This window comes from Corythoichthys intestinalis, chromosome 8 (assembly GCF_030265065.1).
Source record: "Corythoichthys intestinalis isolate RoL2023-P3 chromosome 8, ASM3026506v1, whole genome shotgun sequence".
NCBI lineage: Eukaryota > Metazoa > Chordata > Actinopteri > Syngnathiformes > Syngnathidae > Corythoichthys > Corythoichthys intestinalis.
Genome location: NC_080402.1, coordinates 42,287,700 through 42,536,097, shown reverse-complemented (window position 1 = coordinate 42,536,097; position 248,398 = coordinate 42,287,700). Strand labels below are relative to the sequence as shown.

At 39.1% G+C, this 248,398-nt stretch overlaps 11 protein-coding genes and 1 long non-coding RNA gene across 29 annotated transcripts; 7 read left to right on the top strand and 5 right to left on the bottom strand.

The window, feature by feature from the left end:
* The first annotated feature begins 7,592 nt into the window (after positions 1–7,592).
* Positions 7,593–45,800, top strand: rgl3a (ral guanine nucleotide dissociation stimulator-like 3a). Its single transcript, XM_057844376.1, has 18 exons — positions 7,593–8,059; positions 9,994–10,255; positions 16,827–17,122; positions 23,459–23,488; positions 23,571–23,746; positions 23,957–24,075; positions 24,160–24,471; positions 24,566–24,669; positions 28,661–28,745; positions 30,580–30,642; positions 34,087–34,170; positions 34,249–34,281; positions 34,376–34,500; positions 34,578–34,673; positions 38,011–38,146; positions 38,424–38,660; positions 41,740–41,857; positions 44,545–45,800. The coding sequence occupies exons 2-18, from the start codon at positions 10,055–10,057 to the stop codon at positions 44,730–44,732; spliced, it is 2,403 nt and encodes an 800-aa protein (XP_057700359.1). The 5' UTR covers positions 7,593–8,059; positions 9,994–10,054; the 3' UTR covers positions 44,733–45,800.
* An 11,352-nt stretch (positions 45,801–57,152) lies between these two features.
* Positions 57,153–66,162, top strand: LOC130920869 (uncharacterized). Its single transcript, XR_009064226.1, has 2 exons — positions 57,153–57,770; positions 63,571–66,162. It is a non-coding gene; the product is annotated as an uncharacterized LOC130920869 (long non-coding RNA).
* Positions 65,271–76,621, bottom strand: LOC130920864 (uncharacterized). Its single transcript, XM_057844378.1, has 3 exons — positions 76,487–76,621; positions 76,132–76,356; positions 65,271–68,862 (listed from the first exon to the last, which is right to left on the bottom strand). The coding sequence occupies exon 3, from the start codon at positions 68,364–68,366 to the stop codon at positions 66,615–66,617; it is 1,752 nt and encodes a 583-aa protein (XP_057700361.1). The 5' UTR covers positions 68,367–68,862; positions 76,132–76,356; positions 76,487–76,621; the 3' UTR covers positions 65,271–66,614.
* A 4,392-nt stretch (positions 76,622–81,013) lies between these two features.
* On the top strand, positions 81,014–109,433 carry c8h22orf23 (chromosome 8 C22orf23 homolog). 8 transcript variants are annotated; one of them, XR_009064225.1, is made up of 8 exons: positions 102,161–102,219; positions 102,338–102,431; positions 102,998–103,060; positions 106,134–106,307; positions 108,097–108,234; positions 108,313–108,391; positions 108,465–108,565; positions 108,634–108,656. XR_009064225.1 is itself a non-coding variant. In XM_057844390.1 (7 exons), the coding sequence occupies exons 2-7, from the start codon at positions 102,359–102,361 to the stop codon at positions 108,718–108,720; spliced, it is 636 nt and encodes a 211-aa protein (XP_057700373.1). In that variant the 5' UTR covers positions 81,014–81,101; positions 102,338–102,358; the 3' UTR covers positions 108,721–109,433. The 8 variants fall into 8 exon arrangements, 7 of the variants coding, with proteins under 7 accessions (XP_057700373.1, XP_057700370.1, XP_057700369.1 ...); XM_057844390.1 differs by lacking the exons at positions 102,161–102,219; positions 108,313–108,391 and adding an exon at positions 81,014–81,101 and having other exon boundaries at positions 108,634–109,433; XM_057844387.1 differs by lacking the exons at positions 102,161–102,219; positions 108,313–108,391 and adding an exon at positions 88,692–88,760 and having other exon boundaries at positions 108,634–109,433.
* klf1 (Kruppel like factor 1 (erythroid)) lies at positions 84,241–96,781 on the bottom strand. Of its 3 annotated transcripts, XM_057844381.1 has the most exons (5): positions 96,505–96,781; positions 90,009–90,132; positions 89,766–89,929; positions 88,838–89,627; positions 84,241–88,774 (listed from the first exon to the last, which is right to left on the bottom strand). In XM_057844381.1, the coding sequence occupies exons 4-5, from the start codon at positions 89,625–89,627 to the stop codon at positions 88,599–88,601; spliced, it is 966 nt and encodes a 321-aa protein (XP_057700364.1). In that variant the 5' UTR covers positions 89,766–89,929; positions 90,009–90,132; positions 96,505–96,781; the 3' UTR covers positions 84,241–88,598. The 3 variants fall into 3 exon arrangements, with proteins under 3 accessions (XP_057700364.1, XP_057700363.1, XP_057700362.1); XM_057844380.1 differs by lacking the exon at positions 96,505–96,781 and having other exon boundaries at positions 90,009–91,001; XM_057844379.1 differs by lacking the exons at positions 89,766–89,929; positions 90,009–90,132.
* micall1a (MICAL-like 1a) lies at positions 108,780–139,224 on the bottom strand. 4 transcript variants are annotated; one of them, XM_057844372.1, is made up of 16 exons: positions 138,427–139,224; positions 131,447–131,495; positions 123,414–123,555; positions 122,821–122,921; positions 121,638–121,777; positions 119,151–119,749; positions 119,016–119,076; positions 118,434–118,855; positions 117,144–117,526; positions 116,947–117,081; positions 116,036–116,162; positions 113,515–113,605; positions 113,309–113,382; positions 112,871–112,985; positions 111,903–111,949; positions 108,780–109,692 (listed from the first exon to the last, which is right to left on the bottom strand). In XM_057844372.1, exons 1-16 carry the CDS (start codon positions 138,570–138,572, stop codon positions 109,562–109,564), a joined length of 2,763 nt encoding a protein of 920 aa, XP_057700355.1. In that variant the 5' UTR covers positions 138,573–139,224; the 3' UTR covers positions 108,780–109,561. The 4 variants fall into 4 exon arrangements, with proteins under 4 accessions (XP_057700355.1, XP_057700356.1, XP_057700357.1 ...); XM_057844373.1 differs by having other exon boundaries at positions 108,780–109,689; XM_057844374.1 differs by having other exon boundaries at positions 117,144–117,490.
* Positions 139,225–154,868: 15,644 nt separating this feature from the next.
* On the bottom strand, positions 154,869–174,752 carry LOC130920863 (probable ATP-dependent RNA helicase DDX17). The gene is made up of 13 exons (XM_057844377.1): positions 173,563–174,752; positions 172,849–173,017; positions 172,617–172,713; positions 172,404–172,537; positions 168,667–168,732; positions 166,438–166,579; positions 166,099–166,259; positions 165,834–166,006; positions 164,806–164,916; positions 164,650–164,711; positions 164,513–164,572; positions 159,437–159,670; positions 154,869–156,682 (listed from the first exon to the last, which is right to left on the bottom strand). The coding sequence occupies exons 1-13, from the start codon at positions 173,613–173,615 to the stop codon at positions 156,243–156,245; spliced, it is 1,902 nt and encodes a 633-aa protein (XP_057700360.1). The 5' UTR covers positions 173,616–174,752; the 3' UTR covers positions 154,869–156,242.
* ntan1 (N-terminal asparagine amidase) lies at positions 173,976–179,317 on the top strand. Its single transcript, XM_057844382.1, has 10 exons — positions 173,976–174,196; positions 174,686–174,788; positions 174,946–175,011; positions 175,092–175,200; positions 175,263–175,336; positions 175,419–175,472; positions 175,554–175,607; positions 175,687–175,784; positions 175,930–176,043; positions 177,675–179,317. The coding sequence occupies exons 1-10, from the start codon at positions 174,116–174,118 to the stop codon at positions 177,852–177,854; spliced, it is 933 nt and encodes a 310-aa protein (XP_057700365.1). The 5' UTR covers positions 173,976–174,115; the 3' UTR covers positions 177,855–179,317.
* Positions 179,318–180,390: 1,073 nt separating this feature from the next.
* On the top strand, positions 180,391–195,954 carry LOC130920317 (mpv17-like protein). The gene is made up of 4 exons (XM_057843433.1): positions 180,391–181,061; positions 187,142–187,212; positions 192,013–192,042; positions 192,244–195,954. The coding sequence occupies exons 1-4, from the start codon at positions 180,746–180,748 to the stop codon at positions 192,478–192,480; spliced, it is 654 nt and encodes a 217-aa protein (XP_057699416.1). The 5' UTR covers positions 180,391–180,745; the 3' UTR covers positions 192,481–195,954.
* A 309-nt stretch (positions 195,955–196,263) lies between these two features.
* Positions 196,264–207,715, top strand: bmerb1 (bMERB domain containing 1). Of its 2 annotated transcripts, none has more exons than XM_057843435.1 (6): positions 196,264–196,506; positions 200,038–200,158; positions 204,007–204,080; positions 205,612–205,726; positions 205,793–205,875; positions 205,978–207,715. In XM_057843435.1, the coding sequence occupies exons 1-6, from the start codon at positions 196,419–196,421 to the stop codon at positions 206,094–206,096; spliced, it is 600 nt and encodes a 199-aa protein (XP_057699418.1). In that variant the 5' UTR covers positions 196,264–196,418; the 3' UTR covers positions 206,097–207,715. The 2 variants fall into 2 exon arrangements, with proteins under 2 accessions (XP_057699418.1, XP_057699419.1); XM_057843436.1 differs by lacking the exon at positions 196,264–196,506 and adding an exon at positions 198,629–198,706.
* On the bottom strand, positions 205,545–229,474 carry LOC130920315 (meiosis regulator and mRNA stability factor 1). Of its 5 annotated transcripts, none has more exons than XM_057843428.1 (28): positions 229,367–229,474; positions 228,689–228,899; positions 227,722–228,582; positions 227,460–227,610; positions 226,436–226,650; positions 226,241–226,358; positions 225,994–226,166; positions 225,204–225,737; positions 223,787–223,941; positions 223,549–223,686; positions 222,923–223,109; positions 222,640–222,818; positions 222,495–222,575; positions 222,132–222,371; positions 221,807–221,926; positions 221,538–221,716; positions 221,200–221,420; positions 220,890–221,032; positions 218,379–218,512; positions 216,579–216,781; positions 216,280–216,507; positions 213,550–213,786; positions 213,223–213,474; positions 213,038–213,098; positions 212,845–212,949; positions 209,960–210,136; positions 209,622–209,771; positions 205,545–205,732 (listed from the first exon to the last, which is right to left on the bottom strand). In XM_057843428.1, exons 2-28 carry the CDS (start codon positions 228,839–228,841, stop codon positions 205,722–205,724), a joined length of 5,406 nt encoding a protein of 1,801 aa, XP_057699411.1. In that variant the 5' UTR covers positions 228,842–228,899; positions 229,367–229,474; the 3' UTR covers positions 205,545–205,721. The 5 variants fall into 5 exon arrangements, with proteins under 5 accessions (XP_057699411.1, XP_057699413.1, XP_057699415.1 ...); XM_057843430.1 differs by having other exon boundaries at positions 212,851–212,949; XM_057843432.1 differs by having other exon boundaries at positions 228,364–228,582.
* Positions 229,475–231,840: 2,366 nt separating this feature from the next.
* LOC130920555 (pannexin-1-like) lies at positions 231,841–246,879 on the top strand. Its single transcript, XM_057843868.1, has 6 exons — positions 231,841–232,168; positions 237,108–237,229; positions 237,428–237,633; positions 242,510–243,014; positions 243,084–243,234; positions 243,765–246,879. The coding sequence occupies exons 1-5, from the start codon at positions 231,988–231,990 to the stop codon at positions 243,222–243,224; spliced, it is 1,155 nt and encodes a 384-aa protein (XP_057699851.1). The 5' UTR covers positions 231,841–231,987; the 3' UTR covers positions 243,225–243,234; positions 243,765–246,879.
* Positions 246,880–248,398: the final 1,519 nt, after the last annotated feature.

The window sequence follows — 248,398 nt, the reverse complement described above, 5'->3', positions numbered from 1 at the left end:
GGCTAAATATAGTATATATAAACTAAATTACGAATGCATTAAAAAACATTAGCCCAAAGAAAAACTTAGCTTACGTTGGTCTTAACAGGAGGCAGTTGGATTCAGCCATGTGAAATGAGGTAGACCAGAGGGCAATGTATCCACCCCAATAATAAACTAAATGTTAACACTTTCAAAATAAAACATTACAACGCCACTTTAATTAAACGAATACTTGATGCAACAAAATTGAATTCAAATATTTTTTTCTAATCGAATACTCGAGTTAATCGATTAATCGTTGCAGCACTACTGTATTTACTTTTCATTATCGTAAATGATTTTTTGTTTTTATTTATCGTTGGTGATCCTTTCATATCACAATTGATCTTTTTAGAAGGGTGGGTCTAGGGTGACATTTTCATGTTGGAGGGATCATATCATGGAACCTATTTAAACGTTGTTAGTAGGTTGCTAGGTGGAGTTACTGTTTTTATATAATAACTGTAGTTATAGAACAATGTCCTAGAAATGGCAGAGTGCAACCATAGTGATGTTCTAAATGAATTGTTCGTATCCAAAGGCTGTCACGGAGTGAACCAGACAGACGGGTTTGTAATGTGAAAAAAATCTCTGACTCTCTTACTGGGTTATAAGGTATAGAACATTTGTTCGCTGTGTTCGTGTACGTCTTTAAATCATTGTTGTTAGCAACATTAGATGTAACATTATTTCTCCCCTCTTGTGAATATTTTTGCAGCTATTAGTACAAATTTGTTTCCACTAAGTGAGAAAAGAAATTTGAAGCATTGCACTGTAAAAACTGACAGGGGATGGTTGTCATGAAGTAGACTACAACAAAGTATACAGTAAATCAACTGTGTATACAGTATATGTTTAATTGCAGAACATTGACTGATCACTGTTCACACTGAATTCTAAGGAGTTCACAGGATTTTTTTCCCCGCTTACCTACCACATTGTGTTGACAACACAGATGGTTCTACTGTATTAATGTGAAAACATTTAGTATTGTACATTTCATAAATGCAATAAAATTATTTCCTTAATTATATACTTAATTAATTTCCTTAATGTACTTAACCGAGTAGCATGTTTGATCTTGTGGAGAAAAATAAATCTTAATTAAAAACAACCACTCTGTTTGTCCGTTGCCACATGCGTAAATAACAAGGACACCCAAGCCTTTAAAACACAAACATTGTAAATGACATAGCTGCTACACATGAGTAGCCAATGCTAAATCACATATGAGTGAGAATACTATTAAAAACTTGATATTGATTACTTTGTGCCAAGTGGACTTTAATCAGAATATAAACATTGAATTTCAAAATTCAGTATGTGAACCTTAAAAGGTGGCTTTCCATGATTTTTAAATTCATGTCACTGTTTCATGCATAACAGAGGTCAAAATGAGTGGGGAAGTAAAATGTGTCATCTGTGGACTGTGATTAATTGCATTTGTTTTTATAAGTGAAATTTCTCTGCAACTTAAATAAATATCATTTATACTGTGGTAGGTGTTATACGTCCCTTCGATAACACGGGTCAACAGTCAAATTTGTGCACGAAATATTTATACCTTTAATAGCTAAGTTGTCACTTGTCACTGAATGCAAGGCAAGTGTTGGAGTACAGAAATTAGCACTAGTTTGCGAGGTACGTCCAAGTTTTCTTCTTCCGCCAATAAAAGCCTGCCATGGTAAATATGCAGAAAAAAACCATCATCAATGTGACTTTTAGGCTTCAACAACACTATTGGAATTCCAAATTGATTTGATTTCATGTGACCAGAGGTGGGTAGAGTAGCCAAAGATTTTACTCAAGTAAGAGTAGCGTTACCTCAAAATAATTTTACTCAAGTTAAAGTAGTCATTCAAAAAAATGTACTCAAGTACAAGTAAAGTATTTAATACTCAAGTAATTAGTAACATTGTGAGCTAATGCTTAAGATGTTTGATTTTATTATTATTATTTTTTTACAATGGTATTTTTTTCTCAGCACAAAGTTATCTATATAAACTGTTATTATTATACTGTACTATAACATATTGTCCTAATTTTTTGGACTATAAACCGCTATTTTTTTCTCTCACTTTGAATCCTGCGGTTTATAGTCCAGTGCGGCTTATTCGTTGATTTATTTGGGTTACTAGATAGGACTTGATTTGACAGCAGCGTCATAAGACTACCATAAGACCGCCATAATTAGGACATGACACTAACATGAGCATTAATGAATGCTTATGATAGATGTCATTAAGTGTCATCCGGCAAATTATATCACCAACTCGATTTATGGATCTTTTACATACATTCAAAGTGAGATCATTTGACATCTGTCATAACCATTCATTAATGCTCATGGCAATGTCATGTCATAATAATGATGGTTTTATGAAAGTCTTATAGCGCCACTGTCAAATAAAGTAGCTAACTAGCAATTAATGAAACAGCTGGAACAGTAACTGAAGAAATAATTAGCACAGAACATGAATTTTGATATTTACATATGGAGAGCTGCAATGCATGCTAGGAGGCATGATGGACGACAACAGTGTTGACAGCAGGTGTCGGCAGAGGTTGACTATCTCCCCCAAGTGGCCAGTGATGGCAAAATGATGCTTCTTGAATTTATGAAACTTTGGAGCCAGTGGTTCATTTAGTTTTATGACAGACTTATGATGCCGCTGTCAAATAAAGTGTTACCGGTTAATATCTTTTGGTGTAAAGATCCCATTCTACATTGAGCACAGCTGGGGCTTATAGTCCAGTGCGGCTTATCTATGAACAAATGCCTTTTTCATGTCAAATTTGGTGGGTGGCGGCTTATAGTCAGGTGCGCCTTATAGTCCAGAAATTACGGTACATAACCACATCAAGCCAAAGAAATATAACAAAATAAAAATGTTGAATTCCTGCGAGAGAAAAAAAGCTACCGAAATGAATGATTATTTGTCCAAAGAGTGCCCTCTAGTGGAGACAACATATTTCGTATTATGAAATTTAAATGATCATATTTCCGGTTTTCTGCAGCCAATCGGTGCCAAAGAAAAACAGGGAGAGAGATTGAAATCCGCACTTTCGAGTCATGTTGATGGCGATGCTCTATGTCAGATACTTAATTTTTTACGGTGCTTTAAAGACGCCATGTTATTGAACAGGTCGGCGTGATCATAAAATGGCAAGCTTGAGTCTGATGGGAGTAATGGAGTCATGTGATTATTATTGTGACGTCTCATTGATGAAACTGGTTGAGCCAAAGATTGAGTCTGATTGATATAATGAAGTCATGTGATTATTATTGTGATGTCTCATTGGTGAAACTGATTGAGCCACTATTGGTGTCTCTGGTAAAAAAAAAAAAAAAAGAAGTAAGATCTAATATGTAGAATATAGAGGAAAAATGTAACGACTAGTGTAGCCCAAAGTAGCGGTGTAAAAGTAGTGTTTCTTCTTCACAAATCTACTCCTACTACTCTGGCTTAGTAAAACTACTCTTAGAAATACATGTTTCTCAAAAGGTTACTCAAGTAAATGTCACGTAGAAAATGTAACGCGTTACTACCCACCTCTGGATACCGCAAACTCTCAGTACACAAAACACATCATTGGTGCTTATCTTAATGCCCTATTTTCATACCAAAATAAACGTTGTATTATCTTTTAATGAAACTAATGATAACTCGACGCTGTTCTTTCAGTATATACTAGTACTAGGGTGACCATATTTTGATTTCTAAAAAAAGAGGACACCTGGCCTGGCCTCAAAATACTTGACTTCTACTCGAAGTTCACTCAAAGGTATATAACTTTAATATATTTAAAGTGTGCCTCCTCCCTCTTGATAGAAAAATTCAGTTTTATGAAAAAAAAAATATATATATATTGCCATATAGTATATTACCCAAGAACAATTCAAATTCTCAGAGGTTACTCAAGAGACTTTATTCTTCCTGAAAAAATAATCAAACAACAAAAACACGCAAAAAACAAACAACCAAACAAACAAACAAAAAAAACGAATTATATATTGATAAAAAATAATACTATAATGCAGACCCATGGAAATGTAGTCCTGTCAATCCAGTCAATACACACACTTGGCTATTTGCCAACTAAACATTTACTATCATGACAATTCAAATTCTTATTCCCACTCATTTTTATTCTCATTCAATGTTCTAGATTGCACGCAAACAATGACCAAAATAAACTGACAAACTATTCAACCAGCATGTTTCAAATGCAGCAGTTCAAAACTAAATTTTCAATAATGCCTAGCGTGGCTTAGCTCACTGATAGCTACCCTATTAGCGAGCACCGGTGCCGTGGCAAAATCCAACATTGCTATAAAACAGGGGTGCTCAAGTCCAATCCTGGAGAGCCCCTATCCAGCTTATTTTCCATTTCTCCCTCCTCCAATACACATAACTCAAATAATCAGGATCATTATCAGTGCTCCTGCAGAGCTTGCTGATGAGCTGATCATTTGATTCAGGTGTGTTCAAGGAGGGAGACATGGAAAACAAGTTGGATCAGGGCTCTCGAGGACCGGACTTGGGCACCCCTGCTATAAAACTTTACAATCATCGGCAGCGCAACTATGACACACCCAACGGGATTTTACAGATCACGCCAGTACAAAGCTCCGACGGAAGTCAACAGTTGCCAAAAAGTACATTTAGCAAGTGTACCTGTAGCTTGTGAGCTCCTGTCGTGACGAAGGTTTGTTTGTGAATGAGAATTGACAGTTAACACAAGCCAGTCTGTGACTGCGCATGCCTGCGCAAATTTGTATCCAAAGTAGAATAAAGGTATTTTCGACTTAATTATTCTTTTGGGTACATAAGCATTTGATTATATACGTATTGATTGTAAAAAACTCCTAACAACTGGGCAGGCTCTCTGGGAACACGTCACAGGCAGCCCAGTACAGGAGTATTCTGTGCCAGTCAATTACAACACACGCTAATTTGTCCTGTGAAAAAAAATGAAAACCGGATGTTTTCATGAATTTATAAAACCCGGCCGGATGCTACGAACAGGACTTGAAAAGTGGACATGTCCGGGCAAAAGAGGGCGTTTGGTTACCCGAGCATATACTCTCCGCAAATATAGCAAAATACATCTGGATCAAATTTACACCTACTCTTTTGTTCTGCCATTATAACCCTAAGAAAGCAGTGTATAACTAATTCTAAAGATCAGGGGGAAAAAAGAGCCAGTAGCGTACCGCACAAATGCTATTTTTAGACTGTACGTCACCATCTTAGCGGCTCAACGTAGACACGCCCTCGTATACAACTCATGTTATTACTTCTTTTTTCTGCCCGGAATCTTTGAAAAAAGAACATGCCGACTAAACACTGCTGCTATGGAACTTGTAGAAATGACTCTAGACATTACAATATATGAAGGATGTTTTCTTCATACGTTTCCTCGGAGGAAAAATGTGAAGAATGGATCAACTTGTGCGGACGTGAAAAGACCAGTTTAACGCCAGCAAGGTGAAGCCATTCACCTTCGTATGCAGTAAACATTTTGTTGGGGGCCATGGTCCTACAGAGGATGAAGAGGTAAACCATTTTCTGTTATTTTTACTTATTTTTTTAGCGTGGCGTTTTGCCGTGCTGCTTCTGTCTGACAATGAATGACCTGTAAAAATTTTAAATGCTATCTGACTGCCACTGTTGTTACCTTTTCTGTTGTAAAAAAACAACTTTAGTAAGGGGGAAGTGTAAATAAGTTATAGAATTTAGATGTTTTTAATTTAAAAAATAAAAGTGGTTTTTGGCTGTCACTGAGCAGCATTTGCTTTTTTGTAAATTACCCCCAAGAACGGTCAGAGACGTGAGACAACCAGAGGATATAATATACAAGAAAGACAGGGCATATGGTGGTAGAGGGTAGATTGTTGAAACAGGAGAAAGTCATTGTCAGTGGCGTAAGGCAATGCACTCAAGAAAAAGGTGTCAATAAAAAAGTTACCTCTGTATCAGGTTGGCTCTTTTTTCCGTCTTTTTCAGCCCTTGACACTTAAGCCATCTCTTTAAATGAACATTTTTATGTTCATTCACATCTTTAGCAGTGAATTTGGCACCAGGGACATCATTTTCGGACAGAATTGCAGAATTGGTAGGTTTAGCTCTGCAAACATTTCCATTAATTTCCTATTGGGGACAAACAGGAGGTTGACCCGCCTAGCAACAATTGCTAAACTCATGAATATTAATGAGCAAAAGTGACGTGTTGCTTGCGGTACGCCATTAGGAAAAACCAATACCACGTTTGAATTCAATCCAATGTCACTTACAGCTACAACTCAGGTCAGAAACCTTGGCGTAATTATTGACTCAGACCTAAAATTTGATAGCCATCTAAAGTTCGTCACTAAATCTGCTTATTACCACCTAAAAAATATAGCCAGAAAAAAGGGGCTTCTGACTCAACAAGACATGGAAAAACTTATGCATGCATTCATTTTTAGCAGATTGGACTATTGAAACGGTATATTTACAGATCTTGATAAAAAATCAGTCAGGAAGCTGCAGCTAGTACAGAATGCTGCAGCCAGAGTCCTCACAAATACAAGGAAACTGGACCACATTACACCAGTTTTGAAATCGTTACACTTGCTTCCAGTGAGTCAAAGGATAGACTATAAAATACTACTGCTAGTCTACAAAACACTAACTGGCCTTGGCCCAAAATACATGCTTGATTTGTTAGATTACTATGAAACATCTAGACCCCTAAGGTCGTCTGGAACCGGTCTCCTGCATGTTCCAAGAGCAAGAACCAATCAGGGGGAGGCAGCATTTAGTTATTATGCCCCTCACCCCTGGAACAAGTTACCTGAAGGTCTCTGAAGTATGCTAAAATTGTTAGCATCTTTAAATCAGGGCTAAAAATGCTTTTGTTTAGCACTGCATATCCATACCTGTCTATATATTTCAATCTATTTGCTTTCTATTCCTTTTGTGCTTATCTCCATTGCTGATTTCAATTATTATTATTATTATTATTAGTATAGTATTTTATTTTTATTTTTATTCTATTCATGATTGAATGCGATTTTTTATGTATAATTTTATTTCATATTTCGATTGTCTGTTTTTACGTTCTATTGATTGAAATGTGATTTTTATGATCTTCATGTGATGTAAAGCGCTTTGAATTGCCTTGTGTTGAATTGTGCTATATAAATAAATTTGCCTTGCCTTGCCTTGCTTTCAACTGGTTCTAATAATCTAGAAAAGCGTAAATAACCTCATGCACTAACAAAAAAACTTATGTGTAGATCTGTGCAATTCATATGGTTTACGTGTCACAGGTGTTGTTTTTTGAATAGGTTCAGTGAATAAAATGAATTTGCATGGCAATTCCAGGATGAGTGGAAAAGCTAGTCATACAACCAACCCATGTTTCCATAAACTGACCCACAAAAAAATACATAATAAAATAAATAAAAATTCATTTAAAAATCTCTCATGCTAGTCCGAAAAAACATGGCGTCCTGAAACCACGTGACGTGTTTTAACCAATACTGAGCAGCGCGGTGAGTCCAACACCTGTCCATAGTCCATACCATTTTTCCTGAGGCTTTTCAGTTTGCACCATCCCACTTTTTCACTTCCCTGTCCAGGGTTTGAATCTGTGAGCGTGCCTTTTCGTCCTTGTCATTTTAAACATGCATTCATTTCCTTTGTGGATTTGAATAGTCTCTTACGTAACTTGTTTGTACGTAGGATTGATTGAAAAATGCGGCTTCGATAATTTTTGTGAAGAATGAGGTTCGAAGGGAAGTCTGATGCTAATTCCGATCAAGAAAGCGTTGCGCTGAAGAAATGCGGCATGAACGGGGACATAACGATTATGTAGGAGTGTTCAGCCAAACAGGGAGGAGACCATTCCAATACAGCGCATCATCCACTCTCAGCCACGCACAGCAGTCAGTCCACAGTTCACTCGACTCTCTACTTGTGCCTATTCAAATGAAGATCGAGGAATACTGTAAATATCTGCACAGAATTCGTGGTCAAGCACGTATACGGTAAAGTGGATTTAATTAAGCTTTTCTATTCATTTAAAACATGATTTGTGTTGACTATTTTTCATTTGTGTGTATATTTTTTTCCAAAAATCGTTTAAGATAAATACATCACGTCGTTAGTAGATATTTACAAGAAGGGTAAGTATTATTTCCACCATCATGTATTTAAACCTAATGTTTTATGCCCGGTTTACAGTTTTTATATTTAACAGTTTTGATTTTGCATTTCCAATATATACATAAACTGCATCATTATATAATAGCTATTTTGAAAAACGTATGTCAAATTTGGGGTTCAGATTATGTTATCAATTCCGCAGCACATTTCACTAAATTGTTTAGGGGAAAAAAATTATTTGCTCAGATATGATTTCTTTACTAAAAGTAAACTATCTGACTTAATACTCTATTCTGCATTTCCAATATATACATAAACTGCATCATTATATAATAGCTATTTTGAAAAACTTATGTCAAATTTGGGGTTCAGATTATGTTATCAATTCCGCAGCACATTTCACTAAATTGTTTAGGAAAAAAACTTATTTGCTCAAATATGATTTCTTTACTCAAAGTAAACTATCTGACTTAATACTCTTCACTATCATAACATGTTATTATTTCAGTTTATATTTGTTGTTCTTGACATTTTTGTATGTGAGATAGATTTTTGTAACCCAAAAGTTGTGCCTTTGGGAAACACATGATATTTTACAATACCTCCCAGTCAAATAGGATTCTAGACCTTAGTTTGCCGTAGAAGCTCATACACAGTTTGTCACGGCATTTGTACAGTGATAATAAATAAAAGTTTATATACCAGCCTGCCATTTATGTAAAAGAGAACAAGGTACAGTGTTTCGACTAGGGCTGGCATTTACAATGTATTTTTGCCTCTGACTTTAAAGTGATCCACGGATAGAAAAACTTGTTGTTCTTATTATGAGTTAAAATAATTTGATATTGAAATCCCTCTGATTTTTTTGTTTTATACAATTTGTAAAATTAGTTTAACTAGTAGGTTGCCATTGTTGTTGACGTCGCAGGGCGGTGATGTCACATGGTTACGCTGCCGGGCTTCCAGAGTATGTCTATAAGCATGTCATCTGTTCAACCCATTCAATTTGAAGCCAAGACAAACATTAATGAGCCTGACAGCACTGTCGATATTTCACAGAACGAGCAGCAAAAGCAAAATGAACAGGAAAGACGGGATGAGATTGAGACGAGAGTGGGGGGAAAAAATGGTGTTCTGCCAAAATGTGCTACACCGGCAAAACATCTACAAGAGGCGAATTTGACACCCAAAGTACTGCCGTGTGTTTTCAGCTTGTTTTGTTTAAATGCATATGGACAGAACATACTAAAGATCCCTTAAAAAATACTTAAATGTAGTAATATCAAATAAGGGTTTAAATATGCTACGTGACTAATGTGGTCAACAGATAAACAATATGCTCTAAAGCTACCACAAGAAAACACTATGCTTAAAAGTATGAGAGGGAAACACATACAAAAAGTATTTTGATGCAATGAAAAGGTACTGAAAGACTTAATAACTCGCCACTTTTAACAGATGAGCACATGTGTTGGAAGTCTCGCTGCGTAGAAAGAATTGCAGTAACCCGGTAGTATTCGTCGAGTGACAGTGGTAATCTACATACGTCATTACACCGAGCGTCATTTGCAAGTATAAAAACATGGCGCCCTCCGTAGGTCAAAACATGTACTAAATATTATAGATTTTTAAATCAATGGCAGTATTTTATGTGTTTCTAAGAACATAATTTAGTAAAAGAGAACAATTGTGGCTTATTAGAGATTACAAGTCTTTTAAGTCCGAGGTTGCCTTTAATATAACTGTTGCACTCACACAGAGGATAATATACAAAATGGTACAGCACTATGTTCTCATTTTTTCTTCTCCAACGCAGATGACACAGCAGGTGTGGGCGAGATCTGCCAGTGCTAGTTGGCCTGTGTAGTGTGGATGACATGGCGTGGGAGATGAGGACTGTTTTTCCGGTGAGTGGTTGCAATGATGGTGGGGAGTCCCACAGCCTCCGCACAAAGATGGGCAGGATGAAGAAACTACTGGGGCTGAGAATGAGTCACTCGGTGGATGACCATGTTGACATAGAGCCTGTGGTGTGGCTGAGGAGCTTCCAGTTATTGGATTCAGATGAACAGTATGAGGTAAGCTCTACCTGACGAGGAATGTTTGCTGCTGGTCTTGAGAAGTCTAAATCCTTTGTTGAAAAAAAAAATGAGCAGACCCTCCGTGTTTCTAGCGCAGTGAAGAAATTACTCCATTTGTTTAATTTGTTTTTTTTTTGTTTACAGTTAGTGCTTGTCATCATTAGTCTTTTGCATAGAAGAGGAAGGTAATGATACATGTGTTGCAAAAAATATGCTTTTTTCTAAACAGACGATTAGTGGAAACAACAAACTGAGAACACATTATTGTTGGAGGTGGAGACACTGAAATATTCTGTCAGATCAGATTCTGAATTCGGCAAAATACTCAAATTGGAGATATTTCATTCTAGTAAAAAATATAATTCGAGAGACAAAGTGCTATTATTTTGAGAAAGCCGTGAGATTCTTTTTAGGCAACTTATGTCCTTATTCCACCCCTGCCCAACACATAATTTTATTAACAGCACCCACATTTACATCATTAGTGTTAACTCTCTCCGGGAAGGATGGGTATAGGTTTGGTCTCAACATTGGTAGGGACGCTAAGATAGCATGCATGTACACATTTGGCTGAGAACGGGACAGCTAAAGTGAGCGGGGGTCAGGGCTACATTTGTCAAAAATATGCTGATGTGCCGTAAATATGAAAAAAGTTAAAATAGTTATTTTCATGACGTCTTTTTACATTACTTACAGTGACTGTTGCTGGAGGAAAAAATGGACCGGCACATTCAGCAAATGAAAAGGGGTATTTGTAAGTCTGAACATAATGAAAATAATTTACTTAATAATGATAGAGTCAATTCTATCCTCACTACATATGGGAAGATAATCTAAAAACATCTATATAACCGAACTCATTATATAATGTAAATAAGGTTGCTTAAAAGTTGGTGGGGACAATTTGAGCATCCCGAAAAGTTTGTAGTGTTATGTCCCTACCGTCCCTATGTAAACCTACGCCCTTGCAAGGATATACATGTTTTATCATGTTCCAGTGGGCATTTGGTGAATTTTCAGCAGGTGGAATGCTTAGTGATGCAACACTAAATTGGGGAATTGTCTTGTTGTTTGGTTGTCACTTCCTCATCGTTCAAGTGACTAATCTATAATAATTGCAGTCCTCTTTGGCTCTGTCTGCCCTTTTGTTTTTCTTTTGGCGGAAGAAAAAAAAAAGAAAGAATGCATGGGTAAACATGAATGAATGGCGCTCAATTGATTGCTTCTCCATGGCCAGAATCTCATTTGGTAAACAAAGGCTCTTTCTTGGACTCACTGAATGCCCGACTAATTAACATTTTTTCTTGTCTGCCTGTTAGTGTTGTCGGTATTTGTTGCTGTATAGTACTGTTTTCATTTACATTAATGAATTTAGGGTAAAAATATCTTGTAAAAATATGAATGAACAGATTCATGTGCAGATGACAAAGCTGTAAAAAATGATCTAAGTTCACATAATGGTGGAAAAATCAAATTCAAATTGACATCGAAATGTAGTAACACGCAGCTAGTTTTTCAAAATTATTATACCTCAGCAGAAACCCCTCCATATCCATATAAAAAAAGCAATGCACACAAATTTGTGGCTGAAAACAACATGATAGTTGAGGAATGTTTCACTTTCACTTTGAGACATGTTTTTTGTATCTATTATATTAAATGTGAGATGAGAATTATAATGACTTTAAAACTCTATTTTCCGTAGTCTTAGATAGCGCTGCAGCTATTAATTATTTAGATAATCGATAAATCTATCAATTGGTTTGTTCGAATGATTGCGTAATCGACAAACATTTACTGCGTTGCAGAATACATTTTAGGAGATGTAAAACAAAGGAAAACGTGTATAACATTTATTTTGACTTGCCAACATTGCACTTTCAAAAGAGCAGTGAATGCAAATACAATTTGTCAGTGTTTCTTCAAACAATGTAGAATTGCACTTTCATTTCACAAGAGCAATAAATGCATTTAACAATAAACGGTGAAAAAAAAAAACTAAACTAAATGCTCATCTAAGTACAACAAAAGAACAATTGGCTAACTTGCCTAGCAAAAGTCAGCTAGCGCAAATGCTATAAAATGCCCCCTCCCCTTTTGTTTTTTTACACCCTTAAAGCTCTTAACAAATTGTTCAACCACATATGCCTATGAAAAACTGCTAAATATGCTTCTAAACTAAATATCAAATGCAAAAAAAAAAAAAAAACAAATTACCGTAGCTCAAACAAAAACTCAGCAGCTGGATTCAGCCATGTTTGATGAGTTATGTCATATTCACTTGTTGCCACTAGAAGGCAGTATATCCACCCAAATCAATAAAACTAAATGCAAACGGTTTCAAAACAAAGTATTACAACGCCACTGTAATCAAGCCAATGTTCGACGTAGCAAAATTGGATTCGAAGCTTTTTTTCTAATCGAATTACTCAAGTTAATCGATTAATCGTTGCAGCACTACTCTTAGAGTATTAATCAAAATGATGGGGGAATTCGCTTTATAGTAGCGCTACTTCCCATGGTTGTTTTGTTATCAAAACAATTTGAGTATTTATTCAGTATCCTAAGAGTGCGCATACATTTCACGCAATAGACCAGTTGTTCTCAAGCTTTTGACACTACCTCTGAAACTATTTGGCTCTCCAACCACCACCAGAATGACCAACGTTGAACTACAATTCGCTTGTATGCCAAAGTGTGTTCACCCCTACATGTACTCAAATACTACTTTAATATTCTTAGATCTGAATATAGGAAAGAAAAACTACCTAAATAATGATTCCAGATGTATTATACATAAAATAATATACACGTTGTACAGTATTTGAAAAGATGTGGAGCATTCTGAATTATTAATTGCAAATGTATTTTAACACAAAGGTTAATAGAACTGAACTGTACTGGATTTGAAAGAAACATTCCTTAAATAAGAAGCTATAATTCAGTGATTTATTTGTGGCCATGGGGCGGAGCCCGCGAACCACCAGTGGTACTCATACGACACTTTAAGAATCAAAAACAGACAAAAATGTCACAAATGTAATTGAGATTTGCTGAAAGTTGACTGAATTGTCCTTGCACTTGTGTCATTGGCTGCATGATCTTTCTGTTCTCTGCATCTTTGACATTTTGATATGTTCAAGTGACAGATCTTAAGTTACCTTGGCTGCTGGCAACAGACCTGTTCCGTTTTCTAGGTGTGCCCAAGCCACACCCGTAACACTGCAGGCAGGCACTGTACCTTTTTTAGAAAAGTGTCTGAGCCAGATTCTTTGGAGAGAGCACTGTGGTACAGTTGGTATCTCGTTGTCAGCCTAATACAGGGATTTTAACTAATTCACTCCCATTGACAGCGATAGACTTCAAACCCATTTTGACTGTTAAAATGGATTTGACGTCTATCTCTGTCAATGACGGTGAAGAAACAATGAGGGCCATAATTTTTAACGCAACTTTGCTGTTAAACTGAGTTTTAGAGAATGGCATTAGCTGTGTAAAATTTTGCTAATTGCTTGTTGTTATTTTCATGCACTGCCCACAGAAAGTTGGGCTATGGTGTCATTTTCATATTTGACGTGTTTGTTGACTTAGTCGTTAATTGCGCTTTAATTAGTGACAAATCTAATTGTAGGAGAAACTCCCTAATGGGGTGTGACAGTGGTAAAAGAACACCTTGTCACACAAATTACATTACATTGTTTTGAAGAATACTTGTCATACAAATTATATTTAGTTGTGAGGTGCTTTTTCAGAGTTCTAAGTTTAAAGTTTTTTCCCATCAAAAGCAGAAATTGTTTTTTTTTTTTTTTTGGTTATACTTGTATAACTGAAGTCATTATATAATGCAAATAAGGTTGCTTAAAAGTTGGTAGGGGCAATTTGAGCATACTGAAAAGTTGGTAGTGTTATGTCCCTACCGTCCCTATGCAAAGCTACACCCTTGCTTCAGTGTATGTATTAAACTAATGTGACTAGATGTATAAACGGTGCACTGTATTTTAGAGTTGGTGTAAGTCTCGGATGTCAAATTCAACACCGGGGGGTCGGATCCAGCCCGCAACATGATTTTATTTGGCCAACGAAAGCAAATCATGTGCATCCAATTCATATTTCTTGCTAAAATGACACACAAAAAAAGTTGAACTATTGCAAACATTATTTCTTACCGATCGCCATTTGAAATTGTTGTTAAACAAAATGCTTACTTACTTCTGAACTCAAAACCAGGTCTCAATTTGTTTTGTATTTTTAGTCATATTAGATATTCATCATTTTTTGTGAGCTCGCAGTCATATTGGCCCTTAGAAACTATGACAACGATATGGTCTGCGACAAAAATACGTTTGACATCTCTAGGTGTAAGTTGTTGGCGCAATGCGCATCTCCTTTATTAAAATGTGTGACCAGCCAAAAATGGGAACTGGTGTGAGTTTAGCATAAACTATGTAAAAGTACTGTTTATTTACATGCTATTTTTAAACCACCAAGGTTTTTAAAATTTATTTTCTTTTCTTTTACATCCACCCTCGATTATCGTTATACACTGTATTTTATTATTGAGATTTATCTCAAGACGTTTCGAGCAATTAACTCCATGGGCTGCTTACCCTCCAAGTTCAAATCGATTAGACTTAGATATAGTACATATATTGTCTCCAATTAGTTAAACGGTTTAGGTTTTAGGGTTTTCCTTTATTTCTTCTTAATTTCTGTCAACTGTGGGCATGTGAAGTTCTTTGAGAAATAGATAAATGTGGCTTGACTTGATTTGGCTCGGTGGAGGTTAGCTTTAATTTAAAAAAGTAACCCTGTTATTTCATTTTACCGTCTGTTACTGCAGACAAAGACAGTTTCTTTCTGACCTGATTTTTTTTGTTTGTACAAATGAGGTCACTGGTAAACATTTAATAGTGCTTCAGGGTCAGGTCATTGTATTAGGTGACAACCTAAAACACAAGGATTGGTTGAGATGACACTCAATTTGAGCATTGTGATAAATGACTCAGCCCGTCATGAGGTTTGTCCTACACATGTGTAGCTTTGTCACCATGTTAAATTGGATTTCTCTTACTGCATTAAAAGCAAGTACTGTTCATGGAGTTTAAAAAAAAAAAAAAAAAAAAAAACTTCCAAAAAAACTCTCAATGATTTCTTGAATAGTTATCAATTATTTTTAGTCATTAAACCCTTTAACACCCAAGCCTATTTTGTCCGAATTTGCATGCCTATGATGTTGCCTTTATATTTACAAGAAAAAATTGTTCACAATCGCCTATTTGTGTCCCTTTTTTCAGGACCCATAACCTTCATGTCCAAACTGTTGTTTTCTTCACTGACCAGTTATAATCAACACTTGGGCCCCAAAAGACAAAAAAAAAAAAAAAAAAAATCCCAAAATGTTTTGTCAAAATTTGTAATATTGATGTCCCATAGACAACTAATCAATAAACTAAACGTTTTGAAGCCTGATAATATTTATTCAACTTGTTAAGAAAAACACTCAACAGAAAAAAAAAGAATAGTTTTATATTTGATAATTCAACAGAAATGGCAGGTATGGTCGTCGATGTTTTTGTTCTTCTTGCTATGATCAAAACAGGTTATATACAGTAGACCAACAGTGTAAAATAGTGAGTATATACAGTATATCATCCAACACAAAAAGGGTTTGGAGGATATCTCTTTGTGAGGTTAGGTATTGTACCCATCACCTCATCAAAAGTATATAGCGGAAAAATTCCCAGGTGACTTCATGACTTGAGACCCCCAATTTGGCCAAATTTCAAAATGGTCCTATATGCATGTGTGATACATCATTGGAAAGCTTAAAATCTCAATTTTCTGGAGGAAGAAAACATTTGAACAGGAGGGCATTTAAAAAAAAAAAATTTTTTTTAAACCCCTAATCCCTAACTGGAGGTGAGAGCATGAGAGAGCATAATTAAAGATGCCATGATTTTAACGAGATATTATCGCATACTTACCTTATTTCGATCCAAAAACTCTGTGTAGCGTGTATCCTCGAGTGTCAAGACACAGCTGTGAATGGCCACAGTCGGATTTTTGGGGGGATTTTATGGGTGAAACGTGGTAATATAACAAGCGTCACGATGCAGAAATCGCAGACATCAACGAGCGGAGAGATTTTCTTTTTCATATATTTACCCTTCTAAACGTTTTTTTTTCTCCAATTTTTCTTTGTCTGGATCGATGATTTATCATCTTAAATATTGGAGGAAATGTGACAGTCACAAAAAAAAAATACAATTAAGCGATAGTTATGAGGTAGATATCCGTTACTTATTTACAGACACCACTTTTTACATTGTGACATAATGTGTTTAAAAGTTTAAAGTCATTTTTTAAAAAACTAAATATTAGACATCAATTATTGATTTTAAGCTAAAAATGACAGAAATTTCAAATAATATATATAATTCTTTTTATGGTTTGGTTGAGACAAAAGCGGGTGCGCAATGTCTGTAAACGGGGAATTGGTTTGGCACCTGCGCCCTAGGGTGTGTTGTATACACTAACAAGAGCACTGCACTTGTGTTTACCCTGACAGGGCCAAGTGCAGGAATGGGGGGAGGAAGATGAGAACGGTGCTATGTTTGGCATCACTCTACGACGAGAGCCTGTCACGCCAACCCCAGACACGGCCATGGCAGCGGACCGCACGGCACCCACTTATGTCCACTACCACACAGTGAAGCTACGCAGGCTCAAAGCCGGCACTTTGGAACACTTAGTTACCCACCTTCTGGATCCCGAACATCAGGAGCCTGACTACGTCCATGTTTTCCTGTCTACCTACAGAGCCTTCACCTCTACCAGCAACCTTATAGAGCTGCTTTTTCAAAGGTGAGAATCTCCCTTTTGGGACTTTGCAGGAATCTTGAACAGGGACAAACAAACCAAAACGTGGGTCTGCTTATTCACCCATAATTATTGATTTACATAGAGCTCCTCGGTTTGTGCAAATGTGCAGCCAAGTCTTGAGCTTCCATATCGATTAATGTGTTGAAAAATAACAACGGTCCTGTCAGTTTTAAATTTTTTAATATACCGTCCATTAAGGGCACTTGCTAATTGGATCCAAAACAGCGTTGTTTTACACTTTTTGTCTTCATAACAAAAACCCAATTAACGTTACAAGTAGTAAAATCTTCGTATGAAACAGTGCAGTTTTAAAACACACCAATTTACAACCCAATAGTGAAAAGTAAAATAGTTAAATGAATCAAACACTTTTTTTCTTATCAAAAATTCATAATAAAACAAGCAAAAATTGGGAACAGCCTTTGCGTTACCTCATAAAACCTTTAGCTAGAATACAGCAATTCAGAAAGATGTCAATAAAATTAAACTAAAACACAATATACAGCAGATGCAATACATTAAATTAAATGTTAATTTAATATGTATGACCTGATTTAAATGGTTAATCCGGTTAAACCTCACCTAGTTGCATTGCCTTTTAGTTGAGTCATACATGAAAGTTCAAAGAAGCTATTGGACACGCTTGTGGCGTCACTCCACCTGTGTGTAACAAAACCTATATTGAATTGCTGCAACATATCTATGACACGTATTATTATGAATTCAACAATGATCTTATTGTTCATTGATTCATGTTTATCCTGTTAACGTCATTTCCACCATAGAACTTGATCAGTGACTTACTGACAGTGAGACTCGGAAGACAATTAGAAACTGTGTGACACCAATGTTTTTATTTTATAATTTCCTTTAGAAGACAAAATAGCTCTTCTTTTTCTCGTGTCGGTATAACTTGGGGTTCGCATGCCAGTACAAGTACTGTGCATGTAATGTTATTTGACAAACAGTCACCCTCATATATGTGCTGCTGGTGACAACAGGCTAGTCGTCCATTTGAGAACATAAACATCCTCCTTTGCCTAATCAAATTGTGTTCAGGATGTTGTTATAATGAACACAACCTGTATTATGTCGATTATTTGTGCGATTATTTTCTAAATGAAGGCAAAATAAGTTCATGTGCAGGTAAAAATAAGTCTTGTTTCATTTATAATGCTCAATGTTTTACAGTGGTACCTCTACTTACGAACGTCTCTACAGATAGAATTTTCAGGTTAAGACACGCCTCAACGGGAAAGTATTGCCTCTTGTTATGAACGAAATTTTAGGATACAAAAGCAGGCATGAAAATCTCTCACCTTTCGGCGAAATTCGCCGTTTTGAAGTCAAAAAGGATGACCTACGTGAATCGTGCAGATCCGAGGAGAATTTTTTCAAGGGGGGTGTAGGCATGTGCCGGTTACCTTCACGGTTTACCATGCTATGAAAACGTCGCGGTTACAAAACCACTAAAATTTTCCGTCATACAGTAGTACGTATTCGTTATTTTTCATGTGTCGAAAATGCAGCCAGAAGTGGCTTGGCGCAGTGGCTGGCGCGGCAACGCTTACCCCCTTCCGTTTGATGCTGCGTGTGTCCGTGACGCTATTCCAGCCAACCCAAAAACAAACACTCCAAACACAAGGCGTAAATTCTTCAATTTATTGATCTCTCAAATCGTGGTAACTGAAATATACCAAATAAATACATTTAAAACGTTGTACAATCGTATTTTTCCCCGTGTGAGTAGCTTCAACAGTTAAGCTTCATGAAAAAGTTCGCCAAAAACAAAACACACATTTCCTTTCAAATTCAATACACAAAGTTACTAAAAACTTACAAAGACGAATGATAGACAAGGCTTAGCTAGGAGAGCAACTTCATTGAGGTTAATCACTGCCGCTGAGAGAGAAACAAGTTTGTATGCGGGGAGGTGAAAAAAAAAGCTTCAAAGATCGCTAACAGCGACAGATGATCTTGTCCTAAGCACAAATTCACGTTCGCTGGACGAGGTGAGATCTCACTCCCAATTTTTTTTTTAGATGAATGCATTTGCCTGCATATTGAATTTGGTGAGTAATGGATCGTTTTCATATTTTGCGGTATGACAAAGTTACTGCCGTTCGTTGCAGCTTGCGTTGAACACTTCCAGAGCGTCCGGTGAAAAAATAGATCCCGTTAAGGTAGCGTCAAGCTTGTGTATTTAACGGTAATATAAAAGCAGTGTTGTCAGTAAAGCGTTATGTGAGTAATGCATAACTGTAATCTGATGATTGTCTTTCAGTAAAGAACAATCTAACGCGTTCATTTTTCTAAATCAGTAATCTGATTAAAATTACTTTCCTTGATGCCTGTGCGTTTCTATTTTGTTATTGCCCCATAATGTATGTAGAATGAAGAATACTGTAGTCATGGGAGTGACATCACATGTCACATTTTCTAATCGGGGATGGAAAAAAAAAACGGGTCACGTGTATTACCACGATTCGTGAGCCGTGAGCGCTGGGAGTTTGCGGCCAAACAACATAGCCTTGCTACCTCGCCAGGATGCAGTGAAATAGGCAGGAGATATACTACAAACAGCTGCATTTGCACACTGGAAACACAGCCATTACTTCACATTTTTGTCCAATAAAGATGACCAAAATATCTCCGTGCGCTGCGAACTTTGCGCTGGCTCAAAAAGACTGTCGACCGCTATAAGCATCCAATTCAAGTACCACTTGGAATTACAGCACAACAGGTAACACGACAGCCAGGACTTTTTGATACTGCTCGTGCTCAATCCTCGGTTCAAGCTCAGTTGTTGTTGATGGTTTTGAAAGCTTAGGTTTAAAGAAATTCTAAATATCCGTCTTGCCTCCTCAGCTGTAGTTTTGGCTAAGCAATGCAAACGGCTGTCTCTAAGGTGCTATAGTCACATGATCTGTTCGAAAAATAATTTGGACCCATTATGAAATACTTTGAAGGATTCTTGTTCATTTCATTCATTTTTGTTGTTTGTTTTATTGCTCTAAAACTTTTACAGACAACATTTTAATGGCCATATTCAATGGTCTTTATTTTAAAGGGGAAGTTCAGAATTTTTTACATTAGGATTCATCTTTGAGTTAGCCGGGGTTTAATTAGTCGTTGGAGTTGATTTGAACAAATTCTGTGCAGTTTGCCAGTTATTTGTTAGTTTCAGGACTCCGGAGATGCTAAGCTAGCGCGAGTCAATGGTGGTTGAAATCAACTCCAACTAATTAAACCCCAGCTAACTCGAATATTAAGCCTTATGTGAAAAATTGTCAAATTCGCCACATGTAGCACGTTTCGCCGACGGAGGACATTTTGGCAGAACGCCGGAACATATTTCCGCCACACCTTTCTCACCTTTTTAACCCCTGACCCATTTTCATGCCTGAAAAGGCAAAAATACAGTATGGGTGGTACTCGCAGCTCCCAGAAAGTAACCTACTTATAGCTGCTTTGCCATTGGCTATTGCCTAGTATTCCTGGCATCCAACTGGCTAAGAGAGACCTCTACTGTATGTGTATGTGTGTATCCCAGCATCCTCTACATTCGCCCCTTATGCTCTGACAGCCTTACATGAGTGTATAACTTTTATTCTTTACTCTATTCATGTGTTTTTTTTTTTTTTTTTACATTATCCACAACTCTGATTTCATGTTTTTTTTTGTGCAATAATCTCATTGTAACATGTGTTTGTTACATGTTTTGATGCATTTTTATTCATTATAAAAGATTTATGTCTAAATTTTGGTGGGCATACAACAGAATTTTCTGTTTGCGAAACTACTTCCAGAACCAATTACCGTAATGTTTGCACTATAAGGCGCATCTGACTATAAGCCGCCACCCACCAAATGTGTCAACAAAACGGCATTTGTTCATAGATAAGCCGCTCTGGACTATAAGCCGCAAATGTCCTCACTGTATTATAGGATATTAACACCAAAAGATATGAAACTTTAACACTTTATTTGACAGCAGCATCAAGCAACTGTCATAAGACCAAATGAACCATCATTGCTTCAAGAAGCTTGATTTGGTCATCACTGCTCCCTTGGGGGAGACAGTCAACCTCTGCTGCCACCTGCTGTCAACACTTTTGTTGTCCAACATGCCTCCTAGCATGCATTGCAGCGCTGCAGATGTAAATAACAATCAAAATTAATTATTTCTTCAGTAACTGTTCCAGTTGTTTCATTAATTGGCAGTTATGGTATTTGGTAACACTTTATTTGACAGTTGCGCCAAAAGACTGTCATTAGACAATCCTAATTATGACATGACACTGTCATGAGCATTTGTGAATGCTTATAACAGATGTCATGTAGTGTTATCTGGCAAATTATCTCACTTTTGAATGGATGTAAAAGATCCAAGCTAGACATAAATGGAGTTACTGACTAGGCCTGAACGATATTGGAAAAAACTATTGTTGCGATTTTTTTGAGGTTTGCAATATATTGCGATATTATATTGCGATATTATATATATATTTTTTTATCTTTTTTAAAGAAATTTTCACTAGATGACTTGAATAGCTGTTTGGAAATACTTTACTTGACACACCGTGACCACAGTGTATTCATATAATACCGTTTCATTTGTGAATGATGAAGATTGCTTTATGAAGGGATCCAGGAAGCCATGTCTGCACAAAATAGATCATTTATTGAACACAATATTTTACACTTCAACAGCAGCAAATACATTAAATGATAAATAAAAGAGCAGGTGCATTAGTCCCCTAAGTTTTTGACAAAATATAACAATAAATAAAAACTTCTGTAAAATAACAACAAAGTTGTAAACATATTTGAACAAAAATATTAAATATGACAAATAAAAGAGTTGTTCACAAACTATAACAATAAATAAAAACCTCAGTAAAACAACAAAGTTGTCAACATATTTGAACTTAAATATTAAATCTGACTAATAAAAGTGCAAGTGCATTAGTCCCCTGAGCTGTTTACACAAAATATTACAATATAAAACTGCAAAACGGCAACAAAGTTGTAAAAATATTTAAACAAAAATATTAAGTGTCAAAACTTTATGTGCAGCAGTACTATATATAGTTATTTGAAAAATACGATTTACAATAAATTTAAATATAAAAGAAACAGAAACTCAATTGAACTTGTAAATAATTGACCTGAATAACTGCAAATAACTGATGAATAACAGAACCAAATTTCCTGCCTTCCTGATAGCTGTCACATGAATAAAAAGAAGAAAAGACATTCCTCCAGCTGTGTTATGTATTTGTCTGCATATCGTCCACCTTCCTTGCTCAGCAATTCTCAACTGGGTCTCATAGGTTTTTGGCCAAGACTACTAGTTTATCCACTATTGCAGGCTTGAGACAAGAACGTTGGCACGTAACAATGTTCCCACCTGTACTAAAAAGCCTCTCATGGGAAGGTCTTAGCAGGAATGCATAGATACCTGCGTTTTAAATGGTCCCACATGTTCGACAGATTACTTCGTGTTGATGCAACCATGGCGAGGCACTGTCGACAGGGCTGTTTTTTGTCCCTTATAGTCCTTTTTCTTGCCAAAATACTTCCAAAACTCCTTTTGGAGACGGTCTTGCCTCGTTTCCTTGCTTCAACGTGTTGCTTTCTTGCTTTCACTTTGAGAACGGCCCCTCCTCCCTCCACTCCGCTGCCGCGGGGGGAGGGGGAGGAGCCGATGACTTGCTGGAGGGAAAGAGAAGCTGTGCGCTCTCCTTCCCTCTCCTTCCTCAAAACAAACGTTTGTGGATTTAAAAAAATGAAATGAAAAAACTATCGCACGTCCTTGCGATGGGACTATTACGCATGCGCACATCGCGATGGCGATGTTTAAACGATATATCGTTCAGGCCTATTACTGACATAATTTGCCGGATGACACTTGATGACATAAGCATTCAGTAATGCCCACGATTGTGTCAATCATAATTATGACGGTCTTATGACAGTCTTATGATGCCGCTGTCAAATAAAGTGTTACCTATTAACCCAAAAAAATAAAAAAGCCGCACTGGACTATAAACTGCAGGATTCAAAATGAAGGAAAAAAGTAGTGGCATATAGTCCGAAAATTACGGTAATTCCGCAAGTAGATGTACCACTGTATCATAAAACAATATTGTTTTGGAGTGTCAAAGAAGCATGCTGTTGTTTATGGAAAAAAACAAAAACAGGATCGCTAAAAAAAATCACGAGCGGTGGATAAGCCTTATTAAAAAATCGATGATATGACAGAAAATGTTGATCGATGCACTCCTAGTAACGGCACTGTTTCCTTTTTCTCAGAGCTGACTCAACCACTGTTTGCTTGCAAAGGTGAGTGCGTCAAGTTTTTTCATTTTGCTTTGCCATTAGTTCACAGGAATTTGGAATTTTCATTTCATTTTTTCCTCCATAGTGCTTTGCTTCCAGTCATCAAACTGTGGTTGGGGGAATACAGCGCGGATTTCAATGAGCCCCCCCAATACCAGACTCTCCGGCTCTTATGTGCCAAGTTGCGCCGGCGCATTTGCTTTCGACGCTTGGCCCAAACTGCAGAGAGTATGCTGAAATCGCTCCAGGAACAAGATAGAGGTTAATTCTAATTCTTTAACTGGCTATGACCAACTACTTAGTAACTCATGACACAATTGGATTTTTTTTTTTCAGATGATTGAGTGTGTACACTTTTTTGTCAGAGCAATGAATTCGTCTTCCGTAACACTTTGATGCTTGACATCTGACAGGCATGTGACCTGTTCAGTGTGTTGTGTTTGATATTCACGCTTCCGTGCGTTTGTGCAGATCGCAGCCAGTTTACGTCATTGGATGACAGAGGCCTGCTCTGCAAGGAGGAAGACAGAGACACCTTTATGAAATTCCCTGTCACAGATGTAGCAGAACAGCTCACTAGATTAGATATGGTGCGTTTTTTTAACCTTCTACTTTACTGTTTTACCAAAGAATCTTATAAATATCAATCTTTCATGATAATATTTCTTTTTCAGGAACTTTTTGTCAAAGTATTACCATTCCACTGCCTGGGCTGTGTCTGGTCACAACGCGACAAGAAGGAAAACCGTAATCTGGCGACCACCGTCCGCGCCACCATTTCCCAATTCAATGCTGTTACCAACCGCGTCATCACATCGCTGCTTTGCCCGTCTTCGCCGAGTCCTTGCACTTCCAGCCCGGTCTCGTCATCCAACTTATCTTTCAGCTTCCTCTCCCCTCCGAGTATACTTGGCCGTTTTCACTCCTCTCACAGCAGTCCATCCTGTAGAGCGCGCATCATTGAGAGGTGGATCACTGTCGCACAGGTCAGTGTGTGGAAAGAAGCATGCTTAGATGACTTCACTCAACATGTCAAATTAGCAAGTGCGCCAAACATTTTCTCAAATGGGTTTTTTGCAGGAGTGCAGGCAGTTGAAGAATTTTTCTTCCTTACGAGCCATCCTGTCCGCCCTGCAGTCTAATGCTGTGTATCGCCTCAAGAAGACCTGGGAGGCTGTCTGCAAGTGAGCAACCTATAAAATGGTTCAAAAGGAAATAGTCATTAATACATTCAGAGAGAACATTTTAAATTGCGTTTTTTTTTTCACATTTTAATTGATCTTGAACTTAACTGTCTGTATCAGGGCCTTTTTTTTAAATTGATAAACACTGGTCAACAAAACGCTTGTCAGAATATTTTTAAAATCATTTTTGGACTGGTTGAATCAAAGTTTTACATTGATTTTACCTAATCAGGTCAGCTATAAGAGCTGCGACCACATTGTTTTCAAATTTTTATTTAGAATAAATGTACCGGTATTAAAGATTTATATCAGAGATGCACCTACTTAGAGGGGTGTGAATAATTGCTGTTAAAAAAATGAAAGAATATAGAAAGTAAATACACCTTCATTATAAGCCAGAGGTTAAATTAATTAAGGATTAAAGAAATAATACCAGGCCTGCAGAAGAGAAGTAGATTTCATAATTATAAATCTATTGAAAATAATCTAGACAATTTACTGAAGAGAATTTTCATTATCAAGTGTCCAAACTCAGGCAAAGTACATACGTATTAAGGCTGGGGCTCCATTAAAAAAATGTAATGAATTAGAGACCTTGAAATTAATTAACCTTGATTAATCTCATTTTAATCACATAGCAATATTTGCACCAAAAGCTTCACTTTTTTAATTGAAAAGATTTTAGTGGATCTATGTATCAAATAGTATACAGTGGTATCTCTACTTACAAAATTAATTGGTTCTGGAAGTAGTCTCGTAACCTGAAAATTCTGTAAGAAGAGATGTGTTTTCCATGTAAATGCCCAAATCTGTTCCAATCTCTACTGAAATGCTACATACAATTTTATAATCGAACTGGAATAAAACAGCACCGTAACGCATCTGAATAATTCCATATACTGTACCTAACCTAACCATTAATACCTGTAATGAAGTAGATATATTACAATGTAATGCGAAGGAAAAAAAAAAAAGCAAAAATAAAAAAATATCTTGCCTTCCTTCACTTTCAAGATGCTGCCTATTGCCTATTTTACTCTTCTTGACACAAAAATGCGTGGAGACTTGTGCTGTACTGTGCTACTAATGCAGTGAACGTTGTGTGGGCTTAAAAAAAATGTTGTTAGACAAAAACGCAGGGAGACCTGTGCTCGTTTGGCAAAGACGTCGATCCCTCTATCACAACAACAATACCGTTGCGCCTGTGCACGTCATCATACTGTGTTACCCAGCAATGTCATCAACAATAGGCCAATAGGAGAGAAGAATCGCGTTACTAAAGCATGATGGGAAAGATTGTGACCAATTGGGCACCAAGATTTTATGGCGCAACATTTAAAAGCAGAGAGCGGTGATGTTCATACGTATCCTTTACAGTATTGTACTGTATTTTCGGCTCTCATATCCTGAAATTTCTTTCATAAGAAGAGGCAATATTTTCCCGTTGAGGCGGAACCTGAAAATTCTGTTTGCAGAGACATACATAAGTAGAGGTACCGCTGTATTCTGGGAAAATGCGACTAAATGCATTTCTGTTCAAAACAGTGGAAAAAAACATCAAGGAAATTAAGAATTATCTGAAGTTAACATGCTGTTTCTATTCCCAGAACAGTCCAAAATGTAAAGGGTCAAAAGTCAAATCTTTCTTTTCCTGGTACAAGAACCAGAAAAATTAGTGGTTATTTGAGAGGCCTAAAACTCACAGCAACTTTAGCAAAAAAGTTAAAATATAGTATATATACAGTGCCTTGCAAAAGTATTCGGCCACCTTGAATCTTGCAACCTTTCGCCACATTTCAGGCTTCAAACATAAAGATATAAAATTTTAATTTTTTGTCAAGAATCAACAACAAGTGGGACACAATCGTGAAGTGGAACAAAATTTATTGGATAATTTAAGCTTTTTTAACAAATAAAAAACTGAAAAGTGGGGCGTGCAATATTATTCGGCCCCCTTGCGTTAATACTTTGTAGCGCCACCTTTTGCTCCAATTACAGCTGCAAGTCGCTTGGGGTATGTTTCTATCAGTTTTGCACATCGAGAAACTGACATTCTTGCCCATTCTTCCTTGCAAAACAGCTCGAGCTCAGTGAGGTTGGATGGAGAGTGTTTGTGAACAGCAGTCTTCAGCTCTTTCTACAGATTCTCGATTGGATTCAGGTCTGGACTTTGACTTGGCCATTCCAACACCTGGATACGTTTATTTTTGAACCATTCCATTGTAGATTTGGCTTTATGTTTTGGATCATTGTCCTGTTGGAAGATAAATCTCCGTCCCAGTCTCAAGTCTTGTGCAGATACCAACAGGTTTTCTTCCAGAATGTTCCTGTATTTGGCTGCATCCATCTTCCCGTCAATTTTAACCATCTTCCCTGTCCCTGCTGAAGAAAAGCAGGCCCAAACCATGACGCTGCCACCACCATGTTTGACAGTGGGGATGGTGTGTTCAGGGTGATGAGCTGTGTTGCTTTTACACCAAACATATCATTTTGCATTGTGGCCAAAAAGTTCAATTTTGGTTTCATCTGACCAGAGCACCTTCTTCCACATGTTTGGTGTGTCTCCCAGGTGGCTTGTGGCAAACTTTAAATGAGACTTTTTATGGATATCTTTGAGAAATGGCTTTCTTCTTGCCACTCTTCCATAAAGGCCAGATTTGTGCAGTGTACGACTGATTGTTGTCCTATGGACAGACTCTCCCACCTCAGCTGTAGATCTCTGCAGTTCATCCAGAGTGATCATGGGCCTCTTGGCTGCATCTCTGATCAGTTTTCTTCTTGTTTGAGAAGAAAGTTTGGAAGGACGGCCGGGTCTTGGTAGATTTGCAGTGGTCTGATGCTCCTTCCATTTCAATATGATGGCTTGCACAGTGCTCCTTGAGATGTTTAAAGCTTGGGAAATCTTTTTGTATCCAAATCCGGCTTTAAACTTCTCCACAACAGTATCTCGGACCTGCCTGGTGTGTTCCTTGGTTTTCATAATGCTCTCTGCACTTTAAACAGAACCCTGAGACTATCACAGAGCAGGTGCATTTATACGGAGACTTAATTACACACAGGTGGATTCTATTTATCATCATCGGTCATTTAGGACAACATTGGATCATTCAGAGATCCTCACTGAAGTTCTGGAGTGAGTTTGCTGCACTGAAAGTAAAGGGGCCACATAATATTGCACGCCCCACTTTTCAGTTTTTTATTTGTTAAAAAAGTTTAAATTATCCAATAAATGTTGTTCCACTTCACGATTGTGTCCCACTTGTTGTTGATTCTTGACAAAAAAATTAAATTTCATATCTTTATGTTTGAAGCCTGAAATGTGGCGAAAGGTTGCAAGATTCAAGGGGGCCGAATACTTTTGCAAGGCACTGTACACACACACATATATATATATATAATGTGTGTGTGTGTGTGTGTGTGTGTGTGTGTGTGTGTGTGTGTGTGTGTGTGTGTGTGTGTGTGTGTGTGTGTGTGTGTGTGTGTGTGTGTGTGTGTGCGCGTGTGTGTGTGTGTGGATGAATTAGGAATAGAACATTATATATACAGTAGTTTTACAAGCCCATATTTTGTTATATCAATGTTTTGTTTTTTGGGGGGATGAAATATTGTTATTTGATAGGATTTCTCTATTTTGTAATCACTACCTGAGCTAATGTGTGTGTCAATTTAGTTGTTGTACCTGAAATTTGAGGTTCCTTGTTTTGAATGTAACCTGTCATTAAAATGCATTAACATTTTTAAGTTGGTCATTTTTTTTGTAATTAATCAATTAAAGTACCACCCATTATCCATATTAAAAATCCAAAGGTTTATACAGTTTCAACAAATACAGTTGTGCTAAACATCCAGACGAACTTCTCTTTGCTGATGAAAGCTATATCCATATTGACAGATGTCAGAGAGGATATGGGTTTTTTGAGCTTGCATTTTGCAGCCTCAATCAAGCTCATGAGAGTAAATCAGTCAAAAAGTCTTTGTATCCTGTTTTCAGGGAAAGCATGGTTACCTTCAAGCATCTCTGTGAGACATTTCCTGATGAGAACTCTGTACTGGCCAGTCAGGAGAGTTTGACAGAGGCAAGTAACATTGTGTACTTTGATACTACAACCAGAATAGAAACTTTTTTTTTTTTTTTTTAAATCGTCATTATTGTTGTTAAACCGGTGTCATGTGGAAAAACTGGCTTAACCCTTAAGGTCCTGAGCCATTTTTGGCTGTTTTTGGTCGATTTCATTTTGAAATATTTTTTATTTTGTCTCTTTATACCATGTAAAAATATTTAACGTGTCCTGCGTATCCTGCTTGGTATTTTTTTTCTCAGCAAAACATCTGTATAAAATGTTATTATTACACTATAACCTATTACATTACCATATTAGGCAAAAAAATACATAGAAATCTTCAAATGCCAACATGAAAAATATACAAACATATATTCCTAACCCTGACCCTTCCCAAGAGTATGAGTGCGCACTCATGCACGAATAAACATATTTTCTACCATCAAATTAAAACAATCAGCTCTCAAGCTTCTGTTGTCTATCGGTGCCAAATAAAAATTGGAAGAGAGTTTGGAATCCGTACTTTAGAATAATGTTGACAGCAGAGCTCTATGTGGAATAGTTTATTTTTACAGCGCTTTAAAGACGTTACGTTATTGGTCACGCCAGCCTGATCATAGGACTCAGAGGGTTAAATAGTCTTGGTCTTGTATGTGCAATGCAGTAATAAGTTTTTATTTTGATATTGTTAACTCAATGCACCATTGGAAGGGTGAGACATCCAATCCAAATGATCGCTACCAGCCCTCCCATTTAAACAGGATAGAACATTATTGTCGTTTATGCCAGTGACTTCATTTTATATCTATTTGGAATATCTTTGTTAATTTGTTTCATGTCTATCGCTGTCAACGACAGTCAGCGAGTTGATTGATATTTTCTGAGGTTTAAGTCAGCTGAAGTAGTATGCTGTATATCCACATAGGGTATATTTTGGTAACAACTGATCGCCGCTTGAGACTCAGTACAATAACAGATATCAAAACCCCAGGGAGCCTGCAATCGTTTGATTTACAATGAGTAATGAAATACTGTAGCTTTTTTTTTTTTTATATAAATTTGCAACATCTCAAAAGACCTCAACATCCATACAATATAACAGATTTTCCTAAAATTGCTTGTATCCACTGTATGTCTTATCTGACTGCACCTAATCTATGACGATATTTTTAGCAATGTTCGTGGAGTTAAACTTTTTTGTGCCCTTGTTTCAGTATACCCAATCTTATTATTTTACCAATTGAAGGCAATGTTTTCCAACATAATTTTTGCTTTTGGTGATCCATTTGAGTTTATGCTTTGATAGCTATCCTGTTATTCAGGATTACTTCATCTTTGATCATATTTCAGGATGCTTTCAATTTCATTGAACCGTTCCCCGTCCAGTTAATCGTGTATTTTACTTCTTACTGTACTGTACTTGGGAAAATGTTACACATTTAGCATGTGTTGGGCCTTTGCCAGATGATCCTCTTGTCCACACAGGACCTTTTCACCATGACCTTTACTTTGACGGAGTATCAAGGGTCCGGTTTCAACCGTGTCTCAGCCTTTATTATTCTCAATGTTGGTAAATGTGAGTAAAAACAAGGCAATTTATTTAGTGAGGATAACTTTATCAGCAGCCTATAGAAAAATACTAAGACTGATAACATTGTGTGCAAGGCCCTTTCCTGACTCATTCATTCGCACCCAGCGCACCTGTCGGCAGGTGACGAAGCAGGGAAATAGGTTATGTAATATACCTGCTGTGTTGTCACCTACCACTCCTTGTATTTTGTCACATGCCTATCCTGGGGGGCATTCTTGTGAAGGTATTTAGTCAAAGCTGACTTGATTTCTGCTACAGGGTGGGACTCAGCAAGAGGTCAGCTCGAACACTAATTCACCCCCGTTGTCTTCCAAACAAGTGGTGAGTCACATAAACACACTCGTCACTTTTATACAGATTTTCTATCGAGTGGAATGGATGAAAGTAAAACTAAAATCAAATGGTGATTATCTAAATATTTATCTTTGCTCCCTTAGCTGGAGGAAATCTTTATTTATTCCTTATTTCAATTCAAAAGGTGAAAACCTTCATTTGGATTTACTATTAAGTTAATTTTTCCTCATTTTCAATAATTATACCTCAGAGCTTACAAAAATCAAAGTGTCTTTTATACAAGAAACAAGCAACATTATTCTAATAATGAAAATAGAATAATATAGGCCCTTGAAGAAGTGTTGGTAACACTTTGAAAGTGGCATCGTAAGACAGTCATAATCATGACATATTGTCATGAGCATTCATGAATGCTTATGATAGATGTCATTAAGTGTCATTCGGCAACCAATCCGCATGTCTTACATCCATTCAAAAGTGACATAATTGGCATTGTCATAAGCATTCATTAATGCTCATGACAATGTGATCTCATAAGTATGACCGTCTTATAATAATAGTAATACACATTTTATTTCTAGAGCGCTTTTCATGACACGATAAGACGCTTCACAAGAAAGACGGGAACACAATAGCTCAACAACAGTAACAAAATAATCATAAAATTAGATTGAAAGCAGGATAAAAGTAAATAAAACTTTTAATAGGTCAAGATATAACCGAGATAAGGATCACGGTGGGTAAAAAAGAGTAAAAAGGTGTGTTGCGAGTCTGGATTTGAAAAGTAAGAGAGTAGATACAGTGCGAAGATCGAGGGGTAGGGAGTTCCAGAGCTGGGGGCATGGTGACTAAAAGCTCTGGAACCGAAGGTGGTGATACCGACACGGGGGAATGAAAGGTGGAGGATAGAGGAGGAGCGAAGTGAACGGGGTGGTAATATATAGGAGATTGCATAGATAGGGAGTAGGGGTGCACGAAATCCATTTTTTGAAACCGATATCGATGACTTCCTACTCCTCAAAGCCGATACCGATATCGATAACCGATAATAAATAGGTTATACATTTAAAAATGTATAACCTGAGTTTTTCAACACCTGGAGGTTTAAAAAAAAAAAAAAAATAAACTAGTGGTGGATTCAACATAGATTTTCCTTTGATCTCGCCAGATGTTTCATAATGACATGAACAAAACAGTGTGTTTCACTTCTGCACTGCCCGACAGGCAGCTAAGAATGAATGCACTTCCGTGGTTTATGGAAGTGCATCTCAAGGCTTGTTCTTTTCTTGCTTTTATGGGAAGACACTCATCTTAATATTGTGTAAGTACAACAGAAAAATACACATATTCAATACTCAATATACAACAAACTGGACAATACACTTATATACAAAACTATTATACTAGTATGTATAGCATAGCACACTTGCTTGAGCTACTAAAGCATTGGCTGGCTTCTATAACACAGCAACTTATAAAGTTCTGTACATAGGACCCTTCACCACAGAAGTAAACATATATTGCACATCCATATGTTATAGTTAACATAAAATACTTCGACATATATTTTCGAGGCGGAAACGTAACAGAAAGAATTCACGACTGTCAATGCTACCGGTAGACACCGCAATGTGTAAGTGAATGAACCAAACTAATGTAACAAAAAAATAGATGCAGCGAATTATTCTGACCAGCAGGTGGCAGCAATGTCCCGCAAATAGTCAACTGTTTACCCATACTAGTGTGTAAACTGTAAAGCCAGCACAGTACATATTATCGGTCCTATTAATTATGTGATTGGATTTATCAGCATGACGTCATAATTCCTATTATTGGACCGATAATTATCGGACCAATAATTGTCGCGCACCAGTAGTAGGGAGGGGCCAGGCCATGGGATGCTTTGAAGGTAATGACAAGGATCTTGTAGTTGATTCTTTGTTTGACTTGGAGCCAGTGAAGTTGACAGAGGATGGGGGGATGTGGTGTGTGGTGGGGGTCCAAGTGATGAGGCGCGCTTGAGTTTAGAGCAGCTGCAGTGTCTGGAGGGTCTTATTTGGGGAGACCCAAGAGCAGTGGGTTACAGTAATCGAACTGGGAAGTGACTAGACTACAGACAAGAGTGGAAGCGGTATGGCAGGTGAGAGAAGGGAGGAGGCGAGAAATATTGCGAAGGTGGAAGTAGGCTGATCTGGTGGTGTCGTTGATTTGGGAGCGGAAGGAGAGCGTGCTGTCAAGGATGACACCCAGACTATTAACCTGACTAGAGGGAGAGATCGGTACATTGTTGATGGTAATAGAGAAGTTATTGTCATTAGAGAGCTTGGTGAGGTGGCCTACAAGGAGGACTTCTGATTTTGAGCTATTAAGGAAGAGGAAGCTAGAGGAAAACCAAGAGTTAATGTCTTCTGAACAAAGGGTAAGGGACAAGGGTGGAAGAGAAGAGGTTTGTTTTGAGGAGATGTAGAGCTGGGTGTTATCCACGTAGCAGTGGAAGTGAATGCTGTGTTTGTGGAGGATGAATGTAAATAATGAAGAGAAGCGGCCCCAGGATGGGCCACGCCAGCAGAGACAGGGAGGGATTTGGATTTGTCGGGGCCGAATTAGACAAATTGTGTGCGGTCAGACAGGTAGGAAGAGAACCAAGAATGGGGTGTGTGGTTGATACCAAGGGAGGAGAGCCGGTCAAGAAGGATTGTGTGAGAAATGGTGTCGAAGGCAGCAGTGAGTTCCAGTCAGAAGCTATGAGGAGGTCGTTTTTAATTTTAAGTAAGGCTGTTTCAGTGCTATGGAGGGGGCGGAAACCAGATTGAAACTGTTCGTAAATGTTATTGGTAATTTGGTGGTTATGGAGGAGTTGGGATGCAACGATTTTTTTCAAGAATTTTGGAAACGAAAGGTAAGTTGGAAACGGAGCGAAGGTTATTCTCCCACCAGCAGCCCCCCTGCCCCACCTCCTGCGTCAAGTTATGGCAAATATAAGAAAATCATTTTTGCAAGGTTCTCTCTTCAATCACTTTTATCACATAAACCATATTAAATGATTTCTTATGTTAAAATAAATGCAAATTCACCATGGATTTATATAACAGACCCTGTATTTATCGACTTGAATTGCAGTTGTAAACTTAATAAACACTTCAAATTGCATTTTTGTTAAACTGTCATCATGAAAGCAAATACGTTCTACTCAAAGGTATGCTCGTGGTTTAAATAGGTGTACTGCGAGTCATAAATCAGATTACAACTGTGCAAACAGATGATTTCATCACTGTAGTTTTTTTTTTAAAGGTGGACTGCACCGCTGAAGCATTTGACTTATCTTCACAGACTAAAAGAAATATTCAACATTGGTTTGAATCAGATTTTTTTTTTTTTACAGCCCAAACTTGCAAAATGTGCTTATTTTGGTGTGTAAGAATTGGTGAGAGTTGTGACCTCTGAGCAACAAAACATTGTTATTTTTCAAAGCATAAAGGTGGAATTATACCTTACCTGGGCTCCTACCTGACTGTCCTCACTATGCTGGACACAGCTCTCCCAGACTCTGTGGAGGTGAGTGTAAATCCCATGCACCATGTAGTTTTTGTAGTTTTGTTGTTGTTTTCACTATGGTTCTCTTCCGTCTAACAGGATGGACTCATCAACTTTGAAAAGAGGAGGCGGGTAGGTTTTGCCCGCTCAGTTTCATCTTCTTTATTAATACTCTCGCTCAAAATAGTCACGTGTTAAGCTTTTTCCCCCGTTTATAAACCTTTAGGAGTGTGAGATTCTCTCTCAGATTCGCCAACTGCAAGCTTCTTGTTCCCAATACCAGCTTCCGGTGAAACCTCGCATCACAAACTGGTTGCAGTCATGCACGTTGCTTCTTACAGATCAAGAGAGGTTAGAGCAATTGGCCATGCGTGGAGAGCAAGGGACATGATAATGCTAATTAACCATCTTTTTCTTCTGGCCTGAAGCTATGAACTCTCACGTGAACTTGAACCTCCCATCGATCCGTGTCCCAGTTCTCCTAATTTACGGAGCAATCGTTTGCTGAATAAGAAGCTCGCTTCGTAAGTAGGCTGCTTAATTTTTAACCTTAAATTATGCGCTGTAAAAACTGCTGGGATGTCAACCACATACAGTAGAATCCATAAACATTAAACTGCAGCACTTTTGCTCTTTGTTGCCTTTTGTTTGAATCCTCCTCCAATTGTTAAAAACGTGTACAAATTATTAGTGCCGTGTTAAAATTCTTCAATGCTAAACCAAAATTAGTTCTATGAATCACAAGTCAGTCAAAATCCTGTTGGAACTGAATGGCTGGTGGCAGCGGAACTTAAATCATAGACTTCACTATTAGTTCACGGGAAACGGGGCGCAGGGCCGCTCCGTAGGGCTACTACGGTATTTTCAAAAACCTAAAATTCTAATATTTTCAAAGCCAAAGCCGCAAGCGACCTAAAACCAAAACAGGCATCTCCCTTAGGCATATATCAGTCTTCATGAGCAGTGGCATTCAAAAAATTCAAAGTCGTTCCCTAATAAAATCCTGATTAATTATTTTTTATATAAGTATAAAAAAAACTTAAAATGGCTATAAAATTCTCAGATTTTACGCTAGATGCACAAAAATCACCAAATGCAGAGATAATCACCTATATTTTCAGGATTAATAGCAATATTTAACATAGTTTTTGCTCGCAATAGTGACTTAAATTTGGACATAAGTTTTCAACAGATAATAAATCACTTAATTTTCACATCAGAAACGTAATAGTTGAGGAAAGCCAGAAAAGCAAATTTAGCATTTTTCCTCAGCACATCTTGCCGGCTATCTGGCCCTCATCGTTTTTAGATTGAAATGTTTTAGAAAATAAAAACACGTAAAAGTCGATTTTTTTTTTTTGCATGGACCGAGAAATGTCTAAATTACTAGTTTTTTGTTTTTTGTTTTTGCCAAAAAGGGCAGTTGGCTGAAAATTACCTGATTATTTGAATCTAAAGTTACGCTATTGTGTATGGATATAAAATCCAACATGGCGGCCATCACAAAACAAAGAGCTTTTTAAGTTGAAAATTCTTGGAAAAAAATGCGCAAATCCCGGAATTTCTAAAAATATGAACGTAAAACAGTCTAGATTCTTGGTTAAAAGCAAAAAAGCGGGCAGTCATCATTCATTTTACGTAAATATTTCAAGCTAAAGTTACGCTAATTTTTTCCGTTCATTTCATTTTTTTCCACAACGTTTCAAAGGGCATGCATGGTGCTATTTTATATAATAATTACCTTGAGTCCTCGACCAAATCACTTTTGAGACGCTCCTGCCTGCTTGTATGCACTAAAACCTGTTTCACCCTAAGTCAGATGTTAGAACACAGCGTGTGTTTGAGTTTATCGCAGTGAAAGCTCCCAGGAGGCTCTGCCTGGCCCGGCCTCCTATGGGAAGCCGTGGCGCAATGTCTGTAGGAGCTGTCTCGTCAACTGATAGTGAAGACTATGCTTATACCTTGTTCCAGGGGGTTAACCATGGGTCACAGGTGACCTTATTTGATATGCATACTCGAACTGTACATGCAAGGGAATCATTCAGTCATTTTGGCCTCTGGTGGTCAGCAGGGATGAAATAGAACTTCTACACAAAGCCATCACTATAATAAATAAAACTCACTTCAAACCACGGCCAAATTTTCATTAATAATGAGGCAGAGGTTTAATTGCTAAATTTTACATTATATATTATTGTGAGCCTCACTTGCATTGCATTACAAATTAATTCTGTAGTTAAATACAGGAAAATATTACTGTTCTCAAAAAACGAAAGTTAAATATACATACAAAACGGTCAAACTGAATAAATGCAAATTAGTTTTACTTATGTAAATACAAATTAACTGCAGTTAAAAAAGTAATCTACTGGATTAAAAAAATATTTAAGCCGCTATATCGACATGCACAGTTTGACCTTTTTTTTTCCACTAGAGAGAGAGACCTCACACTGCAAAAACACCCACCCTTAAAACTAGGTAAATTCCCTTATTTTCAGTGTAAATCTACTAGAACTAAGTAAAATTATCTGCCAGGGCTTCGAGTAAATTTTCTCAGATTTCTTGAAATAAGAAAAATACCTAGCTGAAGTGAAAATAAGTTCAACATATTTATTTTAAACAATACATTATTATATGTAATCTTAAAAAAGCTTGTTTGTCAGAAACGTTCTTAATTCAAGAATATTGTTCAAAACATTATTTGAAAGTAATTTTTTCTTTATCGGGGAGAAAAATGACCAACTTTTTGATGTATGGTCTTAAGGGGAACAAATAGTAATATTTACCTAAAGCAACACTAGGTAAGTTTTCAGTTTTTGGTGATTTTAGTGATGCCGGAGGTCAAAAGCTGTCGTGTTTTGCCTTAAGGAAGACTGCGTTTCCCGTGAGGACCAGCGCTCACCTGCACAGTGTCGTAAAATCATGATCTGGTCGCTTGCAGATGGATTAAAAATCATTTCTGTTTCCAGCGGCTGTGTAAAGGATGACTAGTAATAGGGTAATGAATCCAGCTGTGGCTAAACAATAGCATATGACCGTGTGGCTTTCGGTTTTGCACACCAGCGAGTCAAAGCCGGGCCAATGTTTATTCTTGAGTATCCTTGTAGCCTCTTTTTTTTTTTTCCCTCCTCGGACAAAACTTTTTGTTTCTTTTGTTGCACTGCATTCTTTGCAGAATGTGCGTGAAAGCATTCTCATCGAGTTCCATCTTTATAACGAATGGGGAATAGAGGTCGTGACGTATGTCGTAAAGCAGTCAGCACATTTTTTTTTTTTTTTTTTTTTTTTTTGTGGAAGGGTCCCTGTCACCCTACTCAAATTTAATTTGTGCTGAAGAACGCGATACAGACCCCCTCAAGATATAAAAGAGGTGTCATTCAACTAGTTGTCAGTTGACATATTATCACAAATTTTATGAAAATATTGTATAAAGGTTGAAAAGTTACCTTAGTGTTGCTTTAAAGTGGAATAATCTGACACATTAATCTAGTGTTTAACACTCAAAATATATAGAAAAATATTTGACTATATTTAAGAAAAATAATCTGATTAAGACGTTATAAATTTGCAGTGCATAAAACACAATGAGAATCTGTAGCATAAATACACTCAATGTTTAAGGGTACTAACAGCCAGATAGCGTTCATAGGACACAAGGTGATTAAAAACACCTCTCAATACTTTGCTATAATTCGACATCAATTTAAAATTACATGTTAACTTGATCTGTGGGTGTCGGTCAGTTGGCTCTGATATACAGTAGTATTGTTTCAGATTGCATCGGGTGTGGTCATGAAGCTGTGGTTAATCAAATAGTTATTATTTCTAATATAGAATCGTATATTACCCTTTTGTGCACAGTTCACGTGCAACAAGTGACTCTTCTTTGCGGAAGGCTCACGCTGACCAGATGAGTGTTTCATCTTCGAGTTCGAGCAGTTCAGATATGGATGACCTCAGCGTCCCTCATTCTTCCCCACTCAGACTCAAACTCAAGGTGATTTTTTTTTTTTTTTAATTTAACAAGCGAATATTTGTATACAGGTCATTTAAATGTTAATTTTCCCATGAAGCACTACACACAAAAAGTTGGGAGCATTTGCAAGCTTTCACAAGGTCCTAGCAAGTTAACCCGTCAAGGTCACAGTGCATAAGTGTTCGTCCTGAAAGTTCAACTGAATGTGCCCAACTTTGTGTAATGATATAACTATAACTAACCGAGATCTAAGCACTTAACCCGTTCTAAATGTTTGTCGATTTTCCTCAATCCACAGTCACTCTCCAGCTCAATGGACAACATCAACGAGGACTACACTACTTCCTTTTCTCCCATCCTCTCCAGCTCTACTTGCAGCTCCTCTCATCCTGACCTGAGCTGCTCTTCATCCTCCTCTTCCAGCGTCTCTATGCAGTCTGTGCTGCCAGTGTACAACAAACAGCTTGCCGACTCGTGTATCATCAGAGTCAGCATGGAGTGCGTCAACAACGGCAATATCTACAAAAGCATACTGGTGAGAGAGCGCATGTTGTTCAATTATACATTTATTGTCACCACTATCGTTGCTGTTCCAACGACCTTTTTAAATCATTGAGACTAAAACATTGATGAAGTGCAAAAGATGTTAGAAGCAGAGGTGGGTAGAGTAGCCCAAAAAATTTTACTCAAGTAAGAGGAGTGTTACTTCTTAATAAAAAATACTCAAGTAAGAGTAAAACAGTCATCCAAAAATTTACTGAAGAATAAGAAAAAAAGTATTCGTTGAAAATAATAGTCTCGATGCTGTGCTGTGGATGAAATCCAGACTGAAATTAGTTAAAAAGATTGTTTTGCATCATAAAATAGCACAAATACGGGTTACGACGGACCAGACTCATGCAATTTGGACATTACGATGCGTCTTCTCTTTCTTTCTTTTTTTTTTTTTAATTTTTTTTTTTAAATGTTGACTTTTGTCTTGTGATGCATGTTTTTATTTTGGTGCAGAAAGCGTAGACCAGGAAGCGAGCACATGTACAGACACACACGCACACACAGAGCAGCTGAGTGACAGAGGTGACAGCCAGCGCTCACACGTGTTGCTTGTGAGGCATCCAGAGGCGACGGCTGTACATAACCCATATTGTACTGTTTGTTGTGCGTTTTCAATTGTGGTCAAATACTTTGGGCGAGTTAATGTGATTGTATTTGATGATGTGTGGACGCTAACTGAAACATGCTAATCGTTTGTTAAGTCTGTATCAGCAGCTGCGGACTTGTTTCATTCTGCAAGTGTTGATGTCATGAGCAGCTGAATAAAGTCAGCAAACCACACAAACGTCTGACATCGTCCTTTCGGAACTTAGTTCACTGTCTAGCTAGGACTTAGCTCCAATGGCTTGGCCAGGACAATACAATGACATACAATACATGTTTTTGGATAGGGTTTTTTTAAGAAGGTGTTTTGAGGTATTTAACGGGGTAATTCCGACTTGCGCGAAATCCGGGTTACATCACCAGCACAGGAACGGAACTCGTTCATTAACCGGGGACTACCTGCATTATAATAATAATCATTTGTAACTTGAAAATGTGCTCTTTTTGGTAAAATAAAAATGTACTGTTTAGTTTTTCAATAATCACAAATTGGCAAATAAGTAGGGACATACAGTGCCTTGCAAAAGTATTCGGCCCCCTTGAATCTTGCAACCTTTCGCCACATTTCAGGCTTCAAACATAAAGATATGAAATTTAATTTTTTTGTCAAGAATCAACAACAAGTGGGACACAATCGTGAAGTGGAACAACATTTATTGGATAATTTAAACTTTTTTAACAAATAAAAAACTGAAAAGTGGGGCGTGCAATATTATTCGGCCCCTTTACTTTCAGTGCAGCAAACTCACTCCAGAAGTTCAGTGAGGATCTCTGAATGATCCAATGTTGTCCTAAATGACCGATGATGATAAATAGAATCCACTTGTGTGTAATCAAGTCTCCGTATAAATGCACCTGCTCTGTGATAGTCTCAGGGTTCTGTTTAAAGTGCAGAGAGCATTATGAAAACCAAGGAACACACCAGGCAGGTCCGAGATACTGTTGTGGAGAAGTTTAAAGCCGGATTTGGATACAAAAAGATTTCCCAAGCTTTAAACATCTCAAGGAGCACTGTGCAAGCCATCATATTGAAATAGAAGGAGCATCAGTCCACTGCAAATCTACCAAGACCCGGCCGTCCTTCCAAACTTTCTTCTCAAACAAGGACAAAACTGATCAGAGATGCAGCCAAGAGGCCCATGATCACTCTGGATGAACTGCAGAGATCTACAGCTGAGGTGGGAGAGTCTGTCCATAGGACAACAATCAGTCGCACACTGCACAAATCTGGCCTTTATGGAAGAGTGGCAAGAAGAAAGCCATTTCTCAAAGATATCCATAAAAGGTCTCGTTTAAAGTTTGCCACAAGCCACCTGGGAGACACACCAAACATGTGGAAGAAGGTGCTCTGGTCAGATGAAACCAAAATTGAACTTTTTGGCCACAATGCAAAACGATATGTTTGGCGTAAAAGCAACACAGCTCATCACCCTGAACACACCATCCCCACTGTCAAACATGGTGGTGGCAGCGTCATGGTTTGGGCCTGCTTTTCTTCAGCAGGGACAGGGAAGATGGTTAAAATTGACGGGAAGATGGATGCAACCAAATACAGGAACATTCTGGAAGAAAACCTGTTGGTATCTGCACAAGACTGAGACTGGGACGGAGATTTATCTTCCAACAGGACAAGGATCCAAAACATAAAGCCAAATCTACAACGGAATGGTTCAAAAATAAACGTATCCAGGTGTTAGAATGGCCAAGTCAAAGTCCAGACCTGAATCCAATCGAGAATCTGTGGAAAGAGCTGAAGACTGCTGTTCACAAACACTCTCCATCCAACCTCACTGAGCTTGAGCTGTTTTGCAAGGAAGAATGGGCAAGAATGTCAGTCTCTCGATGTGCAAAACTGATAGAAACATACCCCAAGCGACTTGCAGCTGTAATTGGAGCAAAAGGTGGCGCTACAAAGTATTAACGCAAGGGGGCCGAATAATATTGCACGCCCCACTTTTCAGTTTTTTATTTGTTAAAAAAGTTTAAATTATCCAATTAATGTTGTTCCACTTCACGATTGTGTCCGACTTGTTGTTGATTCTTGACAAAAAAATTAAATTTCTTATCTTTATGTTTGAAGCCTGAAATGTGGCGAAAGGTTGCAAGATTCAAGGGGGCCGAATACTTTTGCAAGGCACTGTAATACAAATGTACAAATGAAATTAATAAAATCTAGATAGATGTTAACTTGTATCTTGTGCTTGTGAAAAATATATCTAATATCCATTGTTACATACGTATATACCGTATGATATTCATAAAGTTTTTGCTGTACTGACATTAAATAATCAGATCATCGCCAGTACCACATGTGTGTCAGTGTGCTAATGTGCTTTTGTGTTACTTGCTATCATATTGCAGTGTCTTCCAAGGAAAAAGTCAGTGAACAAAACTCACTAGCTGTGTGTAGCACACTGTGTTATTATTGACAAATTATTATTCACTTTGTCCTTTAGCTCACCAGTCAGGATCACACACCTCAGGTCATTCAGAGAGCTCTGGACAAACACAACCTAGAGGACACATACAGCTGTCAAGACTTCAGCCTCTGCCAAATGCTCAACAACGGGAACGGTAAAACTTGATACTGTACAATATGATAAATTCAGTATTATTTACAAATACATTGACTTATGAGTGTAAATTTGATAAATGTGGTAAAATTATGGCACGAGTGTCAAACACACCTCAATTAGATCGGACTCGAATCCCATGATTTGAGATACAAGTACCGTAATCTTCGGACTATAAGCTGCTACTTTTTTACTTTTGAATCCTGCGGGTTGTAGTCCAGTGCGGCTTATTTGTTGATTCATATGGGTAAATAGGGAACACTTTATTTGACAGCGACATCATAAGACCGTCATAATTATGACATGACACAATCATGGGCATTACTGAATGCTTATGTCATGAAGTGTCATCCAGCAAATTATGTCACTAACTCCATTTATGTCCAGCTCGGATCTTTTTTATCTATTCAAAAGTGGGATAATTTGCTGGATAACACTAAATGACATCTGGTATAAGCATTCATAAATGCTCAAGGCAGTGTCATGTCATAATTATGATTGTGTAACGACAGTCCTGTGGTGCCACTGTCAAATAGTGTTACCAAATACTATAACTGGCAATTAATGAAACTGGAACAGTAATTGAGGAAATAACTAGCACAGAACATGAATTTTGATTCTTATTTACATCTCTAGTGCGGCAATGCATGCTAGGAGCAGTGTTGTCAGTAATGCGTTGTAACGCGTTACTGTAATCTGATTACTTTCTTCAGTAACGAGTAATCTAACGCGTTAATTTTTCCAAGCCAGTAATCCGATTAAAGTTAGTTTCCCTAGTGCCCGTGCGTTACTATTTTGTTTTTGTCCTCATAATGTATGTAGAATGAAGAATACTGTAGTAATGTACGAAGAGCATTTCTCATCGGGGAAAAAAAAAAACGGGTCACGTGTTTTACGGTGCTGTTTGAGGCTGAGCGCTGTCTGCCACGGCGGCCAACAACATAGCATTCTGACGAGGCAGCGAGGCTAACAGTGAAAGGCAGGATATGTACCGCAAATAGATGCCTTTGCTCACTGGAAATACAGCCATTACTTCACATTTCTGTCCAGTAAAGATGACAAAAGTATCTCCGTTGGATGTCACGTTTTCTCATCGGGGGGGGGACGGCTCACGTGTTTTACCATGCTATGAGCGCTGTTGGCGGCTAACAAACAACTGGCACCTCTCAGGATGCTAACAGTGGAAGACGTAGGAGAAGAACCACAAACGGCTGCATTTGCTTATTGGACATAGAGCCATGACTTCATATTTCTCTCCGATAAAGATGACAAAAAATATCTCCGTGCGTCGCAAATTTTGCATTGGCTCAAAAGGGCAGTCGACCGCTAATAACTCTACATCTAATTCAAGGAACCACTTGGAATTACAGTACAACGCGACAAAAATCGAAACAAAGCCAACAGGTAACGAGACAGCCAGCACTTTTACAGTTTGTAACCAGCCTTTACGTACATGTTATAGTTTGTAACCATAGGCGGAGTGTGACGTTGTGTGTGTGTGGGGGGGGGGTGACAAAAGAGCGAGTCAAAAGTTTGGACACGCCTCATCATTTGTGCTTTTTATATATTTTCACTACTGTTGTAAATTCTCAGTGAAAATATTAAAACTATGAATGAACATGAGGAATTATGTTCTTGAAAACAGGTTTTATGTTGTACATTCTTCAAAGTGTCCACCCTTGAGGTGTCTCCAAACTTTTGGCCTATACTGAATGCATTCTGAAATACTTTGTAGGATTATTGTTCATTTCATTTGTTTTTGTTGTTTCTTATTGCTTTACAACTTAGCTAGCATTAGCTTAGATAGCATTTTAACGACTAGGTCTTTATTTTAAAGGGGGAGTTCAGAATTTTTGACATTAGGCTTAATCTTCGAGTTAGTGGGGGTTTAATTAGTCGTTGGAGTTATTTTGAACAAATTCTGTGCAGTTTGTCAGTTATTTGTTAGTTTCAGGGCTCCGGAGTGGCTGAGCTAGCGCAAGTCGGTGGTGGTTGAAATCAACTCCATTAAACCCCTGCTAACTCGAAGATAAAGCCTTATCTGAAAAATTCAATTACATGCGATGAAATTTTTCTGTTGAGGCAGCAAAGGGAGAAAAATTGGGAAAAATAACTGACAAATTACTTTTAAAGTAACTTAGTTACTTTGATAATAAAGTAATCAGTAAAGTAACTGGATTACTTTTTTGAGGAGTAATCAGTAATCAGTAATTAAATTACTTTTTCAAGTAATCTGTGACATCACTGGCTAGGAGGCATGTTGGACAACAATAGTATTGACAGCAGGTGTTAGCAGAGGTTGACTGTCTCTCCCAAGGGAGCAGTGATGACCAAATGAAGCTTCTTAAAGCAATGAAGCTTTGCAACCAATTGGTTCAATGCTTCATGGTGGTCCATTTGGTCTTATGGCAGTGGTTTGATGCCACTGTCAAATAAAGTGTTACCGGTTAATTTTGGTGTTAATATCCCATAAATTTGGCTTGTAGTCCAGTGCGGCTTGTCTATGAACAAATGCCGTTTTCGTGCCAAATTTGGTGGATATCGGCTTATAATCAGTTGTTGTGCGAAAATTACTATAAATTGAGTTTCGAGCTTAGTCACAGATAAAACTCTAAAGTCAAGGTACTGCCTACAGTGTAGACTCGGGACTGTAAAAGTAATTTCAAGATGACATTGCTTGCATTTCAGAGCTCCATATCCCCGATAACGCCAACGTGTATTATGCCATGTGCACCACCTCCAACTATGACTTTGTCCTGCACCAACGCTGGAGAAGCCATGGGAGACATGCCGCCTCCTGCTCCAGCCCTGGAATTGCCCTCCACGTCCGCCACGCCAAGTGCCAAGGGGCCAGCATCCTAGCTAAATCTAACTAGCAGCATCTTTTTTTGGATTTGCATGACATCTCGGATCTCCACACGGCTGGCCTCTGTCAGTGCCTCAGCTGCATTCAACCATTTGACCATCAGACCTGCTCCAGCCTCTCATCACCTCATGAAGTGTGTTGGAGCTTGTGCACATGGAAATGTTGTGTCAATGGGACACATAATATAGCTGCTCACTGGAACTTGCGTTGATTTGCAAATGTTCTTTTATTGCAAGTTGTGTTCAACCATCTTGAACACTGGCATCTGTATCATAGTATTTATTTCCTTCTTGTTTAAAAGTTTTAACGTAACTTCAAATCAACTTACATTAAGTATTGAACTTGTATCAGTATTCTGCTTTGCAGCCTTGTTTTGTTGAATGTTGAGTGTACGCCTTCAGTTAGTTCATTTCTAGATGTTTTTCAGTACTGCAGTACAACAATAAGAATGAAAGCTTGTGTAAGTCAAATGAAGGAGAAAATGTGCATTTGCTGTCTTGCACCAATGTTTTTGTGTTAATTGTATGAAATACTGCTAGTTGATGTGAGTCTATATCACCAGTAAATGATGGCACGCTTCAGCCATCATCCTGTGAATATGGTTAGTGTGAAGAATGGTTCTCATTTGGAAAGACGAAGTACTCCCGGTAAGTGAAGTCACATGCCAGCGATGTTGAATACTTGCTTTGGAAACTATTCACTGTGATGGCCGACCTTGTTTACATTCTTCTGAACACGTGTAGCGTTTTGTGAATTTGCAGCAGTAGAATGTGTTATGTTGTCTTCCATGTTTTGGGTCTGATTGTTAGGCTTATAACTATTTATATTTGGGTTTTATTTTACTCATTGTTATTTTTTGCCCCAAGCTATTAATATTTTGAAATGCTGACTAATAAATATATTTTTTAAATTTATTATAGTGCTGGCACTGCCTTGATCTAAAAAGTGGGTTTGACTTCTTACATGACATTGAATAAACTTAAAGTATGAGACATTGCTAAGATGGTATATATATTTTTTCATCTAATACAGCACCTCACATAGAACAAAGTCACACTGTAATTCACTGTCTTGTCTAGTCATGTGCAATAATGTCTTTTGGGGGGGGGCACAGCAGTCTGCTGTAAGTTGGCAATGTGATTCTACAACAGATTTATGAATAAAGATGTGGCTCTTAGACCTGGCATGCTCCCCCCCCCGCCACCTATATATAAAGTGAGGAGCAGAAGTATTGGAACCCCTTGTGATTTTGGAAGTTGACCCACTTAGAAAATAGGTAAAGGTCTGAAATTTCAATCATAGATGCATTTCCACTTATCGAGACATCATCTTTAAAAAAAAAAATCCGGAACTCACATTCTATGATTTTTCGATAATTTATTTGTATTTTACTGAGGTTAACCAAGGGCGTAGGTTTGCGTATGGACATAACACTACCAACTTTTCAGGGTGTTCAAATTGTCCCCACCAACCAAAGGCGTAGGTTTGGTCTCGACATTGGTAGGGACGCTATAACAACATAATCTGCATATATACCGTCTTGGCCCAAATATAAGACGGTGTTTTTTGCATTGAAATAAGACTGAAAAAGACGGGGTCGTCTTATATTCGTGGTCCAGACGTTATACCCATTCACGATGCTAGATGGCGCCAGATATAATTGAAGCGATGTTCTGTCATGACAGATTTCAGCTACTCTCAAGTTTAACCAGTTTGCATTATTTTACTGCAATGTTTTTCTTATTCAGATTTGTTTCAAGACTACAGTTACAGTTAGACTTTACTTCGATGGTTAATGCAGTTATTGCAGTTTTGTTTTTTTTATCACAATAGATTGGTTTATTTACATTTCAAAAACCAGAACCCCTTCATTTACGAATGTGATTGCACTTTAGTTTACATATTTAAATGTTCAGATATTAACTTTTGAATGAGGCAAAATAACATGCTTTTTCTCTCATATTGTTATAATAATTTGTTTCAGATGTACTGTAATTATTTTCTTGAGTCTTGAAAAAGAGGGAGTCGTCTTATAATCAGGGCCGTCTTTTATTTGGGCCAAAACGGTACTTTTTGCTGGGGATGGGACATTAATAAGGTCAAACAGACTGGGTGAACGGTTGTCAGGGCTGCATTTCTCACAAATATGCTGATGTGTTGCCTACGTAAAAATGAAAAAAGTTAAAATTGTTATTTTCATGGGTGAAAATGGGGGAAATCGCTTTTTCATATAAAGGAAATTTACAGTGGTTGTGTTTTATTTTTTTGGGGGGGGGGGTGTAAAGAAATGTCTGCATAGGCTGCAAATAAAATTATTTTTAAATAGATGATGGAGAAAAATATATTTTGATTAATGAATAAATGCACTGTTAACGATAGAGAACACAAAGTACAGGAGGACACATCTCTAAACTGCTTCCTACTCGAGTTTTGCAGGTTAGCAAGTTCACACAGTTTAATGTTATGCTAACTGTGATGCAGGTCGGACTTTCAGTAGCAAAATTAGTGGCGTGTTCCCCACCTCCACGACATTGACGTCTACTTACAGTGGCTGCTGCTGCGGCTGGCCGAAAAAAATTTCTAATATCCCTCGTCTTTGGGGCTGGGGGGCTTGTTGACATGCATTTCTGTCGGGGTTGTGTGAGTGTGCATGTTTGTTTTTTTCTAGTTATCATCTAATCAAACGTGGGTATTAAAAAAAAAAAAAAAAATGGACCGGCACGTTCAGCAAGTGAAATGGGGTAAATATGAGTCTGAACATAATGAAAATACAGTAATTCCTTTAATAATGGAAAGGTCAATTCTATTCTTACAACATAAAGGGTACACATAATCAATTCTATTCTTACAACATAAAGGGAACACATTATAAATTATTATCATTAATAATTATCAAATATAAATATATAATTCAAATAAGGTAGCTTAAAGTTGGTGGGGACAATTTGAGCATCCTGAAAAGTTGGTAGTGTTATGTCCCTACTGTCCCTATGCAAACCTACACCGTTGCCACCAACTTATAAGCAACCTTATTTGCATATAATAATGAGTTCAGTTATATATGTAATTTTTTTTCAGTTATATAGGTAATTTTGTCTTCCCAATTGCTGTAAGGATAAATTGACCCATCCATTATTAAGTGAATTATTTTAATTATGTTAAGACTTACATTTACCCCTTTTCACTTGCTGAAAATGCCGGTCCATTTTTTTCCTCTTTATTTTAATTTTTAATTTTTTTTTTCTACATTATTTAAAATATTTTTATTCGCAGCCTATGCAGACAGTTTTTCAGATAAACATACATTAATCATAGTTGAGGTCAAAAGTATGTATGTAAGTATGTTAGTATAATTTATGTTCAGATACTGTATTTCAATTCAAATTTGCTAACAAATTCCAGACATTTATTCTGGAGGTTTTCAAAAAAGCAAAACAAAGGTTTGAATCAAACGGTGTATCACCTGACCAATAAACATGAAACTTGGTATAAGTCAATACAGATTTATTTTGCATTGATCATTTAGCATATCAATTAATTAGGTTCATATTTGTGAGAAATGTTGCCCTAACCCCCATTCACCTATTCTCTGTTTGGTCTTATTAAGGTCTCGTCCCCAGCAAAGAGTGTACATGCAGGTTATGCTGGCATACTGTCCCTACCAATGTTGAGACCAAACCTACGCCCTTGGGGTTAACATTTGGTATAAAAGTGTGGTTTACAATGTATAACTTGGAAATTACATTTTGGGTCATGTAGGGCCTACATTAAGAAGGTAATTATGACCTCAGAATTTTTTTTAATGTGAAAATTTAACAAAATGATTATTCACACTGGTCTCCTATTCTAATATGGACAACAGTGGCATACAAAAGTTTAACCTTTTCATACCACTGCATTTAGCTATGATAATACAACCCGTAGCAAAAAGTATGGAATCACCAGTCGGACGAGCACTCACTCATACATTGCATCCAATGCAGATTCTTGTCTCTTGACACATTGTTCAATGCAGATTCTTGACTCTTGACAAGGTGATGATGCTGGAACTTTTGTTTGGTGCTGTTCCAGTAAGATTTACAAAGATGACTATTTGAAAAAGACATCAAAATTCCCTCAGTCCTTAATGATATGGGGCTGCATGTCAGGCACAGGCACTGGGGAGATGGCTGTGGTTAAATCTTCAATAAATGCACAAGTTTACATTAAAATTTTAGACAGCTCTCTTACCCTTTCAATTGAAAAAATGTCATTTTCCAAGATGAGAATGCATCATGCCACAGAGCTAAAACTGTTAAAGCATTCCTAGGAGAAAGACTCATCCAGTCAATGCCATGGCCTGCAAATAGCCCAGATCTCAATCCTATGGAAATCTGTGGTGGAAATTGAGAAAAAAAAAAGGTCCACAGCAAGGCTCCGACCTGCAAGGATGATCTGGCAACTGCAATCAAAGAGAGTTGGCACCAAATTGAAGAACACTCATCAAGTCCATGCCTCAGAGACTGCAAGCTGTCATAAAAGCCAGAGGTGGTGGTACTAAATACTAGAGATGTGTTTTGATTGTTATTTCTTTGTTTGTTTCTCATGATTCCATATTTTTTTCCTCAAAATGGAGTAATTCCACATACTATATTTCCCTGCACTTGCTCGATAAAATTAACATTTACTGACCACCACAATGTTTTTTTTATTCATTTCTTTCAGACTTTTTGAATGGTAAAGAGTTGCACTTTTAAACTAATTCATTATGTTTTCAAGCTTTTTATCTGAGTTTGTTCTACATGATAAAATGTCTAAGTGAGTGCTTGTCTGAGAGTGGTGATTCCATACTTTATGTAGCTTAATTTTCCATGTTTGATTATTAAAGGTAAATACAATTTTCCCACCCTAATGCAGAGTACACAAGTGACCTGGCAAAGCAAAATGAGTCAGAAGTTGCACAGAGATTCCAATATAAAAGGCAAAAATGTTTCACTGGGTAGAAATTTTCTGATATACACATATTTGATATACATTTTTCTGTTCTCAAACTTTTTGGGGAACTTCAAATTCTTACTTGCCCATCGGAAATGAAATAAATGCATGTGATTTTTCTTCTCTTTGACGCTACACGTAAATGGTTTTTTTGTGTCTGTGGTTTATTTATGGCCTTGTCTAGGAAGTTGGAGAACTGGAGAGATATTACCGACAGATGGCAGTGTCGCCTCAGGAAACCCAAGTACTGTAACTATTACAGCAAGAACAGGAGAAATTTTCGCTGTTATGTCGTAAATGCTCTTAGAAAAAAAAAAAATAATAATAAAAAACATCAAAATGTATGACTTTTGAGAGACGCCCCCCCCCCCCCCCCCCCCCCCATTGCAGGACTTCTGCAATGCAAAAACACACCTCCTTAAAACTAGTTAAATTCCTTTGTTTTCAGTGTAAATCTATTAGAAATAAATAAATTATCTGCCAGTGTTTCAAGTAAATTTTACTCAGATTTCTTGAAAGCAATGAATGAACAAAATGAATGTTCTTAATTCAAGAATAGATGCTGTTCGAAACTTTATTTGAAAGCAAATTTTCTTTGATTTTGGTGAAAAATGACTAAATTTTAGATGTGTGGACTTAATAAGAACAAATAGTAATATTTACTTAAAGTAAGTGGAATAAAACGACACATTAATCTGTTAACTGGTCTTTAACAAAACAAGATGGAGAAAATTATTTACTAAATTTGAGAAAAAGAATCTGATTAAGGTTATATCAATTTGAGGGAAGAAACAATTTCATCGAGCATCTCAGAAGTGGTAAATGAGCATTGTCCTTTCACTAGTTTAAAACTTGAACATACTGTAGATGTGTCTGCCAACACAGTGGGAATGCTGAATTAACAACTAAAAATTTTAACTAATCATTTTCCAATGTTGATTCAAATATATTTGCTTTCTGAACTTGTAGGGTAATATGTTGATTTCAATTGTTGCAATGTTTGTGTGTGTATTTTATGGGGGGTCGACTCCAACTTTCTATCAAAAAAAGTCATGTGTGACCACCCTGTAGTTTCATGTGTCAGGAAAGGAGTTAACATGAGTTACATTTGTACACTTAACTCATGTGACAATAATGCCCAAAGACTAAGATTAACGGTTGCGTGTTTTTTTACACGTGAGGTTGAGGCCACTGCGGGAAGGAGCATCATGTTGTGTGGCTGGGTGCGTGTGTGCACGTGACTGGTTGTACAGTAGTGGGTCTGTTCTGCAACTGTACAGTAGACAGATGGTAGAAATGGCTGAGACTAATCTAAATGGGTTAATCTACTTATGGGCTGCAGGGTACTTCACGCATCTTTTGTGTGTTTTTGTCATTTTCAAATGCGTTTGAAGTGTACACTTGTACATTAATGTATACATAATCGTAATAATAACAATAATAAAATTAATAAAGGACCTACAGATCAAAGGGTTCGGGTTTGAATCTCTTCATCATGTCCTTGAGCAAGACCCTTCACCCCAGTTGACCCCAGTGGTTGTGGCAGCAGCAGACCATTGGTGTGTGAATGTGAACACACGTGTTCAATACCACTTTATCCGTGATGCACGGTGATGACAGTACTGTATTGAGAATATAATATATTAACAAATCTTTGTTTTTTATTGACACCAATGCAACATACTGTAAAGTTCTGTAAAGGGACCCTCAAATGGGTTAAAAATTAGCACTTATGTAATAGGTCTTTATGTCATCACCTCTTCTTAAAAACTGGTCACTTTTGTAGTGAAGGCTTTCAGAACATATTTGGGACGCCCATTTGTGAGCCAGTACTGCTTTATTATCAGCCAAACACATCAGTAAAGGAACAATTTCACTCTTTACTCTTGTTTACTATTATGTGCTCAGTGTTTTTATTTTTTATTTTCAAACTACTTTGAAACATTTAAGCAAATATGCCTAACAGATGCCTTGTGGCTGGGTGTTGCACTTCTGCATTGATTCCTGAAGGATGAGAATGTGAATCTTTGGGTCACTCGACTGACAGCTTACATTTTAATGATTGTGACTTTGAAGTAGAAGGCCTTTGGTGGTTCACTTTGGTCAGGATTTGCAGTTACAAAGAGTGAAGCAACTGCAAAAGAAAAAGAACAATGGTGAGGGTTTTTTCAGATTCATAACATATTTTGGTGCATATTCGTATTGATTTATATTTTTTAGGGCACTATATAATCCAGTGTCTGCTAGAATAATGGATGTGGGATTGTTTTCAACAATCATTGAGCCCTACATATGTTATAGTGGGTTACAGTTTTGCGCGTTCAATTCATTGTGTTGTTGCTATGACAATGCATTTTTTGACGTTGAGGGCTGAGGTGAAGGCTCTGTTGTAATCCGCACAGTTTGCCACTGGTTTTTGTAACTGGAAAAAAACCATTTCATGGTGAACATGCAAACTTCACGCAGGAATGGCGAGACACAAACTATGAAACCCACACCTCTGACAAATCACTAAACAACGATTTCAAACGAGCTGCCCATAGAAATTTACTTTACATTGAACATGCCAGAAATACAGGTACGTATACACTACAAAAACACACCTCCTTAAACCTAGTTAAATTCCCTTGTTTTTTAGTGTAAATCTAATAGAAATAAGAGAAATTATCTGCCAATGCTTCAAGTAAATTTTACACACTTAGATTTCTTGAAAAAGGTGGGGCACATATGTATTATAACCACTAATTGTGCAAGTTCTCCCACTTGAAAATATTAGAGAGGCCTGTAACTGTCAACATGGGTAAACCTTAACCATGAGCGACAGAATGTGGGGAAAAAAAACATAAAATCACATTGTTTGATTTTTAAAGAATTTATTTGCAAATCATGGTGGAAAATAAGTATTTGGGTAATACCAAAAGTTCATCTCAATACTTTGTTATGTACCCTTTGTTGGCAGTAACGGAGGCCAAACTTTTTCTGTAACTCTTCACAAGCATTTTTTCACACAGTGTTGCTGGTATTTTGGCTCATTCCTCCATGCAGATCTCCTCTAGGGCAGTGATGTTTTGGGGCTGTCGTTGGGCAACACGGACTTTCAACTGCCTCCACAGATTTTCTTTGGGGTTGAGATCTGGAGACTGGCTAAGCCACTCCAAGACCTTGAAATGCTTCTTACGAAGCCACTCCTTTGTTGCCCTGGCTGTGTGTTTGGGATCATTGTCATGCTGAAAGACCCAGCCACGTCTCATCTTCAATGCCCTTGCTGACGGAAGGAGATTTTCACTCAAAATCTCTCGACACATGGCCCCATTCATTCTTTCCTTTACACAGATCAGTCGTCCTGGTCCCTTTGCAGAAAAACAGCCCCAAAGCATGATGTTTCCACCCCCATGCTTCACAGTTGGTATGGTGTTCTTCGGATGCAATTCAGTATTCTTTCTCCTTCAAACACGAGAACCTGTGTTTCTACCAAAAAGTTATATTTTGGTTTCATCTGACCATAACACATTCTCACAGTCATCTTCTGGATCATCTGAATGCTCTCTAGCGAACCGCAGACGGGCCTGGAGGTGTACTTTCTTCAACATGTCTGGCAGTTCAGGATATGAGTCCCTGGGGCGCATTGCGTTACTGATAGTAGCCTTTGTTACAGTGGTCCTAGCTCTCTGTAGGTCATTCACTATCTCCCCCCGTGTGGCTCTGGGTTTTTTGTTCACCGTTCATTATCATTTTGATGCCACGGGGTGAGATCTTGCATGGAGCCCCAGATCGAGGGATATTATCAGTGGTCTTGTATGTCTTCCATTTTCTAATAATTGCTCCCACAGTTGATTTCTCTACACCAAGTGTTTTACCTATTGCAGATTCTTCCCAGCCTGGTGCAGGTCTACAATGTTGTCTCTGGAGTCCTTCGACAGCTCTTTGGTCTTGGCCATAGTAGAGTTTGGAGTGAGACTGCCTGAGGTTTTGGACAGGTGTCTTTTATACCAATAATGAGTTAAAAGAGGAGCCATTAGTACATGTAACGAGTAGAGGCTTGTTAGACCTCGTTAGAAGACGTTAGACCTCTTTGATATCCAAAATCTTGCTTGTTTGTAGGTGACCAAATACTTATTTTGCAGTCTAATTTGGAAATAAATTCTTTAAAAATCAAACAATGTGATTTTCTGTTTTTTTTTTTTTTTCACATTCTGTCTCTCATGGTTGAGGTTTACCCATGTTGACAATTACAGGCCTCTCTAATCTTTTCAAGTAGGAGAACTTGCACAATTGGTGGTTGACTAAATACTTATTTGCCCCACTGTATATGATTTCAAAAAGTTTTCCGGTAAAATATTGTTGATAAAAGTTGTAAAGCAATAAAACAAATAACTAAAATGAATAAAACGAACAAAAAAACATTTTTATAATGGGTCAAAATTATTTTTTCGAACAGATCATGTGACTAGCACCTTAGACGGTCATTTGCTTTGCTTAGCCAAAACCACCCGAGGACCGAAAAGGCAAGATAGATATACAAAATTTTTTCAAACCTAAGCTTTCAAAAGCGACAACTACTGAGCAAGAACCAAGGATTGAAAATGTGGACCATGAAACGCCAGAGAGCACCGCCAAATTGGCGAACAGAGTCTTAATTTGCACCACTAAAGACGCCAATTGTACAACAGCGCCACCACCGGTGTCTTGCCAATGTAGTTACCGCCGTCAAAAATTGTATCCCCTGGCCACGGAGGCGCACACACACGCATTAGTTATGAGTTATGTCGAATTAAACAATTAATTGAAGCCAGAAAAGAACTGCAGTTATATATTTTGGACATTTATGTTTATTAAACTGGAGAAACTGCATACAGGACTTGAATTACAGTAATAACAGTAAAAACAGTAAAATAAAGCCTTTTTTACGTTCAGTTACGTTATACGACAGAATACAAGTTTTTGGGGGGGATGGATGGGCCGTGTTTTAAATCCTCGTAGATAACTACATCACCAAAACACGGAAATAAAGCAAATTAGTGCAGCACAGTGACTCCGCCCAGGGGATACAATTTTTGACGGGGGTAACTACATTGGCACGATATCGGTGGGCGTACCATATTCAATGGATGACGATTTTGGCGAAAAGTATAGCTGTTCTAAGCAGCCTGATTCACAATTCCCCTCAAGAATGATGGGAAACAAACAAACAAACAAAAAAACGCTCATTTTCAACTTATTATTATGAATATTCTTGTAAGTTTTATTGCTAACACTGCGTTTCGAGGTTGTAGTGGACCAACATACCCATAGACACTGGTGTTTCAACTTGGGCGAAAATTCAATTTAATAAAAGTCACACAAAAAAAAACACTTGAACAAAATATCATGGGCCCAACATAAAAGAGGCCACCATAACAAAAGGCTTCAACCAACAAGACCTCTAGACATATCTCTGTGGCCCTTTAAATCAGGGTGGACTCTACTAACGACCACCTGAAGGAGGTATGACAAATTAACCAAACATTGTCAACTAAATAAAACGACAACAGATGGAAAATATACATATATTCAAACAATAATTAACTAATGTGCATTCAAACAAACAGTGAAAACTTTACTCCAAAGAGTCATACATAAATCAACTTAAATAGCCCCCTTTCAGAATGGTAGGTGCCAGATCTTACACAGCTGTGGTCGTTACATCAAATTGGCAAATAAAATCTAGTAAGCATTAGAACAAATAATAACTAAAGTGTGCACCCATTAGAAAATACATGTGCAAAAAATATCACATAAATAATTAACTAAATCTTGAAACACTAAATTGTGGTGGTAGTGGTAGCCACCACAGAGGTCATCAACATGTTGCCCCAAAAGTCAAACTCCGCCTATGGACCTAAATCAAGAAAAATTTGCTTTCAAAGTTATACAGCAGCCTTTAAAAGAAAAGTCACATCCGTTTTGTTTTCTCCTAGATTCTGGTAAGTTGGAGAAGTTGTCAAATCATATTATTACCGTAAATATTGTCAGTTTACGGTAATGTTTTGAACTACCAATGTGCTATGCTTGTGCTGTGTTTCACCAGTCAGTAAAATGACATCTCTGTATCTGTACACGAGCTCTGTTTTCTTGTATTCTTCTATTTATTGGTGCTAAAATTAGGGTGCGCGTTATAAACGGGTACAATAATTTTCCCCAGATTTTACAAGTAAATTTGGGGTGCGCATTATACACGGGTGCGCCTTATATTCGGGAAATTACGGTATTTCTAGTAAATTCACACTGCAAACAAGGGAATTTAATTAATTTTAAGGAGGTGTTTTTTTTGGTTTTTTTTGTTTGTTTTTTTTTTACCTCACCCAATTTAACACTGCTCTGGAAGTGAAATACAAACCTGCTTTTATTTATCTATGTATTTATTTTTAGATTAGTCCCTGTTTCGGCATAGTGGTGTGGTTAACCATACTACTCAAGTGCTCATGAACAAGACACCCAAACCCCAAATGCTCTGCTGTGTATGTGACATATTTGTGCAGCCACCTGAGCTCCCCTCCGTGTGTATTCAGACTAGAGTATTTAAAGAGGTACATTATGCACAGTGTTATTTTCAGTGTAAATGCATACATGCACCATCCACTTTGAATGCGTTTTTTTTTTTTTTGGGGGGGGGGGGGGGTGCTTTGATACCGTATAAACGTAGCCCCTAGATCAGGGTTCACTAAATCCGGACCTCGGTGCCACTTTTCCTGTCGTGTTTTCCATGTCTCCCTCCTCCAACACACCTGAATAAAAATAATCAGGATCATTATTAGGCTTCTGGAGAAGTTGCTGATGACATAATCATTTGATTCAGGTGTGTTAGGAGAGAGAGAGACGTGGAAAACACGACAGGAAAAGTGGCACAGAGGTCCGGAGTTAGTGAACCCTGCCCTAGATGATGGGTTGCGTGCCAAAGTACCATGATCAAAACTTACCACTTGTACAAATTCACATAAATGAGCAGTTCACATCCTGTAGCCACAAGATATGCTAATAGGGCCCAGGGGATGGTTTCATATTGCATAACATGAAGCTTAGACATGAAGCGCTCTCGCTCTCTCTCTCTCTCTCTCTCTCTCTCTCTCTCTCTCTCTCTCTCTCTCTCTCTCTCTCTCTCTCTCTCTCTCTCTCTCTCTCTCTCTCTCTCTCTCTCTCTCTCTCTCTCTCTCTCTCTCTCACGCGTGGCCTACTTTCATCATAGATGTGTGCAAATTCTTAATGACCTATTTTTATGTCATGCATTGATGTGTGCGCGCGCGTGTCAGCAAGACGCCACGCATTCACAGCGGTGCGCGCATGCAAATACACACACGCATGAACCGACACACTGACCTAGTTTTACAGCGCCGTGCAGAACAGAGGCAGCGTGACAGAATAGGTCACGACAGGCAACATAGCGTTCTTCTGAAACACAGCCAACCGACCACACCGAACTTGTTTTACAGTCACTGGCAATCCTTTTGGCTTAATCCTTTATAGAGCGCTCATATAACACATTGGCTCCAGCCTCCCAATTGGACGTCTATCATTGTCATACAAGGAGTTAAATACAGAGGTGGGTACTAATGCGTTACATTTACCTAGTTACAATTACTTGAGTAACTTTTTGAGAAAAAAAATTTACTTCTTAGCAAGTGCGTAGATTTGCATAGGGACGGTAGGGACATGACACTACCAACTTTTCAGGACGCTCAAATTGTCCCCACCAACTTTTAAGCAACCTTATTCGTATTATATCGTGAGTTCAGCTATATAGGTAATTTAGATTGTCTTTCCATATGTTGTATGGATAGAATTGACCCTACCATTATTAAGTGAATTACTTTCATTATGTTCAGGCTGATATTTTTCCCTTTTCACTTTCTGAATGTGCCAGTCCATTTTTTTTCCTCAAAACACACGCTTACTGGCTGATGACAGGACCCCCCCCCCCACACGCACTTACAGCCCAGACAGAAATACAACATGTCGACCGCCCCTTTCGAAGACGAGGGATATTAGAATTTTATTTCAGCCAGCAACAACAGCAGCAGCAGCAGCAGCAGCAACCACTGTAAGTAATGTAAAAAGACATCAATGTTGTGGAGGTGGGGAACACACCATTAATTTTGCTGAAAGTCCGACCTGCATCAGAGTTCGCATAACATTAAACTGTATGAATTTGCTAACCTGCATAACTCGAGGAGGAAACTGCTTAGAGAAAAGTGTCCTTCAGTGTGTTTTCAACTGTTAACATTAACTGTGAGAAATGTAGTGAACCGATGTTTAACCCCTTCTCCCCAATTTTCATTTTCATTTGACAGTATTTATGTTTATTTATTTATTTATTTATTTATTTATTTATTTATTTATTTTATTTTTGTTATGTTTGATTGTGTTTGTGGACAAAAGCAGTTGTTTTACTTGAAGGAAGGTTCCATTTTTATTTTTTGTATTTTCTAACAAATGTTTTTTTAGTTGTTTTTAATTCCATTATTTAAACAGACAATGTTGAGTGGTCTTAAGACAATTGTTTATTTTTTGCATTCCTGGATAGTTAAGAGATTAATGTGTATGTTAACATAATTTAAATTCTGTTCAAATATTGCAATTTAAATTAGCTTTAAAAAAATATCCAGACATTTATTCTGGAAGTTTTCAAAAGGTTTCTTTAGTAGTTTTTGAAAACGTTTGAAAAAGTTTGAATCAAACGATGTATCACTTGAACTAATACATATGAAAGGTAGTATAAGTCAATACAGATTTATTTTGCATTGATGATTTAGCATATTAATTAATTAGGTTCATATTGGTGAGAAATGTATCCCTGACTCCCGTTTACCCAATCTGTTTGATCTTATTGATGTCCCATCCCCAGCAAAAAGTTTACATGCAGGTTATGCTGTTATATCGTCCCTATCAATGTTCAGACCAAACCTTCGGCCTTGCTTCTTAGAGTAGTTTATACACAATACTTTTGACCTTCACTTGAGTAGATTTGTAAAAAAACACTACCCTTACTCTACTACTTTCTTCATTCTACATATTGATTTTATTTTTGCCAGAGATTCCGACAGTGCCCATCTCAGTTTCACCAATCAGACATAATAATAATAATAACCACATGACACTGTTATACTATTCAGAGGTAACAAGGTTTTTTTCTCCACCAGAGGATACTCGTGCTCTTTGGACAGGTGATGTTTCAGTTTTTTTCTGGTCTGAATTTGATTATTCTCTTTGGCTTAATATGGTCATGTAACGGGTTGTATTACAGTATAATTACAACATTTCATATAGATGTTGCTGTGCTAGGAAAAAATATACCATTAATTTAAAAAAAAACTCAAACAATGTAAGCAGTTACTCACAATGTCACTCATTGCTTGAGTATTCTTTTCAACGAATACTTTTTTACTTGTACTTGACTAATTTTTTGGAAGAGTACTTTTACTTTTATTTGAGTTATATTGTTTAGAAGTACTGCTACTCTTACTTGAGTCAAATTTTGGGCAACTCTACCACCCTGTGGTTAAATATGATTGGGAAAAAAATAATAAAAGTAAATAATCAACTGTGGAGTGGTATTGGGGGCCAAAATTACAAATAGTTTATTTTTATACTTTTTATCCAACACTGGAAGTCCCAGGGTTTTTTTTTTTTTTTGGCTATAAAGAAAGACCAGAAGAGCGTCAGATGACCCTGATACCAAACTGACTACTTGACCTTGTCAAACAATAGACCACTCAAACAAGCAATCAAGCAGACGACCCCCCAACACACTCCTGTGGAGTCACTGCCTAGGTGTGAAGGGGGGGTCTCACTCTGGATAGCTGCAATTAGCATCTTGAATATTTGCAAATCCAGGGCTCCCTTGGCTTTGTCAAACACGGAGGAACACGGAGCTGGCCAGTCGCTGTGTTCTATAATATGAATGACATGGCAGCACTGAATGCATATGTGTTGTATCAGGCATGCACCGGAAGGCAAGAGAGACGGGTGGACTTCTTGGTGGGTCTTGCAAAGGAATTGGCTCACTTTCATGTGGGCGCAAAGAAGATGCAGAAGGAAAAATTGATTCAGCAACAACCTCCAATATCTAGCCCCGAGAAAAGGGGTCATGTCACCACATAAAAAATATTTTGTTTTAGTTTTTTATTACACCATCCTTTGTAAATAGTTTCTTTTGTTGTCTTTTTTACATACGTTTCTTTATTAAATACAATGATTTTTTTGTGCAAAAATTACTTGTGTTGTGCATCATCAGCCATCCATCATCAGCAATATGACAATTGTAGTTCAATACATACAAGAAACAGTGCAAATAACATTCAGAGAGCTTGAGACAGCTGTTCTTTCTCAATGAAGTAATGTCAGAGAGTTCTCCGCAACAAATCCCAAGCAAAAAAAAGTGCTCTGATATCTACCTAATTTTGTCAAATCGTGCACTATTCCATCACATTAGACAACCATACTGATCAGTTACCAAACACTAAAACTTACTGTAAAAAGGTTGTCCGCCTGATTGCCTGCCTGGATGGTCCACTGTCCGACAAAGCCAAGGCAGCCCTACCCTGCAAACACTCAAGATGCTAATTGGAGCAATCCAACCCTGAGGTTTTGCGGGTGTGAATGGAAATGACTAATGGGGACCTCAATGCTCACAGAAGATATGCTGATTAAAGTCAGATCACCCTTTTCTGGATACAAAAGTGATTTGTATCAACTGATCCACCCTTGGTAGTTCTATTACTAATGTTGCTTTCATTAACTTTTTACTCATTTACAATTGTATTCATATACAGTATATGTTAATGCAATTGTTATCCCTACTGTATATTAGAGATGTCTGCCAATCGATCGGGTCCAATCACGTCATCTTCAAAGTATCGGAATCGGCAAAAAAATATCGGCCATGCCTTTTTTTAATATATATACGTATATTTTTTAATTAAATCGTTTTCTAATTGTATTTAACGTTACAGACATAATATGTTACACTCATCCAGTCTTTAGGCTTAAGGTAGGGTTGTCAAATTTATCCCGATAACGGCGGTAATGTTTTTTCAAAAAATGTATCACGTTAAAATCTTTAATGCAATTAATGAATGCGTTGCATGACCCACTCACGCATTGTCGCGCTCAATCTGTAATGGCGCCAGCCATTTTACCTATATAGAGAGATTAAAGGCAGCGTGAAATGAGTAGAGTGAATTTTGGCAGCCTTTGGAGCCTTCTTTAATTGGCTAAAGCCTTACATTCCCTCTTCCTACGAATAGAAATTTCATGGGAAGCAATGTGGGGAAGCAAGGTAGCAATTGAATTTTTTCTTAACACCTTATTTTATTTCCCAATGCAGAGAATATATATCAATTGGTAGCACTACACACAGTCATGGTTCCACTTCCCATCATGCATTGGGGCATGGCTACAGTATCATTTACTGAAAGCTCAATAAATACACTAGATGACAATATTTAGTCACAATATACAAAGTCACAAGTCTTTCTATCCGTGGATCCCTCTCACAGAAAGAATGTTAATAATGTAAATGCCATCTTGAGGATTTATTCTTGTAATAAACACATACAGTACTTATTTACTGTATGTTGAATGTATATATTCGTCCGAGTTTTATTCATTTTTTTCTTAATGCATTGCCAAAATGTATATGATCGGGAAAAATTATCGGGAATGATTGGAATAGAATCAGGAGCAAAAAAAGCAATCAGATCGGGAAATATCGGGATCGGCAGATACTCAAACTAAAACGATCAGGAGCAAAAAAACATGATCGGAACAATTATTGTATTGTATTGTATTATATGTGTTATAGTCATACCTACTGAATATTATTACCATGGATGTGCTGTACAGAAAACAGATGGATGGATTTCACTGGGGTGAAAGTCAACTTAAAAAGGACACCAAAGTATTTGACATGGTATGCAAGTTCCACTCCAATAAACAAAGTTGTCAGCATGATGTAACCTAGTTTTACAAAACAAGCAGACTCATTGCCGTTCCTACTTAAGACTGTTACGTGCAATGTCACTTCTCGTTCCCTCATTAGAGAAGGAAATGTTCCCAGTGGTGTGATGGTGTTGCAAGTCTGCTTGACATGAGGACATCCAGATTAAATAACATTCAAGGACACAAACACACACATATACACACACGTATGCTGCTCAGTTACATCCTTGCCCCTACCCTGCCCCTCCTTGTGCTGTTGACCTACATACTGCAGCATCCTGGTTACATAACCAGCCTGGGCTCTGGATCACTGCAGGCTATGCAGCACAAACATGCTCAAGTTCATAAACGACCCCCCCACCTCTGCCAACTCCTCTCTTCCTTCTGTCATACATGTTGTTGATTATCCAACTGCTTCTGTACATATTTTTTACTACCAAAAATCAGTTCCATGTCCATCAAAAATGTATAAATAAGTAAAGGAAGAAATACCCTTATGATTAATGTTCAGTTGTATTATTATGTGTCAGTTCAAATACTAATGCGGAACATTTGGATAACATTCTGTTCCCAAAAAGTATGCCACATAAAAATCTGGCAAGTCGAGGCTTTTTTCTGCTAACCTGCTCCCCCGAGCAGCAAGAACGGGCCTTCCCTCTGAATAGTTTGCCCGAATGTAAACTATAGAGTCAAATGATGTAAGCCCCCTTCCTCCCTTATCTTCCTCATCATTCCCTACCCATTTTCACTGACCTACTTTTACTCTCGTAACCCTCTGCGCATTTCGCAGCACCATGGTGGCCTGAAAAAAAATTGAACTGAGTTAATAAGCACGGAGGTGCCATTTGTGTCGTATTTGCTGCTTTGTCCTGGAGTCACTTTGCTGTGGCAATGTGCATTGTCTGACATGTCCGTTATTGTGCATTGGTAAGACAACAGTACACTATTAAAATATTTGATTCAAGACCAGAGATTAGGATGTTTGCTCAGCATTGCAACACCTCTGCCAGTCCCCGCCTCACATTCCAGCACTGGGTCATAAGTGGCAAATTCCAGTGACACCTTGGTCATGCCAACATCTACCATCTACCATCGAAGCCACATTTAGGTGTTAAGTATCAGAAAACTTTTGTAAGTCTGCTTGTTGCTCAGCTACGCAAGATGGTGTGACAATATGTTCATGATGTTGAGCAATACTGGACAACTGCAGATTATTAATAAACACTTCCACCTCATTCAATCTTTGTCCTTGCCCAGTTCCGTGCAGTCTTAATATTAGAAATTGTACAATCCTAACTTTTACAATCACTAAACAATTTATCACAATATTTTATGGCTTGATAACTCTGTAAAGATTTCAGGAGCATTTTTACAATGATAATGTTGCATTATGAGTGTGTCACTTTTATGTCCGGAGGAGAAAATTTATGAGCGTGCAAATATTGACCTGCAAAGACACTAAACATGCTGAAGGCCTGGGAACTGGTGTTTGAGATCTCTTCTTCTCGAAGCAAATAGCAGTTGTACAATCATAAAAATCTTTGCAATGTGGAAGAACTGTATTACTTTGAGGAACTAAAAGTGTGTTTATTATTACTAGGATTAAGAATTACAATTGGAATGAATTATTAAGAATTAACCTTAACAGCAGATACACGCATGTTTACCTCTTTCAGTGCCATTGACGATAGACGTCCAACCATGTGACTCTTTTCATCCCTCTGCTGTGAATTTAAACGGCTTTGTCACTAGTAGACATCCAACCCAATTGAAGTGGGAGGATTGGCAGCAACTGAACATTCATTCATTCACCGTTGAACTCAATAGGAAAAAAATCTAAATCTTTTAGAGAGGATCTGTCCATCCATCCATCCTTTATTTACCGCTTAATCTGTGTTTAGGTGGCGGGGGCAGCAGCTTTAGCAGGGAAGCCCAGACTTCCCTCTCCCCAGCCACTTCAACCAACTCCTCTGGCGGGATCCCAAGGCGTTCCTAGGCCAGCCGATAGATATGGTCTCTCCAGTGTGTCCTGGTTTGTCCCTGGGGCCTCCCACCAGTGGGACATGCTTAAAACACCTCGTAAGTGAGGCGTCCAAAACAGTGGCTACCTCAGCTGGCTTCTTTCAACGCGGAGGAGTAGCGGCTCGACCCTGAGTCCGTCCCGGATGACCGAGCTTCTCACCTCATCTCTAAGGGATTTTGGCCGCTTGTATCCATCTTGACTATATGTGAGGGTAGGAACGTACAGCGACTGGTAAATCGATTCAACTTTTGGCTCAGCTCCTTCCTCACCACAAGGTACCGGTGTGGAGTCGGCACTGCTGCAGACACTGCACCAATCCGCCTATCGATCTCCAGCTCCCTCCTGCACGCATTTATGAACAAGACCCCAAGATACAGAAACTCCTCCACTAGGATGAGGATCTCATCCCCGACCCGAAGAGAGCACACCACCCTTTTCTGACTGAGGACCTTGGTCTCGGATTTGGAGGTGCTGATCTTCATCCGAATTGCCTCAAACTCGGCTGCGAACCGCTCCAGTGAGAGTTGAAGTTCACGGCTTGATGAAGTGAGCAGCACCAAATCATCTGCAAAAAGCAGAGATGTAATGCTGGTACCACCAAACTGGACACCCTCAATGCTTCGGCTACGCCTACATGTTCTGTCTATAAAAGTTATGATCAGAATCGTTGGCGGAGTCCAACCCTCACTGAGAACAAATTCGACTTACTGCTGGCAATGCGGACCAGACTCTGACACCGGTCTTACAGGGACCGAACAGCTCTTACCAAGGAGTTCGGTACCCGGTACGCCTAAAGCACCCCCCACACCACTCCCCAAGGGACAAGGTCGTACGCCTTTTCCAAATCCACAAAAAACGTAGACTGTTTGACGAACTTCCATGCATCCTCAAGGACCCTGTAGAGCTAGTCCACTGCTACACGACCGGGGCAAAAACCACTGTACCTCCTGAATCCGAGATTCGACTTCCTGACGGACCTACAGCACCAGAGGATCTGTGTTGGAACTTATTCAAATTTGTGTTGATTCGATTCAACACTTCACAAGCTTAAAATGTGATTAATTTTGAACACAACCACATTCCCAGTAACTAGTAAGTTTCAGATTTCTACTACTGCTCGATTTTTTTTTCCCAAGTGGTTCATACAGGTTATTGGTCATATTAATAGTTGGAAAATGTTTTTAAATTATTTTTATATTATATATATATCATTTTTACTTGGCATTATGACAGGGATGTGCAAACTTTTCATATTCACTGTAGGATAATGAGAAGCAAACAAGTACAGTAATTGTGTTCTTTAAATTAGGGTTTCGTTGTTCCTGGCAATGTATGCCCAACTTTCTCAAATTCCAAAACGATTGATCATTTTAGGTCTAACAATGAATTATACTGTAATTCATAAATTTGTGTAATTAAGCATATACTGTAGATAAAAGAATTACTCCTAATATTTGTTCCTGCACTGCAGTGCAGTCTCCATGTTCATCAGACCTACGTGTTGCTTTCTTTGGAAACTGTGCTCAGCCTTTTCCGATGTAATGACAGTCAACAACAAAAAAATTCCAACATGACAAATGAAATTTCAACAGCTTTTTATTCTTCCCCATTTTTAACAATTACAATCAAAATAAAGGATATTTTCACCCATTGCGTATATCCATGTGACGTATAGATGACTATACATTATGACTTCTGGACAAGCTTGTCTTTTTTTCCCGCAAAAGGTTGAGGCAAACGATACAGGTTATACAGTAACACAGAGTACAAATCATTGCATGGGGTAGTATGAGCAAAAACACAGCACAACTTGAAAGAGAAAAGACAACAGGAGGACAATAAAATTACATACAATAGACAAAATATTAAACCAATATAATAGAAAATAATATTAATAAAAATAGTGACCACAGTATACAAGTGATCAAGACAACTTTACATTTATACATAGTGGCCAGAGGCAGGCACCAGGCAGTCAAACTGTAGAATAGATTGTGATTTACTGTAGATTTAGCGCTGCTGCTTGAGTTCAGTTCACAGCGTGCTTGATAAGTCATCAGCCAATGCCTGGACAAGCAGAGACGGCACAATAAAAGAGGCACCTTATGAGGAGGAAATTGGGAGCAGCTTTGCTGGTTTGAGTTTAGTCATATTTCTTTTATTAGACACCTACAATTTAGGGTGTATCCATTCTGTCAAACGAGTGGCTAACAAGGCTCTCCTTGTGCTTGTCAGCATTGTACCACCGTATAGCCTTGATCGATATGACAATTGGAGCGTTTTTGGAGTTGTAAAGATCAAATAAGTTCATCTATTCATTCAAAAAGGTGTTTTTTTTAATTGCTTGAAATTTTTGAGGCATTTACTTTTATCTTAAAAATTTAGTACGTAAAAGTTGAAGACTTCTGCATTCGACAGATTTTTTTGTGTGTTTTTGCCACATTTTCTTTTAAAATATATACCTCATATATGCAAATGTATGTCACAACAATATACAATCTAAGTGCTTGAGAAGTGAAAAGAACGTGTGCAGACAAAGGATTGAAAATGTTATTCAGAGAGGACCAATATACACTGTAACTGTACCAACAAGGTGACATTAAGGAAAAATGAATATTCTTTGGTCAAAGAAATGTTCTCATAATGCCACAATAAATGTGTACGCTGGCCAGATATATCCTTGATGGAATCTGTTTCATTCTATTCCGTCCCTCAGTCAATGATGGTTTTTTTGTTTGTTTTTTTTTAACTGGAGGGACATGTGGGAGGTAGGAGAGAATAAAGGGAAACTGGTGACAGTGAAAGTACGTAGATGGAAATCATTTCCTAGCTAGGCAACATTTTCGCTAACAGGATGAACTGAGCTGTCATTGTTGCAGAGTCTGAAGCAACAGCATCTCCCATTTGTGATTAAATGCACCACTAACCATTGTTGGATACCTTTTTGGAGTCCATCCTCTCATCGGGTCTGGGCCTTACTTCCTCGGTGTAATCCACCTCATTCTCTGCCTCCCTGCTGACTTGGCCGATGATGGAACTACTAGGCAGCGCCAGGTAAGGGTGCTGGGGCAAGGTTGGGGATGGGGACTGGGAGACACCTACGCAGACCTCCATCTGTGCTTTTGTCGCCCCGGTCGACATTGCACGGTTCTTGAGACGCAGTTTGTGGGGCAGGGCGGTCGTTTTGATTTCAGCTTGGCATTCTCCATACGGCCCGGCGGTCGCCAAAGCTTTCTGGTGGTAGCTGCTGATGTCTGAGGATGACGAGGAGGGGGATTCATCATCAGTCGAAGCCTCCTTGTCGGAGCTCCGGGGATCCCCGTCGCTAGATGAAGTATCTTTAGCAGAGGAATTCTCTTGATAGAAGCCGTCAGCTCTAGGGCCTCCCTCATATGTGAGAACCGGAGGGTCTTCATCCATAGAGTTGAGATAGCCATTGTGCTGCGAGAACGCCGACATGCCCTCTTCAGTGTTGTGGATCAGATTTGGAGCGAAGGGGTTCCGATTCTCAGCTTGCTCATGGCTGTTCTCCTGATCCTGACAAGTGTAAGGCCCATGATGATCCTCATGCTTTTGTTGGCTTTTGAACGGTTCCCGTGGCGCCTCAGAAAATTCGTACTGCTCACAGTCCATTGTCTTTGTCCTCTCTAGCTTCTCGGCGACCTCGGCGATGGTCACTGAATATTCTGAGAACTTTGAGGATGAAGAATGCTGGCTTTGCTGCTGCCTGCTCTGCTGTTCATCTGATCTCTGGCTCTCAACGGGGTAACACCCGCTGCTAGAACGATATAGGATGACACTCCTTTGTGAAGAAGTGGCTTGGGCAGTGGAGGCCTCCACATGGCCCTGCTGTTGCTGGTAGTCTAAGGCAGCTTCAGCCAGTGGTGCGCTATGCTGGTGAAAAGACATCAGAGCGGAATGGATGCCTTGGTAAGCCCGAATAGGCAATCCATTAGCTATCCCACCGGAGGGCCCGGTGCTTTCGAGTCTTGTCATTTCCATGTTGGAAGGCTCTATCTTTATGTTGTAGCCCAAAGGCTCAGGGCTGTCCCTTGAGGAGCCGTCAGACAAGTCTGACACAGATCCTCTGTGAGAAAACTTGTGAAGCGTAGAGTGGCGCTCACCACGGCTGGGCTGTTCGGTTTCAGATGAGTCAGAGTTCGGCATCGCCTGGGATGCACTGGAGTAGCCGCTACTTGAGAAGTCGGCGTTAGTGGGTGTGCCATTTGTGCTGCTCCCATTGCTACTTGAGTTACCAGCCGCTGAGCTGCTAGCAATCTGCTGGCTTTTCTCCATATAGGACGCTGCACTGATGAGGCCAAAGCGCAATTTCAGCTGGAGTAGTTCTGTTTTTAGACGAACGTTCTCCTCATTAAGGGCCATGACCCGGTTTTCAAGAACCATGTCATTCATGCGTCGTTTTTCACGCGAGCGCTTTGCAGCTTCATTGTTCTTCCTCCGTTTTTCCCAGTACGAATCATCTTTTTTCTCATCAGAGATGAACTCACGTTTACGGCGAGACGCCACAGTCGGCTTAGAGCCTTTAGCCTGCCTGCCTGCCCGTGCCCCACTCTCGGGAAGAGGGGATGGGAGATCACTATAGGTCGTAAAATTGTCCCTCTCCAAGGCATTTTTGTTGCTTGTGGATGGAATATGAAGACTCAGGTTTTCCATTTTTCCCAGGTGGGGCCAGAGTGAAACTCTAGCAAAGTGTATAAGGGAAAGATGCGCAGGTATAACAAAAAGGTTTTGTTATACAACTATTACTACTTATGCTGCAGGATCAGCAAAGGTTTCGGAATGAGGTGTTTGTTCACAAACAAGAGAGAGCCTCATTGATTTCTGTTGCTGATTGTTCCCTTAATTAGACTGTTTCAAGTGTCCAAATTAGCCAGGAAGATTAAAAATAAATGGAACTCCATGAAAACCTTAGACATTGAACTTATTGTCCTAACAAAAAAAGCTTGGACTTCGAGTTCTTTGGTTTTCTTTGCACACAGTGAGTCTCTGGAGTCTCTCAGAAGGTGAAATTAAGTTTACTGATGTCTTTCCAAATATTCTGCACAGCTGTGAAGCCCATCAGGCCACCACGCTTCTCATCACAGTGTCGTACAGAAGATGTAGGTCACGCTGTCTACTTTAGGGCTCCCTGAGGATCCAGCTTCAGCCGCTGTTATGCAGTGAGAGAGGGAGAGAAGGAGAGAAAGAGTTAGACTGGCAGCAATAGCCTCTGTAGTCAGCATATAATCAACATTTCTGTCAAAGCTGGGGTCAGCTTGCACATCCTGTAAGAACTGTCACTATATCACAATGGTCTAATTTTAAAAGGTTTCGGGTTGAAAGACATTTACAGTTGGCAGCATAGGAAGAAAGCAAACTTCCCAAACGCTGGTATTTCTGGTTTTCAAAGTGCTGCCCGTAATGTCATTCATTAAGTGTTGACTATTTATAATTTTAGCATTCACAATCCACAATCTGAGCATCAATTGTTACATTTCTCAAACTAATTAAGAGACCACAAGCTACAGAACTTACGGGTATTAACATCATTTCTCAGAAGAAAGCTCTACCCACTCAACATGTCTTGCTCCAACTGAATAAACAGGTGAATGCAGTGATAAGCCGAAGCTCAAAGCACATTGGTCCTTGACCAGCTGACCTCATTTAAACTTATACATAAATGGAACTTGTGTGTTTGTGTTCGTTCCCTATGGACCCCGCAATGGCTCGATTTTCTTTAAAAAAAAAAAAAAAATTACACATTTGTACTATGAGCGTCTGCAAGTGGCCTTAGGTAGGTTTTGTGTCAAAGTACCCCCGATAAGTATTGGAGATCAATAATCGAAAAAATCGGGTTGCAGAAGCAATGGCCTGATTTTAATTAAATTTGACACACTTATAGAGAGTGACATCAATAATGTTTCGCAGAAGTTCCAAGGTCGCAGACCTTTGAATAGTGCAGAAAATTCACAAAATCCCAAAACTGATATATTCCGATTGCTCCAGATTCCAATTTCAAGGAATATTGGCAGATTTGGTGATGGGGCCATTATTAGTCACCATGGAAATTTTAACACCGGAGCACCCCCCAAATAGAGCGACAAATTGAAAATCGATAAACCGTTAATAGGACTACTTTCAAAAGTGGTGTTTTTGGAATGTAGGTCACGGTAAGGTCACGCTACATGCGAGAACGAAAAGTAGGTCAGAGTGCAGTGGAGAAGTTGAAAAGTCTCTAGAAAAGTTCTATGGTTTTCCGACAGCTTTTCGCCTGGGTTTTTACATTTACCTTAACAGATTTTCTTCACCCTTTGACCTCTGCATGTAACCAGTAAACTCTGCCTTCAAGTTTTCTTTCTCAAAATATTCTGTTGCGTACAAAAACACAGAATCCATACGGGTAAAACAGAGATCAGGGTTAAACAATACTGAAACCAAGTCAAGGGGTTAACAAATTGAATTCGAAAAAACTACATTGCACCCTAAAGGTGTTAAAAGGTATTCAGGCCTTAATGCTGTCTTCATTTGGTCCTGTAATCTGACATTGAGACTCATTTTTAAAAACTTGAACCATTTTTCATGGGAGCAAAATTAAACAACTTGCTGCCCAAGGTTTTTAATGCGGAACCAATGAATTAGTGGCCAAAAATCACGGGATTTCGAGGTTTCTTATGTGTGGATCTAACAAACCTTCGCCCAAACTCCCAGCACAAGTAGTATGCCCGGCAACACCGGGCTGTATTGCTTGTATATCCATATTTGTGTATTGCCTCATATCTGGTAATACGAGTTGTATCACAATTCAATCCAGACTAATCCCGATACTACACTTGAAGACGATTATTGCGACATTTGTATGACACTTTAGAAAAAACAAATCAAAATGGACATAAGTACATTTATATCAACTTATTGCTGAAACCTCCTCCATCACTCAAGTAAAAACATTTTTGTTTTATGTTTGAACAATATTTAGCTTTTATTATGACATTTTCTCTTTTTAGCGCAAACCTGCTTAAATGCAAGATTTTAAATAGTCCATGCCTCCATTTTGAAGTCAAAACCAAAATTAGCCCAAATTTCAGACTTATAAAAGGACTAATCTGAGCAACCACTAGAGGGCGATGTACACAAATCTCTACTCGGATTAGTCTAATGTTGTTGTTACTTCAGCAGACTGCAAGGCAATGCTGCTGCGTGCTGCCAACTACTGGACGGGAGTAGAAGTGCAGCCGCTGAATGGTTTATTTCCACCAAAAACACACATGTAAAGATCGATATAGACCAATTCTGAATCGATACGAGAATTGCATGACATTATATCGCGATATATCTCAGAATTAATTTTTTTAACACCCCTAATATTCACAATTCAAATAGTGGGCTAAACTGCAGTTGATTTTGTATCCCATTTAATCACTGGGTGTGCCTTCCACCAGGAAAAATAAACTGCACCTCTAATAGACGTTTTCGGACTTGACTGTTGGACTATGCTAGTCTATTTTGTGATAATACTTAATTTTTTTAACACCCCTAATATTTACAATTTAAATAGTGGGCTAAGTTGCAGTTGATTTTGTGTCCCAATTAATCACTGGGTGTGCTTTCCACCTGGAGAAATAAACTGCACCTCAAATAGAGGTTTTCGGACATGACTGTTGGACTATGCTAGTCTATTTTGTAATAATGTAACTATTCTTTTTTTTTTTTTTTTTTTTTTTTTTTTTTTTTATGTTGGCTTCATTTAGTAACTTTTACACTCCACGCATCTCATAGGCCACCCATCATCTCTTTCCTTTTACGACTTTGGATAGGCATTTGATTGCGTTCTCTATCAACTGCATGGAAAATTCATGATAAAATGAACACATTTTTACATTTCCAATTGTAAAAAGTTCTCTGCAAAACTTTTTGTAGTGGATGTCTTACTCTTGGTTAACCTGCACACAAGTCAAAGCTGACCTAATGTTGCCTCAAAAGATTCAAGATATGATTAATTCCACACTGTCGGCATAAGTTTTAACAATCAATTTTACCATCCATGTCTAATCATGACTTACAAAAAGATCAACTTAGTATTTTTTAAACGAAACGTTGTGCATTAGTCCAAACACACATTTTTAGTTCATCTCAGCGTCTCTTCACATCTGGTTACTGCATTACTCTGAGTAAGCAAGAACACAATGAACTCATTACATCATCTATTAGTCGGGAAAAGCACTATTTAACCTTGTACCACCATGTCTAATGATCGGACAACTGCAACACTTGTTTACTCACAACTGTTTCTTTATACGGTAACTATGGATGAAGACTAGACTTGCTACCGAAACAGTATGACTGCCTTTTACCAGTCTCTCTTCGCCACTGGCTTTTCTTAAAAAGATATCGAGTATTGCTCCACAGAACAGAGCGATTTGGTCACAACAGATGTGGAAAAATTTCGGGGTCAACACCACCCTCCCCACTACGAATTATTTTCATAAAGACCGCAGAGGGAGGGAAGGGAACAAAAGCGTGTGGGAAGGAAGCTCGCTGGCTGCGCTGTCCCACTGACCTAGAAACACCGCTAAGCAGTAAACACTCCTCCAGTCTTTGACAGTACGCCATAAAATAGGTCAGTAGGACTGCAAGAGAGGGAGGGCGGGAGAAGGAAAGAGTATTAGAGTGCACTCTATAAATAGTCCCAAAAAAGAGGGGGGAGAGAGGTAAATGACAGAAGGAATTCAGGAGGGGGAAATGAAGAGACTAACTTTAATAGCATGAAATTCTGATTATGTATCGACTTGAACAAGCTTTGCTGGGCGCCAAAAGGAGCCAGCAAAGGAGCACGAAACAATGAGCATCAGAGGCAGATAAAAAATTATAGCTTGAGATGGCATTGACGTCAGAGCACACACCCATCTCTGCAGCCAAAGTCACGCATAACAGCCTCTCTCTGGCCCGCATGGGGAGGGGCTTCTCTGCCTTTTCTCCTTCTTGAGTACGTGCTCTGGATCGGTCTTGTGTAATGCGCACATCACGACAGTTGCCGTTTACGACTTGAAATTTGCTACTCCTTTCCTTCAATACAAGGGTGCGGGTTGAGCTTTAACTTAAACTGTCTGGTTGAAATAACTGTTTTAAAGTCAGCCTTAGTATACAGAGGAAAAAATATTCCGTTTTTTTAGTTATAGACTGCGTAAACTCAAAAGCAGTTTCCAGGAACTTTTTACTTGGAGAGGAATTCTTCACCTCTGACCCCTACTGGGGCGAGTGTGAGTCAACAGTGAGGCATCCTTGCTCCCCTCCTCCAACCACACACATGTGGGGCGTCCATTTTGACCCATTGCTTTGTGTCTATGGATTTAAAGGGGGACAGAAACAAGAGACTAGACTTCTATCTGCCATCATAACTTGTAAAAGTAACAAGGCCTTGCATCTACCAGTTGTGGCAGATTGTAAATCATTACACATAAAAATGACCGGTGAATATGTCAATTACAATTAACAGTATGGTCACATTGATTGAAATCCACTTTGCCATGGATGCATTTCTTTGGATTTGGTATATTTTCAGAGAAACTGTTATAAACCCACAAAAGCTAATACAATGACGATCATAAAGATTTGTTTGAGGGTTGCCTCTTATTTCTTTCATAATTTAGTATGGCCTTAGAGGATTTTATTTAAAAAAAAAAAAACCCTGATAGGAAGGTTTTTGACTCCACATCTTTAAATTAAAAATGTGAGCCAAACAAAAATGTTTAAAATTACTCTTGTAGGACAACATGAATGAATGCAAGCCCTGTAGGAATGTTGTCTTATTATATTCCCTGGGGCAAAAGACTGAGTGGTAAAGTCTGAGTAGCTAGTACGTATGTCACCCAAATACAGGTCTGACCTAATTTCATTCAGAAAGCAGACTGGGAGAGAGCAATGCAGACGCTCTGAAAGCAGACCAGCTGGCAGCAGGCGGGCTAAAAGGGCTCACCAAACCCTGCCTGCCAGACAGACCTTTTTCCATGCGTTGCATCACAATTTGAATGTTCACTTGCTTCCTCCAATTTCAGTGAAGTCAGGACAAGGCCATGATGGGCATCTATCTTTGGAGACTGGCGTTTTACCTCACATTTCCACTCCACTCAAATACCTCACGTTTGCATTATGTATGAACATACTTCCACTTACTTGGTTTAGATGTCTGCTGTTATTATCACATCACAAATAATAAGCAGGGTGTGAGCGGGAATCAATTACAGGACCTTTTGTCCCAGGAGAGAGATTTGCAGCTCCCTGCTGCGTGCTTGTTATGTCATTCCAAAAGAAAAACTCTGCGCCTTACTTAACCCGTTTTAGCACACTCATTAGCTGCCAACGACGGCGCAAGATGTCCAATTTATAGCATTGAAACATGAGCATTCACAGCCAGTCCTCCCAATTTAATCCTTTAATGCACGAATTATGATTTCTTTTTTTTTTTAACATTTACAGGGTCATTTAACTTATTAGCTGCCATTGACGAGAGTCAATTTGAATTCGACGTTTTGTGCCGTCAATGGCACAGAAACATGAGTATGTCAATGGCATACAATGAGCTAAATACTATGGGGAAAATATCAACTATAGAGTTACTCAGGACCCTAACCATTATGTATTTCAGGTTTCATTTATTTATTTATTTGTTTATTTTAAATTGATATTACATTCTTTTACTTACAAGTATATAGAAAAAAATATATAAATTAATGCTCCAACGATTAATCGATTAACTTGAGTAATTCCATTAGAAAGAAAAAAAAAGATTCAAATTCAATTTTGCTGCTTCGAGTATTTGTTTAATTGAAGTGGCGTTATAATGGTTTGTTTTGAAAGTGTTTGGAATAAGAAGTGGCATTATAATGGTTTGTTTTGAAAGTTTTTGCGTCTAGTTTTATTGATTTGGTGGATATACTGCCCTTTGGTGGCAACAGTGAAAATGACAACTCATTTCACATGGCTGAATCCAGCTGCTACCTGTTAAGACCAAATGAAGCCAAGTTTTTCTTTGAGCTAATGTTTTTTTTTAATGCATTTGTAATTTAGTTTATAGGTTTATTGAGCTTGAGTTTTGGTTGGGAATATGTGTTTGAACCATTTGTTGAGAAAATTGTTTTAAAAAAAAGTTAGCATTTTATAGCATTAAAGCTAGCGGGCTTTTGCTATGTAAGTAAGCCAATTATTTTGTTGTACTTAAATCCTCATCTATTTTTTTATACCGTTTGAGGCTCAGCTCAGGTATTTTAATTTTTTATTTTCCTTATCCGATTACTCGATTATTCGAACTAACTCACCGATTAATGGACTACTAAAGTAATCAATAGATGCAGCCCTGATAAAAATACAATAATTATCAATAATTGATATACTAATCGTATGATGATTGCTAATAGTAATATGTTATAATGAGTTTTTTTTTTAATTACCCAAAACAGTCACTTGCCCTATAAAGGGTCAAAGGTCTTAAGAGTAATTTTGAATAGGTATCCACTGTCGTGACCACTGTCCCTAAAGGGTTAAATTAATTGGACGTCTATCCTTGTCAATGGCAGCCAATGCATTAAATACCATGTACAACGAATAACTTCTAGTCTTATTGGTGGCAATCACCAGATTGCATTTTTTAAATTAATTTTAATATTATTATAAATTAGCCTGTAATTAATTTATAATTACATTTATTCATTAAAAAAATGATTTTTAACAATAATAATACAAAAAATATTGAGACCTGGCGTTCACGTATGTGGTGTTACGATTTTTTTTTTTTTCATAATTACCAAAAAAAAAAAGTCATTTGCCCTATAAAGGTTTAACAGGCACTTTGAATCAAAATATCATACACTTCAAGCGTTCTAGTGACGTAGCGAAAGAATCGAGTCATTTGTTTCCCTTAATATTACCATTTTATTTATGAGCGCCGTCACGATAAAGTGCTGTCAATTCTGCATTATCCATTATGCGCCATGTGCGAGGCTAACCGTGTGTGATAGTAATATTAGCATTATTAGCCGCACAAAAGCAAGCAGCTGCCTCGGTCGACTCGCAGGAAAACACCACCGGGAGGAAATTACCTAGACTTGACATTGAACATACGCACTGTAAGCCACGCGGACCCAGTCTATTTTTAGCCCAACTAATAATGTAAGAAAAGGGACTCGAGTGCACAAACTCAAAGCGACGAAAGAACACAACGTGCTGTTTGTCCAAAGGAACGTCTCGTAGAGGCGGGTTGGGTTGCCGGCTGATTCGCCATGTGAACAATAACCGGCCATAAACCGGCGTGTCCTCACCTCTAAAATTAATCCGTAAATAAAATTCCGCTTATAGGCACGTGTACTATTGCAAGTTATTAGAGCCAATAACGGAAAAAAACAGGAGGAAAAACGACAAGAGCGGGTTCCGCGCCGTCAAAACATACCTTTGAACGGTGGAGGAGGGGAACACAACCTTCAGGCTTCCCCGACACAAAAGCAGTCTCGTTCCCGTTTCCTCCTTTCTTTAGACAAAACCTCAGCGTGGAAAAAAGATCAAACTTGTTCCCTCGTTGCGCTCTCTGTACGTTCGGGTGCCGGTATCCGTCTCCTTGCTGGAACTGCCCCGTGTTGTGCGCTACCGGACACTTTGCTCCACTTTGTGCGGCAGCCTTTCGAAAAATATGTGTTAGTAGGTCAATGGTTGCGTAACAGCTCTTCGGCTGCCTCGTCACGTTTGTGTCCTCTGTGTTTCCACGCGAGAGGATGCGTGTTACATACACTGCACCCGCCAACACCCACCGCGTGGTTCTGTCTCTCCTTCAGCCGTGGAGCATGTCCATCCACCAGCGTGGACTCTCTTTACGACACGGATAGGAACGCGAGCACACGCGCCATGTTAGCCGCTACGTATAACCTCGGGGTGGGGGGCAGAGGGGGCAACAAGGACTGTATATATTTATATCTTTTTGGGCGACAGATTTCGTTATTCCACGTGTAAAACTAAGTCACTACCCACATTTAGCTATTTGACACAAAAATGTATATGTAGACGTCCAATTAATTTTTAACCCTTTCAAGAACAGTGGTCACTACAGTGGATAGCTGTTAAACCGTTAACCTTGTATAATGCAAATGACTAGCTTTGGTCATTTTTCAAAAATTTGATATTGGAAATTATTATATATATTACATTAATATTATTGTATCTTTTATGTATTTATTTTTTTACAATATAAATAAATGTATTTTAAAATTATTTAAAAATAAAACTAAATTAATACAATTAAAATGAATTAAAACCAAAAATGCACACTGTTCATGACTACAAATAACACTAACGTTGATTTTTCTTTCCATAGTGTTTGAGTCATGGCATGCCATTGATAGGGATAGATGTCCATCTATCCATCCATCCATCCATCCATCCATCCATGCATCTACTGCTTAATCCGGGGCCAAGTCACGGGGGGGGGGGGGGGGGGGGACAGCTTTAGCAGGGAAGCCCAGCTCCTCCGGCTGGATCCCAAGGCATTCCGAGGCCAGCCGAGAGACATGGCCTCTCCAGAATGTCCTGGGTCGTCTCCGGGGCCTCCCGCCGGTGGGACATGCCCGGAACACCTCTCCAGGGAGGCATCCAGGAGGCAGCCGAACCATATGCCCGAGCCACCTCAACTGGCTCCTCTCAACGCGGAGGAGTAGCGGCTCGACATAGAGTCCCTCCCAAATGACCGAGCTTCTCACTCGATCTCTAAGGGAGAGCCTGCGGAGGAAACTCATTTCGGCCGCTTGTATCTGGGATCCTCCTCTTTCGGTCATGACCCACAGCTGGTGAGCATAGGTGAGGGTAGGAATGTAAATCGACTGGTAAATCGAGTGCTTCGCCTTTCAGCTTAGCACCTTCTTCACCACTACGGACCGGTGCAGAAGAGTCTGCATCACAGCAGACGCTCCCGCTCCCTCCTACCTTCACTCGTGAACACGACCCCAAGATACTTGAACTCCTCCACTTGGGGCAGGATCTCATCCCTGACCCGGAGAGGGCACGCTGCCCTTTTCCGGCTGAGGACCATGGTCTCGGATTTGGAGGTGCTGATCTTCATCCCAACGGCTTCGCACTCGGCTGCAAACCTCTCGATTGAGAGTTGGAGGTCACGGCTTGATGAAGCCAACAGCACCACATCGTCTGCAAAAAGCAGAGATGCCTTGCTGAGGCCACCAAACCAGACACCCTCAAAGCTTCGGCTGCGCCTAGAAATTCTGTCCATAAAAATTATGAACAGAATCGGTGACAAAGGGCAGCCTTGGAGGAGTCCAACCCTTACTGAGAATGAATTCGACTTACTGCCGGTAATGCGGACCAAACTTTGACACAGGTTGTACAGGGACCGAACAGGCCTGAGGGATGGATGTCCGATTCATTTAAAAAGGGAAGACAGGATGTGAATCCTCCTTTTATATCAATGTTTTTTTTTTTTTTTCCCAAAAAATATTTTAATTAATTACTAATAAATTAAACAGTATGAGCAACCGCAATGGGAGTAGCTCAAACTCCCTTGTGGCACATTAAAGCTTTCAGTATAAAAGGTGACTCAGATTTCCATTCTTGGTGTCTAAGCAGTTGAACAGGACATGTGAAAAAAGAATATATATACTGTATATGTATATATATATATATATCAATTTTCTATGTTTTATTGTGTTTCTTTTTTAATCCTTTTTTTCATTTAGGATTTTCCAATTTTTTGTTGTATTTTTAAATTTAGTATTCATTATTTTCATTATTATTATTATTATTTTCTTGAACTTATATATTCCCCCATGCTTTTTTATGTAGGCAGTATTTGTTTACCGTTCACTGCAAGTCTAGGTAAATGTATACTATTCACAGAGTATGGGTTGCGGTCGTTAGTAAAAGAAGAATTTCATATATACTAAAAATTTAAAAAAATCCATTGACAGGGCTAGACGTCTATTCTGGAGTTGGATGCGCTCACTGAATTAACCGACAACCTGACTCTGGCTATCTACATCACCAAGAATGCCTCACATCTTAAAGTGTCATAAACTCCACAACATCCATGCTAGTTTTTGTAGCCTGTCTTTGACATTTTGCATTGCATGTGAAATATAATCATTGATTTGATTTATTTAACTCTCTTAATTCTTTTTGTGTTGTGATTACAGTAAAATGCTTTCCGGCTGGGCTGTCAGTGAATTATCATGTTTCAATGTCATTGACCGTGATAGTCTTCTAATGTAATCCATTTGAACTGGGAGGGCTGGCAACAATTATCACTGGCAGCCAATAAATTAAGGATCGAATGATTTTAGATGTTCAATTTAATACCGAATTCTGAATTTTCCATGTAAATGAACTTAACTGAACTACATCTGAGAATATTTTTCATACTCAGACCCAAAGCCAGATGTTCATTTGTAATAATGGAAAACTTGGTTGTATTTCACATTTTTAATCCTATTTATAAAGACGCATAAATGTATATCTCCCATTCTGGGGTATAAAAACATGGTTTTACACTTTTTTTTTTTTTAACCATTTTGGCACCTCACACATCCTGTGAGATGGGTTACATATCTAATTAAGATTATGAAAAATAGAAGAGCTAGAGATATAGTTTCAGCCTGTGGTGCCATTGGCACAAAAGCCTGTTGATAGCCAGTGCTTTCTTAATGTTCTGTTTTGTTTTTCTTTTTCCTTTCTAGTCACTTTATTATAATGTCTCCATATGTACTTTGTTGGTGTTTGTGCTATGGATCTATTGTGAGATTCCCGAATAAAGACATTTGAATATGGTTGAATGTATTGATTGGGATTCACAGTATGTAAAGTTATTTACTCTTGATAATTTGAAAGCTTGCGGCAGCAAAATAGATTAATGCGATGGAATTGTTTCCATCCATATTTTGGTCTCAAGCAATTTAATCTTCAAGAGTGTTGTAGCGGTTATTTTGTGTGTTACCTAACATTGCTTTGTGTCCTCACCGCTGTTTTAGTTGTTACATCAACACTGGTTAACCTCACATTCACATACATCCGTTCCCCATGCTTTCTCTAAGACACAGGCATGCACGCGCACCACTTTAGATCATAGCTAGGAACAGTGGCCTTGAACTTGTTTTGCTCCTTCCCCCAACAGTAGTATGTTGTTGAAAGCACCAACCCCCTAGACATTCCCTTGGTTACGGTGGTATGGTGCCTGCCTAGCAACCAAACCCCTTTATACAGCTCACAGTGGGGGTCGGTACAGTTCAAATCAAGACTGATCACATAGTGTAGGTGTGACCAATAATAAAAATGTGTCACTGTGAAGTCAAATGTAATAGCACGCTGTTTTGTTGTTGTTGTTTTTTTTGTTTTTTGCCAAAAGTACTATGTTTGATTGAGTGATGCCAACGTTTTCAAGTTTTTTCCATGACAACTTGCTTTGGATGGCCAAAATAAGGCTTTCCTTAAACTGCGCCCATAGAGTTGCAAGCAAAGACTCACAAAACAGAAGTATTTCAAGTGGCTATGACTTAAATGACTTTGAAAATTAGCACTCTACCTACAGTTTGGGGCATTTAGTTGTAGGCCCAAAAATTTATTTTTCACTGGACCAAAATTTGTAATAGCACCTCTGCATTTCCCAGGTTTTAGAATCAAAATTCCTATGTAATTAATATGGGGTTCTCAAGATATATAGTGTTTCTGGTATCGGATAGGTACTGAAGTTGTTAATATATTCTGTGAACCTTCATCCTCTCCCTGTACATTGGCCAATCATTCTTCACCAAAGTGGCTTCAAAGTTAAAAATAGCTTTTCCATGTCTGACGTGATGGATGACTCATGCAGCCGCTTTGCTCGTCTCTGCACCATCGCTCTCTTCTACTTCAATTTCAGTAGCAAGGTTAGTTAAAAACCATGTAGCATACAGTATTATAACATTAAAAGGATAACTTTTACACTGACAGATCTGCTGACAAAAGAAAATGTTAGAGTAGGGATGCACACACTTTTTTTTTGCCTGAAGAGCTACTTTTCAAACAACCAACCCAAAATGATCTCCATATACAGTGTATACATACTAACTCATTTTGTGTATAGTAAACATCTACAGTATTCATATGAAATATGAATGAAGTAATCATACAGAAAAGGAGACGTAAGGAGTTACTTTTGTCGTTAAATCTTTTGCAGTGATAGTCATTATCAAGCGCGTGTTTGTTTTTTGACACTCTTGGAGAGCAGCTGCTGAGCAAAGAGCTGCTTGAGTCTGATACTGATGTCCTCAGAGGATCCCTCGAAGAAGGATTCTGATACAGTAGTCCTCACTGGAATACACCACCTGCCACCTGGACCCACCCAATAACCTTCATCTTTCCTCTCACCAGGGATGAACTGACGTCATCACAGTAACTAACACTTTTATGAAGTTTTACATTCTCTTTGTGTTTGAGGGCAAAGCTGACACTTGGGAGCCCTAGAGTCAAATGCAAATGCCAGGAAGAGGCGCTGAAAACACTGCACACAAGACTGCCATGGGACCTATCAAAAGCAGGTCACAAGTTGAGAAGCCCGCAGACTAGTCAAAGTGCAAACCAACTGTTTGAACAGGGATTGTAGGCTGTGATGGTGAAGAGTATAGTTGTATGTTAGCACCACCTGGTGGCGAATTACAAAAAAAAAAAGGATGTTGGACAGATTTTCCATTAAGAACAGCATTGTAAAAAACAATGTTGTGAATTTTCTGTCCAACCTCGGACTTTGCTTGAACACGAGTTCTTTAAAATGCAGCTGTTTTTATATGACTCGCAATAAGTACAGAGGTATGAAAAAGTATCGGAACCTTTTGGAATTTGTCACGTTTCTGCATAAAATCACCATCAACTCTGATCTGACCTTTGTCAAAATTACACAGATGAAAATACAGTGTCTGCTTTAACCAAAACCACCCAAACGTTTATAGGTTTTCATATTTTAATGAGGATAGCATGCAAACAATGACAGAAGGCGGAAAAATAAGTACTGTAATTTTCGGACTATAAGTTGCACCTGACTATAAGCCGCCACCCACCAAATTTAACACAAAATGGCATTTGTTCATAGATAAGCCACATTTGACTATAAGCCGCAGCTGTCCTCACTGTAATACCAAAAGATACTGACCGGTAAAACTTTATTTGACAGTGGCATTATAAGACTGTCAAAGACCAAATGAACCACCATGAAGCTTTGAAACAATTGGCTGCAAAGCTTCATTGCTTCAAAAAGCTTCATTTGGGCATCACTGTTCCCTTGGGGGAGACCGTAAACCTCTGCTGCCACCTTCTGTCAACACTGTTGTCATCCAACATGCCTCGTAGAATGCATTGCAGTTCTGTGCTAATTATTTCTTCAGTTACTGTTCCAGTTGTTTCATTAATTGCTAGCTTTGTTATTTGGTAACACTTTATTTGACACTGGTGCCATAAAACTGTCATAAGATCATCATAATTGTGACATGACACTTCCATGAGCAGTAATGAATGCTTATGACAGATGTCATTTTGTGTCATCCGGCAAATTATCTCACTTTTGAATAGATATAAAAGATCCGAGCTGGACATAAATGGAGTTAGTGACATAATTTGCCAGATGATACTTAATAGCACCTGTCATAAGCATGAATTAATGCCCATGATAGTGTCATGTCATAATTATGACTGTCTTATGGCAGTTTTATTAAGCTGCCGTCAAATAAAGTGTTACCTATTAACCCAAATAAATCAACAAATAAGCCGCACTGGACTACAAGCCACAGGATTCAAAATGACGGGAAAAAGTAGCGGCTAATAGTCCGGAAATTATGGTAAGTGAACCCTCTGCCAAAGGAGAATGAAGAGCAATTGAAACCCATTTTTACCAAACAATTTAAGTCCGGTATGTGCCCAATCACTGATGAGTGGTTTAAAGCTGCCCACTATAAAACACACACCTGGTAAGAATTGTCTTGATGAGAAGCATTGTCTGATGTGCATCATGGCTCGGTCAAAAGAGCTGTCTGAAGACCTGCGATCAAGGATTGTTGCTTTGTATAATGCTGGGAAAGGATACAAAACCATCTATAAAAGTCTGGATGTTCATCAATCAACATACAGAGAAGTTGTCTACAAATGGAGAGAGTTTGGCACTGTTGCTTCTCTCCCTAGGAATGGCCGTCCACCAAAGATGACGCCAAGAGTTCAGCGCAGAATACTCAGAGAGATAAAAAAAGAACCCTAGAGTGTCTGCTAAAGACTTCAGAAATCATTGGCACAGTCCAATATCTCTGTGCACACATCAACTATATGTAAAACTGTGGTCAGGAATGGTGTTCATGCAATCATTAATGAAAGAATGAATTCTTAAGTTTATCAGGATGTTTTGCAGGAAAACCTGAGGCCGTGTTAGACAGTTAGATAAAAAAAGGATGGATGCTGCAACAAGACAATGATCCAAAACACTGAGGTAAATCAACTTCGGAATGGTTTCAGAAGAACAAAATACACATTCTGGAGTGGCCAAGTCAAAGTCCAGACTTGAACCCCATTGAGATGCTATGGCATTACCTAAAGACAGCGATTCATGAAAGACATCCTAGGAATTTGACTGAACTACAGCAGTTTTGTAGAAAAGAATGGGCCAAGATTAGACCTGATCGATGTGCCAGACTGATCTGCAGCTACAGGAAGCGTCTGGTTGAAGTTATTGCTGCCAAAGGGGGGGGCACAAGATATTAAATGTGATAGTTCACTTTCTTATTTTTCCCCTTTCTGTCATTGTTTGCATACTGTCCTCATTAAAATATGAAAACCTATAAATGTTTTGGTGGTTTAAGTTAAAACAGGCAATGTTTTTTCATCTGTGTGATTTTGACAAAGATCAGATCAAATTTGATGGAGATTTTATGCAGAAATGTGAGAAATTCCAAATGGTTCAGATACCTTTTCATATCACTGTATATTGTGAGACATTTAAGTGATAATGCAGCTTTACAACATCTAAAATATTGGGTAAAATATGTCCGGTAAAAATAATAAACCCCTTTTTAGGGAATTTGTGTAGACTGAGAAAATTAACCAAAATAACACACTACAACCAAGATCGTTAACACCCAGCACCCAATTTCACAGAGCTCAACCACAGTGCAGTCACATGCCTTGCACTGTCAATAACCAATGACCCAGAATATCACCCCCCCCCCCCTTTTGTTTTCTTTTGCATTGGGTGTGTATTACTGTCCTTGTCCTTGTCTGTTGATCGATCGATCTATCAATCTATCTATCTATCTATCTATCTATCTATCTATCTATCTATCTATCTATCTATCTATCTATCTATCTATCTATCTATCTATCTATCTATCTATCTATCTATCTATCTATCTATCTATCTATCTATCTATCTATAAATAATATGTCAGGCAAAATTAGTATACATATCTTTATTAAAATATGACAATGAAAGTGACAAACATTACTTTAAAACATATGCAAATGTAAAAAAAAAAAAAAAAAAAAAAAAAAAGCAATACAAAAAAATTACAATGTCTAGCATGTACTATAAGAAGTGTCAATAAATATGGTGGTCACTTGATAAAAGGTTCACATACAACGTTGTTGTTGTTATTACTTTTGCTTTAGTCAAGCGCCTTCCAGAAAATGATAAGTTACACAGCCCTGAGTTAAATAGTTTATGAAATAATAAAAATCCAAACAAGTGCAATGAAAGGAAATGAGAGTAGAACATGGATATCATCTTGACTGTCGTCAAGACTTTATGTGAGCGCCAAATCTTAAAACCTAATCACCTCTAAATAGGTTTTGTGTTAGTGTTTAAGTTTCCTGTCTACATGCACCATGTTTGTACAGTGTTCGGTCCTGTATGTTAATATCCAAGGCCATTGTTTATGGGCTTAGTTTATTTTTTACCTGACACTGAATCGGTTATTTTCTGACGTTGGTTGCAAACGTGGGTAGTTTTGGAATCCTAAACAGATTGTAGCTTCACTTAAGGACTGTTTGAATTTAATAGATGAAATTCACATATATAGCTAGGGCGTAGATTTGGTCTCAACATTGGTAGGGACGATATGATCGGAATGCACATAATGCAAACAATGGTCCAAATAAGGGACGGCTATCTTGACTTTTTTGTTCCTTGTGGAGGCTGGCCTGATCGTAATAGTTTTGCAGGTTGACAAGTTTAATGTTATGCTAACTCTGATGCAGGTCTGACTTTCAGTTGCAAAATGAGTGGTGTTTCCCTCACTTCAACAACATTGACGTCTTTTTACATGGCTTACAGTGGCTGCTGCTAACCCCCCCAAAAAAACTTCTAATATCCCTCCTCTCCGAAGGGGGCGGCATGTTGTCGTCTGTTGGGGCTGTGTGAAGATGTGTGTGTGTGTCTTTGTGGCGAGGCAGCAGGGGCTTCAACTCATCAGCCAACCAAACGTTAGTTTTGGGGGGGGGGGGCACATTCTGCAAGTGAAAGGGGATAAATGTAAGTCTGAATATAATGAAAATAACTTATTAACTTAAAAATTGTATGTTCTATTGAATCATTACAACATATGGGAAGACAATCTAAATTAGCTACTGTATATAACTCTTTTATGTAATGCAAATAAGGTTGCTTAAAAGTTGGTGGGGACAATTTGAGCATCCTGAAAAGTCGGTAGTGTTATATCCCTACCGTCCCCATGCAAACCTACGCCCTTGATATATAATGTCACATTTTTTTTTTATTGATTATCACAGGGAATGTAAAGCCTACATAAATCCAAAACTAACTATACCAGATCCGGAATATTATTCTATCTATACAACAAAGCTTAAAGCAATTTTTAATACACTGCATTACAAGAGCCATTGTCTTCTGTGTCTCTTGTTAACCAGGAATTTAATCAATGAAATTGACAAAATAACATTTAAATAAATAACCAACACACATTTACTGGCTAGCACACTAGCTTCACCTGTATAAAAAAAATAATTGTCTTTTAAATTAAAGTGGTGTTGAACTGCACGGCTACGTAGTGATTATCGTACATTGCTATCATGTATGCTAATAATCCAATATAAATATTTCTCAGGATAAACACTACATAGAAACAATAACAAACTATTCCTTGCACGTTTTGCTACTTGTGATTTCACATATTTGCAGATTTTTAAAACCTCGTTTTTCCCAGGGAAGAAAAAATCCTATTGTCTATTTTGGTGCTATTTCATTGTGTTATGATATGCAGGAGCCAAGTTGTGTGTCTTTTGCCGTTATCATGTGACATCGTGACGGAATGAGCTATCTTGAAGTGATGTGGCTGCTAAATTGATCCTAGATAAAAAAAAATTGTAAATAGTTAAAACTTTGGGGGATTACTGAATGCAAATTGTTAGCCATTCCCCGAAACCAGACACCTGGGTCAAACATTGATAAAGGAGATTTTTGGCTATCTTTATTGTGATTGTCATGCGATTTACTGAATTGCAAAGCTATTTAAAATCCTATTAGAAATGATGAAATGTTTTTACGTTTTTACCTTCAAATATGAAGACGTTCAAACTCAAAAAATTTGAGAAAATGGCCAAAGATGCCACAAGGCATGCTGGTCTTTTGTCCAATAGCAATAATGCAACTGTATACTCAAATCGATTTCCAATCATCATTTTGATCATTTATAGAAAATTGGCAAACCACCCCTCTGTCCAGAGTACTGCATTTAAAAGCTAATACATTCACTTCTTTCTGAACCGCTTATCCTCACTATGGTCGCGGGGGTGCTTGAGCCTACCTAGGCATCGACTGGCAGGAGGCAGAGTACACCCTGAACTGGTTGCCAGCCAGTCACAGGGCACATATAGACAAAACCATTCAGGCACACACTCACACCTACAGACAATTTACAGCGTTCAATCAGCCAGCCATGCACATTTTGGGGAAGTGAGAGGAAACCAGAGTACTCGGAGAAAACCCACGCAGGCACGGTGAGAACATGCAAACTCCACAGAGCGAGGCCAGAGCCGGGATTAAACCAACAATCTCAGAACTGTGACACGGATGTACAAACCACTCTTCCACCGTGCCACCAAGCTAATACATAAATAAATGCAGCATATGGCGGAAAACACAAACATGGCTGCTCTTGCACCCTTCTTTAAAATAAACTGCTGTATTCTAAGACAAAAGAACTTGTCTTTGGGTGAACAATATGTCTCTATGCTGCCAAAGCAGTTTCATGGCACATTAAGAACCCAAACTATTTTATATTGTCCGTTTTACCCTGAAGACCCCTGTTTACAGACACCGTGCAACCGCTTTTGTTTCAACCCAGCCAGAAAAAGAGAGTAAGTAATTATAATTTTATTGAAAATGTCAAAATCATTTTTAGCTTAGAATCCTTAATTGATGGCAAAAATATAGTTTGAAAAAAAACGACTTTAAATAATTATACACGCGCATATTTTAAACTTTTAAACAAATTACGTCACAATGAAAAAAATTGTGTCTGAAAATAGGTCACGGATATCTACCTCATAACTATCGGTTAATTGTATTTGTTTTGCTGCTGTCGCATTTTCCCAGATATTTTTGATGATAAATAATCGATCCAAACTCAGAAAAAATGAAAAAAAATGTTTGAAAAGGTAAATATATGAATAAGAAATTTTCGACCACTCCTTGATGTCTCTGATTTTTGCTTCGCACCCCTTGTTATATTACGATGTTTCACCCATAAAATCCCCCCAAAGTCCGGCTGTTGCCATTCACAGCTGTGTCTTGACACTGTGATACATGCTACACGGAGTTTTTGGATCACAATAAGGTAAGTACGCGATAATATCTCGTTAAAAGTCATGGTGTCTTTAATTTTCTCTCTCATGCTCTCAGTTTGAGTGAGGGTTTAGGGGTTAAAAAAAATGTTTCAAATGCCCTCCTGTTCAAAAATGTTCTTCCCCCAGAAAATCACTCATGCATATATAGGACAGTTTTTCGAATTTGGCCAAATTGGGGGTCTCAGAGCGGAACTTCAAGTCACCTGAGTGTTTTCCGCCACATATACTAGTATATGGCGGAAAACACAGACAAGGCTGAAAAAGCAGTTTCTGCTCTTGCACCCCTCTTTAAAATAAACTGCTGTACTTTAAGACAAAACAAATGTTGTGTTTGATAGAACAATGTGTCTATATGCTGCCATAGCAGATTCATGGCGTATTAAGTCCCCGAAATATTTTTAATTTGTCCATTTTACCCTGGAAAACCCCGTTCACAGACATCGCGCAACCACTTTTGTTTCAAACCAGCCATAAAACGAAGGTAATTAATTATATTTTATTATTCAAAGTGTCTGTCATTTTTAGCTTAGAATCATTAATTGATGTCTAATATTTCGTTTAAAAAAAAACAACTTAAAAAATGATTCACTCGCATATTTTAAACTTTTAAACAAATGACGTCACAATGAAAGAAATGGTGTCTGTAAAAAAGTCACTGATATCTACCTCATAACTATCGCTTAATTGTATTTTTTTTTTTTTTGTTACTGTCGCATTTTCTCCGACACGTTAGATGATAAATAATCGATCCAAACAAACAAACAAAAAAAATGTGAAAAAAAAAAAGTTTAAAAGGGTATATATATGAAAAAAAAATCCCGACCACTCCTTGATGTCTGGAATTTCTGCATCACGATATATTTCAGTTTGACATTGTGTGAGAAGTGTCTGGTTTTGGTGGAACGGTACAAAACTGTTATTGAATACCTTCCAGACCTACTTAATTAGAATTCTTCAGCTGAGCCATAATTCTCATTAAAGCTCCTGGACTGTATTTGAATGCGCACCTAATAGTGTGGTCACTGAATATGTATCAAGATATCATCCTGAGCATCAGGTGTGCCTCTTCATGTGCAGAGCCAGGTGGTCAGAACGGGAGAAGGCCCTCTTACAGAGCACACATTCATATGGTTTTTGGCCTGTGTGCTTGCGGTAGTGACGCGTTAGCTCATCTGAGCGGGCAAACTTCCAGTTGCAGCCTTCCCATGAACACTGGTAAGGCTTTTCCCCTAGAAAATAACAAATGTTCTGTGAGTCAAGTCATGGTCAAGTAATTGAGCTAATGGGTTTACCTGTGTGTGTGCGAAGGTGAGCCTTGAGGTGCGAGCTCTTTGTATAGGTCTTGCTGCAGCCCGGGTATTCACAGCTGTGGGTAGCAGGCTTCTTTTTCCCCGTCGACCTACGCCCGCGCTTCCCCTCCGCCCCGTCGGGGGGCAGATGTGGTCCGGTCATCTGTTGCTGTAGTGCTAAACGACCAGTGGCTTGGCTGTGAGTGTAGTCACAAAAAAGGCTCGCACTGTGAGTAAAGTGAGAGGGATAGTTGTAGTGTCGCGGGTCAGCGGTCGCAGCTTGGAGTGGGATGAACCTCCCTTCAGGGAAAGCCACCAAAGAAGGATGCTGAGGGGGGTAATATGGACTAAATTCCCAAGACGGGACCTCATTGAGGTTCCCTGTGCTGTGTCTTTCCTGAGACAAACCAAATTGCTCGACATGATTGGCAGCTAACGTTCGACCTGCTGTGTTGGTATTGTACCCTTGGTGGTACACCTGAGGCTGGAATGGCGTAGTCGGCAACATATATTCTGCCATTATAATGTTGTCCATCTGCTCCTGACCCATTTGGTCCTTTATCAAGCCTGCCTCATGGTACAGTCTGTCTTGGTTCGGCTGTTGTTGGTTCCTCTCATCGCTACGGTCCAGAGTAGGGCTCAGGTCCGGCGAGGGGCTGCTCCACTCAGACAGCAGTAGCTCGATGTCCCAGGAAACCTGGCTGTCGTCGTCAAGAAGCTCTTCACTCATTTGTTGGGAAAGATGCAGCTGCTCAGAGCCCAGAGGTGGTGAGCCGTCCTCTGAATTCCACATCTATGACAAAAAATATTTAGCACAAACTGGTTTAAAAAAGGATTGGAATGATAAAACTTACTAACTCAATGCTGGGTGATCTGGAGTATATAAAATGCGTAAGGGAAAATTAAACCATGAAAGTGAATTTCGTGATACCTGAAGTCATAGAGGTGTGTAGTCAGTTTGACTTTCAGTACTTTTTCGCCTGTCAAAATTGTCACCACTTCCAGGTGAGCGAGACTCACGAAACAGCTGCTCCGAGAAGCTCCAACTGTCTCGGCCACTGTTATTTACAAGTTCCCTGGTTACGGTTTCAACTTCTGGGAAATATATGCAGTGCCACACCATGATTCTATTTGTCATTTTCCAAGTGGTGAGTGCGCAACAATTGTAACTTACCAAGTTGCGATGTCAGGCTTTTGTTGTTGTTTTCTAAAGATTTATTTCAATCACAACTCGGCAATTGCTCGTAAAAGCCGAGCGTGCCTCACTCTTGCTCCTGAATGATGCGTTCATATGCGCTCTCGAAAAAAAAAAAAATGTGATACACAGCATATAGACACACACACACACTGGCTCTCGTGGAATCATATTTCAAAATACGTTGAGTGTTTTGGCTCTCTCGGTCAAAAAGGTTCCCGACCCCTGACCTAGATGAAGAACTGAGCGCTATAGACGCTCCTTTGTGCCCACTGCCATCAGACTTACAACAGCAGAGGTTGTGCTCACAATTAAGTGTACATGAAACATAAGGACAATGTCAGGTTTTTGTATGTTTTTGATATAATGCCGATCTGCAGTAATTTTAGATTCTACTTGTACTTATACTTTTGTACTTAGTTTACATAGTTTTTTATAGTTGGTTTATATGTTGTATAGTTGATTTTATGATGTTTGGTGCTGCTGAAACGCCTGGATTTCCCCTTAGATATTAATATCTTAGATATTGACCAACAGAGATCACTCCAGGGCGCCTTCAGCTGGGCTAATAGCAGAAGGCTTCTACATTGTTGCGGCGTCTCTGTAGTTAGGGGAAACTGCATTCAGGGCTGTGATGGCAGTGGCCCACCGGATGCAGCATTAACAGTCAACCTTTGTTGTTCTCTACAACATGTATATTTAAACAGAGAAATTTACTGGTAAAATTGATATTATGGGGTAATTCCTTAATTTAAAAATATTCGAACCCATCTTCTAGTCACACAGGGATCCAACTTAGTAAGGGATAAATGTTTTTTGTGTCTATATACTTGTTTAGCAATCAGGTCAGGTTGTTGTGTGACGTTTGTTTAAAGTTAAATGGTATGGAGTTCAGCTCCCTCCAATACTGTACAGGTAAATTGGCGTAGAAAACAGAAAAGTGAATGCTGTAGAGAGCATACAGTGGGGCAAATAAGTATTTAGTCAACCACCAATTGTGCAAGTTCTCCTACTTGAAAAGATTAGAGAGGCCTGTAATTGTCAACATGGGTAAACCTCAACCATTAGAGACAGAATGTGGGGGAAAAAAACAGAAAATCGCATTGTTTGATTTTTAAAGAATTTATTTGCATGGTGGAAAATAAGTATTTGGTCCATACCAAAAGTTCACTCAATACTTTGTTATGTACCCTTTGTTGGCAATAACAGAGGCCAAACATTTTCTGTAACTCTTCACTCTTCGCTTGGTGTAAAGAAATCAACTGTGGGAGCAATTATTAGAAAATGGAAGACATACAAGACCACTGATAATCTCCCTCGATCTGGGGCTCCATGCAAGATCTCACCCCATGGCATCAAAATGATAACAAGAACGGTGAGCAAAAATCCCAGAACCACACAGGGGGACCAAGTGAATGACCTACAGAGAGCTGGGACCACAGTAACAAAGGCTACTATCAATAACACAATGCGCCGCAAGGAACTCAAATCCTGCACGGCCAGACGTGTCCCCCTGCTGAAGCCAGTAGACATATTGGCCCGTCTGCGGTTCGCTAGAGAGCATTTGGATGATCCAGAAGAGGACAGGGAGAATGTGTTATGGTCAAATGAAAACAAAATAGAACTTTTTGGTAGAAACAAAGGTTCTTGTGTTTGGAGGAGAAAGAATACTCAATTGCACCATACCCACTGTGAAGCATGGGGGTGGAAACATCATGCTTTGGGGCTGTTTTTCTGCAAAGGGACCAGGACGACTGATCTGTGTAAAGGAAAGAATGAATGGGGCCATTTATTGAGAGATTTTGAGTGAAAATCTCCTTCCATCAGCAATGGCATTGAAGATGAGACGTGGCTGGGTCTTTCAGCATGACAATGATCCCAAACACACAGCCAGGGCAACAAAGGAGTGGCTTAGTAAGAAGCATGTCAAGGTGCTGGAGTAGCCTAGCCAGTCTCCAGATCTCAACCCCATAGAAAATCTGTGGAGGGAGTTGAAAGACCGTGTTGCCCAACGACAGCCCCAAAATATCACTGCTCTAGAGGAGATCTGCATGGAGGAATTGGTCAAAATACCAGCAGCAGTGTGGGAAAAGCTTGTGAAGAGTTACAGAAAACGTTTGGCCTCCTTTATTGCCAACAAATGGTACACAACAAAGTATTGAGATGAACTTTTGGTATTGATCAAATACTTATTTTCCACCATGATTTGCAAATAAATTCTTTAAAAATCAAACAATGTGATTTTCTGTTTTTTTTCTCCACATTCTGTCTCTCATGGTTGAGGTTTACCCATGTTTACAATTACAGGCCTCTCTAATATTTTCAAGTGGGAGAACTTGCACAATTCGTGGTTGACTAAATACTTATTTGGCTCACTGTATATAGTACTGTATGTATGTCAAACTAAGGCCTGCAGAGTAATTCTGTTTTGCCTGCAAGATAATATCAAATGCTGGTCCACCGTTATGTAGTTTATGCCCCGCTAATATCATAAGTCATATAGAAAGCTTTTCTAGTGTTGGCAGCACGTCAGTCAAGGCTTGGAAGCACCCTCCCCTTTTTTATTAGTCATACCCACCATGCTACCACTCTCCTCGGCCATATATACACTTCTTCTGCCCAAAATTGATAAAAGATGGAAGACAGAAGCTCACCAGACATGTGGATAGGCAGATGATCTGCTCATAAATGTAAACAAAACACAGTACTTGTTTATGGGTGTGCTGCCAACGTAGCTCTAACAAAAAAAAACAAAAAAAACAAAAATTAAAATATTTACAGCGTGTATAGTAGAGGTGTGCATCGGCACTGCCCTCACGATTCGATTCGATTACAATTCAGAGGGCCACGATTCGATTCGATCCGATTCGATTCGATTCAGAGGGTCACGATTCGATTCGGTTCGATTCGGCAATGCATCGCGATGCATTAAAGCCTGGGATGCATTAAAATTCTAAAGCAAAGCATATTTTTCGTGAATCATGAGGCAACACAAGCGATCAGACATTAAACAAATTTCCATTGGCTCTTGTGTCACTCCTGGTTGAAGTCAAATGAAAATAGTATACTTTAAGATGTATGTATGTATATATGTATATATGTATATATGTATATATGTATATATATATATATATATAAAAACAGATCACAGCATTTAATTAGTGCTTTCTCTTTTTTTTACACACAGTAGCAGCCTTTCACACAGTGCAACATCTGAACTCCTGTGCAAAATCAGTAATAACAGTCACTGTATTTTAGTCACAACGACCCATCAATAGAAATATTCAAGTATATATTAAAGAAAACGACAAAGAAAATATTGTAGTGCAGCAGCATCTTTGTCGCAATAACAATCCAGGGAATTGATTGATATTTGAATGTAAGGTAGCTCCCCCTACAGTTGAGCCTAGATCTTGAGCCCGAACCTGAACCCAACCCGACCGAATTTCGGGCCGGGTCGGGCCCAAAATCAATTTACGTTCGGGTCGGATCGGGCCGGACTTCACTCTCGCTAACGTTTTTTTAAATAAATATATATTTGTAGGCTATACTAAAAGAATGTATGGATGTTAAACTAAGGAATACTTGTTATAAAATAAATAAATTGGATGAAACAGAGAGAAGGCGCTTTTGTAATCACAAACATGAGCCAGTGCGTTGTTTGCGCACATGAACGCCGTGGCCCCGCCCTCCTTTTAATCTCCCCACCCCCCCGCTCTTGACGCTCTCCGCGAGTCTGCAACGCTGCATCCTGGTATTTCCTTTTTGAATTTCGATATAGAGCCGCAAGAGGTGAAAAGCAAACAAAAGACGGTGGGATTGAAAAGGCAAGAATCCACGAGTGTTGTGTGGAAAGGATTTAAATTGATAGTGGAAGATGTTACAGAAAACTGTCGGCCTTGCCGAATGCAACAAATGTGGCGCTTTGCTCTCGTACGAGAGCAGAAAGACTGGCACACTGACGCTGAGCAGGCATTTTAAAAACTGTACTGGCCTAAAAGATATTAGTCAAACATCGTTATTATCATTTATTTCAAGGGCTGCACCTCTTCATGCTAAGCAGGACATCGTGGAGTTCGTGGTGTTCCTTAAAACGTCATTATTTTGTTTCAGTGCTCCTTAAGGCAGGTTGTTCTTTTGTGTGTTCTGATGCGAGTCATTAAAATAAAGAATGCTATTTAAAAGTATTTTAGTTTATTTTTGAATATGCTGCTGTTCCTCTCCTCGAGCCTACAAATAAAACGTAAAATTTTGGACTCTCGGCCTTTAATACACGGGGCCGGGTCGGGTCGGGCTGGATTTTTTAGGCCCGAACTAAGCTCTAATCGAGAGAGCAGAGAGATAGGACATAACATAACAATGGCTGAAACGGAGAAAGTGGGAGTGAGAAAGATTATTGATGCACCTAACACATTAAAAGCAGACATCTGGAGACATTTTGGCATCTACGAAGTTGGTGGGAAACTTGACCAGAGTTATGCGGTGTGTAAAAAATTAAACATGAGAATAATAATACAAATGGGGAAACCAAATCCATTGCATCACCAGAATTGCGCAGAGAAGATTTTTTAACGTACTTATATATTTTAAAATGCGCTGAATCGATTCGGCTTGTTGCCCGCATCGAATCGAATCGTCCATGCCCCGCATCGGGATGCATCGCCGCATCGATTATTGTTGACACTCTTAGTGTATAGCGTGATGCAGCATGCATCAAAGTAGATTACAGTGTAAAAAACTTGAGTTAGAATAAGTATTTATCCATTATAAAAACTAAACTTACCAAATTAGAAGAAATCATATCAATGCTGCACATAGTTTAACTAAAGCAGCCTCCATTGCAAATGTACAACTTGATGTGTCATTTTGGTTTAGCCAATGCCAAACAGCTAAAACATTTGTCACTTTTGTGTTTATTACTCACTAAATACATGTTTTCTGACTAGACATGAGCCGATTACCGGTTTCCAGGTATACCATGGTATTAAAACATCACGGTTTCAAAACCGCAAAAAATTTCCGTCATGCCTTCTCTACGGTATTAGCTATTTTATTAAGTCCCAAAAATGCAGGGAGAAATCCTTCGCTTGCAGCTGCAAGGCTCAAACCCTCCCCCACAGGTTGTTGCTCAGTGTCATTGATTCAGCTGTGCTACATTATGGCTGGAGGAGGTGAAACTCCTGAACTTTTTCCCCCATCAATGAAAACGAAATTGCTGGTATGGGAATACTTATGCTACAGAAAGGTGACAGACGGACGCAGCTTAGAGGAGGAGGGCCAACCAACCTGCAAAACATGTTTGCAGATGGTTTCTGCGGAAGAGGCAATACCTCCAATATGACTTCGCATTTATACAAAATTAAAGTTTAGTAAACACTGTCATGAACGTTTCCAACCAGCTACGAGAGTTTACTCCGGAGTGTTCAGTATGTCTAGCAGTGGTAAAACGTGGTGGTTTTTTTTCTCTCTGGCAACTGTAAGTGTTAGGGAGGAGTTTGTGTATAATGTAAACATGATACGACTCCAGTATGACTTCTCATTTATACAAAATTAAAGGTTAGTAAACACTGTCATGAACAGTGACAGTGTGACTTTCATGAACAGTGACAGTGTATACACAAACAACAATTTGTGTATTATGTAAACATAATACGAGTCATACACACGTGCTTTTTATGAAAAATAATTCAATTATTTTTGTTCTCATGGTAATAATGTTTAGCTGTGGCTGTGGGTTTAGGCTCACCTAAAGAACTGCAATAATTTTAATTTTATTTAGGATTTAAAAAAAAAAAAAATTAAATTTTATTTTATTTTAACTTAACATTATACTTTTGATTCAATTTGCTAATATGTTTTGAAAAATAAAAAGGCCGTTCATTGGGAAAAAGTTTTTTGTTTTTTTAACCCAGATATCTTAACGTAACACATTTTAGAGCTGTAACTGCAATACCGTGATACCGTGAAACCGTGATATTTTGGCTTAAGGTTATCATACCATCAGACCGGCACATGCCTATTTGTGACATTTGTGAAGGTTCCCCCAATTCAGCACTTTATCATTATTATTATTTATTTTATTTTTTTTACACAATCCTACTTACTGTTGCTACCGTACTATGATTGTACTGTTCTGCCCCCCCCCCCCCCCCAAAAAAAAAAACACTGTGAAAAGATCACCAGAGCAAAATAGAAAGGAAAGTTGCACACTACTGTGTATTTTAAATTATGAAAGATGGCAAGTTCAGATGTGATCTCTTGTGAATTTGATACAATTTCTACAATAGTTAGCTAAACTAGAATTTAACATGATGAGACTCAAACCCCACTAATAATTCTAGAACAGTTACACTTTAGACATGTTTCTGTACTGTCTCTCAACTAAACTAGATATTGTTGTTTACACCCAGAAGTCCCAAGATTTTCTCCTGGCATTATACTAAAGTATAACAGGTGATGTACAATCAATACTTACATTCATGTCTGAGATGTTTGAGAAGGAGCTAAAAGACGGGAGCACAGCTTGGGTGGCAGCCATGAAGTACTTGAATATAAATCCAAACAGTAGTCAGCAATAGGATTTTTTTTCTTAATTTCTTTGTCTACTATCCTCTTGGCCTTCAACTAAAAGACAGTCTCTCACAAGCCTACCAAGTTACTCATGGCAGTTACAGTTCACGCAGGACTTGAGAAACAGTTTGTTAAAGATGCCTCTTTTGCACCATTCCTCTGTGCTATCTCTCTTTCCTCGCGCTTGTCTATCTCTGTCAGCTGGGTCTCACAGTTCAAATCTCTCTTTTTCATGTCGCTTTGGACCGTTAAGAGGTGGAGCGCTGCCTCAAGATTTGCATGGGCATCCCCAAAATTCATTAATAATTTCGCATTTACCTGTTCAGTACAATCAAGACGCTGTGCTGCCTGATTTTTACCCAACCTAACGAAATCCACTGAACAAAGTTAATTTACTAAAGCAGGGTAGAGTGTGAATGCTAATAAACAACTTAATGAAATATGTTAACTCAATTTTAATCAACCTGTTGTGAACACTAATTTTTAATGACTAAGTAGTAATTTGGGGTTGGAAAACATGCCTAACTTTATGTATCTCCGTTAAGTCAGTTTAGAAAAAAAAAAATTGTACCCAGTGTTTTTGGGCGTGCTTTCAGACATGCACAGATCTGCTTCGTCTATTTCGCGCTGTACTGACACCAAAATATTCAGGCACACGTCCAAGGTGAACCACACCGTCAACTAGAACTCTTCAGCACCTTCACTTACTTTACGTACTTCACATCGATTTGGTAATTAAAATATTTTATTCTTATAATAAACTGTCTAAGGCAACGCGACAGTTTATACAAGAGTAAAATATTGTAGTGACTGTTATTTAACTGTTCCACCGCAATGGATGATGGGTAGTTGTGGCAACCATGACTGGGAGTAGTGATTGCTGTTATTAGATCGTGTGTTCTGTTTAATAAAGTGTGTTGTTTCTTGGAGTCGTGCGTGCGTAAAAAAAAAAAAAAAAAAAGCCAGTCTCTGTCATTATTCTTGATGTCGCGCGCCACAATATTTACTTACCAAATCGATGTGAAGGTGTTTAAGAGATATCTGCTTATATTACTGATTGTTCATTTCACACCAAGCATTAACAAAACATTGAGCAGCGTGTCAAAAGCCAATGTCTCTTGTGTCTTAAATGCATTGTTGAGCATTTTAAAATAGTTTACTTTCCCTGAGTTAATCCATTGAGTGTTCTACCTTCATTTATTTGGGGGTAGGGTCATTAATGTTCGGTAATTAATTTAATTAGATGTGCAGTTTATAATGTAGAATTATTTCAGGTAAAAAAAAAAAGTTCACATGAGCAGCACTAAATTAAGCACTAAGGTATCACTTCAGTACTGGAAGCTCACAATAATAAGTTGTTATTTTAAGGACTGCAAACGCAATATAAATAAATTATTGGAATCTAACTAATTCAAATCACTGTCATTTTTGGACTGTAAGCCAATACTTTTTTCCCTCATTTTGAATCCTGCAGCTTATAGTCCAGAGCGGCTTATTTGTTGATTTATTCGGGTTAGTATGTAACACTTTATTTGACAGCAGCGTCATAAAATTGCCATAACATGACACTATCATGGGCGTTAATGAATATTCATGAGAGATGTCATTAAGTGTCACCTGGAAAATTATATCACAAACTCCATTTATGTCCAGCTCAGCTCTTTTACATCTATTCAAAAGTGAGATAATTTGCCGGATGATGCAAAATAACATCCGTCATTAGTATTCATTAATGCTCATGGCAGTGTCATGACATAATAATTGTCAAATAAAGTGTTGCCAAATACCATAACCAACAATTAATGAAACAACTGGAACAGTAACTGAAGAAATAATTATCACAGAACATGAATTTGGATTGTTAGTTACATCTGCAGTGCTGCAATGCATGCCATGAGGCATGTTGGACGACAAGAGTGTTGGCAGCAGGTGGAGCAGTGATGGCCAAATGAAGCTTCTTGAAGCAATGAAGCTTTGCAGCCAATTGGTTCAAAGCTTCATGGTGGTTCATTTGGTCTTATGACAGTCTTATGGTGGTGCTGTCAAATAAATTGTTACTGGTTAATATCTTTTGGTGTAAATATCCCATAATACAGTTAGAGCAGCTGCGGCTTTTAGTCCAGTGCGGCATATCTATGGACAAATGCCGTTTTTGTGTCAAATTTAGTGAGTGCGGCTTATAGTTAGGTGCACCTTATAGTCCAAAAATTACGGTAATTTGAGTACTGCAAACTCAAAATAAACAATTTACTATAATCCAATTATTAAAGCTAATTTGAGTCCTTCAAACTTAAAATAATTTAATAAATTGCATCTAATTAATATAAGTGACTTTAATTACATTTTTTAAGGCAGCAAGTTTGCATTTTTTTAAGTAACGTCAACTTATATTTCACAATGTATTTATAACTAGGTTTCATTGTGAACACTGTATTGGTAATGCCAAAAGAGTAACCTACTTCTTACTTCAAGCTGAAAAGAAAGCCAAAGGCTAACTTTCCCCAACACATCAAGTATGTCAGAACAACTCCATATATACAGGTATGTGTATGTATATTTCACTTGCAGTGGTACTGGCATCACAATACTGGTGTCATGTAAAAGTAACCCCAAAAATTATGACTCTATATGGACAATGAACCTTAATTAACCTTAATTTTTCTTAAATCCAAACAGTAGTAATTCTGATAGATGGATATGCATTATTTTTCAAACAGTAGTGTACTGTCAAGCTTATGCTTATGCATATGCATGTCGCACACAAATATTTACAAATATATAGGTTAATCATTTTGAATTCCAATACATGCATACTCCCGTCCAATATGTAACAGGCACATGGGAAAATCATACTATCAAACAATATTAGTAACTTTACACACATATGCAGTCACGCACACACATACAGAGTTAATACAGTGACTTCTGAGAAGACGTGTGTACGAAAGGTGATTATATTCTAACTAGTATTTATCTGCAGACAGGCAGTTGCCTCTGCATAGATAATGCATGTCCAGCCCATCACTGATAAAGACCCCACACACACACACACACACACACACACTGACGACTACACAGATATCTCCAATATGCATAAATGTCATGCTCACTTAACATCTTCATGGAAGGAAAGCATTCCTCAAGTCCTTAAAATAAAAATAATAACTCTGTAACATAAATCTTAGATCATTATTGCCTCTTTTTCTCATTTTGCACAAACGACATTTTCGAGAGAAGGATAAAAGATGTCATTTTGACTCATAAAATACCCACAAAGCCTGGGGTGAAACAGAGAAATGTGCTGACCCTCATGAATTCAGAAAGCGCATGGTGGGGAACATTTTTTCTTGACAGGGTCCCTGCTGCAAAATATCTCCTGAGGACCTGATGTTTTTTTTTTTTCTTTTCTGCTGCTCTACAGTCCCAGACAAAAGTCTTGTCGCTTATCCATTTTGTAGAAATAATTGCTAATAACCTTACTTTTAATGATTCAATTGGTTTCAGAAATGGCTCATATGAAAGCTAAGACCCTCCCAAATGATGTTGAATGTACAAAAATATATTTGTTTCACCGAAAAAAAGATTTATCATTTAATGAAGACATAAAGGTCAAATTTTGGCAAGACAAAAGTTTGGTCGCCTACAGAAAGTAGTGTAAAAATTGAACAAAAAATGTACTTCAAATACAAAATATGTTACATAACATAAGAGAATGAAGTAGTGGTGCTGTGACATCCAAATTTAATATTTTGTATGACTTCCATTGGCTTGAAGGACTGAATCCATGCGGTTCGGCAAGGATTCATACAATTTATTGATGAAGTCATCAGGAACATTAAAGAAAGCAGTCTTGCATGCCTCCCAGAGTTCACCAACATTCTTGGGTTTCGTCTTCCATGCTTCCTCTTTCATCCTACCCCAGACATGCTCAATGATGTTCATGTCTGGTGACTGGGCTGGCCAGTCCTGGAGGATCTTGATCTTTTTCCACTGCAGCCTAGCTCCACGAGACCTGGTCACCTCAAGTCCCTGTGTCAACCAGAACAGTCTGTCGAATTCTGTCTAGAAATGGCCTCCATGGTCGAATCAGTGCCCAGAAACCAGCATTAAACAAAAGACAATTAAAAAAAACAGTGTGGCATTTGCCAAGGCCCACAGCCTGTCAAAAGGGTGGACGCTGGAAAAGTGGCTAAAGGTGGATTTTTTAGATGAATCTTCCATTTAATTACGCCACAGTCGCCACAAATATTGCAGGAGACCTACAGGAACCCCCACTGATCCGAGATTCACTCAGAAAACAGTGAAGTTTGGTGGTGGCAAAATCATGGTCTGGGGTTACATCCAGTATGGGGTGTGCAAGAGATCCGCAGGATGGAAGGCAACATTAATAGTCTGAAATATCAACAAATCTTAGCTGCTTCTTACATTCCTAACCATAAAAAGACGACAAATTTTGTAGCAGGATGGTGCTCCATCGCATACTTCAATCTCTACCTCAAAGTTCCTCATGAAAAAGAAGATCAAGATCCTCCAGGACTTGCCAGCCCAGTCACCAGACATTAATATCATTGAGCATGTCTGGGGTAGGATGAAAGAAGAAGCATGGAAGACAAAAACCAAGAATGTTGATGAACTCTGGGAGGCGTGCAAGACTGCTTTCTTTGATGTTCCTGATGACTTCATCAATAAATTGTATGAATCCTTGCCGAAGCCCATGGAAGTCATACAAAATATTACATTTGGATCTCACAGCACCACTACTTAATTCGCTTATGTTATGTAACATATTTTTGCATTTGAAGTACATTTTTTGTTGAATATTCACACTACTTTCTGTAGGCGACAAAACTTTTGTCTTGCCAAAATTTGACCTTTATGTCTTCATTAAATGACAAACCTTTTTTCAGTGAAACAAATACTAGTATGTTTTTGTACATTCAACGTCATTTGGGAGGGTCTTAGCTTTCATATGAGCCATTTCTGAAACCAGTTGAATTATTAATAGTCAGGTTATTAGCAATTGTTTCGACAAAATGGATAAGTGACAAGATTTGTCAGGGACTGTATGTGTACGTGTGTGTGCTTATACAGTGGGGAGAACAAGTATTTGACACACTGCCAATGGGTTTTCCCATTGTGAGTGTATCAAATACTTGTTCTCCCCACTGTAGATGTACTACAGTATATAAATATTTACAACTAACTGTTTATCAAATACAGTACTGTATTTGATGATGATTTATGTGTGTCTATGAAAGTTGTTCACAACCTTGTATTGGCCTCCTAGTGGCAGTTCTGGTTATACTGTAAGGAGGATTTTTCTTTTTAATACAGCATTCATAGTGCGTGCTATGGTCCACAGTTCCTTAAATTTAAATGCATGGAATAGCACTTTAAAACTATCTGTAGCGATCATTTTTAAACATTTAAATCTCCCTTAAATGCTTGTGTTGTTTGTTGGTTGCTATGGATACCAAACGCCAACACACATGTCACCACTCACCGGACGGCTGAACTAGGTACTTGAAAACGTAGCTTTTTAACTCTTTGGCTACCATTGACTATGCTAGATGTCCAATCAATATGGCTGGGAGGTCTGTCAGCGATCATTCGGTCAATGGTATCAAAACAATTTTCATAGCTTTGCTACTGCATGGATTGCGGTTACTGTTTTGAATATTTGTAGCTTATACTTGTTTTGTAACTGTGTTTTTGTGCGTTTCAAAATAAATACACAGTGTAAACAAGGGAATGCACAAATGGACGCTTCATCACAGAAACGAGTCCGAGGAGTCCATCAGTACAGCAAGGAGACCCGAGACCTGCTGACAGGTAATATTCGCAAAAGCCATACCTGCATACTGACCCTTTGGCTGCTACAGACAGCGCTAGACGTCTAATCCATTTTGACTGAGGACCTACCGCCGTTAACCCTATAATGCCTGACCTCAGAAATAATGAACAGAATTTTTTTTTTTAAATTTTGAAAACTTTATATGGTCCTTAAACATAATAATAATAATTATATAGTATATAATTGACCATTCCCACAACACATACACTGTGTTTACTACAGTAAGTCAATATGTACTGGACTGTCTCAGAAAATTAGAATACACAATATTCTAATTTTCTGAGACAGTCCTGTACATTAATCCACCATTTAAAGCAGGGGTGTCCAAACTTTTTGCAAAGGGGACCAGATTTGGCGTGGTAAAAATGTGGGGGGCCGACCTTGGCTGACGTCCTTTACATAGAACAATATACAGGACTGTCTCAGAAAATTAGAATATTGTGTATTCTAATTTTCTGAGACAGTCCAGTATTTAGGCTGGCAGTGAATGACAATGCCATTATCATGTCATTGACTACATGTATGTAAACCTGTCTGTGCACAGCAATGATGCAGCAGATGACTCTCAGCAACCTCCAACGAAAACAGGTCGATGACTGTCTGAAAAGTAAGTTTCGAGGGCTTCGGAGAAGTTATTAGTATATTTGCTGTCAACATGGCCATACGCGGAGATTGAGGGGAGGCAGGAGGGCAGTGGCCCCCATAATGGCCGAAAAATGTCATTGCATGTAATTGGTTTCCCTATATATGAATTTAAAACAAAAACCTAGCCAGTGAAAAAACAGTTGGCAATAAAAGTTGTACAGCAATAAAACAATAAAAATGAATAAAATGAACAATCCTACTAACCATACACAGAGATTAAGAGGGGGAGCATACCCCCCCGGTGGCCTAAAATGTCATTGCATATAATTGACTTTCCAATATATGAATTTAAAATTAAGACTTTCCTGGTGAAATTTTGTGTATAAAAGTTGTAAAGCAATAAAACAACAACAACAGAAAATGAATGAAATGAACAAAAAAAATATTTTTATAATGGGTTAAGACTTTGCCGGTGAAATTTTGTGTATCACAGTTGTAAAGCAATAAAACAACAAAAAAATTAATGAAATTAACAAAAAAAATATTTTTTATGATTGGTTAAAATTATTTTTCAAACAGATCATGTGACTAGCACCTTAGAGACACGGTCATTTGCTTTGATTAGCCCCAAAAAACACCCGAGTACAGAAGAGGCAAGATGAATATGCGTATTTTTTTCCAAACCTAAGCTTTCAAAAGCAACAACTACTGAGCGAGAACCAACCATTGAATAAATATATGGACCATGAAATGCCAGAGAGCACCGCCAAAATGGTGAGCGGAGTTTCAGTTTGCTCCATTAAAGACGTTAACCATAAAAATGATGGGAAACAAACAAACAAACAAAAAAAGCTCATTTTCAAGGTATTATTACATGCGTTCCTGGCTGGAATGTTCAGTCAAAACGGATGCGGCGTCTACTTCCCCACTAGGTAAGACGGAAAAATGCGCGCATACACAGCGGGGATGCCTGTATCTACGAGCATGGGCTAAGCTACTATCCGAGTTTAGATCTTGTATATTGATTTTAATGCTGACACTGCGTTTCGGGGTCATCAACATTTTTGCCCCTCCCGCCACAAAAGTCAAACTCCACTTATGCTGCAAAGTATTTAAATAATGGATCAACATTATTTTTCGAACAGATCATATGACTAGCACCTTAGAGACGTTCCTTTGCTTTGCTTAGCCAAAACTACACCTGAGGAGGCAAGATGGATATTCGGAAATTATTTAAACCTAAGCTTTTAAAAGCTTCAATAAGAACTGAGTGTGAACAAAGGTTTGAGGTTAATAGAGGTTAATACATATACAGTTGTGGTCAAAAGTTTACATACACTTGTGAAGAACATAATGTCATGGCTCTCTTGAGTTTCCAGTTATTTCTACAACTCTGATTTTTCTCTGATAGAGTGATTGGAACAGATACTTCGTCACAAAAACATTCATGAAGTTTGGTTCTTTTATGATTTTATTTTGGGTGAACAGAAAAAAGTGATCAAATCTGCCTGGCCAAAAATATACATACAGCAGCGCTAATATTTGGTAACATGTCCCTTGGCCATTTTCACTTCAATTAGGCGCTTTTGGTTGCCATCCACAAGCTTCTGGTAAGCTTCTGGTTGAATCTTTGACCACTCCTCTTGACAGAATTGGTGCAGTTCAGTTACATTTGATGGCTTTCTGACATGGACTTGTTTCTTCAGCATTGTCCACAAGTTCTCAATGGGGTTTAAGTCAGGACTTTGGGAAGGCCATTCGAAAACCTTAATTCTAGCCTGATTTAGCCATTCCATTACCACTTTTGATGTGTGTTTGGGGTCCTTGTCCTGTTGGAACACCCAACTGCGCCCAAGACCCAGTCTTCGGGCTGATGACGTTAGGTTATCTTGAAGAATTTGAAGGTAATCCTCCTTCTTCATTATACCATTTACTCTCTGTAAAGCACCAGTTCCATTGGAAGCAAAACAGCCCCACAGCATAATACTACCACCACCGTGCTTGAAAGTAGGCATAGTGTACTTGGGGTTAAAGGCCTCATCTTTTCTCATCCAAACATATTGCTGGGCATTGTGGCCAAACAGCTCGATTTTTGTTTCGTCTGACCACAGAACTTTCCTCCAGAAGGTATTATCTTTGTCCATGTGATCAGCAGCAAACTTCAGTCGAGCCTTAAGGTGCCGCTTTTGGAGCAAGGGCTTCCTTCTTGCACGGCAGCCTCTCAGTCCATGGAGATGCAAAACACGCTTGACTGTGGACACTGACACCTGTGTTCCAGCAGCTTCTAATTCTTGGCAGATCTGCTTTTTGGTGATTCTCGGTTGAATCTTCACCCTCCTGACCAATTTTCTCTCAGCAGCAGGTGATAGTTTGCGTTTTCTTCCTGATCGTGGCAGTGACAAAACAGTGCCATGCACGTTATACTTACAAACAATTGTTTGCACTGTTGCTCTTGGGACCTGCAGCTGCTTTGAAATGTCTCCAAGTGACTTTCCTGACTTGTTCAAGTCAATGATTCGCTTTTTCAGATCCATGTATGTATATTTTTGACCCAGCAGATTTGATCACTTTTTCTGTTAACCCATAATAAAGTCATAAAAGAACCAAACGTCATGAATGTTTTTTGTGACAAAGAAGTATCTGTTCCAATCACTCTATCGGAGAAAAATCAGAGTTGTAGAAATAACTGGAAACTCAAGAGAGCCATGACATTATGGTCTTCACAAGTGTATGTAAACTTTTGACCACAACTGTATCTTGCAAGTTAATTTTATTGCTGACACTGCGTTTCGGGGTCATCAACATGTCTTGCCCCCCCCACCCTCGGACAAGTCAAACTCCACCTATGTACATGGTCTTAATTGGACAATATGAGCAAAAGTACTTCATTTCTGTGTTTGTAGTTTACAGTCATTTGAAACTGTATTGTGATTATCCCTACTTTTGTCATTTGTTGCAAAAGTTGGCAACTTATTAGATCGTTGACAACTGACTATTGCTAACACTCTCACTCACAAGTAGTCCAAGTTAACATGTATCCACATTTAGAAACTCTGCAATATTGCTGTGGTAAAATGTTAATATTCCACCCACAGATGGCTCAAGCTTGCCACAGATGGTTGAGCCTTCATCGTCATCTTCCTCTCTTCGACCGAAAGCCAGTAAATGCTCCCAGAAAGTTCTACCAGTTCGGCCTGTTAGACGTAGCGCCGTGTCTTGTCGCTCTGGAAACAGCTATGTCCGAGAACAATTCTGTGCCGCTCCCACGAGTAAGTTACTGAAGCCAAAAGCAGAATCTTACATTGTAAGGCAACATGGTATCAACATCACACACATTTGAAGTGTTGCGTACACATTATCCGCTCCAATTGAGTGCGATGGATTTCATAATTTCAATAAATTTTAAGATTTTTTTCTCAGCAACTTCTCTGACCTAAGTTCCAGTTATGTGAAAAAATTAGGACACCCCATTAAATATTCAGTTATTAATTAGGGAAATGTTCACATATCAATGTATGATCTTGTTTTTCTTTATCTCTGGAAAAGAAAGTGATTTAATTGCAGGTAAACAACAAAAAATAACATTGTTTTACTTACTAAACCAAATATATCAACAAAAATGCATATTCTAACTAAGGAAAACGTTAGGACAACCTACAACCTAATAGCTAGTGTTACCCGCTTTGGCTGAAATAACTTCAGTGAGATGCTTTTTGTAGGCATCTACCAGTCTTTGACATCGGTCAAAAGAAAGTTTGCCCCACTCCTCAACGCAGAATACTTTCAGCTGTGAGATGTTTGAAGGATTTCTTGCATGTACAGCCCGTTTCAAGTCACCCCACAGCATCTCAGTGGGATTAAAATCTGGGCGTTGACTCGGCCATTCCAGGACTCTCCATTTCTTCTTTTTCAGCCAGTCCTTGGTGGATTTAAAGGTATGTTTTGGTCATTGTCATGTTGCAGGGTCCAGTTCCGCTTCAGCTTTAATTTTGCCACAGATGATCTCACATGTTCCTCAAGCACCCTCTGACACACGATAGAATTCATGGTGAATTCTATGATGATGAGCTGGCCAGGTCCTGCTACAGCAAAGCATCCCCAAACCACAATACTTCCACCTCCATGCTTCACAGTTGGTATGAGGTTCTTTTCCTGGAATGCTATATTGGGTTTACACCAAACATATCCTCTGTTCTGGTGTCCAAATAATTCAATTTTAGATTCATCTGTCAAAAGAACATTATTCCAGTAGTCCTGGTCGTTGTCTACATTCACTCTGGCAAGCTTCAGTCTGCTCTTCATGTTCTCCTTGGAGAGCAAATGTTTCCTCATTGGACAACTCCCATGAAGGTTAAACTTGTGAAGTCTCTTTTTGATTGTAGAGGCATGCACTTTCACATCAACAGTAGCAAGAGCCTGCTGTAGGTCTCGCGATGACATTTTAGGGTTTTTGGAGACTTCTTTTAGCATCTTGCGGTCTGCTCTCAGGGTTAACTTGCTTGGACGGCCAGACCTGGGCATGTTGGCAGTTGTTTTGAATGTCCTCCACTTGTAGACTATTTTCCAGACAGTGGAATGGCTGTTTTTCTATTCTTTTGAGATCTTTTTAAATCCCTTACCAGAGTCATAAGTGTATACAATCTTCTTTCTGAAGGCTTCAGACAGCTCTTTTGACCTCACTATAGTGGTTTCTCTCACTTCAACAGTCAGGGCACACCAAACTTAATATGAGGTTTAAATAAGGCAGGCCTCCTTCAAAACACTGAGTAATGATATTCTAATCATATGCACCTGATGTGATACCCCTGTGTGTGATATTAGCCATTTTATATGGGATTGAATGTGGGAATGTTCTAATTTATTCCTCAACAGAAGTTAGATTTATTTAAAATTACATTTTGTAGAAAGTTATAAAAAATCTTATTTTCAGTTTTGTTTAGTTCTATTACTTGAATCTCTCAAGATTGTTAAAACTGATATTAAATATCCATATGACCAAATACTTTAGAAAACACACAGGCTTCCATAGGGTGTCCTAATTTTGTCACATGACTGCAGGAGACTTAGAAAAAGAGAAGAGGCAGCTTCAAAACATCTTCGCAACAGGACGAGACCAAGGACCAGAGGATGCAGCCTCCCGAAGAATGTCAGCTCAGGTTTCGGATTTACAGTCAAAGGAAGACCGCTGTCAAGAAGGTCAGTATGTGTGCACAGCCTGGGTACATATTCGGCACTGGCATGAGTTTAAAGGACAGTATATTATGTTACACTCAGAAGAGCTGCATACTCCTGATGCTCAAGTACGAAACACATGAGGGTGGTAATTCATGGAGAACTGAGTAGGATCCACAAGGTGTCATTCTGCTGCATTCCTGTGAAATGTGTCTCTCACCATAGAAGACATTTAGTTGGTGTTTCTTGTGTAGTTTTAGACGAGATTGAGGAAAGAAGACAATTCCTGGCTGATATGGCCTCTCTAGGACAGGAGAAGCAGTACATCCACATGATCAACACAGAGATATCACAGGTAAAAAAAAAAAGTTCTGTGTCAAGTTGCTTGTATTTAAACAATACCATTTGTGGAATGCATTGTAGAAAATTCGGGAATTGGAGATGCTGGAAGGCGAACGTCAGAAGAAGGAAGTGATGGTGTCTGAGTTGACCATGGATCAAAGATTGTGATCATATTTTCAAAGCCAATGAGTTGCGTTTGAAGTGTCACATTACATTAACCAGAAATGAACAACAGTACTGCATTTGTATCAACTTGTTTTATTTGGCTGCCTTCCAGTCTCACAACTATTCGCATCTTTCAATCACTAAAGTGACAGGTGTAAAATAGACGTGCCTCCGAAACGATAAAAAGAATGTGTATAAATGGAATTAAATAAATGGCAGGTATGCAAAACATTATCTTTTCCACCTTCAGAGAAACACACATGAAGCATAGTAAAATATAAATTAACAGGGCCTCACCTATTTAAAAAAAACTAATCTCAAGGGTCACAAATGCTGGCATTAAAAACATGAATAAAATGCTCATGCAAGACATAGGTAGTCGCCATGATTTAACATGTTCTAAATTTGTGTCCAAATAATGTCAATAAATAATAAAAGACTGCCATATCTTTGACACGTTTAACAATGGTGGGCAGCAAACATCTTACACAAACTCATCTTTTTGACCATATGAACATTTTTTGGTAACTCATTGCAAAATTGGGATCATTTAAAAAGACTAATGAGATATGATGGAAACTGAGGACAAAACTCAAAGCTATCCTCCGCAATCTACACTTTCACTTGATAGGCAACCGATTACAGATTAGTTGAGCTTTGACCAGTGACAGCCAGGCAACTGCCTAACTAGTCAGTGCAGTACAAAGAGAGCTACTCAACATGCCAGTTAGCTCTTAAAGCACTGAAGTTGTCATTGTGGCTCATGGTAGAGGAGCAATTGGGAGTGGGGCACTTCAAGACATTCATGAGACTTGCTGGAAAACTTAAAAACTAGTTGAGCGGCTCAACTGTTTTCCTTACGAGGGCTTTTTCCAGGTTCTCCTTTGTGGCTCAGCCTCTTCAGAACCTTCATGGGCTTGAATTTTGCCACTTTTTTCTTCTGTTGGTCTCCATCTGATTCCTTGTGAAAGTCTGCTGAACACAAGGTTTAAGTGAAGGACTGTCAATAATAAATCTTTTAAGGTAGGCAATATTTGTGGTGAAACTCAGATTTATTTTCATAGAAGACTGAGAGAATTGTACTGAAGAAAGGTCTACATACAGTATGAACTATTTACTGTATAAATGTGTCTTTAATCTTTTAAAATGCATAGTATTGTTTAAGAATACACAATCAAACCAAGCAAAAAGGGTAACTAAAGGCAACTGGACTTTGTTAAAAACCTAAAAATTGGAATTGAAAAAGGCTTTTGGATAAAAGGTAAAACATTTTTAACATACTAAAAAGAAGGGATGTCCCCTATCTAATCACGTGATTGGAAATCGGGCCCGATCACGTCATTTTCAGAGGATCGGAGTCAGGTAAAAAAGATTGGGTTTTTCCTAATGTATTTATTTATTTTCAAGTATTAAACTGGGAGGGTTAGCAGAAAACATTCACCCACTGCCAGCCCCCCAGTAAAATTGGATTAGACGTAACATGGTCACCCAATCCCAGTCTTCACAATAGCGTACCGCTCGAATGCTATTTTTAGACCGCAAGGCTGCGTGACCTCACAGTCGTAAACCGGAAGCGGGTCAATGTAGAAGCGCGCTCGCATACAACCCATGCTAGTACTGCTTGTTTTTCTGCCGGTAATCTTTCTGAAAAGAACATGCCGAGTAAACATGGCTGCTATGGATCTTGTAGAAATGACTCTAGACATTACGACATATGACGGATGTTTTCTTCATATGTTTCCCGAAGCCAAAAACTTAGAGGAAAAAATGTGAACAATGGATCAACTTGTGTGGCCGTCCAAATGACCAGTTTAACGCCAGCAAGTTGAAGTCATGCACCTTCATATGCAGTAAACATTTTGTTGGGGGTCATGGTCCAATAGATGACAATGCTGATCCAGTGCCTGCCACAGCCTGCCCCGAAGAGGTAAGCCATTTTGATATTTTTACTTATTTTTTAGCGCAGCGTTTTGCTGTGCTGCTTCTGTCTGACAATGTATGATCTGAAAAAAATTTAAAAATGGTATCTGACTGCCACTGTTGTTACTTTTTCTGTTGTAAAGAAAACTTTAGTAAGGGGGAAGTGTAAATAAATTAATAGAATTTAGATTTGTTATTAATGACAAAATTAAAAGTGTTTGTTGGCTGTCACTGAGTACAGTGTATCACAAAAGTGAGTACACCCCTCACATTTCTGCAGATATTTAAGTATATCTTTTCATGGGACAACACTGACAAAATGAAACTTTGACACAATGAAAAGTAGTCTGTGTGCAGCTTATATAATAGAGTTAATTTATTTTCCCCTCAAAATGACTCAAAATATAGCCGTTATTATCTAAACCCCTGGCAACAAAAGTGAGTACACCCCTTAGAAACTACATACATGCCTAAATGTCCAAATTGAGTACTGCCTGTCATTTTCCCTCCAAAATGTCATGTGACTCGTTACAGGAGTGCTGTCAGCATTGCTGCAGAGATTGAAGAGGTGGGGGGTCAGCCTGCTAGTGCTCAGACCATACGCGGCACTCTACTTCAAATTGGTGTGCAGGGCTGTCACCCCAGGAGGAAGCCTCTTCTGAAGACGGTATACAAAAAAGCCCGCAAACAGTTTGCTGAAGACATGTCAACAAAGCACATGGATTACTGGAACCATATTCTATGGTCTGATGAGACGGGCGGGCATCTCGTTCGTACACTATTTACATGCATCTAGCATGAGGCACAAACGTAAGTTTGACCCCCCCCCAGCAACAGTTGCTAACGTTATGAATATTAATGAGCAAAGGTGAAATGTTAGGTGCGGTACGCTATTGAAATTGTTCTAGAACTGCCAATGGCAGTGAAAGAGTTAAAGCGAAGTGTTAAAGCGCAAAAAGCAAAAAAAAATAATTCTGAGGTATATTGCAAAAAATACATCTAAATTAGGTTAAAAAAAAAAAAAAAAAAAATTGTGATCCCCCTCCCTGTTAATAACTCTATTATATGGCTATAACATTGGATTGCTTTGTTAAAATTGGAGAGAATAAAACATTTGGATACATCCTTACTAAAAAGTACAGTTACCTAAATGCAAGTTTTGTGATGTGAGTGACATGGATTAATGAGAACTTAGATATTATAACGACATTTAAATAAATAAAAACCAAAACGTATAAGCAATAGAAAAAACTGTCAGATCTTACCTTTTTTCTTCAACACAGCTTCCATAAACTTATCCTCCTCTTCCTCCCTGTCAGAAATGCATGTTTAGAGTTGACAGTTGCAACACACATAAGTACTGTGAAGGCAATGAATAGATGCTCCAGAAATTCATCAAATTTTACATCAATTTTTATTAAAAAAAAATAAAAATAAAAAAATAATAATAATAATGTTTATCCGTCACAAATGTGTTCCACAATCTATGCAAGTGATTGTACTGACAAGCATACAAATTAAATGCTCTTCCACTAGGTGGCAGAAGATGCAATTGTGGCTTCCTGGTAGGCCCTGGCGCAAACTCAAATTACCGGTAATTCATAAATTTCATTTATTTCATTGAGGATCATTTTTAAAAAATAATTAGATTTTGTAAAGAAAAAAAAATATTTGTTGTTGCTGTTTTGCAAAAACCAAAATCTAGCAACCATTCATTCATCTTACCAGCCACTTATTCTCACAATGGTCGCAGGTGTGTTGGGAGCCTATCCAGCTAACATTGGGCAGTAGGCGGGTTACACAGAGTTATTCAATATATTAAGACCTCGTTTCTTTATTAAGTTATTACTTTGTATTTGGCGGATGACAGCACAAACGGGGAGAAAAGAGGATATTTTTACACTTTCTTTTTTTTTTTTAAACCATTTGTAGGGCAAACGTGTTTTTTTCCCCCTTATTGTCTCCTTAAAATTTAGGAGGATAGAAAAATTACCGGAAAATATTTGGTGTAAAAAATTGTTCATTATATTTTCAGGCATTATCTCCCAGCCGTACTTCCCGGGAGTATGGATTCTTATCCAAATCAACTGGCCCCAATTTCACAAAAATATTTGATTAAAAAGACAAAATCATCATTGTAACTGTAATCAATACTTTCTGTGACTTTTTTGTTTGGCAGTGTGTTGTGAGATTATAACAATATACATTAGGTTTAAAAATGTGATAAAATTACCTCTGCCTGTCCTGGTCCATGCTGTTGACTATTTGGTTACGCTGTTCAATGATGGTAACCAGTTCGGCCATCAGCTGCTGCTCACGGTTCTTGTCCTCCTCAGTCCAGTCTTTTTCTGAGGGAAGGAGGTGAGCAATTACAGTCCATTAAGCTATTTTTTCAGTTGTATGATCATAAATTGGTAAGTAAAAATGCCGAATATATTTAGTTAAAGATAATCTGCTCCTGGTTTCATTTCATACAACTGTATAGCATTAATGTAGCTTTTTAAGATTGGCTTCAGGTTTACGACATTAATACACACAAAAGGCACGTCCTGTGACTCCACACAGGAAGGCCGCAGTCATGCAAGGAAGGACTAGATGAGCTTTGCGCAGCTTTAAAACACAACAGCTGGTTAAGAAATTAAGCTGTCTTCTCTTGAGCCCTCAAACCAACCTGGTTTGTTGAGAAGACACCTCAGCTCATATTCCACGTCAGCCTGTCTCTCCTCTAAGTTCTGCTGCTTCGCCCTGTGAGGAGCATTAATCACAGGAATGAAAGATAACACCACTTTTTAACGCTGTTGTGTCAGAGTAGTAAAAAAATGTGAAGTGTTGTTGTCCACCATGGTTTAACATCGGAGTCTCAATCCAGACACTTACGTGTAAACCAGCTCAGCCTCTCGCCTGACTAATTGATGTTTCTCATGAATGAGTGTGAACCAGTCGACCAAAAGGTGCTCTTCATCCTCAGCTGAAACGCATTGGCAATAAGATATAAACAACTATAAAACGATAGACAAAAACATACTGCTCATTCCTTTACAGGTGAACTTGACTTTCTGAATGATGTGTAAACTTTTGAAAGCATAGTATGCTGAACTGTTGTGTTTAGTAATTGAAGGAATATTTTAAGAGGAACTGAACGGCAAATTTCCCAATTTTTTCCCCTTAGATATTTCAAATTTCCCAGCACTTTTTGCCCTTTACTCATCTTTTGCAACTTATGGTTTGACACTATGACACGCTAAAGCTCAGCAGCCACTTCCCTCCAAGAACATCCTGTTTTGAAGACTTACAAGTTTATGTTGATCAATTGTCAGGCGGCGTCTTGGTCTCATGATGTAACACTTGAACAACGTGATGAAGAGGAAATGCCTTGGGCTATTCATAGCACAAACACCTGTTGTGAACTTTGCCATTCAGCAGCTCTTTGGAGAGCAAAAATAAACTATAGTGGTACCTCGACATATGATTGTATCGACATAGGGTCCTTTCAACATCCAGTTTTCAATTTGTCTCGAGATATGACGGATGACATGCCCGAAATAAAACAATTTATTACAGTGTTACAATTTCACAGTTTTCCCGCAAGACGGACACACAGCAGATTTTCTTGTGAGAGAAATCAAGATGGGTCCCAAGTAGGCATGCGCCGGTTACCGGTTTCAAGGTTTACCGTGGTATGAAACTGTCACAGTTTAAAACCCACTAAAATTTTCCGTCATACTGTAGTTACGGTATTAGCTATTCTTGAGGTCCCAAAAATGTAGCGATAAATTCGTGACTTGGAACGGCAGCGCTCACCCCACCCCCTCCAGTTGTTGCTCTGTCCTGTGTCTGTCGTTGTGCTGTAGAATAGACATAATGGCTGAAGATGTTGAAACTACACCTGAGTATTTCCCCCCCCTCAAAAATAGACAAAGTCACTAGTATGGGAGTACTTCGGCTACCGAAAAGAAACAGACGGCCGCGGCTTAGGGGAGGAACGTCCGTCGACGTGCAGGCAACACCTCCAACATGATTTCTCATTTACGTGATTATCATCCGTCACGTTACACAAAATTTGAGGTAAGTAAACACGGTCATGAACGTTTCCCACAGCTATGAGAGTTCACTCAAGCTGATTTAGTGTGTCTAGCGATGGTAAAACAAATACTATAACATAAGCTTGTTAACGAGGCAGACAACGTGGCTAGTTAGCATGCCAAGACGGCTAACTAGTTTCCTCTCTACCATTAGCCTACTTTTGTAAAGTCTTCCGCCATTGTAAACATCTGCCAATTTGCAAATATAATGTGAAAAATAGGAGAAAAAAAATCATGTTCAATGGAAAACTACTTGAAAAATTTTTTCCTAACCCATACATCTCAAAATAACACATTTTAGAGCTATAATTGCAATACCGTGATACCGTGAAATTGTGGTATTTTTGCTTAAGGTTACCATAGCATCAAAATCTCATGCCGGCACATGCCTAGTCCCAAGAAGGTTAGTGCAAGTGGTGAATAAAGAAAAAAGGTGACACTGAAATTAAGTTGGAAATGATAGAAAATATGAGCGTGGTGAGTGTGTGAGTGAACTGGCTCAACAATTTGGCCGGTCTCCTCCAACCTCCACTGGCAAGTCTCTATAAGTTAAGGTGACAATAAAAACACTTTTTTATTCCAGATTTATCATTATTATTCTAACATCGGCAAGGAAGTTGCCAGCTTCGTCAGGTTTTTAATTATTTATTTCAGAACTTGTGCAACACAACACAGCTACTGTCTGCCGTAGCCAACGCCAACAACATGAAAAGTAAAAACGTCCCACACTTCCACACCTCTCTCACTCTCTTGTCAGTTTCACAGTGCGTTCAGCAACAGCATGCAAAACACAACCGCCAAATTATTGTTATTATATCATTGTTATTCCGATTTGTATTTACAATTTGTTTTGCTATGTGTAATTGCTATTTGTCATTGTGCCAACAGTATTTATTAAGGATTTAGCTTACGTTTTTGGGCTGTGGAACAAAATAATCAAATTATAATGTATTCTTATAGAAAAATCCCGCTCGACATATGACAATTTCAACTTGAACGAAATAATCAAATTATAATGTATTCTTTTGGGAAAATGACGCTCGATATATGACAATTTCAACTTACAAACCAGATCCTGGAACGAATTTAATCCGTATGTAGGGGTACCACTGTGTTCGATTTGTGCGTACAAACATTGAAGGTGACACTGATGGTCAAATAATGTTTATCTGTAAAACATATCTTGGGCCAAATATCCCTAGCTTTTTTGTACATAGTTTGTATGTTATGAGACAAATGGAATGTTTGTGGAACACTGCTTTGCACAGCCTTGGGACAAATTCTTTCACATTTAATCAAAAAGTCTGGCTTCATACCATTGGGGTTGTCTCTGAGTTTCTTCTCCAGCTCCACACCCCTTTGCTCCAGCTCATCTAGCCGGATCTCCAGCTGACTCATTTCTCCATGAATGTTCTCCACTGGGATGTACTGATCTGACTGCACCTAAATCGGTTTGTCCATGGGGAGAATCATTGTGTTTGATTTGTGACACAATTACATGTACTGTAAGTAATATTAAATACAAAGCACAATAACATATTTTGAGTGCACAAGTACGAGTCCTGTGCGCATAAAAATGTTTTTGTGTGCATAAAAAACATTTTTTTTGGTTTATTTCACAATTAAATTTGGCATAAAACAACTATTTTCCATGTTCACCTTGCTTGCAGACATTCTTCTGCGTGTGCAATTCACTTCCCCCTGCTTGCAATTTACAAAGTACATATAAATTTAAAATCAACATACTGTATTCTTCCCTCAAATTATACTTTTTTTTTTGCTTTAAACTTTTGATCTTTCATCTACTGTATGTACTATTTTGAACAAAATATTGAAATTTGGCACTTTCCTCTCATTGCATTCAGTTCGTATTCAAAATTTGTAAAGTGTCCAAACTTTTTGGGGAATCTGCTTTTTATGTATATCTCAGTATTATGAATACCAGTATGTCTCAATGTTCAACCAATCAGGAGCCACGAGGTAGGGTACATTCTAATTGGCTGCTTAGCGTCCAAAAATAAGGTTTGATGCACATTACAAACATTTCAGTGCACACAAAACACACAGTAGTTCAATCAAAACACGTTTTTGTGGCTGGTATTTTTAATATTGCATACATTGAATATCCCGTTAGGCACAGAATTGAGGAATAAATCCAACAATTTAGAGAACCGGTTATGTGGCAAATTTGGAATGTTCCCTTTAAAAAAAATCAAAGGATTTGTACCTTGCGTTTGATAAGTGGGAAACCATGACCCGGAGCAGGGGGCCTGGACGGGCGTGGGCCCTTTGGGGCTTTTCTGTTGGATTTTGTAGGAGAAGGAGAAACTTTCCTGTTGAATGGATTTTCCTTACAAATGGGCTAAAACAAATACAGATAGTTAGTTTTTATGAACATTCTGTATTTGGAAATGATTCCGTTACCTTGTTATGTGATGGACTGGTGCCCGCAGCTAATGGGCTGGGTGAGGTTGTTGGACGTGGTGGAGAAGGTCCAGTCATTTTGGTGTCATGGCTACGACTGACTTGTGGGGTTGCTGGTGCGGAGCTTGCATTTGACTGTGCGGGAGATGTAAAGGAGCTCAGGCAGGAATGGGGCAGCCGCTCAGCTGAGGAGGAGGAGGAAGGTGAGGCGATAGAGGGCGAACAAATGGAAGGCTCAGAGACACTTTTGGTGAAACTGGTTTCCTGGTCACTGACTCCACCAGAGGCCGAACAGGGTTGTGAGGAGCTGTGGTCGGAGCCAGAAGACAAACTCTCCACACTAAGAGCTGGAGAGCAAGAAGAATGCTGAGAATGGGGAAGAACTGAGAGATAGACAAAGAAGTAAACCAAGGTGGCAGAAGTAAAACAGGAAAGTAGATGAAATAAAATAAACATGTTATGGGGAGGCAACGTGGCGAAAAAAATTACAATAAACATTTGTCAAATACTTAAATCTTGCAAACGTGGTGCTGATTTTCCCTTAGCAAGCTTTAAAAAACCATAAACATCTTAACACAGAACAAATTCGAGGACACAGTATACATAATAAAAATGTTTACACCCCAGGATTCACTGAGCTTAATCAGTGAGGTAATGAAAACATTAGAGATGTCACGATCGCATATTTTTTAGTCCGAGTCACCTGATTTTGAGAATCTGCCAACAATGAGCTTCCATCAGATACCAGAAAAAAATATATTATTATTACTTTTAATTTGAACAAAAGATTCAAACATGTTACTGCGCAGCCTTCATAATGTGAATTATTTTCAAACAAGAATAACATAGAAAAAAGCTTGTCTTTATTATAAATGCTTCATTGAGTGAGTCCACTCAAATCCACTCACGCTGCTGAGAACAGCCTCTCACTGAGTTTAACAATGATTGATACATGTGTGCCTTTGATCGTAGAGCTACCAAACTTCTCTGGCAAGATCAAAGCTATAAACCTGTCAATCATCGTTAACTTAAGTACCAAACGTAAGGACATTTTGGCCACACTGCTTAGCAGGAGAGAGGGTGAGAGACTGTGGCGCTGTACGAGCATGAAGCAGAAAAACATTTTTTAATTGAACATTTTTTTAAATTAAAAATCCGATCCTTTTTACCCGATTCTGATCATCTAAAAAAAAAAAATAGCGCGATTGGCCCAATTTCTGATCACGTGATCAGATCGGGACATCCCTAGAAAATCTTGACATGCACATCTATGTTAAACAATATTCTAACCTTGGTTAGCAGAAGGTGGCAGCGGTACACGAGGTGCAGGTCGTTTCTTGCTTTTGGCACTTCCTGGGCTAGTTGAGCGGGAAGAGTTTTCTGTGCTCTGGGTCGTGTCCACAGCAGAGGCTTCAGACACCTGTGTGATGTTGTACCATGGATGACTGGCTGCCAATGTAGCTGGAATCCCATTGCCTTCTTCATCCACCTCAGCCTCGTTCTTTTCATCGTCATCATCCTCAAATGGATTTGAGGGGACAGTAGGCGGACTGGAACCAGAGCCCTCCTCTTTAAGAGAACACACAGAGCCCGTGTTGGCAGGCGTTGTCAGTCCAGCGGGGGGAGGGGGAGGGGGTTTCTTCTTCTTGGTTTCTGATTGGACCAATGCAAGCCAGGGTGGGTCTTTGGGTTTATGCGTGCCACAGGACAAGCTGGACATTGAGACAGACACATGGAGCCATCACATAAGGGAAGACCATACAGTACATCCAAACAAAGACATGGTGTGGTAAACATTTAACATGATTTTTGTTTGGACAGGGAAAGCCTGTGATGATGTCGTGCAACAAATGAAAATGGAAATTTAGATACCTTCTTGGTGATTGGGATCTCTCTCTAGGTTTTGGTGGAGTGGGGGGCTTCTGATGTTCACCTATTGGCCCAAATCAAATGTAACATCATTAATTTTTATCTAAACTTATTTTCACATTAATCGTGATCACGCACCAGTTGCAAGGCTCTCTGCTGACCGGGGTAGCTTCACCCGTGGGGAAGGGCGGGGCGGTGGGCTTGCCTCAGCAACCCGTCTAGGTGCTGGAACTGGTCGGGCGAGGGCTTCATTTTGATTGACAGGTTTAGAGGGCGGGTCACCGTTATCCGTATTGTTGGTTAGTGTGTCTTCTACTGTTGATTGTTCATTTTCATCCTCATCACTCTCGTCGAAAGGGTTAGGGGGTGATGGGGGTCGGTGTTTCTCTTCTGTTTGTCCACTGTCATTGAGCAAATCTGTCTCTTCTAAAGTCACATCATTATTTGTTGGCACAGGAGTGACGATGACAGTTACGTTGGCTTGCAAGCCAGTGTCATTCACTTTGCCCAGAGGAGCTGGAGTCTCTTGCTGGTCCGTTTCAGTGGCTGAGGTGTGGGGGGCCATGCTGCGACCAATCCTCACCGACTGGACTACGATGGGTCTCTTGCTAAGATCTGGCCGGCCATTCAGGTTTGCTGACGCTTGCCTTGTAATGTGGTGAGTGCAGACCAAAGTCCCAGAATCGCTTCCTAGTTTGTAAGATCCGGGTAGCAAAGTGCTATGACACTCAGTGCACCTGAAAGAACAGACACATGAGAAGTTTAAATTCTAGAAAATCATATGACCTCTGACAAATGCACAGTAAATACAGTATAGTTGTACTGTACAAGACTTTTATTTCGTAACCAACTGATTCATCAGTTTTGCTCTACAACAGGAAGTTTGGAGTGCAAAAACGTGAGAGTCCTGGCCTCCTTTGCATCATACATCTGGTCTGATGGGAACGTCAATATCAACGTAGCCAACAAGGTTGCCAGATAAACAATTCGGTTCACTGGGTGACTGGCCTGCGTATCACATCTGTGGTCAGTAGTGATGGGACAAACTCGTGATACGATGCACTTTGTTATGCCAGGGTCACGATATGATGCATCATGATACGATATCAAAAAAATGTTTGGGAACAAAAACTGTTAATTAAAACTTATTTTTGTTTCAGTTGCATATGCAAATGTAGTACAGACTACAGTATAAAGCAGCTGCAAAACGCAACTGTTTAAAACCAAACTCGGTGGGAAAATTGTTTTTCCATAAATATGAATAACAAATTATAGCATTTGTTGCTTTTTGTTTATATAGCAATCCAAGCATATTCACATTTTCTTAAAGAGCCACAGAATTCTCAACACTGTTCACCTCCTGAGGGCTTCAAGGCCATTTGATAGAGACATAGAAAACCAAATGGCTGCAAAGCTTCATGGCTAAAGAAGTTTGGCTATCACTGCTCAATGCTCACTGCTAAGTTTCCTTATGAGACAGAATCTCTGCTGCCATGTGCTGTCAGCACTTGTCGTTCGACGACATGCAATGCGACACTGGAGACACAACTCATTTAATGCAAAACAAATGAAGGCCCCAACCCCATAGCTAAATAGATACATTCCACTAATCAACCTTGAAAAGGCATACCTGCGAAGTCAAAAAAACATTTTAGGTGACTCCCTCTTGAAGCTCATCAAGAGATCGTCAAGAGTGGAAAAAAGTAATCTGGGAAAAGGGTGGCTACTTTAAATATACTAAAATATTATACATGTTTATAGTTATTTCACCTTTTTTTGGTAAGTAAATAATTCCACACGTGGCCAAAATAGTTTTATTGCCTTCAGTGAGAATTTACAATATAAATAGTCATTAAAACAAAGAAAATGCACTCATAAGAAGGTGTGTTCAAACATTTGGCCTGTACTGTACATAACTTTCAAAGTTCATGGTCTATGCTAATTATTTCTTCAGTTACTGTTCCAGTTCTTTCATTGAATTCTAGTTAGGCTATTTAGTTTGTTGTTATGTGATCATTTTAGTTTCGTTTTGTGTACACGCACTCACGAATGTAAGTACCGTATGCACTCACGCACGCGGCGGTAAAACGCAGCCATGAAAATTACTGCCCTCATTTTTGTTTACCGTGCGATAAATGAACTTATTGCATATCGCGACAGGCTTAGCAACTTCAATAAAAAATGTCGTTAGTTAGTTAGTTAGATGGACTTACGATCTACAAGCTTGTTGTTTCCTGTCGTCTTCCAAAATTACAACTGGGTGACGGCGCTTAGAGTGTTCATTCCCAGCCGACGTCCAGCCAAGCTTGGCATTGAAGAGACTTTGTTCTTCAATGAACTTTGTTCCGTTGAAATAAGTCAATGTCTTGGCCATTCTGGTGCGCTTTTTTGGCTTTGTGCTGCTTTCCCCGCTTGTATACTGAGCGTCCGACATTCTTAGTTTTCCACGCATATATTTTTTAACCTTTCATTTACCGTCGATGGGATGTTGTGCTCGTCGACGCATTTACGTCGTCGGTGACGTCGACTAGTAGGGGCAGCTCTGAACGAAATAACCAAAATTCCAATACTGCTGTGACGCATTATTGGAATTGTGGTATACTGCCTGGTATACATAGTGCTCACCTGAAGCAATTTCGATGGTACAGCTTGCCGTCCACCAAAAACCGCTGAACCAGATGGACATGCTGCTGACAGGCGGTGCAGATGCTGCTGAGTGTGCCGCGCTGGGACACTTCCAGCCCCGTCATCTTGTTCTGGCTAGGCTAGTACATGCAGCCAGAATTCATTCCGCAGGGATAATACAGTGTGGAGACATTAGGGGAGGGGGGGAAGATGCAGATGAAGTAGGGGAAGATCAAACATGGAATCAGGATTCGAGGAATTGGATTTTTCATCTGGTTTACCTCTCTACATCTACCTGAATAAACAAAGTCACATCTACTATCCAACAGCATTATCAATTCAAATGTACAAGAAAAAAAACTTTTTAAATAAAGATATCACTTAATTCGTATGGAGTACAATGATCATAAACTTGAGTTATTAGTTGTTAAAAATTCATGCACCATTGGTTAATAATGATACTTTGACATTTAAATTACAAAGGTCAGATTTACAGTGTTATTTGACAGTTTTTAAATGGGGTAAAAGGAGATTAGTGGTTAGCAGCAGCGTATTCCAAAGCAAGACACACAATGTTAGGGTAATATAACACTAGTAAATAAACTGACCTATCTTTTTAAGTTTCATCTCTTAGCCCCCCACAATCCCATCCTACTGCCTAGGCTCAGGAACAGAGAATGGAGGGGGGGTCAGATTTGGGGAGGGAGACGTACAGGACGAGGGAGTGGAATGGATTTCCATCTGAAGAAGTGATGATGCCAGTACATGGGAGTGAAGGATAGAGGAAAGAAGATGATGGCATGCCAAAAAGAAGAGAGACAGGATACAGATGCTATCTTTATGGTCTACTACTGTGTTCCCTTACAGGTAAGAGGGAAATATACACATACAGAAAAGGAAGGATGGGATTTTGTATTTTACAGAGTTTGATGATATTACACACGGATAGTACATATGGATATTTCAAACTGCCTAGCAACACACAAATTGTGGATAAAGATTAAACATGATTAATTATTATTCATGGACGAAGTTACAAAATCGACCAGAAGTAAACCATGCAGTTTTAAAGAAGAAACAAACTGCCATTAGTTTTCCCAGTCAACGCATGCATAAGGCAAACTCCTTTTTGTTTTTATTAACATACAGTATATTCATGTTTTTCTCAAGTTTTTTTTCTTACCTCTGTCTCCACCTCTTTCTCCTCCAATGGTGTGGGAGGCCTTTTCTGGGCTGGCTCATTATGACAAACAGATCCTAGCCTCTTCATGCAGGGAATGTTTGCTGTAAGAGTAGATTAATAATTTTAGCCTATTTACAGAATCTAAAGCAAATATAAATGACTAGTTATATTAATAACTTTACCTAGCCATCTGACAATGTGAGATGAGATTAAACAATTAAATAAAACAACTTCAATCGAGAGGCTACATGTATTCTAGACTGGTCTTCCAGTCCACCACTAGGGACAAACAATCATTCACACCTACACCAATAGAGAATGCTTCATGTCTTGTAAGTGCATGTTTTTGGATGGTGGGAGGAAGCCATAGTAATTTGAGGGGAAAAAATATACAAACAAATGGGAGAACATTATAATTCTAAACAATAAGGGCACATCTGAAATTCAACCCAGAATCTATTGACTATGAGAACACTGAGCCATCACCTCTCGGACCATATTGATCGAAAATTGAGGTTTATAGTCTCTTTTTCTTTAAACTTTGTTATGAACAGTAGGTCAACAGTTTTTTTCAGGCAGTTCTGTGTACTAACCTTGAGTTTTGTTATTGAAGAAGTTGTAGTACTGGGAGACATAAGTTATGATGCTAAGCCTGTCAGGAACCTTCATGGACACCATGTCTTCTGGGTCCAACAGCGCAGGTATCCCTAGCTGTGCCTCTGCCACTTCAAAGGCCTATGTAAAGCAAAAAATAGAAAATGGCCAACACAGTCTCTCATTTGTCTTCGGCAAAGATTTGTAATCATCCTGTAAGTGAGGCCATAAACAGGTTATGGAGTGACACAATCACGCAAGCTTATTCATGCCCGGCAAGCAGCAAATACTTTGGACTTAAAACCTACTTCCCAAACTAGTGGGGTGTTACATCATCATCTAGTTGTAAAGTAGTGTTTTGTTCCTTTGACACAAGATGTACAGCAGCAAAAATTACAGGCTAGCTTCAGTTCAATAACATTACATGTATGATTCTGGACAGGCGCTCGTTCACTTAAGCAGATGCATATAGAACTTCAGACAGTAAATTGCACGTGAAGTGGATAGGGCTAAACTAATAATGCGACAACTAAAATGTTAATTGCTATAATTGAAAATGGTGTTACTAAAAACAAATAAATAAAGATGCATTTCATAGTAGCGTCTCGAAAAACTAACTAATTCAAGACCATATCCATCCATTGGAAAATAATTTCACCCCCAAAGGGGGGTGCTGCAAAAAACGTTTGGGAACCGCTACTCCAATTCAACAAATTGTATGTGTGAGCACCAGATTACAGTGCTGGCCAAAAGTATTGGCACCCCTGCAATTCTGTCAGATAATGCTCAATTTCTCCCAATAAATGATTGCAATTACTGTACAAATGATTTGGTAGTACTATCTTCTAGGGTTGTTCCGATCATGTTTTTTTGCTCCCGATCCGATCCCGATCGTTTTAGTTTGAGTATCTGCCGATCCCGATATTTCCCGATCCGATCGCTTTTTTTTGCTCCCGATTCAATTCCAATCATTCCCGATAATTTTTCTCGATCATATACATTTTGGCAATGCATTAAGAAAAAAATGAATAAAACTCGGACGAATATACAGTTGTGGTCAAAAGTTTACATACACTTGTGAAGAACATAATGTCATGGCTCTCTTGAGTTTCCAGTTATTTCTACAACTCTGATTTTTCTCCGATAGAGTGATTGGAACAGATACTTCTTTGTCACAAAAAACATTCATGAAGTTTGGTTCTTTTATTATGGGTTAACAGAAAAAGTGATCAAATCTGCTGGGTCAAAAATATACATACAGCAACACGAATTAGCAATTTCTTGTGAGTGATTATTGACTTGAACAATCATTGACTTGAACAAGTCAGGAAAGTCACTTGGAGCCATTTCAAAGCAGCTGCAGGTCCCAAGAGCAACAGTGCAAACAATTGTTTGTAAGTATAAAGTGCATGGCACTGTTTTGTCACTGCCACGATCAGGAAGAAAACGCAAGCTATCACCTGCTGCTGAGAGAAAATTGGTCAGGAGGGTGAAGATTCAACCGAGAATCACCAAAAGCAGATCTGCCAAGAATTAGAAGCTGCTGGAATACAGGTGTCAGTGTCCACAGTCAAGCATGTTTTGCATCTCCATAGACTGAGAGGCTGCCGTGCAAGAAGGAAGCCCTTGCTCCAAAAGCGGCACCTTAAGGCTCGACTGAAGTTTGCTGCTGATCACATGGACAAAGATAAGACCTTCTGGAAGAAAGTTCTGTGGTCAGACGAAACAAAAATCGAGCTGTTTGGCCACAATGCCCAGCAATATGTTTGGAGGAGAAAAGGTGAGGCCTTTAACCCCAAGTATACCATGCCTACCGTCAAGCACGGTGGTGGTAGTATTATGCTGTGGGGCTGTTTTCCTGCCAATGGAACTGGTGCTTTACAGAGAGTAAATGGGATAATGAAGAAGGAGGATTACCTTCAAATTCTTCAAGATAACCTAACGTCATCAGCCCGAAGATTGGGTCTTGGGCGCAGTTGGGTGTTCCAATAGGACAATGACCCCAAACACACATCAAAAGAGGTAATGGAATGGCTCGAATGGCCTTCCCAAAGTCCTGACTTAAAGTGCTTGTGACACGAAAAAGCATGTTTATTTCATAATACACGCGGTATTTTATGCTCCTGAATGATATGGACCGCTTGGATGTGTGTGGAAGCGATCGCTATATTTATTTAGTTTTTTGAATCCCGCGCCAGGAAAATGAGTTACTTCCAGCTTCGGTCTCGCATTGAGGAGGAGGGCGCTGTGACGTGTACGGTAGAAGACGTCCTCTTCACGCTACAGTGTACTGTTGTGTATGAGGACGAAGGATTCAGCTGATTTTGCGGATTAATACTTTTATTTTTTGCATCACGCCAGCCAAACGGCTGCAGAAAAATCATTCTGTATGCGGGAGAGGCGTATGCGCCTTTTTGGAGTTTCAAAAGGTTCCCATTCACCGTGGATATTTACTGTGGGACCATTGGACTTACAAGGAGGTGAGTAAACATCTTGTTTTGTATTATGTCAAATGCGAATACAGTGATTACAAAGTAAACACTATAAAATTCCTTTAAATAAAGGACTACTTACGTTTGATCATTGATAGGCATGTAAAAAGCTATCCTCATGTCCATTAGCAGTTAGCTGTTAGCACGTTAGCTGCACAACAATTCCAGCCACCCTCCTCCAGCGAACGAACTGTAAATGGCTCTCCGCCGGGCGGTTTGCCGATCCGCAAAGAAACTCGACAACCGGGTCGTCATGTCAAATAATCCAGGCTAGTTATGTGTGATTTTCCACTTCGAAGACTTTGAAACATCCCTCAGTTCGGGTTAGCATGTCGGCTAGCTGTCACTCCTTCTGGTCTGTTTACATTCTCCGAAGCCGGGGAAGGGAAATGACATATGTCCGATTTAGGTGTCATAAAATATCGTTCGGGAGGTGTGACAGTAAAGGTAAAGTCGACTGTTTTGACCATTATGGAGTAATTTTGCCATGTCGTCTTGAATAAATGGATTTTTATTATTTTATATTCCATTTAGCACAAGATTGTTATTTGTCATGACCATGCCATTTATTTAGCAATTGGGGAAAGTACTTGGGTAAAAAGAATATCCTGTAAAAATATTGAAGTAAAGAGACAGAAACAATGACATTTTGCCGCTCTCTTCGTCGCGTTTTCCTCATTGTGAATAGTTCCCCCTCGACGGGCTGACTGGTCCTTCTCAAGCCATTTATATAGCTATTGGGGAAAAATACTTGGATAAAAAGAATATCCTGTAAAAATATTGGGAGTAGAGAGACTGAAACAATGACATTTTGCAGCTGTCTTCGTCGCGTTTTCCTCGTTCTGAACAATTCCCCCTCAATGGGCTGAATTGTAAAACCGATGAGCCTAGTCTACCGCTGACGTCATCCACCTGTTGGGGACGCTAAAGCCCTATAATTGTAGGCGTGGCTAACCGGCAGATTAAAAGACTAATTTCTCGTCATCTGCGCTTTGCTAAATTGTTGTATATAGTCGAATCGTCTCAAAATATGATTTTAATTCACATAATAATGCCATTTAAGACTTTTTTTCTGGTGTCGTATGCTCTTTAAACCCCATTGAGAACTTGTGGACAATGCTGAAGAAACAAGTCCATGTCAGAAAGCCATCAAATTTAACTGAACTGCACCAATTCTGTCAAGAGGAGTGGTCAAAGATTCAACCAGAAGCTTGCCAGAAGCTTGTGGATGGCTACCTAAAGCGCCTAATTGACGTGAAAATGGCCAAGGGACATGTTACCAAATATTAGCGCTGTTGTATGTATATTTTTGACCCAGCAGATTTGATCACTTTTTTCTGTTCACCCATAATAAAGTCATAAAAGAACCAAACTTCATGAATGTTTTTTTGTGACAAAGAAGTATCTGTTCCAATCACTCTATCAGAGAAAATTCAGAGTTGTAGAAATAACTGGAAACTCAAGAGAGCCATGACATTATGTTCTTCACAAGTGTATGTAAACTTTTGCCCACAACTGTATACATTCAACATACAGTACATAAGTACTGTATTTGTTTATTATGACAATAAATCCTCAAGATGGCATTTACATTATTAACATTCTTTCTGTGAGAGGGATCCACGGATAGAAAGACTTGTGACTTTGTGTATTATGACAAAATATTGCCATCTAGTGTGTTTGTTGAGCTTTCAGTAAATGATACTGCAGCATGCCCCAATGCATGATGGGAAGTGAAACCATGAGGGGAACTGGGAAGTAGCTAGCAATGGATATATCTTCTCTGCTTTGGGGAATAAGTTGAGGGGTTAAGGCAAAGATCTATAGCCACCTTGCTTCCCGACATTGCATCCCAAAATATTTCTAATTTTAGGGAGAGGGATTACAAGGTTTAAGCCAAGTTAAGCACAATTTCAAAGGCTGACAAAATTCACCCTACTAATCTGGCGCTGCCTTATGTCTCTCTATATAAGTAAAGCAGCGTCATAACAGATTGAGCGTGATAGCGAGTGAGAGGGCCGTGCAGCAAATACATTAATAATGCCAAATATTTTAATGTGACACATTATTTCATAACTTAAACGCCACCGATATTGGGATATATTTGATAACCCTACATTAAGTCTAAAGACTCTGGATGAGTGTAACATATTATGTCTGTAACGATAAATACAATTAAAAAACGATTAAATTAAAATATATATGTATTAATGTAAGGCATGGCCGATATTTTTTTGCCGATTCCGATACTTTGAAAATGACGTGATCGGACCCGATCGATTGGCATCACATCTCTACTTCATTTATTTTGCTTTCAATGAAAAAACACAAAAGAGAATCAATCAATCAATCAACTTTATTTGTATAGCACATTTTTAAAAATCCGCAAAGGAGTCCAACGTGCTTTACATACCATAAAACAGCTAAATAAAACACATCAAAATAAATAAAAGACGAGGTCATAAACAGTTATTGCACATTAAAAGCTAAAGAAAAATAAAATGTTTTAAGGCGTGATTTGAAATCCGTAGGTGAACAGGCCTGTCTAATAGTAAGTGGTAATTGGTTCCACAGCCTGGGCGCCATCACCGCAAATGCATGGTCACCCCTAAGCTTCAGCCTTGATCTTGGGACTTCTAGAAGCAGGTGGTCAGCTGATCTGAGGGTTCTGGTTGGACTGTAAGGCTGAAGCAGTTCTGACAGATATGGTGGCGCAAGATTATTCAAACATTTAAAAACAAATAAAAATATCTTAAAATGTATCCGGTAATGTACTGGGAGCCAGCGAAGAGATGCTAAAATCGGGGTGATATGTTCGCGTCTGCGGGTTCTAGTTAGGAGTCGAGCAGCAGAGTTTTGTACAAGTTGCAGACGGGCCAGTGCAACCTGACCGACGCCTGCATACAAAGAATTACCATAATCCAGCAGAGTCATGACAAAAGCAAGAATCAATTTCTCCAAATCAGAGCATGAAACAATAGATTTCACCTTAGCAATCTGGCGAAGCTGATAAAAACAGTCCCGCACAACACAAGAAATCTGCTTCTCAAATTTAAAATCAGAATCAAATTTGACCCCCAGATTTTTCACATAGTTCTTAAGAAACGGAGACAATGAACCGAGGTCCACATTCAGGGAGGCCTGGCTACTTGGTCCGCACACCATGACTTCAGTCTTGCTTTCATTCAAACTTAAAAAAAAATAGTGATAGCCACGACTTTATATCATTGAGGCATTCAATGAGTTGACAGAAAGTGCCATTTTGCGCCATTGGAAAATAAATCTGACAGTCATCATCAGCATACAAATGAAATGAAACACCATGTTTCCTAAAAACAGAACCAAGAGACAATAAATAAAGAGAAAATAAAAGAGGGCCGAGAACAGATCCCTGAGGAACCCCGTGTGCAAGCGATATCTTTTTGGACATGAAATTTTTACACAAAAACTCCGCTCATTTAGGTACGACTTGAACCATTCAAGAATGGAAAAAAAATTAAATCATCATTTTACACAAAACTCCAAAAATGCGCCGGACAAAAGTATTTGCACCCTTTGAAAAATCATGGGATGCTTGTTTTAATTTGTGTAGTTTAAAGCACCTGTTACTTACCTGTGGCACATAACAGGTGGTGGCAATAACTAAATCACACTTGCAACCAGTTAAAATGGATTAAAGTTGACTCAACCTCTGTGGTGTGTCCTTGTGTGTACCACATTGAGCATGGAGAAAAGAAAGTAGACCAAAGAACTGTCTGAGGACTTCAGAAGCAAAATTGGACGCATGGGTTTTCGCAAGGCTACAAGTCCATCTCCAAAGACCTGAATGTTCCTGCGTCTACCGTGCACAGTGTCATCAATAAGTGCAAAGCCGATGGCTAACCTCCCTAGATGTGGACAGAAAAGAAAACTTGACGAGAAATTTCAAGAAAAGATTGTGCGGATGGTGGATTAAGAACCTCGACCAACATCCCAACAAGTTCAAGCTGTCCTGCAGTCCAAGGGTACAACAGTGTCAACCCGTACTATCCATAGGCGTAGGCGAAGGTGAATGAAAAGGGACTCTATGGTAGGATACCCAGGAAGACCCCACTTCTGACCCAGAGACATAAAAAAGCCAGGTTGGAGTTGCCAAAGCTTACCTGAGAAAGCCAAAAACGTTTTGGAAGAATGTTCTCTGGTCAGATGAGACAAAAGTAGAGCTTTTTGGGAAAATACATCATCATAGAGTTTACAGGGGAAAATGAGGCCTTCAAAGAAAAGAACATGGTCCCTACAGTCAAACATGGCGGAGGTTCCCTGATGTTTTGGGCTTGCTTTGCTTCCTCTGGCACTGGACTGCTTGACCGTGTGCATGACATTATGAAGTCTGAAGACTACCAACACTTTTTGCAGCATAATGTAGGGGCTAGTGTGAGAAAGCTGGGTCTCCCTCAGAGGTCATGGGTCTTCCAGCAGGACAATGACCCAAAACACACTTCAAAAAGCACTAGAAAATGGTTTGAGACAAAGCACTGGAGATTTCTAAAGTGGCCAGCAATGAGTCCAGAACTGAATACAATAAAACACCTGTGGAGAGATCTGAAAATGGCAGTTTGGAGAAGGCATCCTTTAAGTCTCAGAGACCTGGAGCAGTTGGCCAAAGAAGAATGGTCTAAAATTCCAGAAGAGCATTGTAAGAATCTCATTGATGGATACCGGAAGCGGTTGTTCGCAGTTATTTTATCTAAAGCTTGTGCTACCAAGTATTAGGCTGAGGGTGCTATACTTTTGTCTGGCCCATTTTTGTGTAAAATGATAATAATTTTTTTTTTCTCTTTTTTCCTCTTTTGTTTTCTCATTGCAAGAAAAAATGAATGAAGATATTACCACCAAAGCATTTGTAATTGCAATCATTTTCTGGGAGAAATTGAGCATTATCTGACAGAATTGCAGGGATGCTTTCGACCAGCACTGTATAATAAACTGCGGTAACATAATGACCAGGACATTTAACAGGTCGAATATGAGTTGATTACTTGTTGTTACTATTTGTTGAGAAAGATCACTGGGGAGGGCTTTAATGAACACTCAAAGTAGAAAAAGACTTAAATAATTGCATGTGCTCCTCATTTGCAGTCAGAAATAGCTTACTCGTGCTTAAGCCTCAGGGATATAAGAAACGATTTGCTTTCACTTATTAGTCAGCAGATTTGGTTTCTGGTTCTTTAGCAAACATCTTTTTCTGAGAGCTAAGAAGGAGGTTAGTAGCAGTGAAGTCCTGCCAAAGTTTAGCTCACACTGACAGTGAGGAGCCTCCCATTTCAGCACTGAACATACCCTTTCTGACAGAGGAACTCTTAACAAGAAAAATGTTAAGTCCGTGCTAATGTCATCATCAGCACTAATATAACAAAAAAACAGTGCTCCTTCTTTATAATTTTAAGGCAAGACTACCCATATTTAGGTGTGAACAAGATATTATTTTAATTATGATTGCTATATCTGAATGAAAGCACAGGCATGAACAGCAAACATCCTTATAAAACAAATTAACTTACCAGTCGGTTGTTCTCATAGATGTCATCTTTAGATAGTGAGCCAAAGTCTCTGCAACCAGATACACAAAAAACATGAACTTGTTAAAAATTGTCTCGTCTGGGCCGGCTTATTAAGCGGAAAAACAACTATGGGAGTTACACCGTAGTGACCTACTTATGTTAAAAACCAGTGAAAAAAAGGTGTTTGAGCCACCTGATGGACAGACCAACTAAGCCGTTAAGCTTTTTAACTGCTACTCTTTGCAAGTACAAACCCCTTCTACATAGCAATGAAGCAGGCAGGGGAAAAGGACAAAAAGGAAAAAGTGGTAGTGGTGCCATGATGATTACAAAGGCCCTGGAGCAAGGAAGCCAGACTCTCACCAGTAAACATCCTGCTGTAAAAGTGGAAAATATCTGAGGTGCTCCTGGTTGAAAGTGTGCTTGTCTGTAAAGGCATCTCGGAAAGACTTTCAAAGTTTGAATAACACTGCAGCGGGAAAAAACACAGGAACGAAGGCTTGTAGAGACTGTACGTGTAAAAACCAAGTGTGCCAAATCCCCAGAAAACCATACGCGCACACGATAACATCTTGATATGGCGATATATCGTGATTATTTTGCCATCCAATGTGTTATCGATATGCTCCCGGCATCGGGAAACACACACGCAAAAAAATTAAGCATTTCAACTCAAAAGCAACTATTAAGGAGCGAAACATTTTTGTTTTATTCTGTTGTTTTTAAGATGAGGAAGAATGTGGCTGATATCTCGAATGATGAAGAGAAGGCGGAAGCGCTCAAACCAATGCTTGTGGCAACAAAGGTCATGTGCGAAGAAAAAAGACCCAAGATTTCTATCATTGCTCCACTCCAAGCTCAATTGCTAACTTAAACCTCCAGCAGAGAAAGATTCACCTCTGGTTCGAGAAATTGAGGGTGCCATTCATCACGATCTCTCCAAGAGATATCAGCATTTGTGGTTTGTTCCCTCTATTTGTGCAGTAGATTTATATTTTACAGCAATGTTGCACAGAATAGGTGTCATTGTTTAGTAAAGGACCCAATAAAGAGTATTTTTTTCTATGTTGAAATATCTTGTTTTTCATTTTAAATGTTGTGCATAGAATATCGTATATCGATTTTCTGACCAATGTATCGATCATCGCTGAATCAGATAGTAAGATAATAATTGTTATCGGGAGCCTTCTATTGCTAATTGTATCGTATCCTAAGGTGCCCTGAGGTTCTCATCCCTAGTGTGCGCAACCCCCCCCCCCCCACACACACACACACACACACGCACACAGGTTATGTGAGTTCACTTTAAAGTGGTTGCCAAGTGCATTAAACACAATCAGCAGCAGCTCCAATTTAAAGACTGCGCTAGAAAAAGACGCGTCAGGACTAAACTGCAACTCTGCCAAATCTGTTCAGGATAATTTTGGTGTGTCATGATGCGAGTTGTTACACGCTCACAAGATGGACAGTGAAATGAGGTCACCATGACTGTGCTTCATTACAGAATTTATTTTTGGCAACTGTACAGCTGTGAGTGACATAGTTAATACTGTATGTATGTATTTATGTATCACACATTATACACCTGTTGATCATTTGTAGGAAATGTCAAACTATACCATCCAAAGATTGGAGTTTTCACAATAGTAAATGGAGCAAAAATCATGGATCCATAATTTATTATTAGTTTCTAGTAGAAATATTCGTTCGGCCTGCTACAAAGGCTAAAAGAAAATACACCGTTAAAAACACCAAATTGACATTATTGTACTTTCATGTCCAATATATTCAAACTTCCTAACACAAGAGAACACAGTAGTTGCAGAGAATCACTACAATGGCAAAGGTCCATATTAGAGAGGTAAATCCAGTTTGACAGGCAGAGGCCTTGGTTGCAGATTACCCTGACAGGCTGTCTGTCTGGATCAGAGCGAATGGATCTGGGTGACTGCAGCTACTGTACACACTGGCGGCTAAACAGGGAGCCAAGATGGGATACAAATGGAAGAGGCATAGCTCAAAAGCTGACTATTTAGGGCTTACCAACTGTGCTACTCGCAGAGTTACTGTTGTGCAAGGTTCAGATATTTTCCGTCTCATTGACTCATATCCATTCAGGAGATGTTTTCTGGTTTTTTTCCATTTTCTGGAGGATGAAAGAAATTTCCTTTGAATCACATTTCCACTTAGAAGACAGGATAGGGACTAGTGTGGATTCCTTTCAAACAATCCTCAACAACTGGTCAATCCTGCACCTTTCACTTAAAATGCTGCCACATTCCTGCATTTTATTGTGTGCTGCAATGTTGGGAAAATAACAGGAAAATTCACACGCGGGTCACTATTATTTAGCATCATCAGAAAGAGGGGCCAAACACGCAATTTTTAGCTAATCTGCATTGGACGAAAAAGGAACCCATGTTATCTAATTAGCAGTGGGGGTCAAACGATACATGGAACGGTATGAATAGGTTTTGCGATGACAAAGACACCTTTAACATTGTAATTTTTTGGGATATGAAATTTTGTTTAAAGCAATAGTTTTCATTCAAATGTCTGAAATGTTTCAGCGATAAAATTGTCAAAAATGCTTTGTAATGATACTTAAGCTGAAATGTAACTGTTAAACATATACATAATAATGTATTAAATTACTGCAGGTGTCAATATATACTGTATATTTACTTTGATTCACGTTAACATATATCTGTTCATTTCATATCGTTGCACATAATCATTCTTTGTTCTCTTAACACTGTGTTTGTCTACTTTATGTACACCTGGTAACAAGACTGCTTAGCTCCAGCACAAGGTCGGCAACAGGGAGTGCTCACCTCGCTGTATTAAGTCTGATAGTCTTGCATCGATTTATCTAGGGACTGGCGCTAGGCTGCCGCTTGAGAAATGGACTTATATGAACTGTATGAACTTTAAAGTCAGGGCACATCGACTCGGGAGCGCCTCGTGGTGCTTTCAGAGGCAATTTCGTCCTGGTCGGCCAGCTTTTCACTTTTCTTTCCTCACTAAATGTACACTTGGTATTTTCTTTTGTTACTGAATTTTGTGTCTTCATCTGTTCGTTATGAGAACAAAAGAACCTGTAAAAAGAAAAAAACGACTTTTTTCTTCAATGGCCATTGAATCGAGTTAAATCATGGCAGATACTTTGTAAAATCGGAAAATATCATTTTTTAAAAACTCAATCGTATCATCATGAAATTGATGATTTACACCCTTAGTTAGCAGGCATACTCATTTAAAAAAAAAACAATGCGACCCATACATCATCAACAAGTGATCACGCATCACCACTTCATCCATCAATTCGTTCATTTTCTCCCGCTTATCCCTTGATTGACAAAAAAACAACAGAAGCGCACGAGTACTGGTGGACGAATGCGCACAAAACACATTTTCCTTCTTGAAACCACACGTGAAATACCATAAAATCCTCAAAAGTTGCCATAAAACGCTGAAACTTTGCCGTTTATCTATAAAGACTGCGGCACGTGAGGACATGTTACAGTGCGCATGTGTGACGTCACAAACGCATTCCCGTCACACTGCGAGACGTATATCTTTGCAATTTGAATGGTACCACACAAAAAAAGGTAATTATCAAAAAAATCGGAACTGGGCATCACGCCTCATAGCCTAAGTAACATACATACAGCATAACCCTCTATCATTTATACAGTACATTGTTAATTTGATGTGTACTGTGGATTATTGAGTTAGCTTCATTCATACACTAATGTAGCGCTTATGGAGGTAACACAACAACAGTTGTCTTTTTTTTACATCATTATATCAATCTCCTGGCATGACCGACCAATATGCCTAATCAATTGTTATATTTGCGTAACAGTTGATACCCTTTGTTGAATGATGGGCGCAGTGATACAATAAATAAATATTACATTGTAATCATTACCATAGCAAATTTGATCATTTGTATGTAGAAAAACAACATTATTTACCATCATTATAGGAATACTTTTTTTATTTTTAAGCATGAAAGACCACTTTATACACCAACACCAGCAGCTGAGCACTACGATGACCAATCTTGCCAACTGCATGATGATATCGGGTAACACCAGATCGAATTTCAGTCCAATAAATTAATGTATGACTAAAGCAGTTGTTAAATTTGTGGTTGCATTCCTTTTAGATGAACGAATTGACAGCACATGACTGCTGACTAGACTGGCTAGGATTATTAATGGAAGGAGTCAACTGAAACACTATGACGCACACCTAAATATCTCCTGTTCCACCAAATCACATGCCTGATGGGGAAAGGGTCACTCAACTGGAACCCACACACCATTGACCATCATGTTGCATTGAATAAATTTTAGCAATCTAATGTGTGTGTATTTATGAAAGCAGAGATTGGTGTGTTGTTCTGGGCAGCACAGAGATTGTCAGGCTGTGTTAATTACAGCACAGTGAACTTCCAGGCAAAGTGCATTACAATCTCATTCACATATCAAAACAGTCGTAAAAATGTAGCACAGACGTAAACACCTACAGTATGTGACTACAGTGGTACCGCCACTTACGAAATTAATTGGTTATGGAAGTAGTTTCTTAACTTGAAAATTCTATAAGTAGAGACATATTTTCCATATAAATGCCCTAATCTGTTCCAAGGCCCCCAAAATTCAGATATAAATCTTTTACAATGTATAAAAATGCATCAAAACATGTAACACATATATGTTACAATTAGATTATTGCACAATAAACATAAAATCTGAGTTGTGCATACTGAAAAAACAAAAATGGAGAAAAAAACAAAGTTAATACACTCATGTAAAGCTGTTGGAACACGAGGGGCGAATAAGGAGGACACTGTGATACACACATATACACATACAGTAGAGGTCCATCTTAGCCAATTGGATGCCAGGAATGCTAGGCAATAGCCAGTTGCAGAACAGCTATACAGTAAATATGTTACGTTCAGTCAACTGTCAGAGCTGCAAGTACTAGTCATATTTTGTATTTTTGCCTTTCTTATCCTGAAATTTCTTTCTTAACAAGAGGCAATATTTTCCTATTGAGGCGTCTTATCTTCTTAACCTGAAAATTCTGTATGTAGAGACGTTCTTAAGTAGAGGTACCATTGTACTGTACTTGTTTCATAGATGTAAATGCCTCTTTGGTATGTAGCACGATTTCCGTGGATTGCCAATATGTACTTTGATGTTTGAAACCATGACGAACGCTATGGCAAGTTATGATTGTTCTAACTTAATTTATTGCGCATTTTGTCTAAGCATCACCATTTCTAAGTATTAACACACATCCGTGTGGTAGTACGAAAAATATTGATCCTTGTAGTAAAATAAGTCCATTCTTCAGTGCATTTAAGTATTATTTACCGTATGTCATATTAGTTGTACATTTTATTTCGATAGATGATATAGGATCGTCAATTCTAAACCACTTTCATTTTGTGTTCAATAGACTGCACTGATATCCTATTTCTAAACCCACAGGATTGTGTGCTTTAAATTTTACTCAAGCTTGTATTTACCGTAATTTTCGCACTATCGGGCGCACCTGACTAAAATCCGCCACCCACCAAATTTGGCATGAAAACGGCATTTGTTCATAGATAAGCCGCACTGGACAATAAGCTGCAGCTGTCTTCACTGTATTCTGTGATATTTACACCAAAACATATTAACCGGTAACACTTTATTTGACAGGGGCATCATACAACTGTCATAAGACCAAATGAACCACCATGAAGCCTTCATTGCTTGAAGAAGCTTCATTTGGCCATCACTGCTCCCTTAGGAGAGACAGTCAACCTCTACTGTCACCTGGGGGTGGCGTGGCTCAGTGGTAGAGTAATTGTCCCCCAACCCAGAGGTTGTGGGTTCGATTCTCCGCCCTGATGAACTCGTCTAAGTGTCCTTGAGCAAGACACTGAGCCCCACGTTGCTCCTGGTGCTGCGTCACCAGTAGGTGGATGGTGAGATAGTGTAAAGCGCTTTGAGCGCCTTGAAAGGTGGAAAAATCGCTATATAAGTGTAACACCATTTACCACCTGCTGTCAACACTTGTTGTTGTCCAACATGCCTCCTAGTATGCATTGCAGCGCTACAAATGTAAATAACAATCAATATTCATGTTCTGTGCTAATTATTTCTTCAGTTACTGTTCCAGTTGTTTCATTAATTGCTAGTTATGGTATTTGGTTACACTTTGACAGTGGCGCCATAAGACTCATTAGACAATCATAGTTATGACAATGTCATGAGCATTAATGAATGCTCATAAGAGATGTCATTTAGTGTTATCCGGCAAATGAGCTCACTTTTGAATCAATGGATGTAAAAGATCCGAGCTGGACATAAATGGAGTTAGTGATATAATGTGCCGGATGACACTTAAGCATTCAGTAATGCCCATGATAGTGTCATGTCATACTTATGACGGTCTTATGACAGTCTTATGACACCACTGTCAAATTAAGTGTTACCTATTAACCCAAATAAATCAACAAATAAGCCGCACTGAACTATAGGCCGCAGGATTCAAAATGAAGGAAAAAAGTAGCGTATTATAGTCTGAAAATTATGGTTATGTGATGGCATTATGAGTTATAGTTGTACAACAAGTTGTGTATTTGGTTTTCTCTTGAAATAAAGTATTTGGCTGCTATTGCAGCAATAGATGCCCAATACATTTTGGCTGAGTTGGCAATGCTCATTCACTGCCAGCAGTTACAGTAAAAATGTATTGGTTGTCTATTGCCGTTACTGGGTGTTTAGACATTTTTCACCACCTAACTCAGCATATACTATGTGAATACTACATGGGCAGGGAATGAATGAGTCAGTGTGTCTCATAAACAATACGATCCTGAATCATCTTTACCATTTCAAACTTTTCTGAATATTTGGTTGGATAGGTATGCATTATATCATGCTGACATTATCACTGGAATGTGTACTTACATCAACTCTGGCCTGTAGCGATGTATGATGGCACAGAACGCCAAGCCGTCCCGAAAGGACGTCGACATGTCCTTGATTTCCACATCTTGATAATTTTCACACTGTAGACGACACCACTCCTGGAGAGCCCTCAGAGATCCCATCATCGTTCCGTGATGTCACAGGAATCAGCAGTCATCACCAGAAGAGTACCGCCGAGGGGCGATGGAAGCGGCGATATGTCTCTTTGAACCACCGATCCGACGCTCCGTCAATTAGCCAAATATTATCAAACTTTTTTTACGTAAAAATTGCATTGTAGTTACAAAATTATCTGCCCTCCGAGGTCATGCCGATAAAAACTGAGATATCATCGTTGGACTTAAGTCCAAGCCAACAGATGGAAAAGAAACACAGCTGCTATCAAGCTGCTAGTTTCAATCCTACCAGGAAAAAAGTTCTTACGGCAGTCAACTCACTCAACTCACGACTTTTTTGGCAGAACTGCGGGATGATAATGCTGTTCGAACCCGTGCAGAATTTCCTCTGTGCTTGAGGTGTGAACCACAACACGCTTTTGCTGCTTGGCTCTGCCGTGTCCCGCAGAGGTTGATATGGCGCTGGCTGAAGGAAAAAAGCCAGTTATTCTCACAAAACCTTGTCAAAATCACCCTTGTCGACTACACAAGTCGGTCGCCGGTGACAAGCCATCCTCGCTCGCTTTGGTCGTCGTCTACCCCGTCACCTCCACAATGTCACTCCGTTGTTTGATTCCGCGCCGCACCCCAGTGGAGGCGCAACGGGAGAAAAGGACGCCCATTGGGCTATTCGCGCGAGAGTATAAAACATCGCGAGATTAGACCACTTGTTGGAAATTCCCGAAAGATGGTAGTTCCGGTTGAGGAAGATGATGGCTTTTTTTTTTCCCAATCAACAAACAACAAACATTACAACATAAGTGGCATTTTACAATGTTAAACAACTTTAAAAGTAACAGACAAGCTTACACAATAATCATGAACACAATATCAGAAATTACAATTACATATAACTGAAAAATTTAAAAAAAAAAAAAAAAAAAAAAAAAGAGGAAAGAAAAAACAAGATATAAAATATATAATAGTAAAAGAAAAAAATTATAGGGTCTACTAGTCGAGTCAAGCTCCTCAACAATTTCACACAGTCTTAAAGCATTTTTCCACTTCATATATTTCAATGAAGAAAAATAGTGACATAATTCTTGGTGAAAAATGTTAAAATTAGGAATAGATTTGAAATATTTATTCTTTATGTATGAAAAATTTCCCAAGAATCATAATTATGTTGATAGCCAAGTCGTGTGATGACTCTAATACAGAGATACCATATAAAACATGTTCTTATATGAAACTAAATGAATTTGTCAATTTAGGAAATAACCAGTCATACAAATCTTCCCAGAATGCACTAACATATTTACAACCATAAAATTAATGGTCAGTCGTTTCCATGTCTTCATTACAAAAAGCACAGTTGTTGTGGTCCAAATTAAAACAGAGTCTTAGAAATTCTGCTGAGGGGCACACTTTTTTAAATCATTTTATAGTGAACGTCCTTTGCCTTTGGTAAAATTGGAAATTTAAAGAATTTGGATCTCATAATTTCAACATCTTTCTCAGAAAAAAATTGCAAAAATGAAGTTCTGTTTGACAAAAATGGGTAAATTTCGTCTACAAAAAAATTTTGAATTTTGACATTGGGTAATTTACCACTCCTCCGTGAGTCATCACCTTATCGTGGTGGAGGGGTTTGCATGTCCCAATGATCCTAGGAGCTATGTTGTCTGGGGCTTTAAGCCCCTGGCAGGGTCACCCATGGCAAACAGGTCCTAGGTGAGGGGCCAGACAAAGCATGACTCACAAGACCCCTTATGATGAAAAATATTAATGGACTCAGGTTTCCCTTGCCCGGACGCGGGTTACCGGGGCCCCCCTCTGGAGCCAGGCCTGGAGGTGGGGCTCGAAAGCAAGCGTCTGGTGGCCGGGCCTGTCCCCATGGGGCCCGGCCGGGCACAGCCCGAAAAGGCAACATGGGTTCCCCTTCCCATGGGCTCACCACCTGTGGGAGGGGCCAAAGGGGTCGGGTGCGCAGAGAGTTGGGCAGCAGCCAAAGGCGGGGGCCTTCGCGGTCCAACCCCCAGCTGCAGAAGCTAACTATTGGGACATGGAATGTCACCTCTCTGGCAGGGAAGGAGCCTGAGCTGGTGTGTGAGGCAGAGAAGTTCCCACTAGATATAGTCGGACTCTCCTCCACACACAGCTTGGGTTCTGGTACCAATCCTCTCGAGAGGGGTTGGACCCTCTTCCACTCTGGAGTTGCCCACGGTGAGAGACGCCGAGCAGGTGTGGGCATACTTATTGCCCCCCGGCTTGGTGCCTGTACGTTGGGGTTTACCCCGGTAGACGAGAGGGTAGCCTCCCTCCGCCTTCGGGTGGGGGGACGGGTTCTGACTGTTGTTTGCGCTTCTGCACCAAACAGCAGCTCAGAATACCCACCCTTTTTGGAGTCCTTGGAGGGTGTGCTGGAAAGCGCCCCCTCTGGGGACTCCCTCGTTCTACTGGGGGACTTCAACGCTCACGTGGGCAATGACAGTGAGACCTGGAGGGGCGTGATTGGGAGGAACGGCCCCACCGATCAGAACCCGAGTGGTGTTCTGTTATTGGACTTCTGTGCTCGTCACGGTTTGTCCATAACGAACACCATGTTCAAACTTAGGGATGTCCATATTTGCACTTGGCACCAGGACACCCTAGGCCGCAGTTCAATGATCGACTTTGTAATCGTGTCATCGGACTTGCGGCCACATGTTTTGGACACTCGGGTGAAGAGAGGGGCGGAGCTTTCAACTGATCACCACCTGGTGGTGTGTTAGTTCCGATAGCGGGGGAAGTTGCTGGCCAGACCTGGCAGGCCCAAACGTATTGTGAGGGTCTGCTGGGAACGTCTGGCAGAATCCCCTGTCAGAAAGAGTTTCAACACCCACCTCCGGCAGAACTTCTCCCTTGTCCCGGGGGAGGTGGGGGACATTGAGTCCGAGTGGGCCATGTTCCGCACCTCCATTGTTGAGGTGGCCGATCGGAGCTGTGGCCGTAAGGTGGTTGGTGCCTGTCGTGGCGGCAATCCCCGAACCCGCTGGTGGACACCAGCGGTAAGGGATGCCGTCAAGGAGGCCTATCGGGCCTTTTTGGCCTGTGGGACTCCGGAGGCAGCTGACAGGTACCGGCTGGCCAAGCGGACTGCGGCTTCGGCGGTCGCCGAGGCAAAAACTCAGACATGGGAGGAGTTCGGTGAGGCCATGGAAAACGACTTCCGGACGGCTTCGAGGAAATTCTGGTCCACCATCCGGCGTCTGAGGAGAGGAAAGCAGTGCACTATTAACACTGTGTATAGTGAAGATGGTGTACTGCTGACTTCGACTCGGGACGTCGTGAGTCGGTGGAGAGAATACTTCGAAGCCCTCCTCAATTCCACCGACACGCCTTCCTTTAAGGAAGCAGAGTCTGGGGACTCTGAGGTGGGCTCTTCGATCTCTGGGGTTGAAGTCACTGAGGCGGTTGGTAAGCTCCTCGGTGGCAAGGCCCCGGGGGTGGATGAGATCCGCTCGGAGTTCCTAAAGGCTCTGGATGTTGTAGGGCTGTCATGGCTGGCATGCCTCAACAACATCGCGTGGACATCGGGGACAGTGCCTCTTGATTGGCAGACCGGGGTGGTGGTCCCCCTTTTTAAAAAGGGGGACCGGAGGGTGTGTTCCAATTATAGAGGAATCACACTCCTCAGCCTCCCCGGTAGAGTCTATTCAGGGGTGCTGGAGAGGAGGGTCCGTCGGGAAGTCGAATCTCGGATTCAGGAGGAGCAGAGTGGTTTTCGTCCCGGCCGTGGAACAGTGGACCAGCTCTATACCCTCAGCAGGGTCCTCGAGGGTGCATGGGAGTTCGCCCAACCAGTCTACATGTGTTTTGTGGATTTGGAGAAGGCGTTCGACCGTGTGCCTAAGGGAATCCTGTGGAGGGTGCTCTGGGAGTACGGGGTACCGAGCCCCTTGGTAAGGGCTGTTCGGTCCCTGTACGACCGGTGTCAGAGTCTGGTCCGCATTGCCGGCAGTAAGTCGAATTCGTTCCCAGTGAGGATTGGACTCCGCCAAGGCTGCCCTTTGTCACCGATTCTGTTCATAATTTTTATGGACAGAATTTCTAGGCGCAGCCGAAGCGTTGAGGGTTTCCGGTTTGGTGACCTCAGCATTGCATCTCTGCTTTTTGCAGATGATGTGGTGCTGTTGGCTTCATCAAGCCATGACCTCCAACTCTCACTGGGAAGGTTCGCAGCCGAGTGTGAAGCGGTTGGGATGAAGATCAGCACCTCCAAATCCGAGACCATGGTCCTCAGCCGGAAAAGGGTGGCATGCCCTCTCCGGGTCGGGGATGAGATCCTGCCCCAAGTGGAGGAGTTCAAGTATCTTGGGGTCTTGTTCACGAGTGAGGGTGGGAGGGAGCGGGAGATTGACAGGCGGATCGGTGCAGCGTCTGCAGTGATGCGGACTCTGCACCGGTCCGTTATGGTGAAGAAGGAGCTGAGCCAAAAGGCGAAGCTCTCGATTTACCAGTCGATCTACGTTCCTACCCTCACCTATGGTCATGAGCTGTGGGTCGTGACCGAAAGAACAAGATCCCGGATACAAGCGGCCGAAATGAGTTTCCTCCGCAGGGTGTCCGGGCTCTCCCTTAGAGATAGGGTGAGAAGCTCGGTCATCCGGGAGGGGCTTGGTGTCGAGCCGCTACTCCTCCGCGTTGAGAGGAGCCAGTTGAGGTGGCTCGGGCATCTGGTTCGGATGCCTCCTGGACGCCTCCCAGGAGAGGTGTTCCGGGCATGTCCCACCGGCAGGAGGCCCCGGGGTCGACCCAGGACACGCTGGAGACATTATGTCACTCGGCTGGCCTGGGAACGCCTTGGAATCCCACCGGAGGAGCTGGCTGAAGTGGCTGGGGAGAGGGAAGTCTGGGCTTCCCTGCTAAAGCTGCTGCCCCCGCGACCCGACCCCGGACTAAGCGGAAGATAATGGATGGATGGATGGATGGTAATTTACCATCATTGATACTGTGTCCACTTATCAACAGCAATCGAAGTGTTGACTCTAGCTTCATTTGAAACAAATTATAAGACGTCTTAATAATTGACTGGTGTATAGCTTTGATAAGATTTTGATATTGCTTTTTATCAATCCAATTGTGTTTGGAAAATAGGCTTTCAAAAGACGCAATATGTCCAGAATCATCCAAGAGATGCATCACTGACCAAATTCCTGCCTCTAGCCAATTTTGATAAAGCAGTGATTTATTTTTGAACAGAATATATCGACAATTCCATAACGGGGTATTGTGGGGACTGAAATTGTGTTTATAGATCATTTTCCAATACAGCAGAACCTGTTGGTGGTAGATAGATAGTTGTATGGGAATTTTTTTAAGGTCAAAATCACATCTCAAAAAGAATTCAATACCTCCCAACTGGTTAAAAATGTAGTTTTGGATGTGAAACCACATTTTGTCCTGGTTTTTCAAAAAGGATCGTAACCAATTAATTTTAACAGTACCATTAATACAATCAACATCAATAGCGCTTTATATTCTTTAATCAAAGAACCTTTTCTAATGTAGTGTGCTTTTCTATTCCGAATGTACTTGAAATTAGCCTGATTTATCGATTTAAGAAGATGATGGATAATGTAAACTATATTGTCTATTCAGATTTGTGACTCTCGTATCAAAAATTGTTCCCTAAAGTAATTTCATATTCATAAAAGCAAATTTACAAGAGGGAAACCATATTTTACTGCATTCTGGAACGAATTCAAGCGTTATATTTTGACAATAAAAAAAGAACAAGGCAATCAAAACTATTAATGCATGTGCATGTGGGCTACTGTATATAGTGTATTTTGTGACGTGTGTCTTTCTTTAAATCTAATGTTATAGTGTTATGCTTATGGTGGCGTTATGGTGTTTTGTTCTTTTTTGTATGTATGTATGTTTTGTATTGTATGTATGGCGGAAAACTCAGACAAGGCTGAAAAAGCAGTTTCTGTTCTTGCACCCCTCTTTATGATAAACTGCTGTATTTTAAGCCTAAAGAACTGTTGTGTTTGATAGAACAATAGGTCTATATGCTTCCATAGCCGTTTCATGGCGCATAAGCCCCTGAACTATTTTTAATATGTCCTTTTTACCCTGGAGACCACCATTTAAAGACATCGCGCCACCGCTTTTGTTTCAACTCAGCCACAAAAAGAAGTAATTATATTTATTATTCGAAATGTCTATCATTTTTATCTTAGAATCATTAATTGATGTCTAATATTTAGTTAAAAACAAAACAAAAAAATACTTTATAAAATTATTCACCCACATATTTTAAACTTTTGAACAAATCACGTCACAATGAAAAAATTTGTGTCTGTAAATAGGCCACGGATATCTACCTCAAAACTGACGCTTAATTGTTTTTTTTTTTGTTTGTTTGTTTTTTTTTTTTTTACTGCTGCATTTTCCCGGATACTTTAGATGATAAATAATCGATCCAAACAAAGAAAAATTGAGAAAAAAAAAACGTTTATCTTAAAAACAAAATCTCGACCACTCCATGATGTCTGTGATTTCTGCATCACGACCCTTGTTATATTAACGTGTTTCACCCATAAAATCCCCAAAAAGTCCGGCTGTGGCCATTCACAGCTGTGTCTTGACACTCGGTGAGACATGCTACACTGAGTTTTGGGATCGAAACAAGGTAACACGGTGTCTTTAATTTTGCTCTCTCATGCTCTCACCTCAAGTTAGGGTTTCGGGGTTTAAAAAAAAAAAAAATTAAGATGCCCTCCTGTTCAAAAATGTGTCTCCCCTCAGAAGATTGAGATTTTAAGCTTTCCAATGATGTATCACACATGCATATAGGACAATTTTGAAATTTGGCCAAATTGGGGGTCTCAGAGCTGAACTTTAAGTCATCTGAGTGTTTTCTGCCATATACAGTATATTGCTCAAGTGGTAATAAACATGGTAAAAAAAACCAGGAGTGTCTGCAGTCACGGTATCAGTAAATTTTCACACTAGCATGCACTTCAGTCGATATATTAAGATAATGGATAAACTACATTGTATGTTCAAATTAGTTATTTTCGTTCATAACGTTATCAGAAATTGTTTCTTTGAAGTAGATTTGATTATTTAGTAATTTGTGCAAAATCAAATGTGTCGACATTGAATGAAAATACAGATCTATGTGCCTCAACTGAAACATACTTTCACATTGTTACATATTATCAAAAATTAAAGGTTCATAAATCAGGAATAGACAGATAGATTCCTGTCAAGTTTCATGTCAGAAATTAACCTGCAGCTCTGTACTGACTGTGCAGAGAAGACCACCAATTCTTTGACTACGGACACCGATTGGCAAAATGTAAAGGGGTTTTGTGACCAACTCAATAGTGACCCTGAAGGGTGAGTATTGTGGCCATTACATATTGTGACCATACATTTGTGTACTATTTTCATAGTAAATTCATTGTAAAATATAAACAGGTTTTGCTTTGATGACACAGGTGGCATTAGCTCGTCATGAAAACGGATGCCCGATCTTTTAAATTGAGATCCTACCTAATTGGATTTTATTTTACAATTTGTCAACTGATGAACTGTATTTAGTTTCTTTATTTGTCATTACAACATGCATAACGAAATGCATTCAAGGCTCAGCCCGACCGACACGATTACAACATCACACACTGCATTGGGACATTGCGCTCCCTAATATGGTCTCACCCCAGGGTAAGAATTACTGCTCTTTATCACTTCAAGTTTGTCTAACGCAATTAATCAGCATACATTGCACAATATCAAATTCCACTGGCACTCGGGCGGATATTACAATGCTTTTATTTGTTTTTGATGGTCCAACTAAACCTAACTAACAGAAGCAAGTCGTTAGAGAAATATGTTCCTGTATTTGTTATTTCTGAGTTGTGAATATTGCAGAGTGTGAGCAGTAGTTTTTAACATTGTTACTACAGTGGTATGAAAAAGTATGTGAACCTTAGGGAGTTTCTCATATTTCTGCGTAAAATCACCATTAATTGTTGTCATTGTTTGCATGCTATCCTAAATTAAAATATGAAAACCTATATAAGTTTGGGCGGTTTTAGTTTAAGCAGACACTGTTTTTTTTTCATCTGTGTGATTTTGACAAAGATCTAATCACATTTGGTATGCTTTGCATTTGTCTTCCTTTCTAGTACGTACTCAGGTATTCCTACTCCAGTGGTAGTAAAGAAATTATGTTCAGTTGTACAGTTACTCTGCCAGATGAAATCAAAATACCTCGTGTTGCCGATAAGATGTTGGGAAAACAGGTTGAGTCACTCAGATGTTGGAGAAAATCACGAACCAATTTTTTCCCCCAACAGGATAAAAAAGTGGACAGAGGCCCCGTTGAAGTGTGTATATTTTCCTGTATGTGTTATCATATTGGTCCTCTATTTTGGTACATGTTGAGCAACAAGCATGAGACTCATGTTCCTAACATCGCCTACAGTGTTAACAAGTACGGTAAGTCAATTTTATTTGAACTGCATAGCACTTCACATGGAAAGGAGTCGCAAAATGCTATACATGGATAAAATAGAGACACAAATTTGCTTAAAGAAAATTAATGAAAACAATCAAGCCCTACTAAAATGCCTTCATTTTTTAAAATGCATTTTGAAAAATTTTACTGTTGTAACACCTTTATTCATTTTTAAAACTTTGAGAGCACTACCGTAACTAAAGGCAGCCAGCAGACCAAAGTGACGTTACACGGCAGTAAAATGACACCACCAGGTATGGAGGAGTTTATGTCACCAAGCTCATTAAATAACTACGTACCTACAATGCGTGTAATTTCAAAAGTAATATCTAGAATTTATAATGGCACACCACAAGTACATTTCCTTACCCAGTTTGTTGCTGTGTTTGGGAAAACACTGCATTTGATAAAGTCTCAGTGGGCAGTCAAGAAAGGGCAACGTTTGGCCAAGTCTTTGTGCAGTTTAAACAGGATCCCTGCTGATGACAGAATGTTTATTGAACTAGAGTTGATATGTATCCCTGTTCTCTTCCAGGCATTGTCAAGCAGGATACCATAGTTGACGGTAATGTTCCATACCTACCGCCTCCAACTAAAACCAAAAGCATAATCTGTGAGGATGAAGAGACGTCTGTGTTACAGTAAATGTAAAGCCCATGGCACTGTGGCTAACCTCCCTAGATGAGGACGGAAAGATTGAAGAGAGATTTCAACGAAAGATTGTGCAGATAAAGATAAAGAACCTCGACTAACATCCAAACAAGGTCAAGCTGTCCTGCAGTCCGAGGGTACAACAGTGTCAATCCGTACTATCCATCGGCGTCTGAAAGAAAAGGGACACTATTGTAGGATACCCAGGAAGACCCCACTTCTGACCCAGAGACATAAAAAAGCCAGGCTGGAATTTGCCAAAACTTACATAAGAAAGCCAAAAATGTTTTGGAAGAATGTTCTCTGGTCAGATGAGACAAAAGTAGAGCTTTTAGGGAAAAAAACGAGGCCTTCAAAGAAAAGAACACGGTCCCCACTGTCAAACATGGCGGAGGTTCCCTGATGTTTTGTGGTTGCTCTGCTGCCTCTGGCACTGGACTGCTTGACGATGTGCATGGCATTATGAAGTCTGAAGATTACCAACACATTTTGCAGCATAATGTAGGGCCCAGTGTGAGAAAGCTGGGTCTCCTTCAGAGGTCATGGGTCTATCAGCAGGACAATGAGCCAAAACACACTTCAAAAAGCACTAGAAAATGGTTTGAGACAAAGCACTGGAGACTTCTAAAGTGGCCAGCAATGAGTCCAGACCTGAATACAACAGAACATTTGTGGAGAGATCTGAAAAATGGCAGTTTGGAGAAGGCACCCTTCAATCCTCAGAGACCTGGAGCAGTTGGCCAAAGAAGAATGGTCTAAAATTCCAGCAGAGTATTGTAAGAAAACTCATTGATGGATACTGTAAGCGGTTGTTTGCAGTTATTTTGTCGAAAGGTTGTGCTACCAAGTATTAGGCTGAGGGTGCCAATACTTTTGTTCGGCCCATTTTTGGACTAAAATGATAATGATTTTTTTTTTCATTCCCTTTTGTGTTTTTTAATTGCAAGCAAAATAAGTGAAGATAATTGCAACCATTTTCTGTGAGAAATTGAGCATTATTTGATAGAATTGCAGGGGTGCCAATACTTTTGGCCAGCAGTGTACATGCCAGATGATAAGAACCATTGGATGATCTAAACTAAACTTTTGACCACCTTACCCCTGGGAATAGTTTTTTTTCTTCTGTTCCCTCCAATAAGTTTTAAATTTTAGTTTTAGTTTTGGATTACTGCTCTGACAAGGGACAGACTTTCTTTTCCTAGGACCAGAAAAGGCTAAAGAATGCTTCAAAGTGGATAAACACCATAAAAGAGGTAAAAGTGAGCGTAATCCTTCTGAGTCATTTGCTGGAGGGCAACATCAAGGAGAATAATTCACTGACCAATCAGGAGCTCATGGTTACAAAGGCTATAAACATTAATACACCCTTCAACTACAGATTCTCAAACAAGTGCTAAAGGTGAATTCTTGGTTTTACAAAACAACTGTCCTATATTAACAGAATTTTTACCAGTGCTGTGTAAAAATGTGACCGACATGATTCAGATTAGCCAATAATACCACAATGAAGCCTTGGGGAACTAAAATGTTGAGGGAATAAAAGAGAGGGCTTTCATTCGGACATGGGATGGAAAAAAAAAAAAAAAAACTCCCACCCCCTCTACTTTTAAGAGGCCAATGATAGCGTGACCCAGGTGATTAATCTCTACAAGCAGAGGGTGAAGAATGAGAAGGTAACAAACAACTGTGAAAACAAATTTTCACACCCAGGTAACTGTGTTGGTTCCTGCATTGATTTGCCAACACTTTTAAAAATAATTCTCAGTAATTTATTTCCAACTTTTCTTTCATCAAAGCAGGTAACAGTAGTGCCCACAAGGCAAAACGACACCATCCAACCCCAAACCCTCCAATTTAGAGACCTAGGCTCAGAACATTGGCACCAGCCTCCTGGAGGATGAGCTCATGTTGTTGGATAAGCACAACAGTCTGTGCTAGCCTGTAAACCTCAAAGTGAGAAATTTGCCCAAACATTCCAAAGTGGGTTGAGTCAGATTTGCCAACACAGCAGTCTTATTTCTATTGACTGGGACCTCCTGTTAATTAGGTGTCTAAAACCCACAATGTCGAATTAGTCAACACTGGGCTCCCTCTAAACCTTGTTGTAATATTTAAAAAAAAAAAAATCGTTGTTAACCTTAATTGTTCTTGATCTCATAGGACTGCTTGTTAGAGTCCTGGGAGTCTCAGAATACTTTACATCCATCCAGGCCCGGAGTGACTAATCGGGAGCTTCTGGACGATTCCAGAAGGGCCGGCCGGCCAGATGGGCCGGTCCGGGTTTTATTAAAAAATAAAAAAAAAAATTACACGGTTATCATTTTTTGTTTGGTATTTATTTGTGACAGTGTCACTGAGTATAACTTACATTCTGTTACCGCTGTCCCTGTGGGCCGTCTTAAAAAAAACAACAACAAAAAAAAACAAACAGTATTTTTTTTTCCAGACTCATCCTCACGTGTGCAGACGAAAAATACAGCATGCAGCTCCGCCCCCTAATTGTAGTCTGTATTGAGCCAAATTAGCTGCTAATTCGGTGCTCGGATGGATAAAAAGAGCAAGGGTGGCGCTGAAAAATAAGAATTAAAAAGAGAAAAGCACTCGTGAAAGAATCGGCAAAATGCGCAAAAATAGCTATTTTTTTCATGCAACGACCTTGCTGCCTCAAACTACAGAGGATTACAACGAAAGTGGTAAGGCCAGATGGCGAATAAAATGCAACTTGCACCGTGTGATACGACAATATGTAATTGTGGAAACTTTGGCTTCTTGTAGCACCTCACAAGGGATATGTAGCAGCAAGCATTAGCCATAATGAACACACCACAGGTGCAGAGCTGGAAGGTAGGATTGCCATGTCGTTCAGCGAGTTAACATTAGAATTAATGTAATCATTTACGTGGCGTTTTTAAAGTGGAAATGGAAAATGGATAATAGTATCATTAGAAGTTGTTACAATGTGCAATACGTATTCTTTATTTTTCATATTGTTATGTTGCTATGTTTGTTTTATCTGTAAGCACTCATTTTGTTAATATTTGATGTTGCAGAAAAGGTCTTATTGATTCATTTATTTTAGGGCTGTCAAAATTATCGGGTTAACGGGCGGTAATTAATTTTTTAAATGAATCACGTTAAAATATTTGACGCAATTAACGCACATGCCCTGCTCAGACAGATTTAAATGACAGTACAATGACATGCCCACTTGTTGTGTTTTATGGAGTTTTGCCGCCCTCTGCTGGCGCTTGGGTGTGACTGATTTTATAGGCTTCAGCACCCATGAGCATTGTGTAAGTAATTAGAGCTGAAACGAATACTCGAGCAACTCGAGTAACTCGAGTTTAAAAACTGATCCGAGTAATTTTATTCACCTCGAGTAATCGTTTATTTTGACAGCTCTAAGCATCACGTTTTGCTCGGACTACTTTTAATGCGGGACAACGCGCTGATGTCACGTGCGTAGAGGAAGAAGCAAAAAACAAACAAACACTGCAGCCGACAACCGCTACAAACGACGCCGACGTTGCTAAATACTAGCCCGCTCATGCTACGTTAGTGGCAGCTAGCGTCCAATGAGTCTCATAGAGATCACATTTATGTTGAACTAGATGCGCAGTGACAGACTAGGCCGCGTCTGGGCAGCGTTAGCAAACAGCCGCCATCTTAAAGCAGTAGAGCGCTAAACGCTAATAAAGAGCGCTAAGCGCTAATATATAAGATTAACGTTACTGTCACTACTAGCTCACCTTACGTTAGCACTGCGGGGGGCTAGGTTTCAATTAATTAAGACCGCTTTCGATGCGTGGCTAACGTGTCTTACATACAGGCTTTAACATAACATAGCGTTGTGGAGTGATGAGGGTGTCAAATAAAAACTCAATAATGCTAACTATCAATTTTAGCTCAGTAGTCATTGCTGGATAAAACACCAAGTAGCACTAGTCCCTAATGTGCTCCAATACAGCCTGTATCATACATTTATTTTGAACGGTGCAAAACTCAAAATCCTATCAGGACTTACAGTTTAGACTAACTTAAAACTTAACTAGAACTTAAAAATGGCTTGACACAAATAGAAATTGAATTGAAAAACGTGGGAAAAAATCCTAACTTTTAAGTGATGTGTGTTATCAAGCGTAAAGACATTTTTAGGTGTGTTTATATATATATATAATATATATATATTTTTTAAAATAAGATCTAAAGGTTTTTTGAGTGAAAGCAGTGAATTAGTCATTTTTTAAAATTCTAGTTACATCTGAGATGCAATTGTTGGCTGTTTTCAACAATATACATCAAAAATAAAGACATTGATTGACTGAAAATGATAAAATGTCTTGTTTTGTCATGTATATCTATAATTGCTCTTCACCTAAAAATATATTTGTTTTATTCGATTACTCGATTAATCGATAGAATTTTCAGTCGATTACTCGATTACTAAAATATTCGATAGCTGCAGCCCTATAAGTAATTATTGAGATCAACAATGGCGGGCTACTAGTTTATTTTTTGATTGAAAATTTTACAAATTTTATTAAAACGAAAACATTAAGAGGGGTTTTAATATAAAATTTCTATAACTTGTACTAACATTTATCTTTTAAGAACTACAAGTCTTTCTATCCATGGATGGCTTTAACAGAATGTTCATAATGTTAATGCCATCTTGTTGATTTATTGTTATAATAAACAAATACAGTCCTTAAGTACCTTATGTTGAATGTTTATATCCATCTTGTGTCTTATCTTTCCATTCCAACAATAATTTACAGAAAAATATGGCATATTTTATAGATGGTTTGAATTGCGATTAATTACGATTAATTTTTAAGCTGTAATTAACTTGATCAAAAATTTTAATCGTTTGACTTTATTTTTCAAATGTATCATTTAATATAGTTTTTTTTTTTAAATCCATTTTTAAATTTGTTCAAAATATGTTGTGTTGCACTTGTTAAAATAGAGCCACCTTGTTAAACAACCATTACCTGCACTGAATTGGAATACACAGAATTACAGTACACGGCTTTAGAGAACACTGAACTTAACACGTGTATGCATAATGACATCATTTTAAATGAGTGGGCCGGTCTGAGGCATGAAATTCCAGGGCCGAAAATGAGTCCCACTCCGGCCCTGCATCCATCCATCCATCCATTATCTACCGCTGAATCCGGAGTCAGGTCGCGAGGCCGACAGTCTTTCCAGTGCGTCCTGCGTCGTGTCCGGGGCCTCCTGCTGGTGGGACATGCCCGGAACACCTTTCCAGGGAGGCGTCCAGTGTTATGATCCAGCCTTTTTGTTCCATGCTGATGCCTTTCTCCCTGTTTGCAGGCTGTACGGGTTTGAGAGGGACCGGTCTTCTAAGTGGCAACACCTGTGGCTTATTGATTGAGCCTTCTAAAGCGCAGGCCAAGCACAAACCAGTTGCCAGAAGATTCCAGCACAAACGCAAGAAGCCTCACTCCTGAGAAGACCACGCGTCACGAATACTCCTTTGTAGTGTGTTTTTCCCCTTTTGGGTGATTTTTTGTTGACGATTGCCATTTGAATAAACACTTAACCACCTCTGCAACTGGGTCCCGGACATTTCCTGATCACTTCACAACATCCAGGAGGCATCCAATCCACCAACGAGTGAAAGCCTGGCCAATGTTTATTCTGTATATCCAGGTAGTCTGCTTTTTTCCCTCCTCAAACAAAACTTTGTCTCTTGTTGCTCTGCCATCTTTGGAGATTTCGCGCAAAAGCATTCGCATCTACTTAAGTCTTTATAATGAATGGGGAAAGGGGGAAGTGATGTATGCCGTAAAGCAGTCAGCACATTTAGTTTTTCTGTGTGGCAGGGTTCCTACCACCCTCCTCAAAGTTAAGTAGTGCTGGTGAAAGCGATACAGACCCCCTTAAAAAATAAAATAGGTGTCATTCAACTAGTTTTCAGTCGACATATTATCACAAATTTTATGAAAATATTTTATAAAGGTTAAAAAGTTACCAAGTGTTGCTTTAATTTATTTTTTAGAAAATTATTTTCATGGTCACCTCAGTAGATTTTTACCTAGTGCATGAATAATGGTCTTCACTGTAACATGAAAAAGTTATATTATGTGTCCATGACTCTTGGTGAACAAAGTGAAACTGCAACCACTTTCTACTACTGAACTGCCCACATTCAATCCCATCTTCACAGATTCTGCAATTGGCCAACCTTCACAAAGTTTGTTCTGCCACCTACCCCTAGTTTTAATATACGTACTACAATTTAAAGAACCCTAGGTCACATATCCCATCAAAACCAAAAACAACTGCCTAAACTCAGGACAAATCTATACCCATAGTCATAGGTTTTGAGAAATGCTTTCACTCTACGGAATAATAAAGTGCTTCAAAAACTTTTGTGTAAGTAATATGTGTGTAAGTAATATATATATTTTAAAAAAGGCATTCTCCCTTTTAATATACTAATAGGCGAACAGTCGGTCATGTTGCAGGAAAAGGTGCATTTAGGTGCGAAAGATGCAACTCATGCGAAATCTAAAGACTTCCTATTTATTTAATCTGCTGCTTCCTATTGTACCATTAAAGGATTAGGTGCCTCTTGAAATAGCTTTTTAGGCTACTGCCTTCCTGTGGGTTTATTAGTCTTTATAGTGACCTTTCCTTCATCTACCTTGTTCTCACAATGTAACTATCAAAACAGTATTTGTGTAATTGTTTTGGTTTTGAACTGAAACCTTATACCTAATCTGTCAACATCTATGTTTTCCTGAATAAAAGAATGTACTTATTTTAAAATGCTGACACTCACCCCTTGATTTCAGCACTTCTGATTCACCAGATAGGCCCAGTAATGTATTTCACTCAGGGTTCATTTTTATCCATCACTTAAAATTCACTTTAATCTTTGCTTTGTTAAATGTTCTGGAACCTTCCTGGGGGTTTATTCAGGTCTTTATAGTGACCTTAATTTCACCTACCTTGTTGTCACAATGAAACGGTCTCTATCAAAACAATACATGTGTTGTTTTGGGCCCCAACTAAAACTGTACCTAATCTGTAAATGTTGTCCTGAAGAAAATATGTCCTTCCTCTTTACAAATGTTGACACTCACCATTTGATTTCAGCAAAAACTTGGTTCAGTATTGGATTTCACTCCGGGTTCATTTTATTTTATACATCTTAAAATTCATTTTGTCCATGTAAAAATTTCACTTCACTCATTTGCTGCTAACTTTATGACTAACTGCCACATTTCTGAATTCGACATCTGATATGGTCAACCACACATACCCGATAAGTCATTTTCTTTAGGCATGCTGTATATTTATGCTCTGTATGCTCATCGCCACATTAAAACGATAGTGAATAAAAGATTTGCAGCATAGGTCTACGGACTTGTAATACAGTTCTTACAATAAAAACGATACTCAAGGTAGACTGGTTCCTTATTCACATTATGCTGGATTATTTTTATTACAGGCTTAAACCTTATCAGATAAAACACATTAAAAATCAACAACAAGCTTAAACCTTTTAAAAGAAAACACATAAAATTCTGTATTTGTTGAGCTAAACCAATTTAAAAAAAAAAAAAATTCCACAAATTTCAAGCAAACCTTGTCTTTGCCATCCAAACAGTTCATAGGCAAATATACTGACCTCACCTGGACATTGTCCTAAACACAAACAGTCCTAGTACTGTGAGGCCCAACAAGAGCAGAATTCCAGTTATCCCTAAAGAGTGAAAACAAAGCGTGTGCAAAGCTTGTATCAAATATTTTACAAATGATAACTAAAAATTCTGATGACTAAAAGCGAAATACATTTATCCAAGAGAATAAAAAACCCAAACAATGATTCCATAAAATACCCCAGTACACAGATTCGTCTTATAATGATGTGAATAAAATCTCATAGTCGATAAAATATTCAAGTCTCTTAAAAGAACATCAACATGTAGATGGAACACTACATTACACACCATCATATTTGCTTTTTTTTGCTGGGGAAGGGTGGTGACCGAGTACTTTAAGTGTACTATATTTAACCGATACTGCTTGGAGATATGACTAAATCCTATTCAAAAGTAAAATATATTACACATTTTCCCTGAGGGTAAGGTGTGAGGTTATTTTCCCTTTTTGGTGTCCTCTGAGTTACGTTTATACAAACTAGAATTATAAGCAAACCTCAAAGGCTAAAATAAAAAGAGACACCCACCTGAAAATAAGCATGTAGTTTGTAGTCAGTGGAATGCATGTAATGGTCAATAGACTTACCACCCCAACACTATCTCCATGTGCCAATTTAACCATTTATTATTGGCCTGGCACTGGATCTACAAAGCTCACTTTATCAAAAGGAAACATGGTCATTTATCCTCAACGTTTATGCAAAGGATAAGAAAATTTGCAATCCACAGAACCTGAACGAGACTTTAAATGGTACAAAGTACTAAAAAAGAATTGCCAGCTCGGTTGTAACTCTAAAGACGAGCGGTAAAAAAAAAAAACTGAAATTACTACTAACGGGTGGAAGTGCCGGGAGGAGGAGGAGGGTTAGAGTGGTAAGGCGGTTGCCCCGCAAATCCTGCTAACAGGGGCTGCGGCCGCAAATACTGCTGAGACATGAGAAGCTGCGGCCCCCCTGGGGGCAGAGACTGAAGATGAGGCTGGGCAAACTGACCCTGAAGATGACTTGAGGGATCCATCCCTCCATCACTAGCAGACAGGCCTCCACTAAGGTTGGACTTGTGACCCTTGTAGTGATCGGAACTGTGGCCACTCCTGTTTCGGTCGCTGTAAGAGGATGACTGGAGGTCATCTTTTAGATCAGTGCGGCAGTAGCCAGAGCGGCTGTCTCTGCTGCTGCTTCCTTCACTGGAATGCATGCGGTGTCGACACTGATCCTGGTACATTGTATTGGGATTGTGGGAGCTGCTGACACGATAACGCGTTCTGCCACCTGTGAACAAATGTGCAATGGGAGAACGGTACGGTTGCTGATCAATATTGCTCATGATTTGGGGTAAATTCATAGAGATAAAATCAATAGCACCACAGCCGACAGAAACCACGTAGTACATTAAATTTTGCAACAGTTGAATAATTCCACAATTGACGATTTAGATCCCACCCTTTAATTTTTACATTATCCAAAAAAATACAACATGCAGTTTTTGAGTAAATGCACTTGTTCTGAGACCAAATTTGATCAAAATGTATATCCTCCCTTCTATTTTTTTTTTAGGCCATGTGTACACATAGCAGGGTATTTGGCAAAAGACTTTTTCTACGGTTTGGGCTATCATCCACACGCACACACACATTCAAACGAGGGTTCTTAAAAACTGTGTCCAAAGTGAAGATGTGCGAATTCTGCGTTTGTGGCTCCATTACATGGACACAGATCACCAAATATTTAACTGTGTAAACGTCACTGACTGCGACAAACTTTGTCCCTACGTCACACATGAGACCAAGGTTTACATTTGAAGTAAATTAGACAGGTGCATTTTTGCTTCCATTTATTTACAAACTCTTGGAGTGCTTCACATTGAAGAACACATGCGAAGGATGGGGGTCTCATGAACAATTATTTTTCGCGCATTGTTATGAATGTCCTTAAAAAGGAATGAATGCGGTTGGCTGCGGAAGCTTTTTTTTCTACAAATGTGCTGGGCATGGACGTAATTATTTTTGTCCCGACGTATTACGCCAGGATTCTTGGTTTTAAAAACCCCGCAAGGTGTAGACATGGCCTCAATTTTATAAAGTTGTTAGCATGTCTGTCTTTCATGCAACCCTGTTATGCATATGAATATGATTTTCATAACTTATTTACGTAAATTTGCCCTCTTACTCAGAAGTAACACTAGCGAAACAGCTACAGTGGTATGAAAAAGGATCTGAACCTTTTGGAATTTCTCACATTTCTGCATAAAATCACCATCAAATGTGATCTGATCTTTGTCAAAATCACACAAATGTAAAAACAGTATCTAAAACCACCCAAACATTTATAGGTTTTCTTATTTTAATGAGGATAGCATGCAAACAATGACAGAAGGGGGGAAAAATAAGTATTTGAACCCTTTGCCTAAGGAGACTTAAAGAGCAATTGAAACCAATTTTTACCAAACAATTTAAGTCAGGTGTGTGCCCAATCACAGATGAGTGGTTTAAAGCTGCCCAACCCACTATAAAACACACCCCTAGTAAGAATTTTCTTGATGGGAACCATTGTCTGATGTGCATCATGGCTCGGTCAAATGAGCTGTCTGAAGACCTGCAATCAAGGATTGTTGATTTGTATAAAGCTGGGAACGCATACAAAACCATCTCTAAAAGTCTGGATGTTCATCAAACGACAGTCAGAGAAGCTGTCTATAAATGGAGAGAGCTTGGCGCTGTTGCCTTTTTGCCAAAGAGTGGCCGTCCACGAAAGATGAAGCCAAAAGTTCAGCGCAGTATACTCAGAGAGGTAAAAAATAACCCTACAGAGTCTGCTAAAGACTTACAGAAATCACTGGCACAGTCCAATATCTCTGTGCACACATCAACTATATGTAAAACTCCAGGACTCCACAGAAGAAGCCACTGCTGTCTAAAAAATCATTGTTGCTCGTTAAATGTTCGCAAAAAGGCACTTGGACACTCCACAGAAGTTGTGGCAAAATATTTTGTGGACTGATGAAACTAAAGTTGAATTGTTTGGGAGTAACACACAAAGTCATCTGTGGAGGAAAAATGGAACAGCTCACAATCAACACCTCATCCCCACCGTGAAGCATGGTGGAGGGAGCATCATGATTTGGGGCTGTTTTGCTGCCTCAGGGCCTGGGCAACTTGCAATCATTAATGGAAGAATGAATTCAAAATTTTATCGGGATGTTTTGCAGGAAAACCTGAGGCCGTCTGTCAGACAGTTGAAGCTAAAAAGAGGATGGATGTTGCAACAAGACAATGATCTAAAACACAGAAGTAAATCAACTTAAGAATCGTTACAGAAGAACAAAATTCACGTTGGAGTGGCCAAGTCAAAGTCCAGACTGGAACCCCATTGTGATTCTGTGGCATGACCTAAAGACAGCGATTCATGCCAGACATCCAAGGAATCTGACTGAACTATAGCAGTTTTATAGAGAAGAACTGGCCAAGATTAGTCCTGATCAATGTGCCAGACTGATCTGCAGCTACAGGAAGTGTCTGGTTGAAATTATTGCTGCCGGGGGACACAAAATATTAAATGCGATGGTTCACTTACTTATTTTTTCCCCTTTTTGTCATTGTTTGCATACTATCCTCATTAAAATATGAAAACCTATAAATGTTTGGGTGGTTATAGTTAAAGTAGGAATTGTTTTTTCGTCTGTGTGATTTTGACAAAGATCAGATCACATTTGATGGATATTTTATGCAGAAATGTATGAAATTCCAAAAGGTTTATATACGTTTTCATACCACTGTAGCTTCTATGCCTTATAAGGCTGACATTTGTACAGATTTGCAACTGTTATCTGGAACTCTAATGCTGTGATTATGCAAAGTACCGTGAATGTAAATATCACATCTTTTTTTTTCTTTATTTTCTTGAAGAATTTCGAGGATAAGCTGTCCTCCAATTCTGCAATGATCTTAAAATTTTGCACATTAAAGTTTAAGAAACACTGTCCTAAAGCAAATGTTTCTCTCACAAAACATTTATGAAGATATGTACCGTTCCCTCTTCCATAGCCCGAATCCACCATCTGAAGCAGTTTAGGGTTGACGGCCTGATTGGCCTCCTGCAAAACCCGGACAAGGTCACGGGCTTGCCGTGCATTTCCAGGAGTGAAGAAGGTATAGGCTGTGCCCTTGTTGGTGCTGCGGGCCGTGCGTCCAATACGGTGGACGTAATCTTCCGAGGAATTCGGATAGTCAAAGTTGATGACAAACTTGATATCTTCGACATCTTTTGAAAAACAAAGGTGTTTTAGAGATTGGCAGAAATGTTATTATTCGAAGACAATCAATATTCTTTACCATTTCAAGGGCTGATTGTTAAATATTAGTGTATAATTAGCATCAGATTTGGATTGTTTTGGATGACATAACTCAAACCAACCATATTGGCCATCCACCTCCTCTATACAGCTGTCTTAAAAAAAATAAAAAATAAAATAAAAAATAAAAAAAATTAAATAAATATTATTTACTTTTGTAATTACTTGATTCTCATGATGGATATTAAGTATAGGGAAGTACACTATGTATAAGATAAAATTAGTGCATGCAGGTCTTACAATATCTCATATAATTGTGAATGTTCAGAAATTTTAATGATTATATATTGATTACACAGAGTGAAATACTCCAAGCTTTAATTTTTTTGTAATTTCAATGATTGATTATAATGAAAACCTAAAATTCAGTATATCAGATACATACAAATGTCAGACTACTGAACAGTATGTTTATTTCAATGCACTGACTACTTGGTTTGCCTCCTTTTGCAGTAATTACTTCATCAAAGCAATGGTATGGAGGCGATCAACCTGTGGCAATACGTGGAAAGCAAACTTGGGTTGCTTTGATGCCAGTAGGTCATCTGCATTGTTGGATTTGGTTTCTCTCATCCTCCTTTTGACAACAGTCTATGGATTTTTTATAGTGTTCCAGTCACTGTAGTTAGTTGGCTAACCAAGCCCAGTAACTACATAGACGGGTATGTGCAGGTACCAAGTCCTGCTGAAAAATAAAATAAGCATCTCGATACAGTTTGTTAACAGAGGGAAGAGGTCCTCTAGAATTTCTTGGCAATGGCTGCATTGAATGGACAATGGTAAAAACACATTGAAGCCACACCAGTGGTTTTCGTGTCAAGGCAAATCCTATTACTATGGAAACTTTGCTTCAAACTTCAAGCAAAATGGATCTGTGCCCTCAAGCAAAAGTCCAGTTCTTTTGTTCTTCAGTTCTTCTGATGTATCTGGCTCAGGAGTGGCTTGACATAAGAAGTGTGACATTTGTAGCCAAAGTCTAGTGTTTGTTTTTGCTTGATATTTGTCAATGCACTGACGCCAGCCTCAATCCACTCTTAGGGCCCAAGTACACCAGATGTGTGATCGTTGCGGTTCCGGTCCGACTCCGGTAAAAAATAGCGCCGGAGCCAATCCGTTCCCATTATATCCTATTGTTCAACGTATACCGGCCGCGTCAGTGCTCCGGATTGACTGCGAACCAACTCCGGCGTGCCGCATGCCCGCCAGATGGTATAGGCTATTTTCTATTTTTGCCGGACACGCATCCGACAAAATGGGTGGAGCTGGGCCTGACGTCAAAAGCCCAGGTGCCTAATCACGGTTTAAACACGAGCGAAGATGGATGATGAGCGCTTCATCATGGAGGTGGAAAGTGGAAAGTCACATAGTGATATACGATGCAGCAGATCGTTATTATAAGGACAGCATTAAAAGCGAAGCTGCAAGGTGTCCTATTATGTGTGTTTTTCTGGCAATATCAAACACACGATGTGCTGACAACTTTGAGCGAAAAAAAAAAGCAGCGTATCTGGAAGTGGTTCCACCACAGAAATTCTCGTGCCCGGCGCACACACAATGTCAGTTTGTATACAGAGTCGAGGGGGAAAAGTACGAAAGAGAATAAAAAGACACCCACAAGTTTCGACCTGGTGGTCTAATCAAGACTTTTCTCTTTCTTTCCTACATTTTAGTTGACTTTTCATTGAAAAACCAACAGTTTGCGCTGGGCACAGGAATCTGCAGTGTTGAGACATGAATTCCAAGTATGCTGTTTTTTAGTTCATGTAGTATATAATTCGCTATCCATTTTATAAATATTTCAGATTATTTAACAGTTGTTTATAACAGCTCTATCAAGATGTTATGTGCCATAAATTCTAAATGTGCACAAAATTTTAATCCCACCGACACAACCAAGGGCATAATAGGCCCCCGCCCCTCTACCCCCCCACACCCACACACAGAGCCCAGATCTCAACATGATGCAGTCAATCTTGGATTAAGAGACAGACACAACTAAAATATTGTAGCGTTGCCGGGGCTGTCATCGGTGGGTTAATTTATGCACCAACACGGGGCTGTCATTGGTGTGCTGGTGCACCAGCGCGACGCTCCGATTGGTGGACTAGATAGCGTCAGTGTATATAGTTGTTGTTTTTGCATTGGTGAGGTGGCGGGAATTTAATAAAGAAAAAGAGGAAAAAGGCGTTGAGGCTCGTGTGTTGTTTTCGTGGCCAAACTTCCGCTTAGCAAACGTTACAATATTAATATGCAAGGCAAAAAATGTGCTCTCTCTCTCTCTGCTTCTCTGATGAGTACAGACTCTGTGTGTTTGTCGTCGTTTTAAATGCCACATTATCGCGCGCGATCACGCGAGAGCTCACGAGGGGACGGAGTTGGCGGACCGCAGCCGTGCGCAGCCGGTATGATTTGCCTGTTTTTGACGTACTGCGTGGCACGCAGTCAACACTGAACCGTACCGGAACTGCAACGATCATGCATCTGGTGTACTTAGGCCCTCACTCTGACAATTCCTGAGGCTGTGGTTATCCAAGTTGCTGCAACACATTTCATACCATGATTTTTGTTTCCTCCCATTCTGTCAGTCTGTTAATACAGCACAGAAAATAACAAACTTCTTTAGCAAATGTTTTGTGGCTTACCCTTATTTTGTATTTCTATCAAGTCTAGTCTTCCCAATTATTGTGTAGCCTTCTGACTCAGACTGAAGCAGGTGTTATGAATATTTTAGCTGATTAGGAGATAATACCAATCATGACTTCAAATATAGAGCTGCCCAATATTCAAATTTTTGAGTCACAGAATTTTGGGTTTCATTATCTGTAAGACCTCATCACATGAACAATAAAAGACTTGACATATTTCAATCTTTCTGTAATGATTTGATATCATTTATGAGTTTCACTTTATGAAATGATTGACCAAAACTATTAAACTTTTCCACAATATTTAAATCTAATAGATATGCGTATGTTGAAATTTGGTTTCATGTAACAAATTAAACTTATGTTAATGTGTACCATTTGGCTTCTTTAGCTATTTGATTTGGAAAATGCAAGTTCACTGCTTGACCACAGGAGTTGTAAGAATGTAAATTGCACTTGCATGACCCGGAGGACAGCAAAACCACTATTGCTTAAATAACAAATGCTACAAAAAAAAAAAAAAAAAATAGAATGATTTTTTATTTTCATCCAAAAGACACCAGCAACAAACTAATTTACCAGCCAAGTTTGGGTAGAATGACTCTCACTGGTCTATCCATGTGAACACTAAACTTCTGTTTCTTATTAAAGAAAGAGTGGGCTCTGACCTCACTGCAGAGTCTGATCACGAAGTTTCCCCTCCATCATAACTGAGAGACTGTTTTATTAAGCAAAAAGTACTTAACAAATGTATTCACTACAATAGTATATAAGGTGGCGTAGAAGCTCACGAATGGTTGAAGGTAAAGGGCCGGCGCGGTACTTACCCCCTTTTTGCGTGCTGATCAGTCCTGGTTCAGAGGGAGGGGCTGAGGGTGAGGGAGACCGGATTCTTCCCTCACCTTCTGCACACACCAGCAACGTCAGACGGGAGCAGAACCACTAAACCTCAAGTGACAAAACCGCAGGTTCTGTTGCTCTCTCGCCACATTGCAGGACCCCCCTCGGGCCCCGGCCAGGACTGGATCCAGACGAGCCCGTCTAACACGCTCACTGTCTGTCTGCTTTTTTTGGAAGGGTCGCAGAGCAGACAAACAGGCATCTCCGGCAGCTCCAATGACAGGCTCGTTGGACTTAATTACAATATTGGGCTGGGTTTGAAACGTGTCTACGTTACCCACAGGAAGAACAGGGACTTTAACCCCTCAAAAATTAGACAAATATCTACTTTTAATGTGACTGAGCCTGCACAAACCACAACAGCAGCACAGACCTATAACTGCCTCTTCCTGCCAAATCCTGAGGGAGAAGAGGGGACAAAAAAGAAGAATATAGTAAAGGGAATTTTGACAATTCAAAAACAATTTATCCCCTCTTCTCACATATATTGCCAGATTAAACAACGTAAAAACATTACTTTATTCCAATTTCACATTTGTACATGAAGTAACTGTCTTACGAGGGAATATGTTTATCGTGCAGACGTGTCTACCAAATACAGAAACTCCACTCCATTAGGATAGCGTGCTGACGAGCCACGCATGAAAGATGCTTAGTTGCTAAAGTTACAACAAACAGAGCAGTGAACCAGAAAGCCAGAAGCACAATGGACACTTGACAGCCCTGAAGCTGTCAGGCTCTACCATGCGGCGAACCTCCTTGTAGGTGCATCATTCATCATTGGAATTCATACATTTACCACACCTGATCAGGGTTCATGGAGTGCTAGAACATTTCTAATATGATTTTAAATGAAAGGCAGATTAAACCCTTAATTGGTCAGACAGACTGGAGACTGACAAACATTCAGAGTCATATTCACATCGTCACTGAGTGTGAACTGAACCTACGCTGTCTGCACTGAAGTCAGGCCAGTGTACCACTATAATATTAGTCACTCATACACAATTCACATTCTAATATGAATTCATTCTTCAATAATGAAAACCCCATTGCCCTATTGACCATACTCATGTTAAGGGTGGGAGGGGGTCATGTTAGATGTTCAACATCAGATAACCTTATCTGTAGTATCATGTTAATTCATATTAATGTTAAACCCAACAATAGAGATGAAAGATTATTTGTACATTTGAGAAGACATACCCAAACCTCGAGAGGCAACGTCTGTGGCTACTAGAATGGGAGCTTTCCCACTTCTGAATTCTGTCAAAATTGATAAAGAATTTCTTAGAGAAGTCACTTTCAACTGCAACATGTAACTTGTGATGTGTTTCTCCAACCTGTGAGCACCCAGTCTCTTTCTGGCTGGCTTTTGTCTCCATGAATACACATGGCTGGCCACCTAACATGGAAAACAACAGCGGTAGAGTTACCTAGCAGGGTAGGTTTGACAGTACCACATTGAGCTATATCAAAAGAGTAGTCAGATTGCTCACCCATCCCTTCGCATCCTTCTTGTCAGCTCATCACAGCGTTTTTTGGTCTCTACAAAGATGATGGTTTTGTTCTCCTTTTCTGCCATTATCTCCTCCATTAGCTGCACAAGTCTACAAATAAGCAGGGAAAGAGGCAACATTAGCCATTCCGTTATTTATTTATTTAAATTTGTTTGTATAATATATTTATCCATCTATCTTCTTAAAGTTTAATTCATTAAATGGTCAGAAATTATTCAAATTGTTTAGATTATTATGATGTTTTTGTTTTTTTTCTAACCCATATGGATTTGATATAAAACATGTATAAGTATTTGTAAATTCAGGTACATGTATGCTAAGGTTCAAACCATCATGTCATCAACCTACAGCATCATTAATTTGTTGCCAATAGAGTAATATGTAAAATGGCAGTCTCCTGAGATAATTCGTATTCCATGAATACTGTACAATAATAAAGGGAATCCAACTTTTTGATTGGTGGTGGCACTTAATATACATCTGCCATTTTAAAAAAAGTATATACAAGAAGGTTATAGCAATAATCAGAAATGTTGCTGTTAGTGCTTTAAAATGTGTAAAAAAAAAATAAATAAAGATGCTGAGTTGTACACATTTTGGGAATGGGAAATAAACCATATCAACTTATCAAGCATAGCCCTGGACCACATCCTTACAGCGTTCTTACAAATCATGTACAACACAATGCTTCTTGCAATTTTCCATGATCCATTTTCAAAAGAATGGCTAAATCTATCCCCTTTGATTTGATAAATGGACAGTTTTTTGTTGTTGTTTAGTTTCTGACAGAAGAATAATACCAGATAACTTCCAAAATGTTCTCTATTTTGGAAACAGCTACTTTTTGTGCACAGCCATGTTGTTATGGAGAGCGACGCATAACTAAAGGTTACAGATTAAAGAAAAAAAAAAAAAAAAAAAAAAACAATCTCTCAGTTAATTGATAAAATAAATTAAAAAAACATCGTGACGGCGTTTTCATGGATCACATTACCCTTCTTCCTTACTTGTGGTCCTTTTCATTGTCCATGCAGACATCAATAATTTGTAGAATGTTGTGGTTGGCACTGAGCTCCAGGGCGCCAATATTGATCTGGATGTAATCCCTCAAAAAGTCTTCAGCAAGTTGACGGACATCTTTGGGCCACGTTGCACTCCACATAAGAGTCTGTCTGTCAGGCTTGAATGCAAAGCAGAAGATGAAAATGATTGAAATGCAAAGTTTGCATAATCATATCAATTGAGGCAAATACAGCAGCACATTTCTTCTACCCGGATTTGTTCAACTATCTTGCGTATCTGTGGTTCAAATCCCATGTCTAGCATACGGTCAGCTTCGTCCAGTACAAGGTACGTGCAGCGACGAAGGTTAGTCTTTCCTGACTCAAGGAAGTCAATCAGGCGACCAGGCGTAGCAATGCAGATCTCAACACCTAAATGAAAAAAGTAAAGTAAAACTAAAAGTGATGAAAAAGGAAAGCTAAACTTGTAAAATTATAGATCCTATATAGAAAGACATCAATGTGTTGAACTTTCTAGGACTATGTTTTGCTTATCAGAGACACCAAATATCATTATCAAGCAGCCATTAGAGTCGACCAGCAAACCCACCCCTCTCCAGCTCCCGAATTTGCGGCCCTTTAGGTGCGCCACCATATACACAGGTACTTTTGATTCTGGAAGACTTTCCATAGTCAAGAGCCACTTGCTGAACCTGCTGGGCCAGCTCTCGGGTCGGTGCAAGCACCAAACACTATTACAGTAGAAACGAGAGACATACAGTAGTTAGAGACTGCCAGACAAATACAAGGGTATATGATGGTGGACTGTTCACAACTCAGATATTCTTGGTGGTGAGTAACTTGAAATAGGAAATAGAGTACAAATGGTACCAAAAAAGAAAAACATCCAAAGCCCTTGGAAAAGTGATGCTGACCCATATCTACTATTAGTCAATAGGCTTTTAAAAATATTTTTGGGCCTTGTACAGTATATGTTGACCGTTTCAAAAGGGTTTGAGGGATATTAGACGAAAGAGGAAAGTGAACATAATTAGAGCAATAAAACTATAACTTGAGTGTCTTTAACACAGAGCCTGTAAATCAACAGTATCACAATCACCCGGTAATTAACTGCATTAGCTTTTTACACAAGCAAGTGGTGTGAGCTATTATCTCACCTATGTGGACAAGTAAGGGCTAAATTTTCACAACACTCCTAAGATCAAATAACAGAATGGAAAAAAGGTGGATATTTTCATTCATACAGTAGCAGTGCAGAAAGGGTTTTTGGAAAACTGCATTCCTCAAAGGCAGTGCTTCTCAATTATTTTCTGTTACGCCCCCCCAAGGAAGACGTAAATGTTTCGCGCCCCCCCAAACTCTCTGCCGCCACTGTAAATAGTATCATTTGTCTATAAAATTACTATTATAAATACGCATCTGCCTAACATTGCGTCCTTTTTTTTGTAATAAAGAAAAAAAGTAACATAGATCAACTTATAATAAAGTATAACTTTATTAACATTGTTTTGTCTGTAACAGAGAAGACTTGAGGCGCATTAATTTGCCTTAATTAAAAAAAAAAAAAATCCAAACTGTTAAAAACACTCAAGGTACATTTTTGACCATTTGATACAGAAAAATAAAATGTAATAAAATCAGTAAATAATAACAAATTAAAATTGATTAGAAACATTCACTCATGAGGACAATATGCCAAAAAATTTGACCGAAAAAACAAAACTGAATAAAAGAAAAAAAGAGTGTCCTTGGACAGAAGGACAGTTTTTATTTTTGCTGCTCACAGTATTTACTTCCTTGTGGTTTGGAGTTATTTTGCAATGAGCATGCTAACAATGCTCACTGGTTTAATGATATAACACTGACAAAGCAGGACGATTGTTGGAAAATTTTCGGCACGTTTTCGCTGAAAAACAAGCGGCTTATCAATGAGATTGGGGTCTAATGTCTTTAAGTGGCGTCTTAATTGATTTGGCTTCTGGCTGTCCGCTATAATTATTTTTAGACACAGTAAACAGTGGTCTTTCCTCAACACCCACTGTATTAAAAGTCAAAGCTAAAAGGCAAACGGCACGAAAAAAGCGCATTCTCGGCGGCAGAGGTAGAACCGTAGGTGAGGGCGGTCGTCGTGACGATCCCAAGCCGAAAATGGCACTTCTCGGGCGGCGAAGTGAGAACCGGACAAGACAGTGGGTCGCTGCGTGAGTGAGTCCGGTCGGAAAACGGCTTTCGAAAACGGCGGCGGCGCATTGCTCCTCATATCTGTTTTCTGTTTGCTGAGTGCTCTTCTTTAATTCAAAAATACTGCGCGCACTCTGAAACTGAGAGCGCCACTGCCACACAGTGAGTGGTTGTGCAAGTACACTTTATTCCAGTACGGCAAAAAAAAAAAAAAAAAAAAAAAAAAAAAAAAAAAAAGCATGTTCCCCGAGGTCACATGCGCCCCCCCGGCATCGCTCTGCACCCCCCCCAGGCGCGCCCCACTATTTGAGAAGTACTGTCCTAACTACTTCATTATATTATATTTGTTCATACTTAGTACTGTATGTTAGTTACTGTTAGTACTATCCTTAAATGAAAGCCCTTGACTTGTTAAAGATTGATGGTGAACTCTCACCAGAAAGTCACCTGAAAAATGCCTCATTTAAATAAAAATTAAACGGCTTTGAATAGGAAAAGCAGTACAAGATAGATGGAATTTTCCCCACTAATTCATATGAGTAAAATTAACATCAAAATGTGTACATTATGGATTATTAATAATACTAGTATATTTAGTTTAGAGAAATCTAGCATAAATGGAGGCACATGAACTTACAATGGGGCCATCTCCTCTCTCCAGATAGGGCTGATGATTAATATGCACAATTGATGGAAGAAGATACTGCAGACAGACAAAGAAAAGGTACAGAGTCAGGAATCACATGAAACTAACCACAATTTAACTAAGCAGTTGTTGTTAAAGTGGAGATATAACAATTTATAACAATGATCTTGACTTCATGCATTCATCAGCTGTGTCTCAAATCAGCGGGAGCACCCACCGAAGTGTCTATTTGAAGAGAGTTATGTCACAGACACAGCATTGCCTAAATTCCATGCCAATCACGAAAAAAACAGAAGGGCACTTCAGTCACGCACTCGTTTCAAACACTTTCCGCCATTTTGCCATGATTTGGAAGGATACATCACAACTGTTCTTCTCACCCATCTCCTCACTAACTGTACACAGGATGCATTGTGTGATCCTGCTGCCAAAAATGATCAATTTCAAATGGCGGCATCTACTGGCGACACACACAATTTCACACACATATTTAAAGAGCATATGACACGAGAAAAAAAGTCTAAAATGTCATTATTATGTGAATTAGAATCATATTTTGAGACGATTCGACTATATACAACAATTTAGCAAAGCACAGATGACGAGAAATTAGTCTTTTAATCTGCCGGTTAGCCACGCCTACCATTATAGGGCTTTAGCGTCCCCAACAGGTGGATGAAGTCAGCGGTAGACTTGGCTCATCGATTTTACTATTCAGCCCATTGAGGGGAAATTATTCAGAACGAGGAAAACGCGACGAAGAAAGCCGCAAAATGTCATTGTTTCAGTCTCTCTACTCCAATATTTTTACAGGATATTCTTTTTACCCAAGTATTTTTCCCCAATAGCTATATAAATGGCTTGAGAAGGACCAGTCAGCCCGTTGAGGGGGAACTATTCACAACGAGGAAAACGCGACGAAGAGAGCGGCAAAATGTCATTGTTTCTGTCTCTTTACTTCAATATTTTTACAGGATACTCTTTTTATCCAAGTATTTTCCCCAATTGCTAAATAAATGGCATGGTCATGACAAATAACAGTCTTGTGCTGAATGGAATATGAAATAATAAAAATGCATTTATTCAGGACGACATGGCAAAATTACTCCATAATGGTCAAAACTGTCTTCATTTAAAGGAAGTTTGTAGTGTTTACTTTGTAATCGCTGTATTCGTATTTGACATAATACAAAACAAGATGTTTACTCACTTCATCGTAAGTCCAATGGTCCCACAGTAAATATCCACGGTGAATGGGAACCTTTTGAAACTCCAAAAAGGCGCATACGCCTCTCCCTCTTACAGAATGATTTTTCCGCAGCCGTTTGGCTGGCGTGATGCGAAAAATAAACGTATTAATCCGCAAAATCAGCTGAATCCTTCGTCCTTATACACAACAGTACACTGTAGCGTGAAGAGGACGTCTTCTACCGTACACGTCACAGCGCCCTCCTCCTTAATGCAAGACCGAAGCCGGAAGTCACTCATTTTCCTGGCGCGGGATTCAAAAAACTAAATAAATATAGCGATCGCTTCCACACACATCCAAGCGGTCCATATCATTCAGGAGCATAAAATACCGCGTGTATTATGAAATAAACATGCTTTTTCGTGTCACAGGCAGTTTAAGTACAGTACAGGTAGTCCCCGGGTTACGACGTACTCGACTTACGGGATTTCGACTTTACGACTCCGGAGTCTCGTCCGCCATTTCGTCTCCAGTCTTTTTTTTGTTTGTCGCGAAACGGTCAGAGTGCCTGTTTGAGCTCCATATTTGTGTCAGTGTAAAAGTTGTCAAGTTTCCCTGCAAATATTTGTTTCGCCAATAAGAGAAGCTGTTAACCAAGGTTAATAGAAAATTTAAAATTATTTTTTTTTGCGTGCATTGTTTTTGTTTTCCTGATGTGATTGTACAATTCTTGGGACTTTATTGTTAACAATAATTTGTTTACAAGTTCAATCAAAAGGGTGAAATTTATACGTTTGATTACAGTGACGGCACACCCAATCAAGTCACTTTCTGTTTTCTACAAGGGTCCAATGCAGCAAGCAATGGTGTAGCATAAGCAGCTCCACCAAGTTGATTTAAATTGTTGAACTTCAGCACTAAATAAGCTTCACAAGTTACATCAACTTAGCTGTTTGCTCACTAGCAGGCCAAAGTGCTCTACGGTATGTATGTGGTTTTAAAGTAAAACTACAGTAAACATCAGTGAAATGAGAACTCTTGTGTCTCCAATTGTGAACAAGCCGGCATACTTTTTCACCATCCACCACTATTGATGGTAAGTACAGTATCTTATTTTTTTATTCTATTTCATTAATATGACGTATAATACATGTAGTAGTGTGGAGATTATGGTTGCAAGCTATACCGTGGTATGAAAACATCAAGGTTTCAAAACCGCAAAAATTTCCGTCATACCTTCCCTAAGGCATTAGCTATTTTTTATGTCCCAAGAATGCAGGGGGAAATTGCTTGCTTGCAGCTGCAAGGCTGAACCATCCCCCACCGGTTGTTGCTCAGTGTCAGTGAGTCAGCTGTTCTACACGATGGCTGGAGGAGGTGAAACTCCGGAACTTTTCCCCCATCAAAGAAAATGGACTTGCTGCTTTGGGAATACTTCGGCTACAGAAAAGTTAGACTTAGAGGAGGAGGACCAACGAACATGTAAAACATGTTTGCGGAGAGCAGCTGCTGAGGAGGCAATAGCTCCAATATGATTTCACATTAAACACTGTCATGAACGTTGCCCACCGGCTACAAGAGTTAACTCCAGCATGGTTAGTGTGTCTAGTGGTGGTAAAACGTGGTGTTTTTCTCTCTGGCAACTGTCTCTGTTGAGAAAGAGAGTTTGTGTATAATGTAAACATGATACGAGTCATACACACGGGAATTTTAGAGAAAATAATTCAATTAGTTTTGTTCTGATGATAATAATGTTGAGCTGTGGAAATGGGTTTAGGCTCACCTAAAGGACTGCATTAATTTTAATATTATTTAGGATATATACTGTATATTTTTATTTTATTTTAACTTAACATTATACTTATGTTCCAATTTGCTAATATGTTTTGAAAAATACATATCGTTTCAATTGAAAAAAAAAGTATTTCTTTTTTTAAACCCAGATATCACAAAGTAACACATTTTAGAGCTGTAATTGCAATACCGTGATATTTTTTACTTAAGGTTATCACACCGTCAGAATATCATACGGGATGCCTAAATACATGTTTTTGGATAGTTATTTTGAGATTTTGGAGGGCATTTAGGGGTACTTAAAGGGTTAATTCTGATTTACACGGAAATTCGGGTTACGTCGCCAGTATAGGAACAGAACTAGTCTGTAACCCGGGGACTACCTGTTTAGAATTTTGACTTATTTGAACATCCACGTCACGTATATTAAACCAAAACCTTAACAGTCGATTAAAATCTGTTAAGTGTTTGCTTGATACAATAAAAAACATCACTTGTAAATGTTTGATATTCCAATTTTATTTAATTCTTATTGACTATAAATTTTAAAGTCATGAAACCATCTAATGGAACGGTGGTGACGCTCCCAGGTAATACACCGAGGGGTTGACCTAATTTGGTTTCCAAGTTGTTTTTGGGATGTAAGAGAAAACCCATGTAGGCACAGGGAAAACGTGTAAACTGAACTTGAAAATAATACTTTCAGGAAGAAGTTAACAAAAACAATGGTTGCATTCATCCTTACCGCTAGAGTCTTTCCAGAACCCGTCTGCGCTATCCCCACCATGTCCTTGCCACTCAGAGCCAGAGGGAAGCCCTGAGCCTGAATTGCTGTGGGCTCTTTGAAGTTCTGCTGCATTAGCACATCCATCGCATATTCTAACACAAGGAGCAGATAGCACTGTCATGTACGGCTTAAGACTATGTGTACGCTGTGTAATGTTGATGATGTACTCACGTGGAAACTGCGCCTGTTGAAAAGTCATTACAGGCCTCGGACAGTCAGAGCCTTTGATGGTGATCTCTTTGTTTTTACGAAACTCTTCAATTTCATACTGGAGATGTAAAAAGAGAACACAACATGCATTTTATTCAGTTTTCATCTCACTATTAAATGCTATTTTAATAAAGCAAGCAAATAGAGCTGATAATCAGACATGTTGTATTCAGTCAAATTAAAAGGTCTATACCTCACTTAAGTGTTGAACTTCTGGGTGCTCAGTGTAAAAGTTCTTCTCAAATTTGGGCAGCTCATCCAGGTTCCACCTCTTCTTGCGGAGACGGTCGCCTAGATTCCCAAACTTCATGGTCGGGGGGCCATTACTGCGACCACCCATTGGCACAGAACGAGGCCTGTAGCTATATGAGGTTGTATACAGACAAGTATTACTTTATAATAAACATGCAACTTGTTTCACATGTAGGTTTTCTACAAATATTAAGGTCATAGTGAAAAAATGTACATGAGTAATAATTCAAGCAAGAGTGACCTAGAATAGCTAACAAAAAAGTTGCAAGAATGTATTTTCAGGGTAAATATGAATATTTTAATGTGAACGACAAGTGAGTCAGTATAAGTCAACCCATATTTGCCAAGGTTTCAGACCTTCTGATTCGTGGTTTTTCCTTGAAAAAAAATCATTGGCTGCCATGGACGACAAATCATTTAAACTGGGAGGGCTGGCAGCGATCATTCTGCCTGTAAAAAATGGATTGGACGTCCGGCGCCGTCAATGGCAGCCAATGAGTTAATATTCGTCTTAGTGCAACTTCTATCAAAACAACAACAACAACAACGACGACATTGTCGACAGCTGCATTTCTTGACGTGAGCCAGAAAATACGAAGTGGCGGCAATACGTTTTCGTGATGCATCGTGATCACATTTAAAGAAAATAAATTACCTCTCTCGTCCACGGTCTCTGTCACTGTAGCCATAGGAAGAACCCCGCCTCATAGTTCCCCCAAAACAGTACGTTGATATTTGCCTACTCTTTTCGAAAATAATCTGTTTGGAAAGTTATTTACGACAGAATAATATTTGTCAATCAACACGATACGCTAATTTAGCACACAGGTAACCCCTCTTTGTGACTAAAATTACGAATAAAAACAGTTTTGCTAAGTTTTGACGCGTCATCTAACACAGACTCAACGCAAATTATTGTTTACGCTCTATATTTCCCCACCCATTTTTATTGCGTAAAATCAACTGGTTATGCAGCGTATCTCTAAAATCGGAGCCTTTTCTACGTATGAAAAGTTGGGTAATAAGAAAAGTGAATATAATTCTTTGCCTCTTCTCACCAGGTGGTGTCACTGTGGTTTCAGCCAAATCAACCGTAGAAGAAGACTCTTCCAGGAAATATCATCAATTTTCAATTTTAGATATCGAGCCTTATGTAGTCGACACTCGCCAGTGTGTGTGAATAATGTCAGTTCGTGGATTTTAGGGATATGCCTTTGCTCATTCAGAATGTTAGCTTGGAGCGTGTAACATCGACTGCAGAACTCTTCGCCAAATATCCACATTTACAGGTCGGTTTGCTTGGCTAAAGTTAGCTATCACCACCAAGCGACACTAACTGTGCGCTATTACGTAAAACTTTTGCTTCATGCAAGAATCATATATGTACTATTACCTATTATAAACGTTTTAAAATAGCAACATTTATCATAATTAGCCTGACTACTGGTGACATGCAGTATGGCTGCTAGTGCCCGCAGTAGACATCCAATTCAAATGAGGGAGGATCACGTTGCTGTGTCTTTGACGACGATAGACGTCATATCAGTTTTTGATTGGGAGGGATGGCAGCCAGCACTCCCAGTCAAAATGGACTGGACCTCTATAGAAGTCAATGGAAGACAATGAGTAAAATTGCTAATTGTGCTTGGGTAGTCGGCGATTTGTATATTTCAATGTTTTATTTTTATCTGTGCTATGTAATATAACGTGCATAATACATTCTAAAGTCTAATGTGATGGACTTTGTCTAATAATTTTGATAATTTCACATTTAATAGGAGAATGCAAAAGTCTTTCGCTCTCAGCCTCTCACAGATGTTGACCCCAAGTGCCTCCTGTATGTCCAACAGAGAGAGTTTGCTGTAACGACACCAGCTGATAGTAAGGAAAAACTATTTTACAAAACTGCATTATCAGTCAATGCTTCTATCCGAGATTGCTGAGAGCCAGCTATATCTTTATTGAGGCTGACTCCATAATAGCAGCCTAAATTAAACATTTATATTATATTTAACACTCAAGCCTTATTTTGCACCAGATAGTGTTTCAGTGATTGGATCTGAGGATGCTACCACCTGCCATTTGGTTGTGCTACGGCATACAGGTCAGACTTGTTTCTTTGTTTTATCACGTGTGTCGACTTTCAGCCTGTGTGTGAGTTTAAATTAAGTTTCTCACCATTAGGAAGTGGAGCTGCTTGTCTTGCGCACTGCGATGGTTCCAACACTTGTGCCGAAGTCTCACTATTTATCAAATCAGTCACATCTCTGAGTAGCTGTTGCAATGATGGCAGGTATGAAACCAACATCGAATCAAATTGTTCATTCATTTACATGAACTAATTCTGCCAAGTAGACTTGAACTCCATCTTGTTGGTGGATTTAATGACGAAGCAATGACCTCCCATGAACTCAGCCTTAATATACTGGGTAATGTCTAATTCACTTCCCTGATGTTTCCCTGCCACAAAACAACAGAATTATATTATAGTTAAAGGTCTCTCTTTTACAGGAGCCTTCCATCAACTTAAAGATGATATCCATCTGGAAACCTGTTGCATCACAGGTCACATAACATGATGATGATTTATTGCTCTCAAATTTCAACATCCCTCTCGCATCCATTTTGCTTTTTTTCCCCTGGCAGAAATGAATGATGTAGTCATCAATGCTGTTCATAGACCTGCAGTTTATGGAGTTGGTAATGTATATGCTACCAATAAATTGATGCTTTTAAAAATGGATATTATATTAATTGCCTTGATTGCCGTGTTTTTAAGGTGTAAATGTTAAAACTGGCAAAGTATTCCCCGCTGCTTTTCCTTGTAAAGGACCAGCTGAGGATCTACGGTCAGCACGCACCTTCACAGGGGGTCAGGTATAGCTACATCTTATTCTCAATGCTTAAATTGTAAAGTAATTCAAAAAGACTTTTAAATAGTGTGTTTGGTCCAGTCCCACTGAAAACGATGAAAACTTTTATTTTCAAAGATCAAATGATCAATAATTTTATTCTCATGCAGATGGTTGACATTTACGACTTTAGTCGGGAACTTGTACAAGTTGGACCTTGCAAGTGGTCTCCCAATATGGAAATTGCCTTTTGGTTGGCGCAGGATGATGCCATCATTTTAAAGGTAAATAATCCATGAACAGCAGTAATGATCAGCAATTTACCGTAATTTCCGGATTACAAGCCGCTACTTTTTTCCCTCATTTGGAATCCTGCGGCGTATGCAATGATGCGGCCAATTTATCAATTTTTCTAACGACCGCCAGGAGCGCTCGAGCATAAAATGCAAGCATAAGACATGTGGAATATATGTGTCGAGGAAGACGCTAGTTGGCACTCTTACCCGTATTTTAACTTTGTGCACGAATAAAAGTAGCTGACCCTCATCTTTGTGCATTAGTAGAATTAGCATAGCATGGTACTCCAGACTCACCGCTGTTCCAGCTATTAAGTCTGGCCACCATTAAGAAGATAAAATTTTCAGGGCGGAGCAAGCCACAGCAAACAGACAGCGGAGTGGCCCAATCAGCGACGGGCAGGACGTGGGACTTGCGCGCGGAAGTAAACATACGAGGAGAGCGGAGTTTATTCAACATGGCTAGCGCGAGACAGACTGTTGTCACTGACTTGTGTCGATGTGTTTTTGGTAATTTAAAACTGATTTTACCGTGGATTGGAACATATTCTCGGCTGTCCTGTTCGCCATCGGTGTTGTGGAGACGACTTCCGACGCGGAAGAGTGACGCCGCTCGTTAAGAGCACGTCACGCAAATAAACTAATCTGATTTATCGATTGATTTTGTACTTGCTCGAGAGGGCGTTAATGGGCTGGGTCTCAGACTATTCTCTCAGTGATTGGAAAAACACAGGGAGAACAGTCTGGCCGTGCCAGGCAAGAATTAGCATTCCCGCATCATGCCAGAAGAAATGGATATGACGTGCCAAGTTGAATTGAAGGCTTGGATGGCCATTGGCGTCAGATCGTTTGCAAAAGTGGCCGTATGCGAAGAGCAACTTTTGCAAAAGTCTGGCAGCGTTAAAAAAAATCCACCATCACCAACGGGTTTCGAAAAGCCGGTCTGCTGCGTGACGAAGAGGACGACACGCTTAGGAGTGAGCTTGAGGAGTCAGCTAAGTGCGGTGTTGCTGGCGCTGTTTGGAAAGAAAAGTTCAGGTATTGTAACGATGACCAATAGTAACCCGTTAAGTTAGGTTGCAATTCTTTATTTTGGAAACTCGTCCAACAACACACGACTGCTGCCTCTAGCAGCCGACGCACACACACACACACAGACACACCCGCAACAACAACGACAGCACGTCTCTTGCTCTTCCGCACCTCCCTTACCTGTAAGTCACGCGCTGTATCATAACCTGATTCGTTAAAATATGGTATTTAAACTTGGAAAACTGTATTTCTTTATAAATATTTCAGTTTACTATGTGGGCACACGCGGCTTATAGGCAGGAGAGGCTTATGTATGTACAAAATGCTTTTTCCTTTAAAAATGTACTGGGTGAGGCTTGTAATCCGGGGCGCTCAATGGTCCGGAAATTACGGTAATGTGTCAAGTAGACTCTGTGTACTGCAGTTGTGTCAAACTAGAAGCCTGTGGAGTGAAACGAGCTCCCCACCCCCAACAGGGTACAATCTGGCCCATGAGGGTTCTTCTTCCGGTCAGACATGTCTATCAGTTTGACACTCCTGCTGTACTGTACAGTGTATCATGTGTTAACATTTTTTATCCTGCTTAGTACTTGTCTACATCGCCAAATGCTGAACCACCACACTTTGTCCGCCACATCAAATCCACCATCCAGTTCCTCCTAAAGCACCCAAACGCTGACGATCTCTTCCCTGGGGGTCAGCCACAGCTCTACCACAGGACTGAAAGTGGTGATTGGGACAGGGTTACCATTCAAGTTGAATCTTGATGGTTTGTCTTTCACAATGCAGTCACCATCTGCTTTTCTCATTGTCTTTAACTTCACCTTCATCTGTTGAAAAGCTGTCACGACTCATCTGGCTGGCCCAGTAGAGAAGTAGACACAGAAACTACGAATCTTTCTATAAGAGCTCACAAAAAGTATGTTACCACTTTCGAGTCAACTGATGTAAAACCAGCACCTTTCTTCTTCTGTGTCATGTTAATGTCCCTCAATGCCTCATTATTTTCATTACATGCACATGTGTGAACTTTTTAATAAATAAAATTGTTTTACTGACCTACATATGTCCCCCCCGCCAAACGAATAACTAACACCAAAATTCTTCTCGCCTAAACTCGTTCACTCTCAGCACATATGTATTAAGGGTGGGAACGTCCTGGTAACTCAAGATACGATACGATTTGCGATAAGAAGCTCACAATAACGATCTCACGATATGGCGATACAACGATTATCGATACATTGGTCAGGAATTCAGTCTACAAAACACCTAATAAACAGGAAAAACAAGATGTCTTCATCCTTCTGCTGTAAGTTTATCACGAATAGATGTCCAATCCATTTGGACTGGTAGGGTGGCAGCAAATGAACCCCTCCCACTTCAAACTTTTTTATGAGGTAATTTTGGGCCATTTCACGTCATTCATTACCTGTTGATTTTCAGTCACTTCCTGTGATTTTGGGGCATTTTATGGGTCATGTCCTGTTAATATTCGGTTACAGAACGGGAAGTCACTTGGGAGTGAATAGGCAGTGACTCAAACTCAACAGGAAGTTACCTGTAAATGACTGAAAATGGACAGAATGTGACCTGTAAATGCCTGAAAATGGATAGAATGTGACGTGTAAATACCCCGCAAATCGGACGGAGTGACTGAATGCTCTGGTTTCGAACGAACGAACAAACATTCATTCGCCCTTCCGGTTCATAATGGATTTGGCATTGAGTGCCATCAATGGCAGCCATAAAGTTAACTGAGACGCTATTATGGTGAAAGATTTTGGTAGCAACTTTTTGGTTCCTGTTTCTTAAACATCGACATCCTTTTAAAACGATACCTCGAATCTTGGCATGAGCTTATCGATAATGTTATGGGATGCAAAATATCACGATATATCACCATTTCAATATTGTGCCACACTCCTAATATGTATCTTAGTCACAGTTTGTGTATTCATTGTTTGTGTTTTGGTAGTTAGTAAAAGGAAGATAATTTATATTAACTCATTCACTGCAAACCTAGGTGTTGTAGTAGTTAGTAAAATAGGGAAATTGAAAGCATCTATTGACAGCAATATGTATTGTAACTGGGACAGTTCGAACATTTCCATCCCCATGCTAATTGAAATGGATAGGACGTCTTTTGCTGTCAGTGGCAGCCAAAGACTGAATATATGTAAGGTCACAAGAAATTTATTTAAAAATAAAATGAAATTCCCAGTGCAAAATATACAGTGTCCGCACTTTGAATTTGAATTTACTATTATTATTTTTTTCAATTCGGACTCTACAATAGGAGTGGGAACCACTTGGTACCTCACGATACGATACGGTTTGCGACACAAAGCTCACGATAATGATGATCTGACGATACAGCGATACAACGATTATCGATACATTGGTCAGGAAATCATTGTAGGATATTCTAAAAACAACTAATAAAAACAAGCTTCTGCTGTGAATTGGAATGAGTTTATCACTAGTAGACGTCCAATCTATTTGAACTGGGAGGGTGGCAGCGAATGAACATAAGTTCACTCGGTGCCATCCCTCCCAATTCAAACAGATTGAACGTCTATGGCCGTCAGTAGCAGCCAATGCCAGGCAATGAGGTAATTTTGGGCCATTTAAGGTCATTTACCTGTTGATTTTCAGTTACGTCCTGTTGATTTTGGGGTATTTTATGGGTCACTTCCTGTTCATTTTGTGTTGCAGAACAGGAAGTGACCTGGGAATCACCCAAGTGAATGGGCAGTGACTCAAACTCAACCGGAAATGACCTTGAAATGCCCTAAAATGAACAGCAAGTGACCTGTAAATGCCCTGAAAGTCTGACAGAATGACTGTGAATGCTCTGGTTTCGAATGAACGAACGTTCCCAGTCTAAATGGATTGGGTGTCGAGCACCGTCAATGCAGCCTTAGAGTTAACTGAGACACTATTATGGTGGAAGATTTTGGTAGCAACCTGTTGGTTCCTTTTTTTTTCTTCTTTTTTTTCTATTTTTAAGACATTGACACCTTTTTAAAATGATATCTCGATTCTTGCAGGAGTATATCGATAACCTTTTGGGATACAAAGTATCACGATATATCACCATTTCGATATTTTGTCACACCCCTACTTTACAACCAGCTGACTGGGGCTCTGTAAAACTATCCTCATGTAAAACCCGTGAGTGGTCACCAGCCAATCGTAACGTCGCCTATCTCATGGCCCTGGCCAATCTGTTCCTTGACTTTATTTAATCCCGCCCTAAAGACGACCGAGCCAATGATAATTGAATATGGGCCGGGACAGGCAGATAAACACGCCCCGCGAGACGGAGAATGTCGAGGCAAATGGGCTGCTTCTCCGGACCGACCATTCAACGAGCAAGTACAGAACACAATTTTGTCGAGGATTGACCTTTCTCCAGATGCAAACATAAACGAGTGATTGAAATTGTGAGTGTTTTCCATCGGATTTTTTTTTTTTCTAAATTTTGTTGACGTGAAGTTCATTGGGTAGATGCGACGCACGTCATTTCTCTCGTCCTGACCGAATAGCATTGAGTGAATAGTGTATTTTCATTTGATGTTGGTCAGAGCAATATTCATCCACGATGCCCTCTTTACCGCTGTCACGTTATAATACCGCGTGATATGTTTTATTTATGACTCCAATCATGATAAAGGCGGTCGTTAAACACGTCCGTCGGTTCCCGTGGGTCACCAATGTGACGTTATACGGTTGCCTGTTCGCGGGGGGCGACTTTGTCCACCAATGGTTTTCACAACGGGACCAAATGGATTGGAGACATACGCGGAATGTCGCCGTGGTCGCTTTCAGTTTCCATGGCAACTTCAATTTCTTTTGGATGCGCTTTCTGGAGCGCAGATTCCCGGGGAATTCTGCCGGGATGGTGCTGAGGAAGCTGATTCTGGATCAGACCACGGCTGCGCCCTTGGCCACAAGCGTCTTCTACACAGGTCGGTAACTTACCTACCAGTTGATGATTAACTGAAAATGCACGACTTATTTATCTGCTTACAACACGACCTCAATCAGTCTGTTTCTTCTGTCCCGAGTTCAAAGGTCAATTATTGCTCTTTGATTTCACGTGACTTTCTCCACGCACAATAGTTAGTGCATCCGGAAAGAATTTACATTTCTACACACTTAGTTAGGTAACAATCTGCTTCCACAAATCTAATTTACTGTGTCAAGACGGAGGTTTTGAATGCTAGATTTCAGGGGCGTCACTAGCTTTTAAGAATTAGGGGGGCTTAGCCCTAATGAGATGACCAGGATGTAAGTGAGCGTAGTGTTTTCTATATATATATATGTATCTATATATATATTAGGGCTGTCAAAATTATCGCGTTAACGCGCGGTAATTAATTTTCTAAATTAATCACGTTAAAATATTTGACGCAATTAACGCACGTGTCCCGCTCAGACAGTATTCTGCCTTTTGGTAAGTTTTACAGCAAGGTTTTTTGTGCTGTCTAACAGCGAACTCTTGTGGTCGCTTTGCGACATGGTTTATTGCTTTCATGCCAGTTCAATATGGCTGCACGACGTCTCGGGCTGACGCCAACGTTGTAATGTTGTGCTTATATGATCCTTGGACAAGATTTGTCCGTAAGTGTGGTTGTTGTAAAGAATGTACATATTATGTTAGTAAGCGAAATGTTATATTTTTTGTATGAGACGCTTTTTGTTTATGTTTAGTGAACCTGTATAGCGTGCTAAGCTAACGTTTTTGCTAATGCAATGCTTGTGTACTTTTTTTTGTAGTTTCACTACGGTCTAAAGAGGACAATGGTTTGAGGCCATTTTATTAATAAATCAGATTAAAAAGGAAGAAGTGTGATTATTAAGGCGTCGTTCACTAGCTGTCTAGCTTTGGAAACAGTAGACGCTTCGGAGTGAGGACAGCATAGACAGATTTAAATGACAGTAGAGTGAAATGCCCACTACAGTCCTTATGTACCATATGTTAAATATATATATCCATCTTGTGTCTTATCTTTCCATTCCAACAAATTATTTTACAGAATATATATATATAATTTACAGAAAAATATGGCATATTTTATAGATGGTTTGAATGGCGATTAATTGCGATTAATTACGATTAATTAATTTTTCAGCTGTAATTAACTCGATTAAAAATTTTAATCGTTTGACAGCCCTAATATATGTATGTTTAATCATAGAAGCTAATGCCATGACTTTCGGTCACATCACAGTAATTTTTGGTTCCTAAATATTTGTAAGTCACACAGATTCAATTTTGGGCACATATGTAACAAAAATGTCATTTCAAACCCTGAAAAATACTACTAATTTCTTGAGTTCTAATTTCTTGAAGTAATATCTGGGTCAGGCTAATTTGCCTTACACACACAAATGTATATGGCGGAAAACACAGACAGTACTGAAAAAGCAGTTGCTGCTCTTGCACTCCTCTTTAAAAGAAACTGCTGTAATTTAAGCCAAAGCAACTGTTGTGTTTGATAGAACTATATGTCTATATGCTGCCATAGCAGATTCATGGCGCATCAAGCCCCCGAACAATTTTTAATTTGTCCGTTTTACCCTGGAAACCTCAGTTTACAACGTCGCGTAAGCGCTTTTGTTTCAACCCAGCCATAAAACGAAGGTAATTAATTATAATTTTTATTCAAAATGTCTGTCATTTTTTTGCTTTGACTCATTAATTGATGTCTAATATTTCGTTTTTAAAAAAAACGACTTTAAAAAATTATTCACTCGCATATTTTAAACTTTTAAACAAACTACGTAACAATGAAAAAAATGGTGTCTGTAAAAAAGTCACGGATATCTACCTCATAACTATCGCTTAATTGTTTTTTTTTTGTTACTGTCGCATTTTCTCCGATATGTTAGAGATGATAAATAATTGATCCAAACAAAGAAAAATTGAAAAATAACGTTTTAAAGGGTAAATATATGAAAAAGAAAATCTCGACCACCCCTTGATGTCTGCGATTTCTGCATCGCGACCCTTGTTATATTACCATGTTTCACCCATAAAATCCCCCCCAAAATCCAACTATGGCCATTCACAGCTGTGTCTTGACACTCAGTGATACTGTACATGCTACATGGAGTTTTTGGATCAAAACAAGGTAGGTACGCGATACTGTCTCGTTAAAGTCACGGCGTCTTTAATTCTGCTCTTTCTTGCTCTCACCTCCAGATAGGGTTTTGCTGTTTAAAAAAAAAAAAAAAATATTTAAATGCCCTCCTGTTAAAAAAAATTTCTTCCCCCAGAAAATTGAGATTTTAAGCTTTCCAATGATGTATCACACACGCACATTGGACAATTTAGAAAGTTGGCCAAATTGGGGGTCTCAGAGCAGAACTTCAAGTCACCTGAGTGTTTTCCGCCATATCCAAATATTTACATACATACATACTGTATGTACATATATAGTGTAGGTATGTGTGTGCGTGTGTGTGTGTATGCTATATATAATCGTCTTCTTGGCTTTCTCCACTTTCTAATCATTACTCTCCTACTCACGTTTACAAAAGAGGTCTCTTCCCTCTCACTCTCTTTGCTCCTCTGCGCTGACTCCTAGAGGTCAATAAAGGTGGCGGAGTGATTATTATTAGTGTATTATTATGGCCATCCACTGATGATAATCGTACAGTACAGGCCAAAAGTTTGGACACACGTTCTCATTCATGCATTTTCTTTATTTTCATGACTATATACATTGTGAATTCATACTGAAGGTAATAAAACTATGAATAAACATGTGTGGAATTGTGTACTTAGCAGAAAAAAAAAAAAAAAGGAAATACTGAAAAACATGTGTAATATTCTTGTATCTTCAAAGTAGCCACCCTTTGCTCTGATTACTTTTTTGCACACTCTCGCCATTTGGGGTTGGGACTTCCATTTGTGTAGCATTGAATGAGGTGGGGCCAAACTTTTGGCCTGTACTGTACGTGAATGAGCTCCTGTACTCATCTATGCGTAAAGTGAGAAACACAGCTGATGTTCCAGATTCGAAGGAAGTCACCCCAAAGATAGTTGTAAAAAAGACAACCTGGACCTTCACAATGCATTTCAGACTAACTACTGATGTGTAGTTCGCGAACGAACCGGCTCTTAGAAGTCAACGACGGGAGCCGGCTTCTAATAGGGAGCCGCTCCTAATAGGAGCCGACTTTTTTTTTTTCTCCTGTTTTTTCCCCCCACTTCGGTTAAAGCCGCACGTGATTGGTCAAGATCCATGGTAGAAGGGGGAGGGTTAAACACACGTGCTGCAGTGAGGAGGAAGAGGAGGGGTTATATATTGGCCTATACTAATCTATATATAATATATTGTATATATATGTATAATATACTAGTACTTAGATAATAATTGGTTATGAATATGGTTTTTCTTAATGCCAATCTTCGCTAAAGACTAGCTAAAACTTTTACCTGGATGCTACTTTTTTCGTTTTGTTTTACAAATTTTAATTTATAATTTGTTGTGTGGTAATCAAAGCTTACTTATGTTGTTTTACTGTAAATAGTTAAAAACTTATAAATATACGCAACCAGAGATTGGAACTTTTTGTTGACCTTTTTTTGGGATGGGTTTGTTTTCTTTGTTTTTGTATTTTATAATGTATTCTTTGTTGTACTCCATCTTGAGTATGTTCAGAAGAATAAAAATAAAGCCATAAAAATAATAAATATTTGATCTACTGTATATTTTTTACATTAGTAATTCGTTTTACACATAATTTGACATTATTTTTGGTAGTAAATTAATTTAAGCAACAAAAAAACTGAGGAGCCATTTTGGAGCCAAAACAGCCGGCTCTTTTTAGTGAGCCGAGCCAAAAGAACCGGCTCTCTAAAAAGAGCCGGAATTCCCATCACTACTAGCTAGCAGTAGCTAAGTAGCAGCGTTATTTCAGCGCTGGGATGTAACTTTTGACCGCAAAACAAAGAAGATAAGATGTCCGCAGAGTTTGTCTGTAGAGTGGAAGCCAGGTTTTTCTATGTCAAACACGGAGCATTTGGTTTATTAATTACATGGGACTTTCTGCTGTTAGCTGGGGGTTGGAGCTAACTAATTGTTACTCCCAGCAGTGATAAATACTAATTTTCTTGAAATCGGTCTATGTTAGGCCTGAACGATATTGGAAAAAACTATTGTTGCAATTTTTTTGAGGTTTGCAATATATTGCGATATTATATTGCGGTATTATATATATATTTTTTTATCTTTTTTAAAGAAATTTTCACTAGATGACTTGAATAGCTGTTTGGAAATACTTTACTTGACACACCGTGACCACAGTGTATTCATATAATACCGTTTCATTTGTGAATGATGAAGATTGCTTTATGAAGGGATCCAGGAAGCCATGTCTGCACAAAATAGATCATTTATTGAACACAATATTTTACACTTCAACAGCAGCAAATAATAAATAAAAGAGCAGGTGCATTAGTCCCCTAAGTTTTTGACAAAATATAACAATAAATAAAAACTTCTGTAAAATAACAACAAAGTTGTAAACATATTTGAACAAAAATATTAAATATGACAAATAAAAGAGTTGTTCACAAACTATAACAATAAATAAAAACCTCAGTAAAACAACAAAGTTGTCAACATATTTGAACTTAAATATTAAATCTGACTAATAAAAGTGCAAGTGCATTAGTCCCCTGAGCTGTTTACACAAAATATTACAATATAAAACTGCAAAACGGCAACAAAGTTGTAAAAATATTTAAACAAAAATATTAAGTGTCAAAACTTTATGTGCAGCAGTACTATATATAGATATTTGAAAAATACGATTTACAATAAATTTAAATATAAAAGAAACAAACTCAATTCAACTTGTAAATAATTGACCTGAATAACTGCAAATAACTGATGAATAACAGAACCAAATTTCCTGCCTTCCTGATAGCTGTCACATGAATAAAAAGAAGAAAAGACATTCCTCCAGCTGTGTTATGTATTTGTCTGCATATTGTCCACCTTCCTTGCTCAGCAATTCTCAACTGGGTCTCATAGGTTTTTGGCCAAGACTACTAGTTTATCCACTATTGCAGGCTTGAGACAAGAACGTTGGCACGTAACAATGTTCCCACCTGTACTAAAAAGCCTCTGATGGGAAGGTCTTAGCAGGAATGCATGCGATGACTTGCTGGAGGGAAAGAGACGCTGTGCGCTCTCCTTCCCTCTCCTTCCTCAAAACAAACGTTTGTGGATTTTAAAAAAATGAAATGAAAAAACTATCACACGTCCTTGCGATGGGACTATTGCGCATGCGCACATCGCGATGGCGATGTTTAAACGATATATCGTTCAGGCCTAGTCTATGTCCAACCTTTATCCATCTATTCACGTTCACGCTCTACTCAAGACTGTCGGCGTCAGAGGTACACACGCACACAGTGCAGGTACGATCAAGTCACAGGGAAAACACGGAATGGATTTTTAGTGATGTGGGCATTCTCTATATGAAACAAGTGGAATGGATTGGATAAGTACGCCCTCATGGGGCTCTCTATCAGTGAGGGGGAACTCACAGATTTATGATCATATTTAAATTAATAATCACAGGTTACATAATTATTTACATTAACTAATATTCTGGCAACTTCATAGTGAATACGCCAGTTTTTTTTTTTTTTTTTTTTAATAAAACAACACCAATATTTTTAGGGGGATTGAGATTATTTTAAGCCCCCCTAAAATAGGCCCAACGACGCTAGATGTCATATTTAGAGGAATTTACTTTCCTTCCCATTACGAAAGTGACACAACAATGGGGTTTGTTCATAAATGTTTTCTCGTTTTTTTTTAGACAATCATTAGTAAAATGAATAGGACCAAAGTATTTCAAGACAACACTTCACAATATCATGTAAATACCTCACCAGAATTATGTAACTCACAATGAAAGAGATAGATATTGTGTAAAAAAAAATGAATGTGGATAGTTGAAGTTATAAAGTTTGCATTTTATTTATTAGTCTAATTGCATCTGGTATTCTATGTTTTAACAGGTGTCAGTTTCTTAGAGGGCAAAGAAGATATCATGGAAGACTGGAGAGACAAATTCCTTAACACTTATAAGGTGAGCACAACAAGTTTGTGATGTAATTGCGGCCGGTTGCTATTCTCTTTCAAAAGTCTTTAATGATATTTTAATGAAAAAAGGATCCAATTTTTCAAATGTGATACTCTTTAATAATAAATTTTTTAAAAAAACCTCAAAAGTCAAACACATTAGTATTCGTCAAAACCATAGGATTCAATTTTGTTCCAGTGTCAAACTCAAGGGCATAGGTTTGCATAGGGACGGTAGGGACATAACACTACCAACTTTTCAAGATGCTCAGATTGTTCCCACCAACTTATAAACATCCTTATTTGCATTATATAATGAGTTCAGTTAAATAACCAATTTAGATTGTCTTCCCATATTGTGTACGGATAGATTAGACCCTGCCATTATTAAGTGATTTCTTTTTATGTTCAGACTTACATTTATCGCTTTTCATTTGCTTAATGAGCCGGTCCATATTTTTCCCTCAAACACGCGTTTGATATGCTGATGACATGACCTCCCCGCCACACAGACACAGAGCCTCGACAGATTCATGTCAACAATAAGAGGAGGGATATTGGAAGTTTTTTTCAGCCAGCAGCAGTCACTGTAAGTAATGTAGAAGGATGTCAATGTTGTGGAGGTGGGGGAAACCACCAATTTTGCTACTGAAAGTCCGACCTGCATCAGAGTTAGCATAACATTAAGCTGTGTGAACTTGCTAACCTGCAAAACTACGACGGTCATGCCGCCTCCACAAGGAACCATGAAGTCAAGCTAGCCGTCCCTCATTTGGAACATTGTTTGCATTATGTGCATTACGGTAATGCACGGCAGTGGCCTCAGAGTGCAAGTCCCTTTATTTAAAAAAAAAAACAAACGGGGAGCTATCCAAGAATGGGTCCACTTTACGGGGACACTGACATGAACTGTCTTGAAAACACAATCTGTGAAATGAAATCACACATTTAGAATTTCATGAGAATAATTTGGTTCGAGACTTGGGGTAGTCTAGTATGCCTCAAACAGTGGGGAGAACAAGTATCTGATGCACTGCCGATGTTGCTGGTTTTCCCACTTGCAAAGCATGTAGAAGTCTGTAATTTGTATCATAAGTTCTCTTCAACTGTGAGGGACGGAATCTAATACAAAAAAACAGAAAATCACGTTGTATGATTTTTAAATAATAAATTTGCATTTAATTGCATGAAATAAATATTTGATACATCACAAAAATCGAACTTAATATTTGGTACAGAAACCTTTGTTTGCTATTACAGATACCAAACGTTTCCTGTAGTCCTTGACAAGGTTTGCACACACTGCAGCAGGGATTTTGGCCCACTCCTCCATGCAGATCTTCTCCAGAGCCATCAGGTTTCGGGGCGGCTGCCGGGCAACACGGACTTTCAGCTCCCTCCATAGATTTTCTATCGGGTTCAGATCTGGTGACTGGCTAGGCCACTCCAGGACCTTAAGATGCTTCTTAGGAGTCACTCTTTAGTTGCCTTGGCTGTGTGCTTTGGGTCGTTGTCATGCTGGACCCAGCCACGACCCATCTTCAGGGCTCTCACTGAAGGAAGGAGGTTGTCAGCCAAGATCTGGCGATACATAGCCCCATCTATTCTCTCCTCAATACGGTGCAGTCGTCCTGTACACTTGGCAGAGAAGCAGCCCCAAAAAATGATGTTTCCTCCTCCATGTTTCACGGTTGGGATGGTGTTCTTGGGGTTGTACTCATCCTTCTTTTTCCTCCAGACCCGACGAGCCGAGTTTAGACGAAAAAGTTCAATTTTGGTCTCATCCGACCACATGACCTTCTCCCATTGCTCCTCTGGATCATCCAGATGGTCAGTGGCAAACTTCAGACGTGTCTGAACATGCACTGGCTTCAGCAGCGGGACCTTGTGTGCGCTGTAGGATTTTAATCCATGACGGCGTAATGTGTTTCCGATGGTTCTCTTCGAGACTGTGGTTCCAGCTCTCTTCAGGTCATTGACCAGGTCCTGCTGTGTAGTTCTGGGCCGATCCCTCACCTTCCTCATGATCAGTGATGCCCCACGAGGTGAGATCTTGCATGGAGCCCCAGAACGAGGCAGATTGACCGTCAACTTGAACTTCTTCCATCTTCTAATAATCGCTCCAACAGTTGTTTCCTTCTCACCAAGCTGCTTGCTTATTTTCCTGTAGCCCATCCCAGCCTTGTGCAGGTCTATTATTTTATCCCTGATGTCCTTACACAGCTCTTTGGTCTTGGCCATTGTGGAGAGGTTGGAGTTTGTTTGTTTGAGCATGTGAACAGGTGCCTTTTATACAGGTAACAAGTTCAAACAGGTGCAGTTACTTCCGGTAATGAGTGGAGAACAGGAGGGATTCTTAAAAAAGAACTAAGAGCCGAAATATTTACTAGTTGGTAATGTATCAAATACTTATTTCATGCAGTTAAATACAAATGTATTATTTAAAAATTATACAATGTGATTTTCTGGATTTTTGTATTAGATTCCGTCCCTCACAGTTGAAGAGAACTTATGATACAAATTACAGACCTCTACTTGGCTTGCAAGTGGGAAATCCAGCAAAATTGGCAGTGTATCAAAAAGTTGTTCTCCCCACTGTATGTAGATCGGTCCTTGGATATCTCAGATTTTTTTTTCATTACTTTTCCCCATATCGCCTTTATATAACAATACTTTAGTTTGAGTCTAGGGGTGCTCCAGTGTCCCCCAGAAGTGGACCCATTCTTGGATAGCTCCCTGTTTTTTGATAAAAGGACTTTAAAATGTTTCTTTAGTAGTTTTTGAAAACAAAGGTTTGACTCGAACGTTGTATCACCTGAACCAATACACGTGAAAGTTAGTCTAAGTCAATACAGATTTATTTTGCCTTGATTATTTAGTAAGGGTGTAACGGTACATGTATTTGTATTGAACCGTTTCGGTACGGGGTGCTCTGTTCGGAACGGAGGCGTACCGAACGAGTTTCTGACGTAATGTAACCCTTCCTTTTCGAGGCTGTGAGTTGATGAGGTTAGTTTCTTTGTGTAGATTATATTTACTCCGTCTTCTCCACTATGATGAGGACCAACACGGTAGGACAGTATATAACCCAGAAACGTCAACGACGCGACAACGTGGCCGCCGCGAGGACGCAGTGAAACGCGGGCGTTAAAGTCATTCAGCCAATGCACACCAGTCGCAGTGCGGCCGCGTGTTAGACGCTTCCCAGAAGCGCCTTAACGCGACACACACGAAAAAGAACAGCAGAGTTTATTATTTGACGCGAGACGTGGCCCTCCTGCGTCAATACTACTAGCTAGGATCGGGCAGACCGGAAGTCACTCGTGTAAAAATACGGTGGATCTGGTGGATTTTCAAACTAACATGCAATCGTAACCCACTTTTTGAGTCCATCAGATCTCTTGAGTGGTAGATCGGGCACAGTTGACTTGTAATTGTTGATTTACAGCTGTCTTCTCTGCTATAATAATAACCAACACGGCCCCGTGTTCAATACAAAACCCTCCTACCACAACAAAACAAGTAGGAACTAATATCCACATAGGAACTAAAGTTATACAGCATAAAATATACAATATAAATGAATACTACATCACATTTGTAAAATATAAACGCATAATAAAATAAATAATAGCCCATTTAAATAAAATAAATTGAAATGAGCTAAAACACCTGTAATTAAATAATAAGAATAATACACCGATCCTGCTTACACAATTGAATATATTAATTTCTGTATGGTGCTTTAACTTGAGAAAATCCACCAATAAAGGTTTTGAAAACCGTTCATAAGAAAAAAAAAACAATTATTCATTGAGGCATTTCATTTGTAAAATACATGTTAAAATCTTTGTCATTGGGATTGCTTTTCTCTCTAGCAAAGGACTTCTTTTTTCTTCTTTCTTTCAGAAAGCTGACCAGTACGCGGGGTCTGAAAGGCAAATTGTTGGTGGATTATTATCTTGGAATACCTGCTACTTTTTGAGCAGAATTCTAGCTTTGTATAGGCTAATGTTCTTATTGTTGAAAGCACAAAAGTGTGTAATAAACAACTCGCACATTTATATTTTGCATTTTGTTTTCATACTGTCCCGAAAATGAACCGAACCGTGACCTCAAAACCGAGGTACGTACCAAACCGATATTTTTGTGTACCGTTACACCCCTATTATTTAGCCTATCAATTAATTTGGTTCAAAGTCGTGAGAAATGTAGCCTTGACCCCCGTTCAATAATTTGTTTGGTCTTATTAATGTCCCGTCCCTAGCAAAAAGTGTAAATGCTGATTATGTTGTTATATCGTCCCTACCAATGTTGAGACAAAACCTATGCCCTTGGTCAAACTGTCAATATCGTAGAACATTTATCAACACAACAGCCACTATTTAACAACTATGTTCATATCTCTTAACTATAATTCATGTAAAGATATGCTGACTGTGATGCAACAAAATTCAAATGACTTTCCGTCCTTCCTTCAATGGTGCATGAAGGGGGTGTTGCTTGTGCAATTGTAGAGGCATAGTTGTGGTATCCAAGGCAACTTCATAATATTCAAGCAAATGCAAACACTGAAACAGGAAATGCTGGAAATTAACAAGTCACTTTACAATAGCACAAAATAAAGTCAAGTAATTGCTGTTAATTGAGGAGAAAAAAACAGACATTTGCACTACTGTATTAAGTTTCCTTCTCAGTGGTCATTGTCACATTGTGCCTGTTTTAGATTGTTTATGTGGTGGTAACACACAAATAAACTTGTCTGACAGTCTTTAAGTGGTTCATCTCGTGTTCTTTTTCATTTCAGACTGGACTAATGTTCTGGCCGTTCATGCAGGTAAACATTAACTTTTTTTTTAAGGGATATAATTGGACTCTTGGCCATTTGTGGTAATATGTGACTAAGAAAAGTGAATGCTTTACAGCCTCTAGTTTCGTTGCCCTGCATTGTGTTAAAGAATAATCAGCATTTGTATTCATTTTAATTTACAAAACTGTCAACTGACAATGGTGCAAAACGTCGTTTTGTCTTCTCCAGTTTCTGAACTTTGCCTTGGTGCCTCCGTTTGTGCGGACCACCTTCAGTGGCTGCTGTGCCTTCGTGTGGGCCACCTTCTTGTGCTTCTCGCGTCAAAGTGGTGACGGCACCGCTGGTGCGGCACTTGCATGGATGTTCCCCTCCAAAGAGGACGCAGTGGAGAAGACAGACAATGTTAAACGGAAGCAACTTACCTCTCAAGATGCAGCGGTAAATCCTCCATCTAAACACAAGTGACATATCAGAAGAAGGTGGGAGTTATGGAGGGAGTAGAGAGCAGCTAATGAATCACTCAGGGGTCAGTGTTATGCTAATTTACAAAATATACTTATTGACTGCAACATAAGACACAATGATGTGGCCAGTGAGTTTATTATCAGAAGGTGCTCCTTAATAGTTTTTTAATGATAGGAGGCTGTTATTCATTTGCCGTCTTCTACAAACAATTAAGAATGATCATGTTTTCATTTTCATTACATCGATAATGATTCTTTCTCAGTCTCAGACATAGGAGTATATAGTGTTTATCAAGAATGCCATTACTTGCAGTACTAATATGAGGTAAAATCACTACTAGACAATTGTTTCAATCATACAATGGCTTTTTAAATATGAAAATAACATATCTTCTGTTTCTGTCCTGCTGCCTGATAACCTGATTTTTAGTTTCTGTGCTCATAAAAAGCTGCTGCTCACTAAAATAACCAGACAATGTTTTTTGGGGGGAGGTATTAGTTTTTTTAGTGTCTTCACTTCTAAAACAAGAAGGGTCAGGTTGTGAAAATGCAATTGGTGGTAGCTATCTTTCTAAACAGTAGGGGGAGCCCACAACAGGCTGTCTATATGAACTGACCTTCTTTTGAGTGTGTCTCAGTTTCTGAAGCTGCCACATGCAAACGGGACTTTTATTGAGCCACTGAAAATGAAAACTTGTGAAACACGTGATATTGTTTTGAAATGGTTGGTGCGAATATCACTTTACATTGGAGCTGCTGCTGGTACCTAATGGGAGCAGTGCTGATCCTCTTTATACTGTAAACCTATAGACACTATGTGTAATTGCTTCCATTATTTACAATTTAACAATTTTGTTAATGCAATGACAGTGTGAATTGGATAGAGATGTCTAACACCCTGTTCAAATGCGAGAGTTCCTTTTTAATATAAAAAATGAAGCCAAGATATATATTTTTCAGATCTACCATTATTTGTGACCTATAATCGGAAAAAAAAAACTCACCTAGAAATTATCTATTTTACCGAGGAAAACAAACAACTGACAAGATGTCGGTCCACAACTCTGCAGACACTCTTATATATGGGTATTTTGCTGTCTTTAGAATTGACTATTTACCGTACATTTAAACTCGTAATAAATAAGAATAAGTGCACACCTGCTACCAAAATGTGCTTTTAATCGTGTTTATATTTCTCACAACAATGTACAATCATGGAGTTGCGTATCATCAATACGTTTTGGTACAGGATGCAATATAATAAGCACAGTGTCTGCTTACAGTGTATGTATACACAAACAAAGCGATATGTAAATATCCACACGCATATACTCTATGTACTGTATCAATGAACATATAAATAGAAATACATCCACTTCTTGAATTTGCAAAAACAAGGTCCTTTTTGCTTTGTATGAATGTAACAATACCGTCTGCACCATTTCATTTACCACTTAAATGTTCATTTCAATTGACATGCTTCCTTATTGTTTTCAACGCATGATATTTTGACACAGAACCATTTGTATGAAAATCACTTATTACTATTAGTCTATATCTGTAGACTGTTTATTACTCATTTTCAAGCTAAAACTTCTGCAAAAAAAAAAAAAAAAAAACATTTTTGGGGGGAATATAAACCACTCCACGTAAAAGATTTCTATTATATTACAGAGGAAGATAGTTTCAACAGTTCTTTTAATACAGAGTATAATGTGATTCTTTTTTATTCAACTTGTCTTTTCAACATGAAGTAAACCTGTGATTGATTTTAATGAATATTGATGGTTATGACATAAAACTTAATTCTCATTTCTTGCACCAGACACCTTTCAACTGCACTGAAATGTTGTGTTTTTGTTGTTGTTTTTTGGGGGGTAATATTTATAAATGATTAGATTTGTTGTGAGTTAATGTTTAACACTGGAATTATACATTCAAATGATTGATATGTCTGTTTTATATCAGCTGTTCTTGCACTGACTACTGGCTTGTGAAACTGCACATGCTGCATTGATTTTGGTACCAGGAAGGTGATTTTTGATAGGTAATGTGGTCTTTTGTCATATTTTATCCTGCTTAAGTTATTGTGACTGTTATATAACAGATATGTAATATATATTAATCAATAAAAATACATAATGTACTTCTTTGTGGGAGTCTTTGCATTGACAAATTTAGATAATGAAAATTAATGTTTGAGTCACAAGCTTTATCCCTGAGCCAAGAGAAACCAATACTGAATAATATTCTATAACAATGCAGCAGAATATTATATCACTTTTTTTTCATTTGCGCAAATCACTTTGTCCTTCGCCGCCATCAACCAAAACAACAGACTTGTCCTAGACTGTGAGTCGTATAATTCTGTTACTTAATCGGGACGGTACAATGTAGACTGGTTACAAACAATCATTCAAGCAAAATCTTCAATAAACCAAAAATGCATGGTTTTTATAATGAGGGAGGAAGCTAAAGTATATAGTGCCTACAGAAAACGCATAGACATGCAAACTCCACACTAAAAATCTATGTAAGTGCTCAAACCTGCTCAGGAAGTAAAAGAAGGAGCTACAATTTGGATAGAATGATTGGTTATCCTCATTGGCTGCCATTGATGTCAGTGACAGCCAGTGAGTTAATGCAAAAGGGGATAACATTTTTGATCTATACTTCTAAAACAATACATGTACTCAGAAATTTGCAATACTGTACTTTATTTATATAAATGTATGCATGTGTTTACATTTTAAATGATCACTTCTACAATATTATTTTAGTGCTTACTGTGAAGTATGGGGGTGGGTCAGTGATGCTGTGGGGCTGTTTCGCTTCCAAAGGCCCTGGGAACCTTGTCAGGGTGCATAGCATCATGAATGCTTTGAAATACCAGGACATTTTAAATCAAAATCTGTTGCCCTCTGCCCGAAAGCTGAAGATGGGTCGCCACTGGGTCTTTCTGCAAGACAATGACCCTAAACATATGGCCAAATCTACACGGAAATGGTTCACCAAACACAAAATCAAGCCCCTCCCATGGCCATCTCAGTCCCCAGACCTCGATCCCATTGAAAACCTGTGGGGTGAGCTGAGGAGGAGAGTACAGAAGAGAGGACCCAGGTCTCTGGATGATTTAGAGAGATTCTGCAAAGAGGAATGGCTGAAGATCCCTCTTTCTGTCTTTTCCCATCTTGTGAAACATTATAGGAGAAGATTAGGTGCTGCTTTGTTGGCAAAAGGGGGTTGTACAAAGTATTAACACCAGGGGTGCTAATAATTGTGACACACATTATTTGATGTCAAATAATTATTTCTTCATGTGGGATTTTTTCCCCCACTGAATAAATGTACTTGTATTGAAGGTTGGATTTTTCTCTTTTTTCCATTAAGGTCCCATATTATTTAGAAGAAGAAAAAATATTAGAAGCTAAACAACACATTATTATTAATCCAATAATTATGGAGGTCACTGTATATGTTTTTTGTTGTTGTTGTTGTTTTTTTATATATATATTTTTTAATGTGACTAATTAATAAAAATAAACGGCTTGGAAAATGAATGAATATATTTTTTTTAAATGACAAAAAAAAAATCGCTCACCCATCTGTGCTAGCAGCCCGCCACGACACACTTCATATTAAATTTTGCATTCACATATCACTACTTCAATACTTTGTCGTAGTTTTAAAATCTGGTCTATGAAAAAAGTTAGTTGAGAGTCATCTCAGCTCAGAAACAGCGGGCGACTTTTGATTTCCTCGTCAGCAATGCGCATGCGCTCTGAATCGTCTCCATCCGATTCGGTACATCGAGAGACCAAGGAGCTCAGATAAAGATGCTCGGCGTCTCAGGCTCAGCCGGCTGAAAACCTGGCTCTGGGAGGAATTAGACTTGCATTAGACGTGCTCATTTAGAATCAGGCAGCTCTCTGGTTGAACATGGAGATGAAGAAGTCTTTTTCAGACACTGAGCGTGCGCTTAGGAGCTACGGCGCCGTGTCGCAAACGGCGTGGACAACGGACAAAGGTGAGCATTCGGGAAAGAAACCACGATTGTAGGTTGACGTACATCCTCGGTAATCTCATATCGTGTATGTTGTGGTTGGAAGACAGCGATTCTGTTTTAGTGTTAGCGTATGCAATGTGTATTTCTCATTTAAGGCCCATTAATTCGCCTGCACGCTGGCATGCAGAATTAAGAACATTTGTAATGTCATTGCAATATCATAGAATATAGGCTATCACAAAAAGGAACTGGATTGCACATGAAAACAATGCTAATTATGTTTAAAGATGGAAACTTCACATTCTTAATTTAAAGAACATATTCAGAATCACTGAAAACTTTAAAATTTTTGTCCAAAAATTGAGCATATGCTGGTTTCGGTACCAGCAAAACCCCTACCAAACCAGTGTTAAACAAATCCAGCCTTGCATCAACTAGTCTACCACAGATCCATTAAGGTGTATTCAATTTAACTACGAATCAAATGTAATTTTTTGGTACCAAATGACAAAAATTGATTAGAAAGTTTTTTTATTTTAATTTTATTTGTTTTTAAATCTTTCTGCATGTGCAGGTTAAATGTGAATGTGTATATGGAAAACGAAGAACAATTAAATCAATCATCTTTCATCAACAATATTGTCCAACATATATGTTTAAATTGACTCTTATAAACGACGTGTATTATAGTCAACACCAAATGCAGACATTTCTCACTTTGAAAGGAGTTATGAAATATCATTTACACACAGTAGCCCATTGTAAATATTTAATGACAATATTTTCAGACCTTACAGGCACAAAAAGAAAACCCTAGTCACGTTCTATTGTACATAGATTATTTCCGACGTATTTCGTTTTATTACTAAACCTGAATGACGCAAGTGATGACACAAGCATGCTCCCTGCTGAGGACAAGTCATCACAAGGGAACACATAGCGTGAACCCTGAAGAAAAGACACAGCTACTTGAAAATAGATCTTTTGTTTTCTCTCCGTATACAAACACCCAAACAGACAAGGGGGAAACAGAAGCACAGCCCCCTTCCTTGGCAGGTTTTCTTTCAAGGAGGAGGTAATGCGGTCCAAAGTAGGTTCTGTATGTGTGGACGATGTGACTGCAGGATGTGTCATCAGCTGGATGTCATGCAGATACTGACATTTACCTGTTATAGACCACCCCCGTTGTTTCCAACCTCATTAAATGAAGTCCTGGGCTATACTGATGATGTTAGTTAATGAATGCAGTGTTTGATGCATTCATTATGAGCAAGCAGAGACCTACTGCCATGTCTGCAGCTTGTCTTGGCGTAAACTTTGTCGGTGCAACGACACTGCTTTTCTCCTTGTGAGAAGCGTGAGCTGTTTGTTTGGAGTGATGAGCAGGCTCATAGCAGTATTTTGAAAGTCCATTCAGTGCAGTATGCAAAAATGTGGAAAGAGACGCTATTAAAAGCACTCGGGCTTGTTATGCACTGTGCTACTTAGCCACTGTAGGAACTTTTCTGATCTAGTTTCAATTCTGGCGAGGGAATAAACAAGCCCCCCTTTTCTGTTTGAGGCTCTTGTTTGCTTGCGGTGAGTCAGCTCCATACTCACTGACTGCAGCTTGGGTCTCTGCAGGAGCTACAGCTGTCTCATGATGAACAAACACTGATGTGGCGTAACTGAAAGCACGTCAGATAGTGCAATTTTATAACTTTTACAGCTTGGGTCAGTGCCCATGTGTGAAATGACAATACTTTCTTTTTAAAAATGATGCAAATGAGAATGTTGTATAAGGTTTATTAGTTGGAACTGTATAAAAGGCACAATTAAGGTTTATTTGTTGAAACTGCATAAAAGGCACAATCTGGAGTCGTGATGGCATATCACACACAGGCAGTGTTGTTTTCGTCAACGATGACGACAACGAAAATACTTCGTCGACGAACAATCTTTTTCATGACGACGGGTTAAAAACGTGTCTTGTGAGATGATACAAATTCAATTTCGTCTGACAAGAGTAGAAAAAGATGAAAATTCGACATAGTTTCCGTCATAAGTTCACAATGTGTGACATTTTCTTATCGGATGTGTAGTTAACACGCATCAAAGCAGTGTTTCGTCGTGTCACTCATGTGACGTATTGCGCCCTCCTCCCGCCTTCCACACATGCTTACTCACCAGTGTCCTACGGGCTCCAGACTTGCCTTTTTTGAAACAGGTCAGGTGCTGCTTGGTAAGTTTTGTTTTCTTATCTTGGCTAGATATGCCATGTTGCTATAGTGTTTAAAGGTCTGCGCTGAGCGCTCATAACACATTAAACGTACTTGTAGCGTTGGAATTAGCGTTTAGCGTGGTGTCGTTTTAAATGCTTGGAAAACTTTCTACATACAGTTCATGGGTTCTAGGCAAGTTTAATTAATTGAAAACAATGTATTGTTCTCCTGCTGAGTGTGTATTATCATCACAAAGATGGTGATGTCCTTGTACTCTACAATTATGTCCTCGTCTGTTAATGTTCATTTGAAATTGTTGGAAACCTTTTTATGAATTTATTTATTCATGGAATAAAAGTTCTGAAGTTTACAAACGAAAACATTTTTGAGCAAAAGTCGACTAAAACTAGAATTTGGATGAGTTTTCGTTGACTAAAACTAGACGAAAACGAAATTTTTAAATGACTAAAATATGACTAATAAGTATTTCGGTCCAAAAGACTAAGACAGATGAAAATTAAAAGGGCTGCCAAAAACAAAACTGCACACAGGTTTTAAATCTCAGCTCAAGCTCTCCTATGTAGATTTTTTTTTTTTTTGCATGGATTGTTCATATATGCACTCATTGACTGACAAAAAGTTGAATACCACGCCTCTTGCTCAAAGGTAAAAGAATTTAGCTTATCTATGACATGTATGAATGGATGAATAACACCAAAACAAAACTTTACATCAAACTTTGTACCCAGCTCAGCCAGTTTTTTGTTGTTTTTTTTTAAAAAAAAATTTCATATAAAATGTTCTGCTGTTTTGAATTGTACTGGTTTAAGACAATCAAAACAGTCCAGTTGTGATCGCTCAAGGCCCAGAGAATCAGCTTGGATGGGTGTTCCAATGGTCTTTATTTAAAAGTATGTAACCTGCTTGTTGTGCATGCCTGACTAATGCTAATATATTCCAGTATTTTGGCAAGATCGCTTGAGTTTAAAAGGTACAGTGTAGTGGTTTATGTGTGTATGATTTTAAATTTCACTTCCATTTCATACTTGTGCAACCTATGTGTAAACAGTTGACTGGTAATCCTCTGCTCATACAAGTAGACGGAATTGTTAAGATGAAACTGCCAATTGTCTGTAATTTTAAAAGGTTTTCCGGTCTTCATGTATGTATGCATTCATGTATGCAATGACTTTCAAAGCATTTTTTCCCCGCATAGATTGGTCAGCTGCGAAATTTAGACACGAAAGTCTTGTACCAGACTGGCAGCTTGTATTTGAGCGTGTGATGAATCTGTTACTGTCCTAATTGGAGTAAATGAAATGGAGCTACGCTTTTTTTGTTTGTTTCCCAGGTCACTGTGACGTGTCCATGGCCGAGAGCACCATGTGTCCAGAAGAGATTGAGATGGAGATGGCTCGGATCCAACGCCTTAGGGAGGTCTTGGTGCGTCGGGAGTCTGAGCTGCGCTTCATGTGAGTGGCAAATGTTCTTTTATTTTTTGAAAGACCAGATGGAGGATAAACACGGTGAAGATTTGATTACATAAAAGGTCAGAAGAATGCCAGCAGCTGTCATTGGTTGCCGGATAAGGCTGAGAATTTGTTATTGTGATGCATCACCCATTTCAGCATTGGTTATCAGTGGTGGTTGGTCGGGTTTAGATTCCAGTCTCAATCTGCCTTGTCAATCCGAACTCTTTGGGGGTATTGAGACAGCAGTGCTGGCCGATGTAAGTCAAAATATCAGCAATGACCGCTTTTGTATGACCATTCCAATTTACAACTGACCTTCATATTGTTTGTTCAGGGCAAAAGTTATGGTAAACAAAAACAAGCCCTAATACATGAATTCAAATAATAAGCCTTTCTGATGAGTATGATGCATTGTATTGAGATGTCCGGTATTAATTTTGAACTGCTCCAGGCATACAAGGCAGTTTTGAGCTCTTATATGGCATTTTTGTACTGCATTGATAGTTTATATTAAGCTAAATGTGATAATAGTGGTATGAAGAGGTGGATTAAGTCACTGAAGGCCAAGTATCAAATGCTGTGCCCTTCACAGTTAATTCATTAAAGAACTATAATCATTTTTTTGCATTCTCATTAACATTAGTTTCAAGAATTACAGATAGGCCTATAGATTCCCACACTCATGATGACTGACAGACAAAAAGGCACTAAAACCGAGATACGGGTCATCTAAAAATGCGGATTTGGCGTCAAACATACATAATTTGCTTGTCTTTTGTTTTTGTTGATAGGGTTACATGCGGTTTTAGGCTTCTCATTTATAGAGGATGTGCATTTTATGCCATTTTTAGGGGGGAAGGGGCGGTTAAATGTTTTTAAATGGCAGATATTTTACAAAATCTTTTAAAAGTAGCTTTTTGGAAAAAATTACACACTCAGTCATATTGCACATTTGTTTTGAGTTGTAAATGTGTTTTTGTTTGAAGCACACCTGAAATGACCACTACTGGCAATTGTTTCTGTATGCGCTGCTAGATGGTCTCCCATGATGCTGATTGACTTTGTGGAGAGCGCAATTAGTTCAAGTCAACATGAAAGCCTCATTAGTTAGGCGTCATGCGTTTTTTCTCTCCTTGTGCCAGCCTGTGTTTTGACTCCAGAAGCCACAAAAACACATTGACAAGTGTAAAACTGGTGGTCAGAGGGCAGACACTTCTGGAATCCACTGACAGCACTGAGATACCCAAACACCAGGCTGCGGGAGGGAGGAAAGCTGCGAATGGATCAGCATGCGGAGAGAAGGGAGGGGGAGACGGTGCATGAGTCATCAGGCTGATGTATCGCTGGGAGAATTAAATGTAGGCATCAGTGACAAAGAGAAGGGCAGAAAAGATGAACAGGCGCTGTGTGTGTGTGTGTGTGGGGGGGGGGGGGTCATGTGGAGACCCTGAGACGTCAGCACGGATTGGATTGATCAGGGTCGCATGTTCTCCATCTGCCAAGCGGGCTGATATCTTCATGACAAGCTAAACAGCAATTCAGGCTCACCTGTCACGTCAATTTGACAGGCCTTGCCTCTATTTAGCTTCAGGATCTAAACACTGACATTCACCATGTTTTGAATGTTTCCAGGTGTTTCCAATGTATTATTTACTAGTATATATACATATACAACCAGTTAGCAAAGAAAAAAAAAACTTACTTTTTGCCATTTTAATTTGGAAGGCTGTTCAATTGGACATCTATCTTTGTCAATGGCAGTGAATGAGTAAAACCCTTTATAGGGCACTCATGTAACTCATTAGCTGCCACTGACAGCGCTAGACGTCCAATCCATTTTGGCTGGTAGAGGCAAGCAGCGAACGATGTCTAGCACCGTCAACGACACCGAAACAAGCATGTAAGCTAGTCTTCCCAGTTTACATGAATTGGACGTGTGTCATTTTCAATGGCAGGCTAGGAGTTAAATATGAAATTTAAAAAAATAAAATGAGCAATGGAGTGTTATTGGGGGGCCAAAACCAGAGTGTAGTTCTGTTTTTGTTTTCATTAAAAATGGTTGTCTTGTTATTTTGAATGTCTAATGTTACTTTTCATAGGTGGACATCACATTTTGGGTCATGTAGGTCAACGGTCTCCAACCTTTTTCTCACCGCGGACTGGTAAAGGCATTCCAATTTTTCTCACGGTCTTGTGGGGTGCCAAAGACGAGTGTGTGTGTGTGCGCGTGTGTGTAAGACGGCAAAAGACAGACCCTTTCGCGGCCAGGACACGAAATACGAGTATAGATGCATTAATTTTTAATTTGCACATGAAAGCCACCATTTTTATTATTGGGGGTCAGGAGATTAAAGTCCAACATGATGGAAAAAGACTTCACCGTGGCCGGGAAACAAAATCCAAAGTACGAAGGCATTTAATTTTATTGACTTTTAGGAAGAGGACGAGATTGAAACAGCGTGGTACAGGAGCCACTTTTCGAGCTCTCCAAAGCCCAGGAAGCAGTCGCTCCCACATACAAAATGAATGCGTTTCCGTGCTGCAAGCTGGGCACTGCTGTTGCTCATCTGACTAGGCCTTTATGCCTGGTGCACACAAGGCACCATTGGCGTTCTGCACAGTGTTCTGATCGCTCCCAAGAGTCTGTTTATCGCACACCAAGCGCTGTTGGCGCTGCAACAAAAAGTTTCTGAAACGTACTCACAGTGTGCTGCTATATTTGTTGTATGAAGAGTAATTCATGCTCTTCTACACCTACTACACCTATGCAGTGGGTGAGTAGGTGTAGCAGTGTTGACAGATTGGACTGGTTCCCGCCGCTGGGTGGGTTATGGTTACGATGTGATTGGGTTGGAGACTGTTCTGATCTGGAAACCCTGAGGTGCAGCGGGCCATTGGATCCTGATCTCTACATCTGAGTGCCGATGGTGCACACAGGATTTAAAACGGAAATAACTTTCTTGCAGACCCATGCCAAGGGATTCACAGATCAGTATATGGACCGGTGGTTGGAGACCACTGATGTTGGCCATACTTGTTTACCAACTGTAAATGTGGTGGCCGACATGATCCAAAATATGATGTCCACATGTGGATGCAAAGTCTTTTTGAGGGTTTTTTGTGATACTGTACCGCAGACATTGTCCTCCTTTTATATAGCAAATACAAGTTGATACTAGGAATGTCCCGATCATATATTTTTGCACCACAGCCTGAGTCACCCAATTTTGAGAATCTGCCAATACAGAATTCCAATCCGATACCAAAAGTTTTTTCGAACAAAAGTTCCAAACATGTTACTGTCGCACCCTGACGCCTTCATAATGTGAATTCTTTATAAACAAAAATAACGTAGTAGTCTTTAATACTTCATTTAGTGAGTCCATTCACGCTTTGACACTCAAGCTGCAGAGAACAGCCTCTCACTTAAACAATGAGTTGCCACAGCACACTTATGAAAGTTGAATGATGATTGACAGATTTGGGCCTTTGACTGTAGAGCTACCAAGCTTCCCTGGCAAGATGAAAGCTACAAACCTGTCAATCATCATTAAGTACCAAACGCAAGCTGGACAGTTTGGCGGCACTGCCTAGCAGGAGTAGGGGTCAGAGGCTGTGGCCCTGTACGATCATGAAGCAGAAAAACAATGTTTTTTTTTTTTTTTTAAGATTAAAAACCCGATCCCTTTCACCCGATTCTGATCCTCTAAAAAAATGGCGCGATCACGCTATCAGATCGAAACATCCCTAGTTGATACAAAACAAGTATATTACCTTTGGAGTGGACCTAGAGTGCGTTGTTACTTGCACTTTAGTTTTTTGTCTAAATAAATCTTATTTTCTTACAGGATGGACGACATCCAGCTGTGCAAAGACATCATGAGTTTAAAACAGGAGTTGAGACAGATTGTTGCAGTACCAGGTATGCAGATTGAACCAAAAACAGTGCATTGGAAAGACGTCATGAAGATTTCACGTCTGTCAGCTTCATATGACACAAAGCGTAACCACAGTGGAAAACAACAAGTTTTGGCAGAAAGTACGCATGTGTGCATGCCACTGACGCAGTGATATATAAATAGGACACGAGATTGATGTGAGTGACGCGAGCAACTTTCACACTAAAGCACTTTTAGCTCTTGAGTGTCGTGCTGTGAATGGAACATCAGATATATCACGTTCACTAGCACTATGAGGCACACCTACTGTATGTGATTTAATGAACTCATTAAATAATAAGAGCTGGACCAAAACCTCTTCCGCTGAATGACGATCTTCACACTGGTATTCATTTACCATGTTTTTCAAACTATAAGTCACACCAGCCCACAGAGACTTTAAAGAGCCCACGCCAGAGTTTAAAAAAAAAAAAAAAAAAGTTGCACTGTAGAACATATTACAGGGCGGAAGTGCTCGCCGAAACATGTCAGGTAAATAAAACCACCTACTATTGCCTGGGATAAAAGAAAATGTTTGACGAATTTATAAGTGTAGGCAAAATGAACTCTATACAACTATATTACATTTTGTGTGTGGATTATATATAATCTGAGCCCACATTATGGTAATAACGATTATATGGAGAACAAGACGCAAATGTTAACGTAACATTAACAGTTATCCAGATAACTAGATCCTAAACATGACATAACTTGTTAACCAAACTCTGGATGTAGAGGGTATGCCTTCGGCATCCTTTCGATGGCTGTTAGTGCGAAGAAAAAAATAAGAACACACAAGTCACGCCTGAATGTAATTAAAAAAATATATAAAATATAGTGTCTTTTATTATAGCTCAATCTTTAATGTCGCTCACATTTTCTGCTTGTAGTAAAGCATTGGCCATGTTTTTTCCGGTTTATAAACACAATGAGCAGACAAGAAGCGATAAAAACAGGCGGTCGCTGCCATTTTTAAGTCAGCAAAGATGCTGACAATTGCGTATTATTGAAAGGAAATCCTTTTAAGTTTCAATTATTTGGATTTAGCATTAGCCACAGTAACACAAGCGTAGTGCAGTTCCTGCTTTGACAGGATTTTTTTTAATTGAAATTTTATGGAGAACATTACCCAGCCTCTCTTTGCCAGCTCCCTCCTGATTGCCCCAGCCGCAGGGTGATACACATTGTAGCAGACTTCTTGACAGCATGAAAAGCTGACGTTTGTACTGTTTTTTTTTTTTAAGCCACGTTAGAAAGCAGCGGCAAGTGCACTCATGCGGTGGCTCTCGACCAAGGCTACTGCTTTCCATTTGATTTTCATACACATGAAATGATATAACCCACGCAGCTTTCGTATTTGCTTAAGTATTTCTGTAAGAGGTAAGGTCATTTAGAGGTCAGAATTTAGCAAAGATGATGCTCACTTTGTGGATACTGTTAAATTAATAATTTTATTAGTGTGATTATAATTTGCATTGATGTAGATCTGTACATTTTATCCTGTTCCTGTAGAGAAAGATAAAAACAACAAAGACAAACAGCAGGAAGAGGAACTGATTCTCAAGATCCATAAACTGGTGCAGAAGAGGGATTTCTTGGTAGATGATGCAGAAGTGGAGAGATTAAGGTAGATCTAAGAAGGGAAAGAGCATTTGAATGAATTCCAATAAATGTTACTGTTACTATGTCTCAGGGAGCAGGAGGAGGACAAGGAGATGGCAGAGTTCCTGAGACTAAAACTGATGCCACTGGAAAATAACCTCAAAGTCAAACAAAGTGAGTAGACGTTTGAGTGCACAAACACGTGTGTACCACCATAAAAGCCACCATCTTAACAGCAAAATGTTGTCTTCCCGTCTTTTGTTTTAACACGACCAGATCCTCCAAAGCTCAAAAGGCAAGTCCCAGAGCCTCCGCTGAACAAACCCTTCGTCAGCAAATCAGGTGTGGCTATCATTAAGGACTGCTGTGGCGCCACCCAGTGTTCCATCATGTAATTGCCCACCCCACAAATTCAGCGAACATCACTTGGGTGAATCGGAGAACCCCTTTAGCCTCTCTCTGCCAGCTTCATTTAACTTTATGTTAATCTCTAAAGATGTCCATAAGTCAGATTTGCAATGCAAGTAAAAAAATGTCAGAGAGGCCAGTGTTTATTTGTTAAGAAGTTCAAGAGGTAGACTGTAATTCCCTGTCAATTTACGGTTACCTTTACACAAACTCATTTCCTTCTGTGGAATCAACTCTGCTATTGACTAAACAGACCACTCAACTGGTTGCAGGTTCTCTTCCCCCAACAAATCGTCAAGAAAAAGTATGCTTAAATTGTACATTTTGACTAAGGGACCAGCATTATGTGGTGAGGAGCAAAATTTGGGTTTGTTCGTGAACATAAATGTTTTTGCCTAGATCAAATAATCTGTTATCAATTTATAAGAGTGATGTAAATAGTTTGACAGTTTATTAAAATGCTGAGGTATTTTTGTTTGTGACAGTTCATTAGTAATAAGAAATTCAAATCATTTCGCGGAAATGCCTCACCTACAAAAAGTATTGGGCTAAATATCAAGTAAAATATTGAACATTTGTTTTTCTCATACATTATTTCATTCGACAGTGGCAATCTAATCTAGACATGGGAATCTGGACAAAAGCCTGAATTAGGATTGGTATCTGAGCATGTGGTGGGATCATTTGCAAAAGATCCAAATTATGCCATGTGGATGTTTGCTACTTAAGCTCAGCAGCACCTACATATAACATTCACAGTTGTTGTTGATCAATGCAACGTTAAGCTTTCATATGCAACTTAAAGATTACAAACACAACCGCAAACAGTGCTTCAAGATACAGTCAAATAAAACCCAACTGTTTCGATGCTATCACTACTATTAGCTAATTGTTGTGCTGGTTCTTTTTCTCAGGTGATGAAAACACTTAACTTGGCCGCTCACTAGATGTTTGAAAAGAATTATTTTGAACTATTACTGCAGACCACTTGTGTTTTTCCAGCCCTGAAGCGGGATCAATTTTTGCTTTGCTTGCTCACTCCTACTTGCTGCATTGGCATCACCATACTGAGAATTACAGATTGTGTTGAAGCAACATGAGTTTTGCTATTGAATATTGAGTTTTAAGGATGAACACTACAAATATAATGCAATCTTCTTGTAAATACCAACTTATTTCCATGTATGTTTGAGTGTATTATGGATATTTGCATTAGCTGTTTGTCCCATCATCTACCTTCTGATAACCATATGTAGTGCTAGTGAATTCATAAAGTTCCAGTTGTTGAAAATGTAACAGATATGCAGAAAAAAACGGAAACTACCTGTACATATATGTTTAAATAAATAGCACCTTTCAGGAACATGCGGATGATTCTGTCTTCTTCTCAACAAAGAAACAAGTCAAAAAGTAATACTTGCTCTGTGAAGTTTATTAACAGAACTGTGTTGGTCCCGTTAAAAATGTTTGACAACAACAAGTTGTGGTAAGGCTTTAAAACTGTGACAGATGGTTGGAAGGTGTAGAGGTTTTAGGGCAAGTAAAACAACAAGGGCAGCATTTTTTTTTTTTTCTTCCAAATTTAAATTCTAACCACCCCCCCTTTCCATTACTAAATCCCAAAACTGGTGTACAAATGAAAAAACTAAACTTAACATGACAGCAAGTTAATACAAGCAAGACAAGCATTTCTTTAATTATATCGGCAGACATTGTCATCATTTCATGAACCAAAACTATGCAGATGTGCATATTTCAAGAACTCTATAGATGAGACCTACACAGGGGAGACTCATGGGATAATGTGTCCATTATGAGCTAGTTGTCACTGCAGAGAGCTCAGATTTACTCAACGTTAAAAATTGAGGTTTTATCGGCGAAAGAAAAGCTAATATTGTCAAATCAAAATCATTAATTCATTGAATAGCACATCGTTGATGAATTTGAGTTTGTAAAGGGAGGGCAAAAAGACCTATGGAGTAGCAAACAATTAAAAAATTTGGATGAGTGGTCTAAAGTAAGAACCTCGGCTTTCAAGGCAAACATTCATAATCTAGTCATGTCATTACACGGCCTGATCAAGTAAACATGTAGTGAATGGACCCATACCCATTCTCCAAACATTTTTATCCGAGCAAAAAAAACCCACTTCTCACAACTGTGGAGCTTGTGTCATTATAAACAGACCGTGAGACCACGGCGGTTGGCAGCAACCAAGCAGCCAGCAAACTAGAAAAGACTTGATGTCAAAAAAGGAGGAAACCAACACATCTAGACATAAAAATGTGACGACGGGAGGTATTATGGCCATTCCTTTGTCAGCTTGGCAAATACAAGCCATTGTAAAAGCCAGGCAAAATCCAGAGAGCCACAGAGGGTTCTCTATAAGGACGCGGCACTCGCATGGAGGCTTCACACAGCCCCAATGCCACGCCATTCAAAAGACCACCATCGAATGTCATTCCGCCAGAAACCCATGACCGCCGCCATTACAAATCATTCGGAAGACCATCACAGGCACTACAAGCAACAAGGTTGAGTTTAAAAAACAAAAAAAACCTTGTACTTCAGTAGCGACTACAAAACGTGGCCTCACCTCCAGGAAGAAAAACAAAAGACGCAAAGAATGTGTATTCCTTCCATCTGTTCCCGTCTTCTGCCGCTTACGACTTACATCATACACCTACACATGTATGCACACCATGCATACAATATGCCAAACTGCCTCCAGTGGAGAAACACAAACGGGAAAAAGTGAACACAAATATACTGACAGCTGGCTCAGATTGTCCAAATACGCACACCCTGCCTTAGGGCGGGGGTACTTTCGCTTTCAGGCCCATCACTATTGACAAAATTCGCACTGACCTGATATATGGGTGGTGGGTATTGGGAACAAAAGGAGTAAATAAAGAGGACTAGAGCATTTCTGATACCATCTCCAAAGTTATAAAAAGAATATCAACAGACATTCTTTGTTTTTGGATACTATTCGAATGAAGTTTCTTCTAACTATGTAATTAAAGGTATGAACAAAGTCCTAAAAACAGTCAATTAGTCGAGCGCGAGACCCGAGAGTAAATTTGTTTTTACAACCTAAACAAGTGTGCTATTAATTTTGAGCAAAATGGTTTGTGTGCGGTATGCAGTGGCAGCTAACTCATGTCTGGATTTTTCTTTACACTTTCTTGGGGATAAAATTTGACTTCTGGATGGAATGAAATCTTAATCAGTTTTACATTTGCAAATTCTAGAAAATGTGCAAAAGGTAAAAAGATCAAAGAATTGAGATTCCCACTCAATGCAACATGATTGTAAAAGAAGATTCAATTGGTAGCGCTTTAAAAAGCATAATGTGAAATGCAACGAAAGGAAGAAGCAACGCCAAATGCCCTTCAACAGTGGTTAATCTGCAGTGCGATTAGTATAGCTACTCAACTCTTCTACTCAGAGTTACACTACGGCGCAACTAGTTTGGATTGCTGTCCATGTGTGTTGGTTTGTTCAGAGACCTGGTTTGAATGAAAAGTTGGCAGCCAGCTTGATTCTACTGCGGAGGCCTCTTCTACTCGGACTGTCCATGGACAAAACGGACTCTGAGTCCTTAGGTGCGGCGAGCTCTTTGTCATTGGCAGCAGCGACCATGTTGAATGCTTTGCTCTCTGTAAACAAAAGGACAGAGAAGGCACCTACTAGTATTGAAATGCGTGAAAGGAAGTGCTACTTGACATCCTCATAGCATGGCGCTTTTATTCCCTTTGACAACAAGTTATCTAATGCAATTTTATGGACAAATACACATTTTACATTTAAGAACTTGATCCAACTGCAATTTTCCACACGAAGTTACCTGTTGCTTGAGGCATTAAAAAGGTTTTCTCCTCAAAATGAATCAGATCTGCCTGCTGTATTAGGACAGGATCGGGATGGAGCTGAGGTGACGGCAGGCAAGATGGGACTGGGCCACAAAGAAGGTCGACTGGGGCCGTCAGACTCAGCAGCTCAGAGTCTGGTACCACAGTTGCACCTAGATGGTAAGAAAGGAGTTGGTTCACTTCTGTTGGTGATTGCAAAGCACTTGGTGAAATGCCTTTTTGGAGAGTGAAATTAATATTGCAGGAAAGCGCACACCAACATTTTCAATTATTAACATGACTGGCAGTACTTCAAATTGGAAGTATGTTCGATTTAGAGGACGCAGTAGTTTAAGCCAGTGGTTCTCAAAGTGTGTTAAGAGTACCACCAGTGGTACACCGGCACCCTCTAGCAGTATACGAACGAATGATTGAATTGATGGTTCAGTCTTTTCACTAATCCAACACAATACATTTATTAAGTTATATTTAACTTAAACTATAGGGTGATAGAAAATTAAGGGAAAATGGGGAATTACTTTCCTGACTACAAGGCAATTTTATAATAATATGGCACAATATAATACACGATTATTTAGTTAAAAATTATACAACAATCATCATCAGTTTTCCTCCAAATCATTTTTTGAAATGACATTAAAAACTATCTAGTATAAACTAAGCAACACAACTGCATACATAATCCCCATTTTTCCCTTATTTTTCTGACAAGGCAATTTTATAATATGGCACAATATAACTTTTTTTAATTAAAAATTATACAACAATCATCAGTTTTCTTCTAAATCACTTCTTGAAATGACATGAAAAACTATCAAGTATAAACATAACACAACAGCATACATAATTTTGCTCAAATATGAAGCTATAATTATCAACTAACACTTCTGAGTGGTTTTGACTTTTACGACTGTATTAAGTTAGCATATACAGTGATCCCTCGTTTTTCACGTTTAATGGGGACCAGAACCTGCCGCGCTAAGTGGAAAAACCGCAAAGTAGCACTACCCCACCAAAAAATAAAAAATTTGTTCAAATGTATTTAGTCAGATCCATCGTTGGAAAGATACATATAAGACATGTCTTTTTACCCCCCCAAGTATAATTAAAAAATACTTATTCATATATTGTAATAAATTGTTTTAAGCACTTTAAAAGTATTAATTATGATAAGTTTTAAACATGTTACTGCCCAGATTTAAAAAAAAAAAAAAAAAAAAAAAAAAAAAAAAAAAGGTAGACGCCAAATCCATTTAAAAAGTGTAAAAAAAAAAAAATGCTTGTCTTTATTAAATGCTTTATTGAGTGTCCACTCAAATCCGCTCCAGCTGCTCACTTACACACAATGAGTTGCCACAGCAACTGTTAAACAAGTTAAACGATGATTGACACATGAGGCGCTTTGAAGGTTGAGTCTCTGGCGAGATCAAAGCTTAACCATCTGTGAATCATCGTTTACTTCAATAAGAAACTCCAGATCACTCTCTGACGAACAAGGAGCAAGGAGAAGGAAGGAGGGAGCGAGCGTGAGACTGCTCTATCAGCTCAGGACAGCTCATTTGTATTTATTTATTTTTTTTTAATTGAAAAACAATCCGCGATGGATTAAGGGCGCAAAGTTTGACGCGCGAAGTAGCGATGCATCTAGGGCTGCAGCTATCGAATATTTTAGTAATGGAGTAATCGACCGAAAATTCTATCGATTAATCGAGTAATCGGATAAGTTTTTTAAGGTATAGAGCAGTTATACTGCAATACTGAACCATTTTCAGTCAATCAATGCCTTTATTTTTGATGTACATTGTTGAAAACAGCCAACAATTGCATCTCAGATGTGACTAGAAAAAAAAAAATTCACTGCTTTCACTCAAAACTTCTAAATCTTATATATATATATATATATATAAAATCTTACCTAAAAATGTAATTACGCATGATAACACACATCACTTGAAAGCTATGTGGTTTTCCCACGTGTTTCAATTTAATTTCCATTTGTGTCAAGCTATTTTTAAGTTCTGGTTAAGTTTTAAGTTAGTCTAAACTGTACTGATAGGATTTTGAGTTTTGCAGTGTTCAAAATAAATGTATGATACCTGCTGTATTGGAGCACATTAGGGACCAGTGCTACTTCGTGTTTTATTCAGCAATGACTACTGAGCTAAAACTGATAGCTTTATTATGTTTTAATTTTACACCCTCATCACTCTACAGCGCTGTTTTTTTACAGATTAAATAAAGCCTGTATTTAAGACACGTTAGCCACGCATCGACAGTGGCCATAACCAATAGAAACCTAGCCCTCCGAAGGGCTAACGTTACGTCACGTGAGCGAGTGACAGTAACGTTATATTTATTAGCGATGAGAAGTCTACCGCCTAAAGATGGCAGCTGTTTACTAACGCTGCCCAGACGCGGCCGAGTCTGTCATTTCGCATCTAGTCCTAAATGCATGCGATATCTATGAGACGCATCGGACACTACCTGCTAACGCACTAGCATCATGCGGGCGTAGTTTTTAGCAACGTCGGCGTAGTTTGTAGCGGCTGTCGGCTGCAGTAAGTTTTTTTTTTTTATTGCTTCTTCCTCTACACACGTGATGTCAGCGCGTTGTCCTGCATCAAAAGTAGTCTGGGCAAAACATGATGCTTAGAGCTGGCAAAATTAAACGATTCCTCGAGGTGAATAAAATCACTCGGATCAGTTTTTAAACTCGAGTTGCTCGAGTAATCGTTTCGTTTCGTTTAGACGCATCACTGTAATTGATAATGGAACCCATGTAAATAAAGTTACAATAGCAAAACAACACCCAGCAAAAATATTTTTTGTTGAACCAACATGTAAAAGTTATTTTTTTTACTTTGACTCTGGGCTTCAAAATGTGTATTTCTCGCTGGGCTGTCTCTGGGGCTCTCCACGTCACCTTCTGACTGAGGGCTGCTGGGCAGTGAAGCACTCGTCCTTTCTGCACGACACCAACACACAAGTATGTCATCATTTGAGGTGTCCACAGATCACTTTACAGCAATGAATGGACACAGTGAAGCTTTTGCCTTTCATATCGTTCTTCAAAACGATAATCCTTTTGTGACCATGCCCTTTGATCCAGATCACCTGATAACGAGAATTTATAATTTAATTTATTTATCTATTAAGAAAATATGATCAATTTGCAGTTCAACAGGATAATAAAGCATGTAAAATTAAAAAAGTAGTGCAAAAATAAGTGAATTGGCACCTGTGGAATGGCACTTAGCAATTCATCAGTGCTGTTGTACCCATAGGAGCGTGACTCAAGGCCACAGCCAGTAAATTTTTTATAAGCTCCTTGGAACTCCGTCAAGAAGATCTGGTTGTAATGGTAGGTGTGGAGCAGTGCACGTACGTCTCGGGCAAACTGGTACAGCCTCGTCAGCCTCACCCACTCTTCACCAGGACAGCTTGTGACGTTGTTGCCTTGAAAGCCCCCGTCACCTCCTTCAAAGTAAATCTGTGAAAGAGGTATATTACAATGCCGTCTGGTCAAGAGGAAATGCTGTGTTGTCATTCAATGAATTTCTCTCACCTCCACAAGATAGGGCAGGCTTTTGAGTAGCTCACTGAGGGAGAGGAACCCATATTCACAAGGGTTGAGCGGGCTTTTGTGGACCATCTGGTAATGCTGGCTCAACACGTCCACCCTCATACCCCTGTCGACATGCTTCTCTTGAGACATAAGCAGCGCCAAAAGTTGTGACGTCAGCAAACGCAGAGACTTCCTGTTGATGAGCTGAATATCCCGGCCTTCCGTGCCATCCACAACCTTAAAAAAAGAAAATGGCTTAACCCCTTATAGGCCACTCATTTAACTTGTTGGCAGACATTGACAATGCTAGACATCCAATTCAATTTGACTGGAAAGGCTAGCAGGTAGCAGCAATCATCCCAGTCAAGAGTGGCTTGCACGTCTAGTGTAGTCAATGGCACTGAAACATGAGCATTCATTAAATGAATTGGTCGTCCACCATTACCAATTGCAGTCAATGATTTAACATCCAGGCATCAATGGCAGTGAAAGACTTCATTGACACCCTTTATTTGCGCTATGACACACATTTTACAGCGCCCCCTTTACAAATATAAAAATGTCATCTCAATTCATTGACATTTCATTTACCGTATTTTCCGCACTATAAGGCAGACGTTTTCATATAAAGAGGGCACCGCATTATAAAGCGCAGTACTAGTAGTAGTAGCTGGTGTTGTGTTATGTACTTAGTCATTGTATATTGGCCCATTTAGTTAATCATAAAGTAGGGCTGTCAAAATTATCGCGTTAACGCGCGGCAATTAATTTTTTAAATGAATCACGTTAAAATATTTGACGCAATTAACGCACATGTCCCGCTCAGACAGTATTCTGCCTTTTGGTAAGTTTTACAGCAAGGCTTTTTGTGCTGTCTAACAGCGAACTCTTGTGGTCGCTTTGCGACATGGTTTATTGTCGTCTTGCCAGTTCAATATGGCTGCACGACGTCTCGGGCTGACGCCTACGTTGTAATGTTGTGCTTATATGATCCTTGGACAAGATTTGTCCGTAAGTATGGTTGTTGTAAATAATGTACATATTATGTTAGCAAGCGAAATGTTATATTTTTTGTATGAGACGCTTTTTGTTTATGTTTAGTGAACCTGTATAGCGTGCTAAGCTAACGTTGTTGCTAATGCAATGCTTGTGTACTTGTGTGTAGACGCTTCGGAGTGAGGACAGCATAGACAGATTTAAATGACAGTAGAGTGAAATGCCCACTACAGTCCTTATGTACCGTATGTTGAATGTATATATCCATCTTGTGTCTTATCTTTCCATTCCAACAATTTATTTTACAGAATATATATATATAATTTACAGAAAAATATGGCATATTTTATAGATGGTTTGAATTGTGATTAATTGCGATTAATTACGATTAATTAATTTTTAAGCTGTAATTAACTCGATTAAAAATTTTAATCGTTTGACAGCCCTATCATAAAACTAATATGGTACTTAAAGGACTTCAGTTATATAATGGCAACACATGGATACTCAGGTTACCTTGTGTCAGTCATGACCAGTGTTGGGAGTAACGGCGTTATAAATAACGCCGTTACGTAACGGGGTAATCTAACTAATTTTTCGCCGTTACAACGCCATTACCGTTACTGACTGTCAAAAGCGGTGCGTTACTTACTCTGAATAAATTGAAGAAACTACCAGCCGTGTCGAGTCGAGACTCTGCTCTGTTGATTTGTCATCCAAGACTTGGGGTGCGTTCAGGTTCGAGAATAGCGCACGTACTTCTGACTCCAAGCTGTTTGTCCATGCTCATTCAATTAGACAAAGCTTTCCAAAGTTTGGCAACGTTTCTGTGTTTGCTACACCTGATGCTAGCCTCGTTCCTATCTTACACTGTCAGCCAGCAATAATTCTGCTTCCATCTTGAGGACGTGAATTGTCGGGAAACGAGCCTACCTGAATGCAGCCCCTCGAGAGATGCAATGGAAGTGATTGTGATTGGCTGAGAGTTAGAGTCATGTGTCGTGGTAAGCCAATCAGAGCCGGTGATTTCACAAGCAAACCGGAACAGCGCGTGCGGTAAACATACACACGCAAAACAGATGCACAGGGGCGGGATGGCAGAGCATTCAGAAGAAAAATTGTCCTTTAAGAGGTGGAGATATAGACACTATTTCAAGTTTGTCGAAATTAAAGGAAAGAACCTGCATGTAATGTGTAATTTATGTCCCGGGGCAAAGCTTTTGTCGACATCTGTGGTAAGCAATTCAAATCTGCTGAAGCACCTGACAAGTTAACTACCTGTCTGTTCCTGTCTGTTCTTCTCTATTCCACTGACTCGAATACTGCTCAGAAAATTTCAAATTCTTTGACATACAACAAGTTCTTTTTAAAGTAACGTAAATAGTTACTTTCCCTGGTAACTAGTTACTTTTACTATACAGTAATTCAGTTACTAACTCAGTTACTTTTTGGAAAAAGTAGTGAGTAATGTAACTAATTATTTTTTTAAAGTAACGTGCCCAACACTGGTCATGACACAGCTATAGAAGACACCTCTACTCGTAGCAGTAGCAAAAAAGCTTTTTCAGACCAATGACGTGAAATCGAATCATTTCGCATAGCAGATGATTCCACATAACACACGAATGTGCCACGGCATCTTGGTACAGATTCATAAGGCTAGACCACTAGTTTGGGAACCTTTTGAATTTCGTAGTAATGCTTGGCAGGATAGTCTCTGAAATAACTTTTTACCTTTACAACATGGCGGAGTTTACTTAGTAATGTGGGCAGAGAGCTGGTGTCGTAGTCCTGCAGTCGTATTCCATAACCAAAGGTCTTGCTGTATTCTGTGAGCAGTTGGTTCACAGGAAGGCTCGAGTTTTTCTGAGCCCTGAGCAGCTTGACTAGTTGTGCTGCGAGAGCTTTGATGCGCTCCACCTCTGTTAGTGCAAGTACCTTTTCCTCGCCACACTCCAACACCTGAAGTTATATTGGAAAATTTGACTTGAGGCGCACAAACGCATAGCTGCTGGCACCACTCAGCAACTCACCATTAGTACTTCAGGAATGGCCTCAAAGAGATCAATCAGCTTGGTGAAGCCATAGTAGCTGAGTTTACACTGACGTCCGAAGTGGTGGTGATAAGTGGGGATGAACTTGCTGAAGGGCATTCGGCAGTAAGGTTGGTGACGGAGGAGGTCTACCACCTCCTTCCCAAACTGTTTAGTGCGCTCCATTTCATCTCCAGTGCGCTCTGTAGATTGAGTGTCAATAGGTTTCTAGGGATGCTGTAAATTTATTCCACTACACATATAATCTGTTTAAAGAACTTTAGATCTATAATTGCATAGACTTCACTATCAGTTGACGGGAAACGGGGCAGCTACGTAAGGGGGTATATTTTGAAAATCTTAAAATTCTAATATTTTCAAAACCACTGCCGCTAGTGACCTAAACCAAATTAGGCACCTCCCTTAGGCATATGAGTCTCCATGAGCAACGGCATCAAAACATTCAAAGTCGTTCCCTAATAAAATCCCGATTACCGGTAATTATTTTTTAAACAAGTATGACAAAACTTGAAATGGCTATAAAATTCTTATATTTTTCACCAGATGCACAAAAATCAACAAATGCAGACATAATCACTTATATTTTCAGGATCAAAAGCAATATTTAACATATCATACATAGGTTTTTGCCCGAAATAGCGACTCCTTTTTAATGCAAGTTTTCAACAGCTAATAAGTCACTCCATTTTCACATCAGAAACTTAATACTTGAGGAAAGCATGCAGAATCATCTTTTTACTCAACAAAAGCAAAATTGGCATTTTTCTACATACAATCACAACTTGTTTTGGTTGAATTCCGATGTCACTATTGCCTCAGCACGTCTTGCCGGCTATCTGGCCCACGTCATTTTTAGATTAAAATGTTACATAAAATAAAACACGTAAAAGCCGAATTTGTGCAGATCTAAATTACTCGGGGTTTTTTTGCCAAAAAACGGGCAGTTGGCTAAAAATTACCTGATTACTTGAATATAAAGTTACACTAGTGTGTATGGATACAAAATCCAACATGGTGGTCATCACAAAACAAAGTTTTATAAGTTGAAATTCTTCTAAATAAATGCATAAATCCCAGAATTTCTATAAACGTAAACCAGTCTAGATTTGTGGTTAAAAGATTAAAAAAAAAAAAAAACCAGGCACTTTTCATTTTACGCAAATATTCAAGCTTACGGTTACGCAAATGTTTTTCATTCATTTTTTCACGACATTTGAAAGTGCATGCATGGTGCTATTTTATCAAATAATTACCTTGAATCCTCGCCCAAATCACTCTTGAGACACTCCTGCCTGCTTGTATGCACTACAACCTTTGTCCCGTTTCCACCTAAATCCGGAGTTAGAACGCACCGCGTTTGAGTTTATCGCAGTGAAAGCTGCCACGATTCTCTGCCTGGCCCAGCCCCCTACGGGAAGCCATGGTGCAATGTCTGTAGGACAGGGGGTGTCAAACCAATTCCACAAAGGGCCAAGAGGGTCCTAGATTTCATTTCAAACAGATTAACCAATTAATTTTCTGCTGAAACAAGCAGCACCTGACTGCAATCAACTGATTACACTTGGAGGAGATCAGATTAGTGAAAAGATGACATCTTCATTGGTTGGAACGAAATCCAGGACCCTCTTGGCCCCTTGTGAAATTGGTTTGACACCCCTGCTGTAGGAGCCATCTCATGAACTGACAGTGAAGTCTATGTATAATTGGCTACTGGAAACTGTATGACTCAAAGTAACGTTAAGAAGCTCATCCATTGAACAAAGACAAAAATGCAGGTACCTCTCTTGGGAACAGAGATGACCGTGTCATTGTCGTGATGTGTGGTTGTAATGGTGGTATCGGGGATCTCAGACAGCAGGTCAGTGATATCGCATGTGCCATAGTCTGCTACATTCCAGTCCCTGGAAAAGCACCTTTGAAAGAGGCATAGCATAGATTATGCACAGAACCACTCTGCAGCCCCAAACACGACCTAGAATTAACTCTGGGTGATATAGCGATAATTATCGTCATATAATTTTTGACAACATACATAATAGACATTCAAAAGTCGATAGATTTAAACTAATCACACCACCCGAACACTGGACAAAAGGGGGGCACTGATGCAACGTTTTATTTTTAAATGCACAGTTAATATTGCCCACACAATACAATATGCATCGATTCATTTGGCGTAGTTGTGCCACGTTATTTAGCATGTAGATCCATTGACCGAGAGGTGTACAGTTGTGGTCAAAAGTTTACATACACTTGTGAAGAACAATGTCAAAAGTGATAAAATCTGCTGGGTCAAAAATATACATACAGCAACACGAATTAGCAATTTCTTGTGAGTGATTATTGACTTGAACAATCATTGACTTGAACAAGTCAGGAAAGTCACTTGGAGCCATTTTAAAGCAGCTGCAGGTCCCAAGAGCAACAGTGCAAACAATTGTTTGTAAGTATGAAGTGCATGGCACTGTTTTGTCACTGCCACGATCAGAAAGAAAACGCAAGCTATTACCTGCTGCTGAGAGAAAATTGGTCAGGAGGGTGAAGATTCAACCGAGAACCACCAAAAAGCAGATCTGCCAAGAATTAGAAGCTGCTGGAACACAGGTGTCAGTGTCCACAGTCAAGCGTGTTTTGCGTCTCCATGGACTGAGAGGCTGCCGTGCAAGAAGGAAGCCCTTGCTCCAAAAGCGGCACCTTAAGGCTCGACTGAAGTTTGCTGCTGATCACATGGACAAAGATAAGACCTTCTGGAGGAAAGTTCTGTGGTAAAAATCGAGCTGTTTGGCCATAATGCCCAGCAATATGTTTGGAGGAGAAAAGGTGAGGCCTTTAACCCCAAGTACACCATGCCTACCATCAAGCACGGTGGTTGTAGCATTATGCTGTGGGGCTGTTTTGCTGCCAATGGAACTGGTGCTTTACAGAGAATAAATGGGATAATGAAGAAGGAGGATTACCTTCAAATTCTTCAAGATAACCTAACGTCATCAGCCCGAAGTTTGGGTCTTGGGCGCAGTTGGGTGTTTCAACAGGACAATGACCCTAAACACACATCAAAAGTGGTAATGGAATGGCTAAATCAGGCTAGAATTAAGGTTTTCGAATGGCCTTCGAAAAGTCCCATTGAGAACTTGTGGACAATGCTGAAGAAACAAGTCCATGTCAGAAAGCCATCGAATTTAACTGAACCGCACCAATTCTGTCAAGAGGAGTGGTCAAAGATTCAACCAGAAGCTTGCCAGAAGCTTGTGGATGGCTACCAAAAGCGCCTAATTGAAGTGAAAATGGCCAAGGGACATGTTACCAAATACTAACGCTGCTGTATGTATATTTTTGACCCAGCAGATTTGATCACTTTTTTCTGTTCGCCCATAATAAAGTCATAAAAGAACCAAACTTCATGAATGTTTTTTGTGACAAAGAAGTATCTGTTCCAATCACTCTATCAGAGAAAAATCAGAGTTGTAGACATAACTGGAAACTCAAGAGAGCCATGACATTATGTTCTTCACAAGTGTATGTAAACTTTTGACCACAACTGTATATAGTCAGTCAGTAACTGAAATTAAAACGGATAGAGCAATTAAATAGTCTTTGTGGATGCTGTCAATGCATTACCAAACTGTACATTTCTTTGCCAGTAAGCTTGAACATTGAGGAAAGTAGCCCTTTCATTTCGGTCATGTTGAAAACTAACTAGGACCTCGTATCACGGCTTTCAATCACCATTACAAAATGATGGTATTATACACGAAAACAATTCTGGCATGAAAACTAACAATAAGATATACATCTTACAAAGGACTTAAGTTGTTTTCCTGCAGGTTCTCCAGTATGAAACAGTATTCGGGCAACCCGAAGGGGCAGGGCGTTTTGTGCTAGTCAGTATTTTCATCTGGTTGCAGTACCATTTTTGCCCATGAATCCTATATTGTGCAGCTTTCATTTTTGAGGATTGAATATTTACCTCAGATTTTGTGCAATGTTCTGCATTTTATTACCTTTTAATTTTGTGCAATGTGCATCAGATTTGTGAAATGCTGTGTAGTAGTTTGTCACCATGCATCTTTGTTCTGACATTAATTATTGGTTAAATAACCAATTGGTTTTGTCAACTTTCACTTAGGGGCAAAAATCAGACTTCAAATTCGAAAGAAAAAGATGGTAATTATCGATATCGACTGATATCACTATAAAAAAAAAAGTTAACAATTTTTGTCATATCGCCCAGGCCTATCTAGAATTGTGACTAATGGATTGAGCCAAAAATAATCTAAAATGTTGACAGACCAGTGGTATGCTTGCATGAAGTCCTTGATAGCAACTTGCTTGCTGGCTTGAAATTTGAGAAGCTTTAACAAGTCTTGAGTGAAACGCTTCACTTGGGCTCGATGAGTGAGGGTGAGCAGTCGTTTTGTACCCATACCCAAAATCTGTAAATTAAAAAATAAAAATATGATTAATGAGACAACTATTTAGCATAATTCTATTTTTTGTGGTCTAAAAGTGAGTTTTACGTGTAAACTCCAGTGAATGAAGTGCACACTGATACCACATGAATATGATAAAAGCAGTCGTTAAGGCACCAGTTGTACTGTACCTGTAGGACATGTGGCACTGCTTCTAGGAGCTCCAACAACTTTGTGTATCCATAATCAGAGACGCGGCACTGCTTGGCAAAATGATGATGGTAAGAGGGTATAAATTTGCTGATAGGCATGATGCAAGATGGTTGACTCTTTAAGAGATCAATAATCTCTCTGCTGAACTGAATGAGTTGAGGGTTGCCAACAGGACTTTTGCATCGGTGGATCCACGGCTCTAAAGGCAAACATCATAAGAAGGAATTGTTATATTTTAAAAAAAAAAGACATTTACATACAATATACATATTTTTCTTTAAATACTTGAGTACTTTTGTTTAATGACATTTCTCACCAGAGTTTGGACCTGGTGGTTTGTTGTGAATCCACTTGATGACTTTGAAACCATTCTGAGCTGTGACTATGGTTATACTCGGGATACATGTGATGAGGTGCTCTAAAGGAACACCACATTCCAGATTCTCATTGCCCAGCTCCAGCCGAGTGAACATTTCTTCATAGCAGTCTGGAAAACTAAGATAACACGGTAATGTATGAGATTTATAGTGTGATCTAATCAAGGTTGAACTAACCTAAAATATTTTACACGGATTATGTCGTCACCTTAGAAGGGGAAGTGTTCCTTCATGTGACTGAAGCAAAGCATGAACTTCAGATGCCAATTTGCTTAGAGGCATGACCACAAATGGAATTGTGTACGAGTCTGGATCGAAGTCTGCCTCACTATCAAATGGAAAGGAAATGCACCATAATCAAAGATCAGATATATGTATCTAAAGGTAGGTTTTCTGAATTGATATGCAAATCTAGGGCGAAAGAAGACATTTTAATTTTATGATGTTGTTTACTAGACAGATCCTATTGTTAGGAATCCGAAAGGAACAGCACACCCATTTAGAATACGTAGTAATTTCTACTAGGTTCTTGCCTGAATTTTTCCTGTGTGTAGTGTTGTCTACAGATGGGTTCGTGGTACTCCAGCTCCTCAAAAACCACAGGGCTTCCACTTGCTGTGGAGGAGCTCTCCTGTGACTGAGAGGATCCCAGAGGACTCTGACGGATTTGGCCGCTGGGCAGAAGGCACACCAGTCTGGTACCCCCCTGTTCCCGAACAGCCACTATATCTGACAGTTTGTAGACATCGCTCATCAAAAGCTTACGGTGAAACCTGTAGGTTGGGTTGGGTTGGAAAAAAAAGACATGCTGTTTGGTGAAAGACCTTGAAGACTAGATATTTGGGATGATGGTTGATTATGTTTACATGTTCTGACTCTGAGTCCAAAATACTTACTTCTTCTCATAGATCTCAATGAACTTGAAGAGAGGAAGGCAGTTGGCAGGTGCCTCCAGAAGAATGCTGCTGATCTCTGAGCTTTAAGATGAAAAGGTCACATTAAACAAATCCCCTGCAATTAGGCCAAACGTTTTATTGGTACCTGAGCATGGCCGTGAATCTATTGTGGCCACCTGTGATCAGAGACACCTGGATGCGCTTGCCTCCAATTTTGTAACGGTGCAGTCCACTCACGGCACTGATAGCCTGCTGTAAGGACTGCATGTGGATTGTAGCCTTCAACTGGTAGTCAGTGTGGGGACTAAGGTCCACCCCTTTCACCTAGGGGAAAAAAAAAAAAAAAGTAACATGAACAACTCTCTAAATAGGTAACAGGCTCATAACAATGTTTATCATGGCAATACTTCCAATCACAGAGGACATACCCGCCCATATCGGCAGAAGGTGTCACGCAGAGTCTGCTGTAGTTCCTTGCGGGACATTCTGTAGTCAAGGTTGGCTACCTGGATTTTAGCTCCATCTGAAAATGGCTCAGGTGGACATTCAGAACAAGGACTTCGAGAAGCAGCAAGTGCAGGAGAAGAACGGCTAGAAAGGCAGGGCGATGCATTTCTTTGAGAGAAGGAAAAGCACAATATTGAAATATGTTTATCTATCATGTAAGCCTAGGTATTCTGTATGTTAACCCTTTATTGCCAAATGTATCACATTTGATGCACCTTAAATTCCATGATTTTGAGAGTAATTCAGAACTTTGACATTTGTTTTTGAAAAATAAAAATAATGGATGCAAGTCAACACATGCATCTGCAGGTTCCATGAGGAAAAAAACAGGATTTAGCTAGGGATATAGATATTACAGCGCTTATTACATATTCATTTTGACATTTCTTTTTACAAATTTGAAAAAAAGGTTTCATTAGGACCGAATTTTTCAAATTTTGGGATTTTCTGATAATTGCTTCATGTTGCGGGTCTTTAAGGGTTAAGTTCCAAGTGCTGCATTTCAGTAGATCTTCATAATTTAAGTATGCCGATGAAATAAGATCACCTGGACGACCAAGAACCCTGGGGTAAGACGAGCGGGCTGAAGCTTCTCTGTAGGTTGAGCTTGCTGAAAGCAGAAGGCGTGCTGATCTGGAACTCTCCTGGTCGTCTCTCTTCTTCAACAGTATACTCAGTTCCTCCGCTAGGACAGATGAGACGGAAGCCTCAGTACAGCATTTATTCTATTCTCTTTGGTACAGTCACCAAATCAAAACCTCATATCTCGCTTTTAACGTATATACCTTCTCTTGAAAATGGATTCGTCATCAAAACCAGGTTTGGAAAGCTGATCCAGTGATCCAATCTCATTATTACTATGGGGAGAGGAGGAAGCTGGACGTCCTTTATCCAGGTGGTGAAAACCCATTTTAGGTTTGCTCTCTGCGTTATCCATTTTCTGTATTAAATAGAGTGGAATTTGCTCTTAATCGAAATTGAACGAAAGAATGTATGCAAGTACTTGTGGTTGTGCGTTTCAAGTGAATGATTATGGAATGGATGTTCGAGTCACCGGGAACATGTTTTCGCTTTAAGAAGAATTGCAGGGACCAGGTTCAGCGAGGAAGCTAAATACAGCACATGAAGCAGACTTTGGACTAAGCACAAACAGGCCTCGCACACAAAGCTGTACAGAGCCAAGCTTAACCCAAGTGGTTAATTTCTTGGTTAGTTGAGTTGAACTCGCGTTAGTACAGAAATTCACATTTTTTAAAAGCACGCAAAACATTAAAGGAACATACAACACCTATTACAAACAATCATGTGAAAGACTTTTGTTCAAAGTATTTAAGTCACAGGTGTCAAACTCAAGGCTCGCGGGTCAGATCCAGCCCGCCAGATGATTTTGGCCCGCGATAACAAATCAAATGCATCCATTTCATGATTCCTGCTAAAATGACAAAATTACATAATTATTGTCATTAAAAAATTTGAGAATATTTTGTTACCAATACCATATTTTAAAAAGTTGAATGGTTGTCAAAAAGGTTTGCACTTGCTTCAGATTTTAAAACCAGGTATCCAATTGTTGTAGTACGAGGCGTTCTTGCATTTTTATGGATTCGCGGTCATAACTGCCCTGAAAGAGAAACCATAAAAATGATGTGGCCCATAAAAAATGAGTTTGACACCCCATTAAGTATACAATTTGCAAAGTTAGACCTATGATAATGGAGAAAACGTTTAAACTGAAAAAAAATTGGCACCGCATACGAGCGCAGTCATTTTGCTACATCAGTTATACCCATGCACACAAACACTGAGTCGTGAAAGTGTATGTAATAATGATTATGACTGACGTCAAGAAAAAGAGCTGGCAATCTGCGGCATTTGCATTTGATTGGCTAAAATATTAGGCCAACATTGGCCACTTTCTGGAAATACTGGCTTTTTCACGTTTTTCTCCACTATTACACAGCAGTAAAATGTTTTTCTTTTTTTTTTAATGAAACAAGATTCCTCACATTGTAATGCAAAGGATATCGGTGTTGTACATCCCTTTAAGCGACACACAAAGCGCTTTCAACTAATGCATGCGAGGCACTACTGATGATTGGTGTTAAGCAAGAATTAAGGGGACACTGGAGGCAAGGACTGTATTGCACAGGAACAAATGCAGGGAATGAAGTGTATGGAGGTTAACGAGGAGCAGGCACTGACCAGTCTGCTGACCCGATGGGGCTTTGTAGGAGCACCACCCGGAGGCCCAGAACACCCCCTCTTGGGGCTGTAGGGCCTTTCAGGCAGAGGGCCAGGGGTGTAGCATGTGCGGGTTGCTCGCCGTGCCCTCCTTGGCGACCTTGGCTTCTCCAGGGGCATAAAGGAGGAGGATGTGGCTATAGGTGCAGCAAACATTGCATCCTGGCTTGGATAGGCCTGGGGCAGTGTCTGAGGCAGAGGGAAGTGATGGGGCTGAGACTGAAGCTCACGCTCAACACTTGCATCCTCTCTGGGCCGTGGAGAGAGGGAAAGGCTGATTCGATGGCCAAACACATCCTCATTTTCCATTCGTTTGCGGGCACGTGATGCTGCCTCAGGGCTGCCAAAACGGAGCACGGCTGTGCCCTGGGATATGCCCAGCACCTTGCCACCACAGTTGTCTGAGAGGCGCCGGAGCCTTTGCTTCACAGCGTTCCACTGGTTCTTTTCACAGTTGACAGGAAGGTTGTGCACATAGAGTAGGTTGTAACTGGGCTGAAGGAGGGAGGAAAAGACAGCGGGCTGTCTGGGTTTTTACAGATTACACTTAAATTTTGTAGTTGTCCTTTTCAGCAGAAAAAAAAATGAAAAACTTGTGTGGCTCATAATGGGGGGAAAAATGTAAAACACATGAAAGAGGCTCATTTTATATTACACGTCATCTTCCAAACTATATTTAATGAGCTCTTTCATTGAATCATTCACTTACCTTTGCGGGAAAAAAAAAAAAGACAGTGCTTTTAATGCCTACCTGTGTTTTGACAAGCATGCGCGGAGGCAGGTCAGCTGTTATCTCTTGAAAAGCCACATGGCGGTGAGCGTGCTGCAGCAGGGCCTGGGATGTATGGTTACCATGGACAAGGATTACCTGGAAACCATGGCGATGCCGCAGGTCGCTCAACTCACTTGCAAAGTTCACATCAGCTATTGAAATTGGGGCATAATTATTTGGTGAAACGAAGATGATAGCGATTACCGAGAATTTGAACAGAACCCACATGATACTAGGACAACTGTGGCAGGCGCAGTGTGGGTTTCGGCAAAGCGTCGCAAGCTTTGGCGGAGCTTGTCATCAGCAGCATTCTTGGCTGTGGCATTAATATGTGCCACAGTAACCTGGTTAACAAACAGGCATTCACATAGTGCCTTTCAAACGAAGTAGGGTTTTTCCCATGACAATTTCTTAAAGTTACCTGGCAGTTGTTGAGCTCTTGGATAACCGCTTTATTCTCTTTACTTATATCACAGACACAAATAAATTCTGCCTCACGGTGACCTTGGAAAAACTGGCTGCGTATACGCTCCACCACGACCCCAGCAGATCGTCCACTAGGCACGTTGCAGTTCTCTATGTCCCAAAACACTCCGACAGGGGGGATGTTCTCTGTGCCACCACTTTCTGGTGAACCTGACAACATACAAAAAAAAAAAACATATGTGCTTTATGTTCTTTGGTCTGTACTGTTGAGAAACCATGCAACTCAAAACCAGTGGTGGACTCTGGCAGATATGGCAAATTGTTATTTTTTTTTTAAGTTGGCCATTGGCTTTGTATCCAACCTGAATATTTGCCTCTAAAATAAACATTGAATCCTGTCTTAACATTCCAAACACAAACCAGAGAAAACTGAGAATCATAAATGTTGTTTAAATACCATCCAAAAATCTCCCCCCAAAAGAACTGTGAAAGCATAAGGAATGGATGTCGAAGTCCTAGGGAACACATCGACCCAATCTATCTTTTACTCACCACAGTCATATGAAGAGATGTTACCATTTCAGTTATAAAGTTTTCATATGGCATCTTTGCACATCTACAGCATCTCTACAGCACATAAAACCAACTATTTTGTATTAGTGGTAGTGTGTGCAAACACATCCCCCCAACAATTGGATGTGGGTGATGCGTGACATACTCATTTTTATGATTGCTGAGAACAACAAACGGTTTTAAGAAAAATGCACCACTAACATTGTTCCATCACCATTATCTTTTCAAACATTGTTTCTTCCATTTTGTGCGTTTGTGTCATTAATGAGTTTTGTCCTAAGCAATTTGTAGTCTACTCTTGTCCTGAATCACAAATTGATGAATTCACTTTTGTATTCTAACAAGAAAATGGCTGCTAAGGATTACAGACATGGGAATTGTTTATTTAAAAAAAAAAAAAAACGATGAGGCGCTTTTTGAATGTATAAATTTAGAAGTTCACTAACCATACTTTTGGCCAGTCTTGCCCTGGTTGACGGCCACACGATCAGATGAGGTCCCGCAGCCGTTACAAATGGGGATAGCGATGGGAGTTGTTTGGGGAACGGGAATATTGGGCCAAACCTTTTCAGACTTGCACGCAAAACCATTCATGGGCTACAAATAGCAAAAACAAAAAACATGCCAGGAAATACAATGAAATACTGCGCAATATAAACACATTCATTCACTTTGTGTGATGTAACCAGTGTATAGAACTTCACCAACCTTCAACAAGCACTCCTGGCAGTAGTGAGCCCCCTTTACACAAACTGTGTGCTCTACATTTAAGTGAATAGGATTAGAACAGAGACGTGCTGAAGTGGGTGTGGTGTTGACAGTGGTAGTAACAGAGTGATCACGGAGTGCTGCACTTGTCTGGGTTCTTCTGGCCATACCACAGATGTAACAGCCAGAGGAGACCAGGCAAGAGCTTTGCACGGGTGTTGGAGCAGAATTTGGTGGGAGTGTAGAAGCAAAACGGGGCTGAGGAGGGAAAGACGCTGACACTTCTGATGAGTTGGTGTTAAGAAGCCCAGGGCAACAAGGGGTATGGGGCTGTGCAGAGATGGGCTGGGAGGTGGTGACAGAAGAAAGCCTCTGTGGTTTGCAGCCACAGCTGAGCAGCGGATCATAGTTATCATTTTTAGATCCACAGCTCACCCCATGCTTGTACTGAGGAACATTTGAGGCTACAGAACAAGGTCTAGACATAGCAGAATTACTGCAGCTGTAGATGGGTGTTGCCAAGGTGTCAGGAGCTCCATAGTGTGGGAAACCAACAGCTACGCTACCACCAACTACACCTCCACAGTCTGATAATCCATAGCCCTCTGTGAGGCAGTAGTCACAATGGGTGCACACGCTTACTTTGGGGCGAAGCCCCTCTTGTTGATGTTGCTGCTGAGGTGGAGGCGGCAGTTGATGGTCATCTTGTGTAAGCTGGGGAGGAAGCAAACAAGGAGGAGGCAAAGGGAGAGGAGGTGCAGGGAAGCGCTTGGATGGTTGGGAGGGTGAAGCATGGTGCAGAGGGGGAGGAGGGACATCCTTCAATTCCATGACTGCTTTTCTGCCATCCATCTCATCTTCCTAGCAGAGAGAAGAAAAACACTTTGATGTATGATGCAAATTAAGATTGTAAAAAAATGCATTGTAGCAATTCAGACCTGCACAAACTATAAGTTGCCAGATGTACCTTTTTATCAGTTTCGGGAGGGACAGTGGTGCCATTGGTGGTGAAGCAGTCTTTGAGTTTCTCGAGAAGCGTCAAAGCTTCTGTATTAGGATGACCGATCCATGGGGAGGTTTTCGGGCTGCATACGGATCTCTCCTTTCCCAGTCCTTCCATCGTCCAACCTCGAGAGGTCTCTCACCATACTTTTACCTCCCTCCTCTCTCATTCTTTCCTAATCCAAAAACCAAATTGGACAGCAGGCAGAAGACCTTTATGAGTCATCTGATTTGATCATAGAACAGGTCGCTGTACAACTGCACTGATTGCAATTACACCCAAAATGTTATCCGCATTGCCCCTTGGTTTAATTATGTCTGGACGGTACTTTGCGTCAGTCGAGTTATTTATGGAGACATTGTTTGCGAGAGCCCATTAGCGCGTATTTAAGCAAAGTAACTGTATTCGTCTCTGCGCGTGAACCCGCCGTTTGATTTTCAGCCAGCAAAAACGACGTAGCATATTTATACGTCACATTTAAAAGTTTATACGTGTACTTCCGAAGCAACGTTTCGCCCATGCTAACATTAGCTATGTTATTTGCTACAAAACAAACACAGATTGGAGCACTTCCTGATTTAGCTTGCATTTTAAATGACACTATTTTAGAGATCATTCGCAAACAAGTGACCATGTTAATACCTGACGAGGTTTTGTTTGTCACATCTTTTTCAAATAGACCGTTCCACTCGTTCCAGCGATCTACCTTGACAAACCCCGCACCTTTTTTGTAACCATAGATATCATATGTCCAAGCCTAGATGTGTATGGGATTAGTCGGCGGCATGAATAATTAACGGCCATCTTGCATCGGAGAGTTCATTCTAGCGGACCTAATGAGTGATTTTCTTCACTAAAATACTCTTTTATACTCGCTCAGTTCTTGAGGCATTCACAAATGTTTGGTGTATAACAAACCATATAAACCTGGGTATGATTCAGACTGGATGTTGACCAAAAAAAAAAAAAGTGATTAAATTTAGGTATTCGGTTAATTTTTACTGCATATCTGACGTATATGAAAAAGTTGGTTCAAGCACTTCATACCTATTTCAAAGTACAAGCTTCATTGAACACGATGTTTTATTTATTGAACGGCCCCGACGCAAAATGGCCCCGTGATATCCGTATTGGCTCATGGCGTACTCCTGGCATCTAGTTATACATAAATATATTTATTATTGATATTAAAAAAAAACTTGCTCTGCCGGAAAGCACTCACAGCTGTCTCAAACAACGTCGCTATTTTAAGACAGTACATCACAAACATCAGTCCAGCGGAGTCTGCGGCATACATACACTGTTGGCCAAAAGTATTGACACACCTGCAATTTTGTCATATAAAGCTCAATTTCTCCCAGAAAATGATTGCAATTACAAATGCTTTGGTAGGAATGTCTTCATTTGTTTTTCTTGCAATGAAAAACACAAAAGAGAATGAAAAAAAGAATAATAATCTTTATAATTTTACACAAAAATACTCCAAAAATGGGCCAGACAAAAATTTGTTGGTAGTCCACCGACTTCATGATGCCATGCACACGGTCAAGCAGTCCAGTGCCACAGGCAGCAAATCAACCCTACAACATCAGGCAACCTCCGCCATGTTTGACTTTGGGGACCGTATCCTTTTCGTTGAAGGCCTATCCCCCCCCCCCCCCCCCCCCCCATATACTCAGTGTCGATGCCTTTTCCCAAAAAGCACTACTTTTGTCTCATCTGCCCAGAGAACATACTTCGAAAACGTTTTTGGCTTTCTCAGGTAAGTTTGGCAAACTCCAGACTGGCTTTTTTATGTCTCTGGGTCAGAAGTGGGGTGTTCCTGGATATCCTACCATTGAGTCCCTTTTCATTCAGATGCCGACGGAAGTACGGGCTGACACTGTTGTACCCTTGGACTGCAGGACAGCCTGAACTTTTTGGATTTTAGTCGAGGTTCTTTATTCACCATCCGCACAATCCTTCGTTGAAATCTCTCGTCAATTTTTCTTTTCCGCTCAAATCTAGGGATGTTAGCCACAGTGCCATGGGCTTTACAATTATTGATGACACTGCGCACCGTAGACACAGGAAGATTCAGGACTTTGGAGATGGACTTGTAGCCTTGAGATTGCCCTCACAATGTTGCTTCTCAAGTCCTCAGACAGTTCTTTGGTCTTCTTCCTTTTCTCCATGCTCAATGTGGTACACACAAGCACACGTTGGTTGAGTCAACTTTAATCCATTTTACCTGGCTGCAAGTGTGATTTAGTTATAGCCACAGCCTGTTATGTGCCACAGGTGAGTAACAGGTGCTGTTAATTACACAAATTAGAGAAGCATCACATGATTTTTCAAAGGGTGCCAATACTTTTGAATGGCCCATTTTTGAAGTTTTGTGTAAAATGATAATGATTTTTTTCCCCATTCTTTTTTTTCATTGCAAACAAAATAAATGAAGATATTACTACCAAAGCATTTGTAATTGCAATCATTTTCTGTTAGAAATTGAGCATTATCTGACAGAATTGCTGGGGTGCCAATACTTTTGGCCAGCAGTGTACGTAACTGGTGTTTGGTTTATAACTATTACCGACTACTCTGCGCGCATCAGCCACCTAGCCTTATATATGTGATATCTATTGCATTATTTTTAAAAATATTTAATATCACCAACAAAACATTTTTGGTTGATTTATATTCTCTTTATATTAATGATATTGGGAATTAGTGATAAAGCTTTTTCAAACCATTATTTGCGACCCGTGCAAAATTGTACAATTCATGAACAATTATGATCACTGATCATTTACAGACGATGCTTGCACATATATTTTGCATATGTTCACTTCTAAAATGAGTTGTAACTACTGTAAAGACAACAACAAATAGTTCATTCTATGAAACTATTTTATTTTACTGCCACGCAATATTGGGGATAAATCACAGGTAATTTTATTTCCACGCAATATTGGGGATAAATCACAAGTAAATTCCAGAAAATGCAGTGAATAAATTGTATAAATTCTTTAAATCGAATTAGAAAATGAAATGTAGAATCAGTATGGTGGCCAGTAGCGCCCTCTATCGCCGGTGATCCGGGCGCGACAATAACGGGACAGCAGGTTAAATCCCTCATCTCGCCGGTGAATGGAGATGAATGAACAATAGCTGCTTCGAGTGCTTTGCTTCATTTTTTGAATTTGTCCACTTTTCAAACTAATATTTTTTGGAAATATAGTGACTTTAATTCATTCATTTATAAATCATCGTGTAAGCGCGCCATGGCGATAGCTCACGTCGCAACAGAATATGTTTTTTCGGACTTTTTGTTAAAGGATCCCACAGAAGCCAAGTACAAGGGAATGCGATTAGAGCTTGTCGCGGACAAAATAGTGACGTTTCTGGCCGTGGGACTACCTTTGTTTCTCATCTCACTCGCGTTTGCGCAGGAAGTGTCCGTGGGTAAGTATCCTCTGAAACAAAGGTTGTGTCTATTCGGATTAAAAATCCCGCGTTTGATTCTAAATTAACCATCATGATTTCTTTTGTAGCTTGTATGGAGAGATTTATTTCGGTTCAAAAATTGTGTATTTTTTCATAAAGGTTGGAATGAGATATTGAACTGTGACGTTGGGCTCCACCCTTTTATTTATAACACGCCCAGCCCCAGACAGTTGAACAACCACGTTGCGGCTCTCTGCTCCATGTCGAGTTGTCCTTACAAAATTAACCATCGGTTCTTTTCACAAATCCATATCAAAATCCGTCTGTCTGACCATAATCTCTTTAGGGCAATGCCCAATATGCATCAACAAAGTCAGCACTATAGGACATTATCAAACCAGCAGTAATGTAACTATACTGCTTTTCCAATTTACTGTATAATCAAGATATTGTGCCACCACACTTGCTACTTTGTCAATTGAAAGGTCTTGCTCATATTGCCTATTACATGGGAGTCTTGGTTCTTCAGTTTACCAAGACATTTTGATCTGAACTTTGTGAGTCTTCTTGACCTTGTGTTTGCGTTCATCCTTCTGAAAGCAAAGAGCGTAAAGGCACTGTTAAATGGGTTTAGTATGGGAAAAATTTAGACCTTGTCTGAATCCATAATTTTAATGGTCAGGAGATGCAACACTTTTTTCAATATTGTATTTTAGAGATTCAACACAACTCTATTTGGTTGGAACTCATGGCAATGTGATTCTGCACCATAAACTCAACAGAGTGCCATGGGGCGCTGTATGTAAAGCAGCACACTCTGAAAATTATGGCAACAGTTTGTCACATTTAGTGCCCAACGATGTTTGAAATATAGTGTGAATTTTTTGGACTCACTTTTCATTTTTGCACTTTTACGACAATATTTAGCAACCTAAATATTTAATTCTGAATATTAAGTGTTACAAATAAATGTTTATTCCACAACTAAATATTTAATTGAAATCATAAATTTAAATCTTAAAGCAACACTAGGTAACTTTTCAACCTTTGTAAAATATTTTCATAACATTTGTAATGATATGTCGACTGACAACTAGTTGAATGACACCTCTTTTATATCTTGAGGGGTTCTATATCGCTTTCACCACCACTAAGGCTACGTTCATACTACAGGTCTTAATGCACGAATCCGATTTTTTCGTCTTTTTCCGACTCGAGTGAGGCATTAACTTGACGGTCTGAACGTGACAAGTTGCATGGAACTGGACCATTTCAAATCCGATCTGGGTCACTTTCGTATGTGGTTCAAATCCGATCTGGGCCACATTTTTCCAGACTGTCGCGGCGGTCTGTACTGTCCAGTCTCTCAAATCGGAATTCATGCAGCAATTACGTCATCAAAAAGCGAGAGAGACACCATGGTAGCGGTGCACGGGTGCAGCTGTGCGTTATTAGCGCCTAGCTTGCCTTGAACACGGCTTTTTAGGAAGAGTCGGACTTGACAATAGTCATAAAAATATAAAAATGGGTTGAGGATAAGCCTGAGAATGGCATCTAGTTATACATAAATATATTTATTATTGATATTAAAAAAAAAACTTGCTCTGCCGGAAAGCACTCACAGCTGTCTCAAACAACGTCGCTATTTTAAGACAGTACATCACAAACATCAGGCCAGCGGAGTCTGCGGCATACATACACTGTTGGCCAAAAGTATTGACACACCTGCAATTTTGTCATATAAAGCTCAATTTCTCCCAGAAAATGATTGCAATTACAAATGCTTTGGTAGGAATGTCTTCATTTGTTTTTCTTGCAATGAAAAACACAAAAGAGAATGAAAAAAAGAATAATAATCTTTATCATTTTACACAAAAATACTCCAAAAATGGGCCAGACAAAAATTTGTTGGTAGTCCACCGACTTCATGATGCCATGCACACGGTCAAGCAGTCCAGTGCCACAGGCAGCAAATCAACCCTACAACATCAGGCAATCTCCGCCATGTTTGACTTTGGGGACCGTATCCTTTTCGTTGAAGGCCCCCCCCCCCCGTAAACTCAGTGTCGATGCCTTTTCCCAAAAAGCACTACTTTTGTCTCATCTGACCAGAGAACATACTTCCAAAACGTTTTTGGCTTTCTCAGGTAAGTTTGGCAAACTCCAGACTGGCTTTTTTATGTCTCTGGGTCAGAAGTGGGGTGTTCCTGGATATCCTACCATTGAGTCCCTTTTCATTCAGATGCCGACGGAAGTACGGGCTGACACTGTTGTACCGTTGGACTGCAGGACAGCCTGAACTTTTTGGATTTTAGTCGAGGTTCTTTATTCACCATCCGCACAATCCTTCGTTGAAATCTCTCGTCAATTTTTCTTGAAAAGAATGATCGGTTTTCTGTCTGCTCCATATAAGCAATATTTCAACATTGCTTACACGGCCGAGAGTCGGGGCAAACTGCCACAACTGGAGTCATTACCTTATTACCATTCATCCTTCACACAGCCCCTGGAAACAGAAATGTTGTTTAATCCTTCAGAAGGCGACTGGGAGATTAATTTTTGATTGATAGATGATTTTATGACACAGTGCGGGTGTGCGCTGGTCCTCATGGGAAACCCAATCTTCCTTAAGGCAAAACAATACTAATTTTGTCCACCGGCATTGCTAAAATTGACCAAAACTGAAAAGTTACATAGTATTGCTTAAAATGTATATCAGAAATATTAAATCTAAATAATATATGTATTTAAATCTTAAATATAAATCTGAAGTATTAAATTTGAATGTATATATTTATATAGAAATGTAAATCTCAGCTCTAAATCTAAATTCTACATTTTGAATAGGTTAAAACTAAATATTTAGCTAATATGCAAATTTTAATTTTCAGCATGTGCTGCTTTACCAAGGCGCTCTATAGATTGCCATACCAGCATCACAGTGTTGTCTAACTATTAAATGTTCTTCTATTTTTGTTTTCATATGTTTGAGACTGCAATGCAATTAAATTCTATGTTGCAAAAAAAAAAAAAAGATCTCAGCAGTTACAGTAGCTACTTTGATTTAGCCATCCAACCATCCATCTTCTATATTGCTTTCCTGTTCAGGGTTGTGGGGGAGCTTGAATCTATAGCGGATGATTTGAGGTTGGGCCTGGACTTACGATCTGTCAATCACAGGGTTTATAGTAGACGGTATGGAGAAATTCGAGGGTTCAGACTGACATGTTAATACCAGTTGACTGTTTAAAGTGGTTCATTGAAGTAAGAATGCATGTTTTTTGTTGTTGTTGTTGTTGTTGTTTGTCGTCATCTATAGTTCTCTCTGACTTCTTCTAAACAAAAATGCATTTTTTGTTGTCCATATGAATCACTTTATTCGTGTGAAATCCCTCCATTCTAGAGTTTTGTCTCTATATCTGTATGCTAACAAAGCAGAACACAAATCACTAAAGAGAGCTAGAACAATAATACAAAAATCCTGCCTTTACAAAGACAACAATGCTAAGTTTTAATTGACAGTATAAAAGAGGTATTCATTTAACATGTCTAATGTTATGTAAGGTTTGACTTGTATTGAATTTTAATGTGTTATGCAGCAAGCTTAACAAAAAAAAAAAAAAAAAAGAACTTATGGTAGTCCATTTTGATACCATTGCCTAATGCAGTGCTTCTCAATTATTTTCTGTTACGCCCCCCCAAGGAAGACGTAAATGTTTCGCGCCCCCCCCAAACTCTCTGCCGCCACTGTAAATAGTATCATTTGTCTATAAAATTACTATTATAAATACGCATCTGCCTAACATTGCGTCCTTTTTTTTCCTAATAAAGAAAAAAAGTAACATAGATCAACTTATAATAAAGTATAACTTTATTAACATTGTTTTGTCTGTAACAGAGAAGACTTGAGGCGCATTAATTTGCCTTAATTAAAAAAAAAAAAAAAATCCAAACTGTTAAAAACACTCAAGGTACATTTTTGACCATTTGATACAGAAAAATAAAATGTAATAAAATCAGTAAATAATAACCAATTAAAATTGATTAGAAACATTCACTCATGAGGACAATATGCCAAAAAATTTGACCGAAAAAACAAAACTGAATAAAAGAAAAAAAGTGTCCTTGGACAGAAGGACAGTTTTTATTTTTGCTGCTCACAGTATTTACTTCCTTGTGGTTTGGAGTTATTTTGCAATGAGCATGCTAACAATGCTCACTGGTTTAATGATATAACACTGACAAAGCAGGACGATTGTTGGAAAATTTTCGGCACGTTTTCGCTGAAAAACAAGCGGCTTATCAATGAGATTGGGGTCTAATGTCTTTAAGTGGCGTCTTAATTGATTTGGCTTCTGGCTGTCCGCTATAATTATTTTTAGACACAGTAAACAGTGGTCTTTCCTCAACACCCACTGTATTAAAAGTCAAAGCTAAAAGGCAAACGGCACGAAAAAAGCGCATTCTTGGCGGCAGAGGTAGAACCGTAGGCGAGGGCGGTCGTCGTGACGATCCCAAGCCGAAAATGGCACTTCTCAGGCGGCGAAGTGAGAACCGGACAAGACAGTGGGTCGCTGCGTGAGTGAGTCCGGTCGGAAAACGGCTTTCGAAAACGGCGGCGGCGCATTGCTCCTCATATCTGTTTTCTGTTTGCTGAGTGCTCTTCTTTAATTCAAAAATACTGCGCGCACTCTGAAACTGAGATTGCCACTGCCACACAGTGAGTGGTTGTGCAAGTACACTTTATTCCAGTACGGCAAAAAAAAAAAAAAAAAAAAAAATGCATGTTCCCCGAGGTCACATGCGCCCCCCCAGGGGGGCGCGCCCCACTATTTGAGAAGTACTGGCCTAATGCAACCACAATGCATCTATCTGTAAACCTCCTAATATCATTTGCATGAGTAATTGAAAAATTGTTAACAGATTAATTAAATAGCCTTATTCTATGCTCCTTCAGGTACACAAATCAGCTGTTTTGCCCCTACTAACTTCTCATGGAGACAAGCAGCATATGTAGACTCCTTTTGCTGGGCAGCAGTACAACAACAAGCTGACAGTTCACCACTATGGCTTCACAAGGTAATGCACCTTTTGTTTAGACAAATTAATTTGCAGGAGGAATAATCTTTGGTGCACCTTGAAGATAATTTGTTGTTTCAATAGTTTATGATTGATTACCTGTATATACAGTATGTCATGTTAAATGCAGATTTCTTTTCCATCGCCTACCCTATGAAAGGAAAATGATCATGGATATTTTTTCTCTCTTTTATGTAGTTCTTCCCATATATTCTGTTGTCACTGGCTATCCTTGTGTACATTCCTGCCCTTTTCTGGCGCTTCACTGCAGCCCCACATCTTTCATCGGACCTCAAATTCATAATGGAGGAGCTTGACCGCTTTTATAATCGTGCCATCAAACTTGCAAAAAATCTGGCATCTTTGGATGCTCAAGATAAGGATGTTTCACCGGACGCACAAAGGTAAACAAGCCTTTAAACAAGTCTTTATGTTGAAATATTTTGGTAACAAAAGATTTATTTGCATGAGATTTTTTTTTACCTTCACTAAAAACCCTTGTATAGAAAGGGGTAACACTGAGAGACAAATGTACTGAAGCGATTCACTTTTTAAAATTTCAATGCAATGGTTAATGTTTTATCTAATTTAATCCATTATATTGAACAGTTACTGTTGAAATTTGACACAAAGCCACAATGTATTTTCATTTGAGTTACATGATGCTTACACAATAGGGTGGTTATGATTAGATAATTAAATAAGTCCTGTTAGGTTCTTCCCGTATAAAGCACTGCATTTTCTTTGAAATGCTAAAACAGATTACTTATACCCCTTTCCCACTGAAACTAGTGGGTCAACGCGCGTTTTTCCAAGCCGATGCATCCCACTAGCAATTGGCATTTGGCACCTTTCCCATTGACGAAAAAAGCCGTGTCTTTTTTTTTTCACCCGTCTAACCCCCACCCCTCCTCAGCCGTGCGTAAGGTGCGTGACGTCACCACGCTAAGATGCGCTTCGACAAGTGCGACCGAATTCATTCAGTTCAAGGAAGTTAACAATGCAAAGCAACATGGAAGCCTCCTTTCCGTTTGTGTTCTCTGTTTTCATGCTTTTTTACTGCCCGCAAAATGGTCGAAATGCAGCAAAGGATCAACACTTTGCTTGTTCTGAGGCAACGTAGGCGACGTAAATTTTGGTTTGAAATTGAAAGGAGTCGTTTACGTCACAGAAGGAGGAGAAGAGCCTTTGTTTCATCTGTTATGGCTATTGCTAACGCTTCTACACCGACTGTTCGCCGTATGTGGATCCGGGCTAGAGCACATGTTTTTTGTTTTTTGTTATGACGCATCACGTACTAGCCTACGTCACCACGTAGAGTAGGGTGTCGACTGTTGACCCGGGGTTTTGCTTTCACACTGCATGGCGATCAGAGCTGAGGTGATTTTAACGCGGTCGCTTGGCGGGTTGATTGACACGGGTCAAGGCGGGTCGCTGCACCTTTCCCACTGCCACCAAAAGCCGATTGGTAGCGGGTTGACACGGGTTTTTTGGCCAGTGGGAAAGGGGTATTTCTGAACTCAAAATACACATTTTGAGATTATTTTTTCATGGACTCTAATTGCCCCTTTTTTCGAGCTAAAATTTACCGGTAGTTCAATATAAGTTGTGTGCATGTTTTACCCGTATTTGCGATTAACCTACTAAGAATTTATGTAAATCTTTCTCTGGTTTAACAAATTTATTCATTATTTGTACCACTTATCTTCACGAGGGGCGCATGAGGTGCTGAAGCCTATCCCAGCTGACTAGAAGCAGAAGAGCAAGTTGTGTGCCTGTTGCAGGGCCTGACATATATACATTTGATTTATTTATTCTAGTATCACTGGTTTTATTTATTAATCTATTTAATCTGCAGTAAATAGAAGTGGGTAGAGTAGCCAAAAATTTTACTCATGTAAGAATAAAAGAAGTCATGCAAAAAATGTACTCAAGTACAAGAAAAAAAAAAGTATCCAGTAAAAAGAATACTCAAGTAATGAGTAACATTTTGAGTAACTAATAATAATAATAATAATAATGCATTTTATTTATAACACACTTTACATTTGAAAAACAAATGTCAAAGTGCACATTGCCAAAAACAGAAAAATAATAATAAATAAAATGAAAAAGACTAAGAATAAAAGAGTAAAAGCAAAACAGACACAAGCACAGATAAAATCAGATACCAATCAGATAGAAGTAAGACAGTCAAATAAAATTAGCTAGAATATGCTTTTTTAAAAAGGTTAGTTTTTAGTCCTTTTTTTAAATGCATCCACCGTCTGCGGGGCTCTGAGGTGGTCTGGGAGGGCGTTCCACAGACGGGGAGCAGCAACTGTAAAGGCCCTGTCGCCCATAGTCTTGAGCCGAGTCCTGGGCGGGAGTAGACGGTGCTGTTGGCCTGACCGGGTTCTGGCTGAAGTATGTGATGTGAGGAGTTCGGTGAGGTAGGTGGGAGCTAAACCGTGTAGAAAGTGATAGGTGTGAAGGAGGATTTTGAATTCAATACGGAGGTGAACAGGGAGCCAGTGTAGGGTGCGGAGGATGGGGGTGATGTGCTCATGTTTATGCACCCTCATCAGGACCCTGGCAGCGCTGTTTTGGACATACTGAAGCCTTTGCAGGCTCTTGCCAGGGATCCCGATGAGGAGTGCATTGCAATAGTCCAACCTGGAGGAGATAAAGGCATGGACGAATCTCTCGGCAGCAGGACGGGAGAGAGACGGCCGGAGTTTGGCAATATTGCGGAGGTGAAAGAAGGAGGTTTTGCAAATGTAATTGATGTGATTGTTAAAGCTAAGATGGGGGTCAAACCTGACTCCCAAATTAGTCACAGAAGGGGAGAGGAAAAATTTGTGGCCGAAAAAGGAGACTGAGGAAATGGGGGCGGAACGGAGGTGGTGAGGGGTACCAATGTGAATAGCTTCTGTTTTGGAGCTGTTCAGCTGCAGGAAGTTTTCACTCATCCAAGCCTTTATCTCCTCCAGGCAGGAGTCAAGTTGAGAAACAGAGGAGGAGGGGGTGGAGGACAGAGTGACCTTGAAATATAGTTGTGTGTCGTCAGCATAGCAATGGAATTGTATTCCATGCCTGCTGACGACACGAACGAGGGGTAGTAAGTAAATGGTGAAGAGGGTTGGACCGAGCACAGAGCCCTGGGGGACTCCGCAGATGACAGTGTTAGGGCGGGATTTAGCATCCCCCAGGGCAACAAACTCGGTCCTTCCCGTGAGGTATGAGTTAAACCAGTGTAGGGCAGCGCCAGAGATACCTATATCGTGTTGGAGGCGGTGAAGGAGGATGTGATGATCAACAGTATGAAATGCAGCAGAGAGGTCGAGAAGGATAAGGAGGGATGTAGAACCGGAGTAACTGCTTATTTTTGTCAGATTATTTTTCTTAAACAATGGTATTTTTTTTCTCTCAGCACAAACATATTTATATGAACAGCTGTTATAATGATACTGTACAGTACAATAATCCATTACATAACCACATTGAGCCAAAGGGAAAAAAATCATTATATTAAAGAGAGAGAGAAAAAAAGTAATGAAGCATTATTCGTCCAAAGGACATGTGTGCCCTGCCCTCTAGTGGTGAAAATAGTTCCTAGTTTGAATACTGAATACTGTAGTTCCTTCATAGTTACTACTATGAAATTAAAAGGATCATATCACCGGTTTTCCGTAGTCAATCGATGCCAAATAAAAACTAGGAGAGAGTTTTAAATCTGCTCTTTCGATTCATGTTGGGGGGCAGTGCTCTATATCAAATACTTCGTTTGTTACGGTGCTTTTAAGCAGCGTGATTGAACAGTCTTGCATAATCATAGAACGGCAAGCTTATGTCTGATTGGTGTAATGGAGTAATGTGATTATTGTTGCGACGTCTCATTGGTGAAATTAGTAGCGCTACTCTCGGCAATTGCATCGCTAGCATAAAAAAAAATGTTAATCTAATTTGTAGAATAAAGAGGAAAAATGGAACGACTCTTGTTTAGCCCAAAGTATCGGAGTAAGAGTAGTGTTTTTCTTTACAGATCTACTCAAATAAAAGTAAAAAGTATGGCTTAATAAAACTACTCTTAGAAGTACATTTTTCTCAAAAAGTTACTCAAGTAATTGTAATTGAGTATGTGTAACGCGTTACTACCCACCTCTGGCAGCCTGGCCACCTCTGGTTGCCTGGCCAACTACAGATTGTTAAAGCAATTTCAAATCTACTTCATATTACAGTATGTCTGAGACCAGTTGTTTCCCCACTACTCAGGTAGTAGGCCCTTGGACAAATACAATTGCCAGTAATCATTCTACAATTTAGGTGGTTCTTCTTATCCACCCAACCTTAGGCACAAGGCCAGATCATTACAAGTGCTGCTTGTAGGTGTGCAATCCTTACATAATCAAACACCAGTCTCTCACCATTGAAGGCTGTTGATCACTTAAAAGAATACAGACCTTGGCTGTAACCTCCAGTCTTGCAGAAGACCAAACCTCGTGTCGCAAAACTAGCAAAGCTTTCAGCAAAGGCTTCCCTCAAGAGTCCAATAGTCCCCTGTGCATGGTTCAGGTCCAAACTTGTCAGTAAGGGAGATGTTCTGCTCAAACTCCAATGGCCAAGTTGTTACAGAGAATTTGTGAAACTTTTAATAGATACGAGACAGGATAATCACTTTGGCGGGAAAGACTGACCCAATTTAGTAAACAAAACCTGCTTTCAAGGAGGCTAGTGTTGGCTTCTAGGGAGTGCCAAATCATAATTCTTAGGAAAAGTCCTACACAAGCACGAACAGTTATCTTTTGCATTGACACTACCGGCGCCCTCCAAACATCATGTTTTGTCTGTTAGAAGATAAAACATTATCAAAAATGAGACAGCAGCACCAAGACCTTTTTTTTCTTTACAGTAAGGCAAAAATGAATATGTTATGACAAACAGAATACATTTTATAAGAACAGCTATATTTTTCTGACAATATGTAATATATTTTTTTATAGTATTACTTTCTTATATTGTTATATTATTATTGTACAGTATAGTTACTGTTTCCTCACGTGGAGTGGAAAGGCTTGACTGATTATTGCTTCATTGACCTAAAAGTAACATTTTGAAGTGAGAATACAAATTATTTTTGCAAATGATGGCTATAAAAACAATTAGGATAAATACTTGTGAGAAAAATGTTGATTGTGAATTCACTAAAAACACTAAATGCTGCATGTATTTCATTTCTTTCTTTTTATACTGGTAAAGAAGAGGATGCATTTTCAAATGACATACTTCTGTCCTCTGCAGCAGTGCTCTGGAGCTGACTGAGAGTTGCTTCAAATACCCTTTAGTTGAGCAGTATCTAAAGACCAAGCGTTTCTCTCACCGCCTTGTCATCATGTACTTGGCATGCCGGGGATTGACTCTACTCGTCCTGCTCCTTGCCTGCCTTTACCTGGGATACTACATCCAACTGGCCTCCCTTACCGATGAGTTTTCGTGTGACCTGCGCACAGGGGTGTTGACCAACGACAGCAGAGTACCCTCAGCCGTCCAGTGTAAACTCGTGGCAGTGGGGGTCTTCCGGTTGCTCAGCTATATCAACCTTGGGGTTTATGTGCTGCTCATTCCACTGGTGGTGTACGCCGCTGTCGGACCTGCGCGACAAAGTTCCAACTTCCTTCGGCCTTATGAGATGCTGCCAGGCTTTGGTGGTTTGGGCGTCATTACACCCTTCTACAATGACCTCAGCATCTACCTGCTGTTTTTGCAGGAGAACCTAAGTGAACTGAAGTCCTTCAAATGCCTGCAGGTTGGTCAATTTTGAATAACAATAAAAACAGAGAAGAATGTTGGAACTCATTTCACATCTTATTGACAGGTGCTTGAGTTATTGCATGAAGCTAGTGATGAAGGGTTTGATGCCATGTGCTTACTGCGAACTCTGGGCCAGGTCAAGACAGATGTGTTGGATTGTAAGAAAACATGTCCACGAAGTAAATCAAAAGAAGTTACATCGTGATTCCACTGAGGTACAGACGTACGTCTCCTGAATAAAAGCACAATATGCATTCACATCCTCAAGGTACAGGTATGGATGGATGGATGGATGGATGGATGGATGGATGGATGGATGGATGGATGGATGGATGGAAGGTGCAATTTGTAGTTAATACAATATATTGCATAATACTCCTAGCTGTTTGTTTACACCTATGAGAAGTTGTTCTTTCAATCTGAAATATATTTATTTAAAAAAAATAAAAATATATATACTGGACTGTCTCAGGAAATTAGAATACACAATATTCTAATTTCCTGACTGTCTCAGGAACCCAATTTAATCCTGACTGTCTCAGGAAATTAGAATATTGTGTATTCTAATTTCCTGAGACAGTCCTGTATATATACACAGGACTGTCTCAAAAAATTAGAATATTGTGTATTCTAATTTCCTGAGACAGTCCAGTATATATATATATATATATTTTCACGCTACGTACTGTGTGTGTTTGGTGGTTTTGCTGTTAATACATGTTGTCGGTTTTGTATTTTCTTATAGCTCTTTCTACCTCCTTGACCAAGAACTGCTGCGACCAAACACTGACCTGCCTTCGACTGATTGTTTGGAATGTAATGCATTTAAAATAGTACATACAGGCTATTTTCATTTGTTAGATGTCACTTGAATTTAATCTGCTACATTCACATAACATTCTTTTTCAATAACTGCTCCTAATCCATGATGAAAAAGCAAGCACTATTCGCAGTACGATTATAACAGTCTGTCTCCAGTGCACGATTGCCTAGTGGTTAGCATGACTGTCTCACATTTATGAGGTTCATGGGTTTGAATCTTAGCCCTAGCCTTCCTCTCATGTTGAAATGCATATCCTCAGTGTTGGGAAGGTTGAAGTAAAAAGAAAAGTTAAACCTTCTACACCAAATAGTTCAGAGTTCATTTCACAAATTGAAAATTTTAGACTATGTTCAATGTTGCAAAAATGAACAGGTTCATAGTTCCTTCTTACCTCCAAGAATTGCTGTGAACTACATTAGGTTGACATTTTTTTTTTCAATCAAAATCTCTTTATTTTTCGCAATAGTAGTGCATGGATTTCCAGTAAAAAAAAAAAAGACATGAGATGAAAAATGGGACTGAAATCCAACACACACACAGATAAATGAAAAAAACAACAACAACAAAAACCAAAAGAATTACAAACAAACAAAAAAAAACCCATAAAATTAATCCCCCGTCACTGCCAGTGAACTTCATGGCCATTGAACATTGAGTTTTAGTAATGGTTTTAGATCATAAGAGTCAATACCATAAACAAAAGAGATGCCAAATTGTGGAATGCCAAGGGCTTAAGAGGACTGACATATGTTTAAAAAAGGTCCCCAGGCACGTAGGAATCTCCCATTAGAATAATAGAGAGAATATCTGATCTTTTCAATTTTCAAACATGTCGTTAAGGTCGTCAGCCACCTGAGGAAGACAGACCTACAAGATGTGAACTCTGTGGACCACTTTGAATTGTATTAAATTATGACGAGCACACAGAGATGAGGAATTGACTTGTTTTTAGACGGATAACCATGTTTCCTCAGAGAAGGGGGTACCAAGGTCCCCCTCCCATTCAGCCCTGATTCTATCCATAGATGCAGTCTTCAGGGCAAACATCATGCTGCAAAACACAGAGACGGGCCTCCTCTGTTTTGGATTTGAGGAAAGAACTATGTCAACAATAGTCCTGTTAGAGCTTAGCGTGGTGGGCAAGTTAGAAAGTATAAAATGTCGAATTTGTAGATAACGGAAGAAATTTGCCTGTGGAAGTGCAAAATTGTTACGTAATTTTTGAAATGATGCCAAATTGTTATCAATAAATAAATCTTTGATTGATAAATCTATTCCCCTCAGACTCCACTCTTTAAAGGTGGGGCCATTGATTGAAGATTTGAAAAAATGATTACGTAATATTGGGCTTGATGGTGAGAAGTCATGTAAAATGAAAAACTTTCAGAACTGAGACCAGATCCTGAGTGTTTAACCACTGGATTCTTTAAAGATCTGGTTGAGAGTGGAAGAGAGGAGCCAATCAATGCAGCCAGGGATACATCGTCCTCTGACCTTAACTCCATTGCCACCCAGTCAGAAGGATCTGAGCGATTATGGAAGTGAGACCAGAATGTGAGACATCGAAGGTTGGCCGCCCAATAATAAAAATGGAAATTAGGCAAAGCCAGACAAGGCTGACATTTTTTATGAATATATTATTTCCTGTGTCATTGTATAGAGTAACATAACTTTTTTAAAAACTTTGGTGCGGTATTGAAATGTAATCTTGAGTGTAATATTTAGACAACAAAATGACAACGAGCAACAAACTATCGTGTGAGTGTGCTGTGCATGCTAACTCCTAACCTAGAGGCAATGCATGCACCAATAAGTCCTGCGTTTATGACAAGAGTAACATTGCATATAAACTCAACATCCCACAATGCACTGAGTGTGAAGAATGGACCAATCAGAGGTTGGTTGGAACACCTAAAACTAGTAAAATAAACAAAAATACACAGAAACAGAGACCATACTTCAGATGGAAATGAATTTATGATAGAATAACTAAAAATACCTGAGCATCCCCATCCCTTACCTAGGTCATAACTGCATAGAATTATTAAAATAGGAAATGAGCACTTGTGACTGTATATTTTGAGAGGATTCCTGACATGTTGATTGAGCATCATTTACAAATATGATCTTTGAACACTCTGTGATATTCATGTCATGGTAATAGAACTTTAAGGTGGTAAAGGAGGTAGGCTATTTAAGGAACATTTAACGTGAAATGTGAATTTTATACTTAGTGAAATATTTTTGCCTTTTACATTGGAAACGCTTTACATGACTTTCGACTCATTTTCCTGTGGTAGGTCTTATAGGAACTAGTTCATAAAGTTTTATTTCCCGTTAAAATCATTCAGGTATAACGATGCATATCACCATATGAATACTGGATTAATTAGGTCGAGTTTTTTTATTTTATTTTTTTAAATATAAATTTATGTTTTGACATTGTAATAACTCAACTGCCGTACAACACAGAATCGGTCTTCAAGTGTCTGTTATGTATTCAGCATTGTTTCTTCTAGATGTGAACAATGGTGAAGTTGAGATATAATTTGTAGAAATAAATAGAAAGTTAATATTTTTCTCAAATAGCACTTATTACTTTTCTGAGGTGTATAGTAAAATGCCTTCATAACACTTGTGTATTCAGACAATGCTTCTGTAACTAACTTTATAGTAAATTCTTGTGTATTAATATTCTAGCTGAGAGCCTATTTAATTACTTGCCTTAAGTAATGTTTGTGGCTTCAATGAATTCATAACTCTCAACTATAGGAGTGTATTCAGTCATAAGAGACATAAATGGAGCATTAATAGTCAACTGATATTTTAACCCCTGCACTTACTATTTAAACTTGATGGAAAGTTAAAATTATGTTTTTCGTAAAATTCCACAAAAAATGTACATGTTAAAGTACCCAATACAGTAATGGGACTATGGAAATGACATCAATGTAATTGTATTGTACACTCAATTAAAATGTTTTTCACTATATTGCTGTTTTCTTGATAAAGCCTCCCACACATTTATTTAATTCCATGAAGCTTGGTTTCAGTCCGGCACACTAGTTATACTATAGCCCACATATTTGATCTTAAGAATTATCTTTTTGTGGTGCGTTTAGGTCAGCTATTCCTTCCCAGTAAGGCTAGGAACATTTGGGTCCTAAAAAATGTTGTTCTGATATTCTGGTTAATTCTTTAAATCTTCTAAGGCCCTAATTAAACGCATTGGCTTCCATTGACGGCGATAGACAGCTAATATAATTAATGGAGGGGCTGGAAGCGATCAAACGATCAATGTCAACCATCCCAGTCAAAATGTATCTATCGCCGTCAATTGCAGTGAACATGATCACTCAATGTCAGCCATCACAGTTCAATTGAATTTGATGTCTACCACTGTCAATGGTAGTGAATGAAGTAATTTCAAAGCTTTTTTTAAATTTATATTTTAATTATAGTAACCAAAATGACAGTAAGCTTTATATTTAACACAATTCTTTGTCGTTTTTCGACATCCACAAATCAATATCAGCCCCCAGATTTGTTCCTCTACAATTAAAACTCAGCCCAAGGGCGTAGGTTTGCATAGGGATGGTAGGGACGTAACACAACAATATTTTCAGGATGTTCAAACTGTTGCCACCAACTTCTAAGCAACCTTATTTTATGATTTGCATTATGCAGTATAATGACTTCAGTTCTGTAGGTAATTTAGATTGTCTTCCCATATGTCGTAAGGACAGAATTGACCCTACAATTATTGAGTGAATTTCAGTACTTTAATTATGTTCAAACTTACATTGACCCCTTTTCATTTGCTGAATGTGCCAGTTCATTTCCCCCCTCAAACGCACGTTTGATTGGCTGATGACTTGACCCCCCCCCCCCCCCCCACACACACACACCCATTCACCCACAAAACAGAAATACAACATGCCGCCTCCTACGCCCACCTTTAAAGACAAGGGATATTAGAAGTTTTTTTCCCCTGTCAGCAGCAGCCACTGTAAACGTCAATGTTGTGTAGGTGGGGAACACACCACTAATTTTGCTACTGAAAGTCCGACCTGCATCAGAGTTAGCACAACATTAAACTGTTAGAAATGTAGTGAACCAAGTTTTACCCCCTTCTCTCCAGTTTTCATCTTTATTTTATTTATGTGGACTTAAAGCAGCCCAAAGGAGCTTTCATTTTTTTGTTGAGTTTGGCTGGTCTTGTGGACAAAAGCAGTACTGTTTTACCTGAAGAATTCCTCCATTTTTATTTAGTTTAGTTATTCTCTTACTAAGAGGTTTTTTTTATTTTTATTTTTTGGTTATATTTAATTTATTTAGACACACACGTTTGATTGATGTTAAGACAAATGTTTTTTTTTGTTGTTGTTGTTTTTTTGCATACATGGATACTTAAGAGATGATTAAAAAGTTTGTATTTCTTGTGTATGTTAATATATCTTTTGTTCAAATATTGGAAATTAAATTTGCCAATGAAATCCAGACATTTAATCTGGAAGTTTTCAAAAAAACTTCCCTTGTTTTCAGTGTAAATCAAC

What these genes read in the sequence shown, in the direction of transcription:
- bmerb1 (XM_057843435.1), top strand. Translation starts at nt 196,419, where the DNA reads ATGGAGATGAAGAAGTCTTTTTCAGACACTGAGCGTGCGCTTAGGAGC. An exon ending in GAGTCTGAGCTGCGCTTCAT is followed by an intron (nt 200,159 to 204,006) that starts GTGAGTGGCAAA and finishes ATTTTCTTACAG; the next exon opens with GATGGACGACATCCAGCTGT. An exon ending in GCAGAAGTGGAGAGATTAAG is followed by an intron (nt 205,727 to 205,792) that starts GTAGATCTAAGA and finishes ACTATGTCTCAG; the next exon opens with GGAGCAGGAGGAGGACAAGG.
- klf1 (XM_057844379.1), bottom strand. Translation starts at nt 96,567, where the DNA reads ATGGCTGCCACCCAAGCTGTGCTCCCGTCTTTTAGCTCCTTCTCAAAC. An exon ending in CAAACATCTCAGACATGAAT is followed by an intron (nt 89,628 to 96,504) that starts GTAAGTATTGAT and finishes TTTTTGTCATAG; the next exon opens with ATGTGGAATTCAGAGGACGG. An exon ending in TCACCTTCGCACACACACAG is followed by an intron (nt 88,775 to 88,837) that starts GTAAACCCATTA and finishes GTTATTTTCTAG; the next exon opens with GGGAAAAGCCTTACCAGTGT.
- LOC130920863 (XM_057844377.1), bottom strand. Translation starts at nt 173,615, where the DNA reads ATGAGGCGGGGTTCTTCCTATGGCTACAGTGACAGAGACCGTGGACGA. An exon ending in AGAGACCGTGGACGAGAGAG is followed by an intron (nt 173,018 to 173,562) that starts GTAATTTATTTT and finishes AACCTCATATAG; the next exon opens with CTACAGGCCTCGTTCTGTGC. An exon ending in AATTCGGGAGCTGGAGAGGG is followed by an intron (nt 166,260 to 166,437) that starts GTGGGTTTGCTG and finishes TTTTTCATTTAG; the next exon opens with GTGTTGAGATCTGCATTGCT.
- micall1a (XM_057844372.1), bottom strand. Translation starts at nt 138,572, where the DNA reads ATGATGGGATCTCTGAGGGCTCTCCAGGAGTGGTGTCGTCTACAGTGT. An exon ending in AGAAAGAGGTGGAGACAGAG is followed by an intron (nt 121,778 to 122,820) that starts GTAAGAAAAAAA and finishes TGCATGTACTAG; the next exon opens with CCTAGCCAGAACAAGATGAC. An exon ending in GAGGCTGAGCTGGTTTACAC is followed by an intron (nt 113,383 to 113,514) that starts GTAAGTGTCTGG and finishes TGCTCCTCACAG; the next exon opens with GGCGAAGCAGCAGAACTTAG.
- LOC130920317 (XM_057843433.1), top strand. Translation starts at nt 180,746, where the DNA reads ATGACTCCAATCATGATAAAGGCGGTCGTTAAACACGTCCGTCGGTTC. An exon ending in AATTCCTTAACACTTATAAG is followed by an intron (nt 187,213 to 192,012) that starts GTGAGCACAACA and finishes TTTTCATTTCAG; the next exon opens with ACTGGACTAATGTTCTGGCC. An exon ending in TGTTCTGGCCGTTCATGCAG is followed by an intron (nt 192,043 to 192,243) that starts GTAAACATTAAC and finishes TGTCTTCTCCAG; the next exon opens with TTTCTGAACTTTGCCTTGGT.
- ntan1 (XM_057844382.1), top strand. Translation starts at nt 174,116, where the DNA reads ATGCCTTTGCTCATTCAGAATGTTAGCTTGGAGCGTGTAACATCGACT. An exon ending in CCAAATATCCACATTTACAG is followed by an intron (nt 174,197 to 174,685) that starts GTCGGTTTGCTT and finishes CACATTTAATAG; the next exon opens with GAGAATGCAAAAGTCTTTCG. An exon ending in GCACCTTCACAGGGGGTCAG is followed by an intron (nt 175,785 to 175,929) that starts GTATAGCTACAT and finishes ATTCTCATGCAG; the next exon opens with ATGGTTGACATTTACGACTT.
- c8h22orf23 (XM_057844384.1), top strand. Translation starts at nt 102,163, where the DNA reads ATGCTAGATGTCCAATCAATATGGCTGGGAGGTCTGTCAGCGATCATT. An exon ending in ATTCTGTGCCGCTCCCACGA is followed by an intron (nt 106,308 to 108,096) that starts GTAAGTTACTGA and finishes ACATGACTGCAG; the next exon opens with GAGACTTAGAAAAAGAGAAG. An exon ending in GGAAGACCGCTGTCAAGAAG is followed by an intron (nt 108,235 to 108,464) that starts GTCAGTATGTGT and finishes TTTCTTGTGTAG; the next exon opens with TTTTAGACGAGATTGAGGAA.
- rgl3a (XM_057844376.1), top strand. Translation starts at nt 10,055, where the DNA reads ATGGCGTGGGAGATGAGGACTGTTTTTCCGGTGAGTGGTTGCAATGAT. An exon ending in AGCTCACTAGATTAGATATG is followed by an intron (nt 24,076 to 24,159) that starts GTGCGTTTTTTT and finishes TTTCTTTTTCAG; the next exon opens with GAACTTTTTGTCAAAGTATT. An exon ending in GGTGGATCACTGTCGCACAG is followed by an intron (nt 24,472 to 24,565) that starts GTCAGTGTGTGG and finishes GGTTTTTTGCAG; the next exon opens with GAGTGCAGGCAGTTGAAGAA.
- LOC130920864 (XM_057844378.1), bottom strand. Translation starts at nt 68,366, where the DNA reads ATGGAAAACCTGAGTCTTCATATTCCATCCACAAGCAACAAAAATGCC.
- LOC130920315 (XM_057843428.1), bottom strand. Translation starts at nt 228,841, where the DNA reads ATGGAAGGACTGGGAAAGGAGAGATCCGTATGCAGCCCGAAAACCTCC. An exon ending in AAGAGCTCAACAACTGCCAG is followed by an intron (nt 226,359 to 226,435) that starts GTAACTTTAAGA and finishes TTTGTTAACCAG; the next exon opens with GTTACTGTGGCACATATTAA. An exon ending in GCATGCTTGTCAAAACACAG is followed by an intron (nt 225,738 to 225,993) that starts GTAGGCATTAAA and finishes TCCCTCCTTCAG; the next exon opens with CCCAGTTACAACCTACTCTA.
- LOC130920555 (XM_057843868.1), top strand. Translation starts at nt 231,988, where the DNA reads ATGGCGATAGCTCACGTCGCAACAGAATATGTTTTTTCGGACTTTTTG. An exon ending in TGCGCAGGAAGTGTCCGTGG is followed by an intron (nt 232,169 to 237,107) that starts GTAAGTATCCTC and finishes ATGCTCCTTCAG; the next exon opens with GTACACAAATCAGCTGTTTT. An exon ending in AGTCCTTCAAATGCCTGCAG is followed by an intron (nt 243,015 to 243,083) that starts GTTGGTCAATTT and finishes TCTTATTGACAG; the next exon opens with GTGCTTGAGTTATTGCATGA.